Source organism: Thunnus maccoyii, chromosome 5 (assembly GCF_910596095.1).
Source record: "Thunnus maccoyii chromosome 5, fThuMac1.1, whole genome shotgun sequence".
In the NCBI taxonomy this organism is placed as follows: domain Eukaryota; kingdom Metazoa; phylum Chordata; class Actinopteri; order Scombriformes; family Scombridae; genus Thunnus; species Thunnus maccoyii.
Window position 1 is genome coordinate 14,046,535 of NC_056537.1, and position 285,869 is coordinate 14,332,403.

General features: G+C 39.4%; 18 protein-coding genes, 1 long non-coding RNA gene and 1 pseudogene across 41 annotated transcripts in view; 8 read left to right on the forward strand and 12 right to left on the reverse strand.

Moving 5' to 3' along the window:
* Positions 1–209: 209 nt before the first annotated feature.
* tspan18b (tetraspanin 18b) lies at positions 210–44,678 on the forward strand. Of its 9 annotated transcripts, none has more exons than XM_042412045.1 (14): positions 210–400; positions 6,742–6,910; positions 7,006–7,133; positions 7,727–7,783; positions 8,239–8,387; positions 12,432–12,528; positions 31,966–32,044; positions 40,258–40,353; positions 41,461–41,655; positions 41,952–42,026; positions 42,136–42,234; positions 42,477–42,653; positions 43,371–43,454; positions 43,804–44,678. In XM_042412045.1, the coding sequence occupies exons 7-14, from the start codon at positions 32,042–32,044 to the stop codon at positions 43,849–43,851; spliced, it is 777 nt and encodes a 258-aa protein (XP_042267979.1). In that variant the 5' UTR covers positions 210–400; positions 6,742–6,910; positions 7,006–7,133; positions 7,727–7,783; positions 8,239–8,387; positions 12,432–12,528; positions 31,966–32,041; the 3' UTR covers positions 43,852–44,678. The 9 variants fall into 9 exon arrangements, with proteins under 9 accessions (XP_042267979.1, XP_042267978.1, XP_042267980.1 ...); XM_042412044.1 differs by having other exon boundaries at positions 7,037–7,133; XM_042412046.1 differs by lacking the exon at positions 7,727–7,783 and having other exon boundaries at positions 7,037–7,133.
* A 6,780-nt stretch (positions 44,679–51,458) lies between these two features.
* On the forward strand, positions 51,459–101,108 carry LOC121897855. Of its 6 annotated transcripts, none has more exons than XR_006096297.1 (3): positions 51,459–51,585; positions 60,464–60,547; positions 101,027–101,108. It is a non-coding gene; the product is annotated as an uncharacterized LOC121897855 (long non-coding RNA). The 6 variants fall into 6 exon arrangements; XR_006096298.1 differs by lacking the exon at positions 101,027–101,108 and adding an exon at positions 85,102–85,600; XR_006096299.1 differs by lacking the exon at positions 101,027–101,108 and adding an exon at positions 71,008–71,351.
* Positions 62,492–76,840, reverse strand: alx4b (ALX homeobox 4b). The gene is made up of 4 exons (XM_042412615.1): positions 76,498–76,840; positions 70,829–70,850; positions 62,965–63,073; positions 62,492–62,875 (listed from the first exon to the last, which is right to left on the reverse strand). The coding sequence occupies exons 1-4, from the start codon at positions 76,838–76,840 to the stop codon at positions 62,555–62,557; spliced, it is 795 nt and encodes a 264-aa protein (XP_042268549.1). The 3' UTR covers positions 62,492–62,554.
* Positions 98,504–103,246, reverse strand: lmo2 (LIM domain only 2 (rhombotin-like 1)). 2 transcript variants are annotated; one of them, XM_042412616.1, is made up of 3 exons: positions 102,733–103,246; positions 100,992–101,207; positions 98,504–99,814 (listed from the first exon to the last, which is right to left on the reverse strand). In XM_042412616.1, the coding sequence occupies exons 2-3, from the start codon at positions 101,180–101,182 to the stop codon at positions 99,589–99,591; spliced, it is 417 nt and encodes a 138-aa protein (XP_042268550.1). In that variant the 5' UTR covers positions 101,183–101,207; positions 102,733–103,246; the 3' UTR covers positions 98,504–99,588. The 2 variants fall into 2 exon arrangements, with proteins under 2 accessions (XP_042268550.1, XP_042268551.1); XM_042412617.1 differs by lacking the exon at positions 102,733–103,246 and adding an exon at positions 102,380–102,629.
* Positions 103,247–110,013: 6,767 nt separating this feature from the next.
* Positions 110,014–122,909, forward strand: caprin1b (cell cycle associated protein 1b). Of its 2 annotated transcripts, none has more exons than XM_042412773.1 (18): positions 110,014–110,176; positions 111,751–111,915; positions 112,112–112,174; positions 112,289–112,375; positions 112,485–112,723; positions 112,831–112,913; positions 115,445–115,678; positions 115,804–115,856; positions 115,966–116,049; positions 117,112–117,282; positions 117,357–117,465; positions 117,581–117,642; positions 118,707–118,799; positions 120,153–120,299; positions 120,681–120,834; positions 120,963–121,142; positions 122,131–122,237; positions 122,353–122,909. In XM_042412773.1, exons 2-18 carry the CDS (start codon positions 111,751–111,753, stop codon positions 122,437–122,439), a joined length of 2,118 nt encoding a protein of 705 aa, XP_042268707.1. In that variant the 5' UTR covers positions 110,014–110,176; the 3' UTR covers positions 122,440–122,909. The 2 variants fall into 2 exon arrangements, with proteins under 2 accessions (XP_042268707.1, XP_042268709.1); XM_042412775.1 differs by having other exon boundaries at positions 120,966–121,142.
* A 1,324-nt stretch (positions 122,910–124,233) lies between these two features.
* Positions 124,234–133,247, forward strand: nat10 (N-acetyltransferase 10). Of its 2 annotated transcripts, none has more exons than XM_042412485.1 (29): positions 124,234–124,377; positions 124,613–124,739; positions 125,453–125,544; positions 125,638–125,809; positions 126,411–126,533; positions 126,626–126,687; positions 126,800–126,914; positions 127,029–127,136; positions 127,262–127,395; positions 127,503–127,596; positions 127,683–127,781; positions 127,875–128,011; positions 128,156–128,280; positions 128,365–128,515; positions 128,889–128,985; positions 129,105–129,221; positions 130,389–130,490; positions 130,582–130,656; positions 130,744–130,860; positions 131,012–131,145; positions 131,236–131,284; positions 131,387–131,483; positions 131,576–131,683; positions 131,763–131,935; positions 132,031–132,150; positions 132,276–132,374; positions 132,603–132,676; positions 132,756–132,836; positions 132,917–133,247. In XM_042412485.1, exons 2-29 carry the CDS (start codon positions 124,626–124,628, stop codon positions 133,059–133,061), a joined length of 3,114 nt encoding a protein of 1,037 aa, XP_042268419.1. In that variant the 5' UTR covers positions 124,234–124,377; positions 124,613–124,625; the 3' UTR covers positions 133,062–133,247. The 2 variants fall into 2 exon arrangements, with proteins under 2 accessions (XP_042268419.1, XP_042268420.1); XM_042412486.1 differs by having other exon boundaries at positions 124,616–124,739.
* Positions 133,248–133,341: 94 nt separating this feature from the next.
* Positions 133,342–137,226, reverse strand: adal (adenosine deaminase-like). Its single transcript, XM_042412487.1, has 10 exons — positions 137,059–137,226; positions 136,796–136,926; positions 136,461–136,521; positions 136,244–136,331; positions 136,081–136,162; positions 135,761–135,887; positions 134,883–134,963; positions 134,661–134,799; positions 134,478–134,578; positions 133,342–133,719 (listed from the first exon to the last, which is right to left on the reverse strand). The coding sequence occupies exons 1-10, from the start codon at positions 137,101–137,103 to the stop codon at positions 133,528–133,530; spliced, it is 1,047 nt and encodes a 348-aa protein (XP_042268421.1). The 5' UTR covers positions 137,104–137,226; the 3' UTR covers positions 133,342–133,527.
* A 1,312-nt stretch (positions 137,227–138,538) lies between these two features.
* On the reverse strand, positions 138,539–151,634 carry LOC121896914 (tyrosine-protein kinase CSK-like). Of its 2 annotated transcripts, XM_042410994.1 has the most exons (14): positions 151,160–151,634; positions 149,197–149,335; positions 145,765–145,857; positions 145,518–145,631; positions 145,234–145,346; positions 142,895–143,114; positions 142,272–142,365; positions 142,085–142,150; positions 141,481–141,580; positions 141,289–141,379; positions 141,119–141,192; positions 140,118–140,313; positions 139,931–140,017; positions 138,539–139,629 (listed from the first exon to the last, which is right to left on the reverse strand). In XM_042410994.1, the coding sequence occupies exons 3-14, from the start codon at positions 145,777–145,779 to the stop codon at positions 139,444–139,446; spliced, it is 1,356 nt and encodes a 451-aa protein (XP_042266928.1). In that variant the 5' UTR covers positions 145,780–145,857; positions 149,197–149,335; positions 151,160–151,634; the 3' UTR covers positions 138,539–139,443. The 2 variants fall into 2 exon arrangements, with proteins under 2 accessions (XP_042266928.1, XP_042266929.1); XM_042410995.1 differs by lacking the exon at positions 149,197–149,335.
* Positions 151,635–151,775: 141 nt separating this feature from the next.
* edc3 (enhancer of mRNA decapping 3 homolog (S. cerevisiae)) lies at positions 151,776–157,917 on the reverse strand. The gene is made up of 7 exons (XM_042410993.1): positions 157,769–157,917; positions 157,328–157,493; positions 156,984–157,210; positions 156,549–156,893; positions 156,298–156,451; positions 155,049–155,266; positions 151,776–154,888 (listed from the first exon to the last, which is right to left on the reverse strand). The coding sequence occupies exons 2-7, from the start codon at positions 157,489–157,491 to the stop codon at positions 154,554–154,556; spliced, it is 1,443 nt and encodes a 480-aa protein (XP_042266927.1). The 5' UTR covers positions 157,492–157,493; positions 157,769–157,917; the 3' UTR covers positions 151,776–154,553.
* A 770-nt stretch (positions 157,918–158,687) lies between these two features.
* Positions 158,688–167,316, forward strand: LOC121896911 (myosin-11-like). 6 transcript variants are annotated; one of them, XM_042410987.1, is made up of 22 exons: positions 158,688–160,071; positions 160,160–160,224; positions 160,327–160,603; positions 160,815–160,912; positions 160,983–161,133; positions 161,240–161,365; positions 161,464–161,589; positions 161,675–161,779; positions 161,884–162,024; positions 162,114–162,340; positions 162,445–162,709; positions 163,125–163,227; positions 163,400–163,442; positions 163,542–163,623; positions 163,937–164,017; positions 164,112–164,184; positions 164,276–164,358; positions 164,440–164,538; positions 164,644–164,739; positions 164,842–164,994; positions 166,028–166,088; positions 166,520–167,316. In XM_042410987.1, the coding sequence occupies exons 1-22, from the start codon at positions 159,985–159,987 to the stop codon at positions 166,729–166,731; spliced, it is 2,754 nt and encodes a 917-aa protein (XP_042266921.1). In that variant the 5' UTR covers positions 158,688–159,984; the 3' UTR covers positions 166,732–167,316. The 6 variants fall into 6 exon arrangements, with proteins under 6 accessions (XP_042266921.1, XP_042266922.1, XP_042266923.1 ...); XM_042410988.1 differs by having other exon boundaries at positions 163,125–163,221; positions 164,109–164,184; XM_042410989.1 differs by having other exon boundaries at positions 160,995–161,133; positions 164,109–164,184.
* A 732-nt stretch (positions 167,317–168,048) lies between these two features.
* On the reverse strand, positions 168,049–171,432 carry LOC121897316. The gene is made up of 5 exons (XM_042411724.1): positions 171,369–171,432; positions 170,206–171,212; positions 169,464–169,620; positions 168,351–168,511; positions 168,049–168,195 (listed from the first exon to the last, which is right to left on the reverse strand). The coding sequence occupies exons 1-5, from the start codon at positions 171,424–171,426 to the stop codon at positions 168,049–168,051; spliced, it is 1,530 nt and encodes a 509-aa protein (XP_042267658.1). The 5' UTR covers positions 171,427–171,432.
* A 2,960-nt stretch (positions 171,433–174,392) lies between these two features.
* On the reverse strand, positions 174,393–189,981 carry LOC121897361 (AT-rich interactive domain-containing protein 3B-like). Its single transcript, XM_042411780.1, has 9 exons — positions 189,701–189,981; positions 188,431–189,030; positions 181,199–181,273; positions 181,039–181,111; positions 179,416–179,599; positions 178,303–178,553; positions 176,171–176,440; positions 175,991–176,080; positions 174,393–174,925 (listed from the first exon to the last, which is right to left on the reverse strand). Exons 1-9 carry the CDS (start codon positions 189,725–189,727, stop codon positions 174,786–174,788), a joined length of 1,710 nt encoding a protein of 569 aa, XP_042267714.1. The 5' UTR covers positions 189,728–189,981; the 3' UTR covers positions 174,393–174,785.
* A 616-nt stretch (positions 189,982–190,597) lies between these two features.
* Positions 190,598–198,752, reverse strand: LOC121897318 (annotated as a pseudogene).
* LOC121897472 (cytochrome c oxidase subunit 5A, mitochondrial-like) lies at positions 193,051–196,384 on the reverse strand. The gene is made up of 5 exons (XM_042411987.1): positions 196,235–196,384; positions 195,228–195,344; positions 193,521–193,642; positions 193,290–193,407; positions 193,051–193,198 (listed from the first exon to the last, which is right to left on the reverse strand). Exons 1-4 carry the CDS (start codon positions 196,305–196,307, stop codon positions 193,294–193,296), a joined length of 426 nt encoding a protein of 141 aa, XP_042267921.1. The 5' UTR covers positions 196,308–196,384; the 3' UTR covers positions 193,051–193,198; positions 193,290–193,293.
* Positions 198,753–200,545: 1,793 nt separating the features above from the next.
* Positions 200,546–208,456, reverse strand: LOC121897585 (protein mono-ADP-ribosyltransferase PARP6-like). Its single transcript, XM_042412156.1, has 22 exons — positions 208,372–208,456; positions 208,008–208,085; positions 207,733–207,827; positions 207,071–207,131; positions 206,884–206,974; positions 206,736–206,802; positions 206,411–206,560; positions 206,177–206,318; positions 204,791–204,922; positions 203,202–203,297; positions 203,004–203,096; positions 202,789–202,914; positions 202,620–202,685; positions 202,433–202,500; positions 202,257–202,305; positions 202,002–202,114; positions 201,820–201,892; positions 201,595–201,664; positions 201,405–201,484; positions 201,249–201,312; positions 201,080–201,164; positions 200,546–200,972 (listed from the first exon to the last, which is right to left on the reverse strand). Exons 1-22 carry the CDS (start codon positions 208,393–208,395, stop codon positions 200,876–200,878), a joined length of 1,920 nt encoding a protein of 639 aa, XP_042268090.1. The 5' UTR covers positions 208,396–208,456; the 3' UTR covers positions 200,546–200,875.
* Positions 208,457–213,291: 4,835 nt separating this feature from the next.
* On the forward strand, positions 213,292–221,042 carry LOC121896982 (pyruvate kinase PKM-like). The gene is made up of 11 exons (XM_042411167.1): positions 213,292–213,377; positions 214,823–214,995; positions 215,136–215,227; positions 216,539–216,670; positions 216,811–216,997; positions 217,093–217,363; positions 217,452–217,602; positions 217,703–217,855; positions 218,964–219,130; positions 220,088–220,269; positions 220,442–221,042. The coding sequence occupies exons 2-11, from the start codon at positions 214,851–214,853 to the stop codon at positions 220,546–220,548; spliced, it is 1,587 nt and encodes a 528-aa protein (XP_042267101.1). The 5' UTR covers positions 213,292–213,377; positions 214,823–214,850; the 3' UTR covers positions 220,549–221,042.
* On the reverse strand, positions 220,599–236,730 carry LOC121896981 (potassium/sodium hyperpolarization-activated cyclic nucleotide-gated channel 3-like). Its single transcript, XM_042411166.1, has 8 exons — positions 235,221–236,730; positions 230,522–230,945; positions 229,787–229,948; positions 229,212–229,430; positions 228,308–228,454; positions 227,609–227,849; positions 226,348–226,512; positions 220,599–225,800 (listed from the first exon to the last, which is right to left on the reverse strand). The coding sequence occupies exons 1-8, from the start codon at positions 235,874–235,876 to the stop codon at positions 224,239–224,241; spliced, it is 3,576 nt and encodes a 1,191-aa protein (XP_042267100.1). The 5' UTR covers positions 235,877–236,730; the 3' UTR covers positions 220,599–224,238.
* A 4,044-nt stretch (positions 236,731–240,774) lies between these two features.
* Positions 240,775–254,012, reverse strand: nptna (neuroplastin a). Its single transcript, XM_042411168.1, has 8 exons — positions 253,728–254,012; positions 245,912–246,086; positions 245,669–245,763; positions 244,772–244,905; positions 243,882–244,155; positions 242,099–242,120; positions 241,052–241,127; positions 240,775–240,880 (listed from the first exon to the last, which is right to left on the reverse strand). Exons 1-7 carry the CDS (start codon positions 253,816–253,818, stop codon positions 241,067–241,069), a joined length of 852 nt encoding a protein of 283 aa, XP_042267102.1. The 5' UTR covers positions 253,819–254,012; the 3' UTR covers positions 240,775–240,880; positions 241,052–241,066.
* Positions 254,013–254,103: 91 nt separating this feature from the next.
* On the forward strand, positions 254,104–270,363 carry LOC121897786 (calcium homeostasis modulator protein 6-like). The gene is made up of 3 exons (XM_042412507.1): positions 254,104–254,143; positions 269,277–269,725; positions 269,847–270,363. The coding sequence occupies exons 1-3, from the start codon at positions 254,128–254,130 to the stop codon at positions 269,970–269,972; spliced, it is 591 nt and encodes a 196-aa protein (XP_042268441.1). The 5' UTR covers positions 254,104–254,127; the 3' UTR covers positions 269,973–270,363.
* Positions 270,364–282,364: 12,001 nt separating this feature from the next.
* The window catches only part of LOC121897630 (calcium homeostasis modulator protein 6-like), a 3,956-nt gene continuing 451 nt past the window's right edge, over positions 282,365–285,869 (forward strand). The window contains exons 1-2 of the mRNA XM_042412267.1: positions 282,365–282,476; positions 285,275–285,735. Of these exons, the coding sequence (XP_042268201.1) occupies positions 285,280–285,735 (456 nt within the window). The 5' untranslated portion in view covers positions 282,365–282,476; positions 285,275–285,279. The remainder of the gene's footprint in view (positions 282,477–285,274; positions 285,736–285,869) is intronic.

The following is a 285,869-nucleotide window of genomic DNA, read 5'->3' on the forward strand; positions in this document are numbered from 1 at the left end:
TTATACATTATATTATATATATATTATATGGAAATCTATGAGAAAATTACACTTGATTTATTACCTCAGTAAACACTGTCCTAATGAGTTTATGGTCCCAATCGCTAGTTTCAAGTCTTCTTTAATACATCATGATTTTCACTATGTAGATTCTGGTCCCATTTAGAGTAACATAAACGATAAAGCAGGGCATGCTTTAGGGCGTGGCTACCTTGTGATTGACAAGTCGTTACCATGACAACAACGTTGGCAGATTAGAATAGAAGTATTGGCTGTCGCTATTTTAGTGTGTTTTCAGTTAATGAAAGTTAATTGTAACATTTTGTTTGCCTAAAAAGTCTTGTCCAGAGATCAGTTGTACTAAAAAAATCCTCTAAGGAGTCAGCTCTTAAGTTTTCCGGTAAGTACATTTTGTTTTAAGCCTGTTTTTTTGCTAGCCAAAATTAGCATTAGCATTCTCACAATTAACCATATGGGCTAACCATGCTAGCAGCTAGCGTTAGGATCAGCTCCACCCAAATAAGGTTACTTCTGGGTCCAAAAATCCAAGATGGAGACTGTCAAAATGCCGAACTCAAGGTTTCAAAACGGGAGTTGACAAACCAGTGGGTAACATCACGGTGACTACATCCATTATTTTTTTTCCCAGTCTATGGGCCTTCTCTATGCCAGTAATCAAAGTTTTTATAACAAGAAACTTCCATATATCATTAAAACAAGAAAAAGATCCAGTCAGTGCCAACAGAGATTATATTGTAGCCTATATCAACTAGAGAAAGTGAAAATTACAGGTTTAGCTATATGGTTTCTTGTTAACAAGAAACTGAGCAAATATTTTTTTGTCATATATTTCAGTTTCAGCTTGAGAAACTTCAACAGAAAGCCTGTGTTACAAACTGAGGGTGTGGAGTTTGAAAGAAGTGGACATTTACCATGCAAAGACAGTCTACTGAAATACTGTCTTGTCTATCCAGTTGCATTATGGGAAATGTAGGATCCATGAATTGTGGAGCATGACTCATACTACTACAATCAACATATCCCGGCCTCTCCTGCCTCAATTTAAAATGTTCTGTTTTAAATCTGTAATTCCCTTTTAATATAGTGCTTTACTGTATCTGTAAAACTCAGTTGAAGACAAAAAAAATGGTTTTTTTTGCAGCTGAGAGAAAGAAATGAATTCTAGTCAAGAAATGAACTTTAGTCAAATAGCTGGTTGTACAATCAAGCCTTCTTCTACCTACTGAAACCACCCTCATAGTAGATTGGAAGCAGTCCACATTAAAAGCTACTAACATGGCTTTACACAAAGAAATCCCTCTCAGGTTTTCCATTACTGCTTTCAAGTCTACAGTTTAAACTTGTGATATGTAATTGAAGACAAAAGGCTTTAATAAAGACTGTAGTCAGATTGTCTGTTTTCACCTCGGAGCTGCACCCGTGGGTTTCATCTTTTGACCAGTGTTTGGCCTACAAGAAAACATGTAGTAATTTGTTCCAGTTTACCAGTAGTGTGCAGTTTGTCACATGCATGCCAGGAGAGAGGAAAATGCTTTCATTATTAAACAAAGCCCTCCGGCGCCGAACGTCTGTATCGTTAGCTGTAATTAACAATGCACTTTCCTTCAGGATAAACAGTTTAATAAAGAAACGGAAAGCAGCTGAGTTGGAAGCTCTTGACATAAGGTGAGCGGTTGGAGCAGATTTATAACAAGTCTTCCTGTAAAATTCAAACGAGGAAAACTGATGGAAGAGGTTTGCTTTTTTTTATGAGCAGTAGTCCCTGAATCCACATCTCACGTTAAAGTTTTATGTATCTGTCAGTTTCTGAGTGGTATCGCAGAGTCAGAGCAAATTGAACATTCATCCCGAGGGAATATAAATATCACATCAAAGAATCAGATCCTTTTTTATTAAGAATACGTACACTGCCAACTGACAAAGGCATCAATTGTCCCCTGATGGACTTGGAGTTCATGGATTTATGATTTAAAAATGAGCTTTTATATGAAACTCAGCAGTCAGGTGTTTCCCCTGAAACCTCCTGCTGAGTTTTGACACGAAGATTAAAATAAGAGCCAACCCGTGCTGCTTCTCATTTCCTATTTACTTTTTTCATTGCTTCCACTTTCATTAAGCCTTTCCTCTCATATGCTATGTGACATATTTGTCATTTATTCTTTGATGGTGCAACAGATGGATCTTGAAGTGCCTTTTCAAAGCAGGCACTCTGAGCTCATTGGCTCAGCTTTAAATCATAACTAATGGGTGATTCAAGGTTAAATGTTCAATCAGATTCTCCACCTTCACCTTGTCTTGTCCTTGTCTAGAAATAATGACACCATTGTGCCTCAGTTTCTCATGATAAACCGTTCCAATCAATCAGCGGGATTATCTCTGAATACCTATCAGACCTGCAAATAATACGACAGAGATCTATCGGTAAATGAATGTGTCACATCGCTCAGATGTGTTTGGGATCATCTCTGCTCTGGTGGACAAATAACTGTCCATTATTTTTCCATCGCTACACTTTCTTTGACAGACTTATTGGCGTCATGATCTTCCACAGCCAAAGCAGGTAACCAAAGCCATAATCGCTGTCTTCATTTCTGTTAAATTAGTTTAAATAATCTTAAAATTATTATTTATTTGACATAATTCTTTGTAATTTAATCTTAATTGACTTTTAGAATGATTGTATTTAGCAGATGTAGTAGTAGGGTGGTGTGAGTAGGCTTTTTCTGAAATCACTCCCTCATTCACTGACGCACTACTCTCTATATAATTGACAATATTAAGCAGTAAATTTAGATATATACTATACACTATATATAGTGGAAACATTAACACACTTTGGACACTCAAATAAAATGGCAGACAGTAAATGTAAAGCACTATGTAGTTAATAGTGAGTGATTTCAGCCCTGGATTTAACCATATGGAAGCATCTGCGGGTTAAAATGTCCCGATCTCCTTGTGAAGAAGGCAATTCAATGTACTTTATTTCACCAGAATAATTCACTCAATATCAAGTCCTCTGTGCAAATATCTAAACCTGCATTAACTGTGTTTTTGGCCACTTGGGGGAAGGGGGGGGGGGGGGACTTTTATATGAAAATATTGATAATATCAGCTTTAAACAAACGTTAATACAATTAAAACATATCAAACAGTTGTATCAAACACACCCTGCCAGTCAAGGGTACAAGTTTTTCATAGTGGCACCATAATACTGATGGTGGTTTTTGAGCACGCAATTTTTGGCTGCAGGGATTTCAAGAGGTGGATCCTACCTCTTAAAAGCTTTTTCTGATGACCTTGTACAACCATCAGGGGCTGATGGTGGAGGCCACCTAATGGGGGGGTGATGTGGCGCACGAATTTAAGGTCCACGGTCAATACGCTTATTTTAATTCCGTCTACAATACAGATCAATAAAGAATTACAATGTCTGTATTGGTTTGTCCTCAAAGATCACCACTGACTTTATAAGCATCCTCTGACATTTTAAACATTGCAACTTGCTTTCTGGTGAAGAAAAATATCCAAATAAAACATGAAATGTCACGGTGTCTCTTTAAGCATGACATCACCTTTTCTCCAGATTGAGGCATTTATTCATTTATCCATGAAAACAGGACCAAAGTAAACATCCATCCAGTGCAGCATGTTTTGTTTTGGAGGCTGGTTTTGGGGTATTCCCTGCCTTATGTGTTTGTCAATGCAAGCATGGCTGCAGCTTCCGTGCATGTAGAAACAGGTTAGCGCTCACTGCTGTCACAGGAGGAAGCTCCTGATTTGTGTTTCATGATCTCAAATGAAATTATGCATGTGAGATATGGCACATTGGACGTGTTTGAGCGATTTTCATTTTTCTCAGGGAGTTGTGTTTACATCTATATCTGATGACATCTGGAGTGTAATGAGGAAAAAATCCTTTGTTTGTATGCTCATATTTCTGGTCAGAATATTGGACAGGTGTTTCCGAGAAGTGGGCTTGTTCTCCTTATTGGCCACACTGTGCACACACATGTACGTCCCTTATGGTTTCCCTCAGGCCTGGTGAATCTCACATGGAGCAGACAGTAATGAGAAAAAGGATAACTGTGTTCCATCAACAGCTGAGCCCTACAGCTCCTGTCAGCATTAAATGCACATATATAGCCGCTGGCTATGCAGTTGCTAAGGAAATGTTGGTATCCAAGCAGGAGTTGGCAAGGAAACATCCCCAAAGTTGATTCAAGAGATGCCGCTGGAGTTGATTTCGAGATGCATCCATATTTCATTTATGTATACCAGCTCTCTAAAGGGAAGCATGAAAATTACCTGGGCATCTGTAAAGAGGCTGCAGTGCTAAGTGTAGCAGGTCCAACATAAACTCTGGGAACGTCATTACAGGCTCGTGGGCATTAAAAAACAACTATAGTTGTGGGACAGGACAGTAGCAAGAGTTATGGTCCTGAAAGCCCCCAGCTCAAACTGCACTAACAGTTTTCCACATTAATCTTGGTCTGCAGGGTCTGTGATTGGCCGGAGGGAGGAAAAAAAATCAGTGACCACCATGACAGTGTTGTTTCCACACCCGGTTACTGCTCTCCAGTTAAAAGCTCTTGAAACCAGACATCCAGGCCTCAGTAGACGTGCCACAAAAGTACACTGTAAAACATCATACAGAAATGTAGTGGAATCAACTATTTTTTGTCATAAACTTAAAAGCTCTTTGTGATTTTCTGTTATTTTTATACCATTATGATGTTGGATGTCTATTAAAACTAGAGGTGAACATATGTAAAAATGCTCTCTGAAAGTTAAAAGCTCAGACTCCAGCCTGCTCCGAAATCCCACAAACAGCCCTCCATAGCCTTTGTTGCTAAGATAGTTCCATGGGTTGTTCACGTCGTCCACTCTCATATTTCTGATCAGATTTGGGCTTCAACATGTACGTATGTATTTGAGAAGTTTCCATTTCAAGTAAAGAATGAGAAAAAGCAGTGAAATCCTACTGCTACTGTTTGTTTATGTAGCTAACCAAGCAGAACAGTGTGGGTTTATTGCTAGGGGGGCCTTAAAGAGACAGGAGCTAAACAGAGGTTGACCTGAGGGGCTGCGTAAAGAGCCAATATAAGATGAATAAGAAGTTTTTTCAACTGTAAATGATGCAAAGATATTCCAGTAGAGCCCCAGAATAAAAAAAATATGGACCCAGGAATGTGCATGATAGGTCCCCTTTAATTTAACATTTTAATAATTAATAATTAGTTTTCATCTTCAGACCAATTTCAGAAAATGATAAACATGAATTCACTAAACTCATCAAATTATGTTTCTAAAGAGACATAATTAGCATATTAGCATGAAGCATACGTTGTTTGGGGCTTAAAATTCTTGCTGAAGCAAGAAACTTTTTTCTTGCTGAAGCAGTGGCAAAAACATCCTCTCATGCTGAGCCAGGAAAACAAGGTGTGTAAATGTCTGCATGAGTTCCACATTACGTGAAGATGATATGAGCAGAGCATAAGTTATATACAGCTAACGTACTTTGCATTGTACTGTAGCCAGCTAAACCGTTAGCAATGATAGCTTAGTTGTGTCTCCCCTTGGCAATAACACCAAACTAGCCTAGTCTTGTGATAGACAGCCAAAAGGTTTTATATTTTATTGGTCTGATAATCCTATTAACAGTGATAACACCTGAGGCAAGTTGTTCTGATCATGTTATACATTGACAGCTAAGTTACCACAGCTTCCATAAAACAAAACTTTAGGCTACTAGCTGAGCTGTTAACGGTAGTCAGTTTAAAAAGCTTGCTCACTCATGAGTGATGTCAGATTTAACTAGGAAATAAACACAGAATCTAAATGATTTATATGTCACACGCACATCACTGTAGGTCAGTGTCAGGTGTAATATACAGTATACGTAAAGTGTATCATCTATCATCTATTGTGGTTTATATCAAGTATCTCACTCTCTTTGAGTAAACCGCCATCGTATTATGGGTGTTGAGGATTTTCCATCATGTAGGCCTGGTAATGGTAATAGTTATCTGATATGACGTTCGTTTTGGTTTGAGACATTTGAGTGGCTAGCATATTCATGTCCAGATTATATGGTAAATCAAATCCAAACCCACATTTTTAAAGCAGCGTGTAGCCCTCACATACAAGAAAAAAATGCTTGGAAACAGTCTATTTAGAAATGCATTTTTAAAAGTTTTTTGATGGAGAAGAATCTAGGCTCAGTCCCTGATGGTTAACAGTCCAGCCAACGCCCCTGGGTCTTGCCTCCGTTCTGTTCACTGAAGATACAAAATTACAACACTGCCGTCTTCTTTAGTGACAAGAGGAGAATTATTCGGGGCTACAGCCCTGAATACCCAGGCCGGGTGACACCTATGGTTATTATCAGCAGCCACCTGTTGGCTACAGAGTTATCACATTATGATTGTTTCTGTGGCTTTTGTCTTCTTTTCGTCTTTCAGTAAGCTTTTAGCCAAATAATACCGTAACAGCTGAGGGGAGCTCCACTGCTAAAAGCTACTGATTCATTCAGTGATAAAAGTGTTTCACTGTAGTCAGTTTAAGAAGTGTGAAATATTTCTTGCCACACTTACTGAACACCTCTGTTTTTCTTACGTTTTTAGGTTTAACCAGCTGACAAAGTTTTACAGTGTAATAGGCCACAATGCCTCAATCCACAGATCATAATTCATTTTCAAAATCTTTTATATCCCACAGTTCCACCTCCCAAGTCTCCCAGACCAGAAATTGTGTCTGGGCTGGACCAATAACCACAGAGCTTCATACTTGTGCTGCACATGCAACCACAGTCCTCTGACAGAAGGAGCTCAGATGGTGATGCCTTATCAAAACACTCACAGAAGCCCACCTACAGCAACTGATGAATGTAAGAAATAAATCTGCAGAATTAAAAGAACATGTTATCTGAGGTGAACAACATCCCCAAATGTAACTAAAGAGGAGAGAAATTCTGCGTGACAGATGAATGGATTATTCCCTCCTGGTGAATCAGATTTCTGGAGGAGGAGGAGGAGGGGATGCAGCGGTGGCTCCCCTGGCCTACTTTCCAGCATTCACCAACCAGTTCATCCTCCTGGGAACACTGGGAGGTACATTATATGCAGGGAGTTCAGCCACGCTTGGCCTGTCACCGCAAGACAGCGTAGGGTTGGGGGAGGAGAGAGAGTCAGCACACTTACTGTACATAGAGATGGAGCAAGAGCAAAAATGGTCCAGTCACTCCTTGTTTCCATCTTTACACTCTCCATTTACTCTCACCCAATAGCGGTGCCTCAAGTGTGTGTTTTTGTTCACTGCTTGGTTAAACCCAGACCCAGCAGATGTTTCTGTTGTGTGGTATTCCTGAAAGAAGAAATGGATAAAATATCTTGCCAGATTGACATACATCTCTCCCCCAGTTTCCCCTCCCACTCGTCCTCCCTTGCTCTCTCTCTCATATCCTCGGGCTCCTGTCACTGACTGAGCTACAGCAGGTAGACATCCGTAATTATTAAGGTGGTGGAAAGCCTCACACTAGATTGCCTACAGGTGTTTTTTAATGCAGAGGAATGCACACAGAAACAGAAGAAAAGTGAAAATGAAACAGTGCAGAAAGCATTAAATATACTTCTATACTGTTCTAAAAGCTTTCTAATTTCAGATTCAGCATATCTGATTTTCTACTTTACGCCTCTTCCAACAGATTTGTCCAATTACTCCTCTAAACAGTGTTGGGGGCTTGTTGCTAGGTTACAGCCAGGTAACACACACCATTACCACAGGAGTTGTTAAGATGAAAGTGTTTCCAAATAAATATGATTCATTACCTTCCAGCTTAAAGAGTGAGACTGTCATTTCTATTGTCGCCGCCTGCCTCTCTACTCTTTCCTCAACTTGGCTATGTGACAGACGCAGACTAAGCCAGATGGAGATGCATAAATTCACTGATGACTTTATATGAAAGCACTCTGATATTGAACAGTGTCTCAAACAAATTCTTGGGGAAACTCTTTTCTTTTTGGGTTTTTGCTTAAATATCTAGGGTAAGAGTAAGTAGCTTTTCCAAAAGAGGAACAAAGGTTTGTGTCAAGACAAATCACGTTTAAGTTAAATTCTGGAAAACCGAATTATGACTCAGACAATGAAATGGAAAATTTAAGACAGCAAGCCTATTTAGCGGCAGTGTGTAACCGAATGTGTGTGGTTTCCCTACAGGGCATCCAGGAGATGAGTCTTGCCCGTCTACACCCCGTTTCACAATTTGATCCTGGTCCTGGAGTAGTGGAGGGGGGCAGGAAGCCATGACGAATGGCACATTTCCCCTGAGCACTGTCTGATGCCCCCTGACAGATTGAGGCTGCAAGGTTTTGTTCAGCGTCTCTTGTGTGTGCATCTGTGTTTATGTATGTCGACTGCGTGTTGTTGAGATGTTACATTTATCAGAATAATGGAAATCAAAATGGGTATCAGTTGGGGACAAGTCTGTCTATTGTTTGTTCAGGAAGATAAAATAAAAAATGAAATAATTTAATCATTAAAGCTTTCATCAGTGTTTTGTATCTGATCCTCACACTGTGATTTCTGCTCTATCTTTTTTTTTTTCAAAGTTGCCTAATCACTTTCTAATTGCTTTTCTGTGAATATGAGCCTAATCCAAACAGTGTGCAATCAGTCACTGTATCTGCTTCTGATAAATGTAAATTTAAAGCACTTGTTTGGGAAATAAGCTTATTTACTTTCTCGCTCATATTTTTACAATAAATATGAAACTACAGCCAGCAGCTGTTTAGCTTAGCTTAGCATAAAGACTTGAAGCAGGGGGAAACAGCTAGACTGAATCAGACCAAAAGCAAGAAAATCCACCAGCCAACACCTCTAAAGCTCACTAATTAACAGGTTAAATCTTTTTTTTGTATAATCCATACAAAAACCATGTGTAAAAAGGACGATTTGCCATTTTTTTTAACTGGGCTACTTCCGGGTTGGAAGCAGTTGCCAGGCAACCAGTGGAAACTCTTACTGCTCCCAGCCAAGAAATAGTCTGACATACAACCCCCTATAAATTGATGTTTTGTAAAGATTACATAAACAAGATGAAATGTGTTAATATGTGAGCTTTAGAGGTGCTGGTAGGCAGATTTTTTTGTTTCCTCTAGTTTCGAGTCTTTATGTTAAGCTCCATATTTTGAGTGTTATCAATCTTCTCATATAACTCTCGGCAAGAAAGTCAATAACTGCATTTCCCAAAATTTTCAAACTATTCTTTTATCAAATGTACACCACAAACTAGGCATGTCTGTGTCAATAAAAAAGACGCAGCGTTGTTTAAACGGAAGCTTCGATTTCATTTTGAAACTGCACAAAGCCAAAACATGGGGAAGAGAGAGAGAGAGAGAGTTTTATCTCTGTGCAACAACCACAGAGCGGTGAAATTACACCCCATGTTTACATGGACTCAATATTTACATATTAAAAAAAAACATTTAAAGACAAAACAATCCAAAATCACATCACCACAAATGCAATATTAAATTACTTGCATGCTGTTGCTGGGGAAATTCCTTAAGACTACATCCCCTGTGTGCCCGTGTGTGTGTGCATGTGTGTGTGTGTGTGTGCACAACAATAAGGCCTAGTTTGTGGGAGCTTGTGAAGCATGGCCATGGCCTGTTTAATGAGATAGCACATGGTATGATGCTATGTGTGTGAAACAGAAGCGCGGGCTGTGTAAATTGAATTAAATAGGTTTGTGTGTGATAAGACTGTGCATGTGAGGAACAGCCTATAAGCTCGTATAGTCCGCCCATCAGTGTGTGTGTGTGTGTGTGTGTGTGTTATGTGATTAACATGGACACAAAAGTAAATTTCATTGCCAGCAGCTTGGATGGAGGAGGTACAAGTAGACTGAACACAAAATCATGCCAGAAAAATATGGGTTTCAAATGGTTTTTGTACACGTAATGCACACAGCGTGCAATCCAAATTCACTATGGTTTTAACATCCTCATGATTTAGTTGGAAACTTTCACTGAAACTTGTTTCCTGCAGCAGCAAAAACTTCCATCACCTCATCTGAGTCACTTCAAATGTCCTTAATTAGAGCTTGGAGATGAAAAGAAGAGAAGTTTTCTTTTGTGTCAGTTCCAACATTTGTAAAAATCTTTTCTTGAATGAATTTAAAATCTCTGAGTCACAAGATATGTTTCTTTGAATTTCTCTGCTAAGTGACATGGACCATCACGGAAAGGTCAAAACCCGAGACTGTAAGCAGATTTTGGTTCCCAGTGTTGACTGGTGTACTACATCCTGAGGGACACAGATCACTACATTTGTTGATCAATCACTGATTAGCTAAGGAAAACAAATAATCAGTCTGTTGCTTCACTGATCTGTGAGACTGCTCCCCAACACCAGTGATCCATATGAGCGCCTAAAGAAAGGAGGGGGGAAGGAGGCTGTATAGTCAGTGATTCACCTCAGCCTTTCTTTACTCTCTGAGCCCTCTGAAAATACCCAAGGAGCCAAAAAGAAAATACCTCACAGCTGTTCTTTCTGCAGCCGAGCCATTCCTGTGATACTTTTCTTACACAGGCGGAGGCCCCGTGTCTGAACCGAGCTCCTGATGAGTCTTTGAATCCAACCTTTCCATACGCTAATCTCCGCCTTGTTTCAAAATTCACTTTTAAGCCTTTGCTTGTCGTTTATTCTCGACTTCAGAAATGCACTTAAAATTGCAGCAGGGTCCCGAGCACCAATAAGAAAGGGATCAGGAGAGAACACAAGGAGACTGGCGGTTTGGAAGTATCACGTATGCCACTGGGAATGTCAGTGTCACGACCTCAGAGGAGAAGGCAAAAAGATCAGTCTCTGGAGTGCTTATCTTGCTCTCCATCTGTAGTAGATTTTGTGACACGAGGAGCACAGAGGGATAGAAACACTTCAGGTCCCCAGCTCACCCCCTCCAACCCGAAACAAAAGCACTTCTCTTGTTTTCTGACTGTGAGAGAGGCACACAGCATGAATAATTAACAAGGCACAAACAATAACTATCAGCTGCCTATCTGAGAGTTGTCTTTTATCTGTTGCTCGATACTCATTCTTACAAAAGTAACTTTGACCCTTAGGATACTCTTTGGGAGCAGTTATTCATTGTACTATAGTCACAGAACTTTTGTATTACTTTCACAGCTGACTGCATCTTGTTTCATCTGTAGGCTATAAATCAGAATAATGCTGATATCCACCATGTCCCAGTGTGTAAAGGTTCGTCACGATTGACAGCATTATGTCCATGTTTTGTGAACATTTTGTGATATAAATCCTGCAACCAAGTTTCCACTGAAGTTTCTACTTCAAATATAATGTTGAAAAGGAAAAGAGCCACATGAAAAAGAAAGAGTTTAGTATCTGAGATTGAAAGGGGCATTCCACCAAGTTTAGAAAGTTCAGTTCAGTCGGCATTGGGAGATCTACTTAGCTTGTGAAAACAGTTATATAGTGTGTGCTGTAACTCTGGAGGGAGCGCTCCAATGTCTGGGAGTCTCAGCTGGAGGCCACACATTTTTGTTTGTTTGTGCAATGTAAAAAAAGTCAGATAAGAAATAAGAACAGGTTAAAACATGAGGAAATATTCATACAAACACAAGAGATGTGCAGGCAGAGCCAAAAAGCCTAAAGGCTCATTGTGTGGCTCCTCTATAAGAGAATCAAATGTCAACATCATGTTAACATCATATTTCAGTAGCAAAATATCTACAAACAACATTCATGTGCTCATCTGTGAACACCAGAATCTACAAACTGTGCAAAACAGAAAAGTACTAAAAGTTAACAATGAGGAACAGTTAATGGAAAGCTGTGTTTCTAATTAATCTAATGGGCGCATTGACTTAAACAGACATTTGCCAGGCAAAGAGGCTCAAATGGAGAGACACCGTTAAATCCATTACAGGAAATGTAGGATTTAGCATTTTTGGAGCTTGGGCCAAATAAAAGTCAAGATATCTCATCTTCTGCTGCTTTGATTTGGACCATTTATCTTTTAAATTTGATTTTTGTAAATGCAACATTAAATCACTGGAGTATCCCTTTAATCTAAAAAAAAAAACTGACTGCAATGAATGAGTTAAAATCTTCGATAAAAATCTTTATTCTGAAACTGAGGCCAGATTTTCTAATTGAATTGATTTGAGACCAACAAAAATACTTTATTCTCATAATATTGTCTTTGTCATTTAAAAAGGGGGGGGGCATTTTTATCTCACACAGCATTCAGGGATTAATTATTGAACTCTTTATGGCTTAAAAGTGACAGAAACGAATCATGGAGAATTCACTTCTTTTTTTGGGAAAATTCACAAGTAAAAGGCTTAATTTGTGTTGTACTGAGTTTCTGTTTACCTCTCCAGATAACGCAGGAGTGATAAACCGGAGGCGTGTATGTCGGAGGGAGAGTCTCCGCCCTCCGGAGCAGAGCAGCCCACTGGATGAGCCGCTCAGCTTTCAGTGAGTTCAGAAAACTGTTTGCATACCAATCTCCTCTAACACTGCATGCTTGTCCAAATTGGGATCGCAGATCTCGGAGCGGTGGATTTTATTAGCTGGACGCTGCCGGGCACAATTCACCTCCGCGGACATCCCATCTGATCGGCGTTGTTTTTGTTTTGTCTGAAGACTTAGATCCAGTAGTACATAAATAGACAGTTTAGTGATATTTTCGCAGGGAAACAGCTTGTCACAACCAAAGGTTTCGGCACTGAGCTGCGCTCTGAGGTAAGAAACCAGAAAGTGTCTCCAACTTAAATGTTTTACGTTGAAATGAGAGATAGATGATCACATTTAAAGTCTCCCTCCCTTGTTTTCGTGTCTGCCTTGTTGTTGAAAGGGTTCATTATTTACAACAGCACGTCTAATGGGGGGATGTTGTGCGCAGTGTTTGATTCTCTGCTGACTTTGTTGCTGCAAGTTACATTTTCTCCTCAGACGAGCTGAACATGTTGAAACAAATTTTCAACAAATGCGAAAGGTGGAAAGGTCACCCTAATTGTTTAAGTCGTTTATTTGGCTGTTACACCATGTAGACTTGTGTTAACCTCAGGTCAGGTCGCTAATTTCTCCATAAGGAATAAATCAGACTCATGCACACACACTAAATATCCTCCGATGTCCTGAATCAATCAGTGAAATGCGGTTAAATGTGTGTTTTTATATGATGTTGGGTGATATTATGGGAAACCTGACAGCAGGGGGGATCCGGAGCGATGTGTGTCAGTCTCCCAAGCTGGCATCCTTCCCACGGGGGTCCAGCCATAACCGAGGAGGCTGTCTGCCTGAGATGTATGGGGGTCACCAGATGGATGTCTCTGACGGCGCTACCTTTGCTGTAGGGCAGGAGTTCACTGTCAGTTTACATTTATCAGAGACATGCATCATCCAAAAGCACCTCATCCTTCTGCCTCTGATTTCCACTGAAACCAGCCAGCCTCAGTACTTTTGAGGACACAATGAACAAGCTTTATTACGTTGTAATGAGCGTGTGGCATCTCAAGTGTCATTTCATCTCAAGTTTGCTGCTTAATTTGGACACCAACAGCTGACAAAAAAAAACACAGATTCTGAGTAGTAAAGTTTCCACCCACGGAGACAAGACTCAAACATTTATATAGTTACAGCAACAGCTGGAAATCAGGTCATAATCAGGTTTCGCCTGAGGAGATTCGCTCCAAGGGACCCATTAACACAAACCAGCGTCCAGGTGAGTGTGCGTTGCTGAATTGCCTTGCCTCAAGTTAAAGTCACAACCACTCGCTCCGGCTCTCCGTCTCCCTGAGGCCGGGAAAGTGTGTGTCAGGAGAGGAAAGAGGAGAGAAGAATCATATCACACCCCTCCAGCTCAGACAGACTGACAAATCAGCTCCTGTTGTGATTAATGAGCTGATTTACTATACTGCTGCATCATGTACAGATTTCTCTCCTTCTCTGTCTCTTTGTTCCACCCTCTTTTTTTTTTTTTTTTTTTTTAAACCTCAAAACCAAATGATTAGGAGTTAACAATTTGTAGAGAGAGAAGCACACAAACTGGAAACAGAGGCGTGTTTGTTCACCCTGTTGCGGCTGAGCATTTGCCTTGTCAAAAAAAAAAAAAAAAAAAAAGAAACAGTAGTATTGATGCTTCTGGAGCAGCTGCCAACACGGATGACTAAACTCCGCCTGAAGCTTTTCTCTCCCCAGCTTGATTCACATGAGTGTTTTGGGAAATAGTTTTGTTGCTCAGACACAGAAGTAATGTCTGCAGGATAAACGCAAATGCAAACAACAGGGTTCGTAAACCTACAGTGTAATTTATACAGGGAATAAAGGTTAGCAGCAACAATGCATTCGCTTTCCTCGGTGGACTGCGGACGATAGCAATTAGGAGGGAGCATGTTTGAATGGATTTAAATCTCCACTGAGTCAAGCTGGTATTTATTCCGCCTACAGACACAGAACACCTGGTGTGAGACTTGCCACTGGTGATCAGTGCGCTCATTTTAATAGTGCCTCTGATAATGTGTTGCTCTTAATCACATGTTCACGGTGGCAGTGATGAAACAAACAGCAAAAACAACTGAATAGGAGAAGAAAGGCGTGTGTGTGTGAGGGGAGAGTTCACTGTTCCTCTGGTATCTGGTCCTTGGCAGAGATAGAATAGTGTGAATTGCAGTGTATGGCAGCTCCTGCTGAGAGGGACGGGGTGACTGACTTGATGCCGCCTGGCCTGGCAGAGCAGCGCTCATTAAAAGGGCTGAAATTAATCAATCTGTGGTTCCACATGGTTGAGTGCCTCTGATTTCTGTCTCCTCCTTCCCTCTCACTCTCACAGTTTCACTCTTTCTCTCTTTTCTGTCGGCTGATGTGCTTGCAAATTAGGCTGCTGCCTTTTTGGCCAGTCATTTGATCACTGGCCCTGATTCACCACAACCCTCCCTCCATCTTCTCTATCCGCCCGCTTCTGTATCATCTCATCTATTATTCTTTCTTCTTTTGGAGCACATCCTCTCTCTGTTCTTCTGTCTTTTCTCCATTCCCCTCCTCATCCAGCCTGCGGAGCACGTCTGTATCCATATCGATGGGTTCAGAGCAGCAAGGCGGAGGGAAAACGAGGTTGGGTCATCACTCTACACTCGCTTTCGCCTGTATCAGCCCCGCTACGGCAGCAGCAGTCCGTAGAGAGCCCGGAACTAAATGGAGTATCTATTGGCTCAATGAGAAAATTGCTTTTTTCGATTGCTAGAGGACCCTTCATTTAATGTGTGTGATGCAGAGGCCTCAGCCAGTAATGGGTTCAGCATCTTTGTTGTCAGGAGACATGAGAAAATGAAATTTGCTTTTCAGCCGGCAGGAATAATTTACTCTTTGGAAAGTGTATTTTTCATCAGCTGTTTAAAAGCCATGAAGGTGTGTGTTACTATATGTCTGAACTGTGTTTTATAAGTGCCGGATGTCCAAACACTGTGCTTTGATGTAGTTTGCTGAAGGCAGTTTTTACAGCTAAAGGTCATGTCATACCAAAACCCTGCAGCCTTATAAAACAGCCTGCCGTGGTGTGCGCCTAAAGCTGGATTCATAGTTGTTCTTTAAGTTACAGAGTAGCTATAAAGCCTGTGCACTTAGCTGTTGTAGGTATGCCATATGCTACACCATAGTTAAGTTTTGAGTGGCCAGCTTGGGCTTCCTGTGTTCTCTACTACGATTTTTGATGCCTGTACAGATTGTTGAGTGTGAAGACAACACGGAGCAAGTTGAAGAAAGGCTTGGCTACCTTCTTTTCAGTAACAAACATCTAGAAAAGCCATCTTCATTGCGAAACCCCTGCTCATTGCAACCATTGCTCTCCGTCACAGTGAATTAAATTTACGAAATGCGGCTACTGCTCAAAATAGTCTCATACTCGTATCACAAAGTAAATGAAATAATACGACAACACAGAACAACAACATTACTGTTACTGTGGGGGGAAGTTATTAAAGCATGATACGGTCTGATCATCTATAATGCAATCCATCTTGTGTTGCGGTGTAATGTGACACTGAAACTATAAATCAAAAGCTAACCCCCTTGTGTCAAGTGTAAACCCAGCTTTAGAATTTTCTGTATGCTTACGGTTGCTTTCCTGCATGAAAATGCTGCATAATCCAGTAATATTCACACATTCATGCATTCTTTAGCCCTTGCGTGCCTCCATCTGGGCCAGGAAGTAGTGAGTGACCTAAGCGAGGGGCAGCTGGCAGCCCCAGAGTTCACAGAGAGCAGGAAGCTGAGGGGCCTCTACACTGACGCTTCCTTTTTATCAGGAGGAAGCAGGCCGGCTGTTTGTGCTCAACCCAAGAATTCTTTGTGCTTATCTTGCGTTCACCCTATTTCCCTCAATAATGGCTGTGCTGAGCAGGTAATGAGGTAAAAGGTATGTATTTGACAAGCTGGGCCCGGCAGATAGCGGACTCTCCAACAGGCTCATGGCTTGGTAGGCGCTTAGTTGAGGATACACTCAGCCTCGTCTCAGGTTGCGTTCAAATCACATCTATCTCAAAATCCCCCCAGCCATCTTTTCCTCCGCATAATGTTTTTCAGAACTAATAAACCGTGTCACTCAGGTGTCCATTAAAGGCTGCTGGTGAGGACCCACTGGTCATTACAGAGAGCGAGCACACTCAGTAAATCCCTCTGCTTTCGCCTGGAGGTTTCTTCATCACCTTGTGCTCTTTTCATCCTTCAGATGTAGTCAAAGCTCAGAGAGGGGCTTAGGCTGGCCAGGGAGTCTGGCACTGATAGGTATGTGACACGGGGCAAACGTGTGGGAGATTACCTGCCTGACTTTAGAAAGACTGGAGCACAACTCTGATCCACTGAATGATGCTGAAGTTTAAGCACACTGCTGCTTGTTGAAAGAACAAGGAACAAAAGAGATTTCACAGCTTTTTGTGCATGAAATGGAGTAATTTATTTGCCGGATGAACAACCAGTTCTTTGGGAAAATTCACACAATGTTGCCTGGTTGACTCACATTAAGTTCAGTGTTGGCACACTGGGCAGGAGGAAGCTGGGTGCTAATCAAGTCGCACCAGGGAGGAAGAGCTCATTTTATGGATGTGTGATTGTTCTCCACAATCACTGGGGCTTTTCACTAAAAATGATATTTGGTGCCAATTTAAACATTTCACAGATAAGGAACTCTTGTCAGACTTGCGTTGTGCCTTGTTTCTTGCTTAAATGACTTGGTTCCTGTTAAGGATTTTGATAAAGACTCTGTTCAGAGGAATAATTCATCGACACAATTGGAGGTTTGTTCACTGTTTTTGAACCAGAGAAGATGTGTGGTGGATCAAGAATAACTCAATTGTCTGTATTTTCAGAGTACAGTACATACTTTGAGTCAACCTCATCTTGGGGTTGGTATAAGCATGCATGCAAAAGTGCACGGGTGTTACTCTGAGACACTGTTTTCTATTATACTTAAGATTTTGGGGCATGATAACATTAATGTGTCTGGTTCTGTTCCAGTATCTGTTTCAAACCGACCTCGGGACCAGAAAATGATTAACCAATCAGTTTGTTTTAAACCCCAAGGCTGAACAAAACATGATTCAGATATGGGAGAAGTAGGCATTGATACTCCTCTGTGAGCCTTTGTGATCTGCTGCCGCTGACTTTAGATTTAATGTTGCTGTAACGTTACTGTGAGGCAGGTGCATTTTTAAAAGTCAACAAACAGCTTTGCATTTGTCCGAGATTTTACTTCTAAGAGGATTTGCACAGCACATCTCACTCCATCTTGTGTTAATGAAAATAACAACTATCGTCTAGTGTATTGGGGGCAACAGGCCATGCAATAGATCAGTGACAGTGCATTTTTACAAACGCCCCTGCTGGAGTGCAGGACATGGCCTGTTGCGTTTATACACTGTTAATAGTGAATTCAGACAGATCATTTCAAATCAAATTAATATTTTTTTTCCACAATTAATTCAAATTTTTGAATAAAAAGTGACAGCTTGAATCCATGGAGACATTAACGTGTATCTTTGCAGATGTCTGTGTTATTATATTGTGATAATGAGGAGTCAAACTCAAACTGTTGCACTGTTGTTCATTTTGGGTCACTGTTCTACTCTTCTTTGGCTGTTTTTCGGAGATGGTACTGCGAGCCGAGCTCAGCCCAGATCTGTTTTTACAGCCTCTCCCTGTGACTCATTGGGCCTAATGGTTCTCTCATCTCCTGACTCAGGCATTTTTCTGATGAAATGGGACTCTCTCCCAGCTTCTGGTCTTTCTCTTTTTCAGTTGCCTCAGCCACAACTGTGTCCCAATGCTGCTCTACTCCACCCCTTTCTCCTCTCTCCTTTTCTATTCCTCGGTTCTCCTCCTCGAGTGCGCCTGCTCTTTCCATCCAAGTTACGGAATAAGAGAATATAGCTTTACAAGAATACTCTCATTAGTCATCTGGGGCTTTTTTTTTTTAATGTGCCCTATTTTATAACATATTCAGCTCTGCATTTTTTGATTCCTTTGCCTAAAGGGGATACAAGCCCCTAAATATCCTGTTTATTTTTAATCACTGATGATGGGCTACACAGTATAATGTGATATGATAATTGTTACACGCAAATACAGACACACAGTTGCTCTCACCACAAATTGACTTGGTAATTTAGAGTGCATGAATTATTGTAAGGATGGACAGTGGGTTGTTAAGGATGACCTAGATAATTAGCCCATTATCATTTTAAACAAATTAAATGCATGTCAGGTGTTTGAACAGGATGTTAGCTCATTAATGCACATTCTCTTGTTTAGGTTATGATTGGGAGATGTGATATGAAGCTGAGATGGTGCAGTTACATCAGATTTATAGACACAGGGAGAGACTGTGAGTTGGTATATCTGACGTAGTCTTGTTGCTGCTGTATCGGCTTTTCCAGCGCGGCTGAATTATAGACTACTTCTTAAGAGATTTATTTTGAGCGTGATTTGGGTTTGCATCGCAGTCTGCTAATAACGTTTTGCCGTTCCAGTCAGTGATAACCATGCAAACCTCAAATACACAAACACAAATGTACATGAGGCTCTCCCACACACACACACACATCCCTGCAGCCTGGGTGTTGTTGGCACATCTCAACTGGAAATGAGGTTGTTTTATATTTACTGTATATGGACTTCATATCTCCTCGAATCTAGGCTAAATGTTTTGCGTTCAACTCGTAAACATGGCACAGAAAAACCTTAGCTAAGCAGAGATTTCTTTATTTTGACTTGGAAGTGAATACTGTAAACTTTAGTAGGCGTAACTGGGCTAATGTGATTCTGTTTCTCCCTTCCGCAATCTTATTATGTGCATTTGTATTCAAATATCATGCCAGTATGAAAGGAAGCACCTTTTTTTTTAAAAAGCTCCAGTATTTTTCTTTCCGCTTGGCTTGCTGCTTTTTGCAGCCTTTGAAGCCCACACACCTTGTCCACAGCGTTACTCCCTGCAGGTCCTGTGGGATAACAGCAATGTTACAGTCCCTCCCACAGGGTGAGACTCGCCACAGGTCTATTAGACATATGGGCTCCTTGTCAGCCTCCACAGCGTCAGGGGGACAGATCAGTGTTTGATTAAAAAAAAAAAAAATCTACACAGCGGGTTTCAACTTCTACCTGGGGTAACTTGGGAGAAGGGCCAGCTAATGATCTCACTCCTGCCAGGATCACAAGCCTCCAAGAAATGCGCTTCACCTTGTTAAAGAACAGCAACTTCAAATCTTTAGAGCTTCTAAACTAGTAGTGGTGTAGTTCAGGGCCATCTGTCTGTCTGCATTTAGAACCTGTTTTCTGGTTTGCCAGAAGAGTGCAATACAGGTGTGTAGCTTTTTTTTCTGGTAGTAGTTCTTCTGTGTCATTTTATTTATTGCCCACAATAACACCATTAAACCACGTGTTTTAAAACTGAAGCACAAAGGGGGGCTGAACTGTTACTTACAGTGTAGCCGTAAAGCCAATTGAGGTCGTTCAAGCGACCCAAGCATACTTCAGTGACCCAGGCTAGTTTGTGTGAAGATTCCTGTGATGGTTCTTGAACTCGCTGGAGGACGACTTCCCCTGCGTGTCTCGTACACCAATGAATTTATTTGTCTGACCAGCCTCTGCATGTCTAACTAAGTAATAGCCTTTTCTTTTTAACAGCAGATCAAATGTGCATGCTGTTAGTTATTTTTACTCCTCAAAGGGGGAAACAATTAGACAGCGAAGACTGAGCGCCTCGCTGCTTCATGATTTTTTGATGCCGCTTTATGAAATTTTTAGCCCACCACCACTTTAAAAGTGCGCTACTCGAGACAGCATTCACGGGTCACTGCACTAAAACACGGCCTCTGTCCTTTGGGCAAACATTCGGTCAATGCCAGCCTGTGTGTTACAGCCACAAGCAAACCACGCTACCATTACCACAGAGGGAATGTGCTGCATTTAATAAACTCTGTGGATCAACTTCCACAGAGAATTCTTAAGAAGCTACTGTAGGTTTTCTTAGAAGAGAAGAGAAGAGCAAAAATAGACATATCTCTTTGAGTTGAGGAGGTATTTTCCTCACTGTAAATTTTCTTTGCTAATAGTTATTAGGGTAAACACACGCACACCGTGAAGCATAATTCCTTTTTTCTTTAATCCTTGCCTGGCTGCATCCTCCTGTCTTTGAAGCTTAGGAAAAACGAGAATCCACTGCACAGGAAAGCTAGCCACTGTTTAACCATTTGAAATATATTAAAGGAGTTTGATATTTTCATGAAAATGTATTTCAGTCCAAACGTTTCTGACAGTTGAATCCAGGGATCACCTTTGCATGTGTTTGTCAGAGATAGCACAGGCACTGCAGGTGTCTCCAGTATGTGAAATTAAATTGGCTGCAGTGCTCATTGATTTAAGTGGTTAAACAAACAAACTGACTCTCTGAGGGATGTTTTTTTTTTTCAGTGGAACATCAGGTGATCTTGGGTGTCTTCCCACTGATTTGGCACTTGTCCCACATCAGGACTATAGGCCAGCAGCAGCAAAGTCGTCCAACCTTATCTTGACCACCTGGGTGTGACGTGAGGCTTTTGTTTAACAAAAAAAAAAAAAAAACAGAATGCTCAGGCATTTCTCCAAGAGTATACACCCCGGAGAAACAGACCCAGATCATCTCTCCTGATAACACTTGGCAGGAGACACATCCCATGTGAAACGCTTCAGCACCAATGTTGAAGCCAAAGTAATTTTGTGGGTGTCTCTGAGAACCCCTGAATGTGCAGAGGTTATTTTGACTTTATCTGTCAAGCTATACTGTTAAAAATTCATGCGTCTGTCTGTTTGCTATATACGCTCTGAACCTGAATGCCAAAAATGTACAAATCAGTGCTTTGATTGGACAGCTTACAAAACAGAATTCAACACAGATAAAACAACTTTTATATTCATATATCACTTTGTTTTATACTTAACTAAAATTTAGTCCTAGTCAATAACCGGAGATGATCTCATTTAATCTCACCACATTAAAACGATGCACAGAATAAACAACGAAGAGCAGAGAGCCAATGTTGTGAGCAATTACCAAAACCACTTTCGCTTATCTCTGCAGGCAGTTTGGAATTGGACGGACTGCTTTTTACTTAATAAGGAACAGATGTCCAACCTTTTCCTCCTCAAAACATTTCTGTGTGAGCTTTCCATACATTTGCCAAATCTAGAGCAATCTCCCCTCCCCTCCCACCTCACCCGCCTGTCTATACTGCAAGCTTTCAAAACAGCACCTTCAAATGTTTGGCTGGCTCTCTTTGTGTGTACATATTTATTCTGTTGCCTTTGGCCTGAACCAAGCAGACTGAGACTTTGCAGACAGCTGGAGATTTTGAAAGTTAAAAAAAAACATAACCGTTCAATATCTCCTACTGAACCTCCCCAGCTCATTATATTATATCTTCTGTAATCTCCTCCTGCTTTGCTCATATTTTCACCATTTGGTGGCTCGTATCAACATAAGTCTCACGCAGTTGAGAGTTACATATTTTTCCTTGTTGTGTAGGCCTCTCCTGATGAGATATTTTGTCCTTATATAGACCTCTCTAAACAATATGCAACATTCATCTGTGGCAATTCGATGAACGCCGCTTTAGTTACCTCCACAAGTGATTAATGCACAGTCGCTCCGTTTCAGCTGTACGTGTAGCTTTTTTTTTTTTTTGCAGGGTTTTGCTTTTTAAATCTCAAGTCACATGCAAACGTTTAAATAAGCAGGAGAACACCATAAATATCCCAGCTGTGGTCACTCCTGTGGTCCTGTTACAGTAGTGAGGAGCACTTAAATGGGCTGTTTATTTATAACGTATGCTGCGGTGGGCTGATGGAGATATGCACCCCCGCTGAAGCTGCAGCGCACGCTTGGGTGCATTACTCACAATTTCATCACTACCCCCAATTAATACTCAAGGCAGCATCAGCAGCATCTGCTCAAGCACAACAGTTGTCGTTGGTTCCCAAGAGTTGAGAAAATTCAAAGTAAGCTCAGCGGTGGTGTTATTACTATTCTGAACTTGTTATCTGCATGTGCTCCATGAGCAGGTTCATCGAGAAGCCTCTGCATTACAATTATGGCTGCTCTCATAGTTGTGTGTGTTTTCAGTCTTAAATCAAAACCAATAATTTTAGGTAGGTCTGACCTCATAGTGTTGTCTGTGTTTCTCTGACCACATTCATCCCCACACAATTGTCCCAGATCCATCATGTTTTGTGGTGTAAACCTATTGACTTGCGTTTCTTCAGGGACCTAATCTTGGACCGCCTCCAAGCAGCTCAGTTTCCATCCTTTCCCCATCTTTCCTCTGTCTCCCATAAATCAATGTGATGTAATTGCATAAACTCCCTTTCCCACAGCTTGGGCCTGCAGGCAGAGTATTCTCAGAGAGAAAGTGTTTCAGTGTGGCCAGTTAACCTTAACCCCCTGATTCCCAGAACTGCAATGTCCCCAGCTTGTGAAAGTTTTATTTTGGCCGTCAAACATCTCTGTTTGCAGAGTTTCTTTCATTGGTAGTGTTTGATGTTTTGTGCATTGTGTTTTTTCCATGCAGCCGTGCTGTGGAAGTTAACTTTCTCACAGTTGGCACTCACTGTTTACATCTGGCTAATACACTCTAAGCTCAGCAGATTAAATCTCATTTCTCTGAGTGCTTTTTGTGTTGAGCCAAGCATGATTTCTCCTGACATCTCCCCGCTTGTGGCTTCCTCAGCCTATCAAAGGAATGCTCCTTAAATGCACTCCTGCATTTTCACGAGTTTGGACCATGGAAAATGTCCAACTCCTTTTTTCCACCTCTCAGTCCCTCCTGCCTTTCTCTTGGGACTCACATAGAGGCAAGATATCCCCTCAAAGGATATTTTTCAACTCTTTGTCCTGGGAGTACCAAGCTTAGAGTGAACCAGTGTGGAAAGGAGTGCAACTGAAGGTTTTTGGAGTGTGCAGAAAAACCCTTACTCACACAGTTCATGGCTTGACTTTATCCCAGTTTCATCTCCAATAATCCTCCTGCCTTCGGTCTTAGCCTGTTCTGCCAAAGAACATTGATAAAATCATTTTTACCCTCATGCAGACACACATTTTCAGGCTATTTGGCCATTAGTGGCAAATTAGCATATTTGACAGTTTGAGAGACAAAAAGCATGAGTCATTTTCACTGCTCTTTCTCTCTCTCTCTCTCTCTCTCTGTGATGAGTGTGTGTGTTTGTCACAGCTTGTTACCTGCTATCACCACAGCCACCACATACAGGCTGAAATAGAGGGATTTGGGTTTCTTCGGCACATGTGCAGCTTTATGAGGAGGTCCCAGTATGGAGCCCCTCTGGGCTGAGGAAATGATCCAGATGCAAAGCTTCTGGCTCTCATAACCCAGTGGGACACCTGCCCTGTTGCTCCTGTACAGCCCCCTGCAAAATCCACAAAGACACAGACTACCATCTCTCTGTATGCAGGAAATTTGCCATAATGTGCTGTTGCATACTTTCCTATGCAGCTTGTACAATATGTGTGAGTTGGCTTTCATTCTTGTAGTGGAGCTCTGCCTTATGCAGTTCAATAGAGCACAATTACTGCTAAGCTCAAGTCAAATATTGTTGGCACGCAGTCTGTTGCCCCAGTTACTCCTACAGTAAATTCACCCGGATGTAAACTCTTCACATGTCCAATGTTAAGCATTACTACAGTTTGAATTGTTTCACCAAATATTAGTAATAGTTGTGAAATGGACAAAGACATATTTCTTACTTGCAGCGGGGGTCCGACAGATGGGGAAACCTGCTGGGGGACACAAATAAACAAATACAGTATGTCTGTTACACAAAGTTGCTGAATTGGTGAAAAAAAAACAACTACAGTTTTATCTAACTTACAACATCAGTAAGTACTGTTGTCTATATTAGTTGTATGTAGTTATAAAGAGTTGATTTATGCCTGTATTTGTAGGTGGTATGAGTAAAAAAACAATTAAGGCTAACAGCCTATTTTATTTGTGTTGCATAACTTGAGACATTTAATTAGATGGATCTTCTTTGTTGCTCATTAAAGTGGGGCACAAGCAATGGATTTTAACATGCACATGCAGTAATTGTCTACATGAGATCAAAACATTATTGCCTGATTCATTTGATGGTCACTCTACATTCAGCTCATTACATGTTCCTCTAACCGAGATTGGAAGCAGCAGGGAGCCTCATGGATTATATGTGATATGATGTGATGTGATATGCTATGATATGATAATAGACTGTAAAAAAAAATATGGATGTAGTCACCGTGAAATCACCCATTGGTTTGTGGACTGCTTTGAAGCCTTGAGGCAATTTGACCATCGCCATCTTGGATTTGAACGTCGCTATCTTTGATTTTTTGAGTCACTATATTTAGACAAGAGGGTAGAGCTGACCATAGCTAACTGCTAGCTTGCTTAGCACGGTGCATTTACAGTCTATGGTTAACTCTGATTATGATTCTATGCTAATGCCAATTTTCGCTAGCGAAAAACAGCTGAAAACCATTAAAACAAAATGTACTTACCGGAAACCTGACCAGCCACGGTTACGTTAAGTTATCAACGTTGTCACCATGGTAGCGACTTGTCAATCACAACGTAGCCATGCCCTAAAGCATACCCTGCTTATTGTCTGTTTTACTCTAAATGGGACCATAATTTACAAAATGAACATCATGGTGTATAGAAGATGTTTTGAAACTCGCAACTGAGACTATAAACTCATTAGGAAACTGTTTACTGAGGTAATAAATCAAGTGAGACGTAGGGTCATTTTCCCATAAACCTCTGTATAATCAGACTTCTTTTTGGAGCCAGTGGAGTCTCCCCCTGCTGGCCATTAGAAAGTCTCCAGATTTAAGGCACTTCTGCATTGACTTCACTTCTCAGACCCGGAGCTAACTGCTTGGATATGATATGATATTGATTCTTAAGGTGCTGATTCCATATGGACGGTGGTTAAGTGTTTCATTTCTGTAATTCAATATTTCAATTTTTGTTTCTGGCTACTTTTTGAACACTTGGTTTACAACAGTTGATTGATTCTTTCAATGACACTCTTTAAGTAGGATGTTGGGTAAGAGGGACATTGTTTTCCAGGAAGTTGTTTAGCAGAGGTGGTAAGCCACCCAGATCTTGATGCATTGCCATAATAGAGTTGTGAAATAAAATAGCACCAGATCTCGGATATAAACTGGCCATCTTCCTCCATGTTTGTTTATACTTTTGTCTACTAATGTGACCCACATGTTTGTGCTCATAAACAAAGGAAGTCAATGCGTTGTTTAAGCACAGCCTTGTTTTACCTTGTCTGAACATGGTTAAAAACAACTGTTTGCCTCAAATATGCCAAATACAAATATTGTCTTGGAATCAGTCAATCACTCCATCACACATACAAACCATCATATGAATTCCAGAGCGTTGTATGAACATAGAAGTAAGATTTTCTGGGTGTGCTCAGTAAGGTATGCAATGAAAACCATCAGAAATGTTATCCAGACTCACTGGGCCTCAGATTTTGGGCTGTTCCAATTTCGTAAGTCCCAGGCAGTGATCCAAGTGTCCCTCAGCCCATCTTTTGGTTATATTCTCATTTTCTTTTTTTCTTTTCATATTTTATACTAATCCCAGTTTTGTCACTGCTTTTGTTTTTTATTTGGATTGCTGTGAAATGAAGAGACAATTGCCAAGTAGAGCAAGAATTAAGTTAACAAAAGCCAAACATACACTGCTCTGGTGTCGCTCGTCATGCATATGAGCAAAATGGCTATTTCAGAGAAGGAGGTTTGCTTGTGGTGGAGTCCAAACTCAAATGCCCTCTGCTGGTTTTCATTATCAAAATAAGTTGCATCTGGTCCCATTGAGCAAAGAATCTGTTTCCACTTCTTCTGTATCTTCTGCATTGAGATATTTACCACATTGTTTGTCAGCACACTAAACAGCTTCATGAGTCTCAAACTGGCAGGAGGGTCAAGGTGAGGGCATATTATTGACAGATACTCCCAATATCAGGCAGCATGAGAGGTAGAGGATATTTCTCTCTGTGACTTTGTGATGACCATTGCTATGATGTTCTTTGCTACAGAATCTGACTTCGACAAATATACAGAACCTACTGCTTTATGGTATTTTAGCAAGATTTAAATGAGGCTTAGAAATGGTTACCAGATGTGTTCTTAACACATGTTTAAGTGGCTGGTTTGACTTATAGGATAACAGTGGCTGCATATTTCTACATGCAATGTCTTGTGGAAAATATAACACAGGACAGCATATGTTTTAGTACAAAATACCATGGATTCTCACTGGATACTTGTTTCAGGTGTTGCAATCACTTATTATGCTGCAAGTGTTATCATACTGCCATACTGTGGTAAACTGTACCTCTGTTTACAGTAAATAGGATTAGGCTGAGCAACATGTGTAGGTTGAGGAACAATTCATTGCTTCAGTATTTTTGTTTTCATAAAAAATATTTCACTATTTTTAAAGGACTACAAATCTGGTGTGTTGTCTTCTATGCATAAGTCATGTTTTAGCTGGGGAAAACATCCTGAGGGAAGACTCTATGCAAACTTCCTCTTTGTGCAGGCAGCCTGGCTCTTTATCTCCGTTCCTCTCTGTGAGCTGTGAGCTGTGAGCTGCGTGATTCTCAAGCTTTACTGGGCTTTAGGATTTAACGGCGATGGAAATGGTTATCATACGGCCGTTCGTCAGCTCGCAGGGCTGTGGGGGGGGGGGGATCGGTGAACAAACTGGTGAGAATTTAACAGCCCCAGCCCCCTCTGTGTTTGTAGTAATGAACTCTTACCTTGGCTTGGAAGGCTGCACTGCTGGTATCCTTGCTGTGTTTTTGTAACCCTCACTAAAAAATCCTTGCTCTTAATTGTGTCCCACGGGCCCGAGCTCTCAGTATTCACAGCCTTTCCTGTCCCTCGTACTGATCCTCCCCCTCCTCCAACCTTAGCCCCATCATCCCAATTCGACAGGTCTTTCCTCTTTAATCGCCCAACTTCAAAGCGATGTTGTGATGCCCCCCAGGCCCCTGGCTCCTCAGAGACAGGGGGCCTAGTCTTGGGTGAAAGTTTGGTGGTGGTATATGAGGCAGTTAGTTAAGTAAGACAGGTATGGGTTAAAGAAAATAACAACAAGTAGTTGGTTAGTTTGGTTGCTGTTCTTCATCATGGTGTCACCAGGGAGAAGTTGCTGTTGTGTAATTATAGCAGGTTACAGATGTTTGAAAGGGTCTGTGTAAGACACTCACCGGTCTTTGATGAGGCCATCTTTTTAGAGGTGAAAGATACGGGCTGCTGCCTTCAAGAACCTGCTACAAAGAGAAGAGGCCTGGCTAATGTTTGCCTCTGACTTACCAAAGAGGTGGACACAGTGTCAGCTTTCATCAGCATCAAACCAGTACCCACCGAACACATTTTCAGGGGCTGCATTCTTATCAGGTTTCCATTTAGTCCAAAACGATTAACACTGAGAAAACAGAAGACTGCTTAATGAGTTCAGTTTGCATCTTTTAGCTGAAATAATTGTGTACTCCAAATGACAGAATACACTTGCCCGTTGTGTAACCCCCAGAGCAGCTAATGTAAAAGGAAGAACAAAGAAAACAGTGGGTTAGCTGTGTCCAGAGATAGAGGAGAGTGAGTGATTAGTTGTGTGATGCCCTCTGATCAGAGCGCGGATTGTTTCTCCATCGTGGTGGTTTATCTTTATCTTTGGTGGTTGACTTACACCATTAGATCAATAAATCCAGATGGGGTACAGCGATAATTCTGTCTCAGCACTGCCCTCATTAGAGCGGACGTTCAGGAGATATATGGCTGCTGGCAATTGCCCTCTTTTTTCATATCTATAATATTAGAGCATGATGTATATGGACTCTGTCAGAAGTTGGCCGGAGATGTCTGCAGAGAGCTGAGATCCACAGCTGTAGATTTTTCCTTTCATTTAGTGTGTTTATGAAGGTTTCCCCATAGGTCATTATTTCCACGTTTGGAGTCGTTTCTAAAGCTCTGAGGTTCAGTCTTGTCAACATTGGTGAGAAACTGAGTTCAAGCCCAGCTGTGAGGTGTAGATGGAAGAATTGTCACTTCCTCCCTCGTTTTACTATCCACTTCCTGTCTCCAGAGGAAGAGTTGCTGGCCGAAGTCCTTGCTGTTCTTTGACCTCTAACAGCATTATCAAGGTTGCCAGCCTGATTGACAGGATGAGGTGTCTTATGGAGGTGAAAAGAAAGCACAAATGACATGTCCCCAGACAATAGCGCACACACAGTAAAGGCTGGAGTATGTTCAAAGTCAAGTCAATTTTTACAACCCAATATCACACAAATCACAAATTTTACTCAAGTTACTTTAATTTATATTAATATAATCATTATAATCAATTACTGATTACACATTACTCCTTGTAAAAGTAATTACATTACTTTACTCATTACTCAGCAGCAAAAGTTACATGTTATATTACTTGTTACTTTACATTTGTTACTCTGTCAAAGTTGCCTTTAAACAACTCAAAATCCTCTACAGCCAAATGTTACATCTATTGTATTTCGCACATGTAGAAATAGAAAATGAGACATTTGTGGTTTAAAAAGCAGTGAGGATACAATTTTGAAGGATTTATTAACCATCCAACAGCTAGTGCTAGCATAGCCCTGGTGACTGCACACAGCACTCCAGTCCTGACCTCAGCGGCACGATTCACACACTCTGAACCAAAACTATTAGCAAGCCGGCTAAGAATTCACAATATTTGTATAAGACAACTTTGGAATTATTTCGAGTCGTGTTTGTCCTCCTCCAGAACAGTCTGTTAGCTGAATGCAGAGACCTACTGATGTCAACCCCTTCTTTAATACCAGTAAGACAGCAAGAATGCCAACCCCTAAGTGTAAAAGTAATGGAGCGTTACTGGGATTAGTAACTGAAATGTAATAACTGAATTTCAAATACATACTTACTGTAAAGTGTTACTGCCTAACACCGATCCTTAGACCCTCCATCTCTATCCTTGGTAGAAATAAAGTACTTTGTGCAATGTGTTGTACGACTATGTCTGTAGGCAAAAGTATTACTAGCTGTTGTGAAGAGCCACACTTGGAGGCAGGTTGAAAAGCAAGAGGGGCAAGAATCTTATAAATGGGGATGTCACATTAACATTTACCACTTTAAGACACTCTCTTAAGACTGTGGACATGCTTGTCAGATTGTTGTTTTGGGAAATTGTTGAATGCAACCCCCGCAGGCTCACACAGGTGTGGCAGATAGGGGTTTCAGATGCTGCTTGACAACAACAAGCACTTTGTTTGAAGCATACTGTCCCCTTAATTCCTGTTATTCCTTTATGACTACTACAGTTTCCTCTGCTATCTATTGTGACTACAAGGGATAGCTACATACTGTATGTCCTAATTTATAACGTGCTACTGTCTCACACACAAGATAGATGTTGGTGATGCAATAATATTGTCAGAGCTTGAAATACCAGCAGAGGCTAATCAATTAGTCGCTGCCTTGATGTTTAAATTGCTCGCAGTGCTCGTGAGCTTAAATGTCAATGACTAGTTGGCGAGAGAGATTTATTTAAAAGGAAAGCTATTGAGCGGATGTAGATGAAACCTTTTCTCTAGTGTTGAGTCTCTCCCCGCTTTGTTGGACCCTCAGTGGCCTGGCCTTTCTAGTCTCCCTCGAGGGTTCGTTCTATTGTTGTGCTTTCTCAGCCGTCTGCGCTGATCTCTCATCTCACCCCCATAACCGATTCAATGAGGCTCTGCGATCCTATTGGTGCTCCACTTTCCCGTGAAAAGGTTTCCATGGAAACCAAAAAATAATGCAGACCCTCACCACTGTTGCTCTCCACCAGCTAATAGCTCTCTAAACAGGGGTTCAGGAGAGACTACCTCTGCAACAGGCATTCAGGATATAATTTGACCACTCTTTTGCTCAGAGCTAAATTACAGACATGATGTATTATGCACCTACCTGCTGCTGTTGTAAGAGACTTGAAAGTAAATGGAAAGGGATTACTATGTTGTATTGCTTGGGTTGTATGTTAGCTTAGCCGTATGATAAATATTTTATAAATGAGTCTTTTAAACAAGCGCTACATCCTTTGGCTCCCCATGCGTGTGTAGCCACTGTGGAGATGTTATTGATTCCCTGAGCATATTCTTTGTAATGTCTGAATTCAAGTGATAAGGGAGTGTATCATTCCAGTGCATCTCCCCACTTCTCAGATTTGTCCGTTTCCTCACTCAGGCTCTGATTGCCTTTCCTAGATGCAATCAGAGCTCCTGTATTCTGTATGGGGGATGGTGTGTTGCTGCCACTGTCGGTTGGGTTCTGCGTCCTGGTGAATCTGATGTCGGCTGGCAATATGGTGTGTCGGCGGGATGATGTGGCTGGCTCTATCAGCCAGAATACTCCTGGGATATTCTCCATCCCCAGCCCCTGTCAGGATGAGAATACCCTGCCTGTATTTCAGCATCTAATGTGGCAAGAGCTGCATGCTGTTCATGCATCCGTAGGCAGCTCTCGCCATATTTGATGCTGTAGTTGTCAGTGCCAGTGCTTTGAAACCAGCTCCAAAGTATTGTCAGTCAAAACTGTGCTGCTGACTATTTTTGCATGTTGAGGCTGGAATACCAGCAGTTTAATTGGCTCTCATAGCTATATCGTTATTTTCAGCTGGGAGACACTTGTGGCAAAGCAGTTTAGAAACAGGGAAAAGTTTAAAGCATTTATGCTCATTAGACACACTTGGTTGGAGACGAATCGTACATTGACAGTTAAAGTCAGCAACGTGTGGTAAGAAAGGTATTCTGCTTTCAGTGAATAATGCATGAGTTCAGATGCTCATCAAGGTCACATCAGAAGCTGTGTGAGGAGACTGTGGTGTGTTGGATCTTCTAATAAAGGGTAATTAAGCAAGTGAGAAGGTACACAGATTCTAATACCTGAAGGCAGATATTAAAATTTTACCTTCCCAGAACACAGACCTGGGCTGCTACTATTAAAGGCAGTACATTTCTTACTCTGTCCCTGTTAATTTTGCCTTCTAGCTGAGAAGTGAAATATTCACACAGATAAAACACTGTTGCAGTCTTGGATTAGTTCACTGCCGGGAGCGAGTGCTTCATACATAATAAATGCAAACTCGGTCATTTTAAGTGTCCTAGAATTTTATTTTCTGTGTTTTTTCAAGCTCCCAGACTTATTCTGCTTAAATGAATTACACACACTGGGAAAAATGTGCCACTTTTCTGTCACCTTGCTGGAGTCTCACTGTTTATTCATCTCATTAGCTCAGTGTTGACCTCTGCTTCTTTCTTTGTGCTTCTGTCCAACAGCCCATGAAAACAGGAGAGGAGCGAAAACCAAGAGAAGTCATCAACTTCACCTGAACAAAGACACAAGCAGATACACATGGTATGGTAGCATTTTATCTATAAATGAAGCACACATTGCCTTAAAAATAAAAACACAACTTTTGTTAAATGTTTCACATGTTCCATAAATGAAACATATTTCTGCCCTTATCTCTTCTAAAGCATCTGTATTGTGGGGGTGTTGCCATGAGTGATTTTCACCAAATCCAGCAGTGATCCCACTCCAGCATACACATGTTAAATCAGTGAGAGAAACAGTAGAAAGAGCTTGTTGACAGAGTCCTTTCAGTAAGATGCTGGCAGCACAGGCGAAAAGCCATTGTTACCATCAACAGGAGGCGCGGTGCTGGCGAGAGTCAGTGTGTGAAGCTGCTCCTGAGAACAGGCAGACAAGTGCTTTTGTCCCTCACCATCACAGCAGGCCAGCACTGGTCTTTGTTAGCCTCAGATTTGCATTGGCATTTGTAACATTAGTATTCCAAGCACGGCTGAGCAGCAGACGTGTATAGATTGAGAGGTTAAAGGGGAGTTTAGACCCAGACACATCAGCTGTAATCAGTCATAGCATATAACCATAAAAGCAACCAACCACACAAACAAACGGGTGTGCTACATGTTCAAGTGACATGTAAGATTATAACCAGACTCTTGAGCCTTTTTCAGTTTTTCAAGTACTGGCTTAAAGGATCATTCTGGTTTGTAGGGATTTGGGTCTTATCTTCTGAGTTTTGGCCATCATTTCTATAGGTAATAATAAGATTTTACTCACCTACTGTAATGAATTACTAAGACCTAGGAACGCTGCAACATTACTGATTAGAGAGTTAACAAACATAGGTTAACAACTTATTTGAAGGAAAATGGCAAAGGCAAGGAACAGCAAGTTATTATCCACACTGCCAGGTGTAAACATCCATTACAGACTGATTTCCCGGTTCAACTAAGACCTTACTTACTGTAGTTGTGTGCACAGTTTTCCTCTGCAATGAAGGATTTTAGGCTCTTACTTTTAGTTTTACCGACAAAGAAAGTGGTTTAGGCTGCGTTCAGACTGAAATCTCCCCTGCGTTAAAACAATGCAAGGGGCTACTTTGGTGGGGGCGTGTTGTTTAGGGTACTAGTGAGACAATGAAATACAATCCAGGAAGTCAAGTTGGAGCTACAACATGCATTTAAAGGCTCATCAGATGCCAAAACTTACAGGCATGATTTTAGTACTCAGGAAAGTTATCACGGCAGCAACTGTTCTATCTTTTATCATGTCGATGGCGAGGTAAACAGCCGAAATACAGCATTCACATTACAAAGTAGTCTAATCTGTCAGGAATGTGCGCTTGCATGGATGTGATTGGCCAACGTACCGCCTTGCTGGATGACGTGTTGCGTTGCAGTAAAACTGGAGCTTGGTTCAACTTTTTTGCTGTACCACCAACTCACGTTGTTTTGCCGAGCCTTCTACGTTGACACCCTTGCTTCGTCAACGCACTGCCCCCATTGAAATGAATGAAAGGGCTGCGTTTTTTCGCCGTCCTGAAGATAATCTGTCTTAACGGTTGGCTTGTTCACAACATGTCTGATTGTCTGGTCGAGTAAGTTACAGTGTAGCAAAATCACTGTGTTCCCAGATCTCAGCAATTACTTAATTTACAATGAAACAGTGTTATCATAATTGGTATAAATGATGGCCGAGTCTACAAAAATAAAATCCAAGTTGTAATTAACTGAAATTAAGCACTACTGAATCACAGAGTGTGACAGTCACAGAGTCACATTAATAACCACATACAGTATACAGTGCTTCCGTTGCAGCCCCTGGTAGAGCTTGATTAAAGAAACATGAATTCTTCTACAGTGTTCATGCAAAGGCATTAACACACTTTTTAGTTTATTTCTATGAATGTGTTAGTTGCAATGGGGCCTCATATATATATGTTGGTATCTCTTTCATCTGAGGCACCCACAAAAACACAAACATTTACATGCTTTATCCTCAAGGCTTTGTTTTGATCTCTGCATTGCGCTCGAAACCCCAGCCTGTAACACAAATTAGGTTACTCTGTTCTTTTTGCTGTTTTGCTCATCTCTCGTTGAACTTTAGCTGTGTGTGTGTGTGTGTTTGTGTGTGAAGGTTCAGACATGCGTGTGTGCTGCACAGACTCAAAAGTGATATAACAGCTTTTAGACCTTCTACACTGGGGAGCTAGCTGTATTCAAACTACCATATGGCCTTGCAACAGGGTGTGAGTGATCGCTCATTAGACAAATGGCTGGCCAAGCTGTCCCCTTGTTGTAAAGTGCTCGGCCCTGCTCCCCTTTGTTTTCTAACAGGAACTAGTGCTAAGTGGAGATGCCAAACACTGCTCTCCAGACAAAGGCCACTCTCACCCCATATCCGGGTTGCCGTGGAGACAAGCGCACTTATTGGAAGGCTGGAAAGATTCCAACATGTGCTAAAAACAAACCAAACAGATTTCAAAAAATTGTGTATTTGAGCCCACAGAAAATTCATTGCAGTGCATATACAGTAGCTATTTCTGCTCTACATCAGGACATGATGACATATGAGCACTTCTTTGTTAGAGTCAGTGTGTATTTCATGTTCCTGTGCATGTTTACACTCCCAAAAGTGTACTTTTGTGTTTAGTCCCCTGAGGCAGGAAGAGTTGTCTTTCCTTAAATCTCCCATTGTTTACTTCTGCCGAGGCCATCTGTGGTGTAGACTCCCCTTTATATGGAGACCAACCTCGACTTGAACAGTACATATACGTGCAGAGAGAACATCACCAACATTTTAATTGTCTCTTGCTTGAGGGTCAAACACTGGTCAAAGTAGAGTTGAGAGATGAGTTGATTGGATTTTTCAAACTTTTGTCAAGAGGAGCTGACTGTAACCGTTTATATTGATTCCACTCCCCCTGACTATGATATAACAAGAATATTTTGGCCAACATCGCAGGAACTTGCTGAAAAAATAAAGAAAGAATATGGCAAGAAAGCAGACGTAGAAGTGCAGAGAAATAATTTCCCCTGTTGTCGTCACAGTAATAATTGAGCATTTACTTTTGAATTGAGTTATAACTCATTTTTGTGGAAAGCCCCGACGGCAATGTGTCATCCTCCAAAGCACCCTGTGGGAAAAGCCCGAACTGAGTCCTAACAGGCAGCGGTGCAGAAGTGTTTATGTGTTCATTGTGTGCTGCTACCACATGCCTTCAATGCCAGACAACCAGTGGACAAGAGCTGGAGCTCCAGGGGATCAATGCATCATTGACCATGTGCCTGGGCCTGGTATTGATCCAGCACCACACAGCCAGTTTGTATCCACACTCAGCCAGATAGAGGTGCTGACACAATTAAGTGAGAATCTCTGCTTAATTGTGATCACACATACACTAGTGTTCAATAGAAGCCAAAATCTGCTCATCTCAATCACATGTCCTCTTCTCGAGTGAGACAAGAATCTATTAATGCCCTTCCCCCATACAATCTTTCTTATCTAAGGAGCTGTAGAATCGATTTCACTGTAGGAGTATGAGCAACTGTTAGCACTGAACTAACAGCTGGATGTTCGCCCAGTTGGGATGTAAAGAATGTGGCCCGCAGTGCTGTTGACAACACATGGTCAGTCTGTTTCTGACTGTGCATTTGTTCATTCTGGGAGTCTTCTCTAGTTAATCAGCCTGTTGTTCAGCAGTGTGTCAGCTGCCTGGTGAGAGGACTTCTGCCCTCGGGGATTCACACAATCTCATTTCCAAACTGAATGGGTCAGGAGAGCGCCACTCACAGGTTTAGATAAGAACTGGTTTAGATTCTCAGCACGTATTGGAACAATGGACTGAAATGATAAATGGCTTTTTGAGGCAGGGCGAATTCATCAGACTGTCTGCTTTTTGTGGTGAACTAGCAATGCCCATAATGTGCAGAAGCAGATAATGTTCACCAGTGCTATATGTGTACTGTGAAAAACTCATTATGCTAAGCTTGCCTGAGGGTAGAGTATTTGTATGTCTCCACCTGAGCCTCCAATCAGCATTAGGACCTTTGCTACGAGTTTGCCAGTTTCCCGAACTTCCTAACCCAGCTCAGTTTGTATACTCTGCTCTCTGTGTGAGCTACACCCACACACACTGTGTGCTGGGTTGCCTTTGAGTTACTTTTGTACACTTTCTCTCTGTCGTTGCTCCCTGTTGTCTGCAAGCTCTATGCCCTCTAAAGGAGCATACAGTGCTATAGCTGCTTAGCATTCAGTACACTTCAAAGCTCCTCAGTGTGACAGCACAGCCCAGGGCTCATTCTCTCCTAATTGGAGGTTCATTAAGGGACATCGTGCGCCTCAGGGGAGCCCTGCTCACTGCCAGAGGAGCCTGTCTTTATTCGGATTTTGGGGTGTTTACTTGCTGCGGCTGATTTAGGAAGTCATGGAGAAATATGAAAATTGGTTTTTAATTGAGATAAAGGGTGATGCGGCATGCGTGTGGTCCCTTAGTGTCATTGTCAGAGGTTATTAACTCACTCCAGAGAGAGGTTTAGAGTGGCATACAGTAGCTGGAAAAACACACCTGCTCCAGCTGCATCTGGGAGCCAGAGGACGATTTGCGTCGTCCCAGGGGTTCAATTACAGGTGATCATTTAAAGGGTCAATGACATTTAAGGAGGTCAAGCTTTAACCCTCATAATCTCAACAGGGTTTCAGTATTAATGATTATTTGTTATGCAGGCTCATGCTCAAGATGAAGTGAACTGGCTGGTTATCTGGGGGTTGGAGGATGGCGACAGTTAGTCGAGGAGCAGACACAGTGTCCTTGTCGTGCTGATCCATTTGTCCAGGGTGGTGGTTAGTGGAGCAGGGGAATATGGACTCACTTCATTAATCGTGCCGAAAGTGTCAACTTCAAGGAGAACCACCCAAGGGTGTGCTATTTATATATGGAGCACTCTCAATGTGGGTCTATGTCTTCCTTATCTTTTAATTACAGTGAGTTGACATGACCATCATGGTTGATTGTGTAGATGCCAGCCAGCTAGACCTCTGGTTTTCTGAGTTAAGCATGAAGGAAGGCCTGTAGCAATGTTTCAAAATTCTTTATCCTCATACCAAGAAGAATGTAGGTCAGATGGGTTTGCCCTCATTACAGAGCTCTGGCTTCTGTCGGTACTGTGAAGTTGATTTAGGATCAGTTCTCATTTATCCTCTATCAAACTCAACCATGCTGAGCTCCACAGCCCAGGCTGGCTATGGATCAGTCTTCACCAAAAGTAAACAATGGGATCTTAGTTCCATGTGGCATTTCATGATGTCAGTAATCGGAGACGCTACAGACGTACTGTAGACAGAGTTGGCATTTACTGGATACCTCAGGGGCAAAGACTGCCACTTAGATTGTCAGATTGAGGACATACATACAGTATTTCCTGCGAACAAACACATTGTCTTCAATGATAGCAGTGAAGTATTCCATACTGCTGTGTGTCATGTTTGTTTATAATGGGTGTTTTTTTTTGCTTGTGTTTACAAACACAATGCCACACAGCTCTACATCTTGACACATTGCTAGCTTTGCAAAGCAACACACTTGATGAGGATCTGCCTTTAATCTGGTAGTAATTTGTCAGTGCTGCTGTAAGGCCTCAGCTCCTGGGGTGTGAACCACGTTTCCCTTGTCTACATGCAGAATATTCAGAGACTTAGTGGTCTGATCTCTACAGCTTGGCTGTGATCGATGAGGACCTGCGATCCCATGGGAGTCATGGGAAAGGCCAGTTTGTTTACTCTGCACTTTCTCCTGGGTTTCTGTGGCAGTTTGATTTACTGTATACTATGCTGGTGTGCACCATAGGCTTGTTATTTGGACCCCAGCTAGTCCCATATAGCCCACTTCATTCTTAAGCAACCAATGCATTTTAATGCACAAAAGAAAATTGGCTCCAGATCTGACAGTTGGTTTGACCCTGAGATGGGAGCACAGAGCAAAAGGGTGAAGCTGGAAGAGAAATCAGACATTTTGTTTGGAGAATGAGATGTGAGCTGAGCCCTGAGAGTTTTTCCAGCCAACCCCCTTCCTCCCCCCCCCGCGTTCCGCCTCTTCATCCCCTGCTCCAATAAATACAGTTTGCACTCTTCACAGGGGCCCAGGGCTGACAGTGGAGAGCAGGAGGGATGGAAGAGGGCCCTTTCTGATGCTTTTTGTGTGAGACTCTAATGTATGTAAATCTCAATTAAGACCTCCTGTGCCCTCATTAGGCCTTTCAGGGGGCTTAGGAAAGGGAGGGGTTAATTAAAACCTATCTCAGGCAATGAGGCTGCTGGTTGCTCTCAGAGCTCCACTTGGAGGGTGATCAATACCTAAGCATATCATTATGATTTAGAGGAGGTGTTTAACCATAGCTCTAAATCAATTTCCCTGGTTCTGGAGAGGAAAAAGAGGAGAGGAAAAAATAATAAGCCCTCAGGCTGGTGAGGGGAGGAAATGTTCTCATTCTGTGTTCACTCGCTCCTACAACAGACAAAGGCTGCCTTCATATCTTTAGCATTGTTCAATTTTATTGTTACAGCAAGTTACACAGGCCTACAGTGAGACAAAAAAATCTTTCACTGGAGCTCACAGCACATTTAAATTGGGAGCAGAGTGAAAAACAAACCATTGCAAGCACAACACAATAAAAGTAAAACAGATATGGAGAAAAACGGAAAAAGATATGGGTTACAGCTTACTAATTCACACAATTGCCACAATTCTCTTCTGTGGGAAATAATTGCAGCAACCAGTTGAACAGTGCTTATTTAGGATGGTGGCTTGTTGAGATTATGGTTTATTTCACTTGAAAACATGTTTTTCTGAGTTGATTGTGTGCAAGGTAGGAGTCAAAAGGGTCAAGCTGAATCACATTTGAGCGACAGCAGAGCCCCTTCAAAGACAGACAGGAGTCAAAGCTGGTGTCGATCGTAACCCAAACTTCACCGCTGCCTCGGAGAAGCAGAGATCACCCAGAGGAGTCGTCTGACAGCAGATCAGGCAGTGGAAAGACTGCCTGAAGATTATGAGATTACATCTGATGGACGTGCTGCAAAGTACAGACAAAAGAATTGAAAGGAAGGCATTTAACTTTTTTTTTTTCAATTTAGAGGTGGCAGTGTGTTGTTGCCTAGTTGCGTAAAACCTATTTACAAATCCTCAGAGAAATTGTTTTTTAATCCGCTTGTTACCCAGCCTCAATCCTGGCTATCACTATGGGAGAGCAAATTAATAATCACAACTACAAAGCAAAGAGTGCCGGTTCATTTCTGCCAAATAATTAATTTTCTTCTTTCACTGAGACTGCAATTATAGCTGCCCCACAGATTGGTTCCATTTCAGTGTTTGCAGAATATATAGAGATGATTCCTTAGACAATTCCTGTTCTCCCTGAGGAGAAATTCTTGTTTGTTTGCAGCTTGTAGGTCAAACAAATGCTTCAGTGAAGGCTCTGTGGTGCATCAGATATATATATATATATATAGGTGTGTGGGGTCATGGATGCTGAGACACCCATGTTGTCTCCTAATGCAAGAGAGGCATTCTTCATTAACCTGGAGTGCTTCCAGGACAGGCCCTCATCAGGGAAAGTGTGTTTGTGTCAGATAGAGGGTTGGCTGATGGCAGCACAGGGCTCCTGCCTCTCATTACATTAAGAAGAAGAAGTAGCTCCATAGTAAAGGCCATACGTCGTCGGTTAACGTGCATGGAGCCCCCAGTCAGGACTCATATCCTTAAAATGTTCTTAGACTCTGAGATAGACAGCGCCTTTAGTCACACTGAACCCAGGGACCCCATCTGTCCAAAGATAGGAAGTGCTGATAGGAAATCAGGCCATCTGACTGTGAAAGCACATTTTAAAATTACATAAGTTGTCACAGTGTGTGGAGAGATGCGTTCTGTCAGGTCGGGTTGACATTGTGTAGCCCAAACTTGTAGTTACTTAAGGATTTCTGAGAAACTGTAGCTGGTAGTAAACTGTAGTGGCTGCTTGAGGGGATAATATAAGGATTTTCTGCTGAAATTGGACCAAATGAGCTGACAGGCCTGTGTGTGTATTGTATGTTTGACTGGCAGAACTCATTAAATATATGAGCAGGTTTTTGCAGAGTATTATTTTCTTGGCAGTTTCATTTGAATGCCCATCCAGAGTGCAGGAGAGTGGGAATACTGTGAGCACTTGGCAGGATTAATTAAGTGGCACGTTTTATGTTGTGTGTTTTATGTTGTTTACTCTCAGGGGCAGGGAGAGGCTTCAGCACGGGGGACGACCATGGAGGGTGACTGTCTCAGCTGCATCAAGTACCTCATGTTTGTCTTCAATTTCCTCATCTTTGTAAGTATTTTTCATCTCTCTATCTCAAAGTCACTTAATCTGGCTAGCTCTGAAGTTAGTGTCAGTCTAATGATTTAAGATGGGCTGCCCCCTGCCCGACTGACTAATGGAGCCACATTTGCATTTCATTAGACGGAGGCAATCTTGATTCTATCAAATTCTCTTTTGATTAGATTTTAGTGTGCTGACACACATCTGAGGCACACAGTGCCATGTGGAGTTTGTGACTGGCACCTGAGTTTATCAGTCTTGATCAGACAATCAAGAGTAATCCTGTTAGTCTGAGCCTGTAACGGGGGGGAGGGGTCAGAGTAAGAAGGTTTGCCTCTTTTCCTGCTTTATTAAGCGCAACCAAACCATTTAGAGACTCTACTCAGACGTGGTTGTTCAAGGATGGGGTAATAATGCAACCAGCAGAGCAAACAATGAACTTGGCTTTTAGCATCACTCAATAACAACTGTTTTTTACTGCCATCTTTTTGTGTTTTTCTACGGCTGTTTCACACTCATGTAACACAACAGCATTTCTCAAACCCAATGAGCTTTCGAAATGGCTACTATCCCATACCACAACCTCTACCTCTGAGGTGATGTGGCGTTCATTTGCACCAGCCCAGGTCTCTCCCTGTGACAGGAAGAAGGGGATTGTAGTTGAAGTGTATAAGGCTCAGATCTCTTCCCCCCTACCTCAATACCTTCTTTTCTTAATCACATGAGTCACCACACGGTGGCTACAGATAGGGTTTTAGTGAAAGGGAGGATGGGAGAGGATGGAGGCTGCAGTGCGGTGCATTTCTTTGGCAGGTTGGGGGGTTAGTTGAAGCAGGGTAGATATCTCCACCCACCCCCCCACTAAGGCATTATGGCTCTGTAGATATGCAGCCTTTTAATCTCTCCCTCAACTTTAACCCCAACCTCTCAGAGATTTGCATTACCAGCATGTTGTCCTGGAAAAAAAGCACAAATTTATTTTCCATTATATGACATCTTGTTGAATGTTTCGTATGCCACCAAGGACACTGCGCTATCCTCTGAGTTCCCATTAATTTTTCAAATGCAGGCAGTTTCTGTTTTGTTTAACAAGTGTCCTCTTTCCTTTTCCGTCAGTTGGGGGGTTCTTTCCTCCTAGGAGTGGGAGTATGGGTACTGGTGGACCCCACAGGGTTCAGGGAAATTGTAGCAGCCAACCCCCTGCTATTCACTGGTGTCTACATCATCCTGGGCATGGGAGGCATGCTCTTCCTTCTGGGCTTCCTGGGATGCTGTGGAGCCATCCGCGAAAACAAGTGTCTGCTCCTCTTCGTAAGTCGTCTGACAAATTATAAATGTAGTTCTGTTACTGATCTTGTTTGTGTGCATGTATGTTGATTATTCTGACTGTCAGTTTTTTGGACACTCATGCTTGAAACAGACAGCCAAAAGAGCAAAATGCCCTCCTATTTGCTTTGAGCCTCCAGCTTCATGCATAGTTAATGCTGAGTGAAGCAGACACAGCCAAAATGTGATTTTTAGTGACTGATGTGCACTTTTTCTGACACTCGTCTACCTTGTCCAACTCCGTCTCACACTTTGCTTTTTTTCCTTTTGTCTTATTGCAGTTCTTCATGCTCATCCTCCTCATCTTCTTAGCAGAGCTGGCTGCTGCCATCCTCGCCTTCATATTCCGGGAGCATGTAAGTCGCTACAGTATTTACTCCATCTTTGATCACCAGTATGCAGTGAACAAACAGATATTATCCCTGTGGTAACACTCACCTATGCTCTTGCTGGCTGTCATTTTAGCTGACCAGAGAGTACTTCACCAAGGAGCTGAAGAGACATTATCAAGGCTACAACAACACTGATGTGTTCACCTCCACATGGAATGCCATCATGACTACAGTAAGGCCACAGCACACATGGCAAAGAGCTTTTACCAACTCCTTGCATCCACCAACTGTCTGTAGAAGCAGGAAGGTTTCAGCCTGGCATCAGGGAGCTATATTTTATGGATAAAATCTTAGACATTTGGGTCAATATTCATGCTGGATTGGTGCACGCACACAGTGGACCACAGGCCAGTGCACAAATAAGCACTTAGCAATAAGGACTTCTTCTCCTACTCTCTCCTCTCCTCCCTGCAGTTTGACTGCTGTGGGGTGAACAGCCCAGAGGATTTTAAGGACAGCCTGTTCAGGATGATCAATCAAAATCATATGGTGCCAGAAGCCTGCTGCCAGCGTGCCAGTCAGACCGGGGAGTTGGCCGATATCAGCCAGGAGCAGTGCTTATCGGGCAGTATGATGTTCCGCAATAACAAGGTAACTTCTGACATGTACCGTGTCAACTTCTCCCTCACTCTCCCACTTTCTCCCTCCTTCCAAACCACCTCCAGGCTTAATTAGAGCAGAAGACAGTTGAGGGGTGACATCCAGGGACTAGCTGACTCCTCCATGGCTGATTAGTGCTTTTCCATGTTTTTAGTGTCATGGGAGGCCATCTTACTCTAGTAGTATAGCATGGAGACACCACTGAGGTGAAGGTGTATACATTTATAGTATGTATGTATCAGAGCTTGTGTGTGCATGTGTGCGTACTGTTCAGCGGTAATTTTGAGTTTGTGTGGAGCATACCTGTGTGCAAAAACAGATGATTATAAGTATTTGAGTTTATGAAAATGATGTGCTTCACAGTTACACACACATGCACATGTGTGTGTAAAGAAAGCCTTGGAGTGAAATGTAATTACAGTGAAAGCTGATAGGAATGTGGTTTTTACTGTTCTCTCCACCTGTTGTTTTTCATGCCTCTAGAACAATGCGAGATGCCCACAATGTGTCTCTCCCTGTTCATTCACACAAAGAGCCCTCATTAAAAGGCAGTGAGGCAGGAAGCCCTGCCTCCCGCTCATTCAGCCAGGCCTTTGTTGAAAGCCTCACTCGATTAAAGCTGTGATGTTACTTTAATTGTCTCTGTAATTCTGCACATTTATAGCCTATTGATTCTCTGCTGAGTGTTACATCTTTGTGTGTCCACAGGGCTGCTACTCTGCAGTAGTTGATTACTTTGAACTGTACATCTATGTGGCTGGAGCGCTGGCCATTGTGGTGCTGACCATCGAGGTATGATGACATTTTCCATTTTAGTCAAATCCTCACATATGCAGCATTTTATTTGCTACTCAAGTGATGTGAATGTTCGTTCTAGAAATGTGCAATTATGCATCAAGCTGCAGATATTTGTGTAGTGAAATGTGAAAGTCAGGCAAGATCTTTGTATGGCAAGATCTCCATCTAGTGGTGAAACTTGGCATTACAGAAACACTGCCCTGTAAAACTGTCGGTATTTGTAACACTTGAGTGGTATGTTGCAACTGTTTAACTATGTTTGTTACTATGTTATAATTATGTTGATGAAATCATCATGAATATTTCCATGTTTTAAAAATGTCTTTCTTTTTCCTTTCCTCAGCTCTTTGCTATGGTCTTTGCAATGTGTCTCTTCAGGGGGATCCAGTAGAGCTGCTCCATCTGTGAACTTTACAAAAAAAAAGGGAATTCAGGAGAAAAGAACAAAATGAACACTTGATGTAAATTTGTTGATCTCTTTTTCTATTGGCTAATTGGTAGAAAAACTAACTCTCAAACGCTTGTACTTCACAGCTGGACTTTTGAGGTACTGGGTGGCAAAAAAAAAACAAACACACATACATACACACAAACCATAGAAAAAGTGGGAGATCAGAAACAAAACTGATGTAAAAAAGATTTGTGTGTAAGGTGGAAACACTAATTTGTGGACCAGGTCTAGCACAGACTGGGTGTAAAGTGGACCGGGCATGAGGACCAGGTGATGCCTGAGCAGAAGGCACTGCACTGACTTTTGGATGAAGAATATTTATATTAAGTAAAGTTGGCTTAACTGTAAAAAATGTGTTTTATGTACACTTTGGCTGTTACCCTTTCATACTGTATACTGTAACACACTCCCTCCTTCCACATGCCTTTTTACAGCCACTCTTCTTTAATGCTGTATTATATAAGCTCTGTGTGTGTGTGTGTGTGTGTGTGTGTGTGTGTGTGTGTGTGTGTGTGTGTGTGTGTGTGTGTACATACTGGATGCTCTTTTTGAATGTGTATGAACTAGTTTGTGAGCATGTGAGCTCATTTGTGGCTCTTCATGACCCCTCCCAAGCTTGAAAGCCAACCTCTGATCCTTTTTTCTATTTGTATGGTGATGTTTATTGCAGTAGTGAGTCATATGTGGTTTTAGGTGGTGAAATGTATGTGTATGCATTTGTATTAGATTCTTGAAAAGTCAATGACATAAATGGCATTCTAAATGACTGTCCTTGTGTTTTTCTTCAACTGGTTGCATCATTTAATGTAATTTTTATAAAAAATAATTAACTTTTGTTTGTAAAGTTCTACCAATAAGTCTATCCAGCCTGGTTAACTAAGAACATCAACATTTTCATTAAATATTTACAGTTACAGTTTCATAAGAAAGACAAAGCCTTGCTTAATGTACTGAGAAGTTGATAGTTGATTTTTTTCATCAGGCTCCATCATAAAATACATGTTTTACTTAGAACGCAATCTCAAGATATTTGTCAGAAATGACAGTAATACATTTTCTGCTGCAGCCTTGTTAGATGGATGATTGGCCTCTTTTAATAAATCTTTTGTCTTTGCTACACCTTTTTGGCATTTGAACATATTGAAACATAAAGGATTGTCTCATTTGCTGTCGCATCAAAGCATAATAAAATGCTCTTGGTGTCATTGTGATTGTGACATTGATTTCACCTCACATGCATTAGTGTATTGATTTTTTTTATTCCTGGAAGAAACTCCATTATAAGTGTGAACATGCAAAAAGAATAAATAAGGTTTGGATTCAATGATGCCTGTGGAGATGGAGCCACTGCAGCAGCAAATGGCAATAGAATACAGCAAAAAGTGAAGCAAATAAGGAATATTAAACATTACAATTACATCATTAGAAAAACACTGATAACAGTAAAATATAAATAACACTATTTGTGCAATTCATGTGAACAGTAGTATTGCAAAATGACATGAAAATAGACAATCATCTATAACAGCTTATGTGGAAATTATATTAACAAACGGATATTAGAGCTCCTATACACCAATGGCAGACTCACACAGGTGTTTTCACTTATTTTCCATGATTAAATATGGATACTTCCCATACTAATGATAGGCCTTTTTCAAGGAAGATATTTTGACATGTAACAGTAGGAAAAGCACAGGTGTAAATGTTAAAAGTAATGATGCCTATATTCCATTTAGCTGCTTTGGTTTCAGGGCCCTGGTATTGTATATATTGGCTCACTGTCAATGCTTACTGGGACACTTGAATAGAACAGAGCCATTGTCAATGTTATATATGTATATTAGTAACTCATGTCCATTTCCTGCTTTGACAAGTCAAAATTCCTGCTATGAGAGAGTCCTACTGTTTTGTTGCATCAGTGTGGGGCAGTTCGTTATCATTTTGATTAGCTCTGCCAGACTTCAACCTTCAGATCTAAGCTTTCAAAATAGCTGAAAACACCTGTGTAGGTGTCGCAGAATATAATAGAATGTAGAAACACTTTACAAAGTAGATAATATGTATATTTGCCTTAATTGAGTATGCTTTCACAAAATACAGACAGTGACTATGGGGAGAAAGAGCTCCAGCACTTTTCCCTTCTGCAGGAAAATGTGCACCTGTAGAAAGAATTGAATAGTTATGATGACATTTTGACAAGTGAGGAAATAGCAAAAAAGAAATACAGGCTTTAGTCCCTGTAGTTTGTAAAAATGTTCACTCCCATAGCATCATCTTTCTTGTGAACAGGTGAGTGATTGTCAGTTGGCAGCAGGTGTTGCTGATTGCTCTTGTGTCAGAAATAGCCTGAGGTTAGAGTGCCTACATTTTTGCCTAAAATAAGTCTTTATATACCCACCTCACATTATCAAAGTTGTTGTATATGTTGTATATATAAATTGTTATGGCTAATGCCAATATTCAGATTCTGTAGACATGGAGCAACATTAGCATTCGTTTGGAGTCGTGTCTCTGGCCATCTGATGAATATAAGTCAAACATGCAACACGCTGCTTTATGTTCTGTTTTGAGTTCAATCAATCAGTCAATTTTTATTTATATAGCGCCAAATCACAACAAAAGTCATCTCAGGGCACTTTTCACATAAAGCAGGTCTAGACCGTACTCTTTAATTTACAGAGACCCAACAATTCCCCCATGAGCAAGCACTTGGCGACAGCGGTAAGGAAAAACTCCCCTTTAACGGGTAGAAACCTCAAGCAGAACCCTGCTCTTGGTTCATGGTCGTTGGCTTGCTAACAACGGGTTGGAGTAAATGTACGAAGTGCTGATGTCACAACGGGGCTGGTTGTTCAACAGATAAAGTAGCAAGAAGTTAATTTCAAAAAGTTGACATAAAATCTATCCAGTGAATTCTGTGATCTCCAGATATGATAATGTAGATAACTCTACACCTCTTTTGTGGACTTGCTGATGAAACATCTCTCCATTTATTCTTTTAGTGTAAATTAACAATGACATTTTGGTCTGATTTAAATTCTCATGTTTTCAACAGCACTATTGGTACTAGTGTATTTTTTTCAGCGCTCATATGTTGTGTACTTGTTTTGTGCCTCATGTAAAATGTAGGCCACAATTTTTTTGTTGCTGAATCAAGTTTTGTATTAAAAACAAAACATCTACTTCGCAATAGCTTAATCTGAGCTTTCTGTTGCATGTGGCTGTCTACCAGGGGTTGGCCAGAGCCTCTCAAGTTTTCAAGTTATACAGAGCCTGTCATCAGCCAAAACAATGAGCTAAAAGGCTAAAATGCTCCATGTAGCTGTGAGATTTTAGCATGTTAAGAAACCCTTTGCACACTACACTAAGTCATTTCATTTCATGTTGATAAAAATGATGGTTTTATAAACCAGTGTTCATCTTGACTGAAATGTTGGCATCCTGGTCTGTTGTTAGTAAATATTGACAGATGGAGTTAATGCTCATAATAGCTGCATCACAGCAACTACAATCAGCAATCATTGATTATGATTCTCAGCAGTGAGGTTTGTGAAGCAGATAAAATGATACTGCAGTGCTAAATTAGTCTATCAATCGAGTAGACATAAAGATAAACACCAACAATTTTGATCATCAATGAATCCTTTAATTCATTCATCAAGAAAAAAATGCCAAACATTCCCAGCTTTCAGCTGCTTTTTCCTGTTTTATACAATTATAAATGTAATATTTTGGGGTTTGGGACTGTTGGTTGAACAACAACAATTTTGAGCCACCATCTTGGGATCTGCAAGATTGTGATGGGAATTTTTCACTTTTTTCTGACATTTTATACATTAAATGAGTAATCCATTATTTTAAAAAAACCAGGTTAATTGATAATGAGTTGCATCTTTAACTGTCTGTGTTATTAAGGGACTGATATTTAAATTGAGAGGGCTGCCTGAATTCCTTCATTGGGATCTAATGTGCAGCTCTATCAGCTCCAGTAATCTGCAACGTCACTTCCACCAGCCTCTGTTGACACTGCAGACATTAGAGCATCCATTCTTCGGCAAAGAGCTCCCTCATCAGGCTGAAGATTGAGCTGAAAATGTGCCGGAAAACCTGCTGACTGGAACTGTTTGTTCTCACCACAGTTTGCTGCTTTGCCTCTGTGAAGCCTCCCGGCTGTCTTCTTAGTTCAGAGAGACAGATGAAAAGTGGTACTATTGGACCAGCCTGTTGTGCTGGGGAGGTGAACATATTTGGACTGAGGTTCCCCCAGTCGAGCTTTTTGAAAAACAGGTGTTACTTGTTCCCTCTTTCCTGGTTGCCCTTCATCACTTGTCCTGGCTGCATAGAAGTAGTGATTTTTGCCATCTTTCTCCACACCTCCCTCACACTGTTCTGTCAGAGCCTGTTGGAGCTTGTTTTCTCTCATCTCTTTGTAGTTGCTTTTTGCATCTTTAATTTTATTCAGCTCTCTCTGTGGCTGGTTTCTCAAAGGCACACTTTGAGTCTGGCCTAGATCTAACAAATACAAAGTCTCAGATATACATCTAAGCTCAAAAGTTGAACAAAGCTGTCTAGTTTTTGACTATATCAAATATTTCTAAGTTGCTATGCATTCTGGGAAAATTAAGACTTTGGTTTCCAGCTGATAAATTGAGAAATAGCAGAAAAGAATTTAAAGGGATTACTAGGTCTGTAATAAGTCTTTCCTTTCCCTTTGTTTGATCCATAACATTGTGGGTAAACCACACACTGAGCTGTTTTTGTGTTTTTTAGGCAGCAGGTGCTTGGTTGTTGCAATGGAAACAATGCTATTATTTCTGAGGTGGCTTGGTGTATGAATGGCTGACATTGTAGGCTTTCAATTAAATGTTATTTTTGTGGAGCTGTCAAACTCACATTAGACTGTTGTAAGAACAAAACAAAATGCCTTTTTCACTCTACAGATGACAGACTAATCTTTGTGAAACCAGACCTTTGCAAGTGTCATTTTACCATCATCTTAAGGGTGCATTTTGGTGCTCCAGCTATTATTCTGGTACAGGAAAATCTTTTATGACATCTCATTCAGTGAAAATAAAGTGCAGGATGCTCAGTGTTTCTTTTACAGTCATATAATTTTGTATTGTATGGCAGTGACAGTTATGTTTAAATGTTTTTTTAGGTATTAAATCTATAAACCTAGATTATCCTTGCAGTAGTTCACCCATAAAATAACAGAACTGTACTTTCAAAGTAGATCCATCAACACTGTATCGTCATTAGATTTTATGGTAAGCATTATAAAACTGGACGATAAAACTATAAAAAAACTTCTCAAACAATTTGCACAACAAAACACATGATTATAATTTTACAACCAGGCGTATTAAGAAATGCACTTTAAGACTTTGGAAATGTATGAATACTTGTTAAGCTCAAGGTGAGCCGAACAACAGCCAGCTGACTTCTTTTAGTTTGCCTGCCTCATTACCAAATACTGGAGCTCATTACAGTCACAGCAAATAAAATGTGCAGCTCTATTGCGTGTGCCATATACCGTATGCCATGCCATGGGCAATAAAGAATGGTCAAAAAACAGCTGAACAAACTGAATCATAAATATACAAAATTCCTGCACAGCATCTAACAAATCAAGATATACTTTTGAGCTGTTCAGACACTTATAAGAATAATATCCTCTCTTTGGCTTTTATTATAAATTTTAAAACAAACTTGACATTATATATGATATATATTACTTCTTCTAACTGGTTGCTTGAAATGTTAACCTTATTGTACTATGTAAGAATCTCTGCCAAATGTCTAAAATAATAGAAATATTAAATGATAGATGATAAATTCAGCCCAGGTTGCATATCTGTGTTTGGTGGCCGGTGCTGAATGTAAGAATGTAAGTTATATAATTCATCACATGAGGGCAGTAGTATTCCTACTACCACTCCTCCATTCACTGCTTGTAAATTTAAATGTATATTTTCCTCTTAGCATTACCAAGAAGGGACCTTTGTATAGAGATTGTGACATAAACATGTGGAAGAACTGTACAGGAATACTGTATGTTGCTGGTGTGTTTTTAGATCATTTTAAAAACGAACATTGTTAAGCACATTTTAGTTTTCTTTTTCGATTAAAAATTAGAAGTTAACATTGCTGCTTGCCACTTGTACTGTAATGTACTGTAACACTCTGTATGCAAATGTTACATGGTGCTCTTTCACTGACTTTGCAAATATATACACTGTATATATACAGTATATAAATACATATACAGCGGCTCTCAAGAGGGCTGAATTTTTTTGCTTACAAATTCAAGAGTTGACTGAAGCAAATTTGACATGACTATAAGGCTGGACCCTCAAATTAAAACAGCGTGTCTTTGGTATTTTAGGCACATTTTGTGTTTGACCTGCTGATCAGAAAGTAAGCACCAGTAGCAGTCAGTGTGTCAGTGTGCCCCCCCCCCCCCCCTTCCCTCCCATTTGAAGTGTCTGCTTTGGTTCAGGTCAAGATCTTACTGAGAATTTAACAGCTGCTAAGTGTTACTGGTGGTCAGCACGAGCAGCTCCTGATCCCGGCGGTTTACTCTCTCCAGCATGCTCAGGTCACATCACATGTGAGTGGTATTAACACAGGCCTGAGGTGTGCAACCCTCCTGGTGGCATCATAACAGACAATATAGTGTAACAGCTGTTTAGTAATATTGCTGTCATTGCTTCTTCCTCTGGGAGCATGAAACTTGAATCAAGTTTAAACTGGTGATATCAAACTGAAAGCAGCTGAATTTCAAAATCTGGCAAAAATCAACTTGATGCAAATGTTGTGTGTGGACGTACTGAGCTGACTTTGTTTGTTATATATTTATATATATCATACACATTAAAGACCATTTTCACTTTACTGAACAAATAATTTATTCTGCTTTGAATTTGCGATATGAACTGACAACCTGTGGTGAAACTCCTTTCAGAGTGTCTTTGATTATGTCAGCATTTTCCATCTTAATTGTGGCCACCAGAACATCCTCGCAAACGCTTTTGGATCTTCTCTATAGTAACAAATCTTAACAGAAGAACAAACACAGAACATACAGCACATTCAAGAACGTTTTTTTGGTTCTCAGTATCTTACCAGCTAACGGGGTGGAATTTCTAGTCTTCCGACTGCCGTTAGAGAAGCTTGTGTAAAAGACCTTAAAATAATGTTTGATTTTTTTTTTTTTTAGTTTGGGGTCATTACGAAGGATTGATGTTGAAGTATTTACCTCTTTGCTCTACTGCAGTCTTGCACCACTACATCTCTTCTTTCCTCATAAAAATTCCTACCAGGAAAATGGGAGAAGAGAGCGAAGGATGGGGAGGAGGAGGGGCAGCGGGGCTCCGTGTTCAGTTTGTTTTAGCCCCCTGTTTGGAGAGGAAACTTTCATTGCTTGATGATTTATGAGTGGTTAGACTCCCAAGGGAATTAGAGGGTCCCTTTTCCTGCATGTAATAACCCACCCTCTAACATAAAACTTGCGTTTCTCCTTTGTGTTGTGTTTATCCAGTGTGAAAGGTGTTAGGTCCGGTGGGGAGTTGAAGGGCCCGGAGAAGCCCCTGAGGACCGTTCAACAAAAACCATACCAGGGCAGACAATTCACATCTGCTGCGATGAGACCACAAAACCCATCGTGAAAATGTGAGAATCTGCAAAAAACACTCAACAACACAGTTTGATACACAGGACATGCAGTAAGCCAAATAATGCTGCAGCGCAGTGGATGCAAGCCTTGTTCTTGTGGTATAGAACGACTGAATTGTCCCATGTGCTACTGAATCCCACAGTACCAGTGGCCTTGGACTCGACCGGGCAGCCTTTATGACGCACAGTGTGGTGCCCACGACCCAGCATGAAACAGGAAGTGAGCTGGGAAGCCAGGAAATTAGTCTGTTGGGATGCGTCGTTTCTCAGGCCGAGCATCACCACTGTCTTGAGAGATCTCTTGTTCTGTGTGACTCACTTGCGGAGCATGTGTTTTTAGTCCACAGGACTTGGGTTTAGCTGATGACTACAAATAGATGGCCCCAGCTATCCCGTGTGAGAAGACCACAAAGTGCTCTATGGTTACAAAGAAGTAATGTTTAGCGGCCAGCCGTCAGCCGAATGATAGTGACTGTATGATCTCACTTCATTTTTTCTCATTAGTTATCTCTTTGTTTTGCAGAGTTTTCACTTTCTCTGTTCTCTCTATGTTTCTGTGGTTTCTGTGCCACAAAGTTTCCTCACAGCTGGAGGCTAATGCAGTGCTTAGCTCCTCGTTGCACACCAGATTTTCTCACCCTGTGGCCTTCGCTGTCGAGTCTTCATTCGGCCTGTCAATCAGGTCCGGAGTGACCCTGTGCACATGAGTCCACAAGAGGTCAACTGTTGTGTATTTCTGACCTTTGAGCTCTGCAGCAGGAGGGCCTCTGGTGCAAATGCACTGAACAAGGCTGGACTTGAGTGCACAATAAATCAGAAGGATGCTTCACCGCCCCCATATTCACAAGATTCATAATTGGAAGCATATTGCCGAGAGGAAAGACAAAATGCTGCTCCGGAGTAAAGAGGTTGAGGGGGTTAAAAACACAACCTGATAACGAACTTGACGGGTGTTAAGACGGAAACGGTGAACAGGCTGCCGATTTTAGTATGTTGACTCCTAAATTTTAAGGTGCTGTACACAGGCAGAAAAAAAGCTAGAGGAATCAAAAGGGTGAGTCATTTCATTGCTACAGCATGTCAGCTGATAGTTGAAGCATGTTTTTATCAGTCATATTATTTATTTGCTACCATATGCGCCTTGTAAATACAGAAAGAAAACTGCTTTTATAAAATTAACCAATCTTGTCTTATATGTAATGATTCTGAAAATATGCACTTTTATATTTGCCTGTTACTTTAACAAAGCTGCTTTTCTACAACAATACATATAAACGCTGAGTGATGATTTAACCCACTAACCCAGCAGTTAGAGCCACACTGTTCACCTCTTTTAGCCTGCCCAAACCTACACCCATGTGTCAGTACCACTTTAAATCCTTTCCCTCTCTGTTTATGTTAGCATGTCAGAAAGCCACACTAGACATTTCCACACTCTAATAAACTGGAGTTTTATTAGTGGGAGTCAGTGAATGATGTGAGCAGTCGTGAGGCTGTCTCCATGGTTACAGACCACAGAGATCCCTGTCGGGCAGCTGGCAGACCGTTGGCTGTTCGGTGACCAATGTCGGCTGATGGGAAAATGGGGAAGAGGCTGGATACCAACCACAAATTAACAAAGCATGCTAATACCTTCTCAGACATGGGAAGATACTTGCTCGGATAGTCTCATTTTGGAGCTGGCATTAAGTTTTGAATCTAGCCTTGCACAGTGACTAATTGAATCAGTAGGCCTACTTTTGGGTATTTAAAAACAGAGGTTCCCAGCCTTCTATTGACAGTTTCATTGTGGATACAAAAATAACACAAATAAGCCTTGATACCTGATAGGAATGAAACATAACTGTATTTACTCTGTATTTTATTGTGGTTATTTACCTAATTAAAAAATACAGATAAGACGTCCCAGCAACACTCAGATAATGGCCTTTCAAAGATTTCTCGTACTGCTGAATGCTGATACGTAGTGATGACTGGCTACTTTGCATACCTACTTTATTTCAAAATCATTGCATTGCTGCAGGGTTATGATTGGGAACCCCTGATTTAAACATTAGGTCCTTAGCACACCTGAATCTTAAGTGAGGAAGAAGAGGACCATTTAGTCTACGAACAAACGCACACGCTGTCTCTTACTTTCAAATACACAATCTAATAAGAGCATGCACACATTTTACAGCTTCTATCAGGTATCACAGCAGAATTTTCAAATTTACAACACTGCAGATATACTCCATAGTATGGGCATCAAAATAGATGAAACTGATCTCATTGGTATAGTTGAGTTGTAGATAAGATGATAGAAAAGGCTGGCCAAGAGCCAGAGAGCCCATTAGAAGAAGCAGAGGGAAGTGAGGTATTCATCCGCCGCTCTCAGTAAATCTGTTATATCATCCCTGATATAGTCCTCCTCCTACACTTCCTTCCTATTGAAGACACAATGACATGCAAATACACATTCTGGGTTTGATTTATTTCTGTCCTAAAATGTGCATACTATGTCCCAGCAAGAATCACTTCAAAAAAACATTTTTAGCTCATGCAGTACCATCCTGTCTCTTGTTAATGCTTTGGGTTTGTTTTTTTTTTGTTTTGTTTTGTTTTGCTTCTTTACTTGGTTGGCAAGCGCTGCTAAAAACAGATGTTGCTACTTTTAGATCAGTGGTATATTGAATTTATTTGGGATTGGTTTCTTATGTGTGTCAAAAGCTTAGCTAAATGTGAGCTGTTTACTGGCATTCTCAGCTTGTAATGAGGGACGTTTTACTGGACAAAGTGATGTATGTTGTGTTCCTTCCTCTTCAGCCGCCTGCTCCTCTCCACAAAGCCGTACTGAGGGGCTGTAGTGCTGACTTATGGCCACAGCAGGAGACTGCTCCGTCTTTTATGTCCCTTAGGACAGCATCAATATATCAAGCTTCCGCTGGCTCATTTGATTTATGACAAGATGTCACTTGAAGTTATTTGAATGAGGTAGACTTTGGTTTCATAGTAGCAAACATGGCCTGTGTGAATTTACATGTCTGAGTCTGTTAGGAGATTTTTTTTTAACACTGGTCAGCGTGGTTGTCATTTCCCTTTGGCTCCAGTCCTCTACAGTTCATAGGAGTCTCTTCATTGGTCCAAAAATGAGTGCAGATTTACTGTGCAAGAACCAGCATCATTTTCAAACCAAAGGGATCATTTAACAGTGTAAGCCAAAGTGTCAGCTCTAAAATATGACCTATAAGAATTTTTTTTTTGGTGAAAGCTGATATAAGCACTGATTTACAGCTTTGGCCTTGCTAACGATGGCCCTTAATGAGCAGCTCAAGCATCCACTTGTTTATGGAGCAGACTGACTGACAGGCCAACCGATGAAAAAATAAAGTAGTGAATGAGGAATTGGATCTGTCCCCTCTCTGCCATATCAGCAGAGCCCTAATGTAGTGGGGTGAACTTTGAAGTGCCCTAATGGTCTTCATGGTCCCTTAACCATGCAGGCTTCTATTAAGGGTGTCAGTGGAGCCTGGCTGGAGCAGCGTGACCTATTAGGTTTAATGAGTACTGTTCAGGGCACAGTGGGCTGCTCTTCTTCCTCTCTGCGAGTGTTTATTTATCTCATCTACCCACGTTTTAGACTGAAGGGGAGTGCAGAGGCAGGGGGAACGTCTCTTTAACTAGCACTCCGTTTTGTCGTTTAGGTTTCTGATTTTATCAGTCTTGAACCCCTAACTCAGTCTGTGTCAGCAAGATGTCTCACTGGGGTTATGATTGGTGCCTAAAAGTCTCAATTTGTTCTGTTTGAATATATTCTGATGATTTTTCATCAGCTATTAAATAATAAACCTGGTGATATTCTATATTTTTTCTTTTCAACTAATCCCAAGAAATGAGCCAAAGCGACAATGAATTGAGCCACACAGTTGCACTGAACCACATTTAGTCCCGTTTGAGTATGATTTACTAAAAACTAAATTGCTTAGCTGTTTTAGGAAATTACTTGGCCTTTTTAGAAAATTAGCTATATATTTGTGACAGTTTTTTAAAGATTAATGGCTTCAGTAGGACCAAATGGGTTTGGGGCTGAATGCCACAGACAGACTTGGGAAGTGTTGAGAGACATTGTTGGCTTTGGTCTTTTCATGACATTTTTTAATAATAAGAAAAATATAGTGTCACTTTGTCCTTTAACAGTGTGTTGTAAGTGCACTGTAAAACTTTTTAATGTTTTGAAGAGTTCTATTATGATTATTATTAACATTTAGAGGACATAAAACAGGAATTGGCTTCAGTCTGATAAGTATTACATCTGACATGTTTAAGCCTGTATTGAAGCAGGTCCTCTTCTGTCCTGCCATTGCAGTCCTATTGATAATATCCAGTTCCTTGACTAGAGCTGGAGGCATTAGTGGGTGACAGCAAGCTTCTCATGAATGTCCCATTCTCGTGCGATCAGATCACTTCAGTTAAACTCTTGCACAACTATGGAAAAGACAGCAATTGTTGCTGGGAGCAAGCAGAATTGGGAGAGCTCCAACATTCTTTGCAGGGCAAAGACCACAGTGATGGCAAGATGTGAATTGGCACAGGTTGTTTTGTTTCTTTTTTTTCCTGGCCCTGCCTTCCCTTTGTCTTACGTGAGAATTGTCCTAAGTGGTTATGCCTTCTGTGGAATATCTTAAACAATAAAGAGGTGGATTGATCACAGACATAGTTTTTGTTGTGTAGGCACAGAGTTTCTGAAGCACTTATGAAAATATTTTTCTGAGGACTGTTTTGTTGCATGATTGAGCTTGTATTGCAAAAACAAAGAACATCTGTGTAAAATGATGCAGCATACTGTATTGCATGACAGCTTTCTCTTGCTCTGGCCATAGCTAGACTATCAGCCAAAGACCACCTGGAGGTATTTAAGGCCCATTCAAACTATTAGGCTTAACTTTGGGCCTAATGGCTTGGGCAGAGCATCCCATCTGGAAGCTGCTGATGCGGGAAAAAGAGTGGTATCACATATCTTCCACCTTCCACCACACACGCACACAATCTACTTTAGCTCCCAGCACAAATACAACGAAAATGGCACTCATCAGTGTGAGATCTCTATCCAGTAAGCTAAGACTTTCATTTTAAATGATTTTATTTCATCTGCAAACTTAGATTTAGTGTTTTTAACTGAATCTTGTTTGCAAACTACTTTTAAACTTGACGGTCTCCATCTGATCATATTTACCATCATCTATCAGCATCTATGGCAGAATTCCCAGAATTTTTTATCAGCTCGTTTTCAATTATGACAGAGTATCTTGATCCATATTGATGACTCCACTAAAGTTCATGCTACTGAATTTTTAAACATCGCTATTTCTTTTAACTTTAAACAGTATGTGTGTAGACAAACACATAACCATAGTCATTGGTACACTGTACCTTGTGTTTAACCTGGATGTAAAAATATCCTCTGTGGAATTACTGGATATGACTGTATTCAATCACAAATGTCAAGTTTTTAACTGTGACTCACCAGTTATTAATACTGTGCCAGCCCGCTCCTCGTGCACTCGCATCTTTAATGAGCGAAGCATCTTAAAGTTCTGTGCATTGTTTGATAGTCAAAGCCTACACCTGTCTGAATATTCCCACATCAATGAACTGGCTGACTGTTTCAATTTTTCAATCTGCTTGTCTTCACTAAATATTATTGCACCTCTTAAATTTAGCTTTAAGTCCTCAGAAAGAAAGCAGCCTTGGATAAATGACAATATTCGCAGCTGTAAAAGGGAATGTAGGAAAGCACAGATGGAAAAAAATTCAGTCTCCAAGTACATTACAATATTATGAAGGAGTTATTATTACACTTTAACAATACGGTTAAGGATGTGAGAACACACTATTTTTCAGAACTTATTTCTGCCCATTAACATAACCCTAGATTTTTATTTAAGACTGTGTATCAGTTGGTAAATCCTTGTGCCCCAGCTGAAGGTGATGCTGACTGAAATGTATTTATCTTATTTTACTGATAAAATTGAGTCAATTAGAGCCTCTATTACCCCCAGTGCCTCTTACTCTGATGTCCTTCACCCACAACAAGATAGTTTGAACCAGTTTTATCCGATTACCTTGACTGAACTTTTTCAAACAGTATTATATATGAGAGTGTCTTCCAGCCCTGTTGATGTAATACCAACAGTTTTTACTAAAAGTAATGAAATCTGTCTGTCTGTCCCTGTTTGCTTTCTTTTTTTAACAGTTCCTTGTCTAATGGTTGTGTCCCTGATTATTTTAAAACTGCTTGTGTGCACCCACTGTTAAAAAAAAAACCTTGGCTGGATCCTTCCCTCCTTCAAAACAATAGAGAAATTTCCAAGTCCGTACCTTTTGTATTAAAATTTTTTTGAAAAACTAGTGTCCAAGCAAAAACAGTGTCCTCTGCACTGGAAAATAACATTTTTGAAAAGTTTCAATCTGGTTTCTGGAAGTATCACAGCACTGAGACTGCCCTGCTTAAGGTTACCAATGACTTTTTAATGACTGCTGATGATGGCTGATGATGGCTCGGTCCTTGCACTCCTGGACTTTGGCGTAGCCTTCGACACATTCAATCACAGCATCTTGTTGACATGATTGCATCATTTCTGTTTTAGCCTCTTTGCACTGGCTCTCAGTATGTTTTAGAATAGATTTTAAGATCTTACTGATTACTTTTAAGGCTCTTCATGGCCTCTCTCCCTGCTATATTTCTGACTTCTTATGTACCTCTACGTACTTTGAGATCCTCGGGCAGAGGTCTTTTACCTGTTCCAGACACCTTGCTGAAAACTAAAGGGGACAGAGCGTTTGCAGTCAGGGCTCCAAGACTCTGTAACGATCTGCCCAAGGAAATCAGTTCGGCTGAGTCTGTATTCTCTTTTAAGTCTCCTCTTAAAGGACCAGTACGTAGGATTTTGTGGCATCCAGCAGTGAGGTTGCAGATTGTAATCAACTAAATACCCCTCTCCTCACCCTCCCCTTCCAAGCGTGTAGGAAAACCTATGGTGGCCACGAAACTCACGAAAAATGCAAAAGGCCCTCTCTAGAGCCAGTGTTTGATTTGTCCATTCTGAGCTACTGTAGAAACATGAGGATGCAACATGGCGGCCTCCGTGAAGGAAGAGGTAAATGCTAGATTAGATGGCCAAAAGGAATGAACTTTCATTTCACTTTTTAAGATTAGTGTACAAATCTCGCAAGAGCTTCGCAAATTGTCCCTCTGGCCAATCTAATCTAGCACCAACTAGAGGAGGAACCACTCCCTATGTAGATATAAAGGGCCAATTCTAAACTAATGAAATCACGATGATTCTTATTTTCAGGTGATTATACACTAATGAAAACATACTTAGGAATTTTATATTCCATTTCTGCCAAAATCTTACACATTCCTTTAAACCATATTTTTATCCGAGAGCCTTTCCTGATTTTACTTGAGTTTCAATTTTCTTTGAACTGTCTTTTGTCTTTATGTCTTTATTCTTGATTTTTCCTACACTGAATTGGTTTTTTATACACAAAATTTTTTTTAATATTTTCTTGTTGTCTGTTTTATTTTTGCTGCCTTTTTGAAGCACTTTGTAACGTGGAGTTTGAAAAGTTCTCAATAAGTAAAGATTGTCATTATTATTACATGAAATATTTCTAGTATGTTCTTATGCATTTTGATTGTATTAAGCTCTTTATTTCATTTCCTATCAGCATGTGAGTATTTGTGTATTTTCAGTGGTCTTATGCTGTATGTCATTGGTTAATGATTCGTAAGCATAGAAAGTTCATAGGTCAATTTTGCTTCCATGCAATGCGCAGTGGAACAAAACAGTAGAGTTCTTGGCCTGTACACTTTTGCTACGATGAAGCAATGTGTTGCATGTTATAGATGTGAAAATTACATGTGACAGTGTAATATAATCTGCTCCATCAGGATTGTGTGGGTGGGCTTTGATCAGATTTGATTGACAACATGAGCAAACAAATCCCACAACTATGATCAGATTTAGATTCAAATATTGCTAAATCCTGGTTGGTGTATAAAAATATGTGATCACTTTTTTTTCAGCTAAGCTCAGCCCACTTTGCACCAGTGAGAACAGCACAAACAAAAACACAAATACAGAAATTTCTCATGTGAAAGTGTTTCAACTTTGGCAGGAAATAGTGTGATCACATACTGTAGGACCTCAGTAAGAGTAAGAAAATAATTTTAGAAAGCAGGTTTTCAGGGCCTGTAAACAAGAAACTACCTGCAGTCATTCAACCGTGTTGGAGATTCATTTATTTCATAAACACTTCAAAACCATCATCAACAGAAACAGCAAGTTACCTCTGTACAAACAAATGTCCAGCACCTTGAGCAGATCTCAGTGATTCTAGTCACGGTGCTAAATATGGATGGGTTTAGGAGATAGTTCTTGACTGTTGGGACACAAAACCACACGCCTCTGGCTTTTGCAAAGAGACTACCGTCCCAGTAGAAGTAAAAAAAAAAAAAACAACAACAACAAAAAAAAAACAACTTCTCCAAACTGTAAGTGCAATAACTTATTGCAATGGCACATTATATAAATCACAATCAGAAGTAGAAATACTTGATTAATATACAAAAAGCAGCTTAAAGCCATAAGAAAATTAGAAAGCATTTTCAACTTCAGTAAAAGTCCAGAGCAACTCTTCAGAATAACACACAACATAATTTTACAATTCTTGGCAATATTACTGTAATACTTCATTGGTTTGTCTCTGGAGGTCCATTATTTGACAAATAAGCAAAACAAATGTACAAGCAAAAGAACAACATCATCTATATCATTCATATTCACACAATACAACGTTATAACCATGAATTTCAATTGCTTCATTTCAGTAGTATCAACATGGACGGAGCTGCAGAGGAGTGGAGCACTGAGGGAGGACCAGCGAGAAGACAAAGTACAATCCGCCTGACAAAGTAGGAATTCAGTCACACATGAAGTCATGCATACATTTATTTTGACCACATCCTGTTTTTATCTTCAAATTTGGATTATAATGTTGTTTTTTTATTCCTCACATCCATCATAGTCTTTATTAATTCAAAATGTTTCTGCTGCACCGAATGGAGTCATGGCTCAATCATAGAGGCCTTCTTTGATAATTTATCATCAGCATGAACAGTCGTGTCAAAGTAAACATGTTTTCACCTAGTTTACTTGGAAAGGGCTCAATTTGAGGGCGATAACAATCTACAGTACCGGTCAAAACTTTTCACTGATGCTGTATTTTGTCACTGAAGAAATTTGGATCCAATTTTTAAATGTTTTTCCTTTCCATGTAAAAATGTACATATTTGTAATTCTTTCAATGATTTAAAAGGAGAAATTGTTTAAGATACTAAACACTCAAACAGTAGAGCTGTAATGAGAACTCATATGTTACAATGATCAACCAGCCACGAGGAGCAGACCCAGACTATCCTGCCTTCATCCACACAGGGGAAAGAAAAAGGATATGTAGCCCAGCGGGCGTCATAGAGAGATCAGCCAAAAGACTAATGAAGCCTGTCTCTAGCCTCAGCCTGTAGCCCAGCTCTGGTGACAAGCGTATTCCGGCGGGGTAACACACAGAGACACCCCTGCAATCACTGGACATACTCACCACATTCCTGCAGTCCAGCTCTAATGTCATCACATTACCTAAACATTACAAAATTCTCTTCAGGACAATTAGGGCCACTGATTTGGCCTGCAGTCTCTGGCATGTGACGGATTCTGTGAGCAAGTTTCAGATCCAGGAGTCATCTCTGCTGAGCCTGCGTCTAACAATGAACTGATTATTACAGCGTGTGTACAGTATGTCCTCACCATGTACGCTGTGATGTACTTTGGTGTTCGCAGGGTATGACTGCTCACTTTGATGCTAATTAAGTGTGTCTAGTCCTGTTGGTTGCTGATTGAAGCTGGCGTGGTTAGTTGGTGTTGAAGGCTGCTGCTGTGCGTTGCTGCGCCTTGTCTGCCAGTGGAGAAAGTGTTTCCTGTAACCTGAGGCCTGGCCTAGCAGGGGAACCTGTGGAGGTAGCCCTGGGGGAGGAAATGACACGTTGGTTTGAAATTGCTGCCAATCCGATGGCTGCCCTCCTCCCACACTAAATTGGCACAGGCCATGTCTGCTCTCCCTCAATTAGACTCTGTTCACTTATTGCATTCAACCTTTGTCCTTCTTTGCAGGGACATAACTACCCACCGCAGGCTACAACAAAATTAATGTTTTCTTTTATAATCAATGATTATTTGCTTTGATGTACAGTTTGCACTGGAAAGTGACAGAAAAGAAACTCTCAGCATCTGAACTTGTTTTCACTGAATGGCCTTGTTTTTTTAAATTGCTTTTAAAATACAAATATTGTATGTTTAGAAATGTACTTGAACTGATTTGTACAGTATAAGAGACAAGTGGTAATCGCGTAAACAATGTGAGTGGGGCAGGATGGACAGTATAAAAAAAAAATATGGTAAAGGAAGTAAATAATGTGAATCAAGCTTAAAATACACTAAAATATGATATGGCTGTATTTGGCACTGGATTCCTGTATTCTTTGTAAACCATATTTATGATATTGCTTAATTTACTGAAACCTAACACTATGATACCCAGTTTATTAGGGACTAAACCCCGTATTTCAATTAGACCTGAGAGATTAAGGAATCAAGAATGAACACAACGTCTAAGTAACATCTAAGTCCTCTGTATTTATCTAAGACCTCTGTATTTCTCTCACTTTCAGCATCTGCTGATTGTCACAGTCACAGTTGTTATCTTGGTTGTGTTGGCCGCTGTTATCTCCACAGTCTCTCCCTGTTCATTTGACCTGTGTTATCATTAGTGCTCTCAGGAAAACTCCCTCCTCCCCCACAGTGCTTGCTGATGGCTGCTCCAGAGAAGGGGCCATATGGGGGCAGGGTGGAACTGGGCGGGGACATCATGTAGCCCAAGAGATGGCTGCACTGTGTTCCTTGGCCTTCATACGCAGCGCAGCTATGCTGGAGGACTTGCGATCTGGATCAACATTGATATCATAGCCATTGATCCCCCCGCCCATTCCGGGTCCCCCAAAAAGGCTTCCCATATGTGTCTGTCCCATGTGGCTGCTCCCTGGGCTCGGCACACCCAGGAAGTCAGAGACGCCTCCATGACCGTGAGGGTGAGGGGGCATGCAGGAGGGGACAGAGTCACAAGGCACGACACAGCCCGGCACTGGAGATGCTCCACTGCTGCTCCCGATCCACGAAGGGTTCTGGATCTGAAGGAGAAGAGCAGGGGTGATGAGACGATAACAGACCTTTCCGATTAATTATTGATAATTCACCTCTCACAGCCAGACTCTGATACCTGTGCATAGTTCTCGGGCCGAGTAAGAAGAGGCAGCTCATAAGCAGTGGAGAAGTGTGTCCGGACCTGTTGCATCTGGCCAAAACGTTCTCTCTTCCTCCATTTGGCTCTGCGATTTTGGAACCACACCTACAAAGAAAACAATCCATAAGGAAAATATCTCTAAACTACAGACCAACCACTACCAAACAAAACCTGAATATCATTTTAAACATGGCTCTCATAGCTCTCACATCACCTGCAAGCCTCAGTACTGTTTTGCAGAAAACGAGGTCATCGTCTCCTCTCAGCAAGGCAAAGTAAAACTGAACCACATAAAATGAAGATAGTGAAGCAAATAAATTCTAGAGCACATGAAAGTCCAGGCCCAGGTTTTAAGACTTGACGTGTCTTTAAAGTGCTGTCCACACGGAGCTATTGATGTGAAAATGGTGAGTCTCCCCTGGTGCTGCACATTTCAGCTCCTCCCTTTGATACACGGGCGTCTGCCTCCCTTCATGCTGCCAGCGTCGACAGATCCACATCTGGGCCTGTAGCCATTCATAAATCACTCCAAGAAAGGTGCGCTCTCCCCCACATGTCAGCACAGTGGGATACAGTGGGGAATCCCTCTGCATAATCCATGAAACCAAAGTTCAACTTTTGACCAAGAGTGTATTTTTTTGTCTGTCTTTGAGATTATTAAGTATTGGATGCAATAGATGTAAGTTTTTCTTGGTAATTTCTCCTCATGAGACTGATAGACGCTACTTTGCAGAAAGGGTGTGTTTCCAGAACCTGCTGACAGACCAAGTGCAGGGTATTTAGCCCACTTCTCCTTAACTGTGGAAGGCACTGGTGGAAAGTAGGACCGAAGGGCGAGTGACAGAGTGTTATGAAAGAGAGAGCGTTTTAAGCAAAAAAAAGTTGAGTTTGCAGCCTGAGAGAAATCCACTGAAGTCACTGTCAATGCTGTGCAATGTAGTAATCCAGGATACTCACATACTAGTATATTATATTCACACCCTGAAGAATGCATAAGTGACTCTAGCCCACTGACATAAAGGCCTTATATGTTTCAAACCTACCGTGAGTGCCTTGACCTGGATTTTTTTATGCCTTTTTTTTGTCATAATTCTTCTGCTCTCCTTGATTATTATTAGGCCTACCTTCAATGAGCACCAGTGATTTGGAGGACACCAGTAGGACTCCTGTTACTTCTCTCTTTTACTATTATATTTCTGTCTACTCTGTACACATGACATCTATTACATGTCTGTTTTGGAAGAGAGATCCCACCTCTGTGGCTCTTCCTGCAGTTTCTTCCATTTCTTTTTTTTACCAGCTGAGGCAAATATGATTTATATATAAAAACAGCAACATTATATTGATTATAGACATGTAACCACCTCATAGATCATAGGCACCCCTTGGCGTGAGCCATTTCTTTAGTTTCAGTCACATGTTTAATTGTTACAGTCCTTTATAATTGGTTAAACATCAGTTTGGACATGATACTGGCCTCTAAACTGTGTTATACATGTACAACAATCATTTTAGGTGGGGATATGTCAGACTAAAAGCACTATCTGGCTATGAATTGTATATAACAATAAATTTAATATAGAAATTACTGATATTACCAATGTTCTTACCCTTTTAATGCTTTTTACATTTATTTTTAAAGTCTTGGTAAGCCAGTGGTACCCACCTCATTTATTTTTCTACATTTTCTCCTTTGCTAACCACACATCTCTGCATTCCTCAATATATAATCAGTTGTAACTTTTGCAGATCTTTTTTCTACAAAATTTTCTCACATCTCCATTCAAGAGAATAGAAAAGCAAAAGAGATGCTGGGAGTCTCCACATGTTTATCTGTATCTATTTGTTGGTTGTCTGAATCTTATCCTCCCAAGAGGGTAGGGGAAACTTCTTCAAAGAGAAAGGGGGAGCGATCCCGCTTCGACACAGGGGTTTGAACTTGGATTGTGGGTTGATTCCCAGCCCAATCAGCTTGTGGTTTTCACAGTCCCTGACATGCAATTTCCCCTCAGTCAACCTCTTCAAATCCCCCCTCTTGACTCTCTCTCACCATTTCTCTCTGTCAATTCAAACACGGCACAATTCAATGACAAAAAATGAGAAGGGTCGCACAGAGATGTGAACTTCACAAAAGCAGTATGTATGATATATTAATCAACCACTGACTTTGTGTTAAGGGGAAGGAGTGGATATTTATCAAATGAGATAACCAAGTGTCCCAAAGTGCATTCATTTTTCCAGTCACTGAGTAGACCACTAGCGGTTTCGTTTTCAAAAGAGGGACCATATATGGCTTCCTGTAGCTGTTGCCTATGTTTTTGCGAGCTGACATAAAGAAATGTCGTCTGGCTCCAACATTCCTCAGGTCAGCTGGCGAGATTAGAGGACAGCTCACCCTTGCAAAGTGGTAAGCTGATATCTGAGGTTGTGGCTGAACCCCAATGTCAAGGTGAGGGGTTGCTGCCCTTTGAATTATATCATATGTTTGCAGGAGGGCTTGGAGTCTATTATGTTCCCCCGGAGGATTTGAGGTCTATTATTGTTGAAGGTTCGTCATGTCTTTCCTTTGGTTGTTCTGGGTTATCCAAGCTCATAACATCACAGGTCTCCAAATATAAGCTACAACACAAAGGGCCCTGATTGGATTGATAAGCATAAAGCTCACTCATGGTATAGTTTTGGCTTCTAGAAAGTTATGACACAGTTTGATTTGTCTGATGTGGTGTATTTCAGAGCTCAATATTCACTCACCAAATACAATGTTCTATCAGTTTTTAATCTTAATTGTAATGGATCAAGATAACTCAACTTTACTCCTTTACTCATTTAATCTCTTTGTCGTACTCCCACCTCACTGTTGAAGCTCTCCTCTCTCCTGCTCCCGCCCCTTCTCTCCTCCCTCCTCCTCTTTTAAGTCAGAGAGGGGAAGTGGGGATATTGGAAAGTGAGATGGGAGAATGTTCAAACTGGAGCTTGTTTTCATTTCATGTTTAATTTCCTGACGCCTAAGCCCTTGGCTTTCCGCAGCTAACCCCTCTGACCTTTCGGAGGCGTGCAGACGAGAGCAGCGGACCAGGCATACGCATACACACACACACAGGATACACACGCATTTACATACCATTTCATATACAGATTTCAAAGTCTGTCACTGACGAATGTGTTCTTTTAATCTGGACGCTCTCACACACTCACTGGGACCTTTTTATAAACAAGCAAACAATGTCTGAGCACATATATACCCCCTTGTCTCGGTTTCTGGGTACTGAGTGTGTCATGTTTCACAGAGAGTTTGCTCTACGTAGCTTTGCCTTTGAACGGCAGTAGGAATGAGACCCAAGCCAAATAGTTTGGCAGAGAGATCATTTGGGGAACATTATGAAGTCAGATGTGTCCTTTGCTGCTCCATGTCTCCTATTCCCCAACTTATAAACTCCTAAGTTTTTTTAGAAGCGAGGCTAGTGGTGTGCACATGCAGAAAGCCAATTAACACGAAGAATTTTTATAATTTGTCATAATGAACAACAGTGACCCGTCCTGTATATAATACCCAAAAGGATGATATTTACCAACTGCAAACACTTACTACTCTTGTTTATTTTATCCAGCAGACATCTGCAAGGAAGGTGGCTCAGAGCTCTTGGAGCTCAAAGTGCTTGGCGGTGATACAGTAATTGCTAAAGACGTTGACAGCAAAAGGCAGCTTACAGAGCCATTAAAGAGCTTTATTTATGCTCCAGAGCCAGCAGGCAGAGAGAGGAAGAGGGAGAGAGGGAGGGCAGAGTGCACAACTCCAAAAGCAGCTTTGAAGTCCAGGCGTCTCACCTCATCTCTGTCATCCAGGACCACTGCGATTGATAGAGTGCCTCAGCAGTCACTCACACACAGCCTCCTCCTCCATAAAACGTAGGCAGTATGGTGAAGTTCAAGTCTGAGGTTTGGAGCTAATTGTACTAAATAAACTGGTGGCAGCAGAAGTCACAGATGTGATTATAGAAGACTGCAGCCGAATTTATGAAGACATTCATCATCAAACTGAGGATGAAACTGTAGGACCTTGACATTGGCATTTTGGCAGAAAACATCTGTACTCTGGATTTCAGTGCCTGTTGTTTTGGAGATGAAAAGGATTCTCCGATCGCTTGCCAAGCTTCAAGTGCCCCTTGGTATTCAACAATTGGATATCCCTGGACTTTGTCTTGATGGACCTTGAAACTGTGGGATTTAGTCTTGATTGCGTGCATATTTAGGGTCTGATTTTAGAACTACGGGTCAAACCTCACAGTGACTCAACAGAGTCTGTTGTGTGCCTGTCAGATGAGGAAGTTAATTATATTCATCTGGGGAATAGATGGGTCTGTGTGAATGCAACATGAATGTACTTATTTTACTGTACCACCACAAGGACCAGGCCAGGCTCTCTGTCCCTGACTATGTCTTGGACTACACGTGGAAATTGAAACTGGCATCTCAAAGTGTTTTTTATATCCTTGCCAAATAACTTTGATGGCTTTTCTTTTTTCCATGTGTTTTCCCTCCCTGCCTCTGGAGTTGTGCGGTGAAGCAGTTTGAACATGGTAGTGCAGGGGAGAAACCCTTGACCTCTGACCTTCTTGCAGAGTCTGCAGCATGTAAGAGCTAAGAGCAGAGTATTCCCTCAGTCCCACCCATCCCTCTCTGATCTAAAACTGGCAGGCAGAAAGAGAGATGGAGAACAATAGGCCTTGCTGTCTGCTGTTCCGAACAATCTTTGTCAACATGCCAGTCTTAACTCTCCCAGCCCTTTCTGTCAGTTCCCCGAGTGATTATTAGCATGCAAACATGGATGACTGCATTCATGCAGCACAGCCCAAAACTCGTGGCAGGGCACAGAAAAGAATTTTTTTGCATGTAATCTGGTGTTCCTCACCTGTACACGAGCCTCTGTCAGGTCTGTCCTCAGTGCCAGCTGCTCGCGGGCATAAACATCTGGGTAGTGTGTCTTCTGGAAAACTTTCTCCAGCTCCTCCAGCTGGTAACTGGTGAACGTGGTGCGATTGCGTCTCTTCTTGCCCTTGTTGCTCTCAGCCTCGCTTTTGTCTAGAGGGCTGGAAAGGTCTGAACCCGGCCGCTCGCTCTGCCCCTTCACGCCAGGCTCCTTTAGGTTCAGGTAGCTACCTTCCATCCCGGGAGGGTCGACACTTGAGGGCAACTCAGATTCTGTCAGGCCACTGTTGTCTTTTCCTGCATGGATGAGATTAAAAAAGAGATAGAAAGAAGAGTGGAAAGTTACGATTAATTCTACTTTATTCTTTTAGTTCTGTGGGTTGATGGCACTGCTCAAAAATCTCATAAAACATGCTGGGGATTTTAAAGTTTAGATTTTACACTATGGTTCTAATGAAATAAATTTGAGCGACTTTGGTTTCGGTTGAAATGAGCCGTTCCTACAATTGTTATAAGAAGCATGAAGAATCAAAAAGCCTTTCTCAATTTATTTAACTGTGGCTTTACAAATAATACAAATCATATTCTCGCAAACAAGCTATTTTAACCAACTTTCTGACCAACTTAGGACTGAATAAAAAGGGCCACATGTTGTCAATAATAGTCCTATAATTATAGTTACTACTGAAATATTTAGCAGAGCAATACTTTCTTTAAAATGTGTGTTGCACTTGGTGAATGTGGCTGGATAAAACCATGGTGCCTCACATTCAAGCCAGCCAGCGCGTCTGCTCATCATCATGTTACAACATCCACACGAAATGACATTTACTTTAAGCTTACATCACCTCTGTAATGTTTTATTTTAAGGTTCAAAGGCCTTGTCTGTATGCAGCACGTCTAAAAGTTGCAGAGAAGAAATGTCTCTTTCTGTTTGAAAGGTATGTCACTACACATTGGCGTGACCTGTGACACAACCCTCGAAGCTCTCTCCGCAGTCAACTCTGCACTCTCCCTCACATCTCTCAATCACGCCACCTGAAACCCGAGCCACGCAAAACCTGCTCCATCTCGAGCCGTGTATGGTGGGCCTTGTGTACGTGGGGCGACCACGCTTACCCCACAGCCTTGCCTCTCAGATGTAAACAACATTGTGTTTGTCACCTTCAATTTCGCGAGCCTCCATTTTGTGACAGACCTGGCTCTGTTCCTGTCAGCGCTTGCTAGCTTTTTTGTTTCCTTTTAGGAGATGAAGAAAGCTGTCCCTTCTCCTTCAATAAACAAACAGCTGTATGAATAAATAAGCTGAAGGGCTCTGGTTGCGGGCCAGTGAGAACAGTGTGCTCTGTCAGCCTCTCTGTTTGCCTTTCCTGCGCATGGGCACGGGGAGCGCCTGGTCTTGACTGTATTGGTCCAAAACCGGCGCATAATGGTCTCCTCCATATAAACAGACTTGTGAGTCTTGTGCAACACAAGTATAACTTTAGTCCAAAAACATTTGTCTCCCAGTTCGGTCAAGTTTACGATGATTAACTTAATAGTTATGTATGCTTATGTGAGTGCATTTTCCTTATGTGTGAGCATTTTCTGTCACTTTGCATTTCGTTTAGGAGTAACAACCTCCTGTCGTTCTTAGAAACCCAGTAAATGGGGGAAAGAGAGTTGACACCTTGTGGCTAAGATGACTGAATAGTTTTAGAATGATGAAGCTAGGCGGTGGCTGTCTGCAACATGCATGTTTGTTTTCATGGATTAGTATGCCTTTGGCTAGAGTGTCCCACAATGAGATGTCAATAGTCATCCCTCCAAACTGAAGCAGCCCTCCCCTGCTCTCTAGCTCAGACTTGCCCCGACCGAGACGCTAATGGAACAACACAGCTCGCCCAGCTGGAGTTCATGACCTCATATCGCTGTGGCCCACCTGTCAGACCCTCTTACAGTCTCCACGCAGGCAGATGTTCTGACATCACCAACCCCTGCTTTGGCCTCTTATTCTAAAGCTCTGTGCAGTAATTTCATTCTACCCCTGGGCAGGAGCATGGCTGCAATGTTAAGAAGTAAGACAGCTCAACTCCGGGTTCCTGCTTGGCATTTGCATCTGTGAGAGAAAATACAATTATGCCCCTGAGCAAGGCATATATCCTGTGAGGCAAAGGGTACAGCTGGGCGCACAGATGAGGGATGGGAAGATGGTAGGATGGCGGCTAGAAATGTTGTAATGTGTTACTCAGCTGTATACAGACATCACCAACATTTACACTAAAATCTGCACTCTACCTTAATCAACATCATTCTCTCCGTCTCGTACTCCAAACTGATCTCTCTTTTCTTTGTCACGCTAATGTTAACCACACACAATCCTTTGCCACAAACATCTTCCAGTATTCCCGCATGCTGAGCTGTATTTTCTGCACGCTGTTCTTGAGAACACAGCCATCACACACTGCTTTCTTTTGGGAGCCAAGATTCCACTGCATTGGCTCCAGTTTCTTTGGCATTCAGAGGAATGTGTTTTTTGACTGTTGTTCTCCCTTCAGTATTCATCAACGTATATAAATGCAGGGGAATATCACTGGCTGATCCTGTAATTTGCCAGAGTTATTCTGTGACAAGCTACAGACCTCTTCAGTTAGCCGAGGTCAGATGTTTACTAGGGTCAGCAATTTAATCACTGCTGAAAACAGAGAGAAAACATCAAAGTGTAATTTAACTGGTTGTAAAGCAACATGGCACCCTCTCAGTTTTTATGGAATGGGACGGGGAGGGTCAAGTGAAGCCAAATAAAAGAAACACTATAAATTAGTAACCTGGGGAAGGGTTAATGACCAAACACTAAATGGGGAAGGGAATGCTTTTAAACAGAGTGCTTTAAAATGTTCTCCCAAAACACTCAAAGCTGACAGCAATCTGCCACAATGGGTCTCCACTTATCACACCTTATATGGACCAAATAAAGTCAAATATTCCATTAGTTTTGGTCACCAACAGGTGACTATTAATTTTACATGCACTGTTGATTCACAGACATGCTTTGGGCTGGATTATTTTTCCGCAGCACAGTCTAAGACTTGATGTTGACTGTTGTTTCCTCAGTGGAAGGGAGGCTCCCAGATGTTCCTGAGGAGAGATCTATGCCAGCGGCTCACGCAGGAATGCATATTCCCTGGGAAACTAAAATCTTTCTGTTCAGCCTCAGCTCCTGATAAATTGACACGATCATGACCTCACTACTGTCATAATACCTTGGGCCGTGGCTGTCACTGCCTTTTATCAAAGTGCACAGAAATAGCTTTTTTGAAATGTAGTTATTGAGGAAGTATGCACATTTTCTTCCAAACTTGATAAAATTGTTTTTAGGTAAAACTTTTCATTTTAAAAAGGACTCTTTTAGTGTTTGCAGTTAAATGTGTATATCAAAATTAAAAGTACATGCTTAACCTAATATATCAGTGCAGAGAACCACTCCATCGTCAAAGCATTAACCTCAAAAATGAAAGGGCATAAGACTTTCTCTGATCGTTTGCTGGTTTATCTTTTTAATGCTGTGATTGTGTGTGTTTATAATCAATGTTACAAGTCAGTTCCGGTCTTGAGCATTTGCGTTCAAATAACAAGATTTTAAATGTGCTTATAAATTATGTAATCAATAATGACCTCTAACTAGCTTCTTCCTGTCTTCCAGTAGACTGAAATTAATTCCACTTCTACATATGAATCATGCTGGAATCACGTTTTTCAATAAGTATTTTTTCCTTTTTTGTAATCTTAAAGAAGCATAAAGAAGGTTTGTGCTGCAGCCAGTGTCAAGCCAGTTATGATCTGGATTACTTCCCACCCCTGGCTTTATTAAGTAATATATCAAAATAAGAAAAATATTCCTTTGCTGAAAGCAAGCTGAGCAGAGAAAAATGACTGCTGTTAATCATGAACCAAAAAAGAAAAATCATGCCTTTGCTTTGTCCAGTAGTTTCCATCATTAGTCTGTCATAGTTGGCTTTTGAGTTGTCATTTTTCTGACTTCTAAGCGTATAAGCCTTTTATCCCTTTTTTGGACCATATCATAGTATTGTGTAGCCAAATGTGTGTAGTATTCAAGAACTCTTGAATCAGAGATTAGATTTACCTTATCGTCCATACTGTAGATAAGAATCAAGGAAGTAAATATAAGGAGTCAGCACCAACCTCACAATCAAAGGCACAGATCCAAATGTGTGCCAGCTGGTTAAAGTTTCCAAATCATTTCATTATTCTGTCCAGCGTGCAGATCATAGGTAGGCAGTGGAGGTTTACCTTCCCCTGCAAGCGAGGTGACTGAAAGTAAAGGCCAAAGCATGCTGCCTCTCTTACATAGCTCTGTAGAAATCTGCACAACAGCGGGACGGTGCAGGAGCAGAAAAAGACATTTACAAAAATAACTTTCTCATCAAACACAAGTTCTCTGTCCTCAGAGTTACATGAATGTCTAATCTGTCTCTTCATTTCATTGCAGGCAGGTTGCTGCTGCTTTACCTCCTGAATTTATAGAAGCTATTACATTTTAACAAGTCAGGAATTCATCCTTTCAAGCGTGCTCATTTTATATTCTAATTTATTCTGGTTCACAGACACATGTCGGCATGATCACAGGTGTCACTCTGGCATTTGCTTATTGTTCACATCGACACAATGTGTTAGTCATCAGCACATGCATATCCTGTGACATCACTTCCCCGAGCCTTTTAACATGTACTTAGCGTACTATATTTTGACAGGATGCTTTTAAAATGCTGCCAGAAGTTTTTGAGGTCTTGTTTTGGTTTTCATGCGCTGAGAAAAATGTTTTAAATTTCACAGGATGCTTCAATAACCCACTGAAAGGGAAGGAGGGGTTGTTTGAAAGTACAAAGACTGAAACATTGACTAAGCTTTATTCTATAAATGTGTGATTTTCTTTAAACAGTTATTTTGTGAAAAGACAAAAAGGATGAGGCACAATCAGCCCTTAGTAATTACCAGTGTTCCCACAAACACTACGTTATGTATCAGCAATGCAGGATGCAACCTCAGTATCAACCACAGGCCTATAAACACAATCTCCACTCTACAGATTTAGCTTAAGCTCCTATTGCATTCTCTCACATTTATAATACAATTGTGGGAATATTTTCATCGTGAGTTTGTGATTCTAAAAGTTTACAGTCTCTCTATTGTACCAATCTGCTTGTATCAAACGAAAAAACTGAAATTAGTTTAAATAACTGAATCAAAAAATATATATGCAATACAACTCATAGCCATAGAGTTCAGTAAAGTACGTGCATGTAAACAGTCATTCCCACATGTGTGCAGCTTTCCCAGAAACTCTTCTCATTTCTCCCGAGTCTCTCAAATCATTACTCAACCTCTATGTCCATTTCTGACTGCTTGCTTATTTGTACAAGGTATTGTTGAGACGGGGTTATGTAAACCAGTCCCACTTTGTCATCTCAGGGACTCTTTGGAGATCTGGTGTTTGGGGAGTATGAATAATAACTATAGGAGCCAGTAATGCACATCTGCCTTAGATTAATGCAGACCTCTCCTGCAGTGCTGACCTGCATTCCTCAGCACTCGATCAGCTCCGGGGGTTTTATTTCATTCATTGCTGTGTGAGCAGGTAGACGGCTCCATCCCTGTCCCTCGCTGTGGGACCGTCTCACTGATTAACAGCCACTTATGGGAAGAAACCGCCAACCTGAGCCACTGCTGTGTAGAAATATGGTGATTCACTCCAAAGATAATGTTGAGTTTTTAATTAACATTTGGTTTGAGACTAAGTATGATTTTTATCCAAACAAAACAATGTAAGCCTTGGAAAACACCATCCTTTAGAGATTAAACAGTAAAAAATGTTTGAGCATATTTGAATATGAGTTTTAAAATCTGATTCAAGCTCTTAAATTTTTATAATCTTGCACATGTTGAGTCCTACCAAGCGGCATTGCAATACAATTATTAATTGAATGAATTACAGAAATAATGCCAACATGTTTGGAGGTGTTGTCAGTTCAATATGTGAATATAAGGTGTGAATATCATGCAGCTTATTCCAAAAATATTTCACATGATCATACTTAATTTCAACAGAGTCTACACAGGAGATGTACATATTTGCTTCACTTTTATCTCAGTGTGTTATTATAATATAAATATTAAAATTTTGTGCATTTTTTTCCTCCTTTTTGTGTGTATGTGTGTATACAAACACTGTTGTATGTAACATCCTCATAATGACACAAACACAAAATGTTGGGTTGCCATGTAAACAATATTACAGTTGTAGCCGAAATTGCCACACAGAAACCTCCCTTTGGGTATGAGACGATTTTTGTCACCATAATGGAGATAAAGCATCAGCATTGAGCAATATATCTCCCATTGAGGACCACACATAACAACACAAGCCTGTTGACGCCTGAGGCTTTGGCACGAGCCCAAAGTATCCTCCCCAGAGCCATGATGCCTTCATCTGGCTGCAACATTTTCAATAATAACATTGCAGAGCTCTTCTCAAGGGAGGCATGTTGCATTTAATGATGGTGTTTAAATGGTTCTGTCAATGCACTTGCCAAATCAATTCACTTCAATGAAGGGGTGCTCTAATCTGGTTGGAGGCAATACTCTCAAACTCGAGGAGAAGTGACAGTTCAGCCTGAAATAAAAAGTGACTCCAGTCAGAAAAATAGATTACTTTGCACTTTATGGATGTATTTTGGCAAAGTGTGGTACTGGCTACTGCGCAAAAAAAATAGTTACACTGCAGTCCGAGTTGTATTTGGACAGTTCAATTTTAATTGTTACACCTAATGCATAAATTTATCAAGCTCTTGGTGTATTTCAATTGATCTGCCACTGTCTATCCTCTATTTTCTAAACTTCTTCTATTTTCCAGCGCCGATTTAAATGTATATTTAAAGTTTAGGTGGATCAACACGCGTCAAAATTCAGCCATGATAATAACACATGTTTTCTTCTGTGACATCAGCGCCATGATAAACATCTGGATTGGAAATATAAAGGCGCCAACGAGTCTATACACTGAGAGCTCACCCAAATATTAATTTTATATTATTTTTTAGAAGTAGACTGTAATTCTTATAGTAGGGTATATATTGCGCAATTGCACAAATTATATTATTAGCTATGGAGATTTGTACAGTTGATTAATACATTTAATGGATGTTATTTAACAGTTTGGTCTTGTGGATCTGTTGTCACACAGAAATCGTTTTGTCTGTTTAATGTTTAATAGGGTTTATTTTTTATTTTAAAGCTCCACCTTTCATAAAATTAACATTAATTAGATTTTTTTCATCTTTAAATGGTTTTAAGATACATTTGTATTGCAACGAATTGGCGGAATACATTCTGTAAAGATGTAAAGCTTTCGTTTTAAATTAATGTTATTTATCGGGACGCCCATGTTGTCTCTTAAATAATTACATTTGGTATTGAATTGTCTAGTAGCCTGTACACTGGCCTGTAAATCGTGAGCTCTTAGGTGTGAACTGCTTCTCGGAATAAAAAGTGGTTATACAGTGTGAATTTTATTTTCTACAATTCATAAAGTGGAATAGTTTCGCCAGCTGTCATTCAGTTATGTGTCATTAAATAATCACCTGCAACAAAAAAATGCAGTACAAGGGCTTGGTGAGTTAAACTGTTTTTAAAATAGTCCAGCTGAAAACTGACAATTTTCGCTTTTACCTGATTGCGCTTGAATTTTCTGTTTGTGCGTGTGCACCCGCGCAGGAGGCCTCGGTGACCTGTAGTTGATATTTAAATATTACAATAATTCATAATGCGCATTTCAGTGATTATCAGTGATTTAGAGGATTTCGCGTGTATACGCGTATGCAGTTGTAGGCCAGCGAGACAAGTGACAGTGATGCTGCAGCGTCACTAGTGATGAAATTACACATTTAGTGATGTGGGAGTAGAAATGAGAAAACTAGGCCTATATTACCAGCAGTCTGTTAACATCATAAAGTCAATAGACCCCAAAAGGGCAAACATCCAGTCTTAAAATAACTTGATCACCTCTGAGTCTGAGCACGCATCCCTATAAATGGGATGAATTGTTAAATGTAATGCTTCAATTATATCTGACCTTGCAGGCTCACAGGGCAGCTCGCTGATATATACATTAAATCCAATCAGCTCCAAATTCACTACTATATAGTTACTTATTCTTTGCACCTTTTATTGGAATTTCTAAAGGTTTTGATTTATGCTAAATGATTCTTTTCCGTAGTTATAGCAACAATTACAAAAAGTCAGATTCTTCCCCTCATAGCTCACAGTTGCTCACATCAGATTGATAGAACTACTTCACCTTGTCACATTAAATATAACTTTATATTCAGTTACAGACGGTGGCTGAAGCGAATCGAGGTGTGTTTTATTTCCTTCTTGCTCTCTTGCTCGTAGATTAGTGACTTTCAGATGCTGCGTTACACGACGATAATAACAGTTATTTCCCCTTATTTGCCTGCGAATATCTCCCCTCTGTCATGCATTTCCCGATATGTTTCTTCATATATGCATCTCTCATCTGCAACTCACCATAGCAGGGAATGAGCGTCCCGTTATGTCCGCTGTCCGGGTGCAGCTTGCTGCCTTCAGGCGGAGTTTTGCAGGTCGGTCGCTGCATGAAGAGCTGGTATTTGTTGAAGGTGCCCTCCTCAGCGCCATCCAGTGATTGGCACTCCGGCTGGAAAGGACTCCGGGACTTCTCTCCGTAACCCTGCCCTTTACCCGGAATGAATGTGGGGCTGTATTTGGTTTCAGTCGTCGGGAAAGTCCTGAACGGGTTCGTCTGGTGATCCCTACCTTGCGCAGTAGATGGGCTATAATATGAATCCATCGATGTCATATCGCAGTATGAGACGCACGTATCTGCGTTCATACCTAAAAAGTTATATTAAAAAAAAAATCCACACGGTTCTTCTTTCCCTCCCCTTCTCTAGACAGCTATTCTCCACAATTTCTCATGCACTGACAAACTCACACTGACGCACTCATACACACACACTCTCACACTGCCGCATCTGGGACTGGTTAAAAAATGAATCAGATGTTTTCCAGAGACTGCAGACTGAACAAATGCTAAAAGCCCCCTGAAGGTTTGTCGGGGTAAAGAGAAATGCTTCGCTCAAGCTGATGCCGCTTCAGCAGCCTACAGTTGTATCTGACACACAGCACTCCGACCTTCAGGCTCCACACACATCTGAAGTAGGCCCACACCGAGCTCAGCCTGCGCTATTATGCAGCCAATAGAAATGGGAGGTCAAGCTCAGAAGGGGGAAAGCTTTTTTGGTAAACACGCGGGAGACACAACACATGACATTAATGTAATTAGAGGATGAATGTAACAGCTTTGATTCCTGCAGTTGCAACCTTAGACCCTAACCTCTGACTTTTTCTCCGTTTTTCATTATATTAAACTTTAAAGCGTTTAAACAGCGTTGTCTCCATCTCTGTCAAAGTGAGCCAGACTTGGTTATTAATTGGTGTTTGTGAAAAAATGTATTTTTGTATTTTATTTGACTGCTACATGCAAGAAAAAAAAAGACTTTTAAATGAAGTGTAAATATAAGGATCAAGCCAGGAATTTGGACCAATAACAGCGTCTAAGGTCAGCCGATGTTAAGCTTAAATATTATATAAATATTTGTGTTTTAGAGACCTTTATTAAACCAAACAACATGAATCGTTTGACCAGAGAAGTCAGAGAGAAGTCACTGCGGATATATCCACTTAATGTGGAGAATTAGAGCCCATCATTGCAAACAACTTCCAGGCCTGTTATTTGAAAATTGGCTACTTTTTTAATATTAAATTCATTATAAACCATTAAGCCCATGATACTCAGTGAAGCACTTGGCTTCGGGTGCTATGAAAATCTGGTAAAACGACACCGTGCCAGTAATTTGCCTTTTCTTGGCTATAAAAATGTGAATTAAAGCGGTTATAGCAGTGTTTAAATGAAACAAGATAGGCCTTTATGCCTGTCGGTAGTCAAACTGAATAACTTGAATCACGTCCTTTAATTCTTGTCCTCTTTAAGCCATTATCGAGATTTAGATGTAATGGCTTAATATCACCAAATATCAATTAGAATAAATGAGAAAAATAGACACAATGTTTTCTCTTACAGGAAGTTTTTGACTTCACAACGTTGACCAAATGTTTATGCTTTTATAATTAGACTGAACGATAATTGTAGGATAATAATTAAGGCCAAATCATTATTATGATCATTACTGTTGTTGTTATAAGTGCCTGAATTTTATTCTAAAGGGATGAAACGAAATAATTATTCACAAAGTCAGGCTTCAATGCAGATTAATGCTGTATGAAGTTGAGACTCGCTCCGCCCTTCTATTTTCCAGCATAATTAACGCATTAAATTAAGACAAAATCCGTATGTGGTGTTGTATTAGACAACATCTGCAGTCCAGCTCAGCCAGAAGAAAGATTTCTAAATAATTCAAGATTAAACTTGATGATCACAAGCTCTATTTTTAAGATGCTTCTAAACGCAGTAATAATGTTTTAGCATCTATTAAGTCTCTTACTGTATGGAGGTCACATTTTGGAAATTGAAAATAAAAATGCTCAGTTGTAAATAAAAAAAAAAAAAGACAGAGAGAAAACCAAAAAAGAAAGAAAACAAAAGAAAAACCAAACAAAAACAAATTACTGGTTTAGGCCTAATGCACGTCGAGTCTCTTGGTGCAATCTTTTCCACCACCGGCACCTCTCGTGCTGTGCAGGTATTTCTTAACGAGACTTGTGACTGTATTCCTCATTGGTTTCTTAGTAAATGTCTCATGTGAATAGCTATTTCCAACGTAACGTAATGACTTTAGCTTTGGCTGTACACAATCTGGCCGCATCCACCCACATTGTGTTTAGTCATTTAGTTATTTTTTTATGTTGCGGGTTTTTCATATGAAGGAGAATCTGAACCTATTTTGGATTTATTTCGGGTGTTTTTCGCGCTCAGAGCTGCAGTTTATTTCGGGCGACTTTATTCGTTCATGTGTCTCATGAGGAGAGCTCATTGTCATATTAACAAGCAGCTGAAAGAGTTTCTCACTTTGACTGCATTCTCACCATTTATCTGCACATCAGTATTTTTGTCAACACTGTGATGGACACAAGCGATGACACAGAAGAAACATGTCAGCTCTTTATTTGACACCAGAGTATTAAATAGTTCGTATCTTACAATGTTTTCAAAGGAACTTGAATGTTGAATATTTCTATTTGTTTGCTAAAACAGAAAATCTCCATTTCCTTTGACTTCTAAATAATCACACTCAGTGTTGTAAGATTTGTTCAGTGTTTTTTTTTTCCATTGTTAAAATGAAAACAACTTTTTCAATTTTATTTTTATCTGCGTTTAATTTAGACATGAAGAGATTGATTTGCATTTTATGTAGCTATTACTAAGCTCTGTGTGTGAGTGTGTGTGTGTGTGTGTGTGTGTGTGTGTGTGTGTGTGTGTGTGTGTGTGTGTGTGTGTGCAAAGAGAGAGATGCCTGGTTTTTGTGTGCTGATGAGAAAAACTTGCTCAAAATGAAAGACAATTAATTGGTTAATTAGTTTGATTTATGTTTGGTTGCATTTCATTGTCTTTCTCTTTCCACTTGTCCTTTTCACATCCTGTTAAAAAAAAAAAAAAACCAAAAAGAAACAAAAAAAAAAAACTGATACAACATTTTGTGATTGAAGTGTAACAATAATGAAATAAGAAGTGAAAGGTTGTCAGGCAGGTAAACAAACATGACTGACAGGCTTCTGTTGTCCTTAATAAAAACCACTCCACTGCTACAGGCTAAAGTCTCAGCTGTCACAGATATCCATCGCTCATGCATGGCATTCTCTCTAAAAGGTTTTCACTAAATGGCGACCTGTGTGTTTAACTTCCAGCAGGAACCGCGTCCAGGTATTCACTGCTGAGGGGACGGGTTCTCCACTGATGCGGCAGCTCAGAGCCTCTGGGGTTTATGTTGGCACAGGCCTCATGTGTATCACCAGCAGGGTCCCTGAAAACTCCCCCTGGCTATTGGTTTCTTGTATGAGAGGCATGACGGGGCGGGTAATGGGCTGGAGAAAGTGCTTTAGGTTAAACTTTATGTCTCAGCAATGTCATATCTAGTTGTGGGAAAGGTTAGGGATGGGAGATGGGAAGTATATTGTTGGTTTGCTTTATGGGAACATTTTTTTGACGTAAAAATATGTTGAAATAGCATTTCTGTGAAAACAACTTTTTATAAGTTGATGATCAAAGTCTATAGTGGTCTGTCTGTGACTTTTATTTGCTTGTGCAGACGCTCACATGTCCCAACAGCAGAACAACAACAGCAGTTAATTGAAACTAGACATGGACTTGAACTTGTTTTCTGTGATGCCCAGCCTGCTCATAGATGGAAATTTTTAGTAATTAGAGGAATGTTGGGAATTTATATACCAGCTGCGCCTCCTCAGCCGGGCTGCTCTGTCTATTTTGGGGGTGATGTTTCTCCGTGCATTGTCTCTTCTGTGTCGGCCACAGTAATCCTCGTTGCAGCATTGTCCTTGCCATTTTTAATCTGCTGTGCCTGCAGGTGACAGTACACTAAAGTCCCCTTGTGCTTATTGTACCTTCACTTGAATGTTTGACCGTCACTGTGCAGTATGATGTATGAGAAAGCTGTGCTCACCTTAAATATGAGTTAAACATTTGTATGAACAGTATAGGAACAGGATTTTTGTTGGTTTGGAGGCCAATAGTGGTCCAGTATTCAATTTACATAAGTATGATGTGGAAACTTGAAACTTCCATGAAACCTTTCAGCGAAGTAGGAGACATCTTATGTCCAGCAGTTTAACTCTTGAAATGACAAGTTTTTGTATATTCAGAGAGAGGATTTTTCAGTGAGGGAGAAGGAGTAGATGTAGTTTAAAGAATTTTAACTGAAAAAACTGAAAAATTATTACTGTTTTCAAAGCAGAGTATTTTTACATGTCTTAAAGGATAGGTTGTCTAAAGGCTAAGTCTGTCTTAAAACAATAGTCAGATGCCAAAATGAACATTGACACATTTTTCTTATTTTATTTTGTTTTGTTTTTTTTACTCTAATCACTCCTCCTGTTCATACTGACCATTATTAGAGGCCTTCATAATGCACTTTCAATGTAAGTGATGTGGGGAAAAAAACAGTCTTTCTTCCATAAAAAAAAAAAACATTATTCAAAAGTTTATCTGAAGCTAATATGTGGCCTCAGCTGTCCAAATAAGTCAAATCAAGTCAATATCTTTCAAAGTTACTGTCTTTTTGGTGCCAGATTCCCTATTTTTGTTACGATCATTCCACTGTAGCTGAACAGGGAAACACTGTCCATCAAGACACATAGAGGGAATTTTTTTTCCAAAAAAAAGATTGTAACTGTGGAAGATATCCAATTTATTTGACTAACTCAGACAGCTGAAGCCTTCTAACTTTTTCATACATTTGTGCTCAAAACAAGGACTGTGGGTTTTGTGCCCCATCATTTACATGAAGCGCATTAGGAAGGCATCTTCTAATGAACAGGAGGAATGATTACTGCAAGCAAAACCTGTGTAAATGTTCATTTGGACACCTGACTGTTGTTTTAAGACGACTTGAAAAAATGTGAACCTGTCCTTTAAAAGTCCAGGAGTGGATCTGTATTCAGCGCACAATGGCGTGAGTGCTCTTACTCATCATGGGAAATATTTTGTTTTTTGTATAAAAGTGTTGTATTTGTTGTGGAGGGGGTTGTGTGAGTGTGTGAGTTTACAGGTAGTTAGAGAGTATGAGTCAAGTTCTCATGATAATAAGAAGATGACGGGTTGCAACACAGTTACATCTCTTGTGAATCGCTTGTTCCATCCACAAAACATTGTCACGGCAACAAGAAGATGAGCCTCGGTGATGTCGCCACAATATTTATCTGCATGTGGTGTAAATACACAATCCTTTAAACCACATACATTTTGTAAACATCCCTCAACTCACAATCACTACCACTTGCTTCAGTGTCCAACTGAATTCAAGAAACCCCTCTCTCACCTGTGGACGAGCCATTTGTAAAGACAGATTGTTACTAGAAAGGGGGTCTCTCCAATCTTTTGACGAACGGCACACACCACACCCTGTATGTGTGTGTCAGAGTTAGAAAGAGACACCAGATTTTTATGTGTAGCTTTAAATTGGTTTCACATGAGCTGGGCACACACTGCATCAGCAGATTCTCTGATCAAATTAAGCAGAGATGAGGGGAGAGAAAAAAGAGGCAGCGGTTGTACTGATGTATAATTCAATAAACAGGACCAAGCAGGGGCAGACAGAGGGGATGCTGTGCTGCCTTCATCTCGCAGCTCTATATCTGGTTTAGCCATGGCTAGTTAACCCACGAGGGAGAGACATACAGCAGTAAATCTTCATCCATCATCACTGCAACAACCAACACAGAATATGGACACATACTGTATGAGCAAGGATGTAGAGAGGAAAAATATGTTTAATCTCACTTTATTAACCTCAACAAACAATAATTGTATCCTTTTTTGTAATATATATCATAATAGAGGTGAAATGATTAGTCAACTATTTTTATATTCGATTAATTGTTTTAGTTATTTTTCTAATAAAAATGCCAAACATTTTCTAGTTCCAGCATCTCAGTGGTGAGAAAACACACTCTCACCTGTGAGGATTGTGAGGATTTGCTGCTTTGCTTTGTCTTATGTGATATAAACGGACTGTTGGTCAGCCAAAACAAGCAGTATAAAGACAGTAACTTGGGTTTGAGGAATTTTTGATGGGAATCTTTAGTTTAGTATTTTTGACATCAAATGATGATTAGTTCAATAAATAATCATCAGAGATCATAAAAACTGTAGTACCTGACAGCTTTTTTTTATTAAAAAAGTAAAAAAAATGAATGCATTTTGGAAAGAAGATTTTGGAAGGAGGTTTTTGTGCTGGTGGTTGATACAATTGATTACAATATTCACTTGCTGGAATTTATATCAAACCTGTTAGGCTTAGGGTCATTCATAATTACTACTGTTCATTCGTTCATTCATTCATTATTAATATCTGAAATGATTAGTTGATTAATTGATTATTCAGTTGACAGAACTTTAATCATTTCGATTTGTTTAGTTTCATTTTCATTCACTGTTTCCAGCTGCTCAGATGTGATAATTTGCTGTTATTCTTTGTCCATGTAGCTGAATATTTTGGTTTTGGACTAACTGGAGAAAACACACAATCTGAAGATGTCCGCTTGGACATTTATTAAATTTTATTGACAAAACAACTGATAAAATAATCTGCAGATGTATCAAAGATGAAAATATTAATTATAATTCTATCTTTATTACTATTGCTCTTGATAAAAAATAATATGCAAATACACCACATGTAGGAATAACACTGTTGTGCTGATCGGACTGTATTGAGGTAGATTCACTGTTATTTTACAGAATACATGTAGATCAATATTACAATCCAGTAAGAAGATGATGAATAAAACATGTAGAGAAAAACATTTAGACACAGAGAAATTACAAGACCATAAAATCGAGACTGATACCACCTGAGAGCAACACATAATTAGTGCATTTTATAAAGGCAGAGAGTTATCAATGGATCTTTCATTTGGAGGCTTGGATGTGGAGTATATTTATCACTCTATAGTGTTAACATATTCATGGAGGCGCCTCACTCTAATAATGTAAAAACTGAAGCAGCACTCATGATTGTTCAAACATGGGACATATGGAAGACGTCAGAGGACGAGTTGAACAGTTGCAGACACATGCTGCAAATATCACACAAGATCTCACACTCACACTCACACTCACTCACACACACACACACATACACACACACACACACACACACACACACACACACACACACACACACAACAGTAATATATTCCAAAAGAAGAAACATCTCTGTGCTGGTGTTAAATGTCCTTATATTGAGCACTAGTTGATGACAGCTAGAGGGCATCTTTGGCGTGAGCTTGTGGAAGATCAGTCGCTGCAAACGAACACGGGAGATAATGAAGATAATGAGTCTCTCTGTTAATGATGTGTAAATTGATTGCAGACAGAAATTATGCCATGTGCCGAGCATTCTGAAAAGATTACACTAATATCCTGTAATTTTGACATTAGCTTTAATATCGCTGGAGAAAGCCAGATGTGCTTTGTTCCCAAATCATCATGAAAAGAAACTATGAAGGCACAATTTTACAAGTCTACTACTGAAATGATTGTATTCTAATATTTTCCTCGTCTTCCTATTAGTCAAATAATGATTGTAAACTATTTGTAGACACATACTTCGAAGTGGTTTCTATCACAGCAAGCTGCAACGTGCACCTCCTGAGCAATTTCATACAAAGGCTCACATTCAAGGGCAGCCTAATGCAAGTCAAATGCTCTGTCTGAAAATAGCACTAGTTGCATTTCCACGTACTTATGTTTACTGTTTACTCTAGCCATAAATTACAATAAGTACTCTTTAACATGCTGACTTTTTTTGTCTGTTCTCAACAAGGCCAAATTACCTGGAGGACTGATTACACTTCAAACTTGCATCCTCTCAGATCATTATGAAGCTGCTGTCCATTGCAGACCTTTCTGTGTACTGAAGTCTAAATTATTATAATTGAGCCTATAGAGTATCTATTTGGTGTACATATTTCTGCAGGGAAAATGGCTGAGTTCATTTAATTAGATGTAACACGGCTTGCATTGTTTCTAAACAGTGTAATTGCCCAATTACATTTGACGTGGCTTTGTGGAGGCTGGGAACTAAATAAATACACAGGGAATTATACTCCACCTTGAGCTTTAGTCTCTCCTACTCACAATATGTTTGTGGGCAGTATGTGTTAGTCATATTAGCTATGTGAGCATTTTGTTCATACATATTTTAATTAAGGCACAAGAGTCTATGAATGTCAGCCACTGCCATCATCTCAAGACCATGCAAGATAATAGCCAAAAATACTGCAACATTATTTTTCTACCCAGGTCTTCTCTATCTGCCCGTTTGATACAGTTTTAGTAAGTGTTTGGATTGTAACAGAACACCATGTGTGTGCTGACCCAGCCTGATCTTCCCACAGCAGTGTCTGGACCAGGCAAGGGGATGTGCACAGAGATGCAGGACCAAAACAAAACAAACGGGTCTGAGGGAACATGTCTGTCGATCCAGGGTTCAGGCGCAGCCACACAGGGCTCAAGCAGGACTCCTATCTAGATGGAGAAAGAGCCGCATTCCCCTGAAATGAGCTTCTCTGGGATGAAAGCCTTGTGTGAGCTCCCCAGATGACCCACGACCCCGTCTGTATTTGTGCAGGGGGGAGCCCTGATCCTGGGTTCTCTGCCTCCCTGCCAGGATCCTGGGGAGTCGGGTTGGGGTGGCCAGACAAGCCCACCATTCTGCCCTTGGGTGTTTTGCTTTTGGGGTAAAGAGAGACCCTCAGATGAGCCGGCACTGTCACAGCAGTAACCTTTCACCCCAGGAGTTTCAGAGGTGGGCCATAGGAGGCCGTTCCTGGAGCGCTGTGCTATCCCATGTCAGAGTTTGCAACATACTAATATTTCAATAAATATTGAGATCTATTATCAGTGTTTTGCTTCAAAACATAGTTTGAGATTGCAATATTGGCTGAAAATTATATATATATGAGTTCAAATCGCAGTCATATGATTTTAGCGTATTGCACAGGTAGCATGATGTCCACATTTTACTTGCCAGTAGCTGAGGAAAGCACTGGCATGCCTGCAAAGCTCCAGAAAATCAAATCTCTCCGAGGAGGCGAGGAGAGAAGCTGTCATCAGAAACCTGTTGGCTCCTTTTATCTCTGTTAGGGATAGTGTGCTGACATCACCGCACCCAACAGGCTCTGATAACATGCTTGAGGGTTGAGATGCAAGTTCACAGGTCAGCAAAAATCATTTTATATTCCTAAACTTAATGGTGATACACGTGAAAAAAAGGATGCTCAACGTTCAACAGCGCCAGTCAATACAAGTGGGATACGACTGCTAACCTCTGCCCTACCCCTTAGGCTTTGCAGGATGTCAGAGTCAGTCCCAACATACCCAATTACAAACAAACACAGATGCCCCAAATTCCACTTTCACTTGAAACAGTTGGCTGACCCCCCTTTCCCCTCTGTTCAGGTTACCTATACCTTCTCTCTCCCTCAGGCCAATATTAATCCAATAGAGAGCTTGCTTTAAAGGAGGTTAAACAGGAAGACACTCTGGGTGACTGGTGACTAACCCAGCCTCCTATTCCTCCCCCACCAGCCTACATGTGTTTCAGGGGGGACACAAGGATAGAGTATATCTTGACCCGATAGTTATCATCATCATGACCCACTCTATACTTCTTTCCAGCTCTTAAACCAAAATTTTTTTCTCTTCATAATCAGTTGTATATTTGCCTCAGTGACCCGTTTTGCACAGCAGAGTTTCATAAGGATTCATCCAACAGTGACCCAGTATGACAATTAAATATTGTAATATTGTAACATTTCATTTGAATATTCATTTATTATGGAAAGTGTCAAAAATACTCAAAAAGCTTAGAAGGGAAACTGTGGTTTGAGGAATCAAATGTAGATTTTTGTTGATTTAGACAATAGAAAATGAAGGATTCTTAGCCACGTCTGTTGGCCAGTCCATCACTTCATCACTTCACTTCTAGACTGAAATATTTCAACAACTGCTGGATGTATTGCCATGAACTGCTGTACAGACATTCATGGTGCCCAAAGGACGAGTCATAGGGACTTTTGCGATCCCTTGACTTTTCCTCCGAATCCAGCAGGTTAAAGTTTCCATTTATCCTGTGACATATCTCAACATCTGCTCAATGTATTGGCACAAACTTTTGTAAAGATGTTTGTGGTTCCCTGATGATGAATCCTGATGATCCCCTGACTTTTCCTCAACTGCCACCATGAGGTTGACATTTGTGGTTTTGAGTAAAATGTCTGGATGGATTGCCATGAAATTTGGTCCACACATGCATGTCTCCCTCAGGATGAACTGAAATCACTTTTCATGTAGCGCTACCATCAGGTCTAAATTTTAATTTATCCAATACTTTGGTTTATGACCAAATACTTGAAAAACTAATGACCTTCCTAGCAGCCTCAGCTTTACTTTGTGTTTAGTGCTAATTAGCAAACTTTGCATGCTAACATGCTAAAGCAAGATGGTGAACACGGTAAATATTGTAGCTGCTTAACATGTTAGCATGAGCTTAGCATTTAGCTCAAAGTATCGGTATGCCTAGCTACAGCCTCACAGAGACACTAATGTGGATGTCGACACTTAGTCTTTTTTTTTTTTAGAAAAAGAGATGACCTGGTGTGCCTCTGTTTGGCTCATAGGCTGTGCTGCCCTTATGAAGTGGAGATGAAGGTGCAAGGTCACCAGGCCAATATTTATTGCTCTCTGGTCTTGTAAACACCTCTTTTCCTGAATTTCAACTCAAGACAACAATAAATGTCTTAGCTGCATTCCACTTTTCTGTCTCTCAAAGTCACACAAATACATGCACAAACTTTTCTTCACTCATGCCACTTTTATTATCCGTCTTTTTTCATTTGTGACTCCATCGCTCACAGTATTTTTGTAACATTTAGTGCCAAGGATTGGCGTTTGTGATTGCTCAGCGTCCCAGGAGGCAATATCCGGATTTGGCTTTGTGGTTGCACCATTAAATATCCTGACCAAGTGACATGGTTGGCTCTGCAGCTGAGCATAAAGCCCCATGACTCAGTCATATTAGAATCTACATTGGCCCAATAAACATGTCTGTCATGAAGTAGTGAAAGATAAAAATCCATAAAGTTTCTCTCATTGTATCTGTTTCACTTCTTTGTTTCTTGTCATCTGTAACTAACATGAACAATAATAATAGCATTTACTGTAATTGATGTAATCCCTCTTATGATTAGTGACCCTATTTAACAGTGGAGGGCTCCTCACCTGCTGTGTGTTCATGTTGGCACTGCAGAGCTGCATGTACATGAATCACATGGTTCCTGTGCATCTCAGGCTCCCAGGTAGTCACTGACCCAAGAGACAAGGTCGCCTCCGAGAGACAAACAGGGCTGTACTCATCCTCCTAATTGTCAGGAATGTCCTCATTGAGACAAGAAAGAAGCTCTTTCACATGGCGCCTAATCAGAGTCATGCTCCCTGCACTTAATTTTGGAGGACACTTGTTGAACAACTGCCTTGTCCTCTTTCAAACGGCTGCAGAGACTCTGTGTCCTACTCACCCCTGCACAACCACCACAGGACAATGTTAGTTCACAGCCTTGCCAGTGTCTCCATGTCTCTAATGCCATATCCGTTCACGGCCACTTTAAACAACGTGTCACCTTTTACTCTTGTCTTGTGTTGATTTTATTGCTTAATTTGTTCATGGATTGAGGGTCTGGGAAAAACACTCAAAGAGAAATTACAAATCTCCCAGAATAAGTTAGTCAGGTTTGTGTTGGGGTTGAACCGAAGGGCACATATTAGCAAACAGATTCCAAAAGCTCAGGTGGCAACCTTTTGAAGGTTAAAGCTACAAAACTACAACTCATTGAGGTTCATAATATCCATAATAAGAGACTCACATAAGCAAACAGTTTACACATCCAGCATATATGAATGAACATTATAATTCATTTAGAATCATGTTTCTTACCATATCACATATGTCCAATATTCACCGTTTTTTAGCTCTGTTTTGGTCTCCACCAACTCCTGAAGGAAATATCTGACTCTTTAGCTGCTAAACGCTGCACGATTTTCACCAGCTGTTTTCTAATGTAGTCTGTCCGCCGTTTGGTGCTGGGCAGGTAGTGTAAAGGCAGTTTATCAGAGCTTTTTTTTGCTGAAAACAGCTGCCTGCTGCTACCGGACACAAGTTGAGAGAGCAGTGAAAACTAAAACAGTAAAACCAAAACAATGAGCTGAAGATGCTAAAATGCCCCGCAGAGCTGAGAGGAACTGCAGAGTCTGTTGTTTATTTTCTGTGGGTTCATTACACCAAATGATCTCTTTCACATTACACATAGTGATCTGATCTATTGTTAATATAAAAATATTCAAGTCAAATTATGGCTTACATGGTAAAATTAAATGTGTAAAGCTTATCACTTTTCTAATCATTTGTATGGCATTTTTTAAATTTTATTTATTACTTTTATTTTATTTATTTATTGTGATTTGATGGCCCTTATGTCACTGTGTGTATTTTCTTGCATTTTCTTTCTTTAATTGGTAAAAAATAATTACAATAACAACATCATCACCAATAATAATAATCATTATTTACAATCTATTCATTAATTTACTTCAAAAAAATATTTTATTGGGGTTCATAAAATTCACACTTCATCCAGTGTTTGTCTTCTTGTGTGTAGGACTATGCAGTGGTATTGCTGTAATATTATTTTTCTAATACTCATTTTGGAAACAGACAAACAGGTCTATCTTCCCATTTGACAAAAAGGTCTAATACCAGATGTTGAGTATCATTTTATGAATGTTAAACACTCAACTATGTCAGTCATAGATATAATGTTAGCATCCCAACATCAAATGCAGACCCATTTTGCTTATTCTGATACAAACACTCTACATTTGATGCTGACTTAACTGTGATTTGTGGCTTCAGACGTGATCTGAGTCAGCTGCAGTAGTCATCATTACTTCCAGGAGTCTGTAACAATTATAGTAACAAAGCTTTACAACATATAACTTGAGAATAGGGCCTCTGGCTGCCCCGCAGGCCTCTGCTCTCAATATTGTGCAGCAGGGTATTACTGTAAATCTGTGGGCCTTCTTGGCACAAGCCAAGAGGGTGTAGTCTATCTTTAACAATATGACAGTTGGCAAGTGGGCTGACCAAGCATTAAAGACACATGTTGGATAATACACTTGTCTACACACACATTTGCCCAGATTGCTTCCACAAGGGAGCTCCTCAAATGGTGGCGAGAATTTTCTGACATTTCTACAATCCTGGATTTAAAATTAACATTTTCTTTTATATTTTATAACTAGCCTTGACTTTCTAATCCCATTGAGGGCTTGTGTCCCTTCGGTTTAGTAATGAGCCATATTTTACAGACTTCAGCTCCTCTGGGGACTTTGATTTACTCTGAGAATTAGCAGACTTGAAGTAATTTATGGAACTATTTCACTGCATCATAGTAAAGCTATGGAGCGAGCCATTTTCATTTTCTTTATTATGATGCCAGCCATTTCCTGCCAAATTTGCATGAACTGGGGCAGACTGACAGTAAACAGCTGTGTGAATGTGGGGCTAATGGGTCCACACGCAGGGGTAATATTTCAAGCTGGGATAAGTTGTGTCACAATTTGAAGTAATTTCACAATCCTGTGTCACTGATGTTCTTGAATTCTAAGCTTTCTTCTCTCAGTTGTTGAAAACAGTGAGGTCGTCTCTCTTCAGCACAGAGAAACGTCTTCTGATGTGCTTGGTATGATGGCTTTGGACTGATTGGACAATCAGAGTTCACTGATGGAAATAGTTTCCAAAACAAAGTTTCACAGCAACGGGATTTGTGGAAATTCTGCTCACAGACAATAATAATTGAGATGTTTTTGTGTGGTTGATCCCAGTCTAAAGATAGTGACTCACATGGCAAACACAAGACATGGCAAGGCTGAGCATTAAACCTGCAAAATGCGTGGTTCCTGAAATTGGTGGCCTAGACAATTAGAGCGGAGGGGTCCACACAGGGGTGCTGGCCAGAGGCCGATCAGGGCGCGTGATTTTATGCTGAAAGGTAGCAGCGATGATGGAGGGTCATGGACAAAGGGTCCACTCACCAGTGCTCTTTTGCTTTACGCCTCAAACTCACGCGCATTGCCCTTCGATTGCTTATTGAATTACATCTAATCACTCAATTAAAGTCACATGGAGGAGCAGCATACGTTGTCTCAACCGAGCCACTGGACACTGGATAACGGCCACTGTGTTGTTGCTCGTGGGAAGTTTCAAAACAAGATGTCTGACATGTTAGCACTATGACAGGCGTCTCAATCACTGGCTGCAGTCAGTTTTGTTTGACGGCAGTTTGGGAAAGCACCCATCATGAAGCACCCGTCCCATTCACACAAAAGATTGTTGATATAAACAAAATTTAGCAAAAATGATCTTTCATGTAGTTTTACAATTATTCAAATATAAACCATGTCCAGATTTCACAAAGAGTGATATGATAAACAAAAAGCATCCTGTGAGAGACTTTTCTGATAAAAAAAAAAAAGAAAGAGTTAAGAAAAGAATAGCTGGACTCATTCAAGCTACAGTCAGGATATCAATCATCTTAGTGATCTGCAGAAGATCATTAATGTTGAAATATGTCTGAGTTGCAGAAGACCCTGTCTGGTTTCAGCTCAGAACAAGATGAGACTGCCACAGGCAAATGATCACCAACATTTTATAACTGAGGGGTGTAAAAGTATCATGTGATTCTAATTAATCGTGTTTGTGTTGCAACATTTGGCATAAACAGCATGAATCTATGCATCCCTCCCACTAGTTTCAGCTATACAGGCTGCTACAATATTAAATCAACACAAAGGATTTTTGCAAAACATTTGCAGCTCCATATTGAATCCTTTCCTACAAGAGTTCTGTCTATTCTGGAGGTCACAGTTGTCTTTTCAGGATATACAATATGTAGGTGCATGTATAGTGAGTGCATATTAGATTTCAAATAGAAATTGTCTATAAAATGTTTAGACTATAAATATGAGAAAATAGTAATAATGCCCATTACTGTTTCTCATAGTTGACATTCAAATTGTTTGTTTTATCCAACCAATAGTCCAAAGATATTTTTGGTATTTTATTTAATGTATTCAAACAACTTAAAACATTATCAAGTATTTGTGAGATTACTTGTTTGTTTAACGTATCTGTATTCACCATGATGATCAAACAAAAGCAATTATTGGTATTTTGTGACACATTTTCAAGTTATAATTGCAGTATAGTAAATGACTTAATGTTTGGCACAAATGGGACGTTTCTTGGCATTGTTCCTCGTGTATGTGTAAGGTCTTATGCAGGGTCACTTCCAAGGTTTCCTCAATCTATACAAGTTCCATGTGGAGATCTACTGTGGCTGGAGCCTGTTGGGTGTTGAGAGGCAGCAGTGAGTGAGGAGGAAATGGGGTCTGGCATGTTGACTCACGAGTAATCCCCCCGGACTTCTCAAGAGGTTGCTATTAGAGTTTAATCACCCTGCGATCCCAGACACACTTGGAGGCTGAGCGGGATGATGGGATGACTGATGAGCATGCAGCACACAAACTATAAGCGTCAACTCATCCAGAAGCTGCAATCAACGCTTTGGATGGATGAGTGCAATCCAATGATGAGGAAACAGAATAAGCTTTGAAAAAAGTAATCTTACACTCTTCTTTCCACTTTTCACGCTTCCTATTTCATTAAAAACTGGCTCTCATCTGCTTTTGAACAATTGCTTTGTGAAACCACTAGATTATAATTGTAAATGATACTTGAAAGGTCAGCGCAAGTCAGTCCTCCTCCTAGTTATATTTCATTATCTCACATTTCTCAAGGTCTTTGCAACAATGTTCTCAATTTCTCAACAAGCAAGGCTCTTAGTTTTCATTATGCACCACTTATTTTTAGACAAAGGGCCCATTCTGTTGTCTGCAAAGCAAAAGGCAGAGCACCAATGAATTGTTTCAAGGAAATTTGCATAATGCGTAGTGACTGGGTCTCTATTTTAAGCTGAATTTTTTCCAGACATGGCTGTTTGAGCTACCAGAGAAAAGAGAAAAGAACAAGTGTGGAGAGAAATGGACTATCAAAGGAAGGAACTGAGCTTTCATGTTAGGACACTTTGATTGTGTTACAGATTGGTTCCAGGTGAGGCAACTCTGGAAGAGAGGAAATCCAAGGGAAGAGAGAAATTCTTAACAAAGGATGGCATTGGCAGGATTTAAGCATTAAGGGAAGATTTAGAATAGCAGGTGTAGACAATCGATGAGGCTCAAATATTCTATATTGTGGTGGGTGGCAACTCCATGGGGTCCTTCAACTGTTTGGGAAAGTGTCTTATTCTGATCATTTTATTACTTTCATAGACAAAAGCTGTATGAAGCCAGAAAGTGTGCAATTTCAAATCCCTGCCCAGTCAATTAACTTTCAATTTTCTGTCCTGAAGTTCTCCATGATCTGTCCAACTGTGGTCCACCATCATGCCAGTTAGCCTGTGTTGCGCCGGCTCTCTGGAATGATTGGAAGCAGGCATTGCGTGGGAAGTCCAATTAGAGGCGGAAATTGCACTGAGCCCGGCACTGTGCAGCCAAGGTTTGCCACATGGTCACTTACCTGCACATCTGCACTGATTTTTTAAAAGCAGTAGCCACCTTTTTCCACCACCTTAATTGGAGTTTCCATCACTGATTGCTTGAAAGAGAAATACACTGCTACGGTCTGCTTACTGGTAACGGTCTGACTTTTCACTGATGTCTGATGAGAAGGAGGTGGGAGTCAGGTTTAGATTTATACCAGGAGGTCCCTTTTGTGCTCATTTAAATAGAGCAGGTCTAAACTTATGAGATCCCCATGATGTGTAGTGCAAGAGGTGAGATATGACATCACGTTCTCTCACTGGAATAATAATGTGTCCAGATAAAATATTACATTCATGATGGCATTGTGCTTTAATGAGAAAACGGAGATTGTGCTGAATGAAAAGAAACCTCAGGAATCAATCACTAAATTGATATTTACTCTGAAATTGCCAAAGTACTAAAGTGTAGAAGATAATAAATCACATCTTATGTAAGATTCTCAGTTATGAAAGTAATTCCTCTACTACCAGACAGTTTTACTCTTCATATCGAGCCTCTCTCTCCGCTTGCAGCACAGGCAAATGTTCACCTTTGACCTGTAATACTGTATCCACTCATTCATGGTTACACTGAACCCCAAAAAATGTTTTCATTTGTCACGTTGGTTCATTTTCTCTACTATTCATCCATAAAAACACATAATTCCCATGATTGTAGTTTCTAATCCATACAATGTGGTCTTGACATGCATCTACATTTATTATCCTACAATATTGCTGCTTGCCCATGACAGTCCAAGAGAAAGACTGGTACACCTAACACCCCACCCATCCCATGAGGATTGCACTTTCTTCCCAGCATGTTTGATGCAGGTCTTGGGACAGATCCTTCAGAGCGATGTATAGTTGGTTCATCAGAAGCCAGGAACACTGCTCAACATATGGGGATCATTTTAGGGAGGAGGGAATGACTTATGGCCAAAGAAACACATGTATAAACCATATTTACTACACTTGCATCACATATTTTCAACGATTTAAAGAATTTCAGCCTTGATAACCTTCAAAATGTCTGTGTAGGACCTCTCAATCAAATAAATACAAAAATAGAATATAACACTAACACTGATTTTGCAAAAGGGTGTCACATGTATTTGTACAAACTGCTTTGGTAGTGGCTGAATGTAACAAAATGTATTTTCTGAATTACTGTACATCAGTGCTAATTAGAGGTATTTGTACTTATTAGAGTATTTCCATTTCCTTTAGTCCACAAGAATTCAGGGGGAAATGTAGTACTTTTTACTCCACAGCATTTATCTGACAGATATTGTTTCTAGTTCCTTTACAAATGAAGACATCAAGATGTACAAAGTGTATGCTCATCTTACATTTTCATACATTTAACTGCCTAAAAGTATATAAAATAGTTCAAATCAGCTCCACCTCAACCGGCTACAAAATTAAAACGCTACTTACACAACGCACCAGTAATAATCAATCATTAACATATAATATTATAAGACTCACATAGGCCATTTTTCAACATTGAGTACATTTTTCTGCCACACTTTTACATGTAATGGATTATTTTTACAAATTTTGGTATTGCTACTTTTAGGGATCTGAATACCATCTCCGCCACTTTGGTCCCTTGGCCTACCTGTCTGCCTTAAAGACCTGCAGGTATCCAGGCCGAAGCAGTAAACATTATAATAATCACAGAATCCATCACGTCACACATCCATACACATGGCCTGCTGAGAGGACAATGAAAGGGAGGAAACCTTGAAAGAGCAAAATGCAAAAAAAAAAGTTTAAAGTTTAAAAAACGGATGGGATGGTAGATGAAAATAGGTGAGAGAGCTTGTGTGAGGTATAAAGAGAGAAAATATAAGGTGGGAGAAAAGTGTAGGTGAAGGCAGCTCAGCCCTGGAGTTTTTCTGGGGCCCCAGAGGTCTTCTACCTAATAAATCCTCAGCACATATTTAATCCAGTCAGAGGACATGCCCGGCGAGAGTTAAAGGATGCACACTTATTACTCACCTATCCACCTCTGAATGCGCTGCCGTGCCCCACCATCCCCCTAACCCCCCCAAAAAACTCTACTCCCACAGCCTGTCCTCCACCCAGACTGCAGGCGCTATGGGCTATCAGAGAATCGGAGCAGGAATGTGACTCCTGACAGACACATCTCTCAGGACCACAGACTGAATATGTTCCCAATTAGCTCCATCTGATAAAGTGTGAGTGCAAGTGAAACCCAAGGCGGGCATGATCAATAGCACTTGACTCATTTTGTCAGATGGGTTTGACATTGACAGGCTGCACTGTGATTAATCGCCGTTGTGCTGCAGATAATTGTCCGACCACATCTTCCTTTGTAGGTGTCGTTGAACTCTGCTGTCATGTCTGTGGTGCTTTGAATACGGGTCGTCACTTTCAATTCCACTCTAATTAATCTTCTCTTGAACTGGCATCCATACGAAAACCAGCTTTCCCTTATTCTGCCTGTCATCTTTCACACATGCACACACAGACTGTTTTTTCTTGTGCATTATCCCAAGTTGCATCTACCTGGACCAGAGCTGCCATCTGCTGTTCACACTGCACACTGCACCAAATGCAGAGTAAGGTCGATGTGTGGTGGTTGTTTGAGTGGGGTGAGCTGTTTGATAAAAACAAGCTGCAAACCGTTGCGGTTTTATCCTCAGAAAGTCTCCTTGGTTTCCATGTGCACAGCTGGATGTTTTTAGGTTTACCCGTACGGGACTGCTGTGACATGGGCACTGGAGATGAAACAGGCCTCCTTCGGCACACAAACACAGCACTACACTCCCGGCCTTGTGTACAGCTGGTAGGGATGACACAGGAGGCACAGGGCTTTATTGAGTCCTGCTGAGGCTGCTGTGCAAGTCAGGGCAGTGCTCTGGCAAAGCTCAGCCTGCAGGGCAACAGAGGAGAGCAGGCCGATGGAACACAGGCCCCTTGGTCGATGCTGAGGGTCTCTGTAGGCCAGCGTGTTGTTTGTGAATGTCGTGAGATGAGACCTGGCCTCCTCTCAGCTCCAGTCTCATTAAACTCACTGAACTCTCTGTAGCAGGGGAGCAGCAGATACAGTAAAGAGCACAACACCCTCCTTCAACCCTGATGTTCTGTTTGGGGTCCTTGGATCTGTTTAATAGCTCAAAAACATATTTATCGTTTTATCAGCTAACTTCATAACTCTCCCTAATTTTATACACATGATTATGAGCTGATGACAAGTTTCTGAAGTATGCTACAAAAATGATGTGTTACTTCTGTAAAACGTGGTTACATACAGGGATCTTCAATGGCTCTGTATCTGTGAGTGGTGTTGACAGATAATCGAATAGTGTTAATAGTTTTTATACACTACTCTTTCCAAATCCCAAATAGCCTAGTGGATTTCTGTTATTGTGGTTTTATACCAGTTTGTTCATAAGAGGTCTAAGAGGGAGTCAGATAGTGTCACTGGGTAGGATAACATGTGTTTTTTGTCTGTAAATTACTGTTTGGCAAACAAAAAGAATATATATTTGTTCTTGCATTGACTACATGACATATAAAATATGAAATGTTCTTTGGTATAATAATAATGCTTTATGGTAATTTTCTGTACTTTGCCACCATTACCAAATGTGCAAGCCCAGTTTGTGGCAAGGGGAAGGGTTACCACTGCAATACTTACACTACATATTGTGTTTTAATAGCATCAGAAAAAAACTATGTATTTGAATAAAAAAAAGTTGATTTTTGCACTTGTTAGTTTTACACATAAAGTTTGGTCTGTGGGATCCGAAACAATGAGGAAGTAAAGCCAATGACAACAAAACATCAGGGTTGTAGATGTCGTCTACTGAGCTGCTGCAAGTATTCTATTGGTTTATGTAGTTAACGTGTTATTTATCCACACATATCTTAAGCCTGCTGTTCAATAGAGCTGGAGCTGATTTGTTGGCGAGACCACCACGAAGTAGACTTTTTTTCTTTGCAGCCATTCCTAAAGCATTGCTTAATGCCGCACTGACGATTCTTCAATCTGCAGACCTCCAAATGAGCAAAGGCCCAGCGTCCCTCTGTGCGCCTATACAGTATATTCCCTTCTCTATTGTGGGAAAACTCGTTAGTTTCCCCATAAGTATCTCTTTCAGCAAGAGCGTCATCTCAGCCTGGGTGGGTTTTAACGTTGCCTGCTCCTTCATTTCTCCCTTGTCTATGAATAAACGACTGTCAGACTGAGCTAAAGACATCATCCTGGAGCTTCTGTGCTGTGCCCTTCTCCTTTCACCCTCCTCTTTCTCTTTTCTTTGTTGCAAATTGTTTCCCGATCACACTTTTTAACCACTTTTTAATGTCAGTTACGGCTGCTTCTCTCACCAGCTAATGCAGTGAGGTCAGGCGCCTACGTTCCTGACCTCACACGCAAGAGCAATTCATGGATTCAATTATTGTTGTTATGCCTGTAAAGATAACTGGGGATGGCAGGAGGTTGTGGGATGGCACTGAAGGAGCACGCCTTGTGGCCAGTTCAGAGTGAGTTGACAGCTGGCAGACATGAAAAAGACAGCAGAACCACTCTGATGGGCACCAGCTTTGAAGAGACACAGCAAGGAGAAAAATCCAGAGACACTGACTGTTACAGGCCAGAACATCATGACTTCATTACCATCAATCTCTTCTCTTTCTCTCTCTAGGACTCATTCTCTCATTTTGCCATGCCAGAGGAGTCGATTATGAGAAAAGGCTGCATCCTATAATAGATTTGCAATCATTAACTTCTTATTCAGCAGTTCTCTTTGGGATACTATAAAACCTGATATCTGACTGAGCTGTCAGAGATAGTTGGAATTAATAATTCTTTCAGTGACCTCTTGTGGCTAAAAACCGGTATAAGGACTATAACATTACATCTACTCATTAAATAGAAAAGTACCACAATGTGAGATAAGACTTCAGCACAAGCACAAACTATAAATCGCTTAAACACATGCATTGTTTTAGATAGATACTCTTAAAGATTAAGGTACTCTTAAATACCATGTATTAGTAGCTGTCCAAAAAGCTCCTTTGAATGCATAGATTTCAGGTTCCTTTGTGACGCTGAAGAAGACACTCACACCAAAGATCATGAATGTTTCTCTAAACTGTAATTTATTTAATAAATTGACAAGCAGATATCCAAAAAGTCTTGGGTGCATGTCAAGAGAGTTGTTAAAATTACAAAAGATACATTAAAAGCATCTTCCAAGTCAGTAAAATTAGTATTGCATGGTTTCCCTCGATCACTAGAGGGCGCCACCAGTTCAACCTGGCAACACAGTGCAATCATTCTGATAAGGACTTTACAAAATGAACATTTTGTTCTATTTAATACATGAACATCTGGAAACTCTTTATTTTACAGGTCTGTAATTTCCAAATAAAATTCTTAATAGTTTCCTACACTTCATAAACTACATAGTTATGTGCTAATCATGGGGAAAATACACTGTTCAGTTGGTACAATTAATTAATTCCATTTAATTGTTTGCGTAACCCAGACAGCTTTCGGTCAGAAAACTGCAGGTCAGCTGAACATGTAAAAAAATTTGTCAACAGGCAAGAACACAATTCATCATATATGGAGAATGCATTTTAAAGTAATAAATGGTTTAATTGATAGATATTTACTAAATGGAGCAGTTCTTTCTATTTTCCCTATAATTAGTCCCAAACATAGTTATTTACAAGAAACTATGAAGATATTATGAGGAAATTACAGAACTGTAAAAGGGAAAGTTTCAGAAAATCTTATTATACATTTCAGGTGGGACTGAGGTGATGCAACAGTGTTTGACTTCAAGAAACTTGACAAAAATTTTGTTTTTGTTCGTTATTTGTTCATTGCTAAAATTCTAAAACTCCAGTGTGTATAACAAATGACCATTATTGCATGTTTACGTATATTCAGAGTTTTTGCATTTAAGGATGAAGCCCTAGATGAAATGCTTTCTGTCATTGCTGGTGCAGTGTTCGTTAGTCTCCAGCAGAGAAATTCAGAGATGTAGCCACCCCTTTTGTGTTCAAACGTTTCCATACGAATGAGAGATGCATGATAAAGCCTGCACAAGGCTATAAAAAAAGTCTGTTTATCAAGATTTTATTCCCTTTAAAGCCAAAGTGGGAAAAGGCAGGATGACGCTCCATCACACTGAGCAGGTTTTTCTAAACCATATTGTTATTGTTGAGTTTGGTCCACTCATAGATGTCCTGCTCGCACACAATGTCTGAGTTGATGAGCAGGTAGCGGTCACCGACGCAGAAGTGCTTCTGGCAGGCAGCGCACTTGAAGCACTCCAGATGGTAGACTTTGTCCCGCACACGCATGGTCATCTCAAATGCTCGGATCCTCTTCTCACAGGAAGCACAGAGACCGTCCTGACCAAAAAGCCTGAAGGAGGAGATGTCAAGATGTTATCGAGATGGAAAGTATTCACCCAATCTTTATAAGATGAAACCTCCGTATGCAGGGTCTCCATCAAACTACTGTGAATCTTTCCTCTGACCATGGCTGGATTTAACTGATAGGTACACCCAGGGCAAAAATGTACTATTGGGCCCCTATTAACCTCCCACCTTCCACCTTGTGTGTTGTGTAACATGTAGGGAAGAACTTCAAAGGTGATTCTTGCTTTGCACTTTTCATTTATTGCATAGTTTTTACAACCTAAATTTGTGGAAAGGAGAAGGGGAACAACAGGTTATGGAGAGTCCCTTGAGAGCACTTTGCATGTGTCAGTAGCTCAGCTTTATCTCTGGGGAACAGAACTAACTCCAAGAGTGATGTCCAAATTAGGAAATGTGTGTCATGTAGCAGGTGGATGTGACTCCCCTAGTTGAGACCTGCTGATAGACGTAACGGTGGAGCAAAGGAGAGAGATTGAGATAGCGATGTAACTGACTTGCACGCTGGTATTTGACATGGTTTTTTTTCTTCCCAAAAACAAATAAATTTTAAAATATTTGTATAAACTAAATGTTCATAAAATCCACTATGTGTGCTTTGCCGAATAATGTATTTGGATTTGGCACCACCCCTACCACAGATTAGGCAGTAATGCAGGACCTGTCTATGCTGATGTATTTTATCAGCAAAAATTCCTTAAGAAATTTGCAATTAATCAAACTGCCAAAACCCACTTAAAATCAGTGAAAATGAGACTTTTGGGGGCCCTTGCCTGGCTGTAATCCGACTTTGTCCTGACTCATGAACATGTGCTACTCAAATCAAATTCCAGCATCACTTTTCCATCTGAATCTCCTCTACTCATCTGCCTCTGTACTTTCTTACTGACTCTAAAGTAAAAATGTCCAGTAGAAAGGAAAAAAAAAATCCAAATACAGGGCCAAACTGTTTCCCCACCTCCCTTTAGGTATGAAAATGCAATCAGCCATGAAGCAGTTTACCAACAAGCAGGGGAGTGTAACAAGTGGAACAAAATACTCTGAGATTTTAACTCTTGCCAACAGTTCTTCCATCACTTTAACTCTTATGACAATTTACTGCAGTTTCTTGTGATGACACAAGTCAACAAATTGCTTGATTGAATCATGATGTTACAACCAACCTGAGGTAGTCTCTCCGGCATAATTTTCTCCCCAGCTTGTAGTAGAGCCGGCGGCCAACCTCCCCCAGCCGACAGCCACATAGGTCGCAGCTCAGGCAGTCCTCATGCCAGTACTGCTCTATGGCCTTTAGGAAGAAGCGGTCACCGATGCTCTGCTGGCACCCACCGCATGTCAACAGAGACGGAGGCATCTGGAGGACCTCATCCACTGGCTCCCTACAGAGAGAGAGAGAGATGACTGGTTAGAAAATCTAACATTCAAGGGCTGCAGGCTATTTTCTCAATTACTCAATTACTTGTTTGGTCTATAAAATGTCTGAAATCATTAACTTCTTATTCAGCAGCTCTGCTTGACCTGGCAATAAAAGTATTATTTTCTCAATTACTCGGTCATACTCAATCATTTGGTTTATAAAATGTCTAAAAATAGTGAAAAATGCTAATCACATTATCCTAAAGCCCAAATTGATGTCTTCACATGATAAATAAGATGGATGCTCTGGATTTCTATCTTATGCTAAATAAGATAGAAAGTAGCCAATCTTGACAGTTGCAAAGCTGTAACTTTAAAGCATTTATGCCTCAGAGTATGGCTTAAACGATATATCTATTATTGTAGTTGCAGCTCAACTAGTCAATTCATTGACTAATCGTTTCAGCTCTTATACATTACTGTTATCAGTATGTATGATAGAAAATTATGTATGAGAATTATTGAGAAAGTTGATACTTTGACATTGCAAAATAACAGAGTATAAAGACTACATTTCCAAAATGATCTTTCACTGACATTTGTTAGTCTAATTGTCAGTCTGCCAAATTTTTAATGTTCCTGTTTCTTGCATCTGTCTTTGAATGTATATTTTGCTCTTTTTTTGAGGCACATCTTATTGAATCTTTTTACATGACATGTGATGTATAATTAAGCCATGTTAACTGATCTTCCATCTTGAGTTACTTTTAAGATTTGATGCTGTCCACCTGAGGGAGCCATTGGGCTCTAATTACAGTACTGTGTCCAAAAAACGGCGAGCCTACTTTAATAAAGCAGAAAAGCGTCTTATATACGTTGAAAGTGAAGCCTACAACAAAACAGACAAAATTAACTTTGGAATGGTTTATACATTGTAGTAAAGACAAGCTTCTCATTATAACTTCTGAGCAACACTGAACTTTTCCTTTACACACACTTAACAATCTGCTCTTGCACATGAACTTGATCGTTATGTTTGCCTAGCAATGGGAAATTTCTGATCTCATACTATCAATTATCTGCAGTTATTGCGCATGAGATAATTTGGCTCTCAAAATACCACAAGTGCGTGCTTGAATGTCTTTTTAAGATCAAAAATGCGATATTATTTCCAGTAATTGGTTAAGATACGTACTCATTGGTTTCCAGTGTCTTCCTCTCTATGGTGGATGACATTCCTAAAATATGATGTCCAATAACCTGATCCAGATTGGGTTTTGGAGTCCACAGGCAGCTGAGTGGCTCCCTGCTGGGAAACGGAAGCCAAGACGCGCTGCACCTGCTCCAGCAGCCCCCAAAGACGCCAGTTACACCCGGGTTTAAGCTTCTCCGTGTTAATTTAATAGCAAGATGAGTCCTATCGAAATGGCCGCAAGACAAGAAATGTTCGCTCTAGGCAGCTAAGCGATGATGGAGGACACTGTCATCATTTCCTGAGGCAATAACCCGTGGTGACACTTCCATGTCTCTCAAGTATATTTTACCAACCTGCGGCGACTTTAAGGACTGTCCGTGCTTTATAACACCATCAATCCAATCAAAAGGTCACTCTCTCCGTGTCCGTGCGTCTTTTTTAAGTGAGCGGGCTGCGGCAGACGCGCTCCTCTGCATGAAGCCGCGGGCATCGTTATTGTGCAGCAGCAGTATCGTGTTTAAATACGTCTGGCCCCCCTCGGTCTCTGCTTTCGTTTCCCTCTTCCTGCTCACGACTGTTTGACAATGGGGGGAAATCGGCCTTAAAGCGACAGCTTAACACTGCACAGCCTGCCGTTAGGTCGTGACTGAGACTAATGAGTTCATTATATGCTTTACATAGAGTGGCGTGACAGGTCTTATGTTGTGTGTGTGTTGTGTTGTGTGTATGTGTGTGTGTGTGTGTGTGTGTGTGTTTTCTCGGTAATTATGGTTTGTCTCATCACTTCCCTCATAAGAGAAGATTTATGAAACATAGTTATTTTGGGGGGGGAAAGCATTTATAAAGCATTTTGGTACAACTGACTTTGTAAAGGATGTAGGCTGTATGTTTTAACTAATTTTAACAACTTTTGGTTTGTCAGGTTGAGAGAAATCTGGCTGGTGAGTCATTAAAAGTCATCTCAAAAGGCTATAATGAGTGTGCAATTTTCTTACTTTCGGTTAAGCCTACAGAAAAAAATAGTGGGTCATCTATAATTACAAATGCCAATACGTTAAAAAATAAATGGATTTTGCTCTGCAGCAGACCCTCCAGAAGGTCAAAGGTCTACCTGATGAATTTAAGACTTAAAAAGGCCAAACAAGTGTCACAATGGCTTATTACTTATCTATTAAGTGTTAGTAAATTGTTTAGTAACCATTATCAAGCTGTTAATCGCAACTTATGAACCCTTTGTAAAAGGTGCCTCATTAGAAAGTGTGGTAATAAATTAATTAACTTATATTAGAAACCTTTTTGTAAATATATTTTATTTTGTATATATCCAGTTCCGTATTTGTGTGGAAATTTACAAACCTGTTGTAATCTATATGAAATTCCTGTCACAAAAACAAATGTACATGGTGCTGAATAACATTCAAAAGCAACATAGCTGTTGTGAGAACTGAACTAAAATCCACTTGTGGATAAGGTGTTGATTTATGTATTTAAGAAGTAAAAGTACATTCAGCTAAATACATTACGTACTCATTATGCAGAATGGTCCCTTTCACAATGCTATGTTGTTTATTTAACATAATTATTATAACTGATGTTGCACCTGTTTGTTTGGGGTTCATTTTAACTACACCGCTGAGTAGTTTATGCTATAACATTGCACCATATTTTATAAACTGATCCGATGTTTTGTGTGTAAAATCTTAATCTGCCAAGTAGTAACTACAGCTGTCAGATAAATGTCATGAAGTAAAATATACAATATTCCCTGCTGAGGTTTACAATAGTAGATTAGAAAGTAGGAAATAGGCTTTAAGTACACGTAACTCAAATTTGTACTTGATACCGCACTTGAGTTAATGTGCTTATTTACTTTTGTTTTTCACTTTTGAAAATGTTAATGTCAAATGTAAAACTGATAAATTTGCAGTTTTCAACATTGTTCTATTTTTCCTGTAGGCTTATGTGTTTCACATGTTAAGCCTACTGACTTGTAACCTGATGAAAGAGAGCAGATACCCAACGCTATAAAAATATCCCCACATAAAATCTTCTGAAGGTTGTCTCCGTGAGAAATGAATAGTTGGTGTCCTCGCAGCCTTCCTTTTCAAACCAGAGCTGCTGTGGGCCCTTCCTCTTATCTACTGCCAGAGCCTCAGGGCTGCCTGCAGGAGGTAAAGACTCAGACAGCAGTTGGACTGGACAGGGAGATAAAGCACCTCACCCCAGCAGCCAGAGTCAGCTCCTCAGCCAGATGCAACGTAGGAAGATTGCAGGCAAACTCTAAATGGAGGCTGAATGCATCCTTGGGCTAGACAGTTGTTGGACTGTGTAGGCTCACTGGATAGATACCAAGCTGAGAAGGCCCAGCAGCAAGGTGAGCATGGCAGTGGCTTGTGCCAGATACACAGAAAGCAGAGCAGCTTGACGGAGATAAAACTCATACTACCTACCCTTCAAATGAGAAACATTTTCAGGAGAAGATTTGGGCTTATTTTCACCCATTGTCCTGGTACAACACAGCAGTGCAGGGGCCATTGTGGCTTTGGTCTTCTTTAGATAAAAATGTCATACATTTAAACCCTAATATAATTTTTCCCTTAAAGGATAAGCTCACAATTTTTCAAGTCTGTCTTAAAACAATAGTCAGCTGCCCGTATGAGCACTGAAACAGGTCTTGCTCACTGTAATCATTCTTCCTTTTCACACTATTAAATTTTTAATGTCCTTACAATGTAAGTGATGGGCAATAAAATCCAAGCTTCAACCATCTGAGTTAGTGAATATCTTCCACAGTTATAGTCTTTTTGGTAAAAAATTCCCTCTGTGTGTCTCAGTGGACAGTGTTTTCCTGTTCAGCTGCAGTGGACAACCCAGTCTCACATCAAAATGCATAATAGCTACATTGGTCCACAGTGCAAAACATATTAGTTTCACAATAAAAGCTCTAAAATTGTGAGATGCTTACATTTTTATGCAGTCCAGTAACACAAAGAGGGAATTTAGCACTAAAAAGACAGTAACTTTGAAAGATATTGAATTGATTTGACTAATTTGGACGGCTGATGCCTCATATTAGCTTAAAATCAACTTTTAAATACATTCTTGCACAGACAGAGGTCTGTGGATTTAGTTCCTCATCACTTACATTGAAAGTGCATTATAAAGGGATCTTCTAATGGCCAGTATAAACAGGAGGAATGATTATAGCAAGAAAAATTTTCATTTGGACACCTGACTGTTGTTTTAGGACAGACTTGAAAAATTGTGAATCCATCCTTTAATCAGTTGATTAAAAATCTCATCACAAGGTCAACTCAGGGGTCATTCTGAAGCTTTCAATCATATCACACAACTTCCCTTATTAGATGGAGCGGCCCCGTTGTCATGGAAATATAGATTTCCATTTTCCTTTTTAATCTCTCTCAATGTCAACTTCTGAGCCAACGCACTGACAAGAAGTCCTCAAAGTGCTCAGAAAAAATGGAAATGTCAACATCTATATTTCAATGACAAACTCTCATCTGCTGAGGAGGATTGTGTGATATGACTGAAAGCTCCAGAACAACTATTGTCCAGTGGACCAGGTGGTTGTTTTGTCAGCTGCTGTTTTCGAGGCCAAGAACAAACTTTCAGTCTCAGTTTCCCTTTTTTCATTTGAAATTAAGCTCAACATATTTGGTATCTTTAGAGTCCTTATACGTTATACATTAGTACCGTGATACCTCAACCCTCTAAAATGTGGCACAAATGCAAAATTTAAATTTATGATAGACAAGGAAGAAGAAACAAAAAGTCACTACTGATATGACAACCAAGTCATCCTCTACTTCCTGTGAAGTTGAGTGAAAAAGCCCAGAGGATGTGCAACTGGCACACAGAGATGAAGCTTTCCTGGGGGGTTGGTGCATTCACTTCCTATCCCCCCCGTGCATGATGGCACCCCTCTCATGGCTTCCAAGATAGTCAGGTCGACTCCAGATGGTTCAGCATGATAGGAAAACAACGCTTACTGCGCACCATAAAAACTCTAGCATGTTGTAATTAGGTGGTAAAGCTTTTATCTGAGTCTTTAGGCTTCCTACATGTCACAGAAAGGAGGTGCACTTTACTTGACATTAATGTGTCAACCCTCCTTTACAACAGAAACACTCTGAGTGTTGAAATTGTCCAGTCTTTTACATAAGATTAATGTTAATCTTATATGTCACATTGGAGGCTACACGTGTATTTCTGTAAGGTAGCATTTGGGGAACAAACAGTTAAGAATCTAGACAACCTTTTGGGAAGTGGTGTCACTCATGTCCAGCTTCCTGTTTTGCCCGTTTGGTATTGAGAGCATTATGGAGTTGAAAGCAGTGTGGAATTTGAGGTCAGCTGGAAAATTAGCGTCAGGACTAAACGAATCACAAACTATACTAGAACAGCTAATGGTCCTTTCTTTCATCATTCAGCACATAATGTGAATTTATTAACACAAGTTGTTCTAAGTTCATGTACTAACCTTGTAGGATATTTCACTGATATTACAATTAAAAAACATCTTGTTAAGTCTTCAGCGATTTTCTGAAAAATAGATCTCCTAATTAGTAGTATAATAAAGATTTAGGTCATCCATCCATTGTGGAAAATCTAAATACAGACTTGCAGGCCCATTTCCTGAAGAGGACTCTGGACATAGTGTTGACTCTTTGATAGCACAAACTCTGAAACAGCAATAGCAAAACTGACCACTTCCTGCCTAATCTGAAGTGAAGTGATAATTAGCCACTGTTTCAGAGCCATCCCACCCTCACAGGTCTCAAAAAGTTTCATTGCTCACCGTCACCACATCGATTTGAAATACAGTGCCGTGAGATTGACTGCAAGCTTAAAAATCTCAAGGTATAAAGGTCAGAGGTCAGACGAGGAACCACCCTGGAATTCTTTTAAAAAGTGGACTGTGTTGTTGTTTGATTGAAATACAGCAGGCTGCGGAAATGAGTCACTCGTTGAAAGGGAGCTTCACTTACCCTCGGGAACCTCCCATAATCAGTATTATCCCTAAAAGAAAACACTTTCAGTGGAACAGTGCAATCAAAAAGCTGCGCAGCCATGTTAACTGCTTCCTGTATTTGGCAAAACAAAAGAGAGCTGCTCTCACATTCTTTGGACTACTGGTCAGTTTGCTCCCCCAGTAGATACTGATGGAAATAATGTGCTCAAAGGTGACGTAAAAACAGAAGAAAATACTGAAAATATCAGAAGAATTTAATCATCAAATCATTCAGATGTATTTAAGTTGGGAACTTCTTCTCCCATTTATTTGGATGAGTAAGTTATGAAGTTTATCTGTGTTATAATAATACATTTGTCAGTAAATGTATTAGAAATGGATGGTTTAGAACTAGTGGGGACTTTTACACTGAACTCTCTCTTAAACCACAGTATTACTACACAACACTTTATCAGTGGTATGGTGTTGATTATACGGTTGAGCTTTACTGCCACCTACTGATGTAACTGACAAAGACAGTTTTACACCCAGGCGAACAGCAACTTTTGTGATCTTTGGCACCGGTTTTGTTCTTTTTTCCATTTACTTAAGTGCTTGCACCATTTATTGCTGTATATGGTATGATTATTTGATGGATTCTGATGTGGAAAACACTGGAATTTTTTGTGTATAAAAAATGTACTGCAGAGTTTGTCTACCTAAGAGTGCAGATGCAGAGAGGTTTATGGTTGTAAAACTGAGCGATTGACATGTTTTAAATGATAACAATAAATCAAGAAATACTGTATATCATGATCTCTGTAAAAAATCTTTGGAGCTATCGTCATGCTTTTGAAAATACAATGCATAACATCTTGGTAACTGTCTAAATGCTGGGGTCATAATTGTAGGACTTTATTTAAATAATTGCTCATGGGCCAGAAAAGGTTGTGAAACTCTGAATTACTGAGTATTTCCAGGACACAAGTCAGCTTAATTGTAATTTAGCATACACAGGTTTATTTCACTGCAATTAATACAGATGGTTTTAGTGTAAAGTCCATGCTTTATATATACAATAATGTATAATTGACAGTAATGTAGGAATGTGTGCACTTTCACTTCTCTGAGAAAGGATTACAAGGAGTCACTCTTATTTTCCTACATGAGCAGCACAAAGCAAGTAACAATCTGAGAAAACTCCAGGGGAAACCATTGATGAAGACTGTGAGATGTGGTTGAGCGTTGAAAGTATTAAAAGCTTGAAAGTGGACCTTAAGACAAGATTTTTCTGTAAAAGTGTATAGTAATGCAGTGATGCTGCCTCTAGTTGTGCTAAAAGAACATAGTGCTTAACATATCTTATTTTTTTCTTGAAAATCAGCTTCTTCAAGACAGGCAGGTTAGTTTATTAGAGGGCTGCAATGATTAGTAGATCAATTGATCAGTCAGTTGACAGAAAAACAACCGGCAACTGTTTTGATAATCAATTAAGACATTTTCCCAGCAAAAGTGCCAAATATTTCCTAGTTCCAGTATCTTGATTGTGGGGATTTGCAGTGTTTCTTTGTCTTAAGTGATAGTAAACAGACTATCTTTGGGTTTTGGACTGTTGGTGAAACAAAATACCCAACTTTGGGATGTCAACTTGGGCTTAAGGACATTGTGATGGACATTTCTTCTCTATATTCCAACATTTTAATAGATAGAATGATTAATTGATTAATCAAGAATATAATAGACAATCAATAATGAAAATAATTGTTAGTTGCAGGCCTAGTTGAATATAGACAGATTCTAGGATCACATGCCCTAAATATTTTGACTTTCCCTTTCAGTTTATCTGTGTGGGCCTTATGTCTTTTTTAATACACCTATGTAGAAATCTAAAATAACATGTTACACTGTTACAACTCTATTATTATTATTATGTTGAAGTTTTTTATGTATTTATTGTTTACTTTTATTGGTTTAGGAAATAACTTTCTCATTTCAAAATAAGTAGTGTGCCTGGTTTCTGGATTGGAAATTAAATCTTTGACTTGCAGATGGCAAGCTCACATTTTGCAAAGTAGCTTTTTTTTCATTATTATTATTATTTATTTATTTATTTATTATTATTTATTTATTTATTTATTTATTTATTTTACATTTTTTAAAGCTCTTACAGTTCAGTGACAGTCATCCTGAAATATTCTATTACCCATTTTCATGTTGAACTTGAACTTCAGTCTGATGTACAAAAAAAGATGGCACAGTCATGCATTGCAATGTCTGATGCGATATGTGGTGATACAGCTGTGAGGCAGCATATGTCAGCCCGTAGAGCCGGGTGGGACAGTTGCTGCAGCAAAAAAATACTGTATAAGGCGTAAAGATCGAGACAGGGTAGCCTAATCAAAGCTAATGATTGTGCAGATTTTCTGCCAAGAGGCTATTCACAATATTGCCTGCACGTAAGTAGTAACTTTAAATGTATAATTGTTGCAATATTAGCCAATTATTAAACAGTAAAACTAATGTATGTGTGTTAAATGTAAAATGACGTTACTAATAAAAATAAAGCTTTATTAAGGTTTGTTTTTATACTTTATTTAGACAGGCATAACTTCGACAGCTAAAAAAGGACCTGCGCCTTTATAAAGAGTTCCTCCGTCTCTCGCACCGTCTCAGTTGTCGGTGAGGCCGGCGGGGCGGATCCCACACTCGAGAAAGAGAGAAACACAAAATAAAGCAACACAACAACAACAACAGCAACAACAACAACAACTTGGCCGTTTCGTACATTTCGTTAGCAAGCTCCCCTGTGGATATATAACATCAAGGTGGGTGAAACACGGAGTCCTGCTACAAAGGTAACTGAGGCTCCCGACCGGCTGCTGGCTAGCACGCGCCAGACGAGCAAGCTAGCAGTTTGCGAGGGATGCTAAAGTGACTGTGCTAACGGCAGTGCGGCCAGGGCCATTTTACCCTAACCTCAGAGATAAAACACCAGAGAGCACCGGGCCACAGAGCCGGCAGCTTAAGACACAGGTGTTGTATTAAAAGCTATAGAAAGAAAAAAGGGAGAAAAGACAGGATTTCTCTCTTCAGCTTGAACTAAAGTTAGCCAGGCTCAAGGAAATAGCCAGACTGGTATTCTGATTTTGTTGCGAAGCTATACCTCGTCTCCATGTGTCGTTTACAGTTAGTTTACATCAATGATACACCACCTGTAATGCATAGCTGTACTGTTCTGCTATGCGTGAGCTAAAAATCCCCACTGTACCATCTACAGTTACCCCGATTAACCTCACACACTATTCACCTATCGATACATAGTTAAAGTCCCACTCTTCTCTCGTTTTTCTTCTTGTCACTTGTTTGAGCTTCCTGTGCAGAGTCATGTACGTGCAGAGTTTAACACTTGAAGGTTGTTTTCACATTCAACTGTCTAAAGTGGGAAGTTTCTGTGTTCATTGAAAATCAGATTTTAAAGGGTGGGCCTACGAGCCTGATTTGTGACATCACAGCTAGTTTGGAAGCCAATTCTGGTCCATTATTCAACTTACCCAAGTGGGAGGTGGAAATTTGAAGCCTCCAGTGCATAAACACTGAGAATGGACTTTACAGTGAAGTAGGAGGCATCTTGTGTCTAGTACTTAAATTCTAAGATGACGTATATTTGCATATGTTTAGATTCTGAAATTTAATAATGGAGAAGGAGTAGATGTCATTTTAAGGATTTTAAAGTGGTAATTTAACTTTTTTTGTGTGCGGAAAGGTATATCAGACACAAATTGTCATGTCTAGAGGGGATCTTTAATCTCTATGATATTTGATCCCTGTGACATCAGTGTATCTATTTATGTACACTGTTATCATGCAGCCTGATGACACCTTTACCTTATGTAAAGTTTAAATGATAAGTTGACTAGTTGATTGACAGTTTTGGTAAATAATTAACTGTTTGAGTCGTAGTTTAAGGAAAAAGCTAAACTTTTACTGGTCTCATGTTCTTAGATGTGAATATTTGCGGATATAGTGCTGAAACTGTTAGTTGATTAGTTGATCACAAGAAAATTAATTGCCAACAATTTTGATAATCAATATAATGATTAAAGTTGCTTATCAAACAAAATGCTTGGGCCAACCTTCTTCGGTGTGTGGATTTGTCTCATATTGTGAACTGAATACCCTCTCAGTTGTGGGCTGTCAGTTGTCACCTCGGACTCTGGGAAACTGATGGACTTTCACTTTCTTGTGACTGTTGTTGTTGAGAAAAGTCTTGGCAAATTAACTGATGATGAAAATAATCAGTAGTTGAAGCTCTAATCAGTGGCCATTATGCAACATTTATTGATATTAAAGTGTGTCATTGTTACTAGAAGAAATTGACCTTTCACACTTGAATTTCCAGATGCCCTCAGCGATGAATGCAAACAGGACAGTGCAGTCTGCCAGCCCAGATGTGGGATCCGCTCCAGGGTCAATGGGCAATTTTGCACTCGGTGGACAGTCCGAAGTCTTGAAGCAAGTGCTGTGTGTCATTGACAAGAAGGCCCGCAACATGGAGAAGAAAAAGGTAAATATGGCAGATAAACATTTCATAAACCTTTCCTTTCTGATAAAAATATGTTCCTGCATCTTTGTTAACGTAAAGCACGAGTGACCAATCCATAGCTTAAGTGCACTAATAAAACCTAAGACAACAAACACTTACCTGGTTAATGTATCAAAATGTTGAAGCTTTTAACTGCATCCTGGATGTTCTATTGCAGAGTAAACTGGATGATTATCAAGTCAGGAAGGACAAAGGGGAGCGCCTCAATCAGGACCAGCTGGTGGGTACACAGGCATTCATCACTTTGTACATAAACACAAATAATCCTTTGTTGATTATTTTCAATGTGTGAAAATCTCTGTCTGAAATGTCTTTGAACCACTTGTCTTTCTAGGAGGCCCTCTTCAAATACCAGGAAATCATAAATAACTTGGAATTTGCCCGGGAGTTGCAGAAGACATTTATTGGACTTGGACAAGATGTAAGGATGACTCTTTTTTTAAAAAAAAAAAAAAAAAAAAAAAGTTCCCTCAGGCTTTTGGTAATTTGTATTAATGTGACTCTATGTGGCCCCTGTGTATTACCATCAGATCCAGAAGGTGGTGAAGAAGTCTGCACGGAGGGAGCAGCTGCAGCGGGAGGAGGCAGAGCAGAGGAGGCTGAAGACAGTTCTGGAGCTGCAGTTCCTCTTGGACCGGCTGGGAGATGACACCGTGCGGCAGGACCTGAAGCAGGGACTCGGAGGCTCACCGCTGCTCACAGATGCAGACCTCACAGCTTTCGATGAGTTCTACAAGTTGGTTGGACCAGACCGTGACCAAAATGTCAGGTTGGTTTACAAGATTAACATCTGGATCGATTTTTTAGATGAAAAGGACTTCTTCTGTTTCTTTCTTTTAATAAGGGGATCGATTGAACTTATCTTAATACTCGCAGGTTGGTTGACCAGTATGAAGAAGCATCTGTACACCTCTGGGATCTACTGGAAGGGAAGGACAAGGCTGTGGTTGGAACAACATGTAAGTCATATGTAATTTTGAGCTTAAAAAATGGTTTCTAGCAGTAGAACTCAATATTCTTTTGGTTTAGATCTCAGTTTGGCTGAAGTATTTTCAGTACAAGCTGCAATTCACAGCTGAAACAATCAGCCGCATTAATCAACAGAAAATTTATCCGCAACTATTATGATGATTGTTGTAAGTAATTTTTCAAGCAAGAGTGCCAAAAATTCAATTGATCTGACTTGTCATATGTGAATATTTGCTGGTTTTATTAGTCTTCTATGATCTTGAGTTTCAGACTTTAAGTCAGACAAAAAGCAATTGATATTAACTTCGGCTCTTTGAAACTGCAATGGGCTTTTTTTTTCTGTTTTCTGACATTTCATAGACCAACAATTAACCGGTTGATTAAGAAAATAATCATCAGGTTATTCAGTATTGCAAACAATAATTAGTTGCAGCTTTACTGCAATTAATAGCAGAATGTAAGTTTAGATAAAAGGGGATTAATTATTCAAGACAAACTGGTTTTATTTAAATGCCCAGCTGGTGGTGTGAATTGTTGGCAGGACATTTTATCAGATGGATGGTGACACAGCATTCATCAGCAAGCTTTTTATCATGTTCAAGTTAGCCACAAGTAATTTATCAAATACTTTTGAGAACTGCCAAGGTATGTAGATGGACATGGAAAACGCTGTAAACAATACCCTCTTGTCATGTATTGTTGGCCTTAAACCATTCTTAATATGTTAATGTAGAATGTGCATTGTGTTTTGTTAATGCAGCATGTGGGCAGTGCTGTGATGTGAATAATCAGGGCTTGGGGATATTGGCGTACTGCATTCTCAGCGGTCTGGCCTCGGGCTTGCACTGCTGCATTCTGCTTGGGGGCTGAGCGCTGTGGGCTTATCCTGACTCAGCAGCGGGGCAGGGTGCCAGTGGCCCTGTCGCCTGTGGTTCCACTGGTCAGATCTCTGGAGCCACATTAGGATACTGGTGACCCAGTTCAGTGTAGTGACACCAGCCAACCCTTTCACCTCAGTGATGAAGGCCCATGTGGTGACTCAGGGTGATATTTATTCAGGCAGCAGCAGACTTCTTGGCCTGAGGCACAAGGCAGTAAAGGAAATAACAGTGACCTGCTTTGCCTGAAGAGCCAAAAGTGGAAATGCCTGAACTAGCTTAAGGGGCTTTTCTGATGAATTACAAGTCATGGTTATTGTAGTAGCTAACTAATCAGTCAAAAACTTGAGAAACTTTAGCCACTGTCAGAGCTTGTTGGGTTTTTTTTGTTTTGTTTTGTTTTTTTTTTAATCATTGATTCTTGATAACGATGCCAGGAACTTTACTTCACACACATCATGTCACTGTGACAATTTGGCATCAAGCTGAAAGTAAACTTAAACTAAATGTGATGTTGCCCATGGAAAAATGGTGAGTTTAGAACCCAAAAGAAGATCTGAATTGGCTCTGATTGCCGCAGTGTGTGCAGGTGGCTGGTTGAACTTGTTGGAATTATCACATGACCTCATTCATTCTTCCCAGTTCCTCGTCACACCTGCATCTGGGCAACAATTTTTGCATCTGGGTTACATGATTTTTACTATCCTAGACCTTTACCACTTTAAGGACAAACCTGTTTTATTTTGGTTTGTTGTTTTTTGTAGTGCTGCAAGTAACAACTATTTTCATTTTCAATTGGTCTGCCAGGTATTTTCTCAATTGGCTGGTCTATAAAAAGTCAGAAAACAGGAAAAAATGTCTATCCCTGAGACCAAGTTGACATATTTAAGATGCTTGTTTTGTGTGACTTATGAAAGACATTTGAGAATCTGGAACTAGTTAAAGTTTGGCATTTTTGCTTAAAAAATGATGAATATGATTGAATATCACATTTTTTTTAATCAAAGCTGCATAATCATTTTTCTTTTTTATTGACTTTTTTAAGCTGTGCATACTTATATCTGCCAGCGGCATCACATCAGACTAAAATCACAGCAGTTGAGATTATGTTTGTAGTATACAGCTGGTATCACTGTGCTTATAATTATCATCCTGATAAGCGAGTGGTTGAATATTATTTCATAATTATGAGTGAAGTACTTTTTAGAGTGAGTATCTTCACTTCTTTTTCTTTTTTTTAATTGGAGCAAGACAAACAACAGGTGATTAAATAGGGATAGATGTGACATAATGAATGTACAACATTCCAGAAACTCAGACAAAGGGAAGGGCTTCGGTGCCATTGGACTTAATACGGTGCCAACATTGTGCAGAGGTGTGGTGCATGTTGGCATGTTAGTAGATGGGATGGACATTAACTGTTTAGTTTTCGTTCTATGTGTGTGGTATCTTCACTTCTAAAAGTACATACCTACTTTGTGAGCTACGGTATAAAATCTGTGTTTCTCTCCACCCTGATCCATCCTTAATGATAAATATCTCAAAATAACTATAATTATTGTAACTTTATAAATGTGATTATTGGATTTTTGCTGTCATGATTTGACTTTTCAGTAAATTGATGACTGTTGTTTCTCTGATAGACAAGGCACTGAAAGAGACTTTGGACCAGGTTTTGCTGAGCGGGTACTTCGACCGGGTACCGTCTCACCAAAATGGAGTGTGTGAGGAGGAAGAGGAGGAAGAGCCAGCCGCAGCAGCAGCAGCAGCGGCGGCGGCGGCAGCGGCAGCAGCAGCAGCATCAGCAGCCGCCGCTGCAGCAGCAGCAGCATCAGTAGCTGAATCGTCAGAAGCAGAAGAGCAGACTGTTGATCCAGGTCATCATCTTATATGAAGTTATGCTAAATGAAACAATCTATTTTTAAAATGTTTATGTAATCAAGCAGTGAAGACATCAGCACTGCATTCTCTAAATTGATTTTTTTTTTTTTTTCTTTTACAGAAACTGAAATTATTGAGGAGTTCACAGAGCCCATTGCGGTGGAAACAACAGAGGTTAGATTAATGTTCCTCTTGCCAGTGAAGTCTTGGGGCTGATTATTTATCCTTTTTTTTTTTTTATTTTTTTTTTTACCCTATGCTGATGTTTGCTTTTTTCCTCCAGTTTGTAAACAGACAGTTCATTCCAGACGGCACATACAGCAGCAGTGAAAAGGAGCAGGGGGATGAGTGGACCACGGAAACAGAGGTATGCTGCAGAGATCTTTTTGTTGTTGTTTTGTTTTTGTTTTTTGGGAATGAGATTACTTTTTTCTTTTTTTGTGGCTAATAACTCTGCTAGTCCTTCTGATTTTGAACTTGTTTTGCATTATTAAAGCAACCTGGGGCACATTGACCTAATTTTTTTTCTTTTATCTGTGTTCAAGCTCGGAAATAAATCCATTACTTTTATTTATTTATTTATTTATTTATTTATTTCAAGTCTTTCCGTCCATCTTTGGCCATATTTGTACATTTCCATGTTGATGAGAACTGAGCATTCGAGAGCAGCGTTTGCAATGACTACTTTATAGTTCAGTATTTTAGTGGAAACAATTTGGAAGTCGACTGTAAACAGGAGAAAGTCATTTTCTCAGTTGATATTGGGTGCATGTTAGACATTATTGCTTATGTAATGTCCAGTAACATTAATGAAACGTGTTGCTGTCATTATTGTGGCCGCTCTTAAAACAAAGAGCTGTTTGCAATGTAACATTAAACAGCTACTGTTATCACATGACACATTTATGTCTTTCTCTTTACAGCACGTCGTTAAAACGGGTTATATAACGTTAGTGGTTAGATCTGTCACTAGTTCATATCAGATCGTTGTTTTATCAGATGTTCTATCCAGTTGACCATAATTGGAATGTTTTTTGATCAGATTGGCATAACTTTGCAAGTGAGAGTTGTGATGGCAGCAGTCAGAGAGCTGATAAGACTGATGAAGATAGTCGGGGAGTGCTAAATATTTTTTACAGCCACTGCTCTATATGCAGTTCCTTTCACCCCTGAAGGGCTGTCATACAGGTGCTTGGTCTCCACTCTGTGATGGTGATGATCCTTCATGATCACTCTACAGGAGTTTTTTGTTCTGTCACACTCGCCAGATTGTTACTCACATGTGCGAGGAAAATTTCACTCTGACTAATGGACTTATTTTTTTATACAATCCATGATCTGAATGTAAAGCCACAGGTAGCATCTAATAAGCATTATTTCATATTTATGTGCATGTTTTTCATTCACCTGTTCTGTGTTTCACTCTCAGGCAGTTAATGCCATGCAGCAGCAGCCTGTGCAGCCTACCCCTCCCCCTGTTGCCCTGGAGACCCACCCCTTGAACTTAGCGTCTCCTGTACCGCCTACTGACCCCATGGTCAGAAAGCAGGTTGTGCAGGACTTAATGGCACAGATGCAGGGAACGTACAACTTCATGCAGGTGAGGACTTTGTGCCAGAGATGATTGTTGACTATCGATGTTTAGCACGCCGCCAATAACTTCTCTGTTTTCAGGACTCCATGCTGGAGTTTGACGGACAGCCTATTGACCCAGCCATCGTATCAGCCCAGCCCATGAAACCTGCGCAGAACATGGACTTACCACAGATGGTGTGTCCTCCAGGTGGGCTTTAAAAAGAGAAACTCTGTTCTGATGCCATGTGATGTGTAAATATGACAGTTGAAAGCTACAGTGAGACTTCTTGTTGATTTAAAGTGTAATATTATAATCTTTTTAGTTCATCCAGAGTCCCGGCTATCGCAACCCAACACTGTTCCTGTCCAACCTGAGCCCACACAAGTAAGTGATCCTACACACTAGGCTTGGGCGGTATCAAGATATTAGGTTATATCAGGGTATTTAGAAATCCTGAAGGTATAATGTTCAGTACTGTCAAAAATACAGACACACCTCTTGACAATTACATGTTCACAACATCAGATATTCTTTTTGAATTACCAGTGTAAAACCGACTCCTACACAGAGTGTTGCATTATGGGTTGTTTGTAGCTTTAATGTTGCTAGGTTAGCAAGTGTCTTTTAAAGTCTGTGTATGGTTAGTGTGTTAGTTAAACATTAAAAGTGTTTCATTGGTCCAGTTTACTGCAGGAGTCTCTGAAGGCTCGTGTAAAGTGTTTTTCTGCCACAGAGGACATAAATTCATGACGAATGAAAACAAGTCCAAAGTGTCTTTTAGACGTCTTTACTGCAGAAACAATGTCAAGTTGCCAAATACCACTGTGACAGATGATAAGAAGCTCAAGAAGATAAACAGTCAGACTTACAAAATGCTAACTGCCGGAGAAAACTTTTTTTGACTGCTCCCAAGAGCCTGATAGGAGAGTGTGTGAGTATATAACTGTACTATGATGTCAGTTATATTCAAAAAGTATTTTTCTAGAAACAGTATCGTTACAGGCGGGGTCATCTTATAATCAAGGTCAGCTTATATTCAGGCCATTATGGTATTTAGGAACCGATTATTTTGAAACATCTGAGATTAAAAAAAATTTATTATGGCAGATACCATGACAGTTTAAATGGTTTGTTAGTTTGTGCAATAAAGAAAAAATCAACACCACGGCAGCTCTATTAGACACCCAATAATGTAGGCTAGACAATGTCATACATGTTACAATGACTTCTATAACCAGCAGCTCAGCTTTTATGTTTTTGTTTTTATTTATTTTTTTTGTTTATTTTTTTACACAAATACCGTCATATACCGTATACCCTGGTGAAATGTCAGGAAGGTATGAAACAATAGATACCGCCCAAGCCTAATACACACATTACTGATTGTGTAGCCACCAATAAGCATTTTTAAAAAGAGAACATGTTTCGTCTTTCCTCTCCATTTTCAGGTCCCTATCGTCTCCCCAACACCGCCTCCCATGTATCAGACCGCACACACGCCAGATCCTAGACCCTCAACGGAATCCATCGACCCCATCCAGGTAAACAATGGTGCTCTGTAACAGAGTCGCTTTTTGACTGAAACTGATCGAGTTTAATGTGTCAGATGTTTGTCTTTCATTCATGGTCAGGACCTTTTAGAATAAACAAACTGATAATGGATTTTTGAGGCTAATATTGACATGTGGGAGTAAAAAAATCAGATTATGATATATTAGCGACTTGTCTTTTTACATAAATGCATAATATAAATAAACATTTTTGTTAAGGATCCCTTAAACGATTATTTTTTTAAAGACCTTGTACCAAGGAATGTACTCATTGGGACTTTTTACTCTTAAACTGATCAGTGCTCTCTGGTGAACTCTGTAATGGTGACACTGTTTTTGTAGATTACCGTAAACATATCTCATGCATTTCTATGACACTTTTTTTTTTTTTTAACTTATCGGCCAACAAATATACACCAATACAGATGTATCTGCAATAAGCTAATATTGGTCATTATATCGGCCGAGCTCTAGAATTGAAAAATTGTCCATCACCTTATTTTAATGGTTAAAAATGTAAAAAATAATGTTAAATATATATGGAATATTTTTATGTAAGTGTATTCCAAAAAACACAACACTGTTTCAAAAAGTGAAATGTATGGAAGAGCATTTCATTGACCAAGGGGGGGAGGCCTTATCTTATAATCATGACTTACTATCTCATTACGAGAGAACTGGTATTAACCATCACTATTTGAGAAGACAGAAACAAAGTGGCAATAATTAATTTAATTCCCTTTTATTTTCTCCTTGGTTTGAGACATTAGGAGATATTAATGTTACTGAATAATGTGGATAGTGTTATTATTAGTATCGCAACATTGCACAGGCATCTAAAGTCCTTTTGGATTGTTGAGGCAGAAAGCGCTCTGACCTGCTCAGAGTCTCTCATCTGTTCCTTCAGGAGCAGCTAAGCCAGTGTGAGATGCTTCATGGATACAAAGTCAGGTATCTGAAATGCATCCAAACTGTGGTACCGCCATGTTTGGTATTAACTACTGTCAAAATAAATCATGCAGTAAAGTATGATTAAAAACATTAGCAGTTATAATATAGCTGGAATTCCTAATTGGGTCACAGAATATAATGTAACACCTGATCTTGTAATTTTGATCATAATTATGAGATGCAGAAGTCATAATTATGAGAAGTTTTTTTTTTTTTTCCCCCCTGTGGATGCAATGCACTTCTGTTGAAATTAGTTCAACTAATTGTCCTTTTTGAGAATTTTGAATTTCGGAATTTGAAACTTGCACTTTACAGTATAAATGACATTAAGACATTTTACAAACTCCTGATTGACTTTAATACAATTTGCATTATGTTTCTCCTCTTCTACAGACCTCCATGTCCTTGTCGTCAGAGCAGCCTCCCCCCTCTACAGCTCTCCCCCCCGCCTCTCAGACGCAGGTTTTCCAGCCGGTTTCCAAAGCTCCTCACAGCAGTGGCATCAATGTCAATGCAGCACCATTCCAGTCAATGCAGACAGTAAGACCCTTGTGATGATACTCCTTCCCCAATTTTCAGTGAAACCTCCTGACCAATTACTCAGGCTGCCAAAAAATATATGTATTAAAGTAAAATTCACTCAAAGAGCAGAATATCTGGCCAGTCATGCAGATGAAACAGCTGTTTGCAGAACTTCCTGCGTCACTGCCAGTGGAATCTAAATAGAAATGCATTAATGATTGCTTTTAGGAGTTACTTGTGGAGTTCTTAAGTGCCCTCTCATCATATTGCAGTTGTATGGCTTTGTTGTCAAGCAACTATATCCAGGAAATAGTGAGTAATGGACTTCACAGCTAATGAGCCTGTGACCTTTCCTCTGGTTTTGGCTTCACCACAATGTGGCCCTTGTTCGCCCTTCAGGTGTTCAACCTCAATGCCCCAGTCCCGCCAGCTAATGAGACAGAGGCTTTGAACCAGGCCAGCCAGTACCAGAACAGCTACAACCAGGCTTTCAGCAGCCAGTCCCAGCATCCTGTGGAGCAGACAGAGATGCAGTCAGAACAACTGCAGTCTGGTGGGCAAAATTTCACTTTATTCTTTTCATTGTTTACTTACTGGATTCTTGTGACTTGTTTAATTTTAGGAAAAACAAACAAACATTGATTTTCATCTTTTTGGGGCACCCAACTCTGTTTTTTTTAGTAGTTGGTGCTTTCCATTCCCAAGACCAGTCAGGAGGTCATCCGCAGCCTACCCAGCAGGGCCCAGGTTTCGCCAGGCAGACTCAGTCCTTCTACAACAGCAGAGGCATGTCTCGTGGTGGACCCCGCAATGCCAGGGGCATGATCAATGGCTACAGAGGCTCGTCAAACGGTTTCAGAGGTAAGTTCACAACCTGCAGCCACAAGTTGATGTATTCATTTCACTGAAGCCTTTTTCAGATATGAAATGTATAACACTGCAGCCCTCATCGATCTGTTAAATCTGTGGCTTTTTGTCATTCAGACATAGCTGTTGGTAACATTACGGCTTTAGTCAGACATGATAGGACTATAATTGGAAAGAGTATAATGCCTGCCTGTGGCATCCGGTGCATGAGAGGGAAAAGTGAAAGAATAGAAGGTTTTTCTGTAGCTTTTTAAAGGTCACATCAGTGATAGATTTTAAAACTTGAGACTTAATGACCATTGTAATTGTTTGCCGCTTCTAGTCATGGATTTAAACACAAATTATTATAGAATACCCTGCCTATTTTCTTACACTTGGTTCTTATTTGCTCACATGCTGAATGTAAAGAGTTTTGCTGGATATTCATAATTTCATACATGTAGTTGCATGAATGAAAGATGAAAATATAGGGAGGGAGAGCTTGTATGATTATTATTGTGGTTGTATGATTATTTCTTTTTTCTTTTTTCCTCTTTTACCCCTCACAGTGAGAGGGGGGGAAAAGTAGTTCATGGATTAAGACTTATTAAACCAATTTTATTTACTTTGTACTTTGTGCATAAGAGATGGTAAAGACATGATAAATATATTGCAGTGCTCTTAAGAAGGAGGAATAAGATGTGTATCTCTTTGTGCATATTTAATGTCATGCTGCTGCAGTCTTGGTGTTAATCTGACAGCGTTCAATTCAGACTTGTGCAATGTTGAAAGTGTTGCAGAAATGTTAGCAGTATCATTGCTGCGTCTTGACTTTTAAATAACAGCGTGATTTTGATACTTATCTAGACAATAAAGCAACCTGTAAAATTGTGTTCACCTAAACGTAACGAGGCACATGTCTGAAAGGGGTGTACAAGTCTGAGCTTAATTTATTGTAAATGTCATGGGGAGTATTGTAAGTTTAAAGTCTTCCTATTTCCAGGTGGCTATGATGGTTATCGTCCTCCTTTCGCCAACACTCCAAACTCTGGTTATGGACAGACTCAGTTCAACACACCTCGGGATTACTCCAATGGGAATTATCAGAGGGTATGAAGATGCTTTCAGACTTCTCACTGGTTTTGTTTATGTGATCTTTGCTGTCTGTTGGAGTGGTTTCTAAAATGTGTCTCCTGTGTTTTTTTTTTTTTACCAATTGCTCAAGGACGGTTACCAACAGAACTACAAGCGTGGAGCTGGCCAGGGACCCAGAGGGGTGTCAAGAGGCAGCACTCAGGCAATGCGATCCTGAAAGGCCTTTCATTTTGAGACTGTGACTGAGATGTGACTGATAAACTTGCACCACACTGAAAATTCAAAATCCAAGAATGCATTTGCCCCAGCTCACTCATGTTCTTTTTGTTCTTCATCAGTGGTATTTTTCCTGTCTCCTCAATCAAAGTAATGCCTGCTTTGATATTTGGAAATATTAAATCATTAAGTCTAAACACAGGCTAAGATGTAAATCTAATCATCGATTTACACATGCAATGTGTTACAATATTCCTGTAAACTTGAAAGATTTCATAAGTTATTTTTTTTTTGTATTAAAAAAATGCACCTGCCACTGCTGGTCCAATCCTTGGGAGTTTATTCCCTTTCTCAGTTCTTCTGTCATTTTGGTTCTAAAAGAAAAAAAAGCGTTTTTATGTTCAATGAGCTCCCCTTCTTTGTTTGTAAATTGATGTTGCTTCAAGAGTTTCAATAAAGTTGTGTTGCATACCCATGCTTCAGCCTCGAGTTTTTGCTGTCCTGTATTTTGTGTCACTCAGTGGAGCAGTGTAGAATATATCAAATATTAATTGCTGGATTGGGCAATCTTCAATCCTAATAATTTGTTGTATTAAAATGAGGGAATTTCATATCAGTTAGATCAGAGATCAAATCAGCCAACAGACAGTACAATTAATCTGGAGTGATGAGTTCTGGAGCTTTTTAGTACGAGTTATTCAGATGAAGACATGCTCTATTTCGAAACTTTATACTTCTGAGTCAAGAAATCGGTGTGTCACTTTCCCAAACGATACCAGTGTGTCAGAGTGCAGGTCCTCAAGCCAGATTACAGCAATCATAACGTAGAGTATCTGTGTGTGGGCAGGCTTTGATTGGCAGCATCACAGCTAAACAACCATTATTTAGGAATGAAGTCACTCTTCGTAGAAGATCAAGTGTTTTCTCCGAACTATTTAGCAGCTGGAAAGATCCAGATGATTTAGCAGTTTGTCATACAGCACCACCCCGTGGCCTTTCAGAGTACTGCTACAGACATGAAACTGAATTGATGAATACAACATTATGCTCGAAACAATTTTTGATGAAAGCTACCTCAAGTACAAATTACATATGAATTGTGTCCTTTTAAATTTAATTTTCAGGATGACTTTGTCATGCCCAATATTCATTTTATGTAGTTTTTACAATGATAACAGCAGTGTAGTAACCACTAAATGTTTGTTTTCTGTTGCAACGAATTTCTGACAAACAGCTTTGAAATGAAATGAAAATAATAGGAATAATTAAAGCAATTAACAATAAAGCAGCCATTAAGCCTAACCATCATTAGTATACTTTTCTTGAAGTATAAGGCTTTAACTATCAATATCAATTATTATTACCATTATTATTGTTGTTCATATTATTATTATTATTATTATTATTATTATTATTATTATTATTATTATTATTATTATTATTATCTCAATTAATCGTTGGTCTACCATACAGTTGCAAAAAATAATTTCCCTGAGCCAAGTTATTCAGTTGTTTAATTTGTCCATCCAACTATCCATCTATATATGACAAAGAAAACCATAAAATATTCATATTTCAGAAGAAGTTGGAACCAGTGAATTTTCAGTACTATTGTCAGAGCGACTTAACGATTAATCGATTATTAAGATAGTCGCCGGTTGCGATCGACTAGTGATCGTTGCAGCTGTACAAACTACGCAAACGGTAATTAGGAAGTTACACCTGAGAAACTAAATTCAGGGCAAAATCGCCCCCCCCCCCCCTCCCCACAATCACATAGACCGTCGCGAAACTGTGACGTCACACCGGCGGGGTCCTCCATGAACTGGTGTCTCCACGTGAGAGTATCAACAGCATGATGGCTGGCATGTAAATTCAGCTTTCGACTAGTTGGATTTTTGTGAAGATTAAACACCGAACAGTTTGTCTTTAACGAAAGGTAACCGGAAACGTTCGTATTTGAAATGGCGCGTTAAATCTCTGTTGTTGTGGCAGGTTTTACGTTCCCTGCTGCTGTTATCTGTAGTTTGTTTTGGCTGCAGGTTAGCTAGAGCCTCTCTTCTAGTTCTAACTCAGCTGACAGGACATTGAGGGTGTAATGTAACTGCATCGTTTCTGCACAATATCACAGCTACTTGTTTGTCTGTGTTGATGTGTGTTTTCTGATTTCTCAGTAGCAGGAAGACGATGGCAACAGTCCGCAAGAAGGTAGACAACCGGATCCGGGTCCAGATAGAGAATGGGGTCGCTCTACAGCATCGCACCATGTTTGTGGTGGTGGGAGATCGTGGGAGAGATCAGGTAATCTTTCCTCAGGGAGAACAGACAGTGACATTTAAAGGACAGGTTCACAGTTTTTCTTAAAACAACAGTCAGATGCTCAAATGAACATTGAAATAGGTTTTTCTTGCTGTAATCATTTCCCCTGTTCAAACTGACCATCAGAAGATCCCTTCATAATGCACCTATAGTGTAAGTGATGGGGGCCAAACTCCACAAGCCTCCTTCAGTGCAAAAATGTAAAGTTTATCTGAAGCTTCAGCTGTACAAATGAGTCAAATCAAGTAGATATCTTTCAACATTACAGTCTTTTTAGTGCCAAAGTCCCTCTTTTTGTTACTATACTTCTACTGCAGCTCAGCAGGGAAACAAGAAGAGGGAATTTGATGCTAAAAAGACTGTAAATGTGGCAGATATATAAGCTGCAGATAAACTTTAAATGCATTTTTGCACATAATGACTGTGTGAACACACTGTGGATTTTGGCCCCATCACTTACATCGAAAACATATTTGAAGGGGATCTTTAAATGGCCAGTATGAAGAGAAGGAATGATTACAGCAAGGAAAACCTCTTTCAGTGTTCATATGGACACCTGACTGTTGTTTTAAGGCAGATTTGAAAAATTGTAAACCCGTCCTTTAATCTGTAAAGGCAGCATTGTGTTTGTTTTAAGATCACACTTGTCTGTTTTCATTAAGTAACAAATTTAATTTAATCTGTCTTTGATGCAGGTTGTCATTCTGCATCACATGCTGTCTAAAGCTACCGTCAGAGCACGACCCTCCGTACTCTGGTGCTACAAAAAAGACCTCGGGTTTAGCAGGTGAGCGTGAACTCCTCACAGAGATTAAGGTGTTTGTCATTTGTTGTATCAGACTGGACAGATGATTTGATTTGTCAAATATGTCTGAAACAGCAATCGGAAGAAGCGTATGAGGCAGCTGCAAAAGAAGATTAAAACCGGCACACTTAATCTGAATCAGGATGACCCGTTTGAACTCTTCATCGCTGCAACCAACATCCGCTACTGTTACTACAATGAGACACACAAGATCCTGGGAAACACTTTTGGCATGTGTGTCTTACAGGTGAGTCTTTCTCCTCTGTGGTGATAGACATGTGGTTAATCAAACAAACAAAAACAAAAAAAAGTCAAAAGACCAATAAATTAGATTTAAAAAATCAATGTTTCAATCAGAGATCTTTATTAGGCATCTTTGTAGACACAAATGCATTATCACTCAGGTTATTGTGACTTGCATGATCTCTTGTATTGGGAGCTATAAGTTCAGTGTGCAGATCTTCTGCCTGTAAATCAGCAGTTCCCAACTTTTGGGTTAAAACCTAAAACCCCCCAAGTAGTCCTGAGATGATTCACAGGATACAAAAGGAAAAAAAGTTTTCCAAAAAAAGATGATTTTTTTTTCAGACATTTCTGCAATCTCTGAAATCTTAGAACGTCTCTGAGAAGTGAAAAGCACTCTGAGTTTGAGTTGCTCTCAGCTCATATGCAGAGGACAGTGCTTCATTTGTACGTAGGCTTGGACATGAGCATCTGCCAAATGAGTAAATATGTAAATATGCAACCTGAGATGAGGGGTCACAATGCAAAAAAGATTGTGAACTGATTAATATAAAGTTGCTCAATATATTTGACTTTTAAGAGCTTTTGTTTTCCATGTCACACAGGATTTTGAAGCGCTCACTCCCAACCTGTTAGCAAGAACTATTGAGACTGTAGAAGGAGGCGGTATCGTAGTCATACTGCTACGGACAATGAACTCTCTTAAGCAGCTGTACACTATGACTATGGTAAGTCTAGACCCTGCACTTTCACTGCACACGTCTCTCGTCTGTCTTTGCTAGTCTGATGGCAAAATCTTTGTGGCTTCGTTTCCCTCCAGGACGTGCACTCTCGATACAGAACTGAGGCCCATCAGGATGTGGTGGGAAGGTTCAATGAGAGGTAAAATGCTGCTCAGGCTTTTATAGAATTTGGTGTATTTTATAAAGAGAGAAAGAGGTAAAATGAAAGAATTTTTTTACATTATTATTAAGTTTGTCTCTTCTGTTTATAGGTTCATTCTGTCTCTTGCATCCTGCAAAAACTGTCTAGTCATTGATGACCAACTCAACATCCTGCCCATCTCCAGCCACATGGCAAACATCAAGCCTGTTCCTCCAAAGACTCAGGTATTTATACGCTCAACTAAACTCCACCTAAAGCAAAGGGGGGAAAAAAGCACTATTCACAATTTTTTGGTTACATGCTCTCTGATTCCTGACCAGTTTTCTCTTCCTCTTCAGGAGGACGGTTTGTCTCCACGAGAACAGGAGCTGAAGGATCTAAAGGAGTCTCTTCAGGACACTCAACCTGTGGGTGTGCTGGTGGATGGCTGCAGGACCATGGACCAGGTTAGAAGCTCAAGTAACAAATACTTTGGAGTTCAAGAATCATGACGTTGTTCCTGAAAATGTCAATAGTTGTCCCTTTTTAAGTCCTAATAAATGTAATATCCAAGCCTTGTGTTGTCCTCTAGGCCAAGGCAGTGCTGAAGTTTATTGAAGCCATCTCAGAGAAGACCCTGAGGAGCACCGTGACTCTGACTGCTGCCCGTGGTCGAGGCAAATCTGCAGCACTGGGGCTGGCTGTGGCTGGAGCTGTGGCTTTTGGGTACAGATAAATCCTTACAGTGTCTCTAAATCACACATATATCACACATATATTTGAGATTATATCACCTCCGATAGTTACCAATGGTTTCTTGTAATTTTTTACAGCTACTCCAATATCTTTGTAACCTCACCGAGCCCAGACAACCTTCACACCATGTTTGAGTTTGTCTTCAAAGGCTTTGATGCTCTACAGTATCAGGTAGGCTGCCTGAGTGTCTCCTCTGTATTGGCCGTGTTCATGTGTGTGTGTGTATGCCACTTCATGTCCTCTTTTTGCATTTGTAGGAGCATCTCGACTATGAAATCATCCAGTCACTGAATCCAGAGTTCAACAAAGCAGTGGTGCGGGTGAACATCTTCAAAGAGCATCGACAGACTATTCAGGTAAACGAGACCAGACTGCTCTTTTCTATTTCCTGTTGGGCACAGTAAAAAAAGTGAAATACGCAAATCTGATCCTGCTCCTGTGTCCAACAGTACATCCACCCAGGTGATGCAGTGAAACTGGGCCAGGCTGAGCTGCTGGTCATTGATGAAGCTGCAGCCATCCCTCTGCCTCTGGTTAAGAAGCTGCTGGGACCATATCTGGTTTTCATGGCCTCCACAATTAATGGGTAAGTAATAGGGCTGGATGATATTTACAGAACCAAATAATACATTCATTTTGACAGAATAACTATGCATTGACCTGCTAGGTAGAGGTAATGATTGTGTGCATTATTTGTATGTCTGACTTCTCTTTTCCTTGATCTGTGCAGGTATGAAGGCACCGGACGCTCCCTCTCCCTGAAACTGATTCAGCAGTTGAGACAGCAGAGCACGGACAGCCAGCAGAGCATGTCGGCAGAGAACAGGAACACCAACACGGCAAGGCTAGCAGCAGGTAGGTATCTCAAGTGTTTTAGTGTATTCAGTGTTCTCCTGTCACATCTGACTGACCGCTGTTTATCATCTGTTTCCCGCACAGCTCGCTCCCTCCATGAGGTTACTCTTCACGAGTCCATTCGGTACGCTCCAGGAGACGCTGTGGAGAAGTGGCTGAATGAGCTGCTCTGTCTGGACTGTCTCAACATTCCCAGGCTCATTTCTGGCTGCCCGCTTCCACAGACCTGCGACCTGTATCCTTCATTTACTTTAAAGGGCTGTCAATGACCTCTGGCCTAGATTGGGTCTGCAAAGGCAACACAACAACAACAACAAAAACGATTTAGTGTTCTGAGTAGTGAGTGTGTATATTGAGCTGGTGCAGGTGGATAAAATGAAAGCGTTTTTGCTTTCAACATCCAGTGAACACAATATTTTAGAGATTAACCTCTCACAACAGTGAGATGTAGTGTTACATCAATTCAAAACCACAGATGTAAACCTACGTCAGTGACAAATTTGTCAAAACTAAGATTTGGCATACTTATTGAAGACATCTACACTAATCTATCAAGATGAAATAAGTTGCAGTTTCTTCTGCTTTTGATCTTAACCCACACTGTGCAGGTATTATGTGAACAGAGACACTCTGTTCTGTTACCACAAGGCATCTGAAGCTTTCCTGCAGAGGTTGATGGCCCTCTATGTGGCATCACATTACAAGGTGAGATATTTAACTTGGAATCTATTCACTTTGCATTTCTTCAGAGAGCATAATACCCTACAAAGTGTTGTGCTACCTGTGTGTATCTGCTAACTTAATGTTTTTTTATCCACTTCCAGAATTCCCCGAACGACCTGCAGATGTTGTCCGATGCTCCGGCCCATCACCTCTTCTGCCTCTTGCCACCTGTTCCTCCCACACAGAACTCACTGCCTGAGGTCCTCGCTGTGGTGCAGGTAAGACACTCTGAACCCATCAGCCTTTTATTTATTTATTTTCCCAACTGTCTTTAATTTACTAGCTGCTCCACCACCATTTCTTACAGTTTTCTTGTGCTTTTTTGTGTCTATTATTAAGCTTTATCTATTCAGGAAATCTCATTGAGATCAAGATATCTTTTGCAAGAGAGAGCTGAGAACATGTTACATATACACAGGATCACAATAAGATGGTTAATTCTCATCACAGTCACAAAACAATCATTATACACACTCACAGATGCACTACTTAAAACAATCACATATTTTCTGAAGAATAGCAGCTAGTAAAACTTCAAAGAGGAAGAAGTGTCTTTAACTTTAAGCTGTGTTGCAGTTCATTCCAGTAGTAAGGTGCATAGTACCAGAAACCAGTTTTCCCCAGAACTCTTAAAGCCAACCTGCTCTGTGATCTGGTGTGATGGTTTTTAGCTCTGAGCTCACCTAAAGATGTTAAATAACTCGACAACTTAGATAGCAAGGCCGTATAAATGAAGATACAGGTATGCCAGTGCCTTCTAGTTGCCAATGACGACCATCCGATCTTTTCATATAACTCACAGTGATGAGTGCGATAGCTGTCTGCTGTAATGAATCAAATGGCACTGTAGTAGGAAGCATCCAGGGGTTTAAAGGGTGGTGGCAGCAGCATGAGCATACAGGATATCTCCATAATCCAATGTGGACAGTATGGTAGATTGAATAATGTGTTTTCTGCTTTGAAAATAGAACCAAGCAGATCCGTTACAAGAACCCAATTAGAATTTTTTGTTTTTGAGCGAGATGTTCAACATGAGTTTTGGAGGACAATCTGCGTATTTATAATGCTGCACTGTGTCAGTTAGTTCTTCATTTAGAGCATGGATAAGTGTGGGAACATCAATGGTTTGTGCTCTTGTGAAATGCACACATTTAGTCCTTTTTGAGTTTAGAACAAATTTTACATCAGAGGTCTGGAGGTTGTCAAAATCAGACTGTAACCTGGAGAAGGCCTGGTCTGCTGTAGGACCAATGGCATAAAAGATGGTATCATCCGCATAAAAATGGACATTACTGTGCCGAGTTGGTCTATTATTATTGTCTATTATGACAAACTAGTTTATTGACTTCACTGATGTATGGATTTCTTCTTCTCTGATCCTTCAGGTTTGTCTGGAGGGGGAAATATCCCGACAATCCATCCTTAACAGTCTGTCAAGAGGGAAAAAGGCCTCAGGTGACCTCATTCCCTGGACTGTGTCTGAACAGGTACACACACAGGTCACAAAGCCTTTGAGAAAATTATTACAGTGCTTGTTTCTACAGTGCAATCGTGAATCCTCCACTCATCTCTTCACAGTTCCAAGACCCAGAGTTCGGCAGCCTCTCTGGAGGCAGAGTGGTGCGAATAGCTGTCAATCCAGACTACCAAGGGGTGAGAACTTACAAAGGCTTCAGCGAGTTTTGTCCAGTTTTTTAATTCATCCAGATGTATGTAACTGTGTTTTGACTTGTTTAACAGATGGGGTACGGCTCCAGAGCGCTCCAACTGCTTCAGATGTACTATGAGGGCAAGTTCCCCACAATGGATGAGAACACACCCTCAAACCACAATGAAATCACCTCCGTCAGCAGTGAGGTAATTCAGTCAAAGACATAAAGTGTATTTTAGCTTCATCTGAGAGACATCAATTCCTCACATGAAGTGTAACTAGAATAAAAAATACAATTTAGAGATTAGATTAGGCAGATTAAACACAGAGGCTCTGTTGTTGTCATTGGTTGTCCAGGCTGTCAGTCTTCTGGAGGAGGTGGTCACTCCACGGAAAGAACTCCCTCCTCTGCTGCTGAAACTGAGTGAGAGAAGAGCAGAAAGACTGGACTATCTAGGAGTTTCCTATGGCCTTACCACACAGCTGCTCAAGTGAGTGTCCTTTTTAAATATGGAGAAAAGGAGGAGGGTTGTAATATTTTTGCAGATTTAGATTTAAAAACTAATTTTGCAATCTGACAGGTTCTGGAAGAAAGCAGGTTATACTCCAGTCTACTTGAGACAAACCCCTGTAAGTATTAAACAAATAGTCACCTTTGTATGTTTTAATATATTTCTGTGAAGTGTGCATGTGTCACATGCTGTAATTCTTTGTTTGTGTTGTCATATATAGAATGACCTGACAGGAGAGCACTCTTGTGTGATGGTGAAAGAGCTGAATACAGATGAAGCCCCGGAGCAGAGCCAGTGGCTGTTGGCCTTCTGGAAAGGTGAACCTTCATTACTTTTTCTTGAGATGCGTTTTTTTTTTTTTTTTTTTTAATTCATTATAGTCCTGCTAAACTGTTTTTGTTTGTCTCAGATTTCCGCAGGCGCTTCCTGTCTCTCCTCTCCTACCAGTTTAGCAACTTCCATCCGAGCATGGCACTCAGCATCCTTCAGAATAAGAAGACCAAGGAGGAGATGAGCAGTAAGACTCTTCTACGAATGACACTAATCTGACATCAGCATCTTCTAGACCTGAGCTGACTTGTCTCTGATCTCCACAGCACTCAGTAGCTCCCAGCTGGCAGCTCATTTCAGCCCTTATGACCTCAAACGTCTGGAGTTGTATTCGAGGAGTATGGTTGACTACCACCTCATCATGGACCTGGTCCCATCCGTGGCACGCATGTTCTTCCTCAAGCAGCTCGGTGACGTCTCCCTCTCAGCTGCACAATGTGTAAGTTTTCCCCTTGTTTTAGGGATCTCAGATGTTTTTTTTTTTTAACTGTGTGAACAGTTTTGTTGTCATAAATATTGACTGTTCCTCTTCAGGCGTTACTGTTGGGTATAGGATTGCAACACAAATCAGTGGACCAGCTAGAAAAGGAAATTGAACTCCCAAGCTCGCAGCTCATGGGCCTCTTCAACCGTCTCATCCGGAAGTTTGTGCAGGTGAGTTAACACCAATGGTAGAAGTCATAATGGAAAACATGGCATAAAGATGTCATACATCCTACTATTTTAAAAAAAGTTCAACAACTTAAGTACTCTTTTGTTCTTGTCTTTTACTATTGCAGGTCTTTACCAGCATCCAAGAAAAAGCTATTGAAGCTGAGATGACAACAACTAAAGAAGTTACCATGGAGCCAACTGTCCGAAGCCTTAATGATGATCTGGTATGTTGTTTCTCAGTATTCGAGTATATGTGATAGCAAATGACTAGAATTTGTCTAAAAATGCCAAACATGCTGCTTTCAGCGTCTCATCCTTTAAAATAAGGAATTAAAAAATGTCAACTTGACTTTTGGGCTGTTGTGATGAACATTTCACAATTTTCTTTTTTTTTTTGGTTTAAACTTGTTTTAGGAACTAAAAAAAAAAATTGGTTTTCACTCTTTTAACAGAATGAGGCAGCCAAGGAGTTTGAGGAGAAACACAAGCAGGATATAGAGAAAGTGAAGGAAATGGATCTGGAACAGTGAGTATGAGCTTGGTGTTGGTCATTATTTGTGTAGACGTTACAGGACAATGTTATGTAGCTTCCTCTGCGTTTACAGGTACAGGATCCGTGGAGATGATGAGGAATGGGACCAGGTGTTGAAGAAAGCAGGGAACACAAGTATCATCAGCATAAAAAGGTGCAGTAACATCCAGGATCTTTGGAAACGCTGTATTAGTACTTAGAAACATGTTTGTAATTATGTCCTACTCCCAACAGTGACAAGAAGAGGAAACTGGATGGGGGAAACGCCATCGCAAGCAATGGAGGTCCCCAGCACGGGAAAGTAAAAAAGAAGGAAATGCAGCACGGCAAATTCAAGAAGAACAAGGACAAGCACGGCAAATTCGGAAAGAAGGCGTAACAGTAAATAGTGCTGCAATGACAGGACTGCGTGTGGATATGAGACGTCAACATATTTTGAAATTTGGAGAACTATATCTCCAAAGGAAGAGACGGACTTGTTGATACTGAAGAGCACCCAAAGGACTTGACATCTGCTGAAAATTTTTTTTTATCCCTTACAATTTGTTTTAATTTTGCTCTCCAACTACAGGCATTTCTACATTGTCATTACCTATTTGTTGTTTTATGTTGTGTGCAGACATCAAATATCATTAGAAAATAACACACTTACACTTGTGTTTAATAGGAACCATTTACTTGCTGTTATTTCAGACATTTATTTCACTGTATTTTTAGAGTGAATTTTCAGTTAATGTCATGATTTCTACAAAGACTTGTAAAAAGTGAATGAAAAGGGTTTGTTTTTAAAAACTGAAACCTGAGGTATATGGATTGGCTTTAGGCTCCACTGAATGACGTGATCATCACTTGAACACCTGAGGCTGTAAATCTGTCCACTTCTGTCTGAGCTGCTGTTTCACCGTCTCTGGTGCGAAGATGCAGTCTATGGCCTGCTGGGAGAGCGTCCACACGGCTTCATTACTGAGACCGAAGGTTGAAGCTGCCAGCTGATATTCCTGAGACAAGTCTGTACAGAAGACTCCCTTATCATCAGTCTGCAATGTGACAAAGAATAAAAATCATTAATGGTGAACTATTTCTCCCTGGCAATTAAGTGTCATCTCAGGTTTAACATAAATGTTCTTTTTTATATAAAGCAAACAATAAGAATTAAGACTAGGTATTGAACCTGAATTGTGTGTCAGAAATTCAAGAACAGAATATTGGCACCAAATGTTTGCTCATTGTCTTTTTCAGTAATTTCTTCCATGAATAAAATCAGATGAGTTAATTTTCATATTCTAATAAGTATACATTTTTTGTGAGTATTTGTATTACAGTAAGTGCTGCACTTGAAGTTTGGCTAAATTTGATGAATGAATGAATTTCTGCTTTAATGTGTATAAAAAGTGTTTTACACACATCAAAACAACATGCCAAATAAAGTATCATTTTGGTATCAGGATAAGGGCTGCAACTAACAATTATCTTTATTAGCAATTAATTTACCTTTTTTTTTTCAATTAATCATTTCAGTCTATAAAATTGCAAAACTGTGGAAAATTTCCAACATAATTCACTACAGTCCACGGTGATGTCATCAAATGTCTTATTTGTCCAAAAGAAAACTGTCCAAAACCCAAAGATATGCAATTTTCTGTCATTTAAGACGAAAAAGCAATAAATTCTCAAATTTGAGAACCTAAAATTATGATTAATTGACTAATCATTGCAGCTCTAATTAGGGTGGCACTGGTATTAACATTTTTGAATGTTACCCTTCCCTAATCAGAAATAAGAAATAGAAACTTACACAAATCACACTTGGGTGTCCCAACTGGTACCAGTATTTAAAGTGATGTTTGGAGTAATTCAGTACAGTTTGTCCTTTGACATTCGATGTCAAGCACAGCTCTGGAAGAAAAGAAAGATTTGGACATTAACTTAAGAGAACTGTTCAAACCACAGAGTATTCATCATTCCACCTCAGTCTTACCTAGTGGTATGTTGTTCTTCATGACTTTGTCAACAAGGCTTTGAGATCCACCCACTTCAGGATGCAGGAAGGTGCCGTGACCAATCCTGTCTGGAGGAAGATTCAACAGCAAATCCGACTCCTCCAGCTGTGACGGCACCTGCAACAGTTTGTGTTGTAATATTAATGCATTCTCAGATAATGTGACTACATATAAATAACATGAGAAAGTTACAGCCGTACTTCAGAGAGGTGCAGTGATAACTTCAGTCCACAGTTCTTGGCCCTCTGGAGGGCAGGAAGTAGGTCTTTGCCATGGCCCACCTTAAAATAAAAACATTCATTAACACGTCGAGTACTGTGACATAATCCTGTAGCAATGCCCGGTGGTGGAAAAACACAAACTTTAAAATTTGTTATCTCACTAAATAATATTCATCTAGACAGTTTTGATATGATTTGGTGAGGTCTGAAACACTCAGCAGAATTTCAAAACAATTCATTTTTACAAATATGACAAAATAGAATCACAGAAGAAAGACCATGTTGTGAACTGATTAAAGTGAGAAGATGTCCAGCAACTGAAAAAGAAAACTGTCAACACCAAATTATAAAGAGTAATTTGACTTATTTTTTGATTGACTTATTTTTGGAAAATAAGTCAATCAGTTATCAATACATCAATTTAATGGCATTTTGCCAAAAAGAGAAAGAAAAAAAAAAGCCACTGAGCTCCATACCAGATGAGTCGAAGCTGTAACCAGCTGCTACCTGGATAGAAAGATTGCACTCTCAGTAAGAAGCAAAACTCACTTCTGTTACACTTATTGATTAAATGTCCTTTTTAAAATAAGCTTTTTGCATTTAAATTGTTACCTTCATGAATGTCCAAGACAACTGAAAGTAAATTAGACTTGGGCATCTAAAGTAAAAGTACTCACTCTGAGTACTGAGTATGTGATGCCCTGTGAGAAGTACTTTAACGTTATAGCTGGTCTAAATGGTACATTTCTTGAGTTTGACGCTCATGATGCATCATAACAGGAGTCGAGCTGTAATTTTCTTATGGAAATGTTCTTTTTTACTTTCCACCTCTGCAAGCTACAGACTGGCTGACTAACCGTTGGGTCCCCACTCAGGTCGAGTCCCACCACCAAACCATCAGAGGACAGCATGAACTCCTCTGCCAACTTCACCGTCTCCATGGCAACTTCAGTCCCATTCCTGCGGTCAATCGCCACCAGGAACCTTCAGGACAATGTGGTTTGTGTTCAAGTTGTTGGATCAAAGAGGTAAAACATTTTGTAGTTTTCTGGTGGTTTTACCACATAGTGATGGAGGCTGATGTGTGTCCAGGAGAGGCAACACTAGACTCTGCTGAGATACGTTTCTAGACTTGTTGCTCACTGGAAAAAATACAGGTTATTCATTATGAGCCTACCTGACATCGATGTCCACTCCCTCGGTTTTACACTGCTGGATGGCTTTAATGACAGTTTCAACATATCTCTGTTTTGTCAATCCTGGGGGGAAAAAGACAAAACACTTGTAATAATGTTGAATCATGACATGAAGATTTTAGGCTCCCTGTTGACATTCCTTACCCGTATTTTTCTCCTCTCTTGGTGTACTTCTCAGCTCTAAATACTTGACACCATCAGCTGCAAACTCTTTGATAACATCTGTGGCCACCTAGAAAGAAAGAAAGAAAGAAAGAAAGAAAGAAAGAAAGAAAGAGAAGGACCTGTTACTTTTATTCTGAACAAAAAAAAAGATTAAAAACAACAACACACGAGTTCTGAACTGAGAACCAGTCCTCACCATCAAGATATCCTCCTGCGTGTCCACCAGCTGATGAATGACCTTGAAGACCTGAAAACACCTGCGGACATACGCGCCATGTTGTGTCAGCGACCCACTTAACAAAAGACCCTCACCCCCATTGTCAGCCTGCTTTTGTCTGCAGAAATACAGCTCATGTAGATCACACAGAGACAACATCTACTTAGCTTTTGCGGGACTGTTTCTACACAACTGAAGGAAATAAATGAATGAACGAAGTGATGGATTAACCGTTAATTAGACTTGAATGAGTTTAAACAACCCTGCTAGTTATTCCTGTTAAAATTGAATTACCAAAACAAACTTGTACGCACTCATCTAGTGTCCTCCGCTGGCCTTTTCCGATAGCAGTCATGCTGTGCTCAATGTTGAGATGTGGCTTTCGTTTGAGGAGTTTCTCGATGGTTTGAAAGCTCACAGATCCGTTCAGGTGAGCGTGAAGCTCCTGGTGGCAGCCAAAACGCTGACGTTAGCATGTAGCTATCCATCACAAACGTTAACCACAATTACTCTCTTTAAATTTTAACATTCTCCATCTTCTAAACGTTTTTTATTTGTCACGACATTGTTCACTTACCACTTTTGGCAGCTCCCGATAAAAGACATCCGCCTCATTATCCATCACAAAGTAAAAAAAAAACAAAAGCCTGAGCTAGTCCTCGAGCCCTGAGTTGTTTTCTGTCTGTCACATAACGCTGACAGACTGCCTGTGTTTTCAGTCTACATTTTCCTGTGACACCAGCATGTGCAACACAGAAGGAAGCCCCCCCCCCCCCATCAAGGTTCCGCTACTTCCGCTGTGCTAACGGCGTACTTTTCTTTACGAACAACTATTAGTATTTTGACTATTTCCGCTGCGTAAGACTTAATTATTTCACTCTACAAATTTAGAAGAAAATGTGCTTTTTTGACTTGACTGTATTTATCTAATGACTAATTATTAATTTGGTTGTTGGTTATTTGGTTAAATTATGAATTAAATTACTTTGTAGAACAGTCATTTTTGTACAAAACACATGGTAATATCATAATAATAATAACTTTATTTACATAGCACTTTTCAAAACACAGTTACAAAGTGCTTTACAATGAAAACAGAACACATTTAAAATGCAAAAACAGAAACAAAACTGAAAGCCATAAAAACGAAGCACATTTTAACAACACAAATAAAGTAAAATTAACCAAAATGCCATAAAATATAATAAGTGATTAAGCAATTTTAAACAAGTGGGTTTTTATTAATAATTTAAAAGATGAGACAGTTGGCAACCCTGATCTCTTCAGGCCGATCACTCCAAAGTCTCTGACTGGAAATCATAAGGAAATCTAAATACTTCTTCCACTACTGATATTTTATGATATTACTGTATTTTGTATAAAAATCACTGTTCTGCAAAGTAACCTAATTAATAATGTAACCAAATAACCAACAACTAAATGAATAATAATACCACATTATAATAAAAAATATCCCATGACACAGTACACATTATGCTAACTACACATTATACAGAACATTGTATATATATATATATATATATATATATATATATATATATATATATATATATATATATATATATATACAATGTATACAGTTATATGCAGTTATATTATACACACACACACACACACACACACATATATATATACACACATACACACACACACACACACACATATATATATATGCTAACTTCACATTACGCAGAATATTGTATATATATATATATATACAATGTATGCAGTTCTATGATATATATATATATATCATAGAACTGCATACATTCAATGTGGCGCAAATTTCAACTACTTCAACTACCTGTGTACTTGGGTACTTAAATACAATAATGCTTCATAGTTTATAAGATAATGTGTTTTGTTTATATCTTTATCACAAAAATGACTAGAGTAAACTCACTTTATATTACAATACACTAATAGGCACAGATGGTGTTTAAACAACTATTTACTACTACAATATTAAATAGCAAAAACTTTAACTTAAGCGTTGATAAATAAAGCATGTTTTTAAAAAATTGCTACTGCAAAACTATTTTCAAAAGATATTCTTTTTTATTGTTGAAAACGGCAGCACAGTCAATTTATTAACATTCTCTTTTTCTCATAACATAGAAAATAACAGTTTGGTTAAATCAAATGATTCCCAGAATAAAACAGGTATTAATGTCAAATGAAAACCACTGTACATGGGACTGATGACTGAGTTGGATGGTGTTTTATATCAGTAGTAAAGATGACATTTGTCCAAATTTGTGCTTCCATTTTTGACTTTCAGAGGGATTCAAAAGTAGACTTGTAACATATTTAAAATTACATAACATTGAAAAAAATAAAGCTGCATCATAGTCATTTTAACTTAGTCCTTTTAACAAATTCAACATTCAATAGTTCATGCAAAAATCGTGTACCTGGAAACTGTAAAAAAAAAAAATAATACAGCGGGTAATGATGTATACAAATTGAGTTCCTACTTTGAAGCATTTTCCTCTTTAAACAGATAAATGGATTCAGTCAACTTAATCAAATGATGTTATTGTCTACAAGTTCATAAAATGAAATTATGCCACCAGAACGACCGAAAAAAACAAGGCAAGGCACTGTGGCTCTGAGGCAGCACTGTGTTCTATAGAAAGACTCGTTGATATGACAGTTAATCATTCACTCTTGATAACAGAGCACAGGAAGACAAGTTGAACACAAGGCCCTTCTTAAACGAGCCACCAATCAAGAGTCACTGCAGTTTCAACAACCTGAGGTGAGAGATGACACTAAGAAATATAAATGTTGACAGTTTTAATTAACATATAATGAAAAAAAATGTTGTGAACTTTGCTAAATAACACAGTTCATTTTTTTTTTCATCCCAGGCTATGGTCCCAATGTACAAAATGAAGGAAGACAAAAGTCACTTTTCGCGTCTGTTCTGTCAGATTTCTCATTGTTTTTTTCCCGTCCCTTGGGTGATATGTTGTAGCCACTCCTTCAACATTTGAAAGCTCGGTCGAGCAGCAGGATCCAGGTTCCAGCACTGTTTCATGATGTTGTACACCACTTCAGGACAGCCATCTGGACAGTCCATTTTGTATCCCTTCTCCACTCGTGGCACTACATCTTTTAATGGCTACAGAATGGAAAACAAAGAGTTGTTGGTACAAAGAGTGTTGACAACAAACGTGACATATTACAAATAACTAATGTGATCCCTGTGTTCTGTATCACACAAAGGACAATTTAAGGCAAGCAATGAGACTAATCAAACACGTATTCAACACCAATTCTTGCAAAAAAAAATAAAGTTTTCATTCTTAAACATCTCTGGGATAGAAAAGAGTCTAGACTGTAAATGCATCTCTTAAATAACTGCCGTAATTCCTCATTCATGTTTACTGTTTGACTCTTATCATAGTGACACTGATACTTACAATTCTCGGGTAAGGCACACGGCCAAAAGAGTAAATCTCCCAAAGCAAAATACCATAGCTCCAAACATCTGATTTGGTGGAAAATTTCTATTGATTAAGAGAAAAAGACAAATGTCAACATTTCTTTCAAACTCTGGTGGACAGAGCACACTACTCAACATGGTAACAGTCCGTAACAACAGTGCACCTTCTCTCTGAGGGCTTCTGGTGATGTCCACTTCACAGGCAGCTTAGCAGTGTCCTGAGTGGAAGAGGCCTCCTTGGTCAGACCAAAGTCACTGACTTTAGCGATGTTTTCGTCTGACACAAGAACGTTTCGGGCTGCTAAGTCTCTGTGGACAAAGTTATTGGTCTCCAAGTATGCCATGGCTTCACAGACGTCTCTGTACAGGTACAAGGAATGAAAGGTCAAAACCTGAGTTACATTTCTCTTTTAACTCTCAATCTTGTGCTCAGGTATGTGTGTGTATGTGTACCAATTTCCTGATGATACAGCAAAATATAGACAATCATACTGGAATACCGCAATGTATTTATCCTGAAGGCCTAACAAACTGGTTAAATGCATTTCCAACCTCGTAAAACAAAGCTGCAAGGCTGATTTTTTAATGTTTTGAAACATGCATCTCAGCTAACTGTTGTATTCTCTTTCATGGGTAAATTGCTGCCTTTTACAGTGTGTAACTGCCACCATATGTTTTTGCAGATGTAAATGCCAGTTCTATTTAGAAACACATTAGGCAATTTCACATGAAGTCTCACGTACCAACTGATGAGCTGAGCCTGACTAAAATAAATGAATAAATAAATAAATAAATGCAGGGGCCAAAATAACCTTATTAGCATAATGAATATTTTTAGATGTAAATGTATCCAAAAAAAAATTGGACACAGCATCTGCTCATGTTAGCCATTGTCCTGTAGGTTTATAAGACAACTGAACTGAGAATAATATTCTGTAAATTTCCTCTGGTCTTCTGTTGCTACATTCACTCCACCACATTTTTGCATTTTTGTCACCAAAGTTTAGCGCCTCATGTGCATGCCAGTAAAGCACAACATACAAACAAATTGAGCACCCACTCATCAAAATGTTACTCCACAGCACATCAAATGGTCGAAAACTCCACAGTCTACCTTTAATACAGTGTAATTGTAGATATTGTAGACAATTGCAGTCATACTCACAGTGCAAAATTAAGGAGAGCATCTCTACCAAGTACTGTCCGTCCTCTGGAACGTAGGTAATCAACCAAACAGCCCTGGAAGCAAGCAAACAAAAGCAAACATCTGACATATGCGTTACAGTATTCTGGGTAATGACAAATGATCAGACAGTCAGTCAGTCTGTCACCTACCTTGGCCATATACTCAGTAACTATATACAGACTCCCATTCTCCTCCACAATCACTCCAAGCAGCTGCACCAGGTTATCGTGCCGTAGTTGCCTGTGGGAGGAGAAGAGCATGCAGACGTGTTATTTTGTTTCCAGTTTCTATTTATTCCAGTTTCTAAGAAACAGTGACAAAATATTACATTTTTCACTTACGTCATGACAGAAGCCTCTGCAATAAAGGCCTGTGCTGTAGCATCATTTTTTATGCACTTCACTGCTACTTTAGTCCCTCTATAGTCTCCCACCATGACATCTGGAATTGTTAACAAACAAAAACAATGTACTGTTAATGAGTCATCAGTGAAACTGTATTTGTGTGATCCCGAGCTGACAGAAAAATAGACACAAATGTAGCAAGAAAAACAGCAGGTTCTGTTAAGTCATTCAATGTTACTTATGCAAGAGATAATCAAAATTTAAAAAACTCATGTGTCACAGTTAGAATGTATTTGACCTGACAGTGAAATGTACTTTAGCTGAACTCTTAGCAAAATTTTCAATCTCTGTGCCTTTGAAGTTTGAAATGTTAAAGTTTACTTGTCAAGGTTTAACAGAGCAAAATCTGTACAGAAAAATTATACATTTGCACTGCATGTCTTGATGCTCAGTTTTTCCTAACCTTGAATTTTAGCCACTTGTTAAATGATGGAAATATATGTTCATAACAAATATCTGATCTGTGCAACATGTGAGCACAGAAGTGAGTCTCTTTTATTATGCAGTATTAACTTATAAATGTGAACCTGAAGCTACTTGCCTCCAAACTCTCCTTTTCCAATAACCTGCTGTAGCTTGAGGTCCTTTCTGTTCATCGACCAGCCACCTGTTGGCCATTTAAAGAGGAAACAATATGCAGCTGAGATATAACAGGTCAATATATGCCTCTCATAAATAAAAAGATGTCTTTGCATGAATTATAAAAGGACAAACAAACTGAGCCTTACTCCTGGAAAACTCATCTTGAGCAGCCACAGTCCCCTCCTCCACTTTTGGCTTGAGTAGTTTGGTGCACAGGCCATCTGCATCTTTGGTGTAGTGCTTGGTAAAAACAAAGCAGACCACAAAATTACTGAGAAGGTACAAAAGTGCAATTCTAAGAAGGTACAGCAACATTACCGACAGCAGTGAGCAATGCATCACAGTGACCAACAGAGGGCTGTATGATCAAATGAGAACAAACAGAATGGATTACTGATAAGGTTTTGCCTTAAGTAGGTCATATTAAACTTACTCTTTCTCTGGTCTATTCTGCTCTGTAGAAAATATAGTATGTTGTTGTTTAAAATAAGCATTTCAGACAGGAAAGGGAGTCATCTTGAGAGTAAAAGGCTTAGTGTATTTTGAGGTTAGAACTCTGAACCTCAGCATACTGTTCACTCTTCCTCTTTGACACTTCCTGTTCATTATTTGTTCCAGGAACTATATGTGGTCTATGAGGTAGCACAGTGAGACGGGGATACATCCTGCATACAGTAGAATCTACTGTGTAGATGAACGCTCAATATAGCACCAGAGTGAACAACAGAAACATTTCTTTATAAAATTAAAGCTTATTTTATGCCATTACCTCAACCAGCTGCATGAGGTTCTCGAAATACCCCTCTTCATCAATAGTGAGCTTGCCATTGTGGTAGATGATGCGGTAGTGCTCCACCTTGCCATCACAGCTCACACACAGGGTGTAGTCACCGGGGAAGTTGGTGCTCTCTCGCACCAAGAACAGGCCTGTTTCTGGTGGGTAAAGCAACCGCTCCGCCTGATCTCGTGTTATCTTCCCGTGGAACCATCTGGGAGTGAAAACTTGACATCACTAGTCTGTACACCAAAATTAATCTTATCACTGTGAATTAAGCATCAGTTTGGAAATATAGCACAACAAATCTAAATATGATGAGAATGTATATATTTTAGAGGCCAAATGATCGAAATCCACTTGCATTAGTATGCATCAGTCATTACAGAGCGTATTACAAACGATTATTAGTTATTTTACTGTCCTAATTTACCCAGTTACACCCCGATTTTTATATCTTGCACTTCTTTTCTCTTTTTCTGTTTTTGTGCACTTTCTGTTTTGAAATATGCTCTATGAACAAAGAAAGTCACTATTATTACAAATTAATTTTATATTTCTATTACATTTTTGTCTCATGTTTGAAAATTAGCTCATGTCAGCAGAGACAGCAGTAATCTTAATAACTAACATCCCATTTCCAAGTTGTCCTGCTTGTCAAAAATCCTGGAATCACATATTTCTCTCCATGTCACTCTAACTTTGGGCCTATCATTGTACCATCTCAGCTTTTAGTTTCAAAGAACACCGTAACTCCATATTCATAGATTTATCAAACGGCTTTGATGCAATTATTCATTCCTTACTTTTACAAAGATCATCCTCTGTTTGCATGTTATTAATTTATCACATCAACATCCGTGTGTAACAGCAGTGGCGGCCTGAATTTCTGATGGTTACTAAGGGAATACCGCAGGGGTCCAATTTGGGTCCTGTCATGTTCACATCTTGTTGATGTTTTACGTCAATAACATTTTAAATGATGGATGATCTCTTTCATGCATGATTGTCAAATGATTGTCATGTCATGATGTGTACAACACTATTTCATACTGTGTTGCCGATTTTATTCCTTTAGTCTTTGAGAAATTATAATCTCTCCTTGTTTAATACACGTCATAACGTTATTATTAAACTTAAATTGGCCTTTAATACAAATAAAACAAACATTGTTCTTGAGATCCAGATATATAGATTAGCCTACAATCATTTGCATATCCACTGTGACCAGTTTTATTATTACGAGCATCACAGAATATACAGTAAATTCATTTGCATCTGACACAGTGAGAAAGTTACATTTAGATGTCATACCGAAAACCTTTTTGAAAAGCTGAGGCAAAGGGGTTTTTTTTTCTCTACAGAAACAAAAGCAGCTTTCCTCTGAGTTGTAGGAGGAGAATTGTTAAACCAGTTTTCCTTTCAGGTCTGTATTACCGGGATATAATAAATGCCGCTGCCTCCACTCTGATCCACTTTGCCATTCTACTCTCAGATTTGTCACCGGTTTACAAATATCACAACAGCATTTTATATGAGGTCAGTTGTTTTTTGTGTCTGTTCTTTTGAACAGGATTTTTCAGTGTAATTCTAAACAAGGTGTTGCTGCACAAAAGAATGTATGCTCAGCCACATTACTCTGCATGAATAAATAAATATTAGTAAATTAAGACATATGTTTATGAATATACATACTAAGTGATTATTTAGGGTCAACACTAGATAGACTTTTCTCAGGGTTGTTATGTCCTAATGGCTGCATTTTGTCATATTGTGTTTCATATTATATGTTTCTTTGTTTGTTTGTTTTTGACTGGTTGTTTTCTAGGTAGGGTTATTTTGATGAAATCATTCAAGACATCATTTTGGGAACAAGGGCTCTAGAAATAAACCTGTCATTCACACACATGCATATGCATTCATGCGGAAACCCGTCATGCGGACAAACATCAAGATTTTTGAGATTACTTCAGTCTGAGGTAGAAAGGAAACAACAGGAAACTGTGCAGAGTTCACGCAAAGCTGAGCTGGAAAGAGACACAAGTGCACTGCAATTACAACACGGTCTGACCCAACTGTGGCCGCCATTCACTTAACTACAGCATCACTGCCACGACAAATAGGCCATCTGCCTTCAGCAACCACATTGCCATGGGAAGAAGGCAAAGTCGAGTTATTTTAGCCATCGCTGCAGACATAGCAGAAAGCTGGCAGCCTTTGAGATATAGACACAGCAGATATATAAACCTAATCCTGTTTTCATTGAAAGTGAAAAATTACATCCAGCCTTGGTGCATCAGAACTAAATGAATAATAATAATCTGTATACTCACGGCATTAGACTCAGTTTGCCTCCAGACTTCACACCCTCCCTTTTCTGAACATAGTTGGCTGGAATCGTTCCTTCACGACCTGCAGAATTTTTAGCTTTGTACCAGTTTGGATCCTGAAAAAGCAAAATGTCAGCAATAGCTAAAATGAATAAATATAAATATGAAAGTAGTACCATAACCACCTTCCCTGTGTTTTCATATCTACAGAAAATAAGTGTCATTATCAAATTCAAATATTGCATGAGAAATAAAAAAGAACAATAATGCAGCATATGACACATTACCTTTGTGACCACAATGATAGTCAACACATCTCCTTTGTTAAAGGGCAGGTCCTGTTCTGATGTGCCTTTGAAGTTGTACCTGGCCACACACTCTGTGCCCTGTGGCCATGGAGTCTACGGAAAAATGTGCAAATCACCAATTAGCAAACAAATTTTTAACAGATTACTCATCAGACATGTCTTGAATCATGTTGTGTATCTGGGTTTTAACATGCACAACTGGTTTTGCTCTAGAGGCCTATCTTACCTGGACCTCTGTCATGGTGAGGCGGTTCGATCCTCTCACAGGTGACGTTTTCTAGCTGCTAACATTAGAGCTGGTAAACACACACACGCATACCTACAGGAAGGACCAGAGTTGAGTCAGTAGGACGCCCCCGTTTCAGAGATATTCACTTAACCACAAGCAAATTCTCAGGAAGACAGTGAATTTGTTTTGCTGTGCAGGGTTGCAGGATAATTCATAGCAGGCAAGTCAGTTAATATCGGAACACCCTAAAGTAGCTTCAGATTAGACATTGTCAGTAAAAATGACTTGCTGATACAGAAAGCAGAAGTAACAAGTTTTCTTTCTTAAAAATCACACTTTCACAACTGAGGCTGAATGTTTCCATGACGCAGAGTAGTGCCATGTGCATAAGCAGCATGATATTCTAGGTGATTAATCTATAATATATATATATTTATAAAGTGAAGATAAACCTGATCGACTGAAGTACCTTGTATTTTATATGGAAACTCTGTGCATTTTGACCAAAAATGGAAACACACTGGTTTCTCCTGCTGAGGCCCAATGACTGGGCCTGTAGGAATCAAGATAGCTTTCTTCAACATTGGAATGCAAACTTGTGGTGAGATCTGACCAGGCCCGAGGGACTCATAAAGCCCAGTGTTTCTTTACGTCAATAAAGAAGCAACTGTGACAGTAACATTAGGCCTGAGTCACCAGTGGCAGTGTTTCCATGATACATACACAACAAATCAGGGTGGAGGCGTAATAGTGAAATGATGACCTATGGATTAAGTCATGCTCAATGCACCCCCCCTCCACTCCCCACCGCCCCTTTCCCAAAACCCCACTTCCTCTCTTCCTGTATCAGTTCCCATGGAAAGGTGACAGGGCTCAATGGTCAGAGCTAAGGGAAAATCCTGCCTCTGATAGTTCTGTCACTTTACATGAGGTCACATCCTCTGACATGTCCATTATTATGCAGTCGACTTCCTGTACAAGTGCCCAGATTTAGAATAGTCCAGTATTAGGGTGAAAGAAAGAACAGACTAATATCACTCTCCGAACACTTCCTTCTGAAAGCATGTTTGCTGCCATTGCAGACAGAATCTGTCATGTCTCCTTGGTCACTCATTCAAATAAATAACCAACCTCTTCACATACACCAAATGTTAGACTAAAAAGTCTCATACGTCCAAGAGAGGACTGTCAACACTTAGTATGTCCCCTCTGGAGTACTGCAGCTGTCCCTCTGTACTGAGGGACCAAACTATTTGGACATATTTCCCATGACCCATCAACCCAGCAAGAACACCCCCATTTTGTGTCTGCTCATCCAGATTATTCACCTCTTTTCTGTAAGTTACGTTTGACATTTCACAACATGTAAAAAATCATGACAGGAAAACAAGATTAAGAGTCACATGCAAGTGGCTGTGTGAGGATGTATTTAGGCAGAGTGCACATAATGATAATGCTAACATGCTGATATTAAGTAGGTATAATGTTTACCATGTTCACCATCTTAGCCTAGCATATTAGCATGCTAATACTGGCTAATTAGCACTAACCACAGCTGTGGCTGATAAAAACATTAGTTTTGCAGGTAGGTCATTAATCAAAGTACAGATGAATATTGATGATGGCGCCAGCCCAAGGGACCACCGAAGTGACAACAGTTCATCCTGAGGGGAACATGAAAGTCTGCAATAAATGTCACAGAAATCCATCTAACAGTTGTTGAGACATTTATAAAGGTGTAGAGCTGGAGGAAAAATTAGGAGATCACCACAATCATTAGGTTACATCTTTTGGGGACCATGAATGTCTGTATGAAATTTAATGGCAAACCATCCAATAGTTGTTTAAATTTTTCAGTCTGGAGTAAAGCAGTGGACTGATCGACAGACCGCCATTGCCGTCCTCAGAGCCATGCAGCCAACATGGCTAAAAACTCATCTTATCTTATCAAAATTTGATCCATCTCCGATTGAGTTATAACTTGAAGCAGGAAACCATGTTCATGATAATCTGAAAATAGCAAAGCTATCAGAATTAGTTAACTGCAACAGAATATGTCTGGGCAAAGTCCTTGGCGAAGTAGTGAGTGATCTCATCAAGAGAGGAATGGATCAACAGGATCAAGGCTGACACACAACAGCCCATTTTAATTCACCACTTTTGAGACAGTGAATGCACCCCGGCAGCGGGCCACCAGCAGCCGACTGAATGGGACAGAACTCAATCTGTCATGGTGTCACATTGCCATTTCCAGAGCGCTCTACATGGAACCACAGCTTGCTCTTTTCAGGAAGACGACAAAGATGTCATTGTGAGCCGCTCAAGTTTCTACTGACCCCTGCCTCATTGAGAAGTCCATCATCATCAGTCTGTCCAGCCAGCAGCTTTAAGGTCAGCAATGCTTCAATTTTGCCTATCTTGAGATCTGAATCTCTCTTAGATTTCATTCTTCGGTCAAATTAACTTGTAGCTGCTGCTCTGTATCACACTGAATTCTGCTTTAAACACAGACAAAAAATAACCTCATATAAATCCAAAATTAACACAACACACAGCGAGTGCAAGCAGTGAATTAGTACATTCGATTTAGAGACGTCTGCAGCAGGAGTAGCAATGCATGACACAAACTACTGAAAGCAACAGGAAACCAGCAAACTGCACCTGAATGGAGTCAGGAATGAGCACAAACTCTTAGGCCAAATAAGTTGAGGTATAACATCATCCTAACATGGCTAATATAACTATTGCAGTACATTTTTGCATATTATTGGCATCCATTACAATCCCATTGTTCAAACCAAACCGGTTGATCAACATTTGACTCTTGTCTTATGCAAGTCAGTCGTAGCCTGAACTGTACAAATCAGTGTAGCCTGACTGCACAAAGCAAGACAGGACAGGAATGTTGAAATATCTTCTTTGGCCTTGTCTAAATCTGCCACTCCCTCGTCTATCTGCAGACAAAATCTGAGGTGAACATAGATCAAGCAAGGTGTTACAAAAGCTACTATAATACAGTGAAATGAGGAGGGTTGGAGGTCCTGTGGGCAAATTTGCAGTCACTGAAAACACCATCATGCACTAGTCTTTCGAATGTTACTTTAAAAAAGACAACCTAATCTCCAAAGAGATATCCTGTGCTGACAATGTCACAGTGAGCATCATGTTTGTGTTATTAAAGCTCTGCGCTCCTGTATCCCTCCTCTATGTGCAGCAGGGGGGCCGAGGTAATCTCATCCTGACCCTCCAGCCTCAGGATGCTCTGCGGCTGCTTTGATGATGCAGCCGTGTTATCATCACTATTACAGCAGCAGGGTGGAGAGAGAAGGACACGATGTCCATATCCACTGTTCTTTCATCTGACAGGTACACAAATGGACACACTGGTGTCAGTAGTGAGAAATGTACAGAAAGAAAAAGAGTGCATACCAATAGTTCACCCAGCTGAGCCTGTAAGCCTGCAGATGTTCTTGAGGAACCTCAGAAGAGGAAATCACCTCTGCCTCCGGGAGAACAGCTGGACTCTGGTGCAGCGGCACTGCTCACTGAAACAACTGTCTGTAGGGATCTAAGAGAGGAAGTAAGAATCCAGTGGTAGCCCTGCAGTACAAGCCATCATTGTATCATTTAATTGACTGACAGTGTTGCCTGTGAGGCTCTGCAATATAGGCATGAAAGGAGATTGCAGGGTATATGCCTAAAATAGCATCCTGTTTATTATAAATAAACACTGAATGTGACACTGTCAAACAAGGGGCTTCAGAGTAACAGCAAGAGAAAAGTCAATGATTGTTAGTCAGGGAAAACCCCACTTAATTTGGCATCAGAGTCAACTTTGCATTTTACTGCCATCCAAAGTTCAAAGAACGAAACAAAGGTCTTGAAACTTATGACATGTAAGGCAATAGATGATTTCACCAGCTTCACATGTCAATAAAAAACTGTTGCAGAGCAAAGCTTCCAATGCCTGAGCAGTGGACAGACACTTCCTTGCTACGGTGCTATGCACACCATGCAGTGCAATGCTGCTTTGCTGATGCAGCCATGTATGACACATTACAGGGTAGCAGCTATGCTTGGTTGTGGTTTCTTGAGTTCTCTTCATCTTGTTTCACCAGCTCAATCAGTCGATACAGTCACACTCTAAAAAGAAGAAACCTTGGTGGGAAAAAGCTCTGTAGCTGTACCAGCACCAGACAGACTGCAGCGTTTCTCAGAAAGTTGCTGACCTTTGAGGGAAGTCTAGTTTTGGGGCATCACCCAAAACAGACCCAAGAGGTCCTCAGTTCCTCTCTCTCACAAATACTGTTTTGCTTTCTGTATGGCACTGACTTTTAGTGCATTGGTGGCTTTTTTTATTTTTTTTGATTAGTTGTTTCCTGAGAGTGACAGACTAAAAGAGGAAAGAAGCAATATCAAACTGAGGCATTAACCCACTGTGAGTTACACCTTTCTTTTAGTGCAGCCAACTTGTAAAAGCCAGTGACAGATTCAAATAACTGTTAAACATAGGCCACCACGTGCTGCCAGAACAGCTTCAATGCACCTTGGCACTGATTCTACAAGTCTTTGAACTCTTCTGGAGGGATGAACACCAGTCTTCCAAAAGATATTCCCTCATTTGGTGTTTTGATGATGACGGTGGAGAGCGCTGTCTAACAAGTCAGTCCAAAATATCTTGTAGGTGTTCAATTGGGTTGAGATCTAGTGACTGTGAAGGCCATAGCATATGATTCACATAATTTTCATACTCATCAAACCATTCAGTGACCCCTTGTGCCCTTTGGATGGGGGCATTATCATCCTGGAAGAGACCACTCCCATCTGGAGAGAAATGTTTCATCACAGGAAGGGGATCACTCAGAATAACTTTGTATTGATGTGCAGTGACCCTTCCCTCTAAGGGGACAAGGGGACCCAAACCATGCCAGCAAAATGCCCCCCCATTAGTATAACAGAGCCATCAGATCCCCTTACTGTAGGGGTCAAGCATTCAGACCTGTACCAGTTCCTTTAATTTGTCACCTGTCTGTACATGATATCCATCTTGAGTAAGCAGATCATGATCATACCTTCATCTACCATGTTGTGACAGAGCGGTGAGGAGAGCTGCTTGATGCAGCTGCTGCAGGAGTCAGAGGAAGTGGCAGAAGCTTGAGGGAGGAGGATGTTAATAAGGCCACGTCTATATGAAATCTTTGTTTTGTTGTAAAGCACTTCAAGGTGCACTAACTGCAGCCTCCAAAATCCCCAGTGTACTTTCTGATAACTGAATTAATCGGAACATACCTGTCAGACTGCACATTTATATATAAAGCACACGTTGATCGGCCTACAGGTTACATTTTAAGTACATAACAACCACAACAACTACTCGCACTAAACATCTTACCTGTTTGCAGGGAATTTAAAGCAATAACAGGTGATTCAGCTACTGCCCGACGTCCGTTTTCATCTGAGCGACGGCAGACAAAGTCCCATTCACGAAACAAATTAGCGACAGTTGATGTCGAAGCGGAAAACACATCAAGTCCGGATGAGGAAGTGAAATTTGTTTCAGGTGATCTGAAACTTCAACAGTCCAAAAGTACCTCAATAAAAACCAGTGTAAACTGATATCTGTGCGTCTCCTGTCAACCTTTACAAAGTAGCCTTATATAATGAGAAATAAAGTTTTCTACAAACTTATCAATGGAGTTTCGACGGTTCTTCTCTGGAAAAAGTAAAATGTAGCAAACTAACGCGATAATAAAACAGGTTAAAAACTACAGCGATGGTTTGTGAACGACTCAGATCACTTTGAGGATACTTCAGGCTGCCCCACTCCTTCCCCGTCTGAAACATTCAAGTTTTTGCCCCACCTTGATTTTGTACTGCACATGCGCGTTAATGATAAACTCGTATAACACTAAAAATAGGCTGCATCACTGGATCCACTTCGGTGAAGTTAGTGAAGGAATTTGATCATCAATGAGGCAATGTTTACAGAAGTTCAATACAAAAAAAAACAGTAGTGAAAGTTCTTTTTATTAATGTAATCTGTAGACATGACACATGAGGACTGCACAGTATTTTGCACAAGAACCTTGACAGTGAACTGTCCCAAAGTGAAACTTTAGTCCTGTCTAAACAAAACTTGCCACTAGCTATTGACACACAACCATAGCAGATCTGAGAGTTTAGAACATGTAAACTAATTTGATCAACCTGCTCTGAAATATTTTGTCTTTAGAACAGGTATGCGTTCATCACCTCGTGTTTTCTGACTGTTCACATTTTGTAGAGAAATAACACCATAAGGAAATAGTATTTAAGTACATAAAGCTGCCATTACAGCAGAATAAGGAAGAGCCACTGACAGTGTGGTTTCATGGCCCCCTGGCGGCCAAAGATAAACAAAACTCATTCTCCGTTCACATTCAGTAACACTGGCTGATGTTTCCGAGCCAGACTTGTCTCAACAGATGTGACATAACACATCAGGCCAGTGGAATGTTGGAAAAAGGACAAAACCTCTGTGCATGAAAGTAATTTTCACAGAATGAGCGCTTGAACTTTGTGCAGACTAGCAAGTGTGCACAGAGAAAGCACACAACAAATATAACATGACTGTTTTTAATCCTCCTGAGATGTTACACTTAACAAGTTCATGTGTGGAAAATAACACCACACCAAGCAACATATCACAAAGATTACTTGATTTGTAACCTCTACATGTATAGACTGCATAAATTCAGCCTTTTCTAAATTGCAATGACCTTAATAACACAAGATTCAACTCTGTATTAAGGAAATATTGATGTGCACAAGACGTATGTCCAATAAAAGGTCTATAAACACGATTGCTTCAGTTCTGGACACATATCAAATTTTCAATGTGGTTAAAGAACCAGCAAAAGGTGTGACCTTCGTTGTCAAAAATATCTGGCAGTAGAACCTCCATAAACTCCTCCATCAAGGCCTCAAAAAGCAGCACGAAACAATGAGCTCTTCTTTGTTTTTGGACATATTTCACAGTATGCTCTGCAACCATGGTCAATACCAGTAACGGTCAAATACATCAACAGGCATACTCTGTGAAATCAAAAGGGGGAAGGGGAAACTGAAAAGCAACTCTTTTTAAACAATTTCTCATCACAAACATCCAATCTAATTGGTTCACAGAGTGTACTCAGAGCAGGAAGTTGCATCTTGATCTTTTTTTCTGAGTTTAGATTCACTCAAAATGCACTTGTATCCCACATAAACATCATTTATCCTTTAGAAAACACTACTCGTTTTGTCAACCAACAAACCGTGGACATTCAAACCTGTAAGATTGAAATTCAATCGCTTGGTTTGAAACTTAAAGGGCCATTCTGGTGGTTTTGCATGTGTTAGCACATTTATTACTAATCACTTTGATTTCTCACCGTAACTAACCATTTTGCAGACCATTCTACTTCTAGACATTATATTTTGTCAACCTTTCCAAGCATCCACTGGTTTCTATTCATTATTGTACAATATATATATAAAAAAATCTATTGCCACACTCTTGAAACAAGCTTGAGTTGTGTAATATCAAGTGTGCATTAATGCTTGTCAGTGTAATGCAGTGCAGACATCTGAAGTCAAACTGTGCTTAATCTGTTTTACCAAGCAACAATAATACATCATTAGCAAAAACAGAAACTTGATATTTACTGTGAAGTATTACACAATATGACTTATGAGGTTTAGAGTCTGCTAATTAATTTTTTTACAGCACAGTAATAAATGGAAACCAATCATTGCAGAATTGTAGGACAATACGTAAAAATTTAAGCTGTACAGCCTGCAATTGAAAATGATCAGCACAAATGTTAAATATAAATGATTTTAAGTTAAGGAGCTGAAACTTGCAGACAAACTTGTATGGTCCTTTAACTGATACAACTGTACCAAAATTCTGTTTTTCTTCCTCATATCATAACTAAAAGGCAAGATGAGAGGTTTTACATGCTGTGTCATCTTATCAGAGCCCTTATCATCACTGCTTAATTTAACAAGAACAAACAAAACTGGCGATATCTGGATTCTCTCCAGTAGCTGCCCCAGTCAACACTGGTCTAGTCTGAAAACACAGCATTATTAATATAAATCACATCTTCCACATTTGCTTAGATGGAATTCCTCGTGAATATTACAATTTCAAAATATGAAAGCTATCCTAACAAAACATTAGACAACAGTAACTGAGTGCTGCAATGAATGGCATGCAATGAGCAAGGCCATTAGCAATAATAACTATGCAAGTTGGATTTCTGTTGTCTCATCCAGCTTAATGTAATAACAATGTATTCGCGTGTATTATATGGTGGATCCAGATGGCTTTGGATTGAGGTTAGATTACAGTGACATTCAAAAAATAGAGATTGTCCTATTCAATTTAACACCAAGTCATAATATTCCAGATGTATTTTTGAATAACGCGTCTTCTAAATATCTTATAATATCATGTAAACACAGTGGTATCTACATAATTACTCTCCTCAAACCTCTAATGGTGTTGACATTAGTTTTTTCACTAAAAACCTAGATTTGAAATCTTTTCCTATCCCATCCATATGCACTTAGTCCTTGTAAAACTAATGTACCAAACAATGGTCCTTCAGTATGAGGGAAAAGTCACATTCTCATGTTGATGAGTTAGAAACTTAATGGATAAGCTGTAAAACAGTTGAAGCTTTCGAATGTAAGGCGCCAAAACCCAAATGGTCACGGACGGTGAAAGATTAAATCTGTCACAATGACCATTAGTCCCATCATGCAGAATGCAAGGGGATGACAAATTTGCACCCAAAAGGAGAAAGGTACTTAATTCCCACTTCCTGGAACACCTGGCGAGGGATACCTATGTCACACAGGTAAACCCTGCCAGCCCCCTCTGCCAGGGGAAGAGGGAGGCAAAGAGAGAGGGACCACTTGGCCTCGACTGCCTGCCCCTGTCCAATTACAGGAGGGTCTATGCTGAGCACTGGTGCTCGGTTCTGGTTTGCCCAGTCTGCAGCTGCTCGGTACCAAGGCTGATCCATCAGGAATGTGTTCTCATGGCAGTCCAGGCAGTTAATGATTAGGTCCACTGGGGTGTCTGGAAGGTCTGTGGAGTCAGAAAGAAAAAAATTATACTATCTCAAACTAATTCCTGACCACCTCGAATGCAGACATGTCAAAATTCAGAAATTGCTATGTCCTGTTCCAGAAAAAGGATAATCATAATCACAACCTAAAGTAAAATATTAAGTTCAAAATATGCTCACCTTTGATACTTGACACCTGTTTGCCCCCAGTCTTGTTAAAGAGTGTGAGCTCGCTGGTGACTGAGTCGAGCATCTTGACAAAATTGGGTAGAAACAGGATGACCTCCACTTCATGATTGGCCAGGTGACGACCACAGCTGATGCCCTGAGCCCCCTGAACATGAGGGCCACACAACAGCGCCACTGTGGGACGCTGGTGTAAATTTTTTGGAGTGAATCTGGAAGAAACATGACAAAAAGAAAATAAGATGATACACCTTGTTTTTATTTTCTGAATTTAATTCTCTCTAAGCAATCAATTCATGTTTGGCAAACAATAAGGCTCACCAGTATAGAGACCCAAAGACTTCATTATTAAATACATGAATAGGTAGATAATTATATAATATTATAATATTGATAAATACAGACAAAATATGTAACATAACCATAAAATTGTGAAATATTACAATATATTTTACTAACTGAGTTCAATATTATGAAATTTTATTTAATCTTGTTTCTTTTGTGATCATTTATTGATCGTTAGTACATGAACGTTTGGGCTCCCGAAGCCACCAGACAACCTATCTGCGCATCTGATGTTAGGCAAGGATGTCTCTGATATTGAAATCATTTTATTTACCTGTGCTCAAACACTGACATACACACTCTCCATGAGCAAATTGAATCAAAATTACCCAAAATTTTGAATTTTGTTGCATTTAATGATGTACCTGGGTACTAACAGTTTACTGTAAACAGGTTAGTAACTAATTTCTCTGAAAAATGTGCACCATACTGGCCAGCGACAGTTACCCTTGGCACATTGTTTTTCATAGAATACTATGTCACTGGGGCTGCAATTAACGATCATTTTTATTATCAACTTATCTGTCGATTATTTTGTTGATCAATCGTTCCATCTTTTGGTTTCTAAAATGTCAGAAAATAGTTAAAATATTCATCACAGTTTCCCAGGGTGATGTTTTCAAGTTGCTTGTTTTTTCTGACCTAAAGCCCAAACATATTCATTTTACTACCATGTATGACGAAGAAAGCAACAAATCTTCACAATAAAGAAGCTGAAAACAATGAGTGTTTGGCATTTTTGCTAGAAAAAATGTCTAAAATGCTTAATTATCAGAATAGTTGCCAATTAATATTCTGCCAACAGATTAATCAATTGTTTCAACTCTACTAGTAACTTAATGTCATTTAGATATTTTACCAATTATTTATATTGGTGCCAAAACCACTACATGCTTACCTGTTGGGCCCACCCAGCAATGTTAGTGCCATCTGACTGGCACACACTCCTGTCATCTCAAGTCTCCGCTCCAGAGAGAGGCCGTAACGTTCTGCGACCGACAACAGTCGCTTGTGTAGTTCATAGGATATACTGGGCACAACAAGTCCAGAGTCTGAATGGAATAAAATAAATATGTTTATTATAGTTTACATCTATTCACTTGTCCTCATTACGACTTATTTCACTGTTTAACAACATAACACACTTACCAGTGCAGTATTCTTTGGCCCCTGGCTGCGGTACAGTGATCTGTCTGTACACAATTGGTTTGGCCTCCAGGATGTTTTCATCGTGACGGTACCGTGAAGGTGGCTGTTCTTGTGGAGTACCACGTGACCTGGCACCATTACGGCGCTCTGATGTGTCGATCTCTGAGAAAACTGCTGCTTTGTCAAAAAGAGCCAAGTTTCCTTCAAAATCAAAGTCTGTATCCAGGCCATCATCCATACCATCCCCAAAACACTCATCGTCTCTGTGCTTCATTTGGCTGCCACCGTTCTTCACTCCATTCTTTTTTGGTGTGGCTTGGTTTGCCCCTCGACTACTGGATGACCCTGATGGGAAAGTAAACACATTGTTAATCTGTACTCCACAACAGTCAGAGAAAACTATATTTGTTCAGATTTTTAATAAACTGAGCTTACATGAGTTATGTCTTCGACGAAATCCTTTAGGCTGACCGGGAACATCCAGGTGACGGTCTCCGTAGCTTTTGGAGCAGTGCTGAGGAGAGTTTACTTTCTCCAAGGACCTGGGGTCGCCCTTTGGGACTGCAACTGGATTGCTGCTTACTTTTGTAGATGCCAAAGAGCTATTCCTCGTGTTGCCATTTCTGATATCTAATATCTTCAGCTCCTTTATGTCAATGGCACTGCAGCAAAAAAAGGTTAAAATGTATCTTTAGTAACAGAAATTAACGATATCTGTCAGTCAGCAAAATATGACAAAAAGTAACAGCCAGGGGGTAAAACGTTTGTCATAGTTTTACCTGAATGTGACCTCGGGAACAGGGCACTTGACTCCATTATGGAAAGGTTGTCTGAGAGAGATGGTTTGGCTGCACTGGTCCACAGATGACACCTCTCCTTGATAGACGCCCAGTGTTGGTCCACAGTTAATTGACACCAAACTACCCAACCAATCCGCAGCCATGTCTGCACGAGATACAATACAAACATTTGTGAGTTGTTAGATAATATACTGATGATGTGTTACGTTACAGATTAAACCACCGACTTCCTATTAAACGAAATGCGTACTTTTCAACAGTAAGTTACGACATTAGAAATATTAACTACTCGGTGTTAGCACAGCTATGCTAACTGACTAGCGTTAGCGTCGGCCTGTTATCTAGCTAAGTTACAATCTTGCGTTAATTTAAGAAGTACCGACTGTATTTGATTAAAGAGATGATGTTTAAGTTCCGTACCTTTTCAGGACTAATACGAGAACAATGTTTTCAAGAACCTTAAAAGTGCTAGCTTCTTAGCTTTCTTAGCTTCTTGAATGGTTCAAAGCTGCGGCTGCTGCTGTTAGCTTCTGGATTACCACTTCCGGCTTCCGGTTTAAGGCATATTACAAAATTAGAGTTTCAAATGTTTATTTACATGTGACATCTGACAAACTGTTTCCACATACACGAGCTTCTGTTTTTGTTTTGTTTTGCTCTATTTCTTATGCGTAGTCATACAGTATTAACAATATAATCAGTGGTATTCAGATCCTACTCCAACACAAGTAAAAGCCCTGAATTCAAAATGCTACTTAGGAAAAGTACAGAAGTATTATCAGGAAAATGTACTTAAAGTATCACAAGTAAAAGTACTCATTATGCAGACTGGCTTCATTTAGAGTGTTATATTATTATGGTATACTGTTTGTTTTTATCACTTACAAGTACATATAAGAGTATTTTAATGTTGTAGTTCATCAATATGGAGCCAATTGTAGATACTTACTTTTAGATAGCTTACTAGTAATAGTACTGCATCATATTATATAAGGGTATCATGTTTTTTATTATAATTTTTTACTACTAATAATAATACACTTTATTTATATAGCACCTTTCACACACTAATGCAGCTCAAAGAGCATAATGAATTTAAAAAAATGTATTAAATGTATTGAAATGTATTTTTTATGTAAAATCTTAATCTGAAAAGTAATTTGTAAATATAAGTGGTAAATAAATGTAGAAGAGTAAAATTTGTACTTAAGTACAGAATTTGAGTAAAAATACTTAGTACATTCTACCACTGACTGTAATGCCCACTGTACCTACAAACTGAATATATTTATTTTAGTCTAAAACACAAAATGTGCAATACATTTAATTCATTACTGTATATTTGAACAGGCTGTACTGTATATATATAAAGTAACTTTTTTTTTTACCATTCAATATTTATTTCAGCACTCTGTGCACTCTCTACATCTTTGCACTATTTGTATCCTGTTTACAGTTCACAGAAACAGAGAAACACAGAAAGTTTCACTTGCTCATAGACATTCCTTGTATATCACTCTTAAGATTTTTGTGTTGTGTTGTGTGTAAATACATTGAGAGCCACTAAACCGGAATTATTCCTTGTATGCGTAAACATACTTACACATACAGTAAAGATGATTCTGATGTAATTCTTACTGTATGGCAGTTATGAGCATTAATTGGGATGTGGAATATATTTGAAAGAGAGCAGTTCTTCTGAATAATGGTCTGACAGGCGTATGCAAAGAAATAACTTTGGATTTAGTCAGAAGGATGCAGTATTTCACACTGAGCTGCATAGTATTAGCGTTCTTCTATAACCATGATATTATCTCACAACTGATCACATGGCCTATGTCTGATACTAAAATAAATTCCTATAAAAAAAACATCTATAAGAACATAATCATAAAGCATTTTTTATCTCCCTGTGCCTAAAGGCAATCATAATCAATCAGGTCAAATTCACTGTCATACATAATTAATCAGAGTGGGGCCGTGTCTATTCTAATTATTCTTTGGGAGATATTCTTAACAACTCGTGTCAACAGCCAGTCAGCAGACTGAGAGTGAGTTCATGTGGAGACTATGAACTGTGACACACCCACCCAACAGCGTCATGTGTACATTGGTTACCATGGATACTCAGCTCAAGGGCTGTACTCCGAAAAGCTTGCAATCAAAGCTTTGAGGCTTATGAGAAAGAACAAGTGAGCATTGTCAGTGGACAGGAGAGGTTCTCTGCAGCAAGGTACCGTAAGAGAAAGTGTCATTCAATGCAGACTCAACACTTTTATTCTGAACATGTGTTGTGTTTCTTTTCTTAGCTCTTACCATGTTACATTTCAACCAGACATACTTGTATTTTGATAGGGAAAATTATGAGAATTATATAAAGACACGTGGAATAAAATCAATACATTTGTGGATTATAAACACGCTGTAATAACCATGCAGTGTTTCAACTAGTTGTTGACTATCAAGCAAGCAGTGGAAAAAACAAGACACATGTTCTAAGAATAGTCCCATTGCTCAAGCTGCCACCTTTGTGTGAAAATCTATCCCTGTCACTTGGGTAGACGTAGGGAGATGAGGAGTGTAGTCTCTCCCTTACAAAGGGATGTGATTGCTCAGATTTAGGAAGACTCTCTAAGATGTTTAGACCCACGTGCAGGAGTTCAAGTCCATTTTCTCTCACGGATCTCGATATGTGGGACACCAAATCTCGCTTCACAGCCCAGGTAGGACCCAGTTATGCTCTTATTTTGTGGTAGAACAGTTAGAACAAAGTGTAGTTTTTTTTAAAAATGTTGTGATTTCCCTTCTTAGTCCTCAGCATGGTGTGGTATGGCAGCTGTTTCTGGGTCAGGGTTTCTGTCCAAAGTCAACACAAGGTGAGGGGTGAATTATACAATTTTGAAACATCACAGAGACCGGCTGATATAATATTTCTGAAATCAGTGCGGTTTAATAAATGTTGTCTGGTTGTGTTTTAGCACATCTGGCAGCACTAGTGGCTTCAGACAGAATGGTCCAGGTATGAGGAGATGGCAGTCTCTGTCCTATCTGGCACCTGAGGGTGCTCCACGGTCTTTTCTAGGGGCTGAATTGCGGGCTGCTCAAGGTGAAAGTAGCTATAGACAATCAGAGCTGATGGAATGGATGCGGGATGTTTATGAGCGTCTGGACACCCAGCTGGACCTGCTGAAGTCAAGAGACGCACAGTTGAACTATAACATAAGTACTGCACAGCTGCTTGACATGAAACATAAGGTGAGGGAGTTTAAAGAGTTAAAAGGTTTAAAAATCAATGGAAACAAATGATCTACATTTTTTGCTTTGAGTTTTTGCATTTGTTCCTCTCTTCTTGCCTCTGGATATTTTGGTTTTGACAGATTGTTTTACAGCTATAGAAGATTGAACAGTGTTGAGTTGTGTTTTAGTGGTACACAGCCTCCTCTCATCCTGCACTCATGTGTTACAGCAGCAGGCAGAGGCGATGAGCGCTCTTGAGCAGGAGAATGAGGCAGCTGAATTATCCCCATTTGAAAAGAGCTGGCAGCGTAGAGAGCTCCGTAAAAAGTAAGTGCAGCCAAAGACATGTAAAAGGAAAATTGAATGACATAGAAATGACTGAATATCTCATGTGAAGTTCACTCTCAAGGTTCCAACAGATGGAAAAGGACCTGCTGCAGATGAGGTCTACCTTGAACAGAGGAAGCCATGTTCAATCTGTTTCTCCTGAAAAAACTTCTGTCTCACTAAGTACATTACCAATGAATCAAGAAGACTTAAACATACAGGTGTGTAAGCTTTATGTGTCATGAAAGTAGATTTGTGTTGTAATAAAAAATGCATTATTTTATACATTCTTACCACTTACTGCTTTTATCCATGGCTTTAAATTAGGAGAAGCAGAAGTCTGACACAGAGATGTGCAAGCTGAGAGCAGCTCTGAGAGAGTCTGAAGCAAGAGCAAAGACACAAGAAGAAGAGCGAAACAATGCACTCCAGAAACTCCAGACCTCTACAGAGGTCAGTTTAAAAGCTAAAATGACAAACCCACACTGCAGTCATCTGTTGCCCAGTCCTTTTTAAAATTTTGTTCCATATTTTTTTCTGTGCTCCTATAGGTGCAGAGGACACTGCTGAATCAAATGGAGGAGATGATTCAGAGGCTTAACAACACTATGCAGAACCACTCTGATGTACAAGAACAGTTGAGTGAAGCCAACAACAAGATCAGCCAAGCATGTCTGGTCAGTTTCCTGTCTCATATTCAGTATTAATTCATGCGATATGGTAGAATTTTACAAAGGAAATTTGTTTTCTAATTCTGTTCAGGAAAAAGCCATCTTGTCCACTCAAGTGCTAAAGCTGGAGGACAATATAAAAGAACTGAAAGCCAGTTTCTCAGGGGCTCTGTCTGACAAAGAACACTTGATCCAGGTATCATATCTTTATTAATTTAATCTACAATAACTGAGATTTCTAAGATCAAAATCTAATACTTTAGGATTGTGTCAAGGTTATTTTGCCTGTATCTCATGTAGGAGGAGAAAGCAGATCTGCAGCAGAGGGAAAAGATCCAACAAGGCTCAGAGAGTTGTGAGCTCCATGTTCATCAGGCTGATTCTCACAACAGCAAACAGGAAACTGTCCTGATGAAGGAAGAAACAAAGGCTCTCAGAGAGGTTAAATCTTTAAGTGGAGGTGGTTTTTTTGAGTTTTGTCATTGCTGAATTTTTAGAATTAATTTATCCTTGTTATGTCTTTATACCAGGTAAATGAAAAGCTTACATGTGAGCTTGAAATGGTCAAACAGAGACTGGAGATGTCACAGTCCCAGCTACAGGAGCAAACATCAGAAAAAGTCATGAACACAAAACAGATCGCAGATCTGAAGGCAGAACGCTCTCAGCTGATCACAGAAAGAGAGGAGCTTCTCATCAAAATTAATGATGGACACAGAGAGCTAACAGATTTGAAGGAAAAGTGCCATCAGCTTGGGTGAGATAGTGAACAAGCACTCTTTTTCAGCATTTTTAGACCGTCCTTCTGTAAAACAGTAGAAGCATCCTCTCTTTACTGAAACCTTGCTTCAATTTCTCCAGGGAATCGTTGGAAGCTTTAGAATTAGAAAAACAGAAACTGCAGGATAGTTGTCTGTCTTTGGAGGATGAGGTCCTTGCGAAGGAGGAGAAGCTCCACCAGCAGGAGGACGAATATCAGAGGCAAGATGCAGCGAGGGTCCAGAAAATCGAGGAGCTGAGAGCTGTGGCCTCAAACTGGACTGAGAAATGGCAAAAGGTGGCTTTAACCCTGCAGTCCACACAGGAGGAGATAGAAGAGCTTAAGAAGAACAACTCCAGAAATAAAGTAAGACCATGTCTTTACTCTACAGCTGTGTATTCAGCTACATCTAAATGTATTCATTTCAGCTCCAAGTGCAAAACAGATGACAACTGAGATTGAAAAGTTAAGAAAGAGGGCCAGAGAGACAAGTGATACCATATATTGTAAACCACCAAATCCAAACTAACTGATTGCTGCCTAAATGAACCACTTTTTTTCTGATAAAACATATTTTCCTACTCAGAGAAGAAGCTAGTACTTAAGCCTAGTTTCCTAAGATTAGGGCACTGAGATGATCTTATTGTTAAAGATGTACAGCACCAGTCAAAAGTTTTGACATCACTTCCAATTCACTTGAATGAAAAAGTGAATCCAAACTTTTGACTGGTACTATAGTAGATAAATATGGGTTGTTTAATGATATGTTTTTTTTAAACAGAATGAATCTGACTTACTGCTAAGGGTTGAGCTTGAAGCATGCAAACAGGAGCTGGAGTTGGAAAGGAGCAGGGGTCAAGCGCTGTTTCAGGATAAAGGTAAAGGTTAATACACTTCTTCTCAGGCTTTTTTTCCACTCTTCAGCAATCTGTGGCAACTGTGAAATATTTAACAAGATTACCGACCATGTACAGCAGGCATCCATTGCAAGACAATTTGTCTAGTTTTAAACTCAATCACAGGGGGCGTAACACTGCTCTGACCTTGTATTTTCAGGGGGTGAAGCTGTGCAAACTCAGGACAAGGGCACAGTGACAGAGTGAGTGGATTTTGATGAGATTTTCATCACGCACCGTCAGCAAATGCTCAAAATTGAATTCCGTGATCTATCTCTTCATCTGGCTCTCTATTGTTTTAGCCTCAACATATCATCACAGACTGAATCCTCTTTGTTATGGAACCCACCATCCGTCTCCAGCAGTCAAAACAAAAGCGCTCAGGTTAGAAATTGTTCTATGATCCTCCTCCCCTGAGCTTAATTTTGTCACGTTTTGTTGAAAGCAGCTTAGAGTAAAGGAAAATAAAGTCTGTAACGATGGATTTATATATGTTTACATTGATGTATTTTTATGTGATCACATATTAACAGTAAATCCAAGTAAATAGAGTCTAGAAATAAATTTCATGATTAACAGATGTGTCTACAAAGCAGTGAGGCTCAAAGGCTGAAGCAGAAACTGGCAGACAGAGAGAAGAATAACTGATGGAAAAGTAAGATTTTTTCATCTAACTGGCTGATTGTTTCAAGATTAGGAAACTCTGAAGAGTTTAGAAAGGCTGAGAGGGACAGAAAAAACTGAGGGCCAAATCAATACTTCTGCTCTGGAGCTCAAGGTGCAGTTACATCATCTTCAGCAGGTGTGTTAAGAGGGGAATTAACCAGCACATCTCACCTCTTTTTATCCTCTTTTTTTTGTCATGACAGGAGATGAAAAAGGCTTCTGGAGACAATCAAGATGAAGGGGGCTTGACCTCTGACACACTGAGGGCCCAGCTAGAAGGTATGAACTTGCTTTTAAAAAAACTACCAGATAATGTGTTGATTTTACTCACCGGTTAAGCTCTGAAACTACTTCCTCCATATGGTCTCAGAGAGCAGGAGGAAGGCAAACCACCTGGAAGAGGAGAAAACACTGGCAGTCCAGAGGCTTCAAACACTAAGGCAGCTTTACCCGGTAAAGTTCATAAAAAGGACACTTCTAAAGATGGCCTCCTATGGTGGAGGACATAATAACTGACAGACTCCTTGTCCACAGGTTAAAAATGAGAACTCATCTGTTGATGGCAGGAAGTATAAAACTGTCTCCCCAGTTAATGTAGAAGTGGACCAACAGAGGAGGATGGTCACTGAGCAGGTAAAAACATGATTTCAGCTATTTTTTTAATCTTTTGTAAATGACAAAACAAAATCATCATAAAGGAAATTCTTTATCCTGCCACAAATATCTTACAATTTTTAGTTAAAGAGTCTTTTTAAGGAGCGAGAGGCAAAGGAGATTGCTCAGACTGGAGCCAGGCCACTCCAAGACTGGACTCCATCTTCGAATAATATCAAGGTTAGAAGCAAATCAGAACTGAAAAAAATATGAGAATTGTGATCACCAAACAGTGACAGCTATGACATGGATTATACTAAAAGCTGTGTATTTTTCATTCAGAGTGCAGTGGAGAGGAGGAGCTGGCATCAGGGCTCTGGTTTGATGCCGGTGTTTGAAGAGGACGAAGAGAGCGACGACTGGTCAGGAAGGGAGGAGGGAGAGCCAGCAGAAGAAGCACAAGCTGAGACAAACATCCACAGCCAGAGCCTCCAGGTTGTAAACGCTTTAATCAGAGTGAAATGGGGTTGGCCTAATGGAAAAGTGAGAATTACAATCACCCATAACAGCCAGTGTATACATGCATATGTCTAATGCGTTCATATATCCTATTGAACCTTCAAACACCAAACCTCTACCAGCACACTCATTACAGATCCACCTAAATGACTACAACATCAACATAAAGCCTCCAGCCACTGCACCACTCAAAAGATCATCTATGTTTGTCTGACTGCAAGATGATGTTTCATAAATGATGTATTATCATCTGCAAGAAGTGCAAATTAATATCATTAATGGCATGATGGTGGGACACAGATTATATCATGATATTAAAGGAGCTCGCACCACATTCACTCATTACATAGACATACACACATATGTGCAGACACCACTAATCCCAGTTTCTGCTTTAATCAAAGAGCATACAGTAAAGGGGAGGGGAGTGGGCCTCGCTGCATGATCACTTTTCACGTTCTCTGTGAAACATAGTTCAACTATAATCTCACATATGACTCTTTCTACTCTGAAAATAATCGGATTTGAAGCTGAGGAGTGAACCGCTCAGCTGGAACACATCTGACTCAACCATAAGAGGATAGGAAAGAGATATAGTATGTCGCTGTCTTATAGTGAAGGCCTGTGGCTGCCATGATGTGACAACAGTTAGTGACATCCAGACAAAATATGAAAAAGTCTGTTTCAAAGTCATTACAAATTCTGAGAGGTACGAAGAGCTGATACATATGAAATTACACTGAAACAATTAAAGAAATCACAAATTCAAAGTCTTCTAAAAACTACAGACAAAAAGGTCAAACAGAACGTTATACTTCACGGTCAAATCTTGCACTTCTTCTATGGCTACTATTAAAAATTATAAATGTGAAAATGGACACAAATATACTTAAGGAAGCATTCAATAAAATAAAAACACAAATATGTCCAACAGAGACTTACAGCACACAGAAAGGTGTGCAATATGAAGATGAATTGAGAGATCTGAAACCATTCTTTCCTCTACCAGATGTCAGCTATGAGTGCAGAAATCAACAATCTGAAGACAAAAAATGACAATCTTCTGCAAGGTGAAACTGTGCATGAGTCAATGTAATCAGTAGTATAGATGTGTGCTGTAATGTGTGCTGTGTTTATAGTTTAGAGCCTTTGAGGAGACTACGGGATTCATTTCTTTATCTTAGTCAGGGAGATATCCACAAATGCCACATTTACGTGCCTAACTGGACTTTTTTTTTAAACTATTTTTGTTAAGACGGATAATCTCTTTTAGTGGATAAGTCCCTGATTTGGATTTATTTGCCTTCCTTATCTATCTTTGCTTTCCATCCTCTGCATGTGTAGACTACTAAATACAGTACCAGTCTAACGTTTTGACACACTTTCTCATTCAAGGGAATTGGAAGATGTGTCCAAATCTTGTGACTGGTACTGTAGATTTGACATTTTGAAATATTTACGTTGTTCTAATTATTTCCCCCTTTTTCTTCTTTTGATTCAGCCATAAGGCTCACGCAGCCAATCCGTGACTTTCCAGCTACTGCCGAAAAAGATTCAGACAAGTCCTCTGATGTTGGAGTGCCAAGCCTATCTCACTTTTCAGATGAGATTAACCTGCAGCGGAGGTCACCTTTCCTCTATCCTGATGGAATATTCCTGGCTGAGCTTGTAGATATCTGTAGCCCTGATGAAGAAGGAGAGGATGAAGACTGAGCCTTTTGCCTTGAACAAAATAGTTGAGGCTTCTGCTATAAACAAGTCAGTACACTGACAGAGGGCTGCACCAGCCAGCTTTATGCCTAAGAAGAATCTAGCAGTTTTTTTAACTCAAATTTTTCCCAGTTTGGGATCAAAAAAAGTACATCTATCTTTTCTCTTATATTCTTGTACTGAACTATTTTATTTAATTTATTTTGTTGGGTCTATTTTTCTATAGATATATATTTACTATAGAGATATATGCATTTACTGTTCTCATGCAATGCCTGGATAACCTGCTGATGTGACACAAGAATTTCCCAATTTGGGATAAATAAAGTATCTATCTATCTATCTATCTATCTATCTATCTATCTATCTATCTATCTATCTATCTATCTATCTATCTATCTATCTATCTATTTATAATCTCTACGAGTTAAAAACAATCCTCAAAGATGGTGGATGAATGACGGATGCCCTTTCACCCTACGTAAAAGGATTTTAATGTTTTTGCATGTTAGTTTAACAGAAAATGATGAAAAGTAAAATACAACAGCAACAGTTTGAACATTTTTACTGATGGTCATGTTAATAAAAGTCACCGAGCTATCTCAGGCAAAAGTGTTTTATTGAGGTGGCATGATATGGTTCTTCATTTTTACATTCAGAACATCCCACAGCCAAAAAGTAGGTTTTAAACTTTGCTTAAGGAATATGTGACATAACAGATGTACAATAGAGCATATAAAGTACATTTGTGTGTATTACATGCTACTCAAACATCAATTGAATAACAGACTGTGTTATAGTTACAGAGAGGGACTGAATACTAGAACACCTCTCTAGTATTTCTGGATACTGACCGTATTGTTATATTGTTGATGTTTAAATACATTGTTTTCTTCTGTTTGCTGGCAGAGAAACTGAATGGTTGAAAGTATTTCAGTTGTATTTTCACTTGACTGGTTCTCCAAAATTATATGAGATCAGTTTGGACCTGCAAAGAATATTCTAAGTAACATTTCACAAAAACATCTGTTAGCCTACAAACTCTGAACTTACACTGAACTCACATTGTTTAGCCTCACTAATTAGTCATTTGTGTGCTTATAATACTTTCCTACGGGAGAACTCACAGGTTTGATACATGGAAATAAGGCCTTTGTAGATATTTTGTTGCACAGATACAAAGCTAGTTATCAGCTGTGTGCACTCCATGGCAAAGGTGACCTACTGTATATTAACATATTTTGGATACCCAGTGAGTTCATACAGTACGTCTAATCCACTGGTCACAAAATAATCTTCCCAGTCTGTGACTGAGCTCTATTATAGAGGTTCTGGTTGAACCGTGTGCCAGCGTGTCTGCTCCACCTGCAGGCTGCACATGTCTCTCCAATGAGCTCGTCCTGCATCTGCAGCCCTTGCACCGATGAGGACTCGACCAAGAACTTTGCCCTCTGAAAGCACCTGATTCTGTCACATAAGAAAGGAAAAGGTTGAATTGTGCTATTTTACTCCACAAGACAGGTAAAATACAATTAAATTAGGCTACTCATGTCAGTTTACTAAATAAATGATAATTTGATTACATTTTAATCTGTGATTTTATGCTCCCAAAGCAATTTTACCTGCATGATTATGAACTCCAGCGTGAGGGGCAGGTGATGGATGTCTCCTGGAGGCAGGTCAAACAGGAAAGAAGTGTTCCACACAGTACATGGTCCACCTTTAGTTCCTCTGCTGCTGATCACAACCCCCTCATGGTGCAGATTGATCACCACCTGGTAATCTGTAAACAATACATAAACTTTGTAAAGTCCGGAAAAAATCTTTTGTGTGATAATCAATTAAATATGAAAACTGAAAGTCAAATGGACACTGGACAGCAGTGGCTCTCTCATTGTTTACATATGAACAAAATTAGAAACTACAGTTTATGGCAGGTGTCAATTACAATAGTCCTTCCCTATAATCCTTAATATAGTTTTTGGGGTTTTTTTTGTTTTCTGGATTAAGTCTTTGTAGTCACAGACAAGCATACGTTTTTACAATTTTCAATCAGGGATTCTTTTACTTATTTAGATCTAAAACACACTTATAAAAAGGTGGAAATGTAGAAATTATACCACACAAGAACATTATTAGATGTGATTAAGTACAAAATAGAGGAAGAATACATAAAAGAAAGATTTTTTTCTTGTCTCTCTCCATTGCAATTCAACTCTGTCTACTCTACTCTGTCTAAATATCCATTACTAAGTACTTTCAAAATCTGATAGCGATGAAGATTATGTCCCCAAGTCAGGTTTATGTGACATATTGTACATGAAACAGATATCATAAAATCTAATGGCTCTGTGCACAGGATGTGCTTGTCTGCAATAAAAATAATTCCTAGACAGGCTAATGCAAACAAAGATTAGATTTGTCAGATCAGAGATCCAGAGGAGATTGGAACATTTTCCTGAGGATTGTGAATAGTGAAGGATTAAACCACAATGTCATTAAAAAAAAGGGATGATCTCCCGCTGTATTCCAGTCCTGTAAGACCTAATTTAATCCCCTAAACATTAAAAGCAAACATAGGGAATTATTTTACCTCTGCCCCTGAAATGCAAAGGTTAGTTCTGCCAATGCAGTTTACATAATGCCTCTATACATGATGTCCTTATAGGATTCCTAAATCAAATACAATTTTTATCAAATTCATGTAGCCAGATGTCATTAAACGCTGGGTTTACCTGCTACGGCTGGCGTGTGAATGAGGTTGTCGAGGTTATCTGCTCTGAGGACTGTGACTTTGATTTGATGGGCCAGAGTCTGATACTGAAGCGAAATGAAGATCTGTGGAGGACAGCTAAGCCCCTTACAGATCAGTGCATCCTGGGAGATCAGACTCTGCAGTCAAAGGGCAAAAGTTCAGAGAGCAGAGAGGGAGACTTCAATCAGGAGGAAATGTAGCAAGAGGCTTTTGCTTTGTATTGTAACATCACTTAAATTACCAGAGGAAAAAAAAAACACTGTAATGATACTCACAACAGAGATCAAGCTCTCGTGTCCTTATGCAACATAGCAAAATAAAAATCTTACCCAAAAGACTTAATTTGGCTCCATTTCTTTGTCTCCTGCTTGTTTCAATAGATCATTTTAATTGGAAACATCCATGTAAAGTCCACCTCCACTCAACTTGCTCAACTTAACTCTAAGTTTAAGATGTTTGCATATGAGCATAATGTGTGACATCACAACTATTTTGGAGCCAATTGTGGTCAAATATGCAATTTACACAGGTGTGATGTGGAAACTTGAAGCCTCCAGCGCATTTTTTCAATGAGGAAGGAGAAAAGAAATGTATTTCAACTTTTCTGTGTGGAAAAAAACATATTTGACACAAATTATTATTCCAAACAGAGTATATTCATATGTCTGGAGGGGATCTTTAGTCATAACCTTCTCACATACATTAATATAATAGACCACTACCTTTTTTAGCTTCCATTTGTTTGGGTTAAGCTCTCTCGTGAAATGGAATGCATGTCCTGCTTTCCAGTCTCTTCCTCCACACTCGGCCTCCAGCTCACCCAGTGTGGTGCCTCTCAGGCTTGGTGGTTCCCGTGTGTATACAGCTATTCTGAGAGTGCACTTTTGGAGCTCCTTCACAGAGCTCACCTTCAAAGTCAGCACCCGGTTGTTGGGCTCAGGGCTGAGGCTGCTTTGGATTGAGGCTTGTATGGGACAGGGGTACAGAGGCGGCAGGCTACCCAGCACAGACACATCCTCTAGTCTGTGGGACATCCCAGTGAAGCTGAGGACAGTGACGGTCAGGGTTTGTTGCTCTGGAGAGAAGGCCATAGTGAAATGGAGGCAGGGTGATATTGGCTGTTTGCAGCTGGAGCCGTAGCTCAGTGGAACCAGTGGGATTGGTTCTTCAGGCATAGAAGGAGAGACAGCACCGGGGCTGGTGAGTCTGCTGTGTTCATTGTAAGATATACTATCCCCAGTCACAGTGCAGCGTCTCTGCAGAGCCTTACATGTTTTGGAAAACAGTCCCAGTTTGGGAAATGAAGGCAGGGAACCATGGCTGGGATCTATAGGTTTATATAGAGGTGACGTTAGTGGTGGTGTGCTGAGGCGGCGCAGCGAAAAATAAGATTTTGACTGCTCTTTTCTCTCAGAGGCAGTATGCCCTCGATTAGAGAACGACAGAGAGCTAAATTCACCCTCAGAAGGGGCAGGACTGGAGAATGTGGAAGGGTACTCCAGTGTATCTCCATCCAGCTCCTCATATTGCTGCCTGGACATTGTCGTTGCAGGTGAGGGAGGCGGATTCTGGGCAAAGGCCACAGGTTCAGCAGGAGTTGGTGCTGATGTCACAGGTTCTTTGTCTTTTACTGAACAAATTTGACTTGTCCTCCAACACAGAATACATCCCAGGATCAAACACAGGCAAAAAATGATCAGTCCAACCAAAAGAAGAATTTGGAGGTGAACTGTAGACATAAGAACAATGATAATTAGATGGAATTACATGTAAAAAAAAAATACTTATAATTTATCCTCATACAATCCCTGGATTAAATAACAGTACATGTATTGTTATTGTTTTACCACAATTGCCTGAGAGGATAGACTCTGTAAGTGCATACCTTCCAATTGTTTGGTGAAGAGGACCTGCACAAGAAGCCAGAAGAAGAGTATGACCATGATGCCTTCGATCATACCCTTACAGCAGAAGAGCAGCACAGACTGCCAGAGAGGCTGGCCTGGGTACTCCTCATCATGGTAAGGCATGGTGTCAAAAAAAGTGCAGAGAGTCTGTATAAGCCTGTTTTAACAAATCATCCACAGAGGCACAGAAATCCCAGTAAAAAAGATCATTTGCTTGACTGATAAAAATGCATTCTGGCATTCAATCCTGGAGATATCTCCTCATGTATTTCTGCTTCAGAAGATCCATCAAAGCCATGGTTTTGGAGTGCTGAAGTCACAAAGGCACCAACATATCTGCATGAGCTCCCATCTAAACATCTTGAATATTTTGCATCACAAGTTGCAGGTTTGAGCAACAAAATGAGAAACAGAACCTGTACATTAAAGGATGTCCCCAGATTTCAGAAAAAGGATTTCTATTACAGGATGAACCTCTTTCCACAAATTATAATCAAGTGTCTTTCCCTGTTCAAAGCTGGAAAATAAATCTCTCCCCATACAGTATTCCTATAGTCTTGTCCCAGGACAGTGATTTCCTCATCTGCAGAGTGATTTGACCGGTATTATTCCTCCCTGGCGGGCGGGGACCGTGGGCGGAGATATCCATCTCATAATACCCCTCATTGTGCCTGCAGCATCTTCTACAGTGTTCCAGATGCCAGTCCAGCAGTGTCACTATAGAATAACTATCCCAACAGTAAATCCTGCAACCCTTCCCCCCGCCCTCATCCCTTGACCCATGAGCTCTCATCTCCATTAGTATAGCCACTGTCATAGGGCTGCTGCAGAGTTGAGGAATTAATTCTCAACACAGACTGTCTCTGTACTTCCTCTGCCACATACACAATGTGTTGCTTTTGATTTGATAAACTTAATGCGATGAAACACATTTAGTGGAAAAAATGAACAAATCTGGATTGCCTGCAATCTAGCGATCAAACACAAACTTTAATTTGCAATAAAAAAAACACCTCCACTCTTAATTCCTTACTAAAGGCAGAGTAGAGATGTCAACATAATGATCAACTGGAAATATTGAAACATTTGCAGATTTGTGGATGCATTCTGCCCCTGAACCTAAAATGTCTCTGTGTCTTCTATACAGCAGGAAATGCTACCCCCATCTGGTCATACACTCATCTAGTGTTTTCTTGTTTTTATTCCTTGATTTGCACTTCTGTTCTGTATTTTGTTATTGGGAAGCATTTTCTGAACCCGGTTTTGAAAGTGCTATATATTTTTGAGCATGCAAGCTCATTTTTGATCAGTATGTGTGATAAAGTAATCTCAGCTCAGATCAAGATTGTAAGATGAAAGCTGAAAAACAGGAAATAGGTGTATCTTCAGTTGAGGTTGTTTTGCCACACACCTTATTTTAGACACACCTTAGTAGACGAAAAACTGTTTAGCCCGGCTTATGTAGTGTCTTATCATTTTACATTTTTATGGTTCTTAATGTTTTAATTGCTTTTTTATAGTAATCTATTTATTTTTAGCTTTTTATAATTTGATCATTTTATTTTGACTCGTCTTATTTCCTGTATTTTCTCTCTATATGTTCTCTTTCATTTATTTATATTTTGTCTTATTCATTTCATATTTTGCAGTAGGTTTTATTAAATGTTTTTCTTTATAATCTATAAATCATTTTAAATGTTTTAGGTCACACTGTTTTAATTTTGGTATTTTACTTGTATCTTGGTGTACATTTGTCTCCAAATCCATATTTACCATCCTGTGCGTTTGTTAATCACTTGTAAAACACTGTGAATTGCATTTGACTTGTATGAAAGGTGCTATATAAGTAAAGTTTGATCGACATGCTATAAAAATCTTACTTATTAAGCATAAAATAGTTTTTTCATTAAATCACATTTGTTCAAGCTGAAACACTACTATAAAAACACAACTAACACCATTGTAATAGCTTCAGCACTATGATTTTGAACAATATTATGATCCTTCACTTATCTCCATTAATTCAAAAGTGCTGGAGTTTCCAAGTAAAACACTGACCTTGTGTGGAAAAGAATTCAGCCTTTATACAGCACAAAAGATTGTTTTATTCCTCATGGCCACATGTCCAAGAAATATGTTAATCAAAGACCCAAACTCACATCAACCTTGGTTTTTGTAGTTGTCAAGTTCAGTGACATTTGTTTGCAGTGATATGTCTACTTGATTGTCCACATACAGTATATGTCAGCAGATGGCTAAATAAGCATTTTCTGCATTAACAATTGCATATTTCTCTAGAAGAGTGAGGTAGCACTGTTTCAGCATTCAACTGTCAAAAGCCTGAGGTCAGTAATGATACATTCACTGTGTTTATAGAAGAAAAACACAGCAATACTGTATGAGAAAGGGTATAACATTGATGAGTCCCAAAGGAGATTCCTGAGAAACTTACCAACATGGAAAGTCTAACGAGGTAAATGTTGTATCACTTCCATTCTACATACAGAATAGCTCCCAGCAGAAACCTATCATGTGATATTTTGCCTTCAGGTTACAACTGATGTGACATAAATGTGTCATAATTTTGAGGCAGAGCCAAATCATTAAATAAAAATAAAAAATAAAATAAAACACAATAGAAAATCTAAAAAAAAACCCAACAACCTCCAAACATTTTTTCCTACACTGTTTTGATGTTTTTGTGGTAACTGACGGTGCACATAATCCCTGAAAGTTGCTCTGATCCACTTTCACTCACAGCAACCTGTCACCAGTCAAGTTAAACCAAATATTTACCGAGAGGGAAACAATATGGCTTCAGCAAAATAGTTAAATACAGGAGCTATGACATTGAGCTAAGGCTTTTTTGGTCTTCATTGGCTGCACTTTGGCAACCAAACTGTTACATTGATGACTATGGCGAAAGAACTGTATGATAAACTAGCTATAAATGAAGTTGACACTCAGAGAGGCTGAGCATTGGTTCTCATCTTGTACTTTCCTGCTCTAAAGACACTTCTGAATAAACCTTATAAAGCCTTTTAGAATGACTGTCACTACAATTCAAAAAAGCTTTTAACAGGCACTAAGGTTAACTGGATTTACATTTGGAAGCCTTTTGAGGTCACACTTTGTTGTCTTGACAAGACTCGTTTAAAGCAGATTACACAGTCAAAGTGATGGAATATCAATGGTAGAAAACTTCTCAATCTGTTGCAGTTTTTCAAGAGATGGTGCTGCTTGAGTGAACAAACAGGAGGTCAAATGTAGACATCAATATAGTTAGAGTTTATACAGTTCTTGTCTGACAAGAGAGATACTGCATGCATATCACTCAATTATTTTGCTATGGACAGATCAAAAAAAAAAACAAACAAAAAAAAAAACTGTGAGCCTTAATTTGGTCCCTTCGAGGAGGTGGAGGATGAAGAGGCAGGACTGTGAGAGGAGGAGAGGGCACTGAAGCCACTTGTTCCCGCCATAGTTACGGCCTGCGACACCACTGGAGCAGCTGACTTCTGGGCAAACAGCGTTCCTAAAGTGCAGGGATCAAAGAGAAGATTTTTTTTTTTAAAAATCGTACTTAAGTTCTTTGAGAAATGTGCTGTTATTATTAGTCAAGAGGTTGTAATATGAAGCACAATAAACTAGCAAAGCACTGTAAAAGGAACCATGTTTCCATGCATGCGCGGTGGTGTCTGCTGTACAAGGAACTTCTCTCCTGAGACTGAAAACATGATCACTGTCATTCATCTTTGGAGCTGCTTCTAAACAAACTATTGTAACTATTTTCTTCAGGGACAAAGGAACATGCCATCCAGTGCAGTGACGTGGCTCACTGACATGTTTTTAATAGTTTTTGACCAACTGAGGTCTATGGCACAGAGGATTACAATATATCAGACTTTGAATACACACATGTAACTTGTAAGTGGGATGAGTTCATTGTTGGTTTGGCTCTGCACTTGAGATTTGTCGACATTAAGGGAAATATAGAAAATTGTCAGCCTTCAAATGCCAAGGACAAGTTCAAGGTTGAATTGTCATTCTCTCCATATAGTGATCAGTATAAAGATGAATGAAACTGTGTTCCTTTAGTGCTACGGTCTACCCAACAGAAAAACAAATACATATGAAAAACAAAAAAGCAGGTTCAAAAGTCAGCAAAGAAATGGCAAATAATTTTAGTTGTACGTCTTAAGTACATGAACAGTGAAGTCTCACATGTAAGCATGTACATTGTTTTCACTATATACACAATGAAACTGAATAAAAGATAACACGTAAAACATACATATAGTACCAGTCAAATGCTTGGACACAGTTTCTCATTCAAGTGAATGGGAAGGTGTGTCCAAATTTTTGACTGGTACTGTACATCACTTAAAATTACTTTATAAATTCAAAAATGAATGTAAGACAATACATTGCCTTACTGCTTCATTTCTCCTTTTAGAATTTTTGACGAAACAGAATAATTTTTTTCTTACACATCGAGTGATGTTACTGTTCATAAACTACATCCAAAAAAAGCTTGTCACCTACTAAACTAACAAAGAACAACAACAAAAAAGTTTTTCTTTCAAATTTAATGACTTACCTGAGTAAAGGGTACCATTTACTTCCACAGACACACTGATACTGGCTGCTCCATTAGTGGAGATACTCAGAGACAAATCCTGTTTGCTTTCTGTGGGAGAACAAAGAAAAACTCACATTAATGGACTTTATTATAGTTAATCAGCATCTTATAATGTTCAGTAATGATGAGGCAACTCACCATGTCCATTGTTTAGTTTGAGGTTCAAGGGGTTGAAGTGAGAGGCCATGGCCAGGAGGTTTTGTTGGAGGGCCTGCTGCATGAGGCGCTGCTGCTCCTCTGCGAGCCGCATCATTTTCTTCTCTGGACCGTCAGCTGCTGCACCTCCTGCTCCACGCTCCAGCCTCTCTCGGAGATGCTCCAACGTGGCAGCTTGTGTCAACTGCTGCTGCTGCCCCAGAGCCAGGGCCATGGGCAGCCGGCTGGGTATCACAGGGGTGGAGGTCTCATCTGACCAAGCAAATTAAAGTTAGAATAATTTTGTTGAGTTAGTAGAAGCAATTAACTCATTTCCCATAGGTAAATGTCCTGGACCAGATGGGTTTGGAGCTGAGTTCTACCAAGCATTTCATGAGATTTTAAACACCTTTCTTACTCAGGATGATAAATGATTCAATTACACGAAAAACATCTTCTCTTTATGAGGCAAATGTATGTGTGTTATTGAAAAATGGAAAAGAGCCCATGGATTCTGCTAATTATAGGCCCATTTCCTTGCTCAATTTTGATCTGGGTCTTCCAGTATTTAAAGATTAGGGAACTGGCATACTGGTAAATGGGGTTCTCCAGACCATGAATCACTCAATCCTGCCCCCTTGTGGCTAAAATTAGAGTTTATGTCCTTAACAAACCACATTCCTCATTATCCTCTTTACTGTTTACAAATCCTGCATCTTCTATCAAATAAGACACAGTTTTGTTTTTAGAAACTCACTTAAGATTCTTACTCAAATTAAACATATCTACGAAGTCCCTAGTGTTTCTATATATATACACCATTTGGTTACAACCACACCCTTACTCCAGCATTGCTGGACAACACAATTGCTACACAGTGTGTAAAAGGGCATAAAGGACTTCTATTTAGACAACAAATGTGTCTTTTGCTCAATAAAACTTAAAGTACAATCTACCTCACTCTAATTTTTTTTCATTATATGCGGCTTGCGCATTTTGTGAGGGAAAACATCCCCATTTTGAGTCTACTTGTGAGAGACATACTCTTTGGGAATTGCTCTCTCTTTCACCAGAGTAAGAAGCTTATGACTGAATTTGTGAATTTCTTCTCTAAGGATTCTGTATCTGTCAACTGTATTAAGAAGGCTTGGGAAAGGGAAATCAATGCTGTGTTGCCTGATAAAATATAGAGGATTGCACTTTCCCGTATTCATAGTTGTTCAACAAACAGGTTCAACAGAAACAGGTTAATTCAGTTCAAAGTGATTCACCGTTTTCATTATTCTAAGGTCATGTTACATCAATTTTACCCTTCTGTGTCTCCAATCTGTGATAAAAGTAAATCAAATGATGGCACATTGTTTCATTTATTTTGGGACTGTTCACTAACACTCTGGGGTTTACCACTGGACTCTCTCCTGACAGGGACTTGTCTCTCTTTGGATGCTCAGAGGACTCTTTAATTCTCCCTTCATACATTAGAACAGCTTTATTGATGGGCATGGTACTGGCAAAAAGAACTCAAAGACTGGAAGACACCAACTCCATCGTGTTTCAGAAACCGGTTGCATGGACTTGTTTTGGTTATCCACATGGAGAAACTACGATTTAATAATTTAAAAGGTCAACATAAATGGGAAGAATCTTGGGGTCAATAAAAATAATACCAAAAAAAGAATAATTTTAAACACAGCACAGAGAAAAAAACAAAGGAAATTTCTATTTCCTTTTAATAAAATGGTGCCACGTTCTGAGAAGTAATCATGTCTATGTAACCTTCAATAAATAACACTGAAACAGAAAATTGTCAGCAGTGCTGTAAGTACTTTGTGCCATTTCGTTATTAGGCTGCTAGATGTGTGGGAGGACATGAAACCACTGGAGGTCATTAGTATCCTACATCCACCTGGTTCATCACAAGCAGCCACAGAGAGTCTAGGCTGGGTAGTACGACTCAATACGATGAGAAAAAGTAAACAAAAAAAAAAAGTGGAAATAATCTAATAAGATCCCCTTAACAAGGCATAAAACAATTGTGAATTAGTTCACAAAATCTGATTCAACTCATCACAAAAGGTCTAATATCAAGGGCTACAAGTTTCATTAGAAGTTTGACACAGAACAAACTGTCATACCTGTGTTTCTCTTTAAATTTGGGCTACCAGATTGATTCAGGCCGTTGTGTCCGGTCGGGGTGGTTTGCATCGTGGGTGAAGAGAGGAGCGCATGTGGAGCAGAGCTTGGGGAGGGAGAGTAGCGATACAGGCTGTTGGTGTAGCTGGGACGTCGACCCTCTCTGCGGTTACTGTCGATGGCAGCCTGCAGCTCACCTGGAGAACTCAGCCCCTTCTTCTCACACTCAAATGCGTACAAGTACTTCATATATCTACAAGGAAAGTTTCAAATAGTCAATTTTCGGGTGCAAATGAACACCATTCCAAAATAAAGAAAAAGAGCATCACTCAATAATTTCGAAGAATCCTTTACCTTGAAAGAAAAATTTGACATTTCATAGGGTTAAAAAAATGTTTGTGCTGTAGTTCATCATGCATGTGGATTTGAATATCACAGAAATACCACTCAGTGATTTAGTCACATGTAAACTGTGTATCACATGACGCACAGCCTGAAAACAATAATAAACTAATTTTGAAGAAAGTAGCAAAACTGGAGGATTTAGTTTTTACATAAATTATTTTTTTGTTCTATTTTTAAGCATTTTGGCCAATGATGTAGTTTTTAAATATATATATATATATTCATTCATAAAATGGTATAATTTAAAAATGTTACACAGTTGCTTTCAAGATATAAATTACCTTCTAATAACAAGTAATAATTAATGACTATCTGTAATAGTTTCTCAAAAAAAAGAGAAGCCTGTCTAATAAGGTGAAAAAATGATGAAATCAATTAATGAGATACCATGCTGATACTATAATAAGATTGTTTCATCAACCTGCATTCTTTACTTCATAAAGGTTGCACCACATGTAACACACGGTGTAAAAAAAATTTGAGATATTTAGTCATTGTTATTAGAATTGTTGTTATAATCATGTATGTATTTATCAGGATCTCACATTTTATACCTGTTTAGATTTTTGTTTTACAGTTGGAAGCTATAAAGACAGTAATTACATTATCAGCTTCTCATTACTCATTTTATTCCTCTGATTGTGCCTGAAGAGATCTTTCAACGCTAGACCCGTTTTGGGTTTTTCTGTTACGATCTGAAAGACACGTACTGGGTGCGGAGGGTGAAGGCTGCGCTGGTGATGGATGTGGGGAGGTTGAGACCTCTTGTAATCTCCCTCCAGATCTTCTTGTTAATAACCTCCACCAGGCCTCCCTTCTCTGTCACTAGCTTATAAAGCCTGTACAGGTCCAGCACCTGCTTCGCCATGATGGGGATGCGGTTCACAGGGGTTCCTGAATAAATGAGAGGATCAAGACAATGAAATGTATTGATTTTCTTTGATTTGCACTCTTGAAGAGTTGGCACAAATGAGAGTAGCCTTGCAAAAGCATGATTAAAAAAGGACAGGGGCAAGGAGGAAGTGGAGGACATTTTCTGATCTGCACACCTGAGGGCCTGAGGTTAATGTTAAAATACGATGGCTTAGCATGTATAATCTGTGTGGACAGATTTATCTAATGGGGCTTATTTCAGATGGATGGGGGTGGGGATAATTCCACAGCAGCAGCTCTGTTAGTGCATTGTTTTAGTGCAGGGGGAGGGCTGATTTTAAGGCCAGCAGTGGCTGCCAATCACAGGGTCAACAGCTATCCCTTCCAATCCTGATTTAGAGTAAAGCCAATTAATGAAGGAGGCTAAAAAGCAGTTGTAGAAATAAGATTACTATGCGTTTAAGGTGAACACTCAACAGGGCCGTGACCTCTGTGCACTTGGTTGACAGTGTCCAACTACATCTACCTTCATTTCATTGTGGAGGAATAGTTACACGAAATCAGTGCAGACATGAATTTATATTCATATATATTATATCATAAATATCTAATAGTGCTGGACAACTAAAGGGTACTGACAGAAGGAGAAGGCAGTGTGAATTTATTTCACTAATACAATGCTAAAGGTATTTCAGTTGCATTTCATTACAAAATGTGGTTATTGTTGGAAAACCTGCTGTTTCTCAAATCAAAAAACTTGTGTGAAGCTTTTTTAGCACCTTTAAATGCCATAAAAACCTAGAAATTATCATGAGGTGTAATATATTGCCCAAACACCTAAATACATTTGACAGATTTGTTTTATTTTCTGCTTCATTTACTTGATATGACTGGTAGAACATGCAGGATTAATCACTCGTGGACTGACAACCTGTCTGTTTTGCTTTTTATAAATTTGATAAAACAAGTAGCATCCTTTGCTTTGAACTAACAATAAGTTAAAAAAACACTGTTTATGTTGCATTATCTGACTTTGTAACAGTTTAACTTTTGCGCTGTAGGCATCTGTATTTATGTTTTTTATAATATCTAAGTCCACTCGGTCACTCCATTTTCTGTACCATGTCTTTAAATTGTTTAATGCAATTCAAAGTTCATTTCAGAATTTAGTTACAAACTAACTAATTATAATGATATGCTTTAAGATATTAATGTTAAATTTTTAGTACTCAAATGGATTGTTGCATTCGCTCGTAGTTGAGCATTTATGGCAGTTATAATACAAGCCCTTTTCCTAAAAATGCTACTCCTTTAAGCATTTTGAAAATTAAACTGACATCAAAGAAGCTTTACTCAATAAAATCCACAGAGTATGAAAGCAACAACGTTAAAAAGAGCTCCCTTGGCTACTCACAAAAACAAAGCAAGATGTATAAAACCAATAAAGCTGCAAGTCTTACCTCGTTTCTGCATGAAGACAAACAGTTGATCGAGAAACTCCTTCCGTTGTGGGTCATTATCCAGTTCATAAAGCTACAAGTTAAAAGAAAAACCTTCATCAGCAACATGTTGAACAAGTGATGATTTCAAGCTTTTTCTCCATCTACCAAATCTACTGACCTTTGCAAAATCCCTGGATGGTTCCCCTCTTAGTTTTCCTCCATCGTTGTCCTCGGCCCAGATGGCACTTCCTCTCTGTAAATGCACCCAAACAGAGAAAGATCAGAGAGCAGTTTGTACCAAATCTACTTCAACCAATATAACACCTCCAAGTTTAGGAGTTAATTTCTGACTGTAGGCTATAAATGAATGAATGAATGAATGAATGAATGAAAGAAATATATTGCACTGTGGCATGGACCTTAAGCACTGGCCATAGAATATATAGACACAGGATTAAGCAATAGATAGATTATTAAAAATCAAACAAAAACTGGGAGAATGCCATCCTGCAACTTTCATGACCAGAACTGACCAGTCTGTCAGAGACTGATGTTCATTAGGTCCCAGTCCCTATCTGTTTAGTTCCACATCTAACACTTGTAACTTTTCTATCACATTTGGACCAAAAACAGATATTTTCAACCCTGTGATAATTACTTATAGATGCCCTATGAGATTTGCAGTCCAACAATATGGTGCTTGTCCCAGGAACCTCATTACTGTTAATGTTCAGCCTCAAAATCGCCTGAGGCCAGCTCTTACAGCTCTGAAGTCGACTACTTCTAGGGCTTCTTCATTCGTCAATTCAGACACTAATTTAAATGATTTAAATGATCCATAGTCTTTTAAGACAAGAGGTAGTTTGGTTTCTTACATCTAAATATACGTAGTTTACTAAGTCATAACAAATATGATCACTTACGTATCCTATTATCTCAAACTCATCCAGATGCTATGATTTTAACAGAGACTTCACTAAAAAAAAGAGAGAATGATAAATAAACTTTCCTTTAGTGCTTTTAACATTTTCAGAGCAGATAAAGATCTCTGTGCTTGAGCTGACTTCAGTCTCAATTCCTAAATATTTCCAATCTATTTCCATGAAAATTGATCTGGGGCGTAATAATTCACTAATAGTAAATGGTCTATTAGACCTCCTTCTGCCCCTTCAGAAGCCCAGAAAGATTGGGTGAATTAATTCCACCATTGATTGATCATGAGGTGATTTTCGTTTCATTTCGTTGATCTCAAATTAGACTGGCTTACCTCAGCATCTAATAACCATAAAGTGCTTTTATCTTAATTTTACAGTTTATTTCACATCCCACTCACCCCAACCTGAAGGATTCCTCCAAGTTAAACTTAATTGACTTAATATTAACAAACAGACCAAAGAAATATCCTGCTTGTGGTGTTTTTGACCTTGGTATTAGTAACCGTTGCCTGATTGTTTACATTAGAAATGTGAAACAGTGGAAAACTAATTCACACATAGTGGTCAGAAGAAACTTTTAAATTTAATGACCTGGCTCTTCTACATGACCTTTACTCCAGTCAATTACTCAATTTTACCAATGTTTTTAATATTAAATAAAAATGTTTTAGATAAGCATGCACCTTTTAAAAAGACAAGAACAAAATGTAGCTCCGCTCTTTGGTTCACTGCTGAGTTTTCTACATTATTTTATTCCAGAAACAAAGCATGGGCTCTGGCTAGGCACACCAAAGATCCTTGTCACTGGCTTGCCTTTAGACTGTTGAGGAATAAGTGCACTGCTGCTGTCAGAAAAGACAAAACTGACTCTTATCTGCACTCTTATGCAATTCCTCTTATAACCCCAGTAAATTATGTTAAATCTATTTCTTACAATTCTAGCATTCCTCTACATGCCCATGTTGTTATGGGGCTAACTCAGATAACCGATAGCTATGAAATTTGTGCTGCTTTTAACAATCATTTTGCTGCAGCTTGTCAGATATTTAACAGTCTTAGTGTTGGCCTCAGTGGTTGTTTGGATGGATATAGGTCGTCCTTCCTTAATACTACGGCTAAAGTAAACCAATCCTTTAGCTTATCTCCTGTCTCCAGTTGGATGGTAGCTGACACCTTATGCAATATTGACGTGTGAAAATCAACAGGTGATGACAAACTGGAACCATTTGCTTTGAAATCCTCAGCACAGATAATTATATAATTATATTATATAAATAAATATAAATATAAATATAAATAAATAACTCATTTTCAATCTTAGCATTACCTCTGGCATCATTCCAACAGCTGCCTATGTTCTTCCTCTGCATAAAGCTGGTAGAAAATCTGAATTAAATAATTATCGTCCAATCTCAAAACTATTTTCTCTTGTAAAACTACTTGAGTCACTTGTTAATGAACAGTTGAAATCATTTTTATCCACACATTCCATGCTAAATCCATTTCAGTCAGGCTTAAGCATAGCACTATTTCTGCCACTTCTTTAGTTATTAACAATATAATCTCAGCATTAGATAACAAAAAACACTCTGCTGCCCTTTTTATTGATTTAACGCAAGCTTGGGACTTTCTCCTTTGGGTTTTGACAACGCTAGCTTATTCACTATTTATATAAAAATATCACCTCTTCATTGTACAATAATACACAGATGACATGGTCCTTTATTCCTGTACAGATTCTGTTCATGCTGCCACTCGAAATCTACAGCTATCATTTAGCCTCCTTTAAAAACACGTTCATATAATTTAAAACTGATCCTAAACTGTGCAAATACAAAATGGATGTTGTTTTCAAATGCAAGAAATATTGACAACTGTAGTTTTTAAATTTGTTCTGTTAATAAACACCATAATAGAGAGAGTGCAATACTTTAAATATCTAGGCATTTGAGTTGATGAAAAACTTACTTTTGAAGTCCATATTGACATGTTGTTATCAAAAGCTGTGATTAAAATTGGGTTTTCTTTTTAAAAATAAAATTTTGCTTTCCTTTATTTACGAGAAAAAGAATTGTTGAGGCAGTTTTCCTATCTGTATTGGACTACATGGATGTTAGTTCCACTCTAAAACCTATATCACTCCGCTTTAAGATATTCACTGGAGATAGTTATGGGACACACCATTGCCTACTATAAAAAACTGACCTGCCTGCTCTATCAGTGAGGAGGGATCAGCATTTGTTTTATTTATAAAGCTGTTTTAGAAAACCTCTGCCCCCCCCTATCTCTCAGCCCTGTTTTGTTGAAATGTTGGTCACCATCGTACCCGCTCACAGACACGGCTCAGCCTGCAGGTGCCAAAAATTCATACATTCATCATATTTAATTGCTAATTTTACTGATTTTAACTGTCACAGCTTTTAATTTTCTCAATTGTTCTTATTCTTATTGTTTTATTTATTAATTTGTCTCATTGTCAATTCCTACACTTTTACTTTTTAGCATTGTTACCTTGTTTTTAAATGACATAGCCATGTATTCTTCTTTTATTGCCATTTGATTTTGGTCGTGTCTGCGTTTATGTGTGTCTGTACCTCAGCACCATTGAAAATGAGGGTTCCCCCTCAGTGTGTTTTCCAAGGTTTTAAATAAATAAAATGATGATGATGACGGAATCTCAGTGAGATATCGTTCCTATTTAAAGCTTCACCTCAAGGACTCTGGACTTTGAGCTCCTCGCCTCTTGTGTCTAAAGCTGCTTTTTTTCCCAGCACTGAAAGCACTATCAGACCTGTCCTGTGGTAAACAGCTGGTTGGTTGGTATAAGCATCTGACTGTCAGTATTGCAGTGATGGAAATATATTAATAAATCTTTTTTTTTTTTTTTAAATGGAGTGTTCGTTTACAGTACTATAGGGGAGATTAATAAAAGGCCCAATGCTCATTAGGTAGTTTAATGTGACATGTTATTTCTACATCACCTCCTCCATAACATGACAGTTAAAGGTTAAAAATGTGAGGGGAGGGCAGTATGTGTGCAACTGTGTGGAAGAGCCTGCTGAGAGGTTATTGTCCCGCTAACGCGCACCGAGAGTCACGTGATGATTCAAGTATAAAATTGAAAGATGATTGGTAGAAAGCAGGAACCACCGTAAGAATGGTCTGTCTTTACAATTTCATTAAGTAGATGATGTTTTCCCTCTATTATTCCTAACATATTTATACAAAATGCATTTATTTTAGGACTTTTGTTGGTCGAGTTACAGCTTTTGAAACATCACAATACTTTCTTCTTGGATATCTATTTATGGTTTTCTTTCTGTAGGTCATTGCTCACATGTCATGCAGTTTATTCTTTTATATGAACATGTTTTATATTAAAACAATCGTGTATTTTATACAACAAAACAAGTTTTTGTATTTGGCAGGAACAAATGCTTCAATTATCCTTGAGGTTAATCAAAATAACAGACTGTTTTTTGTTTTTCCTTGTTGTCCCTCATAACTACTTTACTAGATATTTGCATTTCAATGTATCCTGTTTTACTTTACACACATAAATCTATTCACTACTGGGGCTTATAATGATAACATTTCACTCTTCAAGCTATAAAATACATGGGAACCAATGGACTGTTGGGTTCCAGTCCAACAGTAACTCTCCTCATGTTTACAGTAGAAACAACCCACAAATGCTGACACACAATCAACCCCTACATCATCTTTTTAACAGCTGCCTGTGAACGCTAAAAGAGATTATTTTCTATTCTTCTGTTTTTAGCTGTTAAACTGGTTGAACTGAATGATTGTGCCCACTTTACACATAAAACTAAACCCAGTGGTGGCAGAGCTGTTGACACATGTAATAGCCTCAGCTTAGAATTTCTAATAAAGGACTTCTGCTCCCCCCAGCAGACAGCCTATTGATGTGAAGGTAGATAAACATCCCAGTCTTTTCACCATCAGATGGAAATAAAACCCTTCCCCCCTTATTGATGAGCAAGTGAGACCTACTGTGGATCTATTAACAAAGAGCTTTCAGTTAATTGCTCACAGAGCTTTCACACATCCAGCCCTGGGAATCCTGATAGTATTCAGTATGTAGGTCAGGAAAAGGTTTCTTTTGTTTCATTAAAAAGGCAAGTTTTATTACATTTTAGATCATTTTATACATTTAAATGCCTGTAGGTATCATGTTAATGTGTATTACTACGCTCAAAGTAATTCTAAATGTATATTTGTTCAACCATTGAATATAAGAAATAAACCGAAACTTCATTTAAAATGTCCCATTGCTCTACGCAACTATTGATACTAAACAGAAACTACCTCTTATAATGAGCTTCATTAAAATGATGTGGCTGCTCCGGGAAGAGAAACAGTGAAAACATATTATCCCCAAATTTCAATGTAACTGCAGGGGGCACCAAATTTTTAATCCAAATCAAATAATTGGGCCTTTATTCACTCGTATAAGTCAAGATTATTTATCTGGCCCCTTGCTGTGCTGTGAGCTGGGTCTGAGAGTGAACAGGGGGGGCTCTTTATCCCCGCCCATGCTACATTTAAGGGCTTTACAGTGAGACCGCACACAAGGAGAGAACAATGGCTGCACTGCATGGCAGAGCTTGTACAGCATCTTTAAAGATGTCTGATTTACCAAGGAATGAAAGACAAAGTTAAAAACTAGTCAAGAGGGACACAACCAGCCACCAATCAACTAGCAAAAGACCACATTTCAAACTATACCTAACTATCTAACTTGTTAGATAGTTTACATTTACATACATGTTGCATAAGACAGCTTAAGTGCTTAAATCACTCAAAACGCAAACATTAACAGAAAGAGCGAGATATACAGACAAAAAGTACTTCTACATCTTAGACAAAATGTCCAGCAAAACTCAGTGATATTTCAAATAATATTCCCTAGTTTGCAATGATTAAGAAAACTAATGGTTGCTTTGCAGTCTGGATGTAAACAGGATTAAATGAAATACCAAAAACAATCCCTCATAGTTGTAAGTTAATTAAACAGCATCCAAAGTTAATCGGACAACATGTGAAGATGTTTGCAAATTTTCACACATATAGGTCACAGCTGTTCTGTGACTGTTGAGGTTTAAGGTGCTTATGGCTGTTAAGGTTTAAGGTGCTTTAAGCAAAGGAAAAACAATTAATTTTAACAACTGTCTCCCACAAATCATTACTGTGTTTTAATTAAAATAGAGGAGATGTTTTTAATGCAGTCTTTAGGTACTGTATGTTGGGCTGAAAAAAGGAAACACATTCCCTCTGCAGTTATATAGGCTAATGTATTGATTACTCACAGCTGAATTAAGCTGCCTCTTAGTGTTGCCAAGCGACAGCTAAATTATGCAAAGCTATCCACTGAACTACAGCTACGTCAACAGCAAGCTGTTCTGGGCCTATCAAGGTTTTAAAAGACATTGAAAACCAAACTTTTTTACAATCATTGAGCTGATTCCACATTTACTGTTTACCAAAAATGAGGCAAAGTAAGGACAGTAAATGTAAAATATCTGTTAAATATTACCAGGAGATGTGTAAAACTACTCCTGATAACAAAGCCTAAAAGCCATTCTGCTCCACTGAAACTACAGTAAACTTTATGGGTAGTTGCTCACTGGTATGCTGTGAGGCACTGAGCTGTCCAGCTGTCCCTCTGCCCACAGGCCTCATTAATCATAATGTATTGTATTGAAGTGGGGCCTTTGCAAGGGAAACATACACAGAAGAACCAATCAGATTGGCCTACATAAAGAGGGGAAAAAAATCCATGAGGGGACCCTCTGTTTCTTGCAATGTGCTCATAAAGATTTCATATTCAATACAATCTTTTTACATGAGGAGGATACAGCGAGAGAGCAATCCTCCACCCTACCCAGCTATAGCTTGTAGTTGTTAACCCTTGAGGCCAGCCCTGTCCAGAAATATATGCTTGAGTCTATTTCATTAATCCGCTGCTCTGATTTTAACTCCAATCTGTCAGGCCTAAACCGGTTGCTTTTAACAGTTGGGATTGGGCCGCAGCCAAGACCAATTAGCTTAGCCAGAGGTGAGAATGCTTTTCTTCAAAAGATTGAGACATGAGGTGAAGTACGGTTAAAGGAAAGATCTCTGGCCTGGCCAGTAATTAAACACTATCGGGTTCGGGCATCTTGCCAAAAAGGGACACACGCCATCCTCCACATGCGAGGAAAGAGAAGGCAGCAGGACTCCCAGCAGGAAGAAGTCAACAATTATCACGGAGATAAAACACACACCAACTAAGAAAGGAGCATTACAGATGTTCATTTTCTCTCTGTACAGATGAAGTGATGTTTTAACCTTTAAAATGCTGACAGAGACATTACAATGGATTTTATAAGAAGAAAATATTCTAAAATTTACTCTAAGAGACATCAAAGAAACACAGAACAACATTTTGGTCCTCAAATCAAAGATAACTTACTTGTTTAAACGGCTCATCGAAGCCCCAGTCAGTGAACCCATTGGATGATGTGAAGGCGTGTTGGCCAGCAGGAGACAACAGCTCCTTCTCCTCAGGCTCCTGTTTTATCGCTGAAGGTGGAGACGCAGACAGTTGCTTAACAGCAGCCGACTGAGCTGCGGCGTACGGAGAGAAAGAGAAGCCTGGAACCTGCTGGAGTCCAGGCTTCTTCAGCTGCTGCTGATAAGGCCCGTTCTCATCATCCTCTTCCTCCACTTCATCGTTCTCTTCAGGCTCCATCATGTCCTGTTCCTCCTCGTCCGAGTCTTCATCTTCTTCCTCTGCGTCTGTTCTGCTCGGATGGCTGTTCAGAGCTTGTTGAACTGCTTGATAAGTCTGTCCATCTGCTTTGCCAAATAACACAGAGTCTAGTCTGGAGCCAGAAGCTCTCGCTGCAGCAGCGTGTTGAGCAAACAGGAGCTTGGCTTGAAGAAGGTGTTTGTCTTGTAGGTTCATCTCCAATTTGGCCCCTTGTTGTCTCTGCAGCTGCTCCATCATCGCCTCCAGCTTCACCCCAGCAGGGCTGGACTGGGGAAACCCGGCAGAACTGCTCTCCTCTGACTATATAAATCACCATGGGGAGAATTTAATTCATATATTACTTAGATGTGTTTGTTTGGCTCTGTGTTTTAGATTTAATTTGCCCTCCCCCAGTGCACAGGCAAATGCATTCAACAAGTATACTGAAGGAGGCAAATGTAACCAAATTGCTGTTTAAATACTCTGTATCCTGTATCTATGAAATTATACACAGTCCAGTCAATTATATGCAGTCCATGTTCAATTGAATTTAATTAAACTTTTTCAAAGGGAGTCTGGCTCCGCCTCAAATTAATTGTGGATTAAAGTGAAAAAATGCTTAATGGCCTGAACCACTTATTAACAGAAAACGCAATAATTAACTCGAGGACAAATTAGTACCAGAGTACTAATGTTGTTCACTAACATTTGCTGTGTTCCTACTTTGTTAAAATCAACTTAAATATGAGAGAATTGACGATTAGGTTATTTTTCAATCGATTCTTCAGTTTGTAGAAGCAGAAAAATAAATCAACTTTATTCCACAGTGCAGAAAAAAAATGTAAACAAAGTCTACATTGATATTTATGATAAACCTTTAACCTGAACAAAAACTAAAGTGGAAACTTCATCTTAAAAGAACAGCAGATGTTCCTGATAATGTCTGCATTAATCGTCATTTGCGTGGGAGCAAACAGTCGTCGACACTCACCATTTGTGCCTTGGAGTAATCCATCATCGCCAACAGGTCGTGTCTAGTTTTTCCTTCTGTCCTCCGGCAGAAATAAATCGCATCGCATGACCTGTTTCTTTCTTTCTTTCTTTCTTTCTTTTTTCTTTAATAGAAACGATTCCTCTGATCAAATGTGATTAGAAACCCTCCGCAGTGTGGAGGCCGGAGCGGTCGGAGCTGGAGGAGGGGTAATAATGCTCTGCGCTTTGCCTCCCTGGTCACTGCGCATGGAAACTCAAACATCTTTGATTGTCTTTGGTCTACACCCCCAACTTGGATGAATGAAAGGCCCGCCCCGTGCGTAAAGCTCGTAAAAAGTGGGTTTCCTTGCCTACATGTCTGTGGAGCAACCCACAGCCACTTCACAAGGAAATCCCACCCTAAAGCTAAAACACACTGTACATTTGTGTGGTTATTGAGGTTACACGATCCCTGCTAAAAATACAACAAAGCAGTTTAGTCAGGAGCTGTGTTCACATTGCAAATGGCTCTGACCTCTCCACTCACAGGACACTTTCTGCTCTCCTCACCTTTACATTGGTAGCATTTCACACTAGATGCAAATTCATTCTGGCTGTTAAGTCATGGTTCATTAGTCATTGTACTTTAAGTTTCTTTGGAGGAGGATTAAATAGGCTTACATTTAACAGAGACTGTGTAGAAGTGCCCAGACAAAAAAATGGGTCAGAGGTTATATGTTTTATTTGATCCTTTTTTTCATCTTTAATTCCTATATTTATGGTGGAATTAAATCTATTCATTGGTTTCTTGGAGCCCCAAACATGAGAAATTGTGCTTTTTTTGACTTTTGGTTGGCTAAAAAAAACAATTTTAACTGCATTTCTGGCACCTCTGTGAACATCTAATGTGCTTCTACTAACAGACCAATACCTTATGAGACAATGCTGGTTATCTTGCTGTCTTGTAATCAGTGATCACACTGACTCCCACCGCCTCTATAAAAAGCCCGAGGCAGATGCTGTTAACACATGCTGACAAACAACAGGTTAGCGGCAGAAATCGAAGACAAGAATAAGATTTGAGGTAATTAAAGCTTCTTTTTTCGTAGAGCTTAAGGTAAAAACATCGCTTATATGGAAAAGAAATCATTGTTGCTCTTCCTGAGGTTTCTTCCATTTTTTCCCCGTTAAAGGTTTTTTTGAGTGAGGAGGGTTTTTTTTTTTTTAAAGATAGAGGATGTTGTATGCTGCACAGACGAAAATTTAAGGAAAATTTGTGATATTAGGCGATAGATTAAAATGACTTGACTTGACATAATTTATTCACACTCTAGCAGTGAAATGGTGCATTCATGGGCATGAAAAGGACACTTACAAGAATACAGGAGTATTCTTCACCAACCCGGAGCAGAGCAAGTGATGATAGTATCACAATGTTTTGAAGAATGTTCAATTCATTATTTCAAGAAACTCAGTTTCTCACAATCTATGATATTAACATTTTCCAAATATGTACTTAAATATATACTGTAATTCAAGGAGGGGAGTATTCCAGACCATTTCAGGTCTTATTTTAAAACTAATTCTCATATTCACACCAAACAATCATCTAATCTTCATCTTCCAGTGGTCGATTTTCCATCAGATACGGAACTACAAATGTCTTTGTCCTTAAAACCCATTAGAGCACATTTTAAAAAAGCAAATTTTGGTTTCATAATCCAATTTGTTTTTTCACAATAAACCTAGTAGGCTTTTTCCTCTCCCTGCACATTGATTTTTTTCTTGTTGTTTGTGTGTATTTGTGTGATTTTAACCTGTGCATATAAATAAACTTTGGTGTTTGGGTCTCCAACGCAGCAATATGAACCACTCCACTGGCACTCAATAAATCATTATCTTTTCTCTTTACATAACAAAAAGTCTGTCTTCAGTCATTCCTCTCAAATGTCATAACTTCTCTGTTCACACAGATGCACTGAACCCAGTTACAGTGACATTGAAGCAGGAGTAGAAGGAGAATTCCTCTTATATTTTACCCAGTAAGCCAGTGATTTACTTGTATAGTTTTTTATATATAAATCTCACTTTTTGAGATGTAGAAAGCATCAAAAACAGATGTACATGTGTGTTTATTTTTTATCAAATAATAAAAATGAGATTAGAACTCTCCCATTATATATAATGTTTTGGCAATAATCTTTGGTCTTTTCTTCAGCATGTCAATGAAAACTTAAAAGACTCTAGAAGCTTGATAAATACTCTGAAATATTATTTTGGCTTGGTGATACCTTTGTTACTTCTCATCACTACAGTTTTTATGAATAACTAAAAATTCAAGCATCCATTGAAAAAGAGCTCTAAAATAACTCAACTTAAGTTACTTTCATATCTAAATGTATCTTGCCAATAAGCAAATCTTTTGCTTTCTTAGCAAAAACAATCTAATGTTTTCTTTATATTATGAAACAACACAATTACAATTTAGATTCAGCCAGTTGGTTTTACCTCCTAATATCCTTGAGCTTGATAGATACAGTACACACACCTTGGAGGCATCTTCTGCTCACTTTGATTAAGCTAATAACCTTGTTATACTCATGACTCATTTTTAAATCAGGGCTGCAGCCAACAACCATTTTCATCACTGATTAATCTGCTGATCTCTTTCTCCATCAATTCATTCTGTTCTATAAAATGGCAGAAAATAGTGAAAACTGTCACAATTTCTCAATGCTCTGTTGTTTGTTGTCCAAATCCAAGATATTAAATTTACTATAACTAGAAAAATCAGCAAATATTCCCTTTTCAGAGAGCTGAAACCAGTGAAGTTCTTGCATTTTTACCAAAAAAAAAAGACTATAAAATAAAAAGAAATGTTAATCAGTTATCCAGAATAGTCGGAGATTAATTTTCTGTTAATCAAATAATCTAATCTAATATAAATACACTCAAAATACTGCAAAACTCCAACTACAAATACCATCAAGTACACATGAAGTACTTCAAGTGCTCCCTGTTCAGAGCTTTGAGAATAATTCAGGAAGTGGTTGTTCAGTTATTGTGTTGATAATAACATTACACCATTTGCCATTTGAACATGTTTATTTTATCAGCATGTAAAATTTCCCTGAAATGAAAACAGATGCAATATTGATTGACTCAGTACAGTAGAATGGTTTTTACATTCACGTGAAAACGCTGCTCCCTGGTGGCGAAATGTGACTCTCACAAGAATGTCCAGACACTCAGATGACATGCACCATAAAGTGACTTTCTGCTCTCTATTAAAGCAACTCATAATGAAGTATTGCTTCAATACATACTCAAACTATTTTTAAAATATCCCAAAATACTTGTGACACTCAATAAAGATACACTTTCCTTTATTAGGTTCATCAATATTTTACAAGCAAAAGAACGTAATAAAGGCCAAATTAAATATCACACGTATTATATGAGGCAAACATGTAAGTACAAGGGTTCTGTGTCCTGGGGATGTCCACCGTCTTTAGATCTGAGACAAACAAACAAAATCTCTGTTAGACTGCCATCTTGTGACACATTTGTGGAGGAAAAACAACTGATCAGACTGTTTTGATACCTACTCATCTATACTTTGTCAATGCCAAGCTCTTCAGGTGTGGAGATTCCAAGCTCATCTAATGTTGGCCGCAACTCCTGGATCAGGTATGGGTAGATCTCTTTGTGGGGGCCGGCTTTATCCTACAGAAATAACAAGCGATAAACCCCGTTAATCATTCACCGATAACCAACAAGTGCAAAGATGCTTACTAGCTGAATTATTAGCCAGCTCAGACGCAGAGCTTTTCTCTCACCTTCACCGCTTCCAAAATTCGGATAGCGCTGGCCAAGTCGTTTAACCTCCGACAGGCTCTCAGTGCGGCCTCGAGAATCTTTGGCTCAGGTACCAGATCATAACCAATCAACGTGTTCATCCCTGAAACATGAAATCACAGTTTTTAAATGACAGACAAAGACAGAAATAAAAACAGACACTATCAGCCTCATTTTCCACTTCATTTTATCTGTTGACTAAACAACGAGGCTGCAGATATTCTACATATTTTAAATTGTAAACAATAAAAATAAACCTCCGTTAATAAGCCACACCGTTGCTCTGGGTGACATACTTGCTCATTACAATGAACACGGGCACTGCAGTTTATTTTGAGGTGATCCCACGTGCACCATACTGGAGCCAAAAATAATCACTAGCGCATCGAATGTGTATTAATCTGTGGCTGAAAATAGTCCCTGAACAAATGCACGATTTACGCCTTTTGGGTAATGTTTGCTAAAAAAAATACAGTGCCCAGCTGTTTCATGAGATGAATTAGCCGTTTTTAAAAATGAAATTTGATATTTATGACTTGTTTTTAAAGATTTATGTCTTCAGCAGGATTGAATGGGGCTACCCTGTCTGTGACACTCAGTCAGGAACGGTGTAAAGTTTTGAGAGATGGAATAACACACACTGTTGGTTTTGGTATTTTCGTGGGATTGGCTGACTGAGTGAGAAATTAACTAACTAACTGAAAAAAAAGAATGAGAAAAATTAAAACTAAAATATTGGCAGCCTTATCTGTTAGTACCATCTTAAAGCTGTGTTCTTCCAATAAAGAAAAATAATCTTTGAAATATACAAGTTAGGAATACAAACACTAACACAAACCACCTCATTTGTAACTATTTAGAAAGGACATCCTGCATACATTGTAATGTTAAGTTCAACCAAAAGGAGTTCCTACTGAGCCATTTCCTGAGTTTCTGGTCTTATCATTTCTCACTTGATAACAAACCTGTTATCTTTCCCCTTCTGTCCCTCCACTGAAATAATCTCTTCTGCTGTGCCTTTTCTTTATCAGAATGATACAAATCCAGCAGCTCAGAGTAGGGCTGGATAATGAACCTCAATACTTGTTTTTAACCATGCAGATTTAAATCCTAAATTTGGCAACTGTTGTATATTATCATAGGCAGCGCTCTTTTACAGCTGCTTGTATTTAAACACTTAGCATTTGAAACAACATTTGTCAGTATCAACACAAATAAAAACTGCAAAAGCACACTGAGAGGCTACGAGCACCACAGTTGAAAAAATAGATTGGCTGAAAACTCCTCCTGAGGTCTAATTATAAGTGATGACTAGATCAAAGCCTCGTAGGTTGACTGCAACACTGCTCACACTTACAGGATATAAGTGAAAGTTGAACAGAAATTTGGCATATTTGTTAAATTATACCCTTTACTGTTTGTATTTCAGAGGTCATATGACTGTACAGTATATCAGACATTTCATACTGTAGTAATATCCGATGAATACCTGACAAATCAAGGTACTTCATCACATTAGTACACAAATCCTGTGACACTCCAGATCCTAAATCAGACCAAATCTCTGCTAGTTGGAAATCTCTGCCTTACCTGTTTGAAACTGTGTATTTACTGATTTACATATATTTTTATGTTCATAATGCTTCTAACTTTAATGATTTTGCTTTATCATCATGCCATGAACGTACCTTTCCTCAGCTCCCATGCATCAATGTCTGACTTGTTGAAATAGGTGACCCAGCGGGCATCAAACTCCTCATCAGTCTCTTGCTTTCCATGTGAGTAACACCTTGAAGCCAAAAGAGCTGCAAGACGAAAACAATATTTAGTTGAGCGATCTTATCACCTATAAAATAACTAAAAGGGGGCATCTAGTGTCAGGTTATGTGGAAGGGCAAACAGTGCACAGTCAAGGATATCCACACCATGTGAAGTGGAAAAGGGACAAATGCTGTCAAGTAATGTAATGCAGCTGGATCTTGGCCAGCGTCCTGGTGTGACCTATCAAAATGAACACACACTGACAGACATACAGGGACTTCACATATAACATATGTTACGATATGTGAGGAAGAGCTTGTTGGACTATTTGACAAATTAATTTCATTTCGTGGGTTAATTGTAATCCATTTAAATGTAGATTTGTCCAATTAAACTTATATATTCAGGTAGTTAGTGACAGTTGAAGCTAGCTGAGCAATGATCTGAATGAACAATCACAACAATGTTAAAGAAACTTGAGTCTCATTATTGTTGTTATCTGTCCCAAACCCTGCCCTGAAGTCCAGATCCTTCATGACCAGTTGGTTGATCATTAACCTGCTTTTAGTCCCGCAGTTAGCAGCTAGCATCAGCTATACAACCACAGGCCCGAGTCTGAGCCTTACATCTGGGTCACGGCAAGGACACAGACACCTCCGAGCTGAACACCGGGACATTTACAGAGACACATACACTCAGGTTAGCCGCCTAATGGCTGTACTGAACTAAAATCTACATCATCTAACTGAAACAACAGTAGGTTTAATGCTGCGGTATGTATTAATAGCGGATAGTTACACCGGTTAAGCTAATATTAGCTATCGTGATAGCACCGCTATGTGCCGCACTTGATTTCCGCTATAACGTCGCCCTGGCAGTTAAAATGACTGTAAATTTAAGAAAAATCATAGATTATAACAAAATGAGCAAATACCTTGGCTTCCAGGTTGCGTGCGGGTTAAACTCCGGACACCGGAGACTGAGAGTCGGACGGCGGCTCTGAACATGATGCGGGACAACCAGCGACACGTACCGGGTGAGGTTTGGCAGGAGGAAGCTAGTGCTGCTAACTGTCGGCTTAGTGCGGCACGTAGGCGACTCCCTATTGCGCATGTGCAAAATTGCAGCTCATTGACATTTTTTTCTGTGTTGTTGACCTCCTGGTCCTGGTCCTGACTTTGACCTAGAAATAGAACTGTAAAGGCCCATGATTTTTTATATGTCTGTGCTCATTTTAAGTGTCCCGAACATATTCATACATACATTATGAGAATTATAATCATGTTTAATGGCCAAATATGTTTATGCATACAAGGAATTTGACTCTGGTTCAATAACTCTCAGTGTTTTCACAAACAACACAACAATATTCAGAAGGATACACAAGGAATGTCTACATACATGCAAAACTGTTTCTGTGAACTGTAAACAGCATACAAATGAAATGCTGTAAAGTGTTGAAATAAATATTGAATAGTTAAAAAAAGGGACATGTTACTTTATATGCATACAGTAGGTGGTTATGTACATTGTGCAGCCTTTTCAAATATACAGTAATGAATGAAATCTATTGCAAATTTTGTATTTTATAATAAATAAATATATATAATTTGTAGGTACAGTGGGTATTATGGTGTTCCAGGGTTACTGCACAGTGCCACAGTGAGTTAACTGTTCAAAAGTGTTACTGTGAGGGGGAAGAAACTGTTCCTGTTTCTGGTGGTTTTGGTGTACAGTGTTCTGCAGCACCTACAGGAGGGGAGAAGAGAAGTTGGAGCAGTCTGTTCCTGTCCTGTTTGGTGGCCGATCCAAACCAGACAGTGATGGAAGTGCAGAGAACAGATTCGATGACTGCAGTGTAAAACTGGATCAGCAGCTCCTGAGGCAGGTTGTCTTTTATGAGCTGGTGCTGGGGGGGGGGGGGGCAGTGATGGGAGGCTTCTCCTGAAGACCACTGTCATCACCACAGTTTTGAGCGTGTTTAGCTCCAGGTTGTTGTGACCTCACCACAGGAACAGCTGTTCAACCTCCTGTCTGTACGCAGACTCATCTTTGTTTCGGATGAGGTCAATGACTGTTGTGTTTTCTGCAAATTTCAGGAGTTGAACAGACAGGTCTCCCAAATCCAGTAATAAGATAAGAGATAAGAAAAGATAAGACTTTATTGATCCCCAGAGGGGAAATTTATATTACAGCAGTGCAGGCAACAAGGAAACAGATCTAGGAACACAACAAAATCAAAAATCAAGTAAATGGAATTCAATCTATATATATTAGGCCTATACATTATAAACAATACAATACTTAGGCTATTTATATACATGACCTGACTTGTGGGTTGTAAAAATATAGAAGTTGTGCAAAGAAGTGAAGAGTGTGAGTACACTTTTAAACACAGCCTAAAATTTAAAAGTTGAGTTGCATTTCCAAGAAAAGTTAATTTATTTCAGTCATAGGTGACATATAAATAGTAAAGAACATACATACTACATACTAATGTGATTATTTATGGTGCTACAAATTTCAATTCAAACATATACATTGCTTTTCTTAACAAAGTTAACGAAGTTAAACAAAATATTGCATAAGACATTAAAATTCAACATGCACATGTATTGTTACAAGTCATTCAGAGTATCATCACATTGTCATTCAAACTTGAAATTCAGATGATTTCCTTATTCTAGACTTATTTAAACTTGATGCTGCAAAAATAAATGCTGAGAAATTAAATAAATTATGTTAATTTCATGATATTTGATTAAATTGAGTCAGACTTTGGACGTTCAGGGAGCACCTTTACTCCAGTCATCCAGACAGAGTCTCTTGGCTGTGTGCTGTGAGGAGGGACTGTGTCCTGGCCTTAGCAGAGCTCTACATTTCTCTGCGTCCTCTGTGGGAACACTGGCTGTTTGGGGAGGTTGGTATCCAGGCTCTTGGGGATCCAGAGGGTCTTTGGAGAGCAGGATACAGATGGCAGGGACTGTCCTCTGTATGGTTATACCTGGTGCTCCACACTGTGAACTCTCCCAAACCTCATTCACTGTCTTGTAGTAGAGCTTGGACACCTGGTGGAGCCCCCCAACTTTACGTTTCAGAATCTCTACACAGGTGATCGTCTTGGTGACTCCTCTGTCTGAGCCAGTGAAGACCACCTGTCTCAGTGATGCCCCATTGCTGTCTTTTCCTTCCCCTTGCATGCGAGCTGTTGCAAACCGCAATAAATTGCGGATCTTGCTTCCTTCTTTCACTCGCATGTGCAGGATGTCTGCTGCAAGTCCTGGAATCGGATAGGGACTGCTGTCCTCCGTGCGACTCACTCTCCTGAAGTTGTTCTGGCCAAGTTTTGGAGACAAAGATAGGACATCAGGATTGAATGAAGCAGATTGAGGTTCCATCACAGAGCTGCTTGCAGCATTTGAACTCTTCATCTGACCCCTGGGCTCAGTCATTGCTTTAGAAAACAATGAAATAACGGTGTAGGATGCTGTTTCTGAGCCTGCAGCCTCGGATTATTTGCATATCTCCCTTGAGATCTGAAGCACGTTTCTTGTCGGTTTAGGATAAGAAACTAAAAACTGATCAGCTTTGTAAAGCAAACTTAGGACTTATCTTGATCTTCTTTCTTTCCTCTGTCCACGTTGCATTTTCATTTTTTCCTCTGAGCTCTGAGATGACAGCTAGCAGAATGAAGAGGGCATTTCTTTCTCTAATCCCATTGACGTGAAGGAAAAGATGTCCTTGCTCTATTCAGTACTGAGGACAGCTGATGCCAACAAACACATATGAGGCTCAGAGAGAGACATGTAGCGTGGGACATAGTGCTCTTAAAGGCACATACAACATTTTGCTTCATTTAATAATGTCTGTCACATTTTAGTTTGTCGGTTGTGGAGGGAAGCTTTTGTTAAACCCTTAAGGGCTCCGAAATTTCACTTCTCCATGTGGTTGCTTGAATTATATGGATGAATAGACGTGTTAATGAGATTTAACAAGGCATGCATTTGGAACAATTCTTTGTTTTAACTGAATTGGTCTTGATTGTCCCATTTCATTGACCTTCTTAATGTGCCTTTTTGCTGATGTTTCACTAAATTACACTCTCACTGGGGTAAAGAAATGGCAATAATAGTTTTGGCAACACACAGTATATCACGGTTTTTGAGACAACTTTCACCCTGCACTATCATCAGACAGCCATATGGTCCTTGAGAAATGTCTTCCTCAGGGCTATTACAGCAACTTCACAGTTCTCCTCCCTTCAGTCCATCGCCTGCTGGGCTGACCCAGAAAAAGCTGCTACATAATTTGTGCCTCTTTTGAATCAATGACATTCATGAGAACAATTATACCTTGGAGCTGATACATTTTGCCAAACTTGCATAAAACCACGAGAAAAAGATCTGTATCCAGATGCCAACAGAGGTGTTTTTTGTCTTCAGAGGAGCTGAAGGGAGGAGGTCAGGAGGCAGCTGTGGGGCTCATATGGATCAAGTATACTGTTATAATGGTGCATTTCTGCCTCACAGGATGGTATGCACCCCATGTTATTCACTGACTCGCAAAATTAACACAGAGATGTGGTTCTCAATGGGGTCAATATAGGTCTGAGCAAATAACAATTGGTCCTCAAGAGGATCATCCACTGTATGTGAATGTAAATTAAATGCCCATTAACTGTCCTTTAGTGAATATTCACCTCTTGGGAATATTGTAAAAACCTTTTGGATATTGGCTGTAGTTCACTGGAATCCTTCATGTGATTCAAAACTCTTTTATTTTATCTCTTTTTTTTGGTATAAAGGGTATGATTGTTTTTATGTGTGACTCTTGTGACACATCTGGTGTGTTATGTAGTTGTCTAGTGTTGTTTTTCCTGAGAGGAGAATGTGACTCAGATCCATGTCAACACATGTTTTGAATGTGCCCAAAATTCTGTCCAATATTAACATCTGTCTCCACTTAAAGATATTAAGAAATATAACATAACAATTATGTTTCTTTATGTTATTAATAAAAAGGCCCAAAAGGGGAGTTATTACTGCTTACAGCTCCATCTTGTGGAAGAAAACTCACATTACACAAATAACAAAATAAGGAGTTGTGGGAAAGCTGCTTTAAGTGAAGGGAAACACTTGAATCAATTGAAGAAAAAAAAGAGCAAACATTGTAAAAACTTTATTTAAAAAGTCTGTAGTTATAAAACATTTACAAAATATGTGATTATAGTACAGTTATGACACTGGTGGTAGACACAGATTAAACTACACCAGACTGTAAATTATAAGGCAAAACAAAAAGCTTCTGTAGCATCATGACACAACAAATTATAAGATATAGTTTAAGCCATCTAATATAAAAGCTACTGAATACTGAAAGAATAGATGCTTCACAGGGTTTAATGGTTCAATGTCAAACACATTTGACAAGAGCAATATCAGACAACTCATTGTTTAATGATTAGAGAAGTTCAGACGTAAGTTAGTTCATGGGTTCATCTCAAATTTGCACTCTAAACATCAGATAATGTAAGGAAATTCTAAAATTGTCAGTGAACAGTAATAAAACTGTTTTCTTAGCATGGCTTCGTAGCAATGACATGTAAAATTTCCTTGTGGATGCTGGCTTCCTGAGTGTTGATGTGGACATCTCCCACTTGACCATTTTCATACCTGAGAAAGACAAAAGCAGGAAACTGTTGTAGGAAACTGAAATATAGTCCGGACAGAAAGGTTTTTCAAGCAGATACGTCTCTGCTGTGTTGTCATGTTCTACTCACACAAAGAGGAAACGTGTACACACATGGTCGGATATCGGACACACCCAAATGTTCCCATGTTTTTGAAGTTCCTTTGAAGTAATGACTGTTAAAAGACACAAACACCTTTTAAAAAACAATATCCAAAAAAATCACAGCAAATCCCGTGGCATTATTTTCTTATATTTACCTTCACAGAGTGCAATGCAGTTTAGGTTCCTGCTTTGCAGAAACCTGGCTTGCCCCAGATGTTCCTAAGACAGGCAGAGAGTATAAGATGAGAAATGAACAAAACGAGAGGATCTGCATCGAGACAAATTTTGAACAAATGTGAATGATGCTGCACCTGTTTGATTTTGTTTATTCGGTTGTTTCTCTTTATGAGTTCTTCTTTGGTGAGTATTTGGTGTCGTCCTTTACCCATCTCTGAACAATGAAAAGGATATGTTTCAAAAACACACCAGAACCAATAAGCAATTATTAATGCTGTTTTATATGAAGAGTATTAGGAAATGTTTTAAAATGTGCATTTATACCAGAATATCCAAATGATATGCTTGAGATCGGGCTTAAATAGATGCCTTTCCCGTATGCAGCTCCATGAAGCTTAAATAAGACACATGCCAAAAAAGATCACATTACAGCTAATGAAGACATCAGTTTAGTTTTAAAGAGGTGTCACAGGTCTAACTTTAACCCACGATCTACCAAATCTCCACTGTGAAATTGTTAGGCTTACATTAACTTCAGTGTTATATTACCTGTAACTTTGTATAAGAGGCATTAATCAGCCCGTTTCGTAAAATAGAATGCCAGTTTTCAATGTGGGAACCACTGAAAGAAAAGAGAATAGAGGTCTGAACATATGAAGCAGGGATTATGTTCTGCATGTGAGCACTGATATGAATGTTTTTTTCAGTGACACAACTTTGATTTTACTCACTGGAAAGCAAAGGTGCTGCCATGAAGTTTCCTGGCAGCTTGAAAACGAGCCTCTTTGGACGGGGGGCTGCTGATCAGCAGGAACTGGTGAGGCGTGTGCATAAACTTCAGTTGCTAGTGTGCACCAAGTGATTACAAAATATATACATTAGTATAAAATGCATATAAAATATAAAACATCATCTAATATGTGGCTGCTACTAATGAACTACTTTGTTAAGAAAACACGTTCTAACTGTAAACTGCTCCATCGTACCCTGTTCAGTGGAAGTTTGACAATGTGTGATCTGTTGCTTGCTAAAATCCTGTTGTCAAACATACAAACAAACACCTGGATATGAATCTAAGAAACACTCTAATATAATAAAATGGCAACTTTATGAAAGTGAATAAAAATATGATTGAAATGCTTGTTAAGATTGTATCCCTCACCACTGCAGTAAGGGATAGGCGAGAGGGTCGATCTTGTCCATCTGCTTCTTTATTTCAGTATACGGACCCTGCGTATAAATGTGAAAGAGACATTAACCACCTTTCATATTATTCTCAGACAAGCAGAACCAGATGAAAATCTTGAAAATGGTGTCATGAGTGTAAGATTTAATTTAAGATCAGTCACCTGTGCCATCCTCCTGATTAACAAGACACCGTCTAGAGCCTTTTGAAGCCTGTCATAGCTCTTTCTCTGCCACAAAAAAATAACACAACTGATTCAGAATAAATAAACAAACACTGAATAGTCCATTTCATATCAAGCCTGTAATAAATTAGATTAGTTCAGGTGATACCTTAGGACTAAAGGCCAGGGTTTTGGGGTTGCATGGATCAACAACAGATGGGTATGGTTCAAATATGATGCCCTTGCGTGAAGATTGAAGAGCAGCTCTGCACATAGCCACCAGCAGGTCAACTACCTGTAGAACAGAAATTATTGAAATACAGTGATCTTTCATTATTGTTACCCATACTATCTAGGAAAACAAATTATGGATGTGTTACTGACCTCTGCACCAGTAGCAACCTCCTCCGTAACTCCAGACATAACCCCCAACGTATAAAAGGAAAAGACACAGAGTTCTCTGGTGCAAACTGCTGGCTAGAAACACACAAAGCAGAATATAAACAATGGCAATGCCAGTCTTATTAGTGTTTCAGCTGATTAGCCACTAAATCACAAATAAATTTCTTTGTAGGAGCGTACCTTTAACATTGGGCCATTCTGAAACACATGTCGCTCATCACAGACCACACAGTATTCATTCAGTGTGGGGATCCTCTGTTCAGCATACCTCATTATCTGCGTAAACAGTGAAAAACAAATGTGATTATACATTTTTCTTACATTTTGTCTTACTGTTTATATGAGCAAAAGCCACAGCATTTTTCCTATTGTTAAAGATCCCTTCCAGACATGTAAATACTCTCTGTAAATACCTTCTGTCTGATATGTTTTATTTTTTTCCCCAAAAATTTTTTTAAAAAATCAGTCAAATAATATTAGGCCATAATTGGCTATTTGTGATGTCATGAATCAGGCTCGTACGTACACATCTTATACTGAGATTTAAGGTGAGCACAGAGACACTTTCCACTTTCAGCAGACATTTTTGAGTGGAGGGGGACTTGAAACCTGCATATAAATGAATGTCTATTACATTCAAGCCCTTGCCAAATGAGTTCACACAATGTTGAATAAGCCCATCACTACCAGATAAATCTCTCTGTATTTCACAGTATACAGACTTTTCAAATCTGGTTGAGTTTGACATTCCCACATTGGCCAGAGGAATGCATACTGCGCATGCTCTATGGGCAGATCATGCGCCCTAGAAACATCTGCTGGCTGAGCCACCTAATTTCCGGTTACCCCTCTGCTAACTTAAATGCCATACATCCATGCTTGAATGGGGATAAAATAATTTCTTCTAGACTTTCCAAATGGGCTGGGGTTAGCTTCGAGCTAACTCTGGTGCAGTGCATCTTTAATGTTTAAAACTGCACACTCTCCCAATCAATAAATCAAATTACATAATTACATATTATTATGTTTAACCATACTGTGATTTCATAATTAGAGACTGTACCCTACAGTGTCTGACTATCTGAGTTATGACACTTTAACCATATTCTCACCAGTTCCTGTCTCTGAACATTCTGTGCTGGGTTCTTGTGACGTCACATGGTTCCTATATCTGAACACTCTGTGCCTGGGTCTTGTGATGTCAAACGGTTCCTATCTCTGAACATTCTGTTCCGGGTTCTTGTGACGTCACATGATTCCTGTCTCTGAACAGTGTGTGCCGGGTTCTTGTGACGTCTCAAATGAGCTTGCTGGAAGTATCAACACTCATGTTGTTCTAATCATTTGATTTTATGTTGTTATATTTTCTCACCAAATGGATCAACATAAACTTATTTGCGTCATCATCTTTTCAAAAACCATTTTATTTTTCATTTCTTTTTATTATTCATTATTAATATTAATGGTGGAATATTCAGAAATGTGAATTTTTGCATCATTTGCTGACAATACAACAATTTACTGTAGCTGGCCAAATCTAAATGCACTTGGAACGTCTCTGCTGTTTCTTCCCAAACTTCTCCTCTCAGACCCCAACACCTCCTTTATACTCCTCTTCTGTCCACTTTCAGAAGACACAGGAAAAGGACACCGGAACAACCGGCAAACATATTCAAACAAAGAAACATCTGCGGCTGCTTCTAGCATTTTCTCAGAAAATATATAATTGTAACTGTTTTATTATCCTTTCAAGATGATCAATACTGTACCTGTACCAAGAAGCCGTGTTGTAGTGTTGGAGTGGTCTTACAGTGCCTGATGGCCTGGGAGGAGAAAAGCAGCTCTATCAGCTGTTTGGTGCTAAGCTGCGCTGATGACTTCACTGCTGACACCACCACCCTCTGTGGAGGAAGAGACACAAACACTGCTCTTAAATACTCTGGTGACCTTTTATTTTATGGGTCCTTTAAATATATAGTAATTTCCTGGAAGGTTTAAATGTAATGGTCAATTTTCAGGGCATTTTGCAATTTTTTGGTGAAAAATATTTAAAAAATGTAAGAAAGTCTTATATTTTGATTCATATGTAGCTCTTAATTTGCAAAATGTAATCTAATATACCAATGTAGTTTGAAACACAAAACTAAACACAGAAAACCATATTTTATGTCAGTTAAAGAATTGTCAAGGGTTCGCTCATTCCAGAAACCAATCCTGGTCCTGCATTTGGTGTTGATGACCTCCACCTTTGTCAGCAGCTTCCTTACAGATGTCTCCTGATGACTATGGAAGCCTGTCGCACACAGCAGTGTTTATTTCCTTTGCTGTTTCTGTAACAGTGTTTTTTCCACAGAACTGGGTTGTTAGCCCTGTGCCCAACCCAACCCCCAACCTGGAGAACCAGTGGATTGCACTTTGCCAGGCCTCCTCTACCCTTTGCCCTGGATGACTTGGGTCTCGCTACCAGGAGACTAAGCTCCTGCCAGTATAGTTCTTGGGGTCATTGAGGCATGCAAGCCCACCAACCACCACAAGGTGGCAATCCTTCGGGGAGTCTAGACTGGACACCAGAAGGAAGGCGTAAGAGAGGAAGACCCAAAGAAACCTGTCGTTGAACAATGGAAAGAGAACTGAAAGGCCTGAGGCAGACCTGGGGTACCATCCAAAAGTTCACCCTAAACAGACAGGAATGGAGATCCTTTGTTGCTGCCCTACATGCCAAATAAAATGAGTGGGCATTTACAAAATAAAAATGCCTCTTTCTGTTTTTTCCCCATAATTTCTACCAAATTGTACCAATCTTTCTGTAAAATGCCTGAGAAACAGACTGTTACATTCTGGGAAATTACACAGAAAATTTGCAAGATATTAGCATAAAATTAAAGGATCTGTAAAATAAAGCATTACCAATACTTCCAGAACTTAAGAAGGAATAGGAGAAATGATAACCTGGAAAGATTATTGCAGGCACAGAAGTACAATACAGAAGGTCAATATGATGAAGATCTGAGTGGGATCAAAACATTGTCCTGATTACATTTTGTGGCTTGGAGTGGGTGTGCAGGCATCACTTTTTTCATTGAAGCACAGAAGTAGCCATAAAATATTTCCACGAATCTCATAGAAATGTATTTTGAAGTACATCTTTAATTTACCTTTCCAGTGGGTGTATAGGTGAAGAGCTCTCCTGTGGGATTCTTGATGGTATAGGCAGTTGTATGATTTGTGAAACGATTCAGTTTCATTGCAGGCAAATCGATCCTATCCCTAACAGTAGGTTCCTGGAGCTCGCTGGTTCTGCTCACAGTGAGTGAGGTGAGAAATGATTAGATTCCCAAGAAGAAATTCCCACAGTAAACTGGAGCTGAACATACTGTACTATCACATACTTTGATAGTGGGAGCCAGATGCTAAATCTTGCACGAAATTTCTTGATGGTTCCACCAGGCCTGAACCAGCTGTGTCTCTTCTTCTGTTGGGCTACAATGTTCTCGTTAGTTAGATGTTTCCACTCCTGAGCTATGAAGACTGTGAGAATACTAGGGAACAGAAGTGAAGGGTTAGTGTTTGTACAACCAGAAGGGGGTCTATGAATAATATAGAGTGGGATAAAACCATATATCCTTATCTATCTCTGAACTGAATAGTTTGAAATTGTATTTTGAATAATCGCAGCACTAACATCGCCATAAAAATTATAATACAAACACTCACTTCTGCAGTTGTTTCCCAAAGCTGAAATTATCTGTATTGGACGGCTGAAAGACTTCAACTGAAGGTGCTGTGGTGAGAAACATCACTGAATCAGGTGTCACATTGATGTACAGTAAATTCTGTGTGTAGCAGTGTTGTTGATGCTCACCGGGTCCGTCAAGATACCGAGAAAAAGAAAAGTGCAGACGAATAATGATTGGCTCGGATGGTTTAATCGTCCAGGCCTTGGCCACCTCCTCCTGTGGACACCAAACAGTGTCAACATATTAAACAGGTCCAGATGCCATGACAGCAAAGATGTTACTTGAATTGTGTGTATTTTTACTTCAACTTACTCCCAAAAAGTTGGCATTAATGTTTAAGTCAACATCCACATCCTCTATTGACCCATACTCCCTAGCAGGAGAAAAAGAAGGCAAAAATTAATTGATCAAAAACATGTTTTTCTTATTGTTACTTCACTTCACTACTTCACTTGGATGTTTGAGCTTCACTGTGCAGAATGATTTATCTGCAGAATTTGACACTAGAAAGCTGTTTTCACATTGATCTGCTGAAGAAGGAAAGTTTCAAGGTATGTACCAACAAGCATGATTTGTGACATCACAACTAGTTTGGAGCCAATTGTGCTCCAATATTCAATAAATGTGATGTAGAAACCTGAAGCCTCCAGTGCACATACACTGAGAATGGGCTTTAAAGTGAAGTAGGAGACATCTTGTGTCTAGCAGTTAAACTTTTGAAATGAAAAATATATATATGATATTCATAGATTCAGAATTTTTCAGTGAGGGAGAAGCAGTAGATGTCATTTTAAGGACTTTAATTGAACTTTTTTTATGCAGAAAGACCATATTAGACACAAATTATCATTACTCAAAGCAGAGTATTTTTATATGTCTTAAACATGTCTGGAGGGGATCTTTAACAATGCAGAAATGCAGCAGAGATTTCTTCCCTTTAAGGCCATGAAGATTTAAGATGATCAGACGCTCACCTGATGGAGACTGCGGAGTCTGAATACAGCGTCCTGACTGCCTCGATGTCTGCGTCCAGCTGGGGGTGGCGGTACAGGTCAGTGGGACAGCTCTCCTGCGGAGACAAACATTAACACAATTACCTTATGGTCCAAACAGCTCAGCACTACAGGAGGCTGAAGGATTAAGACCACTCGCAGAGTAGAGTTTCACATTTGAAGAAACACTTCTGTTGTTGTCTTTACTTATGTATGTATTCCTAAGTGTCATAGGAAGATAATAAAGTGAGTTTTACATGGATTCCACACAGGATCTCTTCTGTGTCGGAGTCCTCATCAGTTTCACTCTCTGTCCACTGCTGGCACTCAGTCTCCTGTTGGTTTAATGGGAAAAGCTGCCAATCAAACAATCCTCTTATTTACACTGCAAACAAAGAAGACTGACTGTACAGCTGAGACCACCACTGATTTTAATATATTTGCAGGAAATTTAGAGGGTAAAATACTCTATCACAGTGCTCTATATGATGCATATAGAGCATCTTTACTCACATGGTAGTAAGAAAAGACAAAAAACTGTACTATCCTTTTTTAGAGCTATCAATAGTTTTGTGATATTAACAATATAAAATAAGAAAAAGAAGAGGAGAATTGACTCACCATGTGTTCAGTTGTTTGGCACATCTTCAGGAACAATCAACAGACTGTTCACTCCACTGTGACTGATACAATTAAACACTATGCTGGAAAAAAACATAGTTGACTTATCTTAAAAACAAAAATATATAAATAAACATATTGCAGCCAGTATTTGCTTCAAAATTTAGACATATTTTCATTATCAAGATGATTGTTGTCTTGTTGCTGCCTTTAACAGCATCTGTGAGGACAAGAGAAGTTGGTACTGATGTTATTGGCACAAAACCACAGAAGCTGAGTTCTTACCTTTCCTTTCTGAGACAAATCTGGAGCTTCCGCATATTTCACTCAAACAAACAATGTAATATTATGAAAAGAAAGAAACAAAAATCTCCACAATGATCTTGAAACCATAAAAACAAATTAATATTCCTGTTTGATGGCTCGGCTGGCCGTCTTGGTTTGACTGTCCTCTCCCCCTCTGGTTTTGAGCAGCAGGAAGTGCCACATGTTCAGTCTTGGTCCCCAGTGTCACATGATTGGCTGCAGATATTAACAGACTGATCAGCTGAACCTGGTCCAGACAGAGGAGAGGCTGAGGATGAGACCTGCAGCTCCAGTCAGTGCTGTTACTTCATGCTTTTTTTGCACACTTACATTATCTCTGTCCTATTTGTGTGACATGAATGCCATTGCCTGCACTATTTATACACTATATGCTTCAGTAAAGGAGGAGAGGCAACCCCCCCCCCCCCCCCCCCCCCCCCCTCCCATATAAACAAAGCAAATGTATATTTCATGTTATCCTCCAGATGTCAAGATGTGAGTTTTAAGACTGTGATGAGAACAAAGATCCCTGGTGGCAGATTTGAAGGATGGTGACACCAGTGATGTTTGGCATTTATTAGTCTTCCTGTCTGTCTGCTGTGCGGCAGTCTGACCTTAATCGGCAGTTAGCCTTGTTAGCGGTCGCCTGCTGCTCCACAGTCTGTCCAGATTAGACACTTCTAGATCTGCATACATCTGTGCAAGTCTTCTCTCAACAAGTGCTTTTCTCAAGAGTAATCCACTTATACTTGAGTGGGTGTTTCGTATATGTAGCAGTCTTTATTTATAGGGAGTATATCATGAACACTTGTACTGTATACTGCAGTTTTCAAATCTTTGTATGAACAACCAAGAATATAATGAAAACCAATACAAAGCAACTGAAATTTCTTCTGTGGTGAGTCGACACCTCTGAGACAAGTGTCAACAGAACATTATAAGCTTCACAAAGGTAGCGTTTGTTGCAGAGCTATTGCATTGGACTCTACTGTGCACAATTTTATATTGTAATTTTGTCATTTTATACACCAACTATTTCATTACAATCTGGCCTTAACCTAAGGCCTACAAGTTAAATGTACAACAGGTTCACAATGACGGAGAGAGGGATCAGATTTCTCCAAGCTCAGTACAGTATCTATTGTATCTATTAAAGGGATATGCAGAGACCAAACATTAAACATGTGAAATCATCAGGAAGTAAACTGAAATAAATATAGGTTAGTGAATCCTTTATTAGTCAAATTGAGATCAGGATTTTTTCTCTTTTTTACAATTTCCCTCTTTTGAAATTTGATGTCAACATTAGAGATATAGAGAGGAAATTAGGGTGGAGAGAGAGAGAGGTATGACATGTAACAAAGGACCCAAAGCTGGGATGTTATGGTTAAATAGTACGTGTAACCACTGGGCCACCAGGACACTTTAAAGATCAAAATCTTGTTACAAAGGAAAACAATTACAAGTGTCACTTAGAATATTCAAATGTAATGTTTTGAAATCTTCAGATGGGAAGAGATATTTTTTTGAAACTCATTTAATTTGAGACAACATTGGGGTTTTTTTTTTTTGGTTTTTTTTAAAGATTAAAACTGGTTTGAGCATGTGGTTCAGCGCCCTGTGACCTGACATTAGAATGTGATTTGGCAGAGAGCGGAGGTAAAGAGTAGTTCAAGTAGAGCCTCATAACTAAACACAATATTCATTATAAATAAATAAATAAATATTAATTTGAGAATTTAGAGCAGTTCAGTTGTTTTGCAGATTGTCATTAAGCAGATCCTCTGTAAAAATAAATACTGCACAAGACACTTCAACGATTGCCCACAAGAGAGTGCTGTTGTTAAGAGAGAAACTAACGCACAGGCTTTATGTCCCAATTCCATACTACAGAATAATTTGTATATATAACTACTAATTGTCTTAGTGCACTCTTTTTGCAGTTATGTAATATGTAGTATGCAACGAAATCAAACTGGAATGTCACTGCCAACGTCCACATATTGAATAATTTTTTGTTTTCTGGGGTGTTTATAAAGCTGCTTTACCACAGTTTGTTTTACTTTTTTGCAACTGTAGGCAGCTTCTCCTTTTCCTTAATGCAATGCATTGGTGGAGAACAGCATTCATCAACAGCACACTCAAAAGTCAAGTATTTTTTAAAGCTTGCTGACTATTAATTTTGTCAGTTTTCCAGTTTGAACTGACTACATACTCAAAACCTGTTTAGAATTAGTATGTCATATGGATTTGGGACACAGCTAGAGTATGTAATTAATACACAGAGAAATAAGGTGAGTGATTTTGTTAAAATCAGGTGAGATAAGCAAAGGAATTCATTTTGACCTGTAATATTATATTAATACCTACTGCAGTATGTTTTATAATATAGTACAGATCCTACCACTGCAATGACTTGTGTGCAACTGTGAGGTGAATTTGTAAAAACTATGCATGCGCACAGTTGAAACACAGGTGAAATGGAGTTCATTTTAAAATAATTACTTTTTATATTTTCGCCTTCAACCCTTCTGGAAGCCTGGCGCTGCAGGCATTTCTCTGCTCCCAGTGGCTTCAAGCCAGGTTGTACATAAGTTGTATATTTATCCTTACGAGGAGGGAAGGAGGGGAGGCAGTTTGGAGTCGGATTTCTGACTCTTGAAAAGTCACAGCATCCACACGTTCCAAGAATATTTAGGAGTCATAAAAGACACATAAGTGCAGAAGAAATGATATATTTCCTCTTTTTTTTAAACCTCGGTAAGCAGCTTTACAGGGCATTACATTTATAGACAAGTGTTATTTCTACAAATTGTTTTTGGTTGTTTTAAATCTTGGCTCTCAGGACTCACTTCATATTTCTGGTCAGGTGTTTTTTTTTTTAAGGTTACCTTAAAGCTTTTGTGAGTTCAGGTTAATTAGGTTAATTAATTGAGACTGCCTAATTAAGAACAGGAACTTCAGTCTTACTACAATGCTTTTGCAGTAGATGAGCAAACCCAAGATTACATTTACACAGTGTGACACAAAATGTTTTCTTTTTTAAAAAATATGGCTGCTAAAATATGAAGAATGTTTAACATGACATGCATCTGAAAAAATACTACACACAAACACACACACACACACACACACACACACACACACACACATACACACACACACACACACACACACACACACACACACAGAGTAGACAAAATGATTTCATTACTGAGCAGAGCTGAGGCAGCACATTTTGATTGTATTAAGTAACATTGGGTAGATCTTGTTTTACGTTGAGGTACGGTATGCTCCTCATGCTACATGGTGCCACGCATGGTTCAGCTATAAATACATACACCATAATATACCATGACAGAATGACAACGAGATATACAGTGCACTTGCACATCTACTTTACTCTATTTCCAGTGTGTCATGTTTTGTAACTTAAATATTGCAATGTATGTGTTTGTAAATCTGTCCAACAGGTGTACAGTTAATATTGACTTTGCATCACTGTCTCTGATGAAGAAGCCTCTATTGTTGCTTTATAGTGATCAGACTCCACTACATGAAATTTTCAGTTTGGTTGCACCTTCCCTCTAATTTTGACACTCCATTACAGTACATGAAGCTCCTCAGATGCGTCATGCTGTAAACACAATCCCACCCACGTCGAGCTCATAAAACAACCTAAAATTATGGTTTGTATTTTTCAGAATAAATAGTAAGGAAAAATAAAAAGTAAAATAAAGAAGGGAATAAAAGAAAAATTCAAATGTATTAAAAATAACAATAACAACAACAAATGGTTAAAAAAAAAAAAGGAGAAAAAATAATAGTGTCAAAATTCTTGATATAAACTCACCTGTATTTCTTATTGCATGTTGTATGATGTTAATGATGTTAATGTATGCTATGTAAGATAAAGGGACCGAATTATGTGTGTGTGTTTGCTCTTGTGTTTCTGCCCTCACCAAATGTCACCAGAAGTGACATTTGGTGAGGTGACATTTCACACTGGTAACATTTTGCCAGTACACTTATTTAAGAAGTTCTGATAGATGTAGAGTTGTTGTTTAGGGTTCAGGTGAAAAAGTGGGATCAAAGGTCATATGTAAGAATTCAAATAAATTCAAAGTTAATAAGAATTTGGCATGAGGAGAGTAAAGTTTGGGGTCAAGTACAAGAATTAATTAATACTGATCCTCACAAGAAGTCATTATAATAAAAATATATGTAATTATATGTGGTTTTCTGTAGCTACATTCATGAAAATGCATTGCTCTTTTAATGTTATTAGATATGGGTCAATCACCTTCAAGTGACCGTCGGTGTTGATTTAAATGTCTCAAGTCTGAACTGGTGACCTACGCTCACCTTTAAGTACCAGCGAAAGCTTCATGATTGGCCGGGCAAACAACATTTGCACCTGCGCTGTATCCTTCCTCGATTATTGTCAGACTTCTGTGCTTTTGTCTGTAAATTTTAGACTCAGTTTAATATTCAGCTTACAAGAACATCGTCCGTGTGAAAAAATACGTTTATCATGATGTGCAAATAGCGAATATTAGCTGAACTGTCGCGCTCTATTTCCTCAGTCAGCGGACGTTGTTCACACATGGAAAGTAGTTCCGGTTAGTCGGGGGAATAAAAACCTGTCGCTCTGGCTGAACCAACGGCGCTCTGGTCCCTGCAAAGTTCACCCAGTATAGGTGAGTAACAGCAAGTAGATTGAAGTGTGTGTGACAGAGACGGCAGAGGAGATTTTAAATTCGTTTTGACTGAATTTACTAACTTTTAAAACATTTAAAGAACATTATTACTTCCTCTCATGATGTTAAAAAGTACTTTCAATCACAGATCAAACTCTTATTCCTCGAAAACATTTAAATCACGCATAATTATTTTATTCATAATTTCATTTTTATGGATGATTATACTTGGTGTGCATAAATGCAAATGCATATACAGTATGATTAAAATATAGCCAACTATATCCACTAATTGCACGATTAGTTTTGCACAAACATTTTAGGATAAAGTAACTACTCCATATAGCTTTCTTACTTTGATTTATTTGATATTTTATCTACTTATTGTACTCTGTTTCTTGTGCTGCTGTAAATTTCCTTCCTTGAGATAGATACAGTTTAATATAATCTTATTTGAATAAAAACATAGGCACCTAATTGACAGTCAGATGTCTTCAGTAGTTGATTTTTAGGTAGACAAAAATATTCTACTGAAAACTGCTTATTTTCTACAAACTTTTCTCTCCCAATTAAAGAGATAGCACCCTAACTTATGACCTGTCACTCTGTAATCTATTACAAAACGTTTAAATCATTTAATTCATTTTAACATTTAAATATGATGGTTTTTTCTCATTTTCCACCAGATATGTTTTTTTTCTGGTGGTATGTTTCTACAGTCCATAAATATGCTCAGCACGGACCATGTTATTTTAAGTTAATGTTGATGGCCAGAATGGTGTCCGTGTTTCCTTACACTGTCTGACAACACACGTTGTCATGCATGATGCATACCTAACTGAATCCCAGTAAGTTCCGCTTTTGTTCTTTTAATGTACCATGGATGGATTCTCAACCACGGCTGTGCCTCACAGGCAGCATAAATCGTGTTTTGAGTCCCGGAGTTATTCTTTGTGTGTGTTAATCACCTTTAGCCTCTGTCAAATGTGACCAGCTCCTCTTCTTCAGCTCCACATAAACTCCCGCTGGAATGTGGGAGAGTGCAGTCAGGCAGGCACATACTGTTGTTGTTGCTTTTTGTACAGGCTGTTCAGTCAGCTCGCACAGTTTCTCTCCACTGGTAGAGACTTAAAATTCATCCAGGGAGAGGTCACATCTTAATATAAGTGTGCACTTTTCCATTCTTAGTAAAGTCTCATTTAATAATCCTTCATCATTCCTTATTTACTGTCCATACTCCTTGATTATGAATGTTTATGTGATAATTTGTTGCTTTTATTTAGCTCCTTGTGTCAGGAGCCTTTGTGTCACTGTTAAGATGACACATCACAGTGTTCACTGACCATGTAAAAAAATCTCCAATATAACCTATAATGAATGTCAGTGGTAGAGTCATCAGGTAATAATCGATCACCTCTCTCTTGTTTCCTGTTCTGTCTCCACAGGACTTTTCCTACAGACACATATCCAGTCATGTCTAAGTCAAAGGATTCAGGCATCATGCACCACCAGCAGATGCATGCTGCCATGGCAGACACTTTCCTTGAGCATTTGTGCCTGCTGGACATCGACTCTCCACCCACTGTGTCTCGCAACACCGGCATCATCTGCACAATTGGTCAGACATATTCCCAAAGCTGATTTATTTCACATTACACATGTCATATATCAAAGATAATCTCAATGTATCTGTATATGACCACACCCATGCCTTTAGCCTGGTATCTCTTGTGATGTAATTGATCTGTCTCGATGCAGGACCTGCCTCCCGTGCTGTGGAAACTGCCAAGGAAATGATCAAGTCTGGGATGAACATTGCAAGAATGAACTTCTCTCATGGCACACACGAAGTGAGTGAAGAATGTTAAAATTTTAACCACATCAAATTATTTTTTGTGACTTCCATTTACTATTTACATCTCCAAAACTTTAAACTTTTTAGCGAGTTGCACTTCTGATCCCACAAACCTGAAAATGGTGATATCACAGCAGGTGTTTTACCATAAACTGTCAAAAAATATGACATCAGGGACTGGAGAGCATAGTCAGTGCCAAATGCTTGAGAGTTTGAGGTCAGACAGAGCAGTACAGCAGCAGTTTCTTTGCCCTCTGCGAAGTGATTCAGTGTGGATTTACCCTTTACAGCTGCAGCAGTCAGCGTGACATTACTCTTGTGCCCTGGTAACTGTCTGTGGCTGTAATGTGATCTATGAGCTTGTACTTGCCCCTTCAGTGCTAGGTCTATGTTGTAGCTTGTGATTTGGCCAACCAACTGCATCATGACCAACACGTTGGCTGACCTTATACTGCTGACCTCTTGCCTTTAAAAGTCATGCCTCTTTACCTTTTTCACTGTCACCTGAGTGGATGAGCCTGAAAATCTATCATCAGCTGCAGTGTGAACACCCACAGTTGATATTTGGGTTGGTACTCTTCAAAGGTTAACAGCAGTGATTTTTTTCAGTGTAACTCAACTCTCAGAGTGACTTTTGAATTGCCTGCCATGGTATGATAGTTTGGCTCAGATGGCTAAATACAAACATGTCTGCATTTCAACAGCACAAATTTATTATCTTGAATCCAGATAATCACAACAAAGTGAATATATGATTTTCTATGAGAGGGGCAAAATAAATTTGACCTCTGTCTCATTGGTGTGTCAGTTGTCAGTACAGCTATAAATAGGTCTTCTGTGAGAGACAGCCTCACAGCAACAGTATGAGAATAAGACATGTAGTGGAAGAAGAGTTCACTATTTACTGAAGACAGTACTCAGTGTTGACATTAGACTTGTTTAAACATATCCACCTAACTGTAACAACTGTGCTGACATACAGGCTGTAGCTGAAATCTTTTGGAGTATTCACTCAATACCTCATGCAGCTATTTATATACGGTGAAACTGAACAATGTCATGTGCTAAAAATGTCTTGCAGTTGTTATTCAAGATTCACTACAAATAGTAATGTAACAAGTGCTGCCCTGTGGTCTATCCACCTGCTGTTGTGCTAACTTTATTTTACTTTTGAATAATTTGACATGTTTAAGTATGACTTTGTAATAACAATTACAATTCACATGTGTAATAATTATTTTATTTTTCATGTTATATTAGATATACTTACATTTTCAATGTTTTCCTAACACTCAACATTATACAGTACCATGCTGAGACGATCAAGAATGTCCGTGAGGCAACTGAGAGCTTTGGGCCTGGCACTGTTGACTACAAACCAGTGGCCATCGCTCTGGACACCAAGGGACCAGAAATCAGGACCGGACTTATCAAGGGCGTGAGTTCTTGCCAAATTGCCACAATGAGGCCACTTTTGATTTATTAGAGAATCATACTGAGCACAAATAACTGTTTGAAGGTCTGCTGCAGAGTTTTTCATCCTGCAAGATTAACACATTCTCTCCTGGTGTTGTTTAGAGTGGCACCGCTGAGGTTGAGCTGAAGAAGGGTGAAACCATCAAGATCACACTCGATGACCAGTACATGGAGAAATGTGACGATAAGGTGCTGTGGCTTGACTACAAAAACATCACCAAGGTTCTTGAGGTGGGAAACCATGTCTACATTGATGATGGTCTGATTTCAGTCAAGGTCAAAGAAGTTGGTAAGCCCACAAACAATCACCTGTTTGCAGATTTTGCTTTCACCTTTCCTCTTCAATGTGGAAATAAAGCTTCTATTCATTCTGTGTGTGCAAAGGCAAGGACTACTTGATGTGCGAGATTGAGAATGGCGGTATGCTGGGCAGCAAGAAGGGTGTCAACCTGCCCGGAGCTGCTGTTGATCTGCCCGCTTTGTCTGAGAAGGATCTTTCAGACCTGAAGTTTGGCGTGGAGCAGGGTGTTGATATGGTCTTCGCCTCCTTCATCCGTAAGGGTGATGATGTTCGTGCTGTCAGGAAAGCCCTGGGTGACAAGGGCAAGAACATCAAGATCATCAGCAAGCTGGAGAACCACGAGGGTGTGCGCAGGTGGGTGGATGATCACTGGGAATAATCTGCACAGAACTGAATCTCAAGATAATTGTTAATACTGATTTATTTTGTTTTTGTCTGATAGATTTGATGAGATCCTGGAGGCTAGTGATGGCATCATGGTTGCCCGTGGAGATCTGGGTATTGAAATCCCAACAGAGAAGGTCTTCCTGGCCCAGAAGATGATGACTGGCAGGTGCAACAGGATCGGCAAGCCCATCACCTGTGCCACACAGGTCTGTGACATCAGTGGGAGGACTGTTTGTAAAACTTTAAAAATCACAGTGTGTTTTGATGACATGAAATGATGCAGCATGTCTTGTTGTACCCCCTCAGATGCTGGAGAGCATGACCAAGAAACCTCGCCCAACTCGCGCTGAGGCCAGTGATGTCGCCAACGCTGTGCTGGATGGCAATGACTGCATCATGCTGAGTGGTGAAACCGCCAAGGGAGACTACCCCCTGGAGGCAGTGCGCACACAGCACAGGGTAAGAGCACAAAGGATTTGTCCTATTCCCTAAGTTCTACATCATGTTCAGTGTATGTGTGCACAATATATACATCTTTCTTAGCAATGTTGAAGGACCATTCCAGTGTTTTAGCATGTTTTACTGCAGCAGCTACAGTATATCCAGTCTCATATCTTGTGTGTGTTTGAGGCTGTGAGGAAGCCTGCATTGTCAGTGTGAAAGCCCCCTAACACTTGGTGTGGCATGTGGTTCATCCATGTGCTTTGGGAAATTCTGGTATGTGCAAATTCACATGAACATGCAAAGCTGTGATACTGGTAACTGCATGATTTGTCAGGGTTTTCCAGCTATTGGATCTTTGTTGTGTGAGACCAAATTGTTTCTAAAGCTGCTTATTGCACTAAAAGGAGAAAAAAACATCTTAAAGGGACTAATAGGAAAATGTTGTTCTAGTAATTGACATACCAGTCTGATCTAGTTATGTCTTGACACTGAAAATGCACAATAAGTACTCTTCATACATGAACTGTACTTTCAAATAGTTAAATTGTTATCATCACCCGACCAGATGTTCCACATATAATAAGTGATTTTCAAGGTCATGAATAACACCAACACATTCAGATTTACTTCCATGAAAAATATACACACTGCTATAGAATTTGTGGTGTTGTTAGTTACATTTTCTAGATTATGCATAACAAAGAGAAAAGTAGCTTCCACATTGTTTGCACATCACTGGGTTTTACTAACAGCTTGTTTAGTATTTGTTCAACTTGCTTTGTGTATCCCTGATACACTATCCCCTCCCTCCATCCATCTGCTACCAAACAACTCCTCCTCTTGTCTCTTGCATTGTGCTTTAACTGTGTGATCATATTACTCAATTAGCATGTGTCTGAGGATCTACATGCACAGCAACAGTCCCTGGACATCATGGCCGCCGCTGTTGTTTAGCTTCATGTCTCAGTGTGCTTTCAGGTATGAAGACCTCTGCACTCAGCTTAACTGTCCTTTGTTTGTCTTTTTAAAATACAAACTAACTCCTGCAGTTAAAACACGGTGTATGACTGCAGCCTGATACAGTTGTCATGTCCTTGTTTTTGTTCTTCCTCTGCATGTACAGATTGCCCGTGAGGCTGAGGCAGCCATGTACCACAGGCAGATGTTTGAGGAGCTGCGCCGCACCTCTCATCTGACCCGTGACCCCACTGAGTCTGTCGCCATCGGTGCCGTTGAGGCTTCCTTCAAGTGCTGCGCCAACGCCATCATCGTGCTCACCAAGACTGGCAGGTGAGAATCCAAGAAGAAGTACACCTCCTGAAAATCTCTTCTGTAAAGCTCTGAGTCATCAAATTCTCCGAGGCGCCCACTACAAGAGAAGAAACTAGAGCATTATCTCTCTATCCCTCCACCTCCACTTGCTCTGTAACAGAAGCCTTGGGCTCATATGAAATGTGCCAACTGTCACTGCACACACAATCTGTGTTCCACTTGTGACCTTTTGAGATCTGAACTCTGACATTTTATGGGTTAATTTTAACTCTCTGTTCATTCCTCTCTGTTAGGGCGTTCATCCTTTCAACATATGATACTGTCAGCTGCGTGGATTTCATAATGATAATGGCATAATTAGAGTGGCTATAATTAATATTAACAATGGATTACATGACTATTTGTATGTGAAATTAGTCTCTTGTTGTGATGAACCTCAGCTCTACAGAGCTTTGTAGTGTCTTTCAGCGCATTGTTTTGGTTTTCTGGCCCACAGCTGTTTTCAGCAGCTGTTTTCAGCTCTAAAAACCTGCCCAGCATTAAACAGCTGACAAAATCAGTGACTAGCTGGATATAGTGGAGCATTTGTCAGCTAAAGAGCCATCCAGCTAGTTGGTGGAGAATAAACCAGAGGACTAAACCACAGAATAAAGGAGAGTGAATGTTGGACTTACAGTAGCCAGGTGGACACAAATCCAACTCCAGATGAATGCTGATGTTGCTCTGTGTCTGCTGAATGTATAAATAGGCAACTGTTTGCTAACAGGTTCACCATATCAACTTAAAACAGTGATAATATGTCAGTGTTGTTTTTATAATTAACTTGTTTCTGCAGCCTCTAAGTGGCCAAAAAATCTGTTATTGCAGGTTTAAGTTTTGGCATTCATTCAAATCAATGATTTTAAACATGTTTTAGTGAAAATGAAATATTTTCAGTTTTCCATTTTTGTAATAGTTTGTATCTGTTACTTGCAGGTCTGCTCACATGCTGTCAAGGTACAGGCCCCGTGCCCCCATCCTTGCCGTGACCCGCTGTGGCCAGACCGCCCGCCAGGCTCACCTGTACCGCGGTATCTACCCCATTCTCTACACCAAGCCTGCCAACGATGTTTGGGCTGAGGATGTTGACCTGCGTGTGAACTTTGCCATGGAAGTTGGTGAGTGTTTATGGGTTTTGTTGAATTTGCTGTCAGATAAGAGGGTTTCTTCCAGTGAAGAGAAAGTTAGGAGAAAATTCAAGATTTATGTAAGAATTTTGTTCATCTCAGGGACTCACAAGGATTTAATTAAGTGCTTTTTAACTGACACCTCTCTGTTTTCCATCTGTAGGCAAGCACCGCAAGTTCTTCAAGTCTGGTGATTCCGTCATTGTCGTGACCGGCTGGCGCCCAGGTGCTGGTTACACCAACACCATGAGAGTTGTGCTGGTGCCTTGAACTTCATCCAATGACATTAGTAACCACTCCCCCTCCCCTCCCCTGTAACCTGCCTGCCCTCTGTGTTGGACTTTTCTTTTCTGTTGGTCTTCGTAACCAACAGAAAGTCAAAACCAGTCAAAAAAGGCCTTTTGATGGTTGTCATTCGCAGAAAGTAACTCCATGATTCCTGTCACCCATATGCGCAATTTATTGTCTAAATCCTGCTGCCAGAGACTGAACCTTTTACTGGAAACTCATCTGTCATGTGTGTTGTACAAAGTGAGAGATACGTGTTCCTCTGCATGCACTGTAAACTAGGCTCCAAATACACATTTGTCAGTCCTTATTTAGTGTTATTTTGATGTCTAGGTGTCAGGATGCACAAGTGCAGATGTGTACTGTATTTATCTTCTCCAGTGTTTCACGCAGAACTGATAGTCAGTACAAAGTGTCATCATGAAGTGATCTGGCATGAGTGGGTTTCCATCCATTAAAAGAAACTCTTGGCTCAACTGTGTTTCTCCTCCTCTTGTGATCACTGTAACACTAAACTGTGGCAAGATTGATATGTTCAGTATTCAAATAGATACATTTTATGTTATTGTTGTAGGCCCACCTTCCTTCAGATTTCACATCAGAATACTAGCTAGTTGTACATGAACATACATTTCTGACTAAATGTATCAAAATAAAGGAAACACCACTTATTAAATGACTTAAACACTAAACTAGAAAAAAAAGATCTGAGGCACATATAAAGGCAAATTCACAAGTTTAAAAAATAATAGAAATCTGAATGTGAGTCAGCATTGCAGGCCGACGTTACTAACAGTGTTTTGCAGAACATAAGTCACTAAAACTGCAAAATTATTTAACATGGCGAAGGAAACATTGAAAATATATATCTAAACAACCAGTTGCCTCATTAGATGAATACCTAACAAGATAACTGTTGAACACCACAACACTCAACAAAAACCCTGATTTTAACATATTAGGTTTTTTTTTTTTTTTGTTTTTTTTTACAATTCAGCTTATTACGAAATGTCTTTTCCTAACAAACCTCTGTCAATTAAGACAAACAGGGCAGAGCCAGTTATGATTGGCTGTTGCTTTGGCGTGAATGAGTAGACAACCAATCACAATGGGGTTGTAAAATAAAAACACACCGTTGAAAAAAAACAAAGCATTTTGAAATAAGAATATGTGGAATTAAACAAAAAACTGATATTGTGAAGAAGAGGTAGGACAAAATGACATTTCATAATAATGAGCAGTTTCCCAAATTAGATTATTCACATTTTTCTGGTTATATTATATGATGTCTGTATTCATTCATATAATAATTTATTTCATAATGTCTCACTACGGGTTTGAGTGAAAAACAGACCTGTAATGAGTTGTCTTTCGCCGTTTTTAATCAAAGTACTGTTCTTGTGCAGTAGTCTATGTATGGTAGTCTATCTATGTAAGTATTCAGAATTTTGGACTTAAGTAAAAGCAGCAATACCTGAATGGAAAACTACACCTACTATATATTACTATTATAATAATTTTTAAAGGGTAGTTTTGTCTGCTTTGCATCGACCTGGCAGCTTCACCCTTGAAGAAAAAGCTTTCTAAATCAAACCTTGCTGCAGTGCTGAATATGCACATGTACTCACTAATCTAGCAGTTATCACTCCATGAACACGGCAGATAATTTTCTTTGTAATGACAAGTCAGATATCTCTAAGATTATAATCCTGGCTGTTTTGGATGTTTGGCACCGGACAACACCATGCAGTTCTCAATTCATAATCCGGCTTAAAGTCTGAAACTTCAAGAGCCTTTTATCAGATTCTCCTTCATGCCACACTCAGAAATCAACAGCTAGGACGAGCATCGTTGACCATATGTTATTTTATTGCATTGAATTCAGTAGCTAAAATAAAATATGCCTAACATACATAGGGTGATGGAATCTTCAGATTTGGTGGTTAAAAGGCAGCAAAATGAAAAATAAATATATAAGTAGATGAATGACTGACACCTCTTCTCCTACCTACACAGACACACACCTTAAAGTTGAGTGCACTAAAAGTAACCTTACATTCGCTCCGAGCTGATGCCTCTGGCAGGTGGTGTGGTGATGCGAGGTTGGAGGAGAATAGTAATGAGGGATTGATTGAGCCCATCGGCAGTGACTGGCTAGTGACTGATAGTATCTCTCTTCCCTGGAAAGGGGGCAGAGTCACAGCAAACCTCAGCCTCAGGTTCAGTAACGAGGCAGCTAAAGCCAGTGGACCGGATCCTCCGATGGTTTGACCTGGTGACCAGCTAGCTGCTCACAGTTCGTTGCCAGCTGCAGGTCCAGAGAGAGAAATATCATCTAAACACATGAACCTATTAACAAGTAGAAGTATTTAAGATTCTGTTTCTTAAAAAAAGCAGTCAGTGATCCATGTCTTATTGATTCAGCATAGCATCACAAAGCAGCAATAGTTCAACAACAGATGTTAAATTTTACAATCAAATAATGTACAATGAAAGAGGTAAATATGCAGCAATATGACCCATCGGGGTTTCTTGTTAACCATGTGTCCACTGCTTTTAGCCCTTTGACTGGTGCAAGAAACATTCACATCAATCTTAGTGCATCGCTGGTTTCAGGATGTTTGATTATCCACAATTGCTTTTTTAAAAATTATTCCCTTGTTTTGATCCGTTCTAACTAAAAACAGAATCTCACTCATCGACTCAAGTGCTTCGATTCACAGTACCTTTGTATTCCCATAAAAAAAAACACAGATTATTGCATACTATGCTAATGGCACACAAACCTTGGCTCAGGTGTATGTTCTGTACCGAAGTTATTCACAGACTGAAATGAGTCAGCAGTGCTGCTCGCCAAGTGCCAGAGCAGTTGTGGAGGAATGAAAATGGAAAAGTGTGCGACTTTGTGTTGTCTTCATGACAGAAACTGGTTCCTCTACAGAAAATTATCATCGTCTTCATGTTCAACACATTAAAAAAATGAACCCCACTTCTCCCGCTCGGACAAACAAACATTACATTCATTACTTCAGTTTTTTCGTGAACTGGTTTGTGTGACCCATTTGGGTGTGCAATATTGCTGAAACACTATCTTGGAAGACATGCCGTCATCAAACCCTAACGTTAGGTGATCTCTGAAACGAGCAAAGTGCACAGTCTGTCTCTCCTTGAATCTCTTAAGAGTAACCTTGCATTCACACACTCAGTAGTGGGAAACGCATATAAAAAGGACAGCCATTTTTGGTTTCAATCATAACTGGATACAGTTGTTGACAAATTTCAAACTAAACAGGTGAAGCTAAAAGGTTACACAAAATTGCCTGGACAATAGGGTTAGGGTTAAACAAATACTTTGAACAAATCACAGAGTGTGGTTATAATATAATACATATAACAATTGATATTTTCATGAGGTGCTATATATATCCATCAATGGTTTTAGATTTTATTACTATATTCAAAGAAGCAGTATCCTGTAGAAAAAAATATCCATTATTGTCCATTTTTATCCGTAATCCATTCACTCTGATTAAAAATGAAACCACTGATCTCCAATCTGATTAGAATAACACACCCTCCTACTTTCAAAATTGACAAAGTAGTGGTTAAAACTATGCCAAGGAGGAGGTTACCTCCATGTGTTCAGGCATTAAAGGAGGGTGTGTCTGAACCTCACAAGTTGGAGGGAAGTTTGGACTGTTTATGTTCTGTCTCTAACACCTTAGCAGGGGATCTAGCGTGGGGAGAGTGTACACCAACAAACTGGTTCTGAGGTTCAGGGCCTGAATGTGTCCGAATAACAGGAGTGGCTTGACCCGGGATCGGGCTGTAGGGTTTGCTGACAGCCATAGGGGAGGAGAAGGGGCTCAATGGCCTTCCAACCCCCTCTGGGGAGCCGCTCATGGCCAAAGGCCTTTCCTGGTGTATAGAGCTGTAAGAGCCTGAGATAGTCTTTATTTCCTGGGTAAAGAGATCCACCGATGACTCGGCCCTCTCTTTGAGGGTACAGGCCACCCTGGCAGGGCATGAGGTCTGAGGGGTTAGGGGGCTGTGAGAGGCCAGGGTGCTGGGGAGCTCACTGTGGTAAACTGTCCGTGCCCTCACAGGGCTCTGTATGCTGGGACTGTGGACTGGAGGCGTGTAGCAGGGCGAGGCCTCAGCAGAGCCATACTGGGCCAGGGAGGCGAGGGCCGAGTGCTCCGGGAGAACCTGGGGCAGGAAAACAGAGTGGAGGCCTGCCAGGCTGTGCTGCGCCAGAGAGGCTGCTGCTCCAGACACTGGCTGAATAAATCCACTGGAGGACTGGGTGCTGGTGATGAAGGGAAAATGTGGGAGGTTCAGACCGCTGGATGTTCTGCCTGCTCTGTCATGACTGGACCCCATCTGCTGCACGGTGGCGTGAGAGGGCTGCTGCAGCTGGCTTAGTATGGGGCTGATGGAGCTGGAGATCAGAGGGCTTATGGTGGAAGAGAAGGGGGCTGGGAATCTCCCTGCTAGCCTCCCTGGTGCCCCCTGCTGGAGTAAACTTAATGGGTGGGGTGGGGTGGTCATAGCACCGTGGAAGGGCTGGGAGTGGAGCTGAGCGGAGCAGGTGTAGGAGACGGTGGCCTGGCTGATGGGGAAGACTGAGGCCACGCCGGAGTGGGGAGGATGGTGTGGAGGCTGGTGTGTTGGCTGAGGCAGAGGGGCCAGGGGCTGCAGGTTGCTGGTGAAGATGGGCTGGGACATAAGCGTGGGTGACACAGGCCCAGTGGGGAGATGCTGTGCCCTGAGGGACGCCAGTGTGGGAGTCTCAACTCCAGAGCGGAATTTGATGGAGCTTGCAGGAGAACAAGGCCCTGAACCACAGCTGCTGGACACGTGCGCTCCAACATGGATTCTTTTTGGATGGCTGATGGGGTCTTTCAGAGAGCCAGAGCCTGGTGCCAGAGAATGGTGAAAGAGGATGGGAGGCACTTGGGGATGGTGGGCCAAGGCCAGTGCCAGTGGGGTGGTGGCAGCAGCAGCCTGGAGCGGGGCTTGAACCAGCGGGGCCCAGATGACAGGGGTGGGTGATGGGGGAGCAGGGGGAGGGTTTAAGCTCTGTGCGGTGCTGGTCTGGATCAACTGCGTGCATTGGGCCATATCACGGTCATGTTGCACTATTCTTTGGATGATCTCACTCTCTTGGAGGTTTAGTGTGCCAGAGCTTTGGTGATGTTGGACTTTATGTTGAAGAACAGAGTTCCTCTTCCCTGTTAAGAAAAGAAGAGAAATAAGGTGATGCTATTTCCACCTAAATCCTTTTGTTTTCATGAATGATACTACATATTACAAGGACAGCTCATCAGCACAATTGCCTTGCCTTTCTTTACTAGAAGGTTAAAATCTGATACCATAAAACAAAAATCTAAATGTAAACTTTAAGTTAAATGTTTTCTTATTCTAACCAAAAAAGCTCACAAAGTTTATTATTCCACTGTCCCTTGTACAAAGTAAACTTGATGAAAACAAAAAATGTTCCAATACAAAATACCACTTTTTATCTAAGACGGTTGAAAAAATGTGCTTGTTAAGTGTTTAATAGCTGATGAGTCTTAAAGGGGCATACATGTATTTCCAAGTGTATTACCAATAACACAAATAAATAAAAGAGAACTGCTGTTAGTAAAAGTAGACCTGCAATAAACAGAGAAGAAGAATAAACACAAATATGATGAAATGTCAAACCATAAATAACAGTAAATTATATTCAATTTTGAAATATGCAATTGGCTCCTATAATCAGATCAAAGGACTCACCAATGCGGTCCAGACGGTCGAGAGCCACAGTCTCAAAAGCCCTCCTCATCATGGGATACTCCTCCAGCACCTCGTTGAAGTTGTCTACCGACAGAGAGTATAGGCGACAGTAGTTATCTGCTCGCACGCTAGCTGTCCTTCTACCTCGGGTCAGCAGGCAGATCTCTGTAGGGAGGCAGGAGACAAAAAAAGTTCATTTATTTGTACTTTTTATTTAAAAGCTGCCCTGCTGAGTGAAAGTCAGAGATGAACACGAAGGACTTCAAAAAATGGGTAATTAATATAAAGTGTTATATGATGATTTCACACAGAATTTATACCTTTTTAGTTCTATTCGTGAAAGGAAAGGCAAAACTAGTATTATTAGTATGAGATGATAAAACACGAAAAGAGCGTTGCCTCTGAACCCCACAGATGGAGCACTTAATGCAATTTCTGCAGCTTACAGTTTGTCCTGACCTCATCTGTCGTGCCAGATCAGAAAAATAAAATAATGCGCCATTTAAAAAAAAAAAAAAAAAAAAAAAAAAAGTAGACATATTTTTCAGGACAGACATATTGAGGATATAGACACAAGCACACACAGAGACTCACATGCTCTCTCTCTTCCCTGCCCTGTTTATTGATTGAATCTATTTATATCACATGACTACATGGGATTGCTGACAAATTTCTTTTCCATGTGTTTGTTTTGAACACATTTTCTGCCCTCGTTTACCATTTTCACATCTCTGTGTGTGTTTAGCTGTGGTGAGTAGCTTAAAGTTGAGATCCTTATTGTTTTGTGATTCTTGTGACCCAGATGTGCAGTATAGTGGAGTATGGTAAAATATTAAAAATGGCATCATTGCTCTGTGCTGTTATATTTCACTGTTCTACACAACTGGGTACCAACAACAGGGTAAAATGACGCAATAAGCACAACACTAGGCACTTGTTGATATAGTTCATGGGTGACGACAAATGGGAATCTATGAATTTTTACTTTAAACATGGTGTCAACAAAGGGAAAACCCCACAGATGGAATCAAAGATCACAAAGCTCTGCTCCTCTTTAGTCCCGAGCCCTTTTAAGGAGATGATGTGGACAATTTTCCCCAGCTGTAATAGTCAGCGAAGTTAATCTGCTGAGTGCCTGGGCAAAATAAATCAAAATAAATCAGACTATCACCGCTCCTCCACATACATTCAAACTGACCCTCTGCCATCTACGGAATATATTAGTATGCATAACACACAGCCTGTTGTGTGGAGACATTACCTCCAAAATATGAACCATCTGACAGCTTGGTGTCTTTGCTGCTTTTGGTCAGGACGCTGACGACGCCATGCTGGATGAAGTACATTTTCTTGCCGATGGTTCCTTCTCTGATGATGTAGTCGCCTGGCTGGAAGACCTCAAAGCGTAGTTTGGTCAACATGGAGGTGACGAAGTTTGGATCAGCATTGGCGAACAGAGGCATCGAGGCCACCAGTTTGCGACAGTTAAAGTTGATGATCTCCTGCAAAAGACATTTTAAAAAAAGTGTTTTAGACATTAGCGACAGTAAGACAAGACCTTTGACCATAAACTGTTAGAGTTGCTGCATGTGTACATTTCAATCATTATAAAAGCAGGGTGGGCAACAGCTTAGTGCTCCGTTAATGAGGCTCCCTGTCCTCATACAGTGTCCAGCCATTACTAATCAGATTACATGACTATTAACATTAGTGTGCAAAGTAAGAGAGCCAAATTAGATTACATAGAAAATTAACTGTAAACCATTTAGAACAAGGATGCTCACTTCATTAACACATATATTTGCCGCCGAGCCACCATAAAACATTTGAAAAATTAAAAAAAAAAAAATTCAAGAAGGTTTCTTTCAGTTGTAAACAGCATTAACACAGAAGTCGACATTATTATGATGCAGTAACTGTTATTATCAAGGCAACAACATGACTTGTGATGACTTCTGACCTCTCGCAGGGGTTCATTCAGCTCCTCCAAAATGCTTTCCTCATCAAACATCTTCCCCTGATAACGGTGTTCGTAGTAATCATGGATCCTCTGACGCATGTCAGCAGGGAGCTTGTGGAAGGACATGTACTGCTCCACCTGTTTATACTGCGATGAAAACACGAGTCCAATTATGAAAAGGGAGAAATCTCCACAGAAATACATGTAACTGTAACTGTAATGTAACTGCATTAGTGTCAAGACAAAATCAAAGTCATGTCAGAAATAATATATTAATCTGATTGATGTGTTGGCTCAGAGGCGGACTATAATGTGTCTCATTATGTTAACAGTCAACTGTCAGGCCATCTGTGAAACCTGCCCACAGTGCAATATTGTGCCTCTACCCCATCTGACAAATGCAGTTGTGCTCTGCAGGCTGCAGCTAATAACATTAACTACTGTGTCCTTCACGGTGTACTCTACCAGCAAAGCATCATAAATGATCAGTGTGTCCAACCTATGTATGTTATGTCCTGCTGGAAGTTGCTATTTCCCTTTTATTGACTGTTTTTTATCACCTTCTTGTGTCTGTCTCCTTTCTCTGTACTTGAAATACACAGCAGTGGCACAAAAATCTGATGAAAATTATTTTCTCTTAAACGTTGTTGTATTGTGTTCTATTTAGTCTCCCTCTGTGGAGCTTTTTCTCACTTAAATACCTTGCAGATAATTGGTTATTGTGCATTGTAAAGATTTAAACAAGTGGATTTGTGAACAAAAATTGATGTTTCCTCTTCACATCATTCCTGGAAAAAATTCTTTGCCAATTACCATCAACATTTTCACTTCATTTAAACTCTCTTAGACCTAAAAACTGGTGTTATTATGACAAATATCAGCTAAGCAGAGAGAGAACACCCACCTTTTCTTGGTACTGCCTCCTGGAGGAGTCCAGAGACTGAATGAGTGCAGTCGCATGCCCAACAAACATGGCAAAACAGGTAGCACCAACAATCATGCTGAGGATAGTGAGCCACACGTCAGCCATGCCTATAGGAGGGTACAAGCCGTACCCGATGCACAGCATGTGGCTCATGGCCTTGAACAGGGCATAGGAGTATTGCTGACCCCAAGTGTCATTCTACAGGGGATAGAGGAAAAGAGAAAGTTTATCAATATCCACAGCATTAATGCTGCAGCACATCTGCGTGAGCCTTTTCATAGTTTAAGTTCAAGACCACAGAAGAAGCGGCCTTTTTTCCAGGGATGACGGCTTTGACGTGCCCTGTTGAGGGGCTCAGACTGGCACAAAACACCACCTGTCTTTCAGTTGCTGGTATACCATTTAATAATCAAATTTGTGTTCATGCACATTATTATATTCTGTTGTGTCACACTGGAAATCAATATAGCTTATGTATAAATAGTTGGATGTGATTATGGTGATTATAGAGGAACACATTTTGATGCTGTCTGACTCATAAATAATCCACTTACCACCATCTTGTTTCGAGTGACCCAGCAATCAGGAGGGAAGTCCTGCAGCATGGGAACCAGGAACTGCAAACAGCCATCCCAGTGACACAGCAGCAGCATCATACCAATCAGGTTCATGATGCGCACCATGGCGCTGGCTAAGTCATAGGTCATATGGAAAACCTGTGACACAGATTATCAGTATTAATGCAAGTGAAACAACAAAACAAATATCTCTTTGTAAATAAATCTAGAAAATTTCCATTCTCTCTCATGCAATCAGAGGATTTGAAAAATACAGGAGGTGCTGTGTGGTGCCATAGCTACAGGGGTCCTATTCCAGACCACACTATTCTTAATCTTCTATAGACAACCAGAGGCTATTTCAGTGTTGCGTAAGCATTTGCAAACATTAATGGCCTGTGGGGAATGCAGCCTTAGAGGAATTATAAAAATAAGATAATGTAGTGAAATGTCTGTTGCAGCAAGTTGATTGTTCTTTTTTGAGTCTGAAGCACACAAACAAATTAACTGTACAGCTTTAAGAATATGAGCCTTTGTTTTTACAAAGAGCAGCATCATGTATTTCCCCTAACAGAGAAAAATGTAATACTCCAGACGAGGTTATAAGTTATGAGAGATCTGCTGGTGCACGGGAAATCTAATCATTTACAGTACTTTATTCAGATGAGCATAAAAAAGGATGCACTTTCATCTAGTGTGAGGATCCACAGAGACTATCCCTGCAGGATCTACCTCTTCCCACTGGTGGATGTAGCGAATGAGTCTGGAGAGGCGCAGCAGCCGCAGCAGACTGAGGATCTTGGTGAAGCGGACGATCCTCAGGGCTCGGGCTGTTTTGTAAAAGTCAGAGTCGATGCGTGTCTCTACGATGAGAAAGATGTAGTCCACAGGTATGGAGGAGATGAAATCCACCACGAACCAGCTCTTCAGGTACTTGATCTTGATCTGCTGCGGGTCCAGGATGATCTCCGTGTTGTCCTCCCTGACGATGCCCGTGCGGAAGTTGAGGACCAGGTCCATGAGGAAGAAGGTGTCCGAGACTACGTTGAAAACGATCCAGGGTGGCGTGTGCTCATCCTTGAAGAAGGTGATGCCCACAGGGATGATGATGAGGTTTCCAACCATGAGAAGCAGCATGGTCAGATCCCAGTAGAACCTGAAACACACAGCGACACACGTAACTCACATTATAGATAACAGCAGGACAAAGTCACTGTGGAACGCTACTTAAAATTAAGTACAAGCTCAACTTCACTCATACCTTACCTGCCAGAATTACTGTGTTAAATATTTTATGTCAGTATTAGTGACATTCAAGAGACTGCGAGAATTACTGTTTCAGTTATGAGAAATCTGCAGCTTTTTAAAACATATTTTTGAGTATTTTTATGTCTTAATTAGAGATTTGACAGTGGTGGACGAAAGGAAATGAAAGGAGAAAGATGATTAATGATATGCAACAATGCTGGAATGCTGACATTTGTGGTTGGCGCCCAAACCCCTAGGCCACCAGAGCACCCCATCAGTAGCTTTTTTGAAAACTGATCATGATATTCGTCTTTTTTTTTAAGCAAAATCACAAATATTTCCTGTTTCCAACTTCTCAGATATGACGATTTGATGCTTTTCTTTGTCATATATGACAGTAAACTGAAAATCTTTGGATTTTAGACTGCTGGACTGACTGTCAGTCCGACTGTCGGATAAAACAAACAATTTAAAACGGTAGTGTTGAGCTTTGGGAAATTTGAATGAGCATTTTTTTGGACATTTAATAAACAAAAGGATTCATCAATCAATTGAGAAAACAATCACCAGGTTAATCAGTAATAACAATAATTGTAAGTTTCCGCCATGTTAAGAGTAACAATTGTCAGCAGTTTGACCTTTTTTGTCTATTTTCTTTAAGTAGAAAAGTGGAAAAAAGTCTCAGATACACAGGGACAGATGATGAATAGACACCAATGTTATCAATGGTTGCTGTTCAGTTCTCACAAAAGATTTTTAAAGCGTCTGAGTGTGTGTGTCTTTGTGAATACTGAATATGTGCTGCATATTTAAAGCACTTGTGGACGTGTGGGAACTTCAAATAGAAATTTATCTCTGTGCAACTTGCAGTCTCACAACGGAACTCAAAATCCAGTAGATTTATGTTCAAACGAGCAGAAACAATGCTGCCTGAGCATAAACATTAACAAAGCAAGTAATGGGGTTGATTCAAGAAAACAGTGGCGGTGCTCTAATTCAGTTCAATATTGGACTTCTGGCCAGAGGGACCGGAGAAGAAAAATGGGTTATTGGAATTCATCTGAATTGCTCACGAGGAAATATTGATTTTCACAACTAACTTAATCCTCAAGAATCTGTTCAATTCCATCTATAACTGCAATGAAAAGGGCCTGTTTTTTTTGTTGTGTTTACAATAAAGTCACCAAGTTTTCATAGTTTTATTTACAAGACTGACAATTATAGTATTATAACCTATAATATAATAGTTTTGTAATCTCTGGTTGTTTTAATTACTCTGTTCACCATCGTGCAATTTGATATATGAAGTAGTCAGATGTCTGTATTCCCTTTATTTTGCATACTGCTTTAATATTCTCCTTGCAGTAGCTGATGTATAACAGAGTCCATATCAGTGCACCTCAAGGGAAGCATGCAGTAATCAGTAATGTACAACTCAGCCACACAAAGGCCAAGCAAGATATGGATACCATTTGTTTACCAATTATAGTGTTGAGTGTGCGTGTGTGTATGTGATGAGAAAGCATGCATGCGTGTGATTGCATGTCCGATCAATTTCAGCGTCCTAATTAACCACTGATCGATCCAACAGGAGCCTGACACACCTGCAGACCAGCACAAACTGCAGCAGGAGCAAGTCAGACCTACGAGGACGCATGCATCACACCACTTAAGAACAGTCGTGGCACACAGTAACTGCACTATGACTGTACTGATCCAAACAGTTGCTGCATTGAGTGGGAGAGAAAGATGATTGAGTGTTATGAGATGATGATGACCACCAACCAACTGACATTGTAGCGTTCTCCGGGCTCAAATAATTGTCCAGGAAAGATGTGACTGACAGTACAGATGTGCCCAGGTTATATCACAGCCCAGATTTTTACCTATTCCAATTAGTTCCACTCAACCTTCACAGGAGAACATGACAAAAAGAGGGAACCAGTGAGGACATGTTGGCCATTTGTTCTAATCAGCTTTCTGTTGTTCTCTGCCAAACAAAGCATTTGCATTCCTCTCTTCATCTGTCCGTTGTCTCTGCGGTGACACACTGGTCCTAATTGCACTTCCCCTCTCTGGCTAAATCCACCGTTATCTCCTGGGAATCCATGTCATCTCCAGAAGTCAGCTCCCATCAGCCAGATGTTGAGTAGTTAGCATTACTGCTCTGCACACGTCACTGTGCTGCAGAACGCTGGAACAGCTGGATCAAAAAAAAAAAAAAAAAAAAAAAAGAAAAGGTCTGCAGGGGACAGTGCATTACTGCCATCCCTTGCAGACCATCCTGTTTGTTCATCAGATGACTGTGCACGCAGCAAAGATCAGACAACTTGCTGCTGTAATCTGGTGTTACCATCAAAATAAAGCTGACAGTTGTGGGGTCTCTGGACCTCTCCCGGCCCAGACAGGAATCTTGCACTATTTGGGTCAGAGTGCAACTACGTTAAAGAGCATGAGAGTACAAAGTGAGGGGAGTTACAAGCAAAGTGAACACAAAAAGGCTTAAAATGGTGAAAGGAGCTTAGATCAATCAGGACAGCTGAAAAAGGGATCACATTTGTACTAGAGATACTTATCTCTTGCTGCCAGAGCGCAGCTGAAGCACAACAGCCTGCATGCAGCTCAGTGGCTTAACACACACCTGTACTGTGGCTCAGGCCCACCAGCAATCATATTAACCATATTTACGCAGCGTGCCAGTTCAGTATGTCTACTGCTATATCCGCAGAAAGCTTTAATAAAAGACAGCAGTTACTTATGATGTAAACAACTGAGAGACAGTGTTTAAAAAAAGACACAAAGAGAGGATACTGTAGTGGGCAGATGCACAGACACCCACAACTGTTATACATATCAGGAAGTGGATTTGGCTGTAAAAATAACCTGCAATGCTGGATTCAGTAGTGAAAATAATATTTTCTGGTGCAAAGGTTTGCAGGTCACACGCAGCACCTGTACTGTAACTTGAAATGGGATCTGGAGGCTAAAGTGTTCACCTTAAGAGGCACTAAAACCCTGCTCCTGCTCAGCTGCAAAGTGTGACCTGCACAGAGCATGAAGTAATGACACCTCATACACAGCACGGAGCTAACAGCTGGGCGTCCTGATTCCTCACAACATCATTTTCATTTCAATCTCTCTGTCTGTCTGTCCGTCTCTCTCTCTCTCTCTCTCTCTCTCTCTGTAGGGTGTTTTGTGGTGTGTACCCTCCCCATCCACACCATCTCTGCTCCATTAGACTAATTGTCCTGTAATAATCTCCACTGATGTGTGCTTCTAATATCTTGAATGGTCATGTTACCCTATTTTGATTACCCCATTTCCAAGCCCCTGCTGCACTCTCTGTAATCCATTGCCCTCACTAAATGATAAAAAAAAAAGTGTAATTCAGATGAGTGGAAAAAAACTGCAGTGACACACATCGGCGTACAACTGGCCGGTGAAAGTATGATGACAGTGAGCCTCAAGGTGAAATGTCATGAAAATCCCTTGATGGCGGTGATGAACAAAACGCTAGTTTGTATGCAGCATGCAATGAAATGTACAACAAGCATGCATGTATGCAGCACACGCTGTATGACTGGAAAAGCAGGAATTACAGGTTGGTGCACAAATTTAATTCATAGATACAGAAAATTGCACTTTTGTTTGGTTAGATTACCATATAGCCCACCTATTCTTGTGTGCATGATACACACACAGACACTTCTAGGCTAGGCAGAAGAGGGACTTAAATCCTTCCTATGTATGATATAATTTGGCTGTCATTGTGCTCATAAGAGGATTTTGAATGCTAGTCGACTCATTTACCGTACATTAATGTCTCTCTGTAAGAGTGGCCTGTGCAGTGTGTGTAGTTAAATCTTTAGCAGAGGATCATTTGCAGAATCTATTCAAGGTGTGTATGGATTACTGAGGCGCATTCAGTTTATGATACACCTACTCTGCACTGGCTCACACTCCTGATTATCGTGTTGCTTTCATAATATCATCATCACACTGATCAAAGAATAAACACCCCTGCTATATTTCAAAAGGGGATTAGTGTGTGTCTGTGATATTAAGTTTGTCTGCAGGCCAAAAAACTCAAAAACAAATGTGTTACAGGTTCACTGCAGCACTTTTTTTTGGTAAGAAACCACTGATTGTAAAGAAAGGTTTTCTGCACACAATTTAGGCCTACCTAAAATCACTGTACGGGTGGATAATCCAGAAGCCAGCAGACTTTACTCGTTCCCTCTCATGCTCCACGGCCCTCTCACTCCCCAACATCCGCAGGGAGAATTTGTTGACTCCCGGTTGGAGCATCGCCCCAAACTGCCGGTGCATGAAGCCGGCTTGGTACAGCCGGTCGTCCTCAGGTATTATTTGCTCGGTGCCCTCCAACTTGATGAAACTTGACTGGTCAAACATAGATGCTTGCCCGGTTGCGCCACTCAGACCACCCGTTGCCCGCTGCTGGGCCCCGGGGCCGTGCTCACCGGGGAAGCTCTCGCTGACACCGGCATCAGCCTCCGGAATGAGGCGCCGCTGCTCTGTTGGATCTGACCCGGGAGGATGTCGCCCAGTGATGGAGGAGATGCTGCCTCTAAATAAGCGACAGTCCCCATTCAAGTTGGTCTTCACAGTAATGTCTCTTTCAAAGTCTTCGCTCCTGGCCTCCTCAATGCTCCTGCAACTGCTTGCAGGAGACGGAGAGGACAAATGTTTTAGCCGAATACTTTTCCTCTTAGTGTCCTTGTCGCCGTTGTCTCCTTCGTCAATCACGAAGGGTTTTTGCCCAATGTTTTGCGGCAAACTGTAGAGCCGTTTGCGCATGGAAGACTGGAATCTTTCCATTTTGAAGAAGGAGAAGAAATGCGCTCTAAGGGTAGCCCGTAAAAACAGAGGGATGAATCATGAATCTCATGCACTTGGGGTGCCACTGGAGGTAAAACAGTGACGGCGCATCCGCAGCACAGGTCGTATCTTATTTGACACTTGGGACGTGCCTCCCTCCCCAGGGTTCAAGCATTGAGATGCGTCAACAATACGTGGCCGCTTCAATCCGACGGTCATGTAAAAGCGCTGAACAGGAAAAGCATGTAAAACCAGGTAACCCCACAGCATGTAGACGAGAGTGCATCAGGATGCAGCATGCTGAGCGTCGGACGTGCCGGAGTGGGAGAATGCTGCTGCTGCTGCTGCTGCTGCTGCTGAGCTCCTCAATGACAAAGCATGATCTCCACCTCCACAAAATATCTGAGCTCTCTGTCAGTGCAAGGTGATGACACACATGCACGCAGATGGCACCGGCATTCAAAGGGCGCTGACATCACTGATCCATCACCCCTCCCTCGCTTTCTAATAACGTGAATATCGATGGAGCTCATCTATCGGGTTGCCATAGGAGCCAGGATGGCACATGCGCTCACCCCACCCAGTCAGGACAATTGGATGGAGGATGATTCAAGGATGCGATCCAGCCTTTGAGTTGATGGTTCAGTAGTTGAGAGAAAAGCAGCGGGATGCCAGAGAATCCACAGTCAGGTCTTCATGCAAAAATCGTGCAAAAAATGTTTGTCGACGCGGCTGCATACTGAAGAAACTGACGGCAATACTGTGTCAAAATCTTCCAGCCAATATCTGCTGGAATTAATTAATAGATTGGACACATGTGTAGAGGTGAAATTCTGATTATGAGATTAGAAAGATAAGAGATATGGATGTTACCGAATTGTGATTACCCGTATGAAGGACAAATGAGGCAAAAATAAAAAAAAAGTCAACACCATATAATACTTTACTAGCTACAGCTGTTCATTGAACTAAGCTGCAACATATTTTTAAGGACAACAAACTGCAACAGACAAACCAGGTAAAGCCTAGATGCCTAAAATCCATCATTATCACCCCTCCACACCAGCCTCATCTCTAACCTAACAGAGATCAAGATTTCCTGAGATTCCTCACTAATATGATACAGCAGCTCAAACATCTAAATTGTGGAGGAATTCATTACTGCTTATAACGCCACATTTTCTGCACAACTGTTGAACCTACAGTGTGCACTGGAGAGAAGTCAAAAAGACCCAATATTTTTCTTGTTATTGGAAGATTTATCAAACTTTTAGCACTTACTGTGGGTCTTCAAGCTAAAACATAACACTGGGCTACAACCTATTTGGCAACATTATGGTTGATGAATTAATACTTTTGAGTGTCTGCAGTGTTTCATTTTTATTTCCTGAAGACATTTTCATTCCTATAAAAAGTGATGAAAAACTTCCCTGGCAATGACCAACGTAGCAAATAAATTTGGTGAAAGGTTGACAAGCTGGTTGCATTAAGTGGTATTCAATGCAAACGTCAATAAATTGATTTAAATTACACAGCAATTTCACATGGTGTTATGTCAACAGACATGAAGAAACGAACAGTTTGCTTCGGCCAGAATATTTCCTCATGATACGGTGACAATTTAATCCAAATGTTACATTACCACAGTTCTGGACTTCATGCTGATAATCTGCTACTAATATGCAACAGAGATGACTTTAATTTAATTTATTTTTCTTAATTTTCCCATCAGTAAAAAGTAGAATGGTACCAATTAAATACAATACAATAAAATAAATGAAAAATATATCTGCTCAAGTGGAAACTGTCCACCTGACTGCATATCCTCTATGTGTTCTCCTGTTTCTTTCTTATTTGTGTCTCTTTCCATCATACTTGTCAAAGCAATCTGAGTCTTAGTGTCAGCACTCAAGTTTGGAGTCTCTTTATCATGAACTGCTCAGATTAGGATTTCACAGTCTGTGCCTTATTTAGTGCACTCCTGTCATCACTCCTGACTATGTTTGTAGGCGGTAAAAACTCTTGTTATTTCTGTCATCTCCAACTTTGAGACACATGTGTCTCAATACAACTAAATTCACCTGAACAAAAGACTCCAACTTTTGAAAGAAATAATATGACCATGTAGGTTTTCATGTCACGTGTGTAAAAATGTCAACTTTACATTCAAACAAATGTGGTCAGAAGTGGAAGCCACCACAGACAAAACCAATGTCAAGGCAAGAGCATTAATGCTGTCATGAACCAAATGTGTACTTCAAATGATTTGAACTCCCTCACATGGGAAAACAAATACTATTTCACATTATATCAATTGTGAAACACGCTGTACAATATATTTTCAGAGAGATACATGTTTTTGTTGAGGAAGAAAGCCTTCATCATTCACCAACAAATCCTGTACATTTAGACAGACCACTTAAGTTGAGGCTGAGGAAGTGAGTAATAAAACAAGTCCAAAGGCAAGGTTACTGCTGTATGTGTGAAATCTATAAAAGTTAAACAATAAATCTCTTCAACAAACTTTAAATCAACCACTAACATTCGATATTAAATACAATCCACTGAACTGTTTTACAACTAGTCCATCAGATGGGTTTGACCTTCACTTCCTGCGTAGGAGATTAATCCACACAGACAGAACTACAAATCATTTTTGTCAAAAGTTGTGTTCTCTCTTTCCAGCGGTTTGCTTTTTTCAGGGTTCACAAAGTCACAGATGTCTCTTTGCTCTAAAAAGGGACAGTTTTCATTACTGTTTGAATCCCGCTGACATATTAATCTAGGACATGACATTACACTGTGGGGAATCGAGTCCAAACAATTAACAGACCCGTTTGAAAGGCATTAACACACAATATTTCATTATTCTCTAGCTGGTAATTATAACCGTAAAGTTGTAGAAATATTACCCGGGAGCGAGACCTGGACACTGGTGCTACCAGCCAGCAGGCATAATAAAACAGCTCCCCCCTCTGCTGGACTGGTGCAACTTTTTTTTGCTGATATTTTCCACTTTATGTGTTGACTGTGCTGCCCACTGCTGTTCAAGAACTACACAAAGAATGTGTAAAGTGGTTATTAAGTGTCTGTGTAAAATCATAAAATGGCTAAAATTACTGTTAAAATGACACAGTCAGTGAGTAATAGTGCCGTCACTGCTTGGTACAGAGAGTTTAAAAATAATATACCTTGCAAATGGAAATGGATCAGCTGCCAGCACAACACTGGGCTCCATTTGCAGATGACACCTGCACTAAAAATCACACACAGCAGCCAATAAATGTGCTGATTATTTGTATATTTGTTCGCCACCCCTTTTATGGACATTTGGACTTTTCACCTCCACTTATTTATAATCCTGACCGGAAAATACAGCTGCATCCCTGTAATATCATCCAGGGTACTTTCACTGTCACTTATTTCCCATAATTTCATATCCAATTCGGATATCCAATAGTGGAAAGAAAAAGTGGGTAGAGAAAAAAACCTTTCAATGCTTGAATCTATTGATGCTCTTCAACTGAAAGGTCTGGCCTTAGAGTATTTTATTCTTAATAAATTAGTAGTTTATTTGACATAGGCAATGCTCATTGATCAACAACAAAAACAAACAGGAAATGACCCAGAGTTAGCCAAGAAGACAAACTTTTATCTGTTGTCCCAGACCAAATGCTAAAAAGAAACCCCCAAAACTAGAACAAAATGACAAATCAAGTGTGTATTGCACTTCTTTGGATGCAGATCATATAAATCTGAGTCTTAACTGATGTTTTCCATTTGCCAGTGTGAGATTTTTATGGACCAAGTGCAGATTTTGAATCAAGGCCTTCTGCATTCCTCTAGTGTGAACTTTATCTTCATGGTCCACCTGTCTATTGCAACACAATCAAAATCTCACTAGATGGCGCTGTTCTCTGTAAGCTCTTATTTTTCTGCATTTCAACAGGATGGCATGTGTGCAGCATTTAATGTGTTTTGCAAAGAAATCAGCTCAACAGACACAATTTCTTTTTGAGATATTTATTCTTAAAAATGACTCTGGGATCTTGGAATTGCTTCACATGTGTCAGTCCTGACGTGGGCCTTTTTTCGCCGTCTCCCACGTCAGCTGTAGAGAACTCATGCAGCTGTATAGTATGCCATCAACGCTCTACCGTGATCCTACTAGTTTAAAGCTTTGTCACAGAGAAATCAAAAGCTGCAATGGTTTTCAATATATTGATATGGATAATAATTGCATAGGATAATAGCCATGCTGTACAATACACATAATTATAAAACAATATGTTAGAATGATTAGTACAGATTTCCTAAAGTAGGTTTATACAGTTTTTCATTATTCTCAACATTTAAGTGCATCATATAATATGAATAATCTTTATATTTGATGGTGATCTGATACATATTGTTATAGTGATTTAATACATACAGTACATACATACAGTAAACCTTAACCAAATTTAGAGGGACATTGCAAAGCCCTTAAAATGTAATAGATATTATCTGATAAAATGATAAAACTTAGAAAACGGTATGCAGCAGAATGATAAAACTGTACACAACTGTCATACCAGATTATGGTGGCGTTTTCTTTTACATTGCCGAGTTTTGTTTTTCCTCTAAAACACACAGTACAGATTATCTACATGAAGCCACTCTCAGAGAAAAGAACCAAAGAAAGCCATTTCTGTATCAAACAGAAGGTCAACATCTTGCATGCATTACTGTAGAAGTAGTAAAAATGTCAAATTATTGGATTAGAGGTGGAAAAAAAATCATAAAACGTCAACAATTGCATGCAGCAACAATGGTTATAATGTTAACAATTCAATAATGATTTGAATATCTCCTGACCTCGCTCCCTCATACAATAAAATCATAAGGCATGCCTCATATAACTCCTCCACAACCATACTTTTAATGGCAGATAAATCCTATTAACAACTGGTATGGATTCCATTCTTGTTTACCTTCATATGGTCAATACATGTGTAACGTAACCTGCAAATAAAAATGAAAATGCAACTCATTAGCCCAGTTTGACTGTAGTGTTATTTTGGTTGACAAGAGTTTCAAGTGGTAATTTCATATAGTGGATTTGTTGCCACAGGCATGTAATACATATTTATCATCAGGCTGACAATTTCTTCCTTTTAATAATTCAATACTTACTCAGCAGACAGCTGCTCAGTTTGTGTTCCTCTGGCGGAGGTTCTTGTCTTTGTGGTTGTTGGTTGAATTAGTTTTCCTTTAGCAGGGAATAAACAACATAGTCAGTTCTCACCTCAGATAACAGTACACTATAGTGCTGAAACTGTAAGTCATTGATAAATTGATTGACTGAAAGTGTTCAATTCCAATTCTAATAACTGTTCAATCACTGTTGTCATTTATCAAATAAAAACATCAACAGTTTGCCTTTTGTCTGCTTAATGACATTATAAATTGGATGCTTTTGTCTGCTGATCGGAATAATGAACCAATTTTAAGCCTTTTTTGGGGCTTGGACAATTTTTTGACATTTTATAGGCTAAATACTATTATATACACTCATATCAGGAAAAGAAACTGTGGCTAGACTACAAGCGGAACTCCACTGATCTTGATGTGGTGTCTTTTGTGGCTTTGAAGGGAGTTTTGTAAAGTCTTTTGACAGAAAGCTAGGTGTGAAGAGTTTGAAAGATGTGGTTGTTCACCAGGCAGGGAGGGTTTGATGAAAGATGTTATTGAGTTGCACTATGGGAAATGTAGCAAATGGTGCTTTTGGTTATTGGCCAATACTAGGGACTTTATAGAAATGCAATACTAAATCACTAGAATACCACTTCAATCAGTGATGAAAGTAACACTTAGTTGCAGCTCTACTGAACACTAAACAGCTGATCACATGAACACAAACTGAAGGAAGAGAAGTATACCAGATCTGAGTATTTTAGCATTATTTTTAACCTACAATCTTAGTGCATCATGGGTGAGGCTTCTCTACTCAGGACACTTCAGATTTTATTTATTTTTGGTTTATTTTCTTATGATTTATTTGAATGCTGCAAAGCACAGCCACATGATGCCCCAAGCTATTTGTGCCCCAGATTTGGGGTATACTATACACTGAGCTCTAAAGACAGTCAAGAGAAAATAACATGATGACAAACTACAACAGAACACACATTACCAAGCTAAACAGAGCTATGGTGGCGAAGGTAAAATGTTTATACTTACACTGGTCCTGCTTGGTCATCATCTGAGGCAACAAGGGAAAATATGGAGAAATTGAGGACCAAAAAGTAAAAGAATCGCAAGGAAGTTGCACACGTTGATGAAATGACAAGATGCTTTTTTTTGGTTTGTTTTTTTACAGAGCAGTAAAAACAGCAACATGTTACAGTAGCTGTGACTGACACATTGTGCTTTTTCTATGTTTTTTCTATGTTTCAGCTGTAGTGTATGTGCAGACTGTGTCATGGAATGAAAACGCAGCCTAGATGAAGAGGAAAAAAAATAGTAAATAACAGGCTTTCATGCCGCAGGAAAACCAGCTCGAGGTCACTCACAAACACACAGAATGCAGTTAAATCCAGCACACAACACCACATGAAAACGCATGAGGAGGTGAGAACAATTACACACAGGCAAAATTTAAATTTTAAAAATACTGTTGTCATGCACAGACAAGCAGTGCTAACAAAGAACATTGGTTCACTTGAAAGCAGCTCCATCAATGTCAGCCCTCTATTGTAGGTAATAATTAACTGTAGCGGTGTGAAACAGTGACAGTATAAATGACTGATAAACAATAAAATACTTTCAGTTCCTTAGTGACTCGCATGCCATTTCAATGCTGCAGTAATCATGAGTTAGATGCAATAATAAGGAGTTATTGTTGATAATAAATAAAATGGTAAAAACTGAACTCGACACTAATGTTCAACACAGAGCAACTCAACAGAACTGTGTACTGTGCTGTGAACTTGAAGAAGACGAAGCTGGATGCTTATTGAAATTCATGAGGCATGCAAAGTCTCACACTTACCACAAACACGGTTTAGGTTATGCAATTTGGGGAAAGGGGAGGATGGGAGATATTACAATAATCTGTTAAAATATTCAACAGCCAAAGCTGACCTAATTTAAAGAAATGCAAGTAAAATATGAATTATTAACATTTCATACAAGGATTCTGATGTATGATTCATTTTGTACTGCTACTAAAACAGTGGAGATTGTCAAGGTGACTTAAACACTCTCATTTCTGACCATTAATAAACCGTAATGATAATATATTCTTATACGGTGACTGTCAGTGAGAGTCACTGACAGCTCTGAGCTGTCATTCATTCGCTGCATGTTGCATATAATCAGCATGTGACAACATCAAAATTCTGTTTGAGAGGAAAAGGTCACCAAAATACCAATAATGCATAATTTATGATATAGCTCGACTTTTGAAAATGAAGTACTCAGTAGTATTAGAAAATCCCAGATGGCATACGCAGGTTATATTGCTAAATGATGTGTCTTGTGGTTAAGCTTGCAGCAGCTTGGGAACAGGACAAGGTCCCTGGAAACCCATTAATAATTGAAACTGTCCACCTCCGCAACACTGCAGTATCATATTTCTCATGAATATTAAATGCATGAAATTGTCCTGACAAGGTGCGACCTCCTGCAACAGTGTCTGTCTATTGGGTCAACCTCGCCAGACTGAATTATTGAATGCAGGCAGAGCACAGTGTCAGGTAACTGTGTTGGTGTCTGCGGCAAAGGAATGACTTTAGCAGACACTGTACAGAAAGTGTGCCCCCTTTCACAGTCGCCTAATTGTCCGACACTGCACTCTCTCCGGGCTTTGGATGGAAAAAGAATTTGCACAAAATTATCTGGAGAGATCCATGTCAACACTAAACAATAATACCAGTTTCTCCACAGTTATATTTAAAACAGTGTAATAATAAATAGACTTGAAGTATCAGATGAGCTCTAAGCAGCACCACTGGTGACTCACCGTCTTGTAAATCCTCTGGCTTCTTACGCTTCTCATAAACGACAATGATGATGACCAGGATGATGATCTCAGCCAAAACCCCCAGAAGAGGCCATAAGGGGGCGAGGTGACTGCGAACCCTCAGCACAGACTTCTCGTCGCGGCTGCCGATCATGTTGGTGGCGTTGCATTGGTACTCGCCTGGATCTAAACTAATGTCCAGGTTGATAATGTGGAGCTCAGTGTAGTTGTCTCTGCTGCTGATGAAGAAGCGACCGGATGAGTTGTCGATTTCCTATCAAGAGAGAAGACAGAAATCACAAAATACTGTCGAGTGAGTGTCACAGAGAGCTAACTATGTGTAAACTGATGCTGGCTGGCTTCTCAAACAATACTGCATGCTGCATTACAGAAATGAGATTATGCGTAGCACAGGAATGATTTTCCATGTAATGTAATGGTGCAGTCATTCGCTCATGACCTCAAATATTTAGGTAACTCTGTGTATGCTATTGTAAAGAATTCTTGAAACAAGCAGATAAAAACATATACTGTCAGTGACACTGTGATACAGTGTGGAAAATAACCTGTTGTTGTGTCACAATACTTCAAACCTACCAGTGAGCAATTAATGAAACATTACAGGAGGAGGATGAACTCTTTGACCAAGTAATAGATGTTTACATGCCACAATGTCAAGCCTTTTTATGCTGTTTCTTATAATAAGAGTATAATCCTAATTTATGTTTACTTTCGTCAACACAAACCAGGTTACTTGAATAACCAGGTTGACATTAAGTGTAAATGTGCAGTACAATAGTACAATAAAACAAACTGCAGCTCCTGTGAATTTCACAAACTTTTCACATTTACAGAAATGTAACAGTATCATATGTATTCATGTAACATACCCTATTGATGCCGTTGTCAATCTTGCGCCAGGTCCAGACAGGGTGAGGATAGCCCACAGACTTACAGTAGAGTAAAGCACGCTGGCCCTCATTCCTATTCTCACTACGCTTGTGGCCTGTAATCTCAGGAGCAGCTAAAAGAAGAAAGATATCAAACACCTGTTGTTATGGGTTTTTAATGATAATAATCATGATTATCATTATCAGTATTAGGAAGTTAAAAGTAAATATAATGTTAAAACAGCTGCATGAAGTAAATAATGTAGCAAACATGCAGTAAAGAAATACAAAAGACGAAAACTTGCAATAAACATTCAAATAGACTGCTACTAATCCACTAGATAAAGTTAAATCTTTAGCTGTGATCAGACTTCTTGTGAATGGAACAACCAGGAAGATGAAAAGTAAAATTTGAACATTCAAATGTTCCATTCAAAACATTTCATCTGGTCTGAAAAATGTTAACTATAATGTTACTATATGTTAAACTGTCTGTGTTAGTCTATACAGCATTTTAAATGTGCCTGATTGTATGAATCAAGATGAATAGAAATGCCCCATAAAATAAAAGCAAACCCTCCTCAAATCCAATTTGCCTCCATCGCGATGCGTGTGTGACAGCAGAAAGGCCGCGACCAGATTTTACCGTTGAGACATAATCCCTTGCCATCAGACAAACAACACACCATCTGCTGCCACTGAGCTGGGCATTGGTTAGATGGAGGTGTCAAGGGCGCCGGCTGCCCCTGAGCAGCCAACAGAGCCGTTTGAAATAACAGGTCCTCACATGACAGGGCTGCTACTGCTCAAGGCCACTCAAGCCATTTTTACTGGTGACATCTCTAATGTGGCCTTGAAACTGACAAAGATGCCGGCAGCTCACAAATCAACACCTACCTTTAACTTCGATGGTGGCGTTGGCTGAAGGACCCGTCTCGAAGGTGTAGACACACATGTACAGTCCAGCGTCGTCTCCTCTTGGTTTGAACAGCCTGCAGAGCAGAAACACACCTCACGTAAACCCATGCCAGGCCACTAAATCCTGTGTTTAGCACGCACATACACACACACACACACACACACACACACACACACACATACACTCACAAAAGTTGCATAAGGTTTTGCTGTGACTCCTACTTGTACTCAGTGTTCATATCTTGGCTGCGTGTGTCTGGGATCTCCTCCCCATTCTTCATCCAGTAGCTCTCATCGTGGGGACTGTGGGAGCTGGTCAGGTTGCACTGCAGTGTGAAAGGGGGACTGTGGCCTTCCAAAGGAAGTGTGGTGTGTTCAGAGGCAATGATTGACGGCTCTGTAAGAAAGACACAGATTAGCTACGACAGAAGTGATCCATGAAGGTGAGGGCGTGTTGAAAAATGTGAACAACACACAAAAGTTCAGACAAACACCATGTTCACACCACTGTATACGCTACAGAGCACCAATGGAGCCAAATGGGAGCAGTTATTTCGGGCATCCAGTATTTCTGATGTAAAGTTCCTTTTAATTCCCTTCATTATTAAGTGACTGGGAACTTGGAGTACTTCCAAAGCTTAGATGGACATAAAACTCTACTGGTTGAATTACCTGTACACGAGATGACAAACTGCATTAGAAAATATCTGGTTCTTTGTAAAAAAGTTAACAAAAAAAGGTACAAAGGCTGTGTACATAAGAATGGAAGTAGAGAAGTTAACTACAACTCCCAAGGTGCATTTCATAAGATCAATTCCTTCAAGGAAACTGATAATACAACCTGCAGTTTAAATGAATTCACTGTTGGATTATGGGTAAACTTTGGATGAATTTGTCAACTTTGGCACCTGTTTCTGTACAGAATACAACTGAAATGCAGATATTTCCATTACAGGACTTGTCAATTTTTTTTTAGCACCTTTCTCATGAAGCACATTCATGTTGATGCACAAGAAATTCACTTATGCTAAAATAAACTCAAGGAAGTCTACAAATAGCCTACTGAATGGATTTATCTTGAAATCTACAAGAATGTGCAGCTAAGCCACCCACAAGTGAATCAGCTTCTACAAAACAAGTCTTCCAGTGAGGAGCCAGTGAGGCTGGCACTAGTCAAGGTCCATCCAACAACTATCTTAGCTATAATTTAGAGCTGGAATTAAATAGCTCTGAAGGAAAAAATAAAACACAGAAACTCACATACTCTACAATTAAATGCATTTGTATTTGGATGAAGTGGAACCTGTAGAAAATCCTCGCTTGGATTAGCTTTTAAACAATTAATTGGAGTGTTTGTATTCTGCTTAATCCTGATAATCTACATCTTGTTTGTACATGTAGACAATGGTGAACAGCTCAATCTGAGTATTCACATCCTGAAACATTTATTTGGTCAACACACATATATGGTTTGATATCCATTGAAATGTTTTGACACTAATGCCGATACAATACCTGAGTCTCATTATATCTTCAGTTGTTTTTCTACAAACTCTTTTTTATACTTCAAAAAGAAGCCAAACCTTTCAAATATTAAATTTCATTCGACAAGCCGCTGCACAAGAATTTTGCATGAATAAAAAAAGTTGTCTAAAGTTGGAACTTTCTGATCAAAGAAAAAGTAAACAAGATTACGAATATGACCAGACATCTGATGGCAGCTTTTGCTACTTTTTGATACAGAAAAATGTTTGGACATGACCTGTGCATTTCAGATTCAGAATAGTTTGTGGGAAAACACAAACCTCTTGCATCATAAGAAGTGAACTTTGGAGAAAAGCATAACATACTGATTGTTTGCTGCAGGTGGGTAAGAAACAAACATTATTTATGAGAGTCAGAAATAAGATGTGCTATGACTGTAAAAATATCAAAGTCACACCCAGTGGTGGAAAGTAACTAAGAACATTTACTCAAGTACTGTACTTAAGTACAATTTTGAGGTACCTGTACTTTGAGTATTTCCATTTGATGCTACTTTATACTTCCACTTCACTACATTTCAGAGGGAAATGTTGTACTTTTACTCAACTACATTTTTTGACAGCTTTAGTTACTTTTCAGATGAAGATTTGACAAAATGGATAATATAACAAGCTTTTAAAATACAACACATTGTTAAAGATGAAATCAGTGGTTTCCAACCTTTTTGGTTTTTGATGTCTTACAAAAAGCAGTGTGTAGTCAGAGTCACATTTCAGATGTCTATGAATTGTTAAAGGTTCCACCAAATAGTGATTTTTCCCTCTAAACTTCTCACATGGTTTAATTTCAATAATTGTTAAAATGATTCAATATTTCACCAAAAATCAAAGATTAGAGAAAAAGTTCAAAAACTGAAAACAGATTTGTGTCTCAGAACTTTGTTTTTCTTCTTTCCTCTCCCGTTAATCATCTCACGACCCCTCAGATTTATCTTGTGACCCTTTAGAGGGGCCTGATCCCTAAGGTGGGAACCACTGGACTAAACTATCTAACTGTATGTAAAGTAGTTGAAACTAGCTCCACCTCCAGCAGCTACAGCAGTAACATGCAGCTTACACACTGATGCTTCAGTATCAATAATCTAATGATGTCATATATTATAATATATCAGTCTGAGGGATGGAACACTGTTTAAACTACATTTTGTTGCTAATACTTGTGTACTTTTACTTAAGTAGGATTTTTCATGCAGAACTTTTACTTGTAAAGGAGTATTTTTACATTGTTGTATTGGTACTTTTACTTAAGTAAAGGTTCTGAATACTTATTGCATCACTGGTCACGCCAAATATTGGATATTGTTGTATAAGTGCAGTCAATCATTTTAAAACACAGAAATAAAACAGGTAACAACAACAATACAAAAAAAGTGAAATAGAATATAATGCCATTAAATTCAAGGAAATGAAAGGATGAAAGCTAAAAAGGGGGAAAAAAATTAAGCATAGAGGAGCTGAAGGAAATTGGGCTCTACAGGGGTGTAGACTGAAGGACGTACGAGGGATGAGGATGATTCAAAATACTACTCAACTCTGCCTGAAAAAGAACAGAAACACAAGTTGGTGGTGTAGTTCTTCTTTTTTCAGCTCTGTAAAGGAGGATGGCACCTACGGAGGAATCTAGTGGTCCTCTGGAGAGGTTTGAGGGAAGCTGAATCACACAGGAACTGTTAAATATGGCTGCTACCAGGGGAGGGGGTGTTTCCTCTACACTGACCACTCACTCTGCAGCACCATTATAGTGGCCTGAGCACGGATCCAGGTGGTGGCAGGATTTTGGTGCAGGTCGTTACGTCGCGGGTCATTGCTGGCTCTGCACTCGTAGGTCCCAACATCTTCCAGCGTTAGATGTGAGACACCCAACACGCTCACTGCGTTGGCACCATAGGCCGTGCCGATGGACACCCGCCGCTTGCGGGCGCCGTCCCACAGCTGCCTGAAGGAATCGGCTCGGTTGATCTCGGAGTACCACCACTGGATTTCTGGGGTGGGGTTACCCACTACGTCACAGTACAGCTCAAAGGTGTCGCCCGTGAGCTTAGTCTCAGAAAGAGGGGATTTCACAAAGCCCGCTGGTGGTGGTGGTGGTGGTTTAGAGGGGGCAGCATGTCCAAAAAGAGGAAAGCAAGTGAGGGATGTAAAGGCAAGAAAAAATCACAGGGAAAATTAAAAGGGAATCAGAAAGGAAAAGACAAAAAGAACAAACTGTGAAATAATCAAAAAGACAAAAACAGACAAATTAAATTAAAGTGAAACAAAGGTTGATTAAAGTTAAAAAAAAAGAGTAGAAATGTAAAACAGACAACATCAAATGGGTTTATGTTGCAATAATGTCAAACAGAAAACCGTGACATCAACAGCAAACTGCCAGGAACAGTCACATCAACATTTTCAGTATAGAAGATGACCTCAGATCTGCCTGAGCCATTATTACTGCTATTCCTGGGCAGCTTTAATTCAATTCTGCTGGGACGTCCCTGCAAGGCTGCTCTCACTTGGTTTTGTTCTATTAATGACATCATATAAATTTGAGCCTGACTCGCACAGCGCTCACATCCTAAAGTCCTCCAAGTGACCTTGTAATTTTCACTGCATCTTATCTGTATAATGAAAACATCATTAGTGCTCAGAAAAGCTTGTTTATATATGATTATTCAATAATGGAGAGCAGACACCAGGCAAAGTGTACTGTTAATTTCACTGGATTGAAATGTCTCTCTCTCAGAAGTAAGTGAAACAACTGATCATGGCTGCACAGAAAGGAGGAGGAGGAGGAGGAGGAGGAGGAGGAGGAGGACGGGGGGCTGTAGTCATAAGCTTGGTCTATAGGCGCAACAGAGAGTACATGAGATTGAGAGGAGATTTATAGAAGCTGCAGCTCTATAGTCTCTGGGGAGCGCGTAGGCGCATGGTGATAGACCCCCTCCGTTTCCATAGAAGCACTCTACGGCAACAAAGCAGGAAGAGGAAGAGACAGCCAACCAGACCAGGCAGATCATCACTAGACAGACAATTACACTTTTTTTTTTTTGTCAAACTGACCCACTACTGAATCACTATACTGTAGGTACATATAGATTCCTTCATATAAGTACCAGTACATAACATGGCTGTAAACTAAATCCAGCACCTCAGCTCTTAACATAGAATTGCTGAGCGACAGATCCTACCACCTCAGACGTGTCTAGATATGTCAAAAGTGCTGAAGCAGTAGCACTGTCCCTGCACACCACTGTACTGTTTCTGTCTGAATGATGTCGCTCGTGTCACAGTGATATGAGTTTAGTTTTGGCATGTGGTTAGGCCTGTCAAGGTTTTATGATCATGATTTTGAGATCATTCTGATTTACCTAAAGTTATCTGAATATTCTTGATCTGTGGATGTATAGAGCTGCAACTGACAACTATTTTCATTATCGATTGACAACTGATTTTTATTTATAGTCTCTAAAAAGCCAGGAGATAGTCAGAAATGTCCGTCACAATCTCCCAAAGCCTAAGGTGACATCTTCCAATGATCTGATTTGTCTGACCAACAGTCAAAAATTCAAAAATAATCTGTTACCAAGGAAATAAAAACAGAAAAAAAGCAGCAAAACGTAACATTTGAGAAGCTGAATGAAAAGACAGTTTGGAGTTTGAGCTTGATAAATAACTGACGATAAATTGAAAGTAGAAAATAGCTGGCAATTAATTTTCTGTCGAGCCACTAATCGACCAATTGTTTCAGCTCTGAAAACGTGACTTCACAGCTTTAGTGTTATCTTCATACAAGAGCCTTTTACAGTCACACACTCTGTATTTAGCAACATAGAAAGCTCGATATCATACGGTTGTATATTACTGTACTTCTTTCTAATCACACACTGTGGTGTGTCAATGAGGACCAATCAAAATCTGCCTTTCAGCTGCATAGGCATGTAGTGGCTGTAGACTAAAAAGGAGTTGTTTGTTTTGTTTTTTTAATGGTGCTTAAACCAGAAAATACAAAACATATTAATGACCTTATCACTCTACTTTTTATTATTATTATTCAAGACTGACTTGAAGACTTGAAGTTTAAACTGATGCTAATTTCTGGTTCACTGCTCAAAACCACAAATCTAACCGCACAATGTGACAACAGATGCCATGGACCAGAATAGTCATGACTCCTTCCATGCAGATATTTTCCCGTATCTACAAACATACTGAGGAATCTATTTTAACCAGTGTAATATTACATTATTCTGGCTACTGTCCCAGTTCATGTACCAAAAGTGTTGCACCACATATCAGGTAGCTAATTAGATGCTGAATGAATATTCTATCAGAGCAGAAATGAGTCCTGATGGACAGGGACAGCTGCATAACAGGAGAAAAGAGACAGAAAGCATATTTTGATATGCTGGTCAGTATTATTAGATATTGAAATTGTTTTAAGATGTTAATATTGAGAAGGTTTTATCTTATTTTGATATGTTTTAAAGTGAATTTACTGTAACTTAGCTTGAGTTATGTTTACAGTAAAATCAAAGTAAACATTTGAGGGAGTAAATATCAAATCAAATATCAACCTGAGATTTTAATATTTTGCATCCAGAATATCAGTGAGCACAAGAAACAGCTGAACTATAATGAAAGTCAGTGCAGTAACACTCCTCGGTAGGGATTGCCTTTGATGTTACATATATATTACAATAGATGATAATCTCATTCTCTATGAATGAATAACATCAGTTTACTCTGATGAAACTGAAACATGAACTAACCTCAACTCAAAACCCACATAAGGTCTAACAATGAAAGGTGAATAATTCCTCAGTCTTTAGATAACTAGACTTGAATCCTGGTGATTATCTCAGCATCTCTGTTTATACTTAAATAGGAACCCAACACTGATGCTACCCAACTCTTTTCATTACACTCTATTCATTACTAGAGCACAACCTAATTGTCTGTTTGCATGAATCAGTTCATTAATTGAATCTTCCTTTATGGTGTTTTTTCGTGGCTTCTGTGTGAGAAATTACAAAGAATAGTTTGAATGATACTGTTAAACAGCCTCCTTTTACTTTGGATGAAGCACACACCCTTAGGGAACCTTAGCGAGAACTGCTTCACATGTGAGCAGCCATTAGCAGATACAAATGGCTCCTGCGATGTGGTTGTCTGCTGTGTGCGTTAATACGCCAGACTCAGCTGCCTGGAACTGTACGAAGGATGAAACTAGATACACACTATAGAAACAATAGTTTGGTTTATGTACTGTTCAAGACAGTCTCTAACACCCCCTGGATTTTTGGCAACCAGTGAAGAAGGAAAATGAAAGATTGCACCTTATCTGTCAGATAAAAACCCATTACATTTAACATTTAGCATTCGGAGCTTTATCCACTATCCGCTGATTGAAGAGGAGATGCTGCGAGTGGGTGTGCAGTATAGGAGATGTGCAATGCATTCCTACACATGGTCAACTCCAAGAAAAGGCCTAAGCTGAATAAATTCTCACCTCATTCTCACACAATACAGAGGGATGAAAGCTACACGCCACACTTGCACCTACAAAACACTCAGCTGAGACAGGGTTACACTGCCCTAATCTGTTTGCCATGGATGAGATTTATGAGCAGAGGGTCATTTAGAGAAGTGGAACCGCGGCTGAGAAATCAATGCTATTCTGCAGTGCAGTGCATCTCAGTGAAGAGTTAACAGATTCACTGTTGCAAGAAGACATTAAAGCCATGGGTTCCCAGTGCAGCATCTCTGCTCTAAAAATAGAAGCATGCAGCAAAATGGACTGATGCTATTTACAGAGCTGCACTTCATAAAAAAAAAAAAAAAGAAAAGAAAAAAACACATCTAATTACATACATGTCATGCTCTGTAGCAGGCACCTGGAATATCTCATCCTGCAGGAGATGAGTTAGTGATACACTGCTGGATACTAAATACTGAATTCCTGAGCCATATCTTTGCATATCTGAGCAGACCCAAGCGTGACAGCATGTTGATTATTGTGTTTGAGTGTGTGTTTGTGTGCAGATTTTTTTTTCTTAACTTCAGTGTGACACCATTTCCCTGTCCACCTTTTCCTATTTAGCGAGTTAATGAGCAGAACTTGCCCTTGCTGATTGAACGGCTCATGTTGCGACTTTGTATTCAGCTCCACACTTCAAAGGACATTTTAGGGACATCGCACGGGCCTCCGTGTGGCCCACTTCAGCCTAACCAACACAGATTGTATCCTATTAATGATTTATTGACCCTTCATTTCAAACGCTCCGGTTGCAAAAACAGCTCTTCCTTAGATAGATGTATGTTTCTTTGCGTGTAACGTTAAGGGACAATCTAATGACTCTGCTGGTGGGGATATTCCTAATAACAGAGATTGCGGTTCATTAAAATGCCCCAGAGTCAGAAATAGAGGCGACATCCCTCCCTAAAAACCTGCATTTTCGCTCTGTTACGGGATGCCGTCATGCATTTTCCTATAATGAGATTTAATTTCTCACCGTTCTGGGAAGAGACGGACTGCAGCATCAGCGCTCCAAATATCACCACCGAGAAGGACATGACTGCAGCTCTTCGTTTGCCAGGTATCATCTTCGGAGACGGCGGATGCCGGTAGGCGAGCGCTATGAGGTGACCTGATGGTGCGGTGCGGTGCGCTGCGATGTCGCCGAGGGTCGCACCTCCAGACACTCCAGTCGTGTCACGCAGGGAGGGAAGTGTCGCTAGGTAGACTAGCGGGAGCCCACAGTGCTGCTGCTGGCTGGCTACCTGTGCAGCTCTCTGCCGTCAACCCGGTGCATCAAGGGAACCACCTTTTTTTTTAACCACCCGTCTAATCTCGCGAGATCTTGCGCATCATACGACGTCCTATCATAACTGGAGCAGAAATCAATTATGTGAATGAGCAAGATGGACGGTATGTTTTAGTCATTTAATAACGAAAAAGAAGAGGATAACGGTTAAAATACCCCCTTTCGTAGGATAGGTTCACAATTTCTCAAGTCAGTCTTAAAAGAACAGTCAGGTGCCCATATGAACACTGAAAGAGGTTTTCCTCGTTGAAATCATTCCTCCTGTTCATACTGGCTATTAAGAGATCTGTACTTTCACTGTAAGTGATGGGGACAAAATCCACATTGTGTCCACACAGTCATTTTGTGCAAAAATTTAAAAGTTTGTCTGAAGTTTATATGAGGCCTCAGCAGTCTGAGTTAGTCATATCAAGTGGATATCTGCCACATTTACACTCTTTTTAGCATTAAACTCCCTCTTTGTGTTTCCCTGTTGAGCTACAGTGGCAGTATAGTAACAAAGAGAGGGACTTTGGTACTAAAAAGACTGTAACGTTGAAAGATAATTACTTGATTTGACTGATTTGGATGTTTATCTGTTTGTCTGAAGCTTCATATTAGCTTCAGATAAACTTTTACTCTTGCACAAAGGGAGGCTTGTGGATTTTGTCCCCCATCACTTACATTGGAAGTGTATTATAAAGGGATCTTCTAATGGCCAGTATGAACAGGAGGAATGATTACAGAAAAAAAACATGTTTCCAGTGTTGAAGTACTCGAGTCCTGATTTTTAGGACATGTGACTTGACTTGGACTTGAGCACTGATGACTAGGACTTGGACTTAGACTCAAGCATTGACTGCATTCAGACTGCAGACGAGGACTCGAGAGACTGTTTTTTTTGTTTTTGTTTATTTTTTTGTGATAGGCCCTAATTTGACATAAGATATTAGATATATTAATATGAAATGGTGACAACCATGTAATTTTTTTTAATGTAGACCTTGTTTATTCGTATGTCAGAGTGGAGCACTGGAGCCCATCTTGGAACTCAACTCGGATTCAATCTAAATGACTCAGACTTGGACGAGGGCAATGGGGACTCAGACTCAGGTAACAGGGAGTCAACTTGGACTTGACTCGGACTCTTCTTTGGTCAGTTGGACTTGGACTCGGACTCGAAGACTGGGGACTCGAGATTTAGTGACTCGGCTACAACACTGCCTGTTTCATTGCTCATATGGGCATCTGTCTGTTGTTTTAAGACAGACTTGAAAAATTTTGAACATATACTTTAAGACAGTTTCACTGATGTTAGTGAGAAAACAGTGGTGGAAGAAGTATTCAGATCCTTTACTTAAGTAGAAAGTAGAAATACTGTAGTCTAAAAATACCCCATCACAAGTAAAAGTCAAAATGTTAGTTATGTAAAAGTACAGACGTGTTATCAGCAAAATGTTCTTAAAGTATCAAAAGTACAAATACTCATTATGCAGACTGGCTTCTTTTAGAGAGTTATATTATTATAGTGTACTGTTTGTCGTAATCACTAACAAATACATGTAAGTATTTTAATACTGTAGTTCATCAATGTGGAGCCAATTTTAGACACGTTGGATAGCTTACTAGTAATAGTACTGCATCATACTATAAATGGGTATCATATGTTTTTTTTTATAATACTACTACTATTAATACACTTTATTTATATAGCAGCTGTCACACACTAATGCAGCTTAGAGTGCATAATACATTTTAAAAAAGAGCAAGTAAACAACGGTTAGAATATTAATATGTATTATTTTATGTAAAAATCTCAATCTGAAAAGTAACTAACTATAAGTGGCAAATAAATGTAGAAGAGTAAAAAGTACAATATTTCTCTCTGAAATGTAGTGGAATAGAAGTACAAGCAGCATAAAATGGAAATAATCAAGTCTAGTACAAGTACCTCAAATGAGATGAAATATATTTACATATTTAAAGATTCTGTAATTGTTAATAAGGTAAAAGGAGTAGATGTAATTTTAAGGATTTTAATGTGGTCATTACATTTTTTTCGTGGAAAAATCATATCAGACACACATTATTGTTCCAAGCAGAGTATTTTTATTAGAGCTGCAACAATTACTCAATTAATCAATTATTAAATTCATCAGCAACTATTTTGATAATTGATTAATAGGTAATTTTTAAGAAGAAAATGTTCAAATTCTCTGGTTCAAGCGTCTCAAATCTGAATATTTTCTGGTTTCTTTAGTTCTCTATGATAGAAAATTGAATATCTTTGGATTGTGGACTGTTGGTTGCATCTTCAGATTTGGGAAACAGTGATTGACATTTTTCAACATTTTATGAACCAAACAACTAATCCATTAATCAGGAAAATAATTGATAGATAAATACATGTCTAGAGGATCTACAGTAGGCCTTCCAGTCAAAAGTTTGGACACACTTGAATGAGTACTGTATGTTTGTCTGGTTTAAACAGACATCTGCCAATCAATCAGAAGTGTCTTATTGATATAGAACTGTCCAACAGTGATCTGTGCTCAATGCTTAACAAACCGCTACTAGGCATTAAATTGTGTCATGGGTCAGGCAGTTTCTCAGGCTGACTAAGCCCTGACCTCAAGCACCTGGGCTTTAAGCAGACTTTTAATCCTATTTCTCTTTGAACTAATCGAGGATAGCCTAATGGCAGGCTCACAACTACAACAATGTAACCTCGTTCCTGAAATAGAGTCATTGTTAATGTTATTTACACCTGTGCTTTTCTTGCTTTGACAAGTGACTAATGCCTGCTATGAAGTGTCTTTGCTGAGGAAATTCTCATATTCCCGAAAGGCTCGTAGTAACGTAAGGCTAGTAAAGTGGCCTTAACAAGCAAGAGAGATAAAACACACCATGCTGTTCTGATGGCCAAGACATTGAGTGCATTTACATGCCCATTAGTATCTCAGTTTTGAGTCTTATCCTGGTTTTGATCTCATTTGGGATATGATGTTTTCATGGAACTAGAGCTGCAAAGATGAATTGATTAGCTGCCATTTATTAAATTAATCGCCAACTATTTTGATAATTGATTAGTTGTTTTGAGTAATTTTTAAGAAGAAAATCTTGCCAAATTCTCCATTCTCTGATTCCAGCTCCTCAAATGAGAATATTTTCTGGTGTCTTTATTCTTCTGTGATGGTAAATGAAATATCTTTTGGTTGTGGACTGTTGGTAGGGCAAAAAACAAAAACAAAACAAAAAAAACAGAGGTTGCTTGGTTGCTTCTTGGGCTGTGGGAAACAGTAATTGACACTTCTTTTTTTTTTTTTTCCTTTACCATTTTCTGACATTTTATGGACCAAACAACTAATCACTTAATAGAGAAAATAACTAAGATTAATCGATAATGAAAATAATTGTCATATCCTTGTATATAATTTCAACCAGGTTTCTGATCATCTGTGTCTTGATGGACCTTTTTCACAGCAGTCATTTTAAAATATCAAAGCAGAAAAAGCTTGCCTGCAATTAATAATAGGATAACAACATGATGGTTGACTCCCATTTAGTTTTTCCAAATTCATGACCCTGCTAGTGCATGATGGGTCACCAGTATTGCTTCAATGGACACTGGTATGGAACTAAGCCATTGTTATGTTATTGTAATGTTATCAGTTCCACCAGACCAATATCTGCTGTCAAAAAGGTCTATTCCTCAACATTTCAGCCACTCATTTCTCTACCAGCAGAGAATGTTCAGAAACCTGGATCAGGTGTTTACATGCCACAATATTCGGGTTTCTATTGGAGTAAATCCAATAATTCCATCATATGTAATATACAGTATATAAATGAAAATATATTTCAAGTGTGTTTACATTAATTAAGTACTGAAAGGTGTATTCAAAATACATAAATGTATATGTATATATACATAAATGTGGCAGTAATACATGTGAAAATTAAACAAAATAATTTGTGTTAATTCACAGTATAGGCTACTTCAGGTCTAATTTCTTTGGTAACAAATATCCTGAGAGACTGTTGGCTGCTCAATTCTACAATTAATCCAATCACAGCAGTAAACAGTAACGTTGAGAAGCTTATGTTTAGTGTTTCCATAAATGGTACTAATTCAACTCTTATCATTTTAGAGGCTGAGGCTTTAATATTTTTGAGAATTGTATTTTCTTCTACCGTGTGTAGCCAGTGACGGGGCGCAGATTATTACAGTATTCCCCACCACCAAGCACAGGGCCTGGTGTGACAGGGTCTTCTCCATTGTCACCCCTCCTTGTGTAACTCTCTCCCTAAACCACTCCCATTTGTGACTGCAGCAATCTTGCCATGTTCAAGGAGTTACTCAAAATTCTCCTTTTTCCAACAGCTTTGAATGTTTGATCTAATGTCCTGTGCAATGTTGTGCCTTATAGTGGTGTTTTAGTTATCTACCATCTTTTGTTTAACAAATAATTCCATCCCATTTACATTTTGAATGACTTAAACTTTATCAGCAATGCTGAAAGTGTGTTTGGGCTTTGTCATATTTTCAATTCTCAACAGAGCATTCTGCTGCCACCTGCACAAACCCTGATCTGTGTAAAAACAGATTGTTTTCATATATTCTGAAATGGAAAAGAAAACTGAACATCTCAAAAACTGTCATTAAAGTCCTGCTACTCAGTTTTGTTGTGTGTACACTGGTATTCTCACAGTGAGTTATTACATAGGTGAACCTATGAACAAAGAAGTCAAATCAGGAAAAAAAACATGACCAACAAAAAAGCTAATAAAAAAATGGGGCACAAAGTGCAAATAAAATACCACTTAATTTTTATGATAATAATAACCTTTATTTATATAGCACTTTTCAAAAACAAGTTTACAAAGCGCTTCACAGACATAAAAACAGAAAATACTTCGTCCAATTACAAAGTAGAATAAGTCCAATGCAATCAAGAAATAGAAACAGATAAAAGACAATTAATAAAAATTTCAAGAATAAATAAATAAAAGCATACAACAAAAAGAAAAATTCAAATTAAAAGCCATTTTGTAAAAATGAACTTTTAAAGAGTTTTAAAAGAGGACACTGAGGTAGATTGTCTTATTGTAGATTGTCTCTTCTACTATTCTCTGTCTCAAGCCTTGCCCGAGAGCAACAGCTGGTCTGCAGATCTGAGAGTACAAGCAGGGGTATAAGGGGTGAGAGAGTCAATAATGTAAGATGAGGCAAGGCTTCTCAGTGATTTAAAAACAAGCAATACAATTTTAAAGTCAATTCTGAACACCACGGGTAACCAGTGCAAGGAGGCAAGAATAGTGGAAATGTGTGCATATTTTTGAGTTCTTGTAAGAACCCTAGCTGCTGTATTTTGTAGTAAGTTGGTGAGTTTCTAAGGCAGTCCGGCAAATAATGAGTAAAAGCAATCTAGACGGCAAGAGACAAAAGCATGAATGAGTTTGTGCACTGCTGAATGAAAGAAATTGTCTAATCTAAAATTTCCAAATTTGATAGATGGCTGATTTGGTGATATTCCTAAAATGTTAAGAGAAGTTCAGGTCCAAATCAAATATTACTCCCAGATTCATGAGTACACTGCAGAACCTGGGAAACTAAAGTCTGACTTAGACAATCCCTGTGTGCTTTAGGACCAAACACGATCACTTCAGTTACTGGACATCGAGGAACTTATGTCTGTAAGACAGGCTGTGAGTGAGGTAACTGAGGTGAGGTCTGATGGATTTAGGGACAAATAGATTTGTGTATCAGCATAAAAACGGAAAGAAATGTCGGAGTTGTGGATAACTTCACCAAGTGGTAACATGTCGAGTAGATGGGGAACAGTAAAGGGCCAAGAATTAACCCTTGAGAAATGCCACACAGGTGATATTTGCGTATCTAGAGGGACTGTTCCCAACTGACACAGAGAAGGTTCTGTCACTGAGGTAAGACTTAACCCCGTCTGGAGCAGTCCCAGTCAAGCCTACCCAGTTTTCTAGTCGATCAATTAATAAGCCATAATTGAATGTGTAATGGAGACCGGGGGGGGGGGGGGGGGGGGGGGGGATTTTGTATTTATGTAAATATTTATTAGTATTCTATTTTTGTATGATGTGTAAATATTTATTATTTCATATGGTAGTAGTCCCCTCTAAGTGGTCTGGTCTGTCTAATTACCTACAGCTGGGAGGGTAAGGCAGCTAGTTGCTTTTGATGTAAGTTGGTGTTGGTATCTCATGGTGTCTGTATGGAGGACAATAAATGCCACACTTGGTGCTTTGCATTTTACCTCTGTCTCATGCCTCTCTGTATGAAAACTTAAAGCCACTGCTGGTCATCGGACAGACTGTGTTAAACACAGCAGAAAGGTCTACATCTATATCTATGATTTCACAGTCTCTTTAACTTCTCATCTTTATTTTTCTTTATTTGTATAACAGATTTCAACAAGGCAATTCAAAGTGCTTTATATACATCGTAAAAGGCATCAAGACAGAATATGAAAGCAGACAATGTAAAAAGACACTTAAATACAATTAAAAAGGGTTGAATTGGAAATAAAAAATAAGCTCAAATAGAATAAGACAGATAAAACAGGAAAATAAAAGTTACAGGTTTAATAAAAGGCAGTGGCAAACAGAAAAGTCTTCAGCATGATTTAAAAGAACTGAGAGTTGCAACAGACCTGCACTTTCTGGGAGTTTGTTCCAGATATGTGGAGCCTAAAAACTGAATCCTGCTTCTCCATGTTTATTTTTGGCGCTGGGAACAGAAAGCAGACCTGTCCCAGATGACCTGAGAGGTCTGGATGGTTAAATGTTGCAGCAGACCAGAGATGTATTTTGGCCCTAAACCATTCAGTGCCTTGTAAACCAACAGCAGTATTTTAAAATCAATTCTTTGACAGACAGGAAGCCAGTGTAAAGATCTGAGAACTGGAGTGATATGATCCACTTTCTTGACCTTAGTAAGCACTTGAGCAGCATAGACGGACAAGTTTTTCCAAATTCTGCTGAGACATAAGTCCTTTAATTCTTTGGGTGATAGTAGGCTGAATTTGTAATTGTCTTAATGTGGCTGTTGAAATTCAGGTCTGAGTCAATGACTACACCAAGATTTCTGGCTTCGTTTGTGGTTTTTAACATTATCGATTGAAGCTGAGTGCAGACTTTTAAACGTTCTTCCTTGGCTCCTAAAACAATTACTTCAGTTTTATCTTTGTTTAATTGAGAAAAAATCTGGCACATCCGATTTGTTCAATGCACTTACTCAGTGCTTGTATTGGACCATAATCCCCTGGTGATATGGTTATGTAAATTTGTGTTTCGTCTGCATAACTGTGGTAATATATTTTGTTGTTTTCCCTAATCTTAGCCAGTGGGAGCATGTAGATGTTGAACAGAAGAGGCCCTGGAATGGAGCCTTGGGGAACTCCGCATGTAATTTTTGTCTGCTCAGATGTGTAATTATCTGTAGACACAAAGTAGTCCCTGTCCTTTAAGTAGGATTCAAACCAGTTTAGTACTATGCCAGTAAGTCCCACCCACTTTTCCAGTCTGTCTAGTAATATGTTGTGGTCAACCATGTCAAATGCAGCACTGAGATCCAGTAATACTAATACTGAAATTCTGCCACTGTCAGTGTGTATGTCATTGAAGACCTTAACAAGAGAAGTCTCAGTGCTGTGGTGTGGTGGATTCCTGGCTGGAGGACATCAAAACAGTTATTTAGAGCCAAGAAATCAGTCAGCTGTTGAAAGACAGCTTTTTCAGTGATTTTACTTAAAGACAGAAGGTTTGATATGGGCCTATAGTTGCTCATTAATGAAGTGTCTAGATTTTTTTTTTTTTTAAGAGTGGCTTGATGACGGCAGTTTTCAGGGCCTGTGTGAAGACACCCGAGAGAAGAAACGTGTTGACAATCTGTAGAAGATCTGAGGCCACGCAATTTAACTGTGTCGAAACTGGCTGAGGACTTTGGTGGAGGTGGACACTGAGGGGGGTTTAGGGGAGAGAAAATGGGAGTAGGACGGGGTGTAAGTTTGGTTCCAGCAGTGATCAGCTCTTTCATCTGGTCAGTGAACTCAAAGAGTGGCGAGGAGGAGGAAAGGGTGACTGGAGAGAAGAGTGACCCGGATGGGGTTTGGGGGGGGTGAATCCTCAAAGATGGAAGTTGGTGAGGGGGTGGAGACTCATCCTCTCGGTTCCAATGACTGTCATGTTTAGAGCTCTCTTCAGGTGGAGGCTGAGGCAGCTCTCTTTCAAGGTTTCTGTTACATCTTCTTTTTTTGATTCTTCTTGTCTCTTGTCCTTGGCAGAGGGAACAGATGGGTGAGGCAGGAAGTAAAATAGGTTAGAGATGAGCAGTTTTACTCCTGACTTATTAAGGCAAAGTCCATTTGACCTTAAAAGATGTCTGCAGTCCCAGAAAAAGTTGAAATTGTCATTAAAGTACAGTGAATGGACAGTACATGTAGTTGAGAGCCATGTATTCAGTGCCAACAGTCTTTTACAGCATAGTCACCCAAAATTAGAGTTTGAGGTTCAGGTGTTAGCTTTCTCTGTAGCCTTTTATTCTCTGATTTAAGCTCAGTTGTTATGCTGTTGTGTGAAGATTAGGTTATCCAGGTCATCAGACAGAAATCCAGAGTCCTGCAGCAGTGTAGAAAACCTGTTCTCCAGTTGCATGCTTGGTTGTTGGGGAGGTTTGTTGTTATTCTCCCTTTCACAGCTGTCCACGGCTGTGTCCTACTAAGAGCAGGGGTTGAAAAAGTGCTCTGCCTGGATGGTAATGCAGGCCAGCCGATGGCATCACAAATCACAGGGCGCTGGGCTCTGCCTTTTACTCGTCCTCCCATTTCCCAGGGAAATGATTTACTCTCAGGCTTTTCACCAAGCGAGTTCCAGGGAGGACTACCACTTGAAATTTTGTATCCAATACACAGCCCTCCTGTTTCTTGGTAGTCTTGGTGGTGCTAATTAACTGTGTGTTAGCCTGCTCTTGTCCACTGTTTTGAGTCCATGGTAAAGTGGTTTTGTTCCCACATAGCGCATTCACTTCCATGTTAACTTCTAACTGGTGAATTTTGGTTTCCAATCTTCTTAGTCTTCTGTGAAAGTCGTCTGTGGGGAAGGGGGCATCTTGCTGCTAATTAGATTTAGCTAAGTGCCATGTTTCCAGTCACTGCAGCACAGGCTTGTGCCGCTGATAGGCCTCACTCACGTAGTACTGAGGAGGTCATAAAAATGTTGAAATATAGCAACAGCCTATTATATGTACAAAAAATTTGTCCCAGTGATTTATAAGTATCCAGGAGCTGCTGCTCATAGTTTATCACTGAAGAAAAACAAGAATATCAGCAGAAAAATGCAAGCAGAGGTGAGAGCAAGCAGCAAAGTGTCTGCTCTGTAAAAAAGCAGGAGACTGTGATCTGAAGAGTGAATTTAAAAAGAGCCCTTCTGCACCAAATGTGGTTTTTGGTACCATGCTTGTTTGCTTGGAGAATTTAGTGGAGACTGAGTTTGCATGCCCTTGCAATCCTAAACAGAATGCTAGATTTGCCTTTGCATTTTTTATCATTCCTGCAGTTATTGCTAATCAAGGATGCAAGAGTGGAGACACTGTGTTTTCCAGCTTTATGCTCTTTGATGGCCAATACTTTGTGCAAAGACAAACTGATTAGGCAGGTTTGTAACTATTGACAAAGCTGCTCCTCAGAAATGGTGCGATCCAGCAAACCACACCCCTTCACATGAGTTACTGATCAAGACTTACGATTGACCAGTTTTTTGTGTGGGCGTTTGTTACTTTAAGGCAACGATTCTTTGAGCTAAATGCTCAAGCTATAAGCTCATAATTACATTGCTAACATATGATAATATTAAGCAGGTACATTAACCATGTACAGCTGAAGCTGATGGGAATGTCATTAGTTTTGCAAGTAGGCCTATTTAGTCATGAACCAAAGTCTTGGTTGCCTAAATATCATTGTAAAGACATTAATCATGACCTGGTGGCACTGCATAAAAAGTCAAGGGGTTACCAAAGTGATTACAGTTCATCCTGTCAGGGATATGAATGTCTGTACAGAATTTCATGGCAATCCATCCAAAAGTTTTTGACACACTTGAAACCACAAATGTCAATCTCATGGTGACACTGAAAAGTCAGGGGAAAAGATTCATCCTCTAGGGACCATGAATGCAATCCATCCAGTAGTTGTTGAGATTTCAGTCTGGACCAAAGTGGTTTACCATGCCGCTAGCATGGCTGAAAATATGTCTTTCCTTCCCACGCACTAAAATATGGTTGTATATGCCTATCCTCTCTCTTAAGAAGAGATATTTGACATTAATAAGGATATTCTTTTCTCTTTTTAAAGCTATCGGCCATCCTAACACTAGAAATGTTTCCAGTTATATTTAAGTGAATGAAAACTGGAATAGATTTTAATCAACTTAGTTTGTTCTTGAATTATTGATTTGTGATTCAAATACCTATGCAAAAATGCAATATTTGTGATGTACATGTTTGTGATGTACAAATAAAATCTATGGCATCATTTTCATATTCTGCTATATGCTCTAGTATGAGAGAAGATGATATTTACGTGTTTGAAAGCTGCTTTTCACAAAAAGCTAGGCAAGAATTACCTTGTAAACTATCACACTTGAAAGGGCTTTAAACATTGTGTTGTACATTAGTAAACTTTAATAAAATATATATTACGAGCTGTCAAGAAAAGTGTGAAAGTGAGACTTTCTGTAACACAGTAAATATTTTGTGCTGCATTGTTTTATTGGCTATTTGTAGTGACCTTATTTTTTCATATCAGTATGCACATTTTTCATATTTCCTTTGTAAGTTCTGAAATAAATTCTATCTCTCTGCCGACCAGCTTTATCTTGACACTCACTTTTAAAATGCAGATGATGATCTGATGGTAAGTATGTCAAACAGGAAAGAAAATGACACTTTGACCACACATCCTGTATGACACAGATGATTTTGTAGTTTGTACTATATGCACTATGCACTACCTTGTAACAGGAGGCTTTGTCAGCATCCATTTCTCCAGCAGACATAGTAGCATGCATTAAAATGCAAGATAATGTAGCTCTTTTTATCGTAGGTGAATGTAACACAAGAAATGGCACAGTTTTTCTTTGACGAACTTTCTTATTCCTGAAGTGAAACTGATTTGCACACAACTGTTGTGATGCAGTAGAGCAATGAATGACTTTACAAATCACCACTATAGATTTTCAAAAGCCTGTGTGTCTTCATGTGAATCTCTAAGCAGAGCCCTCAAATGTGACCACAGCCATCAAGTAGCTACAAGACTGCTTGTGCAATTATTTCCTTTCCTGGCTGCATGAACTTCGTTGTTCTATGCTGCAGACAAATACATTGGTTTGAGAAGGTATTCATTTTGTTTGTTTCACATTTTGTTCTTGTTACACCTCCAAATTTGAACGTATTGAAATATTTAAAAATTTAAGACACAGACCAAAACATTTCTTATTCAGGAAAATTGTGTTTTGAAGCAGCATTAATCTGTTTTTTAATTTGGAGTTGTTTTTGGTTTTGTTTTCTTTTTTTGGACACTTGGGAACAGAACTTTACAACAACTTGAACATCAAACACACAGCCCAATGAAGTTGGTACAGCTAATATGTTAGCTAACATGCCTTTTTAAACATCCAGCAGACATGGAGGAACATGAGAATTCTTTCGGATTGGTGTTTCTGGTGATCTAAAGACCAACAAAAAAACAAACAAACAAGAAGTCCAATTTCTCTTTCCCTCTAGCTCTGTTTTGGTCTTCTATAGATTATTATGGTAAATTCTTGCATTTTATAGTGGCTACAATGGTCAGTATTGGTCACCAGCCAGTCATACAGGATACTCTGTGGTAGGTTTATCACTGAAAATGGCTGATACAGGGTTGATGAGAGTAGTGAGACTAAATTCTTCCAATAAGCAATCCTAACTAAGAGTTTCCTCTCAAGACAGAGCTACAGTATATGTTGATGGAAAGATTCAACCAGTGTACCAAAATATTTAAAAAACTTACAACAGTCTGTCAGAATTTTTCATCAGGCCAAAAATACAATCTTCAGGCCTCATTTTGTTAAGAAAGGACAGGGGTAAAAATTTGGAATTTTACTAAATCAACTAGATGTTTGTGTCACAATTTCGGTCTCAGTTTCAGAACCATTACACCCCTATTCATTATCATTGGATTGTCCAAAATACAAAAGCAAGGGGGCACATTACTTTGAGAGTCATCTGGACTTCAAGTTGGGAGTTGTTGATCCATCACTCAAGAATAAACTTGTTGACTTACTCCTTGTTCTCACCTACTTCATTTCTAAAGTGGTGTAACTCTTCAAAACAGAGCTTAATCTACTCGAAATGCACAGGTCTTTGCCAGTGAAGCAACACCTATGAAAAGCAGATAGAAGATAGAAAATATAAAAATAAGCAGACTTAAAGAACTTTATACAATTTTGGGGAGGTAAAGTGTGTACATAAGAGTCTATGCGGGAGAGGTGATGTAGGTGTTCTCAGTCTGTGGTAGGAAGAGGGGATGAATCTCAATGTGTGGCAGGGAAAGGGTGTATGGTGGTAGAGAGAGAGGATGTGTGAGCATTGGAAAGAATATCCGGGGGGGGGGGGGGCATGAGAGAAAAATAAAAACAGTTAAGTGTCACGTCAGTGTGTATTTTTAACATTTCTAGATATTGTCATGTATTTCATATTATATGGTATGTTAGCTGATTTTTTACAACAACATTGTCAAGAATTACAATAAACACAGAACTGTAAATGTAATGCTTAATAATGTGAACTTATTTCCAAGCAAAAACAGTTTTGAATTTATCATGATTCATTGCATGATTTGAAATAAGGTTAAATTCTGTCAATCTGCTTGTCTATTCACCTGAAATATGCAAATGTTTTCACTGTGAATATGATGATCTGACTGATGTCAGGAATACAGAAAGGCTCAAAGTCTTTAACCACCATCCATTTTCAGTTTACATGTATTCAGTATTTGGGAACATTAAAATAACAGGATTGGAAACTTTTGTGTATAAAACAATATCCTGGAAAAGTTATTATTAAAGAAATACAGCCAAGATGGTGTGAAACAGTCTTAAATATGACATACATTAGAGTGGTTCGACTAATGCATGCTGAGCATTGTCAAGTATATGCTGTAGTGTGCACAAGCACAACCACACACACACAAAGTGAAACTGATGAATTCAGGTAAGGACTTTCATCGTGTTTGTCCTCACGTAGAACTCCCAGCAGACCACACAGATGCAACCAGTCGACCAGGAGCTGTTAGACCACTGCTGCAATCATTTCCTGCACAGTCAATCAAGACTGAACTGAACCATACAAATACCATATATTACATCATTATTACATTGCATAGAATCACATTATATTTGAAATACAAAAACTAAATCCGACTTCTTTTTATTTTACACTCACTTAAAGATGTAAAATGAGAAAAGTCTGAACCACAATTCAAATGTATGTTTACTCACTGCTGTGTAGACACCCTTGCAAATTCATGCCGATTCATGCATGTAATCAGGTTGATACAACAGTTTCCAGTTACCGCCATCACATCTTATGAGACACATCTTTGAATCTTTTAAATAACATTTACTGGTAGTGTAAGCATGCTCGATTGATGTAAGCATATTGATCAAGTCAAGTCAATTTTGATTTGTATAGCCCAATATCACAAATCACAAATTTGTCTCAGGAGGCTTTTACAGTCTGTACAGCAATACAACATCCTCTGTCCTTAAACCCTCGATTCAAATAAGGAAAAACTCCCTAAAAAACTCTTTAAAAAGGGAATCTCCCAATAAAAATCTATCATAACATTGAATGCTCTAAGCAATACTATTTACCAAAGTTGTGATGTCATCAGCAAAGAGGTAAACAAACCAGGACATTACTGTTAGGAGCAGATGATGGGCTCCTTTATGTTTATGTCATAGTCTGTCTAAAGCACTGCCTGTTCCAATGGTTTCATCAGCTTATTTCTGTGCAGCCTTAAGAGCCTCTGAATGTTTTCTTTCTGAGAGGAATTATAAATAATTGTTCATTGTAAAGATGAATAACCTAATAGCCAAAGTCTAATAGACTTAAGTGTCACATCTTTTATTGTACACATTCAGTGTAATATCTGAGGAACATTAAAAGCTGAATCCCAGATATACAGTAGATATTAGCTCTCATATAGCATAATCCATAAACAGGACATGTCAAACATGGCCACCATATTCATTTTTGTCACATAACAGTGCAAGATGAAGATGTCTGATTAACTTTCACTTTTAAACCACATGAGACCTTTTAGTCTAGACGCACGTAGATCATGTCAGGTCTACGCTTGAACTATGTTTTGTTTGGCCAAGATCTAAACACAGAGGGTTACTGAGCAGAAATGACAACAGAAAATGAAAGGAAACACCTAAACAAGTGGGCAAAGATAAAAACCACAATACAAAAAAAGAAGCGGGAGGGGGAAAAAAAACATCTTATAATGCTGAGCAATTGAAAGAGTTTCACTTGAAGTGATCAGTCCTCAAGAGGAATATTTTTCTGTTTGAACCTAAAGGTTGGTACATCTTACTTTTATGTTTATTCTGAATGCACAATTAGAAACTGGGAGACAGTTATAACTAATTTATTCCAGTTTATGTTAAATGTATAGGTTTGTATTGTGCAATCTTTGTGTGATACATAAATGGTTGTGTATACCACGTTTTAAAATCATTGCATGTATATTACATTTGAAAAGGATTATATACATGCCATTCTGAAGTTGTGTTTTTGGCTTGTAATTTTTCAGTAATTTCTTTAAAACATTGACAGAGCTTTCTGCTGCCACCCACTGCAAATGATGTGAAAACTGACATGTGCAAAACAGTTTTACTTTACCTATTCCCCAAAAATCCAATTGTTCTTCAAGAACTTTTTTAATCACTTCCTGTTCCATCAAACATGCCTTGAAAGCCACAGGTCAAACCCTAACATATCTCCCCTATCTCTCCCTCCACTTTGTCTTTATTCCTCTACAACTTCTCAGGGTTAAGAAATGGCCTAAGCGCAAAAATGCTAAACAAACCTATGAACAACAAAACAAATGAAAAATCAAAGCGGATCCATAAAAATACATGCCTGAATCATCCTTAAATGTGCACTTTTTTCTTTTTTTCTAGAACTCATGATGAGTGTAGAGATACAGCTGATCTCAACACTCAAGAATGAGCTTGGAGACAGGCCTGTTGTATCAACTGTGGTTTTTGCCTTCATCCTCGCTGTTGTGGAGAAGATGTTGGGGGTGAAATTTGCTTGCCCTTGCAATCCTAAATGGAACCGTGCATTTGTGTTTCCATTTTTTTTAATTCCTGCTGGTACAGCGTGTCTGCTGATGATGCTGATTCACGGATGCGATGGATACAAGAAAGTTCTTTGTGGCTTTCTCCCTTTTATAGTGTGGATGGCCCTGATGTTGCTAGATGGACAATACTACGTCTGTGGAAACTCAGACTGGCCGGGCACATTTGTAACAGCTAACGATACCTATCTTATGTGGTGTAAACCAACCAACACGACGACTGAGAAGGAACTACTGCGCCGTTCACACGAGTTTCATATTTGGTCTCAGGTAAGAGCAAGTATGATAGTGTTTGTTTTGGCAAATGTCAGAAATTGATCTGTAACATGAGAGCACCAGCCTGTGATTTTTAATGTGTCTTACTGAATTATCTGTCAATTGTCCACTCTAGGGACTTGGAAACACGATGGTCACGATTTTACTCATTTTACTCGTTATATACATTGCACATACAACAAAGAGCAAATGTCATCAAAATGACGAAGACGCCCCTGATGCTGCATCTGTGCCACTTTAGGATCAGAAATAACGCAAAACACAGGAGACTGAAGAACATACTGCTGTGTGAATATTATGTATACTTCAATATGCAAGAAGTCTAGTAGTTAAATTCAATTCTCTACTTTTACAATAAAAAATATCTGTTGCTTTTATCTGTAATTTGATGTGCTTGTAAGGACCTGGATATTATATTTACTTAAAATCTGCATGTTGTCATTATGAGCATGTTAACGTGCTGATGATTGCTTTTAGTTCATAACACCACCGTACAGCCTCATAGATGCAGTAGCATTAATCTTATAACAGGCAAGAATTATTTTCTGATCTAATTCCCAATGCAAACAAGGGTTTTATAACTTGTAATGGTTATGTTTAGTGTGATAAACTGTCTTCTTTGATATTGTTTTATGTATATGACAATATAATGGGAAAATTATTATTAAAGAAATATAGCCAAGATGGTGTGAAACAGTTTCAAGTATGACATATATTAGTGTGGTTCAACAAATGTGTGCCGAGCATTTTTCAGTACATGCTGTAGCTTACACAATCACAACCACACACACACAAAGTGAAACTGATGAATTCAGGGAAGGACTTTCATAGTGTCTGTCCTCACGTAGAACTCCCAGCAGACCACACAGATGCAACCACAGTCGACCAGGAGCAGTTAGACTACTGCTTGAGTCATGTTCTCACACTCCATCAACACTGAACTGCACCATACAAGTACCATATATTACATCATTACTGCATTGCATTAAATGACATTACATTGAAAATACAAAAACTAAATCCAACTTCTTTTTATTTTATACCCACTTAAAAAATGTAAAATCAGAAAAGTCTGAACCACAATTCAAATGTATGTTTATTCACTGCTGTGTAGACACCCTTGCAAATTCATGCCGATTCACGCATGTAATCAGGTTGATACAACAGTTTCCAGTTACCACCATCACATCTTATGAGACACATCTTTGAATCTTTTAAATAACATTTACTGGTAGTGTAAGCATGCTCGATTAAGCATATTGATCAAGTCAAGTCAATTTTCATTTGTATAGCCCAATATCACAAATCAAAAATTTGTCTCAGGAGGCTTTTACAGTCTGTACAGCAATACAACATCCTCTGTCCTTAAACCCTCGATTCGAATAAGGAAAAACTCCCTAAGAAACTCTTTAAAAGGGAATCTCCCAATAAAAATCTATCATAACATTAAATGCTCTAAGCAATACTATTTACCAAAGTTGCGATGTCATCAGCAGAGAGGTAAACAAACCAGGACATTACTGTTAGGAGCAGATGATGGGCTCCTTTATGTTTATGTCATAGTCTGTCTAAAGCAATGCCTGTTCCAATGGTTTCATCAGCTGATTTCTGTGCAGCCTTAAGAGCCTCTGCATGTTTTCTTTCTGAGAGGAATTATAAATAATTGTTCATTGTAAAGTTGAATAACCTGATAACAGCCAAAGACAAACAGACTTGAGTATCACATCTTTTATTGTACATGTTCAGTGTAATATCTGAGGAACGTTCAAAGCTGAATCTTCCAGATATACAGTAGATATTAGCTCTCATATAGCATAATCCATAAACAGGACATGTCAAACATGGCCGTCATATTCATTTTTGTCACATAACAGTGTAAGATGAAGATGTCTGATTAACTTTCACTTTTAAACCACATGAGACCTTTTAGTCTAGATGCACGTAGATCTTGTCTGGGCTACGCTTGAACTATATTTTGTTTGGCCAAGATCTAAACACAGAGGGTTACTGAGCAGAAATGACAACACAAAATGAAAGGTAACACCTAAACAAGTGAGCACTTAAAAACCACAATACAAAAGAAAGAAGTGGGAAGGAGAAAACATCCTCTTATAACACTGAACAGTTGAAAGAGTTTCACTTGAAGTGATCAGTCCTCAAGAGGAATATTTTTCTGTTTGAACTTAAAGGTTGGTACATCTTACTTTTATGTTTATTCTGAATGCACAATTATAAACTGGGAGACAGTTATAACTAATTTATTCCAGCTTATGTTAAATGTATAGGTTTGTATTATGCAATCTTTGTGTGATACATAAATGGTTGTGTATACTACATTTGAAAATCATTGCATTGCATGTACATTACATTTGAAAAGGATTATATACATGCCATTCTGAAGTTGTGTTTTTGGCTTGTAATTTTTCAGTAATTTCTTTAAAACATTGACAGAGCTTTCTGCTGCCACCCACTGCAAATGATGTGAAAACTGACATGTGCAAAACAGTTTTATTTTACCTATTCCCCAAAAATCCAATTGTTCTTCAAGAACTTTTTAATCACTTCCTGTTCCATCAAACATGTCTTGAAAGCCACAAGTCAAACCCTAACATATCTCCCCTATCTCTCCCTCCACTTTGTCTTTATTCCTCTACAACTTCTCAGGGTTAAGAAATGGCCTAAGCGCAAAAATGCTAAACAAACCTATGAACAACAAAACAAATGAAAAATCAAAGCAGATCCATAAAAATACATGCCTGAATCATCCTTAAATGTGCACTTTTTTCTTTTTGTCTAGAACTCATGATGAGTGTAGAGATACAGCTGATCTCAACACTCAAGAATGAGCTTGGAGACAGGCCTGTTGTATCAACTGTGGTTTTTGCCTTCATCCTCGCTGTTGTGGAGAAGATGTTGGGGGTGAAATTTGCTTGCCCTTGCAATCCTACATGGAACCGTGCATTTGTGTTTCCATTTTTTTTAATTCCTGCTGGTACAGCATGTCTGCTGATGATGCTGATTCACGGATGCGATGGATACAAGAAAGTTCTTTGTGGCTTTCTCCCTTTTATAGTGTGGATGGCCCTGATGTTGCTAGATGGACAATACTACGTCTGTGGAAACTCAGACTGGCCGGGCACATTTGTAACAGTTGAAAATACCTATCTTATGTGGTGTAAACCAACCAACACGACGACTGAGGAGGAACTACTGCAACGTTCACACGAGTTTCATACTTTGTCTCAGGTAAGAACAAGTATGATAGTGTTTGTTTTGGCAAATGTCAGAAATTGATCTGTAACATGAGAGCACCAGCCTGTGATTTTTAATGTGTCTTACTGAATTATCTGTCAATTGTCCACTCTAGGGGCTTGGAAACACGATGGTCACGATTTTACTCATTTTACTCGTTATATACATTGCACATACAACAAAGAGCAAATGTCATCAAAATGACGAAGACGCCCCTGATGCTGCATCTATGCCATTTTAGGATCAGAAAAAACACAAAACACAGGAGACTGAAGAACATACTGCTGTGTGAATATTATGTATACTTCAATATGCAAGCAAGTCTAGTAGTTAAATTCAATTCTCTACTTTTATAATAAAAAATATCTGTTGCTTTTATCTGTAATTTGATGTGCTTGTAAGGACCTGGATATTATATTTACTTAACATCCGCATGTTGTCATTATGAGCATGTTAACGTGCTGATGATTGCTTTTAGTACACCGTACAGCCTCACAGATGTAGTAGCATTAATCTTATAACAGGCAAGAATTATTTTCTGATCTAATTCCCAATGCAAGCAAGGGTTTTATAACTTGTAATGGTTGTTTAGTGTGATAAACTGTCTTCTTTGATATTGTTTTATATATAATTTTAAGTAAAAACTGGATAAAGGTTTCATTTTGTGCTGCATTATTTTTTTCAGTAAGTTATAAAGTATGAACCTGACTTTAAAATAAATAAATAAATAAATTAAGCTTCTCTTATTTCTCTATAAACATGCTCATTGCTCTGTTATAAGTCTGTGATGATCTTAAATATATGTCGCCAGACAGTATTATGTGTGTTTCAGTTAGGTGGCAAATACATACTGAGGTGAAATCAATTACATTTGCTGACTTGGCAGTTACCAAATTTCTAGGCTACAACAGTCACATCTCATAAGACTCATCTCTGAGCCTTTTACAGTGAATAGGATTGTAGTTAGGGATTTGCAGAGAGCTCAGTATTTGTATTTGTATTTGTTGAGGCAGCAAAATAATTTGTATTTGTATTTGAATAAAAGTGGAAAGACGCTTAAAAATCCTGTTTTTGTTTTTATTTCACTTATAATTTTAGAAAATTAAAGTGTTACAATAAGTGTTCATGAATAAAACTACCTTATGAAAGTCCCCACACTGGGTCTTGAACTGGAGTCTCTCAGATCATAGACAACTGCACTGACTACTGAGCTAAAACTTTACTCATCGCCTCATTGCAGACAGACCTCTACCTATTTATACACCTATAACACAGAGACAGCACAGCATATAACATGTAGGGAGGAACTTCAAAGGCGATTCTTGCTTTGCACTTTTCATTTATTGCCTATTTTTTACATCCTAACTTTGTGGAAAGGAGAAGGGGAACAACAGATATGGAGAATCCGTTGTAAGCACTTGTCAGTAGCTCAGCTTTATCTCTGGAGAACACCCTCAACTCCAGGAGTGATGTCCAAATAAGGAAATGTGTGTCATGTAGCAGATGGATGTGACTCCCCTGGTTGTGACCTGCTGATGGACATAACAGTGGAGCAGTGGAGAGAGACTGAGATAGCGATATAACCAACCTGCACGCTGGTGTTTGAGATGGGGTTTTTTCTTCTTCCCGTAAACAAATACTTTTAAAAATACTTGTATGAAACAAGTATTCATAATAAACCAACTATTTGTGCTTTGCCAAATAATGTATTTGTATTCAGGCACACCCGTAATTGTAGTGAATATAAGTATGACTGATTACACTTGAATACATTTGTCACTGAAATATTCACTCTCCATGGATACTGTTTGGGATTATAAGCCTTGATCATGTCAAGAGGCAAAGTTTATTTTTCATATTTCATGAACCAAAAAAAAATTCCCTAGCACACTAATTCTCCACACATTTAACTTCAACAATCAAAGGTCCACAAGTAACACAAAACACCAAAGATTGGAGGATGTTGAAAAAGTATCAATGGCTGGATCAATATTACAATAGGTCCCTTACTATGCATAGAAACAGGAAGACCACCTTCAAAAACCATACGATCAGAAAAACATATTGTTACACATCACTCTTGAATCCTTATTTTCCAATATCCCCCAAAATTTCTCCCCAATTTGGAAAGCCTGTATCCCCATGCATACTGGGAATGACTACAGGCAGACTTGGCCCTACCTCCATGATGCATGGAGGTTCTTGCTGCTTCTTTTTCCTCTGCCAGCTGTGAGCTTTTCTTAGAGAAACCCACTGAATACAACCTATCCCAGCATCAAACAACATGCAAACTAATTTAGTGGCTAGCTGATGAACTGAGTTGGAGACCAAAGCATAGAGAGAAAGTGAGTAAATCTTGGACTTTCATGCACCAGGAGGCCAGAAACAAGACTGCAATAGGATGATACTGCAATGTTGGATGCTCTGTATCCAGCCTGTCTGTCAACTGGCTTATTTTCTTCCGTCCTCTAGTGGCCAAACAATCAGTTACACGAATACTTCTATAAGGTCAGACGATTTACCTAGAAACAGCTATTTTAGCATGGCCCATCTAACTTAAAAGATTTTCTTAGTAGCTAACAAGTCAAATAAATTAAATCAATGAAATAGAGATCAATTTTATTGAGCCTAATTACATTAATTTTATGTTAAAGGTTATGTATGTAGGAATCAGACATTCCTTCTCATTAGTGACATCTGTGGTCTTTTAATGAGGTGCAGTCATCACGCGCATGCTCATGGTGTGAGACTATTGCAGGTGATTTCCTCACTTACACTTCTCATAATTACATAAAAGTTCTTTAATGTTGTGTTTTGCATTGTAATGCAACGTGCTGTGACGGGGGAAACAAACAGCTGCGGTTTTGATATGAAATTTGTGCTTATTACAACCTTTGGACTACCAACAGGAAAAAACAAAAGGGGTACGCTATGTTCTGCTATCGCTCTGGAGCTTGTTTTCTGCTCCTTTGTTGAGGAAATAATGTTGTTTTAATTATGTGAGCTCGGGAGTGGGCGACTTGTCATTGCAGGGGTGTTCTGTTGTGAAATGTGTAGTGGTTGACGGAAGCAGCTAGCTGTTTCATTAGCTAGAGAGCTCTGCAGGGTGTTTCTAGTCGGATAGCACCATTTTTGTTGTGTGGTTATGCCGGTCGTTTGTTGACATTAGCGGGAGAGAGGCAAAGCACTCGGGGGCGTGCAAAAAAATGGAAATGGAATATTTGGCCAACATCCTTCACATAGAAATCAGTCCACAGGGTGTTACGGACAACCGAGAAAGTTGGGGAAGGTCTCAGTTTTTATGTTACATTACTACCCGTTCACTCATTGGCAATAAAAAACAATTAATACATGTAAATTGCTTCACGATTCTACATATAGAACCTTTAAGTGTTAAACAAATATAATGTTTAGTGTTTTATGCATTTTGTCAATGTTTATTTTTAACATTTCTAGATATTGTCATGTAATTTATATTATATGGTATGTTAGCTGAATCTTTACAACAAATTGTCAAGAATAACTATAAACATAGAACTGTAAATGTAATCCTTAATGTTGTGAACTTATTTCCAAGCATACACAGTTTTGAATTTATCATGATTCATTGCATGATTTGAAATTAGGTTAAATTCTGTTAATCTGCTTGTCTATTCACCTGAAATATGTAAATGTTTTCACTGTGAATATGATGATCTGACTGATGTCAGGAATACAGAAAGGCTCAAAGTCTTTAACCACCATCCATTTTCAGTTTACATGTATTCAGTATTTGGGAACATTGAAATAACAGGATTGGAAACTTTTATGTATATGACAATATAATGGGAAAATTATTATTGAAGAAATATAGCCAAGATGGTGTGAAACAGTTTCAAGTATGACGTATATTAGCGTGGTTCAACAAATGCGTGCCGAGCATTTTTTAGTACATGCTGTAGCTTACACAATCACAATCACACACACACACAAAGTGAAACTGATGAATTTAGCTTTTCATGTGTCACTGAGGCCTTTCATAGTGTTTGTCCTCACGTAGAACTCCCAGCAGACCACACAGATGCAACCACAGTCGACCAGGAGCCGTTAGACCACTGCTGCAATCATTTCCTCCAGTCAATCAAGACTGAACTGAACCATACAAATACCATATATTATATCATTATTGCATTGCATTAAATGACATTACATTGAAAATACAAAAACTAAATCCAACTTCTTTTTATTAAATACCCACTTAAAAAATGTAAAATGAGAAAAGTCTGAACCACAATTCAAATGTATGTTTATTCACTGCTGTGTAGACACCCTTGCAAATTCATGCCGATTCATGCATGTAATCACGTTGATACAACAGTTTCCAGTTACCACCATCACATCTTATGAGACACATCTTTGAATCTTTTAAATAACAACATTTACTGGTAGTGTAAGCATGCTCGATTGATGTAAGCATATTGATCAAGTCAATTTTCATTTGTATAGCCCAATATCACAAATCACAAATTTGTCTCAGGAGGCTTTTACAGTCTGTACAGCAATACAACATCCTCTGTCCTTAAACCCTCGATTCAAATAAGGAAAAACTTCCTAAGAAACTCTTTAAAAAGGGAATCTCCCAATAAAAATCTATCATAACATTGAATGCTCTAAGCAATACTATTTACCAAAGTTGCGATGTCATCAGCAAAGAGGTAAACAAACCAGGACATTACTGTTAGGAGCAGATGATGGGCTCCTTTATGTTTATGTCATAGTCTGTCTAAAGCACTGCCTGTTCCAATGGTTTCATCAGCTTATTTCTGTTCAGCCTTAAGAGCCTCTGAATGTTTTCTTTCTAAGACAAATTATAAATAATTGTTCATTGTAAAGATGAATAATAATAACCTAATAGCCAAAGTCTAATAGACTTAAGTGTCACATCTTTTATTGTACATATTCAGTGTAATATCTGAGGAACATTAAAAGCTGAATCCCAGATATACAGTAGATATTAGCTCTCATATAGCATAATCCATAAACAGGACATATCAAACATGGCCACCATATTCATTTTTGTCACATAACAGTGCAAGATGAAGATGTCTGATTAACTTTCACTTTTAAACCACATGAGACCTTTTAGTCTAGACGCACGTAGATCATGTCAGGTCTACGCTTGAACTATGTTTTGTTTGGCCAAGATCTAAACACAGAGGGTTACTGAGCAGAAATGACAACGGAAAATGAAAGGAAACACCTAAACAAGTGAGCAAAGATAAAAACCACAATACAAAAAAAGAAGCGGGAGGGGGGAAAAAAACATCTTATAATGCTGAGCAATTGAAAGAGTTTCACTTGAAGTGATCAGTCCTCAAGAGGAATATTTTTCTGTTTGAACTTAAAGGTTAGTACATCTTACTTTTATGTTTATTCTGAATGCACAATTAGAAACTGGGAGACAGTTATAACTAATTTATTCCAGCTTATGTTAAATGTATAGGTTTGTATTATGCAATCTTTGTGTGATACATAAATGGTTGTGTATACCACGTTTTAAAATCATTGCATGTATATTACATTTGAAAAGGATTATATACATGCCATTCTGAAGTTGTGTTTTTGGCTTGTAATTTTTCAGTAATTTCTTTAAAACATTGACAGAGCTTTCTGCTGCCACCCGCTGCAAATGATGTGAAAACTGACATGTGCAAAACAGTTTTACTTTACCTATTCCCCAAAAATCCAATTGTTCTTCAAGAACTTTTTTAATCACTTCCTGTTCCATCAAACATGTCTTGAAAGCCACAAGTCAAACCCTAACATATCTCCCCTATCTCTCCCTCCACTTTATCTTTATTCCTCTACAACTTCTCAGGGTTAAGAGATGGCCTAAGCGCAAAAATGCTAAACAAACCTATGAACAACAAAACAAATGAAGCAGGTCCATAAAAATACATGCCTGAATCATCCTTAAATGTGCACTTTTTTCTTTTTTTCTAGAACTCATGATGAGTGTAGCGATACAGCTGATCTCAACACTCAAGAATGAGCTTGGAGACAGGCCTGTTGTATCAACTGTAGTTTTTGCCTTCATCCTCGCTGTTGTGGAGAAGATGTTGGAGGTGGAATTTGCTTGCCCTTGCAATCCTAAATGGAACCGTGCATTTGTGTTTCCATTTTTTTTAATTCCTGCTGGTACAGCGTGTCTGCTGATGATGCTGATTCATGGATGCGATGGATACAAGAAAGTTCTTTGTGGCTTTCTCCCTTTTATAGTGTGGATGGCCCTGATGTTGCTAGATGGACAATACTACGTCTGTGGAAACTCAGACTGGCAGGGCACATTTGTAACAGCTGACGATACCTATCTTAAGTGGTGTAAACCAACCAACACGACGACTGAGAAGGAACTACTGCAACATTCACACGAATTTCATATTTGGTCTCAGGTAAGAACAAGTATGATAGTGTTTGTTTTGGCAAATGTCAGAAATTGATCTGTAACATGAGAGCACCAGCCTGTGATTTTTAATGTGTCTTACTGAATTATCTGTCAATTGTCCACTCCAGGGGTTTGGAAACATGATGGTCACGTTTTTACTCTTTTTACTCGTTGTATACATCGTACATACAACAAAGAGCAGATGTCATCAAAATGACGAAGAAGACCCTGATGCTGCAGCTGTGCCACTTTAGGATCAGAAATAATGCAAAACACAGGAGACTGAAGAACATACTGCTGTGTGAATATTATGTATACTTCAATATGCAAGCAAGTCTAGTCGTTAAATTCAATTCTCTACTTTTATAATAAAAAATATCTGTTGCTTTTCTCTATAATTTGATGTGCTTGTAAGGACCTGGATATTGTATTTACTTAACATATGCATGTAGCGCCACCATGAGGTTGATATTTGTGGTTTTGACTGAGATATCTCAGCAACTATTAGCTGAATTGCCATGAAATTTGGTCCATACATTCATGTTCCCCGCAGGATGAACTGAAATAATTTTGGTAACTTTTAATCTAGCACCAACTCAATTTAATTTGTCCAATACTTTGGTTTATTACCAGTTTCCTGCAAAACTAATGACATGTCCAATCAGCCTCAGGTGTACTTAATATTTGGTGTTAATTACATGGTAAACAGTATAGTTACTTAACATCCATATGTTGTCATTATGAGCATGTCAACGTGCTGATGATTGCTTTTAGTTCATAACACCACTGTACAGCCTCACAGATGCAGTAGCATTAATCCTTTAACGGGCAAGAATTATTTTCTGATCTAATTCCCAATGCAAGCAAGGGTTTTATAACTTTTAATGGTTATGTTTAGTGTGATAAACTGTCTTCTTTGATATTGTTTTATATATAATTTTAAGTAAAAACTGGATAAAGGTTTCATTTTGTGCTGCATTGTTTTTTTCTCAGTAAGTAATAAAGTATGAACCTGACTTTAAAATAAATAAAGCTTCTCTTATTTCTCTATAAACATGCTCATTGCTCTGTTATATGTCTGTGATGATCTTAAATATATGTCACTAGACAGTATTATGTGTGTTTCAGTTAGGTGGCAAATACATACTGAGGTGAAATCAATTACATTTGCTGACTTGGCAGTTACCAAATTTCTAGGCTACAACAGTCACATCTCATAAGACTCATCTCTGAGTCTTTTACAGTGAATAGGATTGTAGTTAGGGATTTGCAGTATTTGTATCTATATTTGTTGAGGCAGCAAAATAATTTGTATTTGAATAAAAGTGGAAAGACGCTTAAAAATCCTGTTTGTTTTTATTTCGCTTTTAATTTTAGAAAATTAAAGTGTTACAATAAGTGTTCATGAATAAACTACCTCATGAAGGAGGTCCCCACACTGGGACTCAAACTTGAGTCTCCCAGATCATAGATGGCTGTGCTGACTACTGAGCTAAAAATCTACTCATCGCCTCATTGCAGACAGACCTCTACCTATTTATACACCCATAACACCGAGACAGCACAGCATATAACGTGTAGGGAGGAACTTCAAAGGTGATTCTTGCTTTGCACTTTTCATTGCCATAGGACCAGGAAGACCACCTTCAAAAACCACATGATCAGAAAACCATATTGTTACACATCACTCTTGAATCCTTATTTTCCAATATCCCCCAAAATTTCTCCCCAATTTGGAAAGCCTGAATCCCCATGCATACTGGGAATGGCTACACAGACTTGTCCCTACTTCCATGATGCATGGATCATCAGCTGCTTCTTTTTCCTCTGCCAGCTGTGAGCTTTTCTTTGAGAAACCCACTGAATACAACCTATCCCAGCATCAAACAACATGCAAACTAATTTAGTGGCTAGCTGATGAACTGAGTTGGAGACCAAAGCATAGAGAGAAAGTGAATAAATCTTGGACTTTCATGCACCAGGAGGCCAGAAACAAGACTGCAATAGGATGATACTGCAATGTTGGATGCTCTGTATCCAGCCTGTCTGTCAACTGGCTTATTTTAGAGTTCTTCTGTCCTCTAGTGGCCAAAGAATCAGTTACACAAACACTGCTATAAAGGACAGAATTTACCTAGAAACAGCTATTTTAGCACAGCCCATCTAACTTTAAACATTTTCTTAGTAGCTAACAAGTCAAAGAAACGTTTCTAGATATTGTCATGCAATGAGTAGAGCTAGTGGACCCAAATGCAGAAAACGGTAGGCAGGATCAGATCCCGAAATACTTAACTTAAGACACAGGACACACTGTAATGGGTATAGAATGGACCCAATAGCAGCACAAATGACACCGGTATAAATTTTACAGTCTTTCCTCCACACAATGTCAAGACAATAGTAGCACGGTCAGAGAAACATAGTTCTGATGAGTATGGCTCCACCGGGAATCGAACCCTGACCTCCCAAGGCAGACAAACCACAGCACTGGCAACAGTCCAACAGTTCGTAGGCAGGCTAGATCGGTGACGAAGAGGGAGAGACGCAGGTAAACAGGCAGTAGAGCAGATGCAACCAGAGACGATGGCAGAGCAGGAATCGGAACGTCTCTCCACCACAAGCAGACGAAGACCAGGGAACAGTCAGGCAGAACTCAGAGTCAGGGACAGGAGGCTGTGGGTTTACCTTTGCAGAGACGAGGAGCGATGGTCAGAGACGAGCTGATCAAGAACCAGGAAGGCAGTCCGGAGATCAAGGCAAGACAATTTAGCGTAGACAATCTGACAAAGAGGGAGTGGGCTGAGGCAGTTTATATACTGGCTTGATTGGAGATGATGAGCAGGTGGGAGTGCCAGGTGAAAGTGGTTGAACTAATGAGGGGTGTGGCAGAGCAGAGAGAGAGACTGAATGATTGGATAATTCCCACAGCAACAGGTGAGGGGGAGAGCAGACTCTGACACACTGAGACTCAGGAACAAAGAACACTGACCAGATACACAGACAACTCGACAAAAACTGAACTGAGAACAGGACTTAAATACACAGGGTCTGATTACAAATTGAACACAGGTGAGTGAAGGAACACACAAGGGAAACACAGAGAAAACCAAATCCCAGAACACACAACACAATCCAACTGAAAAAGCAAGAAAGTCCCCCAAAGTCAAACATCATAAAGAAGCTCAACCAAATGACCAGGAAACATAAGTGTAACACAGAAAACCCATTAGAACAAAAACACAACAGAAAATCCTGACAGGTTGTGACAGATATTGTCATGTATTTTATATTATTTGGTATGTTAGCTGATTTCCAAGCAAGAACTGCTCTGTATTTCTCATGAATTCATTGCATGATTTTAAATAACGTTAACCTATTCACCTGAAGTATGCCCTGCTTTTTTACTCTTCCAGTTTTTTTCCAGTTTCCATGCTGTCACAAAGCATGCTTTTGTATGCTGAGATTCATTTATTAAATGTTCACTGTTAATATGATGATCTGACTGTCAGGAATACAGAAAGGCTCAAAGTCTTTAACCACCATCCATTTTCAGTTTACATGTATTCAGTATTTGGGAACATTAAAATAACAGGATTGGAAACTTTTTTGTTTATGAGAATATACTGGAAAAGTTATTATTAAAGAAATACAGCCAAAATGGTGTGCAACAGTTTAAAGTATGACATACATTTGCGTGGTTCAGCTAATGCATGACAATCATTATCATGTACATGCTGTAGCTTACACATTCTCAGTCACACACACACAAAGTGAAACTGATTAATTCAGCTTTTCATATCCCACTGAGGCCTTTCATAGTGTTTGTCCTCATGTACAACTCCCAGCAGAGCACATAGATGCAACCACAGTCGACCAGGAGCTGTTAGACCACTGCTTGAGTCATGTTCTCACACTCCATCAACACTGAACTGCACCATACAAATACCATTTATTACATCATTATTACATTGTTTTAAGTCACATTATACTTAAGACACAAAAACTAAATCCAAACTCTTGTTATTTTATACCCACTTAAAAGGTGTAAAATCAGAAAAGTCTGAACCACAATTGAAATGTATGTTTATTCACTGCTATGTAGACACCCTTGCAAATTCATGCACACAATCAGACACATGAGTATTCAGGTTGATACAACAGTTTCCAGTTACCACCATCACATCTTATGAGACACATCTTTGAATCTTTTAAATTACATTTACTGGTAATGTAAGCATGCTTGATTGATGTAAGCATATTGATCAAGTCAAGTCCATTTTTATTGTATAGCCCAATATCACAAATCACAAATTTGTCTCAGGAGGCTTTTACAGTCTGTACAGCAATACAACATCCTCTGTCCTTAAACCCTCGATTCGAATACGGAAAAACTCCCTAAAAAAACTCTTTAACAGGGAGAAAAAAATGGAAGAAACCTCAGGAAGAGCAACAGAGGAGGGACCCCTCACAAAACCAACATTTCATTCTTCAAAGGATGCTATTTTTCTCCCAATAAAAATATATCATAACATTAAATGCTCTAAGCAATACTATTTACCAAAGTTGCGATGTCATCAGCAGAGAGGTAAACAAACCAGGACATTACTGTTAGGAGCAGATGATGGGCTCCTTTATGTTTATGTCATAGTCTGTCTAAAGCACTACCTGTTCCAATGGTTTCATCAGCTCATTTCTGTGCAGCCTTAAGAGCCTCTGCATGTTTTCTCTCTGAGAGGAATTATAAATAATTGTTCATTGTAAAGATGAATAACCTAATAGCCAAAGTCTAATAGACTTAAGTATCACATCTTTTATTGTACATGTTCAGTGTAATATCTGCGGAACATTAAAAGCTGAATCCCAGATATACAGTAGATATTAGCTCTCATATAGCATAATCCATAAACAGGACATGTCAAACATGGCCACCATATTCATTTTTGTCACATAACAGTGCAAGATGAAGATGTCTGATTAACTTTCACTTTTAAACCACATGAGACCTTTTAGTCTAGACGCACGTAGATCTTGTCTGGGCTACGCTTGAACTATGTTTTGTTTGGCCAAGATCTAAACACAGAGGGTTACTGAGCAGAAATGACAACAGAAAATGAAAGGAAACACCTAAACAAGTGAGCACAGATAAAGACCACAATACAAAAAAAAGAGGCGGGAAGGAGAAAAAATCCTCTTATAACACTAAGCAATTGAAAGAGTTTCACTTGAAGTAATCAGTCCTCAAGAGGAATATTTTTCTGTTTGAACTTAAAGGTTGGTACATCTTACTTTCATGTTTATTCTGAATGCACAATTACAAACTGGGAGACAGTTATAACTAATTTATTCCAGTTTATGTTAAATGTATAGGTTTGTATTGTGCAATCTTTGTGTGATACATAAATGGTTGTGTATACTACATTTTAAAATCATTGCATTGCATGTACATTACATTTGAAAATGATTATATTTTAAAATGATTTTACTGACATATTGAGTAATGAAATTTTCTACATTATGTTTATATAATGTGTGTATAATGTGTGTATATATGTATATATATGTGTGTGTGTGTGTGTGTGTGTGTGTGTGTGTGTGTGTGTGTGTATATTGATGTGCCATCATTATATCTTAAAATGTGACAATTATCTTCTCAATGTTAAGTCAAATTACTTTCACTATTTTTTGTATTCTAACAATTTCATTTTTAGATATCCAAATAACTTCTTTTCTTTTCTTTGGACATGACAAAGAATTTGGCATCAGAAATTGAACTACATGAACAACAAAACAAATGAAAAATTAAACCAGATCCATAAAAATACATGCCTGAATCATCCATAAATGTGCACTTTTTTCTTTTTGTGTAGAATTCATGATGGCAGCAGAGAAAGATCTGATCACAAAACTCAAGAGTGAGTTTGGAAAAAACCCTTTTGTGTCAAATGCGGTTTTTGCCCTCCTCCTCACTGGTGTGGAGAGGATGTTTGAGGTGGAATTTGCTTGCCCTTGCAGTCCTGGATGGAACCGCATGTTTGTGTTTCCATTTTTTTTAATTCCTGCTGTTACATCGTCTCTGCTGATGATGCTGAGTCAGGAAAACACGAATACAATATGCAAGAAAGTCCTTTGTAGCTGTCTCCCTCCTATAGTGTGGATGGCCCTGATGTTGCTTAATGGCCAATACTTGGTCTGTGCAGAGACTGACTGGACAGGCACATTTGTAACAGCTGACAAAACCTATCTTAAGTGGTGTAAACCAACCAACGCGACGACTAATTTTGAGGAGAAACAACTGCGCCGTTCACACATATTGTATATTAGGTCTCAGGTAAGAACAGTATGATTGTGTTTGTTTTGGCAAATATCAGAAATTGATCTGTAACATGAGAGCACCAGCCTGTGATTTTTATGTGACAGTGTTGATGAATATTTTTTTTCTGTGTCTTACTGAATTATCTGTCA

Excerpts from the sequence above, each read along its gene's own strand:
- tspan18b (XM_042412045.1), top strand. Across the intron at positions 42,027-42,135 it reads CCTTCATATTCCGGGAGCAT|CTGACCAGAGAGTACTTCAC; the intron begins GTAAGTCGCTAC and ends CTGTCATTTTAG. Across the intron at positions 42,235-42,476 it reads GGAATGCCATCATGACTACA|TTTGACTGCTGTGGGGTGAA; the intron begins GTAAGGCCACAG and ends TCCTCCCTGCAG.
- alx4b (XM_042412615.1), bottom strand. The coding sequence starts at position 76,840 with ATGAACGCAGATACGTGCGTCTCATACTGCGATATGACATCGATGGAT. Across the intron at positions 70,851-76,497 it reads GACGCTCATTCCCTGCTATG|GTGTGATAAGTGGAGACCCA; the intron begins GTGAGTTGCAGA and ends GGTCCATATAAG. Across the intron at positions 62,876-62,964 it reads GGCCCGAGAACTATGCACAG|ATCCAGAACCCTTCGTGGAT; the intron begins GTATCAGAGTCT and ends CTTCTCCTTCAG.
- lmo2 (XM_042412617.1), bottom strand. The coding sequence starts at position 102,420 with ATGTCATCCACCATAGAGAGGAAGACACTGGAAACCAATGA. Across the intron at positions 101,208-102,379 it reads AAGACACTGGAAACCAATGA|GGAGCCAGTGGATGAGGTCC; the intron begins GTACGTATCTTA and ends CTCTCTCTGTAG. Across the intron at positions 99,815-100,991 it reads TGCCGGAGAGACTACCTCAG|GCTTTTTGGTCAGGACGGTC; the intron begins GTTGGTTGTAAC and ends CTCCTCCTTCAG.
- caprin1b (XM_042412773.1), top strand. The coding sequence starts at position 111,751 with ATGCCCTCAGCGATGAATGCAAACAGGACAGTGCAGTCTGCCAGCCCA. Across the intron at positions 121,143-122,130 it reads CTCGTCAAACGGTTTCAGAG|GTGGCTATGATGGTTATCGT; the intron begins GTAAGTTCACAA and ends TCCTATTTCCAG. Across the intron at positions 122,238-122,352 it reads CCAATGGGAATTATCAGAGG|GACGGTTACCAACAGAACTA; the intron begins GTATGAAGATGC and ends CAATTGCTCAAG.
- nat10 (XM_042412485.1), top strand. The coding sequence starts at position 124,626 with ATGGCAACAGTCCGCAAGAAGGTAGACAACCGGATCCGGGTCCAGATA. Across the intron at positions 126,534-126,625 it reads AGCTGTACACTATGACTATG|GACGTGCACTCTCGATACAG; the intron begins GTAAGTCTAGAC and ends GTTTCCCTCCAG. Across the intron at positions 131,146-131,235 it reads CTTACCACACAGCTGCTCAA|GTTCTGGAAGAAAGCAGGTT; the intron begins GTGAGTGTCCTT and ends GCAATCTGACAG.
- adal (XM_042412487.1), bottom strand. The coding sequence starts at position 137,103 with ATGGATAATGAGGCGGATGTCTTTTATCGGGAGCTGCCAAAAGTG. Across the intron at positions 134,964-135,760 it reads ACCTGAGTGGGGACCCAACG|GTGGGCCATGGCAAAGACCT; the intron begins GTTAGTCAGCCA and ends TTTTATTTTAAG. Across the intron at positions 134,800-134,882 it reads TATCACTGCACCTCTCTGAA|GTGCCGTCACAGCTGGAGGA; the intron begins GTACGGCTGTAA and ends AAACTGTTGCAG.
- LOC121896914 (XM_042410995.1), bottom strand. Across the intron at positions 145,347-145,517 it reads CTATCATTGTGGTCACAAAG|GATCCAAACTGGTACAAAGC; the intron begins GTAATGTGTCAT and ends TTGCTTTTTCAG. Across the intron at positions 141,380-141,480 it reads GCAGAGGCTTCTGTCATGAC|GCAACTACGGCACGATAACC; the intron begins GTAAGTGAAAAA and ends CTCCTCCCACAG.
- edc3 (XM_042410993.1), bottom strand. The coding sequence starts at position 157,491 with ATGGCTGCGGATTGGTTGGGTAGTTTGGTGTCAATTAACTGTGGACCA. Across the intron at positions 156,894-156,983 it reads TCGTCGAAGACATAACTCAT|GGTCATCCAGTAGTCGAGGG; the intron begins GTAAGCTCAGTT and ends CTTTCCCATCAG. Across the intron at positions 155,267-156,297 it reads TTGCTGGGTGGGCCCAACAG|ATTCACTCCAAAAAATTTAC; the intron begins GTAAGCATGTAG and ends TGTTTCTTCCAG.
- LOC121896911 (XM_042410987.1), top strand. The coding sequence starts at position 159,985 with ATGTTTAGACCCACGTGCAGGAGTTCAAGTCCATTTTCTCTCACGGAT. Across the intron at positions 160,913-160,982 it reads CGTAGAGAGCTCCGTAAAAA|TTCACTCTCAAGGTTCCAAC; the intron begins GTAAGTGCAGCC and ends TCTCATGTGAAG. Across the intron at positions 163,443-163,541 it reads GACAAGGGCACAGTGACAGA|CCTCAACATATCATCACAGA; the intron begins GTGAGTGGATTT and ends CTATTGTTTTAG.
- LOC121897316 (XM_042411724.1), bottom strand. The coding sequence starts at position 171,426 with ATGGTCATACTCTTCTTCTGGCTTCTTGTGCAGGTCCTCTTCACCAAA. Across the intron at positions 171,213-171,368 it reads CTTCACCAAACAATTGGAAG|TTCACCTCCAAATTCTTCTT; the intron begins GTATGCACTTAC and ends TTATGTCTACAG. Across the intron at positions 168,512-169,463 it reads TCACACGCCAGCCGTAGCAG|ATTACCAGGTGGTGATCAAT; the intron begins GTAAACCCAGCG and ends TATTGTTTACAG.
- LOC121897361 (XM_042411780.1), bottom strand. The coding sequence starts at position 189,727 with ATGATGGATTACTCCAAGGCACAAATG. Across the intron at positions 181,274-188,430 it reads TCGATGAGCCGTTTAAACAA|AGAGGAAGTGCCATCTGGGC; the intron begins GTAAGTTATCTT and ends GTGCATTTACAG. Across the intron at positions 178,554-179,415 it reads GCCTTCACCCTCCGCACCCA|ATATATGAAGTACTTGTACG; the intron begins GTACGTGTCTTT and ends CTTTCCTTGTAG.
- LOC121897472 (XM_042411987.1), bottom strand. The coding sequence starts at position 196,307 with ATGTTCAGAGCCGCCGTCCGACTCTCAGTCTCCGGTGTCCGGAGTTTA. Across the intron at positions 193,643-195,227 it reads TGCATGGGAGCTGAGGAAAG|GGATGAACACGTTGATTGGT; the intron begins GTACGTTCATGG and ends TTCATGTTTCAG. Across the intron at positions 193,408-193,520 it reads GAATTTTGGAAGCGGTGAAG|GATAAAGCCGGCCCCCACAA; the intron begins GTGAGAGAAAAG and ends TTATTTCTGTAG.
- LOC121897585 (XM_042412156.1), bottom strand. The coding sequence starts at position 208,395 with ATGTGCCAAACAACTGAACACATG. Across the intron at positions 208,086-208,371 it reads GCCAAACAACTGAACACATG|GAGACTGAGTGCCAGCAGTG; the intron begins GTGAGTCAATTC and ends TTAAACCAACAG. Across the intron at positions 206,975-207,070 it reads TTAATGCCAACTTTTTGGGA|GAGGAGGTGGCCAAGGCCTG; the intron begins GTAAGTTGAAGT and ends TGGTGTCCACAG.
- LOC121896982 (XM_042411167.1), top strand. The coding sequence starts at position 214,851 with ATGTCTAAGTCAAAGGATTCAGGCATCATGCACCACCAGCAGATGCAT. Across the intron at positions 216,671-216,810 it reads GGACCGGACTTATCAAGGGC|AGTGGCACCGCTGAGGTTGA; the intron begins GTGAGTTCTTGC and ends GGTGTTGTTTAG. Across the intron at positions 217,364-217,451 it reads AACCACGAGGGTGTGCGCAG|ATTTGATGAGATCCTGGAGG; the intron begins GTGGGTGGATGA and ends TTTGTCTGATAG.
- LOC121896981 (XM_042411166.1), bottom strand. The coding sequence starts at position 235,876 with ATGGAAAGATTCCAGTCTTCCATGCGCAAACGGCTCTACAGTTTGCCG. Across the intron at positions 230,946-235,220 it reads CACCCGTACAGTGATTTTAG|GTTCTACTGGGATCTGACCA; the intron begins GTAGGCCTAAAT and ends TGTGTGTTTCAG. Across the intron at positions 229,431-229,786 it reads TCACTCGAAACAAGATGGTG|AATGACACTTGGGGTCAGCA; the intron begins GTAAGTGGATTA and ends TATCCCCTGTAG.
- nptna (XM_042411168.1), bottom strand. The coding sequence starts at position 253,818 with ATGATACCTGGCAAACGAAGAGCTGCAGTCATGTCCTTCTCGGTGGTG. Across the intron at positions 246,087-253,727 it reads GTCCGTCTCTTCCCAGAACG|AGCCGTCAATCATTGCCTCT; the intron begins GTGAGAAATTAA and ends TCTTTCTTACAG. Across the intron at positions 244,906-245,668 it reads CGCCACCATCGAAGTTAAAG|CTGCTCCTGAGATTACAGGC; the intron begins GTAGGTGTTGAT and ends TTCTTCTTTTAG.
- LOC121897786 (XM_042412507.1), top strand. Across the intron at positions 269,726-269,846 it reads AGTTTCATATTTGGTCTCAG|GGACTTGGAAACACGATGGT; the intron begins GTAAGAGCAAGT and ends TGTCCACTCTAG.